Genomic DNA, 240000 nt, shown 5'->3' with positions numbered 1-240000 from the left:
CTTTTTCATGTCTCCCTCATACTTTGAATGCACCAAGGAATGTGCTGATTTATCAACACACCTTAACTCCATAGGCATAATTAAATGTTCAAGGAAGACAAATTCTCACGAGACCTTGCTTGACACATTGCATTACGATGTTTTTGACTTGAGCCATCATTATCTATATAATAGGCATTCCATCTTGCAATTATTATCATTAAACATGCAATCTATCATGACATCATGTAATGCACACCTAATACCGACGTTCAAATTTATGGAATAACGAAAAATGTGTAGCGGGTGATGTCTTTCCCGGAAACATCAATATTCTAACAAGTTCGTGTTTGGAGCAGCTATATCAGCATCATCACTATCCCATGTTAACCCCTCAGATCACTGAATTCTGCAATCAAATCCCTCCCGAGTATCATTCTCCTTTTGCAAACACCCATGATCGCTGTATTTTCAGATTCATGTGTAAAGTACACGCATGAATTCTCTACCTGGCACTGGATAGGACCCTAGGCCTACAAACTGCTGATGTTCAGCGTTATAGGGAAACACGCATGACTATACCAGGGAGGTGAGACACCTCCCTGACTACTGTATACACACTGCAACATGAACTTTGACCGTGCACGTCGCGTTTTAGATAGATGTGTCATGCTCATTGTCTGTAACAGGTGGTACCTTTTGTCTACACTGCGCGTTATTCTCCCATAGACACAATGGTGTATTATGAATAACTCAACACAAACAACACTGATTTCAATCCCCATACTGCGGTATTCCAATATCAGCCTTATTGCATTTTAGTCAGATGAGGCTCACTATTTTTTTTTCTTTTATATTGTATGCACGGATTTGCAGAATAACAGCCACTGGCTGAGCAAGCGTTGAAAAAAAAAACGAAACTAAAATGAAATGATACTGCGGTAATATCGCCATTACAGCGACTCTTAAAATTTCAGTTAAGCTAATATCGACTTTAATCATCTAATATTCGCAAAACACTTACCTCTAGAGCATGGAGTCCTTCTCTTCGTTTTCATCGGAAACTTCCTTGCTAATCTGCAAAGTCTGTGAAATTTACAATCAATGAGATAAAAAATAACATACTGTTATTTCTATACGAACATTAAAGAGCTCGTGCAGAATTATAGTAAATTGTATACCCTCGCCATAATGTTCTATTACAGATATACGTTTTGTATCCCTTAAACCCGACAACTTTATATAAAATGTATACAACATACAAACACAAACACAAACACACGCACACACTCAATGATAACTTAAATTTATCATTTTTAAAGGGAACATTCGATTCAATTCAACTGCGCTTTAATTCCATCCAACAGCGAAAGGTAAAGACTAGCAAGTATTTTGATTTTAATTGTATTGTTAACAGTTTAAAGGAATGGTACAGTATTGGTGGAGATGAGAATTGGGCTTTTAATTTTTGCGAGATACCAAGAAAACACTTATGATATAGTTCAGAGCATATCTTTTTAAGAGGAATTCAAAATTTACTTGATGAAAATCGGGTTTGGAATGACTGAAACATCCAAAAACAAAGCAAAACAAAGCGATCGTAATAAAGTGTGGGTCCCACACTTTATTAGGATTGCTCTTTTTTGGATATCTCAGCCATTTCAAAACCAATTTTCATCAAATAAACGCTGAATTCCTCATAGAATTACATGCTCTTTCATATTTCATAAGAGGTTTCTCATTATCTTACCAAAAAATGTAAGAAACCTGAAATTAGGTCTCAACCAAAACTATATGATCCCTTTAAAGGAAACACAAATGGTAAAGTTTAAGACAAAATTATATAAACGAATGAATAAAAACAATAAATGCATACTTTTCAGCATTTCAACCATACCGCCGTAGCCACAGTATCCCATGGCTAAGCAGAGAAGAAGAGTTTCATACGTGTCTATACCAGAGGTCCATATTATTAAGAAGTTATCATTGTATCAAACATCGTGGCAACTAAGCGAAAAAGTCAGCAAAATAAGAAGTGTTCCATTTCTTAATTGGCGGAATCTCTATCGATCCTTTTCAGTGTAGAAATACGGCATTTGACACGTGACAACTTCTTTGCTTGTTCTGCTTGCTAGAAGGTATCACCATATTTTTGTCAGTAAAAAAATATCATGTTAATACGTTGTCACAATATTTCATATCCTTCAGGTCCTTCATGAAAAGGCAGTGTAATATCGGAAACTGTATTGATACGCGATACACGATTCACGGTTCTCTCTGATCAAGGGCATTTTTTCACGAGATTAAATAATATAAAACAAACAAACAAACACTTCGAAGAAGTAATCATGTAAAAAGCAGGAAATGTTAATATCTTGTTTTTATTTCGTCTCGACTTGTCTACACAAGGGGGGGGGGGGACAATATGGCACTTTCAAAACATACATGTATAGCAAGGCAGGTAAAATCGAATGCCTACCTTCAAAGGTATGAAGTCAGCCGATGGCTGACATCCGCTCCCCTCTCCTTTTTCTATATCTGTTTTCCACGAATTGAAAGATGCAAGAGATAATGAAATAAAATTGAAAAAGCCATCAATATGTGAATTTTTTGCAGTTGTAGCTATGACATTTTAATTTATCAGCTCTTGCGGTGAACTAATAAGGTATTTGCGGTGCATTTAAATGTAAGACAATGCCTTAAATTTGGCTTAATATGACAGGTTGTGAATTTAAAATTTTTGTCTGGGATGAACAGTTTATAGGTTTTTTAAAGATAACACACCCACATGCACACACACACAAACACACACACACACACACATATATTTGCTCGACGATAATCCTTTTTTTATTATTTTTTTTTTGTGGCCCGTTCTGGCTATTAAATCTGAAATTTTGTACATAATCATGCATATATATACATATATATATATATATATATATATATATATATATATAATTACATCACAACCTTCATTATCATTGTTATTATTATCATATGATCTTAAACTATGTAAATAGAATGTCGATCTTGCAAGACCCCTCTCTGTTCATATCATAACAGACTATCGAATAAACAAAATAAAGCTAACAGTAAGTATATTACATGAGATGCAACTCTATATAGAACCACAGCATTCAGATACACTATCTTTGAAACCTCTTTGGAAAAAAAGAACAATCTTTGATAAAATAAAAGGACAGAAATATCATTATCTACTTAATTCTCCTTGATGATCTGATTAAATACCTGTCTTGCTACCCCATTTCCGATACAGCATTCTACCTGACACACCGAATATGCAGATTGCTGCAATGATCCACACTGCAAGTATGATCCAAAACAGTGTCTTGGGTGGTTCATCTGCGCAGTGACGTATTTCTGTACCTAGAAATGAGGGAATAAAGAAATAAAAACGACAACTCATATTAATGGTGAAAGTGGATGGCGAGTGTGGCACTGGATCCTGGTTTTACACAATTTGTCATCCCACGTTTTCTTCAGTTTCGTTTTCTTTTTCTTTTTTTCTCGATTGAAGTTTCACAGTAAGAACTGGTAGGTAACCTTCATCAAGTATATCATTATAGTGATTCGTTCCTGTTAACCTATAGTACAGATATTGTTATCACTTTCATAAAGATTTTTTGTTTTTACGATTTATCCAACTCTTTCACGTCTAAGCATACTCGAAAGAGGATTCAAATCGGACAAGATTATCGATTACAGTTTTGTTAACTGACACACAAATCTTCGATAATTGCTTGGTGTGTTGCAGGATTTAGGGATGAATGTCCTGTTTGTTTCACATTTCCCATTTGAAAACAATCACCGAGACTGTCGCGTTAAAACTTTTAAATACATATATTTGAACAGTTGATCTGCCCTACTGGAAAGAACACAGTGTCATCAGGTGTGTTCATAAAGTGTGTTCACTATGTGTCGCATTGGGCCTTTTTACATGTAGTCGACTGTGAGGAAACCCTCGACTGATTATAACTGTGTGCAATTCACACTGTGGTATGATTTTTCAAAGAGGGTTGAAATTGTACAATGTTATATCTAAGCTGTGAATTCACAATGTGCTCATAATGTTCGAGCGCTAGAATCCAAAGGAAACCTAAACCCAGAGTGTGGATTGAGTGAAAGCAGCAACATTAGTAGATCACATCAGTGAAAATTTGAGGAAAATCAGACAATCAATGGAAACGTTATGAATTTTACATTTTTGTGTTGTAATGACTGGATAGGGAGACTACTTGAGTTTGATGACGTCATTTGTGGACAACATAAAGAAAATAAAAGAACAATTCCAACAAAAAAAAATCACTTTTACGGCAATTACACATTCAATCAATAGTTACTGACATAATAAAGGGTAATACAAAAGTCCCCCTGCTCTCTGAAAGAGGTTACTCAAGTGCTCTTTCATTAAGTGAAAGTATGTTGAATTTTCTTTATTGATTTATTTTCTTTATATACACGGTATATTGCTGTCCACACATACAGTACGATGTCATAAACTGAAGTAGTCTCTTTATCCAGTCATTACAACACCAACATTTTAACATCTCATAACTTTTGCATCAATTGTCCCATTTTCCTCAAACTTTCACTGATGTGTTCTATTAATGTTGCTGCTTTACCCACATAACTCTTTGAGTTTTGGTTTCCTTTAAATAACAGTGTGAAGAGAATGATTGCACTCTGTGTTTACAATGCATTTCATGCTGTTGGACATTGCGTTCTTTCCTGCAGGATATTTTTATATATTCGTAATCTTCAGTTTACAGCCATTCCATTGTGACTCGCGTGACATCTATACAAAATTTTAACTTGTTATGGTTGAATACTTGAAAAATTTATTTTGCAGACCTGTTTATTTTATATATTTCAATCAAGGTATGGACCCTTCACATTGGTTCATAGAAATTTTTGATGTGAACTTCAAATCATTCTAGTAAGAGATATTTCACTTTTTTGCTGTGACTCGCGTGACGCGGCACTATTGAAGATTTCTGACCTTACTGTACGTGAGTGAATTTTCGTAAGAAAGTACTTGTTCTATGTACACAGAACTTTCTGCATCCAATTTTGAGACATTAAGCAATAAATAGTCAAAATTTTATAAGGCCTTGACTTTTCATTTCAACTCAATTGGCATATAAAAAATGTGACTCGCGTGACGAGTATCATTCAGGACCAAAAGTTGAGCCTATACTATAATGGTTTTATTGAGTAAAATGAGCCAAATGTTTAAGCTAACATGTTATTTATGGTCAGTTTCATCACACATATCTTTAAAACAAAGAAATCATCTAACTCCAATCTCTGATGGGATCATGGGAGCTCATATCACATTCAACGTCTAAAACATCCAGCAAAAATTCACCTGAACCTCTTTTTTTTCCCCTTGTCAAATCAAGAGTTCCGGGAAATCATTCTTTTTCAATGAATTTTCTTTTTCTTTCTTATTTACTATAATTGTATCAACAATTCTTCTATTCAAAATGAATCAAATTCAAACTTTCTTTAGGTTAACTTGCATATTTGCTTATTGGTTTATATGAATCCATTTAAGCTCTTTTCGAAACTCTAGAGTTACTTTGATGCACAAAGAATCCTCACTTCTTATACTAGATAATGCTCACACATACTGATGTATTTTTTCTTTATCTAACATTACTGAGTCTGATGTGAAGAATGATCACCATGGTGTGCTTATTTAATTATAGCAAACTACATGATACAGTATTGATACAGTTTTCTTTGCCAAGGTGTCTTCTGTAGTTTGAGAAAGTTCATCACTGCTTCGTGGAGACAGTTTTCACGCCTAGTTTGTTGGGGCCAATTTAGTTTTAATAATTCAAGACTCAATCTTTTCATTCATTTTAAGTCTCCTATTGTTAACAAGATATGGCTGCTGTAATTTGCATTAGATGTCTGATTCAGGCTGCCATGGCTCTTTTATCCAGCCAGTGGAATATATTTCCCCTTTTCTCCGGGTGACTTAAAGGGACCGTACAGTTTTGCTTGAGACCTAATTTCAGGTTTCTAACATTGTTTGGTGAGATAATGAGAAACCTCTTATGAAATATGAAAGAGTATGTAATCCTATGAAGAATTCAACGTTTATTTGATGAAAGTTTGTTTTGAAATGGCTGAGATATCCAAAAAAGAGCTATTTTAATAAAGTGTAGGACCCACACTTTATTACGATCGCTTTGTTTTACTTTGTTTTTTGATGTTTCAGTCATTCCAAACCCGATTTTCATCAAATAAACTTTGAACTCCTCTTAAAATGGTATGCTCTGTACTATATCATAAGTGTTTTCTTAGTATCTCGCAAAAAGTTAAAAGCCCAATTCTCATCTCCACCAATACTGTATCATCCCTTTAAAGTAATTGTCACTTCTGACCACTTAGGAGGCTTAAGTGCCATAGATGCTGCGGGGATGCTTTCTGCTGAAGGCAGCTGCCACCATCAGCCAATTAACTTTTGGGGCCGCACTTGCAGGCCCAATGGTATCCTCATTTCCATCATCATTATGGCCATTATTGGATAGATCACCACTGCTTCTCTTGAGAAGTGAACCTTTTTGCTACAAGATATTCACTTTTTGAAGGTGATATATTGAAGGGAAGATTAAGTTATGTGGTGCAGCTATACTCCAAAGATAACAGGCAGGTACAAACCCTCAGAACAATCTTCAGCTTCCCTTTGTTTATGATGAAAGTTGTAGGAATAGTTTTAAAAATTACAGCAAGACAAAATTCCTCAGCAGTGGAGATAGAGCACAAATTTCACTTTTTTCACATAGCCGCAGCTCTGTCGCTTCAGGCTTGCCCCACTCAACTGGATCTTTCCCATGACTTTGTATAGTGCTGAAATTCCACACTACATTGGAGGTCAATGTTGTATTTCTCCATTCAGCATAGGGCGCTGATAACAAATCTATTTTGAATTGGCTTGCAGGACCATCTAACCATATTTTGACCAATGCACTTCACTGCTGACCACTTAAAGAAGCTCATCCACAAAAACTACAGTGTACAACATAATACTGTTTTGTCATGGTCTAAGTACATAGGCCTCATCATTGATGATGACATGTAATAATTTTTTCCTGGGGTCACATATCAATGTATATGTAGAGAGCTATTTGCACGTGATTCCAAATGGCAGACTGGAATTTATCTTAACTGGAGCATGAATGATTCTCAGCGAAGCCAATTTGGAGGACAGCAAAATCTGAGGGAAGATTTGAAGCCATTTCCTTGTCATCTTCATACAATGTAACTTGCTGATTGTTGCCACTTTATGAAGCAATGTTTTAAGAACTTCACAGAAGTGGAGCTGACATACAGTACAAGTAGATGTAATTTTCATGAAGAGTTCCTGATGCATTTTACTTATTTGTTGATGAGGAGGCCACCCACCTCCTACCAGTTTTTCTACTGACCAACCAAACGGATGTTGACGATCCAATTGGCTATTCATTACTTATTATAACACTACTTATTTACCAATTCACATAAAACATTTACTTTTATTGGAAAAAATTAAACATACAGCGTATTACATGATTTAGTTTCAAGGCAGAATTTATTTTTATAAATCTCAATCATTCTGGTCTTTAATTTTCTCAAACTTGTGAACTGTGACTCGCGTGACAACCCTAAGAAATCCTTGCGTGACTCACGTGACACAATTGTTCTGGTGTTTTTTTTACAATAAAGGGGTTTACAAATGGAAAGCTTATTTTCTGGTATGATTGAGGACTCTGAGATCCTCATTATTTATCAGCTACAATTCATAGTCTTCTACTTTTTAAGCAATCTAAAATTTAGACTTATTTTTGTGACTCGCGTGACACATTTCGAGGGTGTTTCCAATCGAAAATATTGCGAAAACCCATTACATATTAATGAAAAAAAAAACAACTTGATATGGTAAAATGGGTATAAAATGAGACCTTATGTGAAAAAATTATGAATCTACAAATAATAGAACATGCCTCAAATAGTGAAATCAAAAAAACAAAAAAAAAACAACAAAGAGGCATCATTTTTGTAGTAAATGTGATCTTTGTTCTGGGAGGTGTAACTCGGCTGTTAAGAAGTAAAAAGCAGTGAAAAATTAGATGTACACACTTTGATCATATACCTACCCAAATATGGATACTCTTTCTTAATTGCTTGAATTTGAAATTTTAAGGTCCTGGTGTCTAGTTACATGGAATGGCTGTTTAGTTGAATACATCCACTAAGTTCACAAGAATTAGCTAATAACTTCCAATACAATTTCACAGTAATTTATATGTGATGTGGCACAATCATTACCTTCCTTTGATGAGAATAATCTGCACTATTTGTAACTTGCCTCTAGCAGTCTTGGTAGAGACGGGAGTCAAGACGTTTGATGCCTGTGTTACGGCTTCCTGTTTGGAAGTGGTAGTTTCTACAGAAATGAAATCATTGGAGGTACAAATTAGTTTAAAAAATTTTCAATCCGTATGATGCTTTGTCTCGTCATGCATTTCATGCTTATACTTCGTCATCACATCCAGATAACTTGACATCTTCAAAACATTTTGGTTTCGAAGGAGTCACATTATTTTCCTGTAAAGAAACTGGAGCATCACACTGCTGATGGGCGTCGAAATTGTTGAGCATAAACTGTTTTTTTTTCCCGGTAGTCGACTAACAAAATAAATATTTGTATCAATAAGATCTAAATTTAAAAATGACATTAAAGTGAATGACTTCTCAGATGTTTTGAAAACAGAAGATGTTTTGTGAAGAAAAGATATTTATCACGATGATAACAGTTCTGGTCGAGGTGAGGATTTAACGTTTTGTGAGATATTCAGAAACCACTCTATGAGATGTCAAAGAGCATGCAATTCTAAGGGTATCAAAAGTTTATTTGATGAAAATCGGTTCTCAAATGGCCGAGATATCCAAAAACAAGGTGAAACAAAGAGATCCTAATAAAAGGCGTGGCCTGTAGTCTTTTATTATTATCACTTTTTTGGATATTTCAGCCATTTGAAAATCAATATTCATCAGATAAACGTTGAATCCTTCTTAAAATTAGATGCTCTTTCGTATTTCATAAGAGGTTTCTCAGTATCTCATTTAGGAATGTTCAAAACATGAATCCCCACCTAAAACCGCCTGACTGTCTGTACAGTCCCTTTAATGCCCCTAAATCATGGGCGTAAATCCCGGGGGGGATGGGGGGATATATCCCCCCCCCCCCAGAAATGGAGGAGGGGGGGATGGCCTGTACAATCATCCCCCCCTGAAATTTGAGAAAAAAATGGAGGAAGCAGAAATGTGATTGTATCAATTTTGGCATATTGCATGACGTTTGTACGCCAGCCTTCAGACATCACATTTCAGACAGGTAACAGAGCTGAACAGTATTCTATATCTTGTAGGAAAATGTATACATAATTTTCTCGAAGAAAGTAATATCGACATAAGGTAATAGGTAATAGGTAATAGGCTTATATGTAAACATGCTATAAAGCGAGCAACTCTGGACCATCTGCAAATTTTGTATTGTACACAAACAAACAATAACAAAAACTCTACCGCCACAATTGAACTCTCCCCCCCCCCTCCAGTTCCTGAATCATTCCTGAAACGATGATGACTCTGATACATCTATGGGCATACCCAGGGATGATCAGGGTCGTCGAATCTATCTGGGGGGGGGGGGGGGCAAAAGGGCATTTGCCCCGCCCCAACGGAAATGTTGGGGGCAGACAAATCATTTGTCCCCCAGGCAATTCCCGAGATGAGGACAAATCTCGAACTTTCTTTATGGAAAATATATTGTACAAACACAAACATAAGGGGATGCTCTATAGTGCAGATTTTCGACATCCTTCCCCCGCTTGGTCACTTCGACGCCACCTCGCTGGTCATACCTCCCCCAATCATGAACATAAACCGACACCCTTGACTACCAGTGGCAGATCCAGGGGAGGGGGGGGGGGGAGGGTAGCGCACCGGGCTCCCCCTTAATTTTCAAAGCAAAAAAATGTAGCTACAAACGGCAGTTTTAATAATAATAATAATACAGGGTACTTATAATGCGCCAGTTCCACATAGTTAACGTGCTCAAGGCGCAGTAGAAGAAGTAAGTTATGAAATACAAAAATCCTTACACAAACATGCACATGAAAATGAATGACACAATAATGATAATGAAAAAATATACATCATAATATACAATTCTACTGGAAAATGGTCATGAACAAATGAGTCTTGAGGGCAACTTTAAAGGAGTCAACATTTAGGACTGTAAAATTTTCAAGCTAGCTCGCTCTCCTGATGTTGCTGCCAGTAATTGCCAGCAATTGCGCCCGGTGCGCCCCCATCCCTTAATTTCCAAAGCGAAAAAAGTATAGCTACAAACGGCAGTTTTTGGACTGTAAAATGTCAAAATTTTCAAGCTCGCTCGCTCCGCTCCCTCGCATTTAATCGTTATGTCATTCTCCTGATGTTGCTGCCAGTAATTGCCAGCAATTGCGCCCGGTGCGCCACACCCCCTTAATTTCCTAGGCGAATAAATATAGCTACAAACGGCCGTTTTTGGACTGTACGATGTCCAAATTTTCAAGCCTCCTTGCTTCGCTCGCTCGCATTTAATCGTCATGCCATTCTCCTGATGTTGCTGTCGGGTAATAATATTGCCAGCAGTTGCGCCCGGTGCGCCCCCCCCCCCCCCCACCTTAATTTTCAAAGCGAAAAAATATAGCTACAAACGGCAGTTTTTGGACTGTAAAATGTCAAAATTTTCAAGCTCGCTCGCTCCGCTCCCTCGCATTTAATCGTTATGTCATTCTCCTGATGTTGCTGCCAGTAATTGCCAGCAATTGCGCCCGGTGCGCCCCACCCCCTTAATTTCCAAAGCGAAAAAAGTATAGCTACAAACGGCCGTTTTTGGACTGTACGATGTCCAAATTTTCAAGCCTCCTTGCTTCGCTCGCTCGCATTTATTTTAATCGTCATGCCATTCTCCTGATGTTGCTGTCGGGTAATTGCCAGCAGTTGCGCCCGGTGCGCCTCCGCCCCCCTCCCCTTAATTTTCAAAGCGAAAAAAAATATAGCTACAAACCGCAGTTTTTGGACTGTAAAATGTCAAAACTTTCAAGCTCGCTCGCTCCGCTCGCTCGCATTTAATCGTTATGTCATTCTCCTGATGTTGCTGGCGGGTAGTTGCCAGCAGTTGCGCCCGGTGCGCCCCCATCCCTTAATTTCCAAAGCGAAAAAAGTATAGCTACAAACGGCAGTTTTCTGGACGGAAAATTGTCAAAATTGTCAAGCTCGCTCGCTCCGCTCGCTCGCACTTAATCGTTATGTCATTCTCCTGATGTTGCTGCCGGGTAATTGCCAGCAGTTGCGCCAGGTGCGCCCAACCCTGAGCGAAAAAAATATAACTACAAACGGCCGTTTTGGGACTGTACAATGTCCTAATTTTCAAGCTCGCTCGCATTTAATCGTCATGCCATTCTCCTGATGTTGCTGCCAGTAATTGCCAGCAGTTGCGCCCGGTGCGCCCCCCACCCCCCTCAATTTCCAAAGCAAAAAAATGTAGCTATAAACAGCCGTTTTGGGACTGTAAAATGTCCAAATTTTCAAGCTCGCTTGCTTCGCTCGCTCGCATCTAATCGTTATGTCGTTCTCCTGATGTTGCTGCCAGTAATTGCCAGCAGTTGCGCCCGGTGCGCCCCACCCCCCTTAATTTCCTAAGCGAAAAAAATATAGCTACAAACGGCCTTTTTTGGACTGTAAAATGTCAAAATTCATGATCGCGTTCATGATTTTTCGTGTAAGAATTAATACAAGAAGTTCATCTAAATGATACCATTTTATAGGCAAAATTGTTCAATAATAATCTACATGAAATGTACTGCTAGCTTAAACATGTTGGACTGTTTCAAGTCGATAAAACACGTAAAAAATGCATCAAATTGCACCATTTACAACATCAATATGCAAAAAGTTGTGGGAGCTGTGGGAGGGGAAACCACCCTCCCCCCTCGCTCGCACCGCTCCCTCGCATCTAACCGCTCCCCCTAAGATCAAATCCTGGCTACGCCGGTGATAGGCCTTCACAGTGATGTCGCACAGGCGGAGAAAGAGCTGAAATACCACGATGTAGGGCTAGTCATTCAATTATCTACGAACATTTCTTTTTCTTACTTGTTCTTTGACAGGAAAAAATCCCAAATTTCACCCAAAGTGTGCACCAGATCGCTGAATTTCAGGTCTGAAAATGCCAAATTTTCCTCGCGTGGGAGGGGGATACCCCCCTCCCACACCTCCCCCCCCCCCGCTAGGCCGCTCCGCTCCCTCGCACAGATATTCAAACTGCAAGTCCCTCCCCCACCCCCCACCCCATTATCAAAACAGAACGATGCCCCTGGGATGATTGCTTTATTGACTTAAATCAAGAAAACTGGAGAATACAATACAAAGAAATGGATCCCATATTAGCATTTAATTGAATTTATTTGGACATTATTCAGGACTGCGCTACGTTTTTGAAAGGGGGGGGGGGGTCAAAATCGCCTGTCAGTCAAGAAGAAAGAACATCAAAAGACAAGAGAAACAACAACAAAAAAAGTCTTCATACTTTTAAAGTTTGATTTTCCGCCGAAAGTCAGCTGACAACCAAAAAACAAACAAACAAACAAAAACAGGAACAAAAAGTCTTCCTATTTTTGCTGCCACTTCCCTCCCACTTTGTATGGAAAAGAGTGGGACATTTGATCCCTGTAAAGTGTGTGTATGTGTGTGTGTGGGGGGGGGGAGAACCTCCCCCCCCCCCCCCCCCCCCCCCCACCAGGGCTGCGCCGGTCCGGTTATGGGCTTGTAATCGTGGTGATGGTGACTATCGCCGATCATCCCCCCCCACTCCGCAGTACGGATTTACGCCGTTGCCCTAAATCCCCTAGTATTATTCAGGGATGTTCATTCATATACGTACTTGGCTGGGATCTCACCCGAGTGTGTGTGCCCATGATTTTATCATGGCCCTCAGAACACTGAAAAATCAGTATTAATGTTTACGTCGATAAAAGGCTATGTCAATCAATCGCAGTAAAGGTATAGATTTGTTGCTTACCTTGAACCATCACGTTATGATAAGAAGTAACCGAAGAGCCGTCGTAGTAAAGGATATGACATGCATACACTCTGCCATCCTCCCTTGTAGCGTTGTAAATGCGCAGACATCCGTCTCGCACAACATCATATTTTGATGTATCTAAAGATTTAGTATTTGAATGTGTAGTTGGCGACCAGGTTGCCATCACCTCGTTGGTATCGTTTGCAATCCAGGATAGCAGCCAGACATTCCGATCCCATGGATTTTTATTAAGACAACATAGGTCTACTGTTGCCATCTGCTCACCTTTCACAACATGCAAAAGTGATGCTATTGAGAGGGCCATAGCGATCGTGGCCGGAAACAACATCATACCAAAGAGGTATGAGTATACCTCCTTGATCATACCAACATTAATCAACTGTCCAAAGAATACGTCTACTCCATCCACTCTGTGGTGCCTCTACTAAAGCAAGGACATACATATATCGGTATACCAACGCGAGGACGTACTGCACTATCTCCAATGTTTGCAAACAATATATATAATATACAGCCAATTATGAATGATTGGTTCCGGCTTACTGTACTTTGAAGAACAGGTTGCGGGCGGGCTGGTGGGAAACGATTCTCGAACGTTCGCGGACTACTCTTTGAGTGGCAGTGTTGATCACGTGGTCCCTCGCTTTGGACGCGTCGATCGATGGTTGGACGTGACAGTTGACTTAAACCTATGCATATTCATTGCAGTTGTATACAGTACAGATACTGACAGCTCTGGGTGCCCCATTGCCAACTGGATGATCTCCCACCGGCCACCGGCCGATTTTTACGAAATCGCTCAGCGACCGACGGGCGATCGATCGGTTATCTACCGGTGTTCCGCAGGCGTACCGGCGGCCGCCCGCCGGTCTCTGCCGAAAATTACTCACAAGCTACCTGGGTTTATTCATGTACGTACGTGATTTGTGATGTGATAACTATTTTTAATTAATTAAGATAAAACTTGAGAAAAAAGATTTAAGAGTTAAATTACCAACTACCAAACCTCAGTTATGTGAAACCACATACAACTACATATTAGGAAATCAAACAAAAGAGAGGAAAACCCAAAATGGAACAAAGATTAGAATAGATTAACATTTTCCAAAATACCTTTGTTTGCTTCTATATTTTACGGTATTTTTCTTTTCCCATTTAATTTCATATTCTTATTTCCCCATCTCTTGTCATTCATTACTTCTTCATTCGATAAATAATAAGATAAACAAACCGTATTTTACTAAATCTACATATCGACACTAACTTTTAGCTCTCATCTCTTTTGGCCCAATTAAGTGGTTGTCCCTGTCTTCCATGTCCCTAATGTTGGTTGCCGAGATATTGAGATGCTGAGATGTTGGTGGAGTTGCCTTGCCTCTATCCCTCCCCCTGCTTCTTCCAAATTGCCCTGGCTTCTCTTCCCTATCTAGTCACTGGTTTACGTCAGTGATTTTGCCATTTCATCTTTATCATCTTTAGTCCTTAAAACGCTCGACGGCGACCGCTCTATTGGTTTTCTTCTGTGCTTTTGTCATTTTGTCTCTATTATTTTTGTTTCCTAAATCGCCCGGCGGCGACCGCTCGATAAGGTGAGTGCCTGGACGGTTGCCGCTCGGACACCGAGCGAATTTTGGGCAGCGAGCAAAAACTGCAGGTCGGTCGCCTCTGAAATTTTAACTCAGCGGCGACCGACCGATGCCCTAAAAATCAGTGAGGCCTGATCGGTCACCGGTCGGCGTCCGACCGAAATTCGTTAAAAACTCGCCGACCTGTCGCCAAGCAGGCTGATTTTGGGGATGTGACCGTAGCCTTAGAGCTTGACTGAAATTGAAAAATTTAAGGCTAATCGAACTGCTGGGTGGAGTTGGGACCTTCATTCTAGAATGTTTGAAGGATTTCCCTTCGTTATTGTCGGTGGAATGTCCTTTCTAAATAACCTCATACGTAAGAAGTGTCAGTGAGGTGCAGTCGCGCTTCAAGTACATCACTGGCACCCATTATCATCACTGAAATGGTCCATTGCTTCATTATTGTCGGTGGACTGCTCTTTCTAAATAACCTATTCTCCCAAATTGTTCCTTGATTGAACAACTGCAGAAGAGCAACTGGGAAGACAACTGTAGAATCACGAGAATTACCATCCCCATTTCAATCAACAGTTATTGAATTGTATGTAAGAAATAATAAGAATTAAAATGTTTACTCAATCCACCAATCGCTCGTTCTCAATATTACCTCCAAGCTGTGACTCATGTAACAAAAATGCGAGGACTGCACTGTCACAATATGATTATTTATATTACGTTGAGCTGTGCTAAGTGGAAGTACTGGTGAGAAAAATGATTCTTGAATGTTCGGAAATGGGAATTTTTAAGAGGTAGTGTGGTACGTACCAGTGGCGGATCCAGAGGGGGCGTACTAGGCGCGCGCCCCCTCTTTATTTGTTATTAAAACAAAAGAAATAAAAAAGAAAAATGAGATGAAACCCGGAAGTAGCACCAGAAATATTGTTTGTGCCCCCTCCCTTTACGGAATGCCTGGATCCGCCCCAGGGCCTGCGTACAGTCTCGAACTTGGACCGGTCAGTTTACAGGTCCGACAGCAGTCTAGCTTCTGGACTCTGTAGCCGTGATTCAGTGTACGCGACAAACACCGTATGAGAGCATTACACCCGAGGATTGCGATACGCCGAGAACTGCGATACCCGAGAAGATTGTGCGCGCAGTCTCTCGATTATCGCAATCAGAAAATTTGCGCCCTCTCTTGGTTCATTGCACCATGGAAAAGGGGACGGAGCCCAGACGAGTCCATCGTCTAACCAGATGGAAGTACGCCGGAACGTGGCCGGAACGCGGCCGGAAAAGCGATTTGAAGATTGGCAAAATAATAAGGATTACGCAATATCGTCTAAATAACTATTTAAGAAAATCAACAAAAGAAACTAACATTCTCTGGGCAGTCTGTCTTACTTTCACAGATTTATTTTCTTTACATCAAACACACTCCAAGAAAAAAGAATGTAATAAAAAGTTCAAATAAACGTCTCTCTCATTCGGGTCTGACGTAATATCGTAAGGAGAGAGGTAAATTTGCGCACCTCCCACAGTTTTCGCTTCATAGGTGCACCCTATTCACTACATAGATCTTGTAAAGGAAGGTCTCTTCTATCACTTCCATTATATTTCATGAGAATGAAAGTGTCTTTGCTATACGGCCGGAACAACTTTTTTAAAGTCATGTATCCACATAACATAATTGTCTTTCGCATTGGTATATACTGCATTGTGTCTATACATGGTACCATACGGGTGGGGTAACTTTGAGCATCTCTCACAGCTTTGTCTTTATAGGTGCACCCTATTCACCAAATAGATCTTGTAGAGGAAGGTCTCCTCTATCATTTCCATTATATTTCTTGAAAATAAAAGTGTCTTTGCTGTACGGCCGGAACGACTTTTTAAAGGCATGTACCCAGCCTTTCGCCTTGGTATATTATACTGCATTGTGTCATGGTACCATAGGGGTGGGGTAACTTTGGGCACCTCCCACAGCTTTGTCTTCATAGGTGCATCCTATTCACTATATAGATCTTGTAGAGGAAGGTCTCCTCTATTAATTCCATTACATTTCATGAAAATAAAAGTATCTTTGCTATACAGCCGGGACAACTTTTTAACATGTACCCATATTGTCTTATATACTGCATTTTGTCTATTGTGCCTTGGGGTGGGGTAAGTTTGAGCACCTCCCACAGCTTTGTCTTCATAGGTGCAACCTATTCACTATATAGATCTTGTAGAAGAAGGTCTCTTCTATCATTTCCATTATATTTCATGAAAATAAAAGTGTCGTTGCTATAGGGCCGGAACGACTTTTTAAAGGTGTGTACCCATATTGTCTTTAGCATTGGTATATACTGCATTGTGTCCATACCATAAGGGGGCGGTAAGTTTGCGCACCTCCCACACTTTCCTCTTCGAAGGTGCACCATAATCACTATATAGATCTTGTAAAGAAAGGTCTCTTCTATCATTTCCATTACATTTCATGAAAATAAAAGTGTCTTTGCTGCACGGCCGGAACGACTTTTTAAAGGCATGTACCCATATTGTCTTTCGGATTGGCATATACTGCATTGTGTCCATGTATATAATACCTTAAGGGTGGGGTAAGTTTGCGCACCTCCCATTACTTTTTCTTCGAAGGTGCAACCTAATCACCATATAGATATTGCAGACGAAGGTCTCTTCTATCATTTTCATTTGATTTCATGAAAATAAAAGTGTTTTTGCTATACGGCGGGAACGACTTTTCAAAAGGCATGTACCCATATTGTCTTTTGCTTTGGTATATCAATATATACTGCATCGTGTCTCTATATTACCATAGGGGTGGGGTAACTTTGAGCACCTCCCACTGCTTTGTGCTCATAGGTGCACCCTATTCACTACATATAGAAGAAGGTCTCTTCTATTTTTTCCATTGTATTTTATGAAAATAAAAGTGTCTTTGCTATACGACCGGAACTACGACTTTTTAAAAGGCATGTGCTCATCACAAAACATAAAATTGTCTTTTGCATTGATATATACTGCATCGTTTCTATATGTTGCCACAGGGGTGGGGTAACTTTGAGAACCTACCACAGCTTTCTCTTCATAGGTGCACCCTATTCACTACATAGATCTTGTAAAGGAAGGTCTCTTCTATCATTTCCATTATATTTCATGAGAATAAAAGTGTCTTTGCTATACGGTCGCAACGACTTTTTATAGGCATGTACCCATAGAACCTTAATATCGCATTGGTATATTATACTGCGTTCTGTCTATGTCGTTCCGTAGGGGAGGGGTAACTTTGCGCACCTCCAACACCTTTCTCCTCATAGGTGTACCCTAATCGCTATATAAATCTAGTAAAAGCAGGACTCCCCTATCATTGACATTACGTTTCATGAAAATAAAAGTGTGTTTGCTATACGGCCGGAACGGCTTTTTAAAGGCTTGTACTCACAGAACATGTATATCGCATTGGTATATTATACTGCATTGTGTTTATATGTTTCTATAGGGGTGAGGTAACTTTGCGCATCTCCCACCGATTTGTGTTCATAGGTGCACCGTATATTATGTCATATCATATTGTATAATTATGTATATATATATATATATATATATATATATATATATATATATATATATATATATATATATATAGGCCTATTGTAGAGATATGTCTCCTCTATCACTTACTTTATATCATCACCTTATTGTCTACAAAGACTGTAAAAGACTTTGATTTATCAATCAAACAGATTAACTTTATGCATTTTGAACTGTTTCAGTGTTAGCCAAAACAAAGAGATATATTAAGGTACCACAGTTATGTAAACTTTTGTGAAATGACTACTTTATTATTCATGAATTCGACTACTAAGATCCAGTACCACAAAAAAATATAATGTAGTACAATGTAACAATAACAAATTTAATGTAGTTAAGCAGAGTTAGAGAGAGGGGTAATGGAGGGGAGTGGGGAGAGGGAGGGGGGAGAGGGAGGGGGAGAGGGAGGGGGAGAGGAAGGGATTTGACAGAATAGATCAACATAAACCAGCAGAGTTCAGAATGGGATGAATACTTTCCATGAATTGTGTGAACATATTACATGCATACTCTATAGGGCTCACACGGGTAAATATGAAGAGTTTGTTTGCAAAAACCGCTAAGTCCATTTTTGAAGATTTTGAAGTAAGATCTCTGTCATAAAGTACAAAATGATACCTTTTAAATGATATATTGGTCACTACATATAAAGGTACATTTTTGAAGTTATGGTCAAAAGAAGCAAAAAATTTCTTTTTATTCTCTTTATTTTTCTTGACCTTTAATCACAAATATATCCATTTGGCAAATATGGACTTATCGGTTTTTGCAAACAAACTCTTCATATGTCTCTATATATAGAGACCGGACTTTTTAAACCCATGTACACATAAAATCACTCCTCCTTTTTGGTATTGGAGACTGCCACTTTTTGGAAATCAATCTATAAGATTGTAGTGAGGGACAAATTTAGAATTAGACTGAGGAAACAGATTGACTTCTTTATTTATTAGACTGAAATTTTCTATCTAATTTTGGATTTGTACCCATCTCAATCTAAAGAATTTAGAGAGTAGGACCTACATGCCTTTAAAAAGGGCGTATAGGAAAGGCACTTTAATTTTCATAAAAAGGCATGAAAAAGATAGGATAGACACTAACTCTGCAATTTCTATAATAACCGTATCAAAAGCTGACAAATTAAAGGCAATCCCGCGTGGAAGGGGTCCGAATGTTTATCCCCGTAAAGCTCCATAGAAACATGCATTATACCAACGAGGAAAGTAAGTGAACATGCTTTTGAAAAGTCGTTCCGGTGGTATAGATAGCAAAGACTTTTATTTTCATGAATAATATGAAAAAGATAGAATAGCCATTGCTCTACAATGTCTTTACACATAGTCAAACGCTTACACATTCAAAGGTAATCCCATGGATGGATGAAAACGATAGAGGTGACATTACTCTACATGTCTATATGAAAAGAAAAAATATATACCAACACGGACAGTTATTTCATGTGTACACGCCGAATAGCAAAAACGCTTTTGTTTTTATGAAAATAAATGAAAAAAAAAGAAGAAATGACATTACTCTACATTTTATATGAAGTTCGCAGATTCAAATGCAATCCCGCTGGAGGTGCTGAAAGTTTACCCCCTCTCCTACGGCACCGTACAGAAAACAAGCATTCTAATATACCAATGGACAGTCAAAATGCCGTTATTTGGTGTGTATCTCGCCCTTCAAAAGCCGTTCTAGCCCTATAGCAAACACAGTTATTCTCATGAAAATGAGTGAAAAATATAGAGTAGACATTGTTCTATCAAAGGTGTCTATACAATGTCACAATGTCTTACAGTCAAAAGCTGGCACATTCAAAGGAAATTCCGTGGGAGGTGCAGAAACTTTACCCCCCCCCCCCCTCCTCACCCATAGCTTCGTATAGAAAACATGCAGTATAATAACGCGGGCATTTTCTCATTCATATGTAGAATACATGACTTTTAAAAAGTCTTTCCGCGGCCATTTCGCAAAGACACTTTTATTTTCGTGAAAACGCATGAAAAGATATAAAAGACATTGCTCTACAATTTCTTAGTCACAGTGGTCAAAAGCTGGCGTATTCAAAGGCAATTCCTTGGGAGGGGTTCGATCCCCCCCCCCCCCAGCTCTGTAGGAAACATCAATTACCAACGAGGACATTATTTTGTTCTATACGCTATAACATGCCTTTTAAGCGTCTTTCCGGTCGTATAGCAAAGACACTTTTATTTTCATGAGAACGAAAGAAATCAATATAAATGAAATTGAATCATTAAAGATCCCTTCAATACTAACTCAGTGAATCATCAATCACTCAATGTTGATGAAAGTCAGGAAATTATTTCCAATTTTCCTGACGTTGATTGAAAATATGAAGACAAAGAAATAGAACAGAGTACAAAAAGACACCCACGTACCTTGGATCTCAAGATCAATCCTTCGTTCAATTAATAGGAAAAATCGTTTGTATTATAAATACAAATTGGAAAAAAACTGAGCGATTGAAGAATAGATGTACATCATACAAAAATACTTTGACAATGATTTTACGTTCTGAAAAGAAAAGATATTATTTCAAGCAATTATCGAGAATTAATTTTAATATGAAAAATACTTGGAAAGTTTTAAAACAGGCCATGAGTGTTCCTAGTAAGAATTCTGACATTGAATGATGAATTGAAATAATCCTCTTCATATTGCAAATATCTTTAATTCTTATTTTTCAAAAATAGGTGAAAATTATGCTGAAAGTATTCCTGCAACAGAAACTCATTTTACTGAATTTTAGGTCAGCGTAACTCTGATTCCATATTTTTTTTACACCAACTAATAGATTTGAAATTATTGATATAGTTTCCTCTTTTGAAACAAACGAAGTTCTGGTTGTGATGAGATTGATAATCATAATCATACTTAAGGGTGTTATTTCCTCGGTTGCTGATCCACTTGCTCATATATTTGATTTGTCAATTTTTAACGGTGTGCTTCCCGATAAAATGAAATTAGCTAAAGTAATCCCAATATTTGATAAAGGCGATAGACTTGTAGTCAGTAATTATAGCCCAATTTCATTATAATCTTCGTTGTCTAAGGTTTTAGAAAAACTTACTTACAAGAGAAGGATCAATTTTTTGAAGGTACATGAAGTTTTTACGAACTCTCAGTTTGGTTTTCGTGAGAAACATAGTACTTCGCATGCTCTTTTGCATTTAGTTGATAGAGTGGTTCATGGAATTGATAATCATTCTCAATTAGTAAGTATTTTCTTGGACTTCTCCAAGGCCTTCGACACCATCAATCATGACATTTTACTTTATAAGTTATCGAATTAAAGAATACATGGGAAGGCCTTGGAGTGGTTCAAGATTTATTTACTTGATAGAAAACAATTTGTTACAATTAAAAATGATGATTCAGTTATCAGAGAAGTTAAATGTGGCGTCCCACAAGCAAGGTGACAAGGAAGTCTTTTAGGGCCGCTATTGTTCATTTTTTATATTAATTATTTTTGTCGCGTATCTGATGACCTCTCTTTTATTCATTTTGCAGATGACTCCAATATTTGCCAATAGTGATATTGATTTTCTCGTTCACAAAATCGATATTGAATTGAAAAAAGTGACAAACTGGGTCAGAGCTAATAAGCTATCACTCAATGCTAAAAAAAAAAAAAAAAAATGTGCTTTGTAGTAATACTGTTGATAGTTTAAGCAAAATATAGCATTAGATGATTCTCATTTAAAAAGAGTATCACATATCAAATTCTTGGGTGTCATTGCAAATTAGATGACAAACCTTTCTGGAAATCACATGTTGATAATATTTGCAACAGTAATGAATAGATTGAAATTTAATATTCCACAAAAGTCATTACTTATGTTATATTCGTCTTTAACATTGCCTCATCTTAATTATGGAGTTTTAGTTTGGGGTAACACGAATCAGAATTTATTAGAAAGAGTTTCCCTTTTGCAAGAGAAAGCTCTCCGCGTTATCTGTTATTCCCCTGTACGTTCTCGTACAAATATATTGTTTGCCTCTAAGAAGCTCTTAAAAATCAAAGATTAGTGTTTTTGTTTAATTTAGGGCAATTTATGTACAAGTATAGCAATAATTTGGTTCCGTCTATTTTTGATTCTATGTTCCTAAAAAATCAATCATTTCATGAATATCCCACCAGGCGTTCCAATGAATTTCATTTACCTCTTTTACGAACAATTTTTGCTAAACAATCACTTATTTATGTAGGCCCAAATTATTGGAATTCTTTGAATCATGACATAAAAAACGTCCTTTTTTATTGCAATCGTATGACTCTACAGTACTGAACGGGACTGTACAGTACTGGTTGAGGTGGGGATTCAGGTTTATAACATGCCTAAGTGAGATAACGAGAAACCTCTTACGAAATATGAAAGAGCATGTAATTTTAAGAAGGATTCGACGTTTATTTGATGAAAATTAGTTTTCAAATGGCTGAGATATCCAAAAAAGTGATAATAATAAATGGCGACAGGCCACGCCTTTTATTAGGATCTCTTTGTTTCACCTTGTTTTTGGATATCTCAGCCATTTCAAAACAGATTTTCATCAAATAATCATTTGATGCCCCTTAGAATTGCATGCTCTTTGACATCTCATAGAGTGGTTTCTGAATATCTCGCAAAACATTCAAAGCTAAGTCCTCACCTTAACTAGAACTGTACACACCTTTAAACTATGTAGCCATTTGGCTTTCTTTCTTACATACTGACTTACTCACTTTGTCTCTTCTTCGAAGAATTAATTGCATTTTTTTTTTATGTTTGTTGTCATCTTTGCTATTGCCCAAAGCGTCCAGGAGCAAGCAATAAGCAACAACAAAAACAACAAAAAGAAAGAAAAAAGGCCTCTTCATATTTTTTTTTGCTGCCACTTCTCCACTTAAAGGGGATGGCTAGTAACTGATCATCATAGGGAATCAGTGGGAATGCTGGAGGATGATTGTTCCAATCCTTGTGGGATTCATTTTAGAGTACATTATACATCTTTTGTTGTGTGAAAATTATTTGCTTCAGAATGGTCTCATATTCAAGTAATGTGCAGTTTAATGTTTCCAGGTTAGCATGCCTGGTCAGTGACGGGGCATTAATCTGCACATTACTTGAATATGAGACCGTTCTGAAGCAAATAATTTTCACGCAACAGGAGATATATAATGTACTCTTAAATGAATCCCACAAGGATTGGAACAATCATCCCTCAGCATTCCCACTGATTCCCACTGATCGGTTACTAGCCATTCCCTTTAAAAACAAAAGAAAAAATGAATGAAAAAAACAAGGGACAAGCTCATAACCCCCGACCCCATCCCAAAAAAGACAAAACAATAAGGAGCCCAAGGGGTTTAAACCCCCTAACCACACCTCCCCCCCCCCCCGTAGATCTGCCACTCACATTTTTTGCTGCCACGTCTCCACTTTTAAACAAAAGAACAAAACGAATAAAAAAAGGACAAGCACGAAGGGGGGTGTTAAACTCTCGACCCCCCTCCCCCCCAAAAAAAAATAATAAAGACAAAACAATAAGGAGCCGAAGGGGTTTAAACCACCTACCCCCCCCCCTCCTCCCCCCAGTAGATCTGCCACTAAACCCTCCCCCGCACCAGAGCCCTCTCCCATTCTTTTTTTCCCTTTATTATTATCATTCTTTTTTCTTTCTTTTTTTTACTGTGTGTTTTTTCACAATGTCTTATTACTGCACTGGCGTTCCATAAGTAGCCATCGTACTGATCTTAGCTCTTATGATTTACTCGTTTTTACCTGAATTCAGCAGACTATGTTTTGGGGCTTCCATAGACAATGCACGTGCGGAAATCGCTAAAAGCAGTCTGAGCGTACCAGATTGGCAACAACTTTGGGCCGACTTGCGCTGCTTTACGGTGCATCTCTACAACACGCGTTCCGGCGAACTTCAACCCACCCGTCTAAACCTCCATGGTTGCACTTCGCCTCTCTCTCTCTCTCTCTCTCCCTCTCCCTCTATCTGCAATTGTGTCTGCATGCAATGGTGGATCTAGGGGGGAGTGCACCGGGCGCCCCCCTCTTTTTTTGTTAAATCAAAAGAAATGAAAAGGAAGAAATGGGGGGGGGGTGCGCCCCCTTTTATTTTGTAGGCACTCCCTCTTTACTGAATTCCTGGATCCGCCCCTGGTGTGTGTGTGTGCGTATGTGTGTGTGTGTGTGTGTGTGTGTGTGTGTGTGTGTGTGGTCTTTCTGTCTGTCTTTTGTCTGCATCCCACTCTCTATCCCCTACAACCTGTCAGCGAACCAGACTGAAAGTCAGCCCGATCCTCCAGTGGCAAAGGCGGAATGCATAGAAAGACTAACAGACAGACCGACAAACAGATGCAGACACAAATTGTGTACAAAATCACTCGTACACACTGACGCACGCACACAGAAAACACATCTGTATTAGGTATCTATGGACACGAGCAATGCATAAACTGTGTATTCATGAAATATGGCTTGTTAAAATGGCCTGTAAAATTTCATTGATACCACAATTTGATATCACATATACTACCTAGGGGTGTTCCAGAGGGTCCAACCGACCACCCCATGCAGTCAAACCTTTTCTGCGGGGTGGGTTGAACGAAGTCATTTTTTCTGGGTCGCTGCGCCTGGACTATGTATAGCAATGCTTGATCCACTGCCGATTGTGAGCAATTTATTTTGTACTTCGCACATTGACCAACGAGTATCTGTCCAGGAAAGTCCCACAAGGGAGTAAAAATAGCATGTGACGATCATGACCGCACCTATTGTATTTATTGTACAGTGAAGAAGGAGTCTTTCTATTTCTTTCTCTTTGAGTCCTACTCTTTCTCGTTAAATTATATTTTCATTGTCCCTTCCTTTCTGTAATCACCACCTGTGAAAATGTCTATTATTGTCTTGTTTTGTGAAAGTTTGTTTTGTTGTACCTAAGTAGGGCTACATTGATTGTTATAGTTATTGTAAAAAAAAAAAAAAAAAAAAATGTTTTCCTGCATGTGTATTCAATGACATGAATGAAGGCCCATACATTTTAGGCTTTGCTTGTTCGGGACCCTGCTGCATGGCAATTTGATTTTCTTTGAAGGCTTATGTATGTCTAATGCTTTCTGTCTCGATCTTTTCTTAATCTCTCATAGGCCCTTTTTTGCAAAGCTGTATAGCCATAATGATAAATGAATCTGTTTATAATGCAAAGTGATATTGTGTCAATATCTGACAGGCATAAATAATGAAAATATAATACCAGTTATCAAACTGGTTACAGACAGTTCTATTTGGATGCTGTTGGAGGGTCTTATCGTCTTGAATATGCATAGGAAATGTTTCTATGTCATTATTTTCATATTGTTTTATGTGTCGTCTTATGATCAAGTTCTTTTTATGCAAAGTAATCCCGGTGGCACCGGGTTATACATTGTTTGTGTTTGCTATAATGCCATTATTTAGGAAAGTGTGTGGTTGCCTGTCCGCCTGTGGCGAAATCGAGTGGAAATAAGCCAGGGAAAGGGCCTGTTTACCATTGGGAGCAGTGATTTAAAAAAAGTTCGAGCTATTGCATTATCTTATGAATATGTGTAGGTCAGTTGTAGTACAAAACATCCTACCATATAAATTTCTTTAATAAAGCCTAATATAATATGAGGAGATATCATTATTTTTCCCACTGAACCATAACAATAGACAATTTAGTCTGGATACGATTACTGAAACTATTGTTCACATTTTGTATATTTGACAATATACTGATTGACTTTTTTACACTGGTGGTGTCTATCCCTAACTCACATTTTAGAACTATTTTGAAGCACTAAAGCTGGGTTTTTGTTTCAACTGTAATTGACAAACAATGCCTTTCAACAAAATACCTTGACAACACAAATATCATGCATGTGCACTAGGAGTTTACTCTCATACCCTGTGAATAATCATCTGATTACATGGACACATAAATATACTTTCCTTCTATTTGCGTTTACTTAACTGAAAGATCAAAACTGTATGTCGATACACGTTCATACCTATAGCTGTGTTAACGTGACTATACATTCACAACATATAAAACTAGAATTTCTGTGTCATTGTTGTGTACAAGAGGAAAAACAGGTTTTTTGAAAACGAACGTGGTGAAAAAAGAAGAAGCTTAGAACCTGGATGAAAAGGCGATACTATTCTCTAGTAGTTTATTATGATTCGAGACTGGTAACAAGTTATATGCAGTGCACTCCCGTCACAACGAACACGGTTATAACGAAGTAAAACTTCTGGTCCCAAAATTATCGCCATTAAAGTCTAAGGTACAAAATTCGCTTATAACGAACACGGTTATAGCGAAATTTTCGTTATAACGAAGTCTTTTCCGAGCACCACTGACAAAGAAAAACAAAAGAAATGTGCTCCGTTATAACGAAATGCGGATCGCTTTCGAAAGTACGTAGCGGAACAAGGCATTTACAGCGTCTCTACATGGGCGAACGCGTCACATCACTGTGTGTTCGCTTGGTGTGTCACGCAGAGTTTCCGAGGGGAACTTGCGTTATTGTAATACAATAATATGAAATTGAACTATTTGTTTTATTGTTTACATAGCTTTCCAGTGTATGACGAGTATTCAACAAACAGAATATCATATATGCGTGGCTTCCTTGTTTTCGTTATATATTGTATTTGTTCGGTTATAACGGGAGTGCACTGTATCTATATATATATATATATATATATATATATATATATAGAATTATATGACTATATATATATATATATATATACATATATATATATAATTATATGATTATTTATAATATATATATATAATATATATTGTGTTTGTTATTTATGATTTACGTGTATATATATTACAAAAATACGTATATGTAAGCAATATATCTATATCTATTTGTTCATAAGCCTCTGATATATTCTACACGGGCAAACTCATAGGCACGAACACACACACACACGCACACACACACACACACACACACTCGCACATATTATAATACATACGTACGTACAGGGTACTTACGTGAATGCTCTTATCTGTTTTACATGACATTTAGGTACCTAAATTGTGTTTACAATGTCTTTTCCAATTTCCGATACTTCAAGCCAAAATAACAAGACTACATACTCGAGTTATCAAAGTAATTCATATTTTTATTCAAGCTCTGCAACAACTTCCGAGATCTTCAAACATCTTGATGCAGGTTGCGGGCTCCAAGACAGCTTGTAGGAGACACTCTCAGACGCTCCCTGAAGAAAGAATAGGTAAAACATGTAACAATTAATGCCGATTATGCTGGGATATTATACAGTGCCTTCTTGAGAATTATTCCACTCCTAAAGACCAGCCCTTCCCTCACCCCCTCCCCCCAACACACACATTAATAGGATTATGGTACTATATCATTAAATTTTGTTCAATCCTATGTCTTTCCATTACTGTAATACATCGCAAGGATCAACAAGTTCAAAGGTTCACAACATACAAGTACGGTCCCTTTACATTTTTATGTCTCTCTCTTATTTTGAATGCACCGTAGAACGTGTTCATTTATATCAACACCCTTAACTTCCTGAGCATACGTTCAAGGAAAAGAAATTCTCATGAGAGCTTTCATGGGACATTGCAGTATGATATATTAGAGTTGAGCCATCATTATCTAAAGATTATTCCAACTTACAATTATCATAGATCATTAAGCACACAATTTATTACGGTATCATGAAATGAACACCTAATACCGACGTTATACTTTGCGAAATTTATGGAATAACGAGAAAAGCGTAGCGGGTGATGTATTTCCTATGATACTCTCTAAAGGATCGAGTGAAAATATTCACTCTTGAAGGAGTGAATACAAAAAAAAAAAAAGATTTAACTCTAAATTCACTCTTTTTTATTCACTCCTTCAAGAGTTAACATATATTTTCACTCGATTTTTTAGAGAGTATAAAAACATCAATATCCTAACAGGTTTGTGTTTAGAGCAGCTACATCAGCATCATCACTATCCCATTCTAACCCCTCAGATCAATTCGGCAATCAAATCCCCCTGAGTATCATTCTCCTTTTGAAAACATAATGGTCACTATATTTTCAGATTCATGTGTAGAGTTAAGTACACACATCTGCCTGACACGGGAATAGTACCCTAGGCCTACAAAATGCTGATGTACAGCGTTATAGGGAATTACACGCATGATTATGTACACACTGCAACATGATCTTTGACATTGCATGTTGCATTTTAGATAGATGAGTCATGCTCATCAATGTCTGTCGCAGGGTGGTACCTTTTGTCTACACTGCGCGCTATTCTCCCGTAGACACAATGGTGTATTATGTATAACTCAACACAAACAACTTTGATTTCAATCCCCATACTGCGGTAATCCCCCTTTTGTGTCAATGTCAGCCTTATCGCCTTTTAGTCTGATGAGGCTCACTATTTTTTTTCTTTTATATTGTATGTACGTATTTGCAGAATAACAGCCCTAGCTGGCTGAGCAAGGGTTGAAATAAAATGAAACTAAAATGAAATGATTCTACGGTACTATCGCCGTTACAGTGACTCTTTAACTTTTGGTTTAAAGGGAATGTATATATTATCATCGGTTAAGGAGAGGATTCAGTTTTTAACTTTTAGCAAGATACCTGAAACCACTTCGTGAAATGTTAAAATGCATACAATTCTGAGAGAAATTCAAAGTTTATTCATAAAAATTGGTTTTGAAACGGCTGAGATATCAAAACAAAGTAAAATAAAGCGATCCTAATAAAAAGGGTGGGTCCCACTTTTTATAAGGATTGCTTTGTTTTGGATATCTCGGCCATTACAAAATAAATTTTCATAAAAAAAAACGACAACTTTGAATTCGTCTTACAATTATATGCTCTTTCATGATTTCATAAGAGGCTTCTCATTTTCTCAAAAAGTCATACTAATTAAAAAACGTTGGAAACCTGCAGAAGCCCCATCTCAACGGAAACTGTACCACCCCTTTAAGCTAATATCGACTTTAATTATTCTGATATTTGCAACGCACTTACCTCTAGACCATGGAGACCTCCTCTTCAGTTTCACGGGAAACTTCGTTCCTAATCTGCAAAGTTTGGAAATTTTACAAACAATGAGATAAAGAAATAAGATACTGTTATTTTTACGGACATTACAGAGCACTCGCATAATAGTATACTCTATAGCCTCGTCATAATGTTCCATACACAGATGTACGTTTTGTGTCCCTTAAACCTGACAACTTTGTAAAATGTATACAACACTCAAACACGCACACACAGAATGATAGTTTATGTGGGAGGTTTTTTTTTTTTTTTTTTTTTAATGGAACATTCGATTCAATTCAATTGTGCTTTAATTTCATCCACCCATGAAAGGTAAAAGACAAGATATGTATTTCGATATATCGTATTTTTAAAGAAATACAAAAGATAAAGTTTAACACAAAAAAATACATATAATATGAATGAATGAGTAAAGACAATACATATATTTTTCAACATTTCAACCATTTACAGCGGAAGCCACAGTAGCTATCCCATCGCCAAAGAAAGAGGAAAAGTTTACGAATCTATTTCAGAAGTCCATATAAAGTTATCATTTTGTATCAAATTTCGTGCCAACTAATTAATAATGTCAGCAAAATAAAGAGCGTACCGTTTCGTTATTGTGGGAATCTCTACCGACTCTTTTCAATATGGAAATAAACATCTGACAACTATCTGGCTTGTACTGCTTGATAGAATGTCAAATGCATTGTAACTAGATTTTCTACTCGTCAAAAGTAATCATTTATACCCCGCCATTAATCAATTGCGGTCTTTCATAAAAAAAGACAGCGTGATACGGGATATCGTATCTATGCACTTTGCAGGAAGAAGTCATTAAGAAAAAGCAGGGAGAGGTCTCTTTTGAAAAAAAAAAATTGTTTCGGTTTCTTGTCTATGTTTCTAGACGAAAGTGAGATCATAAATTATGGCAATCTAGTGGTTTTTTGTCGGAAGAAAACATACAGCAAAGACAGGTAAAATCGAATGCCTACCTTAAAACATGGGAAGAAAGCCAATGCACAACTTTCGCTCCTCTCTCCGTCTACTGTGTTGTTTTTTCCCCGAGAATTGGACATTTGAGGCAAGAGAGAATGGAGTAAAATGGGAAGAATCATCAGTATGCTAATTCATGCAGTGGAAGATATGACGTAATCAAAAGCTCTAGCCTGCGGTGGACAAACAAAACAAACATGTGCGGTGCATTAAAATGTATAACAATTTAATACCTTATTATGGCTTTACACGTGTTTACGTGCTGGTAATGAATTCAAGCATATTCTTCTTTTTTTTTTTTGGGTGAAAAAACCAACACACACGCAAACACAAACACACAAACACAGACACACATATATATACACCGTGTGTATGTGTGTGTGTGCTTGTGTGTATACTACATATATATTAGGCTTGACTGGACCATTCGGGCCATTAAAATCTTTAAATCTGAGATTTTTGTGCCCGAAAGAGATTTGCAGTGACCTGTTATCATGGTTATAGAAGCAGATTGTGAAGTAACAATACATGAAACTTATAGTTGTACGGTCCGGGCCACCATAAGATAAATTTGGTGGTCTGTCGCAAATTTTTAGAGGCGGCAACCGCTAATGTGGAACTCTGCATAATCTTCATTTAAACATAATTCAGTAATAATAATACAGTACATATGCATGTATGTCACAACGGTCCTCATTTCATCTTGAACTTGGCCAAAAAAAAAAAAAAAATGTCGATCTTGCAAGACCCTTCTGGTAACAGAAAATCAGAACAGACTACATGTATCAAAATTAATGAACAAAACAAAGCTAAGTAAATTACATGAGATGCAAATCTAGAACCTCAGCATTCATCAGATGCACTAGCTTTGAAACGTCTTTGAAAAAGAAAGAACAATTTATGATAAAACAAAAGGACAGAAATATCATTGTCTACATCTCTAGGATGAGCTGATTACAATAATACCTGTCTTGTTATGCCATTTCCAATACATCAGAACTCCACCTGACACACCGAATATGAAGACTGCAGCAATGATCCCTACTGCAAGTATGATCCTAATTAACGGTGTCTTGGGTGGTTCATCTTCGTCGTGAGGTATGTCTTTACCTAAAAATGAGGAAAAATACAGAAATAAATATGACAACTTACATTAATGGTGAAAGTGGATGGCGATTGTGGGACTGGATCCTGGTTTTACACAATTTGTCTTCCCACGTTTTTTTTTTTTTTTTTTCAGTTTCCTTTCCTTTTCTTTTTTTTTTTCGATTGAAGTTGCACAGCAAGAACAAGGTCACCTTCATCAAGTATATCATATAGTGATTAGTTCATGTAATCTATAGTATAGATATTGATATTACTTTCAAAATTATCTTTTTTCACGATTTTTCTCACTCTTTCATGTCTAAGCATACTCCAAAGAGGATTCAAATCGGACAAGATTATCAGATTATAGTTTTGTTAACTGACAGTTTGACACACAAAAATAAACCTTTGATAGTGATATTGCTTGGTGTGTTGCAGGATTTAGGGATGAATGTCCTGTTTGTTTCACATTTCCCACTGGGAAAAAAATCACCGAGACTGTCGCGTTAAAACTTTTAAGTACATGCATGTATATGTGAACAGATTTGCCCTACTGGAAAGAACACAGTGTCATCAGGTGTGCTCATAAAGTGTTAACAGTGTGTTCACTATGTGTCACATTTTACATCGTGGTCGACTTTGGGAAACCCTCGACTGATAACTGTGTGGAGATAAGTTCACACTGGTATGATTTTTCAAAGAGAGTTAAAAATGTACAATGCTATTTATTAAGCTGTGAATGATAATTCACAATGTGCTCATAATGTTCGAGCGCTATAAGAATCCAAAGGAAACCAAAACCCAGAGTAACGTGGATTGAGTGAAAGCAGCAACATAAGTAGATCACATCAGTGAAAGTTTGAGGAAAATCAGACAATCGATGGAAAAGTTATGAATTTTACATTTTTGTGTTGTAATGACTGGATAAGGAGACTACATGAGTTTGATGACGTCATTTGTGGACAACATAAAGAAAATAAAAGAACAATTCCAACAAAAAAAAAAATCACTTTTACGGCAATTACACATTCGTTCAATAGGTACTGACATAATAAAGAGTAATACAAAATTTCCCCTGCTTTCTGAAAGAGGTTAGTCAAGTGCTCTTTCATTAAGTGAAAGTATGTTGAATTTTCTTTATTGATTATTTCCTTTATACACTTGCCACTCAGTGAGTGGCAAGATTTTCTTTATGTATCTCTTCGTTGTGCCCTTTGCACAATTACCCCCCACTCAGTGAGTGGCAAGATTTTCTTTATGTATCTCTTTACCTGGGGCCATCTTCCTCGTCAAGCTTAGCTTATGATGATGGTCCCCTGCATTTCATTTTTATCATTTCCTATTGCTTCCTTTCATATATGATATTCGTTCTTGAAAAAAAAAAATGTATGTAAGATCCAAACGTTACGAATATTAGCTGTGTAAATGACTATGTAAGTATTTTGTTGATTTGTGGATTTGTATTGATTTTGAAATGCAGAAATAAAAACTGAACTGAACTGAACTGAACTATTGTTTTCCACACAATCAGTACGATGTCATAAACTGAAGTAATCTCTTTATCCAGTCATTACAACACCAACATTTTAACATCTCATAACTTTTGCATCAATTGTCCCGATTTTCCTCAAACTTTCACTGATGTGTTCTATTAATGTTGCTGCTTTACCCACATATCTCTTTGAGTTTTGGTTTCCTTTAACAGTGTAAAGAGATTGCACTCTGTGTTTACAATGCATTTCATGCTGTTGGACATTGCGTTCTTTCCTGCAGGATATTTTTATAAATTCGTAATCTTCAGTTTAAATAGTTGAATACATCCACTAAGTTCACAGGAATTAGTTAATAACTTCCAATATAAGTTCAGAGTAATTGATGTAATGTGGTACGATGATAACCTTCCTTTGATGAGAATAATCTGCACTATTTGTAACTTGCCTCTAGCAGTCGTGGTAGAGACGGGAGTCGAGACGTTTGATGCCTGTGTTACGGCTTCCTGTCTGGAAGTGCCTCTAGCAGTCGTGGTAGAGACGACAGTCGAGACGTTTGATGCCTGTGTTACGGCTTCCTGTCTGGAAGTGCCTCTAGCAGTCGTGGTAGAGACGACAGTCGAGACGTTTGATGCCTGTGTTATGGCTTCCTGTTTGGAAGTGGTAGTTTCTACAGAAATGAAATTATTGAAGGCACAAATTAGTTTAAAATAAATTCAATCCGTATGATGCATTGTCTCGTCATGCATTTCATGCGGATAATCGTCACATCTAGATAACTTGATATTATCAAAACATTTTGGTTTCGAAGGAGTCACATTATTTTCCTTTAAAGAAACTGGAACATCACATTGCTGATGGGCGTAGCAATGGTAGAGCATAAACTACATTTTCCCCGGTAGTCGACTAACAAAATGAATATTTGTACAATAAGATCTATTTAAATCTAAAAATGACACTAAAGTGATGTATTGATTTCTAAATGTTTTGCAAAAGAAAGAATATTTATCATGATGATAACATGGTTTTGTTTGCTCAGATTCTACGACGACTCCCTTTCTTTCCAATAAACCACAGCGGTGAAAAAAAATATATACAAACAAACAGAACGACAAATCATGTTGATTATTTCCTCACCGTATAACTGCACCTCGAACGTGGAGGTCTCTGTATGATATGATGTGTAAGTGACTGTACATACATACACTCCCTCATCCTTCTCCGATACATTGAATATTCGGAGACAGCCACCATTCTCCGAGAAGTTATACTTCGAAGATGTACTCCACGGGCCCAGAGATGGTGTCCATGTAGCGAACGTAGGGTCCCCTTGATGCTCAGGCGACCCGTTGTATGTAACATCTTTCTCCCATTTTATAACCAGTGGGTTATACGTTTCCAAACACAATTTCGCCTCCTCACCAATCGTGACCAAGATCATGACGCTCGTGATGTTAGGAGGTCGTGACAAGGCTAATGTATACTCACTAGCTAAAAGAATGACCAATGTCTTGAACAAATTCATAACTCGGTTATAAGGCAATTGAGAGGAGAACACCTAACCGTGATTTATCCTGTTCGGTATGTAGTCCACGCAGCGAATGAACAGACTTGTCAACTGAACAGCCAGCTGTATTCTGATTGCGGACAGGGGTTGAAGGAGTGAAGGTGGTGGTGGTGGTGGTGGTAATGGGGGGGGGGGGGGACCTGTTCTCGAACGTTCTATGATCGGTCATCCAATCGCGTGTAAGAAAGGACTATAAATATTCATGACAAAGTTGTCGTCCAACCTTCCTGGTCATGCTGGTTGCACTTTGATCACGCCCTCTCTCTCTTTTCTACCCCCCCCCCCTCTCTCTCTCTCTCTCTTCTGCTTCCACCGCTTCCACGCGCTGGATTATACATCGATTGAGAATCGCGCTCTCAAAATAAATTGACTACGTCAATTAATTACCAGCCAATCACAAAATGATTTTAGCTACCGGTCCCGGAAGAACAGGTGGAGAAAAAAAAAACACACAACAAACACACAACAAATCTCGAATGTTCAGGGCAAAGAGCGTATAGCCTTTTGTCAAGGCCCTCTCGCTGTATGGTGAAGAGAGCCCAGCAGAGTGGGGTCGCGCTGTCGCGCTCGGCTGGGCTCGCCTCGCGGGCCCATTGCAGCGAGAGGGCCTTGACAAAAGGCTAAGAGCGTACAAACCTATAAGGGCTCACACCCGTAAATACAATGAACTGTCCCAGACCCCTTCACAAATTCAAAGATACCAAAATAAATGAAGAAAAAAATTGATTAAAAATCAATGATGTAGTTTGGCAAAAAACTGAATAGCTGTAGATATTGTGTATGAATTCCTCTACAAATTGCATTTTAGTTGGAAGATGACAGCTTTTCTGGTGGAATTTGAGGGGACTATATTTCATTGGGTACGTGTACGGAAAATGGGTGATTTTTTGAGTGACAAGAACTCGTAGTCTGGCTTTGCGGACCCCTGGACAGAATTTGAACTGAAATATCCACCCTGAGAATTTGATGGATGAAAGGGTATATCTAACTTATCCAGGTTAGTGAAGCTGAAACACCTCATTTCTCCCAGCTATTTTACAGAATTTTTTGAAATTTGATTTTTAACACACATCCCTATGGGGAAATATTTATGGGTGTGAACCCATAAGAGGGTGCACTCCACAGAAGAGTTCTGTGGTGCACTCTTGCGATTTTACACGTAAAAATGACATTGTGTAGCACGCCGTGGAGCCCGGCGGCGGCCATTTCAGGAAGCAAACCGCTGGATGATCGCGAACGTATATTACGTGAGGAGTGAATTCTGGCTCCCCTTCATTTTACCACTGACATTTTCTACTTGTCTGATAATTCTAATCTACATTTTTTGATGCCTACAACTGGAAAGACAGGATTCTAAAACCCAGGATAAGCCTGTAATGATTTTTTGAAAAAAAAATGAAAACGAGCAAGCCAAGGAACGATCCACACAATTTGGCATACGTCACAGGTGCCAACCTCCGACTTTAGCAAAACGAACTAGAAAGGTTCTACACATGTCAATTTACTGATGAAATCTCACACGAAGTACTGCAAAAATTGTTATTTAGTAAAATTGCAATATGGAGCTGAAATAAACATGTTAAACAATATTTATTAATTTTTAAAAGGAATCTCTTCAAAAGCTTTTTATTTAGATCAAATTTGTGGGGAATATTCCGGATATGCAAAATGAAATTGGCATCATTGTCCGAACGTGCTGCCCATAGAAAACTGTGTGTAAGTAACGGCAGGGTTAACGTTGCACTATCAAACTATGCATGATGATGAGCGATAATGGTTCGACATCACAGTTCAAACTATCTAACGAAGATGAAGACTGAGTGATTCTTAAAATCTAAATCAAAAAAATAGTCAACGGCAATCACGGTTTACGCCTGGTTAGAAGAAAACGGCACTCAGTACATATAGACTCTAGACTAGAACTAGGACTAGGTTCTAGGACTAGTGAGCAGTCAAGGACCGAGAAGATTCTACTCGCCGCTCCGTCGACAGCTGTACGTGCACAGCGCTAATAATACTAGTAGGCACATCACAGCGTACATAACGTTTAATATTATATGACCTATATAGATACCAATGTGTGATTGGTCAAAATGCTGTCACGTGACCATGTTTACAAGGATGAGAAGCGTTATATTTCATAACATGACGTAAATTACGTACAATCATGGAATATAACAGCGACTACGTTAAACAAATGGCGTTATATCTGGAGGGGTGACGTAATCAAAAATCAATTGTTATGATGCGCGCAACATACACAGAGACGCTTTGCACACACACACACATACCGGTATGACAATGACAATGACAATGACAATGACAATGACAATGGTTTTTTTATTTTCTCATGTCACCCAACGTCAGGGTATTGAAGAAAATCAAAAATAAACACCGTAACAGATAAAATCAGTTAATTAATACATTAATACATTGTAAATTACATATATATACAGAAAATTGCATATTTACAAAATATACAAAATATACAGAATGGTGCAGGACCCAGAAGAGAGAAAGAGAGTGAGAGAGAGAGAGAAGGAAAGAGAGAAGGAAGACAAACAAAACAGTTAAAAAAAAAAAAAAAGCAGGGCAACAATAACGCAGATAAAAGCAATTTCAATAATATAAAACTAAACATTGTAAAAAGCTATATTTACATGAAAAAAATACAAATAATGATATTAATAATTATTATTTCTTATGGAGCTTCATTATTTCCTTACAAAATTTAGCTAAATTTATCAACTCACTACGATTTTGGGAATTAAATAACTGAGACATCTTTAAAGTGTTTGGTCTTATTTTATAATAGGATTTAATGAATTTATTCCTGGCATTATTCAATGTATGACACTCAAATAAATAGTGAAATTCATCCCCTAGTCTATTAGAATTACATAAATTACACAATCGATCACAATGTTCAATACCAGCATACCTACCCGTTACAATTGGCAATCTGTGGTTGGCGCAGCGAAATTTGGAAAGAAGTTGTCTGAAAATGTAAGGGATTTTTAACAAATATGGATCTAAACATAAATTCGTTTTATAGATTCTGTAATTCGTACAACATGAACTGTTACTTATCTTAGACTGCCAATTCTGTACAAATTCGTCTCTTAATCTAAGTTTTATCGAACACCTAAACCACGAAGAACTTACGTTTTCAAAGTTATTCCTAACAAAAGACATTCCTAACTCATTTCGTGTATCATAAACTTTCAACAACCATGGTGATGAATATATCTTATAATTATGCAAAAGTGATATGATATTACATACAATAGATGAATATTTTCTTTCTTTTCCTGTAATAATCTTTAACCAAAAATTAAGCATTCTTTCTTTAACAGTACAGGCTATTTCAAGCCTTCCTAGTTCTCCCAAAGCCATGCTATTCATAGTATTTTTTGTTAGTCTCAGTAAATGTTTGCAGTATTGATAATGTAGACTCTCTATGAGTGCTAAATTCTCATATCCCCAAACTTCACTACCATAAATAAGAATGGGTACAACAAGCCGGTCAAACAATTCTAATTGGATATCTATTGGAAGCCGCATCTTTCGAGACTTAACCATTAGACTATACATTGCTCGTTTCGCTTTATCAACTTGTTTAGTTTGGGCCTTTTTAAAATCATTTTTATAATTAAACACCACTCCAAGGTAAGTATACTCATCTACAACCTCTAAAACATTCTCATTAAACATAAAGGGCTTGAATTTTCTAACTTTTCCTCTTGAGAAAATCATTACTTTTGTTTTACTGACATTAACTTGTAGTAACCATAATTTGCAGTAATCACTTACAGCATTGAGTGCAGATTGCAATTCGTTCTCACTAGTAGCTAGGATTAAAGTATCATCAGCATACATCAATGAGAAGAGTCTTAAAAATACATCTATTCCTTTATCATGTAATACGGTCAACAAATCATTAGGCAAAAAATCAACACCATTATATGCGGAACTTACATAATCTTGAAAATCATTTATATACAATGCAAATAGCAAAGGAGAGAGATTTTCACCTTGCCTCACTCCAATATTACAATTAAAAAAGTCAGAACGCTCTGAATTGTTGACAACACATGACTTTAGATTTTTATACATATTTCGGATTACATCAAAAACTTTTCCCTGTATGTTACATCTAGCAACTTTGTTCCATAGCAATGTTCTATCGACAGAGTCAAAAGCTTTCTTATAATCTATAAACGCGCAATATAATCTTTTTCTCTGTGATAAATACAAGCGAATATAATCTTTTTCTCTGTGATAATACTTACGAATGTATATGACCGGTCGACCGACCACATTGCACACGCACCGCATACCACTTACGTTTACAGAATGCGCTAGCGGTAAAACAAATGAGCATCACACTGACACACGCTAACACTGCAAGCGCGAATTACGAAATTGCAACTGATTTGTTTTCGTCAAACTGGCATGGCAGCTTTGATGAGCAGCTGCCCTTCGCTTCGCTTGTGAGAGAGATAGCTATAGAGCCTCCTACTCCAATCAATGTTAGACAGTCGTGACAGGAAAGCCAAAGGATTTCCCATTACATTACCAGAGCCTGAACTGAGTAAGTTTTTATGCTACTTGTACTAGCGCAGGACCTGGACCAGGGCCAGGTCCGTAGTCTAAACAGCTCTTGTACCAGTGACCGCAGGCAGAAGAGATTAGGCCCTACATTATAATCAGAAAATTCACATTCTCAAACATCACCACAAACAAATGTTATGTCAACAAGCTTGCTTTACCCAGACCAAAAGCGGCATTTGGTCTAGTCTTCTACAATTTGTACATCTCTCATTACAAAATCTGGCTCTACCGCTACGAAACTAGGCCCTACGTACGATTGATTAACGACTGTTCTAGAAATTACTTAGTATGTGATAAACAGGCAACGGTCGTACTCCACGGAAGAACGAATTCCCGGTAGGCCTACGTGAAAGCCATCGGAGTTAGATCTACGTATCAAAAGGTTAGGTCCTACTTGTGGCTCGATTGAATACCACTGGCACTAGCGCACTGTTGTCATGCGGTACGCGCGTTCATGAATATGACTGCGAAAAGGAGTAGTGTTTCTCTAGACCTAGTCGTTTTGCTTTAGGGCCTATACAGCAGTTTATTTCTTGTACTGTAGGTCATATAATATAACAGATATTGACTTTTTCCTTCGGTAGGAATATAACATTTAATTTCCCTTGGGAAGTTATATTTTTGTCTCGGAATACTATATTTTTCCTCAGCGCTACGCGCTTCGGAAAAATATAATAATCCTCGACAAAAATATAACTTCCCGCGAGGATCTCAAATGTTATATTCCACCTCTGGTAAGTCAATATCTGTATAGTATGCAATACATACCCCAGCTGCCAGAACTTGAAGAAAGTCCAGACGAAAGTCCAGACTCCAAGGTCTAGCGTTGCCGCTAGAGGCCCTTGTGCTGCAGGCCCTGTTGTTTCTGTGCTGAATTTTGCAGGTAAGGTATCTGCTTTATGGATTTTCAATGTTTTTGTGGTCGAGATAAATCTCATGGTGGTCGTATTAACACCAAGGACTAACTTAGATCTAGATCTAGTTTTAGTAGGACCCATACCTCGGAAGAGTGGCCCGACCACGTAGATACAAACAGTGCCACCGCTTCGCGATCCAAGCGCTGGTGTATGCATAGTGCTTGAGTACTTCCGTATCCTTGTAGATATCTCAAAATTCACCCAACCAAATTGCACGAAAATCACAAGAAGTATTTTATGACTCGTGTCCACTTGCTCACGCTAATTGGAAGGAACCAAATCGCAAGTTGAGAAGCGTAAGTGAAGTTGTCGACTTTCCTGTCGTCGCTAAAAACAATCTGCTCTGTACGACTAAGGGCGGACTCACACTGTGCGATTTTTACTGCGATGCGCTGCGCTGCGATAATGTGCGATATCGCAGCCTGTTGCAATCTGTCGCAGGTGCTGCGATGTATACCGCACACTGTGCGATTTGTGGCCTACGATTTACACCGTGCGCATGCGTACATCGTACATTACGGCACCTGTTCATCATAAAGAACGGTCACCGTGAATGAAGTCACTCGTGACTGTTTTTTTTTTGTTTGTTTGTTTTTTTTTTTGTTTTTTTGGCGACGTTGGTTTGAAAAGTACATGTATGTTCAAGCTTTTTTTTTTTTATTCTAAAGTAACTACAGAAATTACTAGATATGAATCGAATAACACTGTATATTCTAAGAAATAAAGTTAATAATGATAGAAAAAAGAAATGCCATATTTTGGTATTAATTTGGATCACTGCCTGGATCAAAGTCCCCCCCTTTTTTTTGGGGGGGGGGGGGGGGGGGGGGGGGAGGGGGGGAGGGGGGGGGGGGTTACGTGGTTGTAGGATTCTTGATCATTGGAAATAAGTCATTTACAGCATATTACGCATATTTATTTATGTAATTATTACAATGGGTAGAAATCACAATAAGGGTGAAAAAGTACTGCTTGATGGAGATCTGTATTCTCCGAGTGCTTTTCTAAGGCTTTGATAGTGGAATTCTAGCATTGTGGTTTCTCAAACACATAAAATATTGTGCTGACATATTTTTTCTGGTTGGTCCTTGAAAAATTCACTCTTGTTTTGTGTACGGTATGTACTTACCATCCAGATGTAAGGGAATCACACTTATTTACAATATATATTGATTCACAAATAAAAACGTGACAAGAATAAAGATAATGATATATTCAAGTCATTAAATTAAATCTAAAATATAGACACATTGATGACAATTAAAGTCAATTCAATAGTTTATTTATTTCCATCATCAAAAAAGAAAAAGATAAGATGGTACAAAGCAGTTCAAGTTGTCGATTTGTCTTTCTATATCATGACGACAGCTGTATGATTCAATTAGTTCAATACAATTGTACTGTCAAAAAAATGAAAAAAAAAATGCAAAACTAGTAGGAAAAGCAATATCATAATTGTGCTGTACAATTCATATATACATACTGCAGTATGGATGTCATAGTTCTTAAAAGTATCACACAAAGTGACAAAAAAACATCAACTTCCATTTCTTTTCCACATAAACAATGAATAAATTCAGTCAACTTGAACATCTACAATAAGTTCAGCTCAACGAGTTACCATTACAATTTGCATGAGACAACTACCTATGCCACTACAATTTCCCAAAATATGTTGCAAAACAAACAAACAAACCTCAGGGAGGAAATTGCTGCAATCTAACATACTCTACAAGCAATGTTTACAGTTAGAGTTTGTGTACAAAGGTACATAAACACTTACTGTAAACATACAGTGTATTTTGAAAAATGCCAAATTGAAATGATCATACCAGCATCCGAAGGGGTGCTTTGAGATGCACTAAATGTGCTACTGGTCCTAATCCAGATTAATCAGACACTGCATACACTGCAAAATACTGTGGCAAAGCATTCATTTGAATTGAAATTCCAACTGTGTGTGAACCTTGTCAATTGTATACCTTAAAAATGTAATATCATTACAGGAGATCTCATCTTCAACATTGTCCATTTTCTGTCCATCCCAGATTATGTTGGTGCCTACCTTAGGCATTCTTTACAAGAAGATGTGCTGGTTAAAATGTGCGGAAGAAAAAAAAAATAAAAGGTTCAAGGCTAGAGTACATGTAATTTTGGTTTATACACATATTACTTTCCAGAATTGACTTATAAGCAAGAAATATACAATTGTGTTACCAATAAATCAGGAAGATACAAATGAATGAACATTGAATTGCTTTGACTGATAAGGGTAAGTGGCAAATTGTAGCCTACAATGTAGCAAATACAACTATAACAATTTGCTGACTCAAACTCTCAGATGTTGAGTCCAGTAATAAATGTTATCCATCGATACAGATAGAGGTATGATAAAAAACAAGCAAACAAACAAACATAATTTTGTGCAGAGGGGGGAGATCAGCAGTTAAAATACAGTGTATGTATGATTAAAATACCATGCAGCACTTATACGGTAGCATATATACGACTGCATAGGAAAAAAAATAACTGTCTCAGAACGCTGACTGCTGCATTCACATTGCTCTAAATTCAGAATTGCACAGTAACATGATTTCTTCTTTGCAGCTATAGTACAACTTATTGCAATGATACATGTGCCATTCTCCATTTTTCTAGCTCAAACATTTCTGGCAATACATGTACCATTGTCAGACTCACATTTCAATACGCTTAGACAAGGGCGATGAAAACACACTGTGCAATTCCATCATTGTGCAATGATTATTAAAAGCCTTGTTGATGTAGACTGGCATAATTAGGGTGATTAATAAGTTTACAAAACTAAGTTGTTCAATGGTCAAGTTAAACTAATATTAGACAACTTGCAATAACCTCTCACTTCCACAAAGGCCTAAGGTGTTTTTACTCTGTGCAGTCCTGTGAGTGACGAAGAAATATGATGTCATGTCACTACCACTTTTCCAACAGTGCAAGTCATATACAACAACTTCAAGTTAAAACATCTCTTGAACTTCTGAAGTTTTCCATCGATTCAAAAGAAGTTTTGCTTACGTGTTCAGCTCACTGCAAAGTGTGTTGCCATGGTAACAGCACTAATTGACCTCAAAGTTATGTAACGGCTTTAAGAACAGCTTTCTTCCCCAGTTTTTGAGCCATTAAAACAATGTTTGGCCCACATGTTGAGTTTAATGTAAAGTTGCACAAAATATACATTTCTAAACAGTAGTGGAAAGAGTGTTGCTATTGTCTCTGAACATTGTAATGGCCCTCACAAATCAAACAAAAGCTTGTGGAATTTTTCCCTCTCCAGTTTTCCAGTGATACAAACAAAACATGGTACATTTGTTGTACATGATTTAAAGTTGCAGGATACATTTTAAAGAGAAAGGGAAAGTGCATTGTCAGAGTAACAGTGTATAATCGCCTTAAAATCATAACAAAACCTTGCACATTGAAATTCTTCAGCTGTTTGTCAGTATTTCAGAAAAAAGAAAGACTCACAGTAATTGCACGTAAATTTGAGTTTTTCGAGAGTAGCTGTGTTTGTAGTTGGTGGGAAAACAGAAATCAAACCATTGTAAGTTAACATAAAATGCATGTAAAGTTCATGGAAACTTGCACTGGTCCAACATAAATGAAAGAAACAAGTCAATAAGTCAGTTTCTTCAAGTTCCACCTTCACGACTGCCTGCTGTAGTAGGTACCACTTTCCTGCTTTGAAAAGTCACATTTTGTTTCCAGTAAGTCCCAGAGAGACAGCAATGTCATCCCACACCGATCTTGCAGTTACAGGTGTAAGTGTTGAGGTGAACTACATGACAAGGGCTAAACAAACACAAAAAAGAGAGCAAAAGGGAGAAAATAGGGGAAATATTAATTGTTACAAAAATGCATAAGGTTCCCTGTGAAGCAAATGTTTGTAGTTTAGGATGCCTCCAACTTTCCGCCCATTTGCTTACAGTGTTTACAGCACTTGAACTACACACATTAGCAACTGACAACCACAGTTGAGTTATTGAGTTGAGTTTTTATGAAGTTCCTCGACCATGAAATTGACTGTGGAATTTTATTTTCTTGAAAAAGTAAAAGAACAATGTGGCATGTTTTTATTTTATACTTAGAGAACTTACGTCTGAATAATCCTTTCGACAGTGATCATAGGTCTGAACGCCCTGACAAAAAGAAGTATCCCTGGATGATAATTCTTTGAATAAAGTCTACTCAACAATGTTCTTTGAAGTACACATGTAAATCAAATTTGGGATTTTCAGGTACACCCCAAATACATAAATATGTTGCACTTGTCTGTAGAGAGAGAGGAAAAATAACAACAACAAGCATGTTTTTGTTTTTATTTCTCTCTCTATTTTAGAGGTAAAGCAAACATTTCCCATTAGTGCATCATCAGGGTACCTACTGCTGATAAAATTTTGGTTTCCTTTGCTTCTTGACTCCTTCTTATCTTCTTAGGTTTTGCTTTGCCAGGTCCTGCTTCTCCTTCTCCTGCTCCTCATGTGTAGCATTTCAGCCTTTGACGCCTTGCTGGTAGAGTCTTTATCATCTTGTAATTCCAAGTAAATAGGAGAAAAAGAAAAAGAAAAAAGCACACAAACATGATTACATATTGTATTGAATTAGAATGATGAAGAGGGATGCACTCCCCCTATGTCTTACAATGGATTCATTCTTTCAAAGAAATGATGTTTTCATTTATTTCTAAAAATTGCTTAAATGACTGTATTTGAAATTCTATGAATAAACTATTCATCACTTTTAGGGTAGCAAGAATTAAATTTTTATTTTCTTCAAAATACTGTAAAAACAATTAAATTACACTTTTTGAAATAATGTCTTTCTTGCTCTCAACTTAATGTGTTTTTTTTTTTTAATTGTCAAGCCACCATAAAAAGAAAAAGAAACTGATGTATTCACACATGCAGTCACACAAACATTTTGGAAAGTATGAAAAAGTGTTTACTTTATCTTCTAACATATATACTGTACCTCAGTCTCCAAAATTGGTTAGGTATCCTCATGGCATGTTTGTCCTCAGAAATTGCAGGTAAGAGAGGGATTCATGTACTTCTGCAGGACAACCAGTTGCCAGCTGCTCCTTTTCTGCTCTTCCTTTTCAACATTGAGACAAGCCTCCAATATGAATTCCTTAGAGATTTCATTTCTATTCAGACCTGTTTAGGGTGACACAAAGGGACAACTATTTTCAGGCATTTATGATAATTACAGTAGACTCTAAATTTACCATTTGGGTAAAAAGGACAACATTTGGGAATGAATCTAGAGTTAACAAACACATTTAGTGATAAACAAATTTATTCAACTATTCACCATTGTTGATCATTGGACAGGCCAGTACATAAGTGCTTCATAAATTCATATATCATAATCATAATTATTTCAGTCATTTACTAAGGTCTAAGGGCTCGAAAGCTTAACTAAATTACACTATGCATTACATATAGTGTACGTTTAGTACAAGTATGTCAATATACATACATGTAAATGTGTAACACATGACGCACACAGCATTGTTTCCTACAGTCTGCAATTTTGGATAATTCATGATTGCCCTTGAATGATGTTTTACATTCTGCAATCAAACTGCAAGTACAGTTTGTACACCCTACAGATTGGGGCAGGGTCTGTGATGATTTCAGACTGAGAGTTCATTTTGATATACAGTTGTACTTTGTTATGAACTTAAAGGGCAATTAAAGTTAACAGAGAGTATGACATGTACACCGGTACTGTACTGTATGCTATATAGCCTTACCAAGTGCTGTGCACAGCACGTTTGTGACTTGCTGAGGCAGCAACGACAAGGCTGTGTTTATTATCGACACAGATTAACAAATGACGCACTGCCGGATAATCAAATACTTTGTAGCACTAGTCTGCAGACCTGAGCATGAACATGTTACAGCCTCATACAGTAAGAACTTTCAGTTTGGAGTGCATGATCGATCATCACATAAAAAGTCGGACAAACATGGATAAAATGTTAATCACCTAGTAACCTACATGTAGAGAGGGTCACTTCAGTGCATTGCATTTGTTTTGTGTGTGTGTGTGTTTCTAGACTACAATTTCTGTACAAATCTCCAAGAAAAACTGATCAATCTAAGTTACCTCAGCTCCACTTAGGCCTTATTGTTAAAAATCTAGAGTGTTATACTCCTGGCTTAGTTGGGTAATTTCCATGAGACTAGACACTACGTCTACTCTAAAAAAAAAGTTTGGGAACAGTTTATTTATTTTTTTCTAGGATCTGGATTCATACTGCTTGTAACTATAGCAATGGATCTCAATTACAGTGTAGGTCTAACTCCAACGGTTAGAGTTCTAATTCCTCTAACGTTTAATACAAAATACATGTAGGCCTAGGTCTAAGCCTACGGTTCTAGCGTTAGACCACAGCCAAGGGCAGGAAAGGCTAGCATGTCCTACTGACAATCTAGATCCAGTAGGTGCCTAGGCCTAAGTTATAATCGACACTGTATTTCTGTAGCCATCACTAGCTTAACCAGAGTAGGCCTACCGTATGATTTTGAAATCCATGAGCACATTTTGGCAAAAAAAAAAAAAAAAAAAATGTAGACCTATCTAACGTTAGTACCCTTACGTAAGATCACCGTAAGGGACTAACATTACTATTGCTTAATGTTGTAGAACGGGTCTATAAAACTAAGAAGAAGCCTGCTGACTGCGAGTAGTGCTAACGTTAGGCCCTAGTGCATGCTACGACTGCTAGTGCTAACGGTTAGACTAATTAACTGTTTAGGGCCTAGATCTAGTGCTTAGGGTCTAGACAGACTAGTTTAGTGAATAATCTATATAACCGCTAAGACTTTAATAAGAAAATGTAGATTTCTAGAGATCTTATCACTAATAATATTAGTTACATCTTGATGGGCTAGACTTTCAATTATCAATATCCTTTCCTATCAACGTGTAAAAAATATCTGGATCTGTTTCTGTTTCTGTTCCGGTTCCGTCGGTATAGAGGTCTACCGGTATTCAGAATTAACTGTACTCCACCAACGTTTTGTAACTGTGTGTTAGTATGGTCGTGTGTGCAGGGCAGGAAGAATGTTTCACATTTGAAGCCTCTAGACTAGACTAGATCTCTACTAACTGTTGGTTACTGTTTTTCAACGTTATGTCGTTAGACAGAAACCACGTCTAACGTTAGGCCCTAACGTTATGTGTTTACTGTTACTGTTAGTGTTCACGTCCACGTCAGTCGATCCAGTAGCAGTGCAATACAAAGCCATTATGGTCTAGACTTAGATCTAGGGCCTGTCCAGACCAGGGGCCTGTCCAGACCAGGGGCCTAGCCCTAGTAGTTTATACAATGTGTTTGTCTATGTCGATTTAATTTATAAAATTCGACTGGAACACGTAACGTTACCGGTATGTACATAGATCGAGACTAGGGCAGACTAGGCCTAGAACCACTTCTACACTAGGCCCACACACGTATTTAGGCCTAGCTACAAGTAGATATGGGTCTAGTTTATAGTGCGCATACTCAGTAGGGCCTAGACTTAGTATAATTTAAACATTAGATCTAACACTTAACAAGTTAGTCCAAGGCTATGCATACAGTACCGGTCCGGCGGTACGCAAACAAAATTTTAACCAACCCACAGACTGTTTAATCTGCCCTCGTTCAAACTCTATACATGGGACTACGTATGGACAAAACGGCTGCAATGGACGCGAGAAGCCCATATTCATGGTAGAATTACTCACGATTGCACTCTAAGTCGTTGTAAAACTCCCTCCCCATCTCATCTTCGTCATCATGTTGAGATAGATCAGTAAGCAATTGTGGAATAAAGGAAGCATATCCAGCCAAATCTTGATTAGTACTTCTTCTACCACCTTGCTTCACTGAAAATTTTCGATCATCGTCGCAAGCGATTGTCGCAGAATTTTGAACATGTTCAAAGTTCTGCGATGGGGCTGCGATCCCTGCGATATCCCCAAATCGCCGGTTGTCGTATCGCAGACATCCTCACACTGTGCGATTTCTCGTCGTGCGACATCGCAAAGGGTAAATCGCAGTAAAAATCGCACAGTGTGAGTCCGCCTTTAGCATGAGTGATCCGATCGCGGCGTACTGTAGCCCTACTTGCCTGCGCACGCACAGACTGAAGTTAGCCATCTAATATCATGAGACAAATATTTCAAGTAATCGGGAGCAAAAAATCAATTTATAAATTATTTGAGCTAAGTTGAATGAAAAATAAAGTTCGTAAATCACACAAATCGCTAAAATCGTGACATTTTTTAATTTAGTTCCCGCGTAAATTCCCCGTTCGCACAGCACTAGTCGCCTAACTTCAGTTCTAGATTGTGCATATCGCGTTTACCAAGATCTCTCGCGAAGAGTGAGTTTTTTTTTTTTTAGTGACAACTTGAAATTCGGCGTCAATATTGATACAAGTTTCTCGATTACCGATTTCGTTCAAATGTAATACGGACTTTTATTACGGTATTTTGAAATATGCTTAGAAGTATATCCTGTAATTTTGGTGCGATTTGGTATACAGCGAAATTTGAGACACCTGCATGGATAGGACAGTACACAAGTGCCGCCTACTAGCTAAATTGGGCCTAAGCGTCGTTTGCTACTCGGCACGATTTAACGCACGCGTATGCGAGGGCTTGTAATCAGTGAAACATTTGGCACCTGTGACATCACGACATCCGGGCTCGTCAGCTCATTAGCATAATTCTCGCCCAAAAATTTCCATTTTCAACATGAAATTACGGACTAAATCGTTATGAAATTTTGATTCTGTTTGCACCGCTGGGTCTTTTAGAATTAAAAGAACAACGTATAAAAAAAATAAAAAACCGGTACAATGCCCTTTTCAGGAGGCAAAATGCGGTGTAGCTGTGCTTAAGATCTGAAATTTCCATTTAGAAGCATCATTTATGCCCAAATATGAAAAAATGAAGAAATCTCCATTATTTTCGAATCTGTAGTCCCTCAAAGTTCGAGCTATATAGCACTACTGAAACGCCTTTCTCTCTCTCCCTCTCCCTCTCTCCCTCTCTCCCTCTCTTTTGCCCCTGCCTTTTTGGCCTTATATCACACCTTTTTTTTTGGGGGGGGGGGGGGAGAACGAGCCCCCTTATATATTTTTTTTTCTGAGGATCATCCCCGTGTATTTTCAAACTTATAATATTCTTATTTTAATTTTTCAGGACTGTTATAGACCTTGTCACGATGATCTGCAATGCGAACATAATATTTTCAAAAGATTACAAATATTTGATTGAAAATTCTCAAATATTCTACTAAAGGTGTGCATCACATGGTTGAATTTTAATTCTGAAAATGCATCAAGGCTCCCTCCCCGACCCCTTCGGTCCACCTCTTACACGCTGAAGACGCGGATCCTGGATAAAGAGGTCGCGAATAATAACGAATTTAACCACATTTTCATTTCATTTATTTCCACATTAAAAACAACAATCATTACATTTCAAGTCATAGTATAAACATATTCATTGTGGGGGACCAATTAAAGCCTTTCAGGCTTGTTGGGAATAGGCCCCAAAGTAAATACAAGACTTTCTCAACTTACAATATATAGGTACAAAATATATGGACACAAATGGTTCACAATCAAAGCAGGATGAAGAAGGAAAAGAAAAGAGTAAAATACTGGCAGAATATACAAAACCATGTTGCTATTACATACAGAAAGTGCGTCTAAAATTGTTTCTGAACTGCTGTAATGATTTGCAGTTTTTCAGTTCCTTTGGTAAAGTATTCCACAAAATGGGACCTTGGTAAAAAATTGTTGACTTGGCTAATTCGGTTCGGTAGAGGGGAGGATGAAAATTTTGTTGGTTTCTTGTATTATAAGAATGAATACTGCTGTTGAGATGAAAACATAGTTGTAAGGGGGCTGGTAATGCACCAAATAAATACTGTTGCATAAAAATTCCTGTTTGGAAGCAGATTATATCTTGAATTGGTAATATATTCGTTTTTTGGAATAATGCAGAAGTTTGTGACAAATAATGTGAGTGAGTTATGATACGAATAGCTTTCTTTTGCAACAAATGAATACGTTTCACATTCTTTTTAGTTGAATGGCCCCAGACGAGAGTACAATAACTCAAATGAGATGAAATGAATGAATGATATAACAATTTCAACACGTGCTTAGGTAAAAATTTCAGTTTTCCCAGTATACCAATATTTCTCGACAATGTGTTGCAGAGCATATTAACATGGCTATTCCAAGACAGTTTATCATCCAACATAACACCCAAAAACTTTATATTTGTTACACGTTTGATCATATCACTATTATAATATAAAACGAAATTATCAGTATATTCACGAGTCCCAAATATCATAAAATTAGTTTTTCCTGCATTCAAAATTAACTTATTTGCCTGCATCCATGCATCTAATTTCTTCAATTCTATATTCATATTGTCAAATAATAATGATAAATCATTGTTACGCATAAAAATATTTGTATCGTCAGCAAACAATATATAATTTAATAATTGGGAACAGTTTGGTAAATCATTCATGTAAATCAAAAAGAGAAGAGGGCCAAGAATGGAACCTTGAGGGACTCCACATTTTACAACCTCATAATCCGATTTGAAACCTTCTATTACAGTATATTGCTGTCGATTATATAAATAACTTTCAAACCACTTTAAAGCCACACCCCGTATACCATAATGACTAAGCTTGTGCAATAAAATATCATGATCAATAGAGTCAAAGGCTTTTGACAGGTCAATGAAGACAGATAAAATAAATTCTTTGTTTTCAATCCCTTGGATGATATTTTGCATAAATTCTAATACTGCGGAAGAAGTGGAGTGCCCGTTTCTGAAACCATACTGATTTGGAATGAGTGTATTGGAATCTTGAAGAAATGCGGTAACTCTATTGTAAATGCATCTTTCAAATATCTTAGCAAATGTATTAAGAATAGATATGGGACGATAATTACTCATAATACTTTTATCACCTTTTTTATATATTGGGATTACACGTGCAATTTTCATATTATTTGGGACTATACCAGTTGATAAACTTATATTGAAAATGTCACCCAATGTTCTCACAATAAATGGTATAACTTGTTTCACAACCCGGATACTTATAAAATCAGATCCTGCACTAGTGTTATTTTTCATCTCAGAAACAATAGACAGAATTTCACCACATGTGATAGGCTTAAAGAATATTGATGAATACACAGGGGTGCTTAAGAAGGATATAAACTCACCATCATCTTTAAAACCTTGATTCATTGACAAATTATGACCAATGGTTGAAAAATAATCGTTGAACACATTTGAGATTTCAGCTTTATCTGTGACCAACTCATTATCTATCTTTATTCCGTGTGAACTTAAATTTCTATTCTCATTATTTTTTATGAGCCCATTTACACATTGCCATATTTTCCGAATATCATTCTTCACAATATCAAATTTATCAGAATAATATTTACATTTTGCTTTTTTCAACTCATTCGTAACATAATTTCTGAATTGCTTATAAACATTTCTACGGTATTGAGTTGGATTTCTCAAATACTTCTTATACAATGCAGATCTTTTCCGACATAACTTCTGCAAGTGAAAAGTCATCCAAACTTTCTTATTCTTCCTTTTACATCTATGTTCCTTCAATGGAAAACACTTATTATATATATCTGTTATCTCTTGCACAAAATTATCATAAAATTCATTCACTTCATTTGTGATTTCTACTGATATACACTGACTTTCAACACAAAATTTATGAAGAGTTTCATTGTTGATGCATCTTGTGCTAAAACAAATTTCAGAGTCATCCTTTGGAGGTAACAATTCAGCCATAAAAACAAAGACCGGCAGGTGGTCACTAACGTCACAAACAAGTATACCAGGTGTATAATAAGTATCTGTATTGAGGAATATATTGTCTAAAGTAGTTCTACTTTTGTTTGTAATACGAGTTGGGGAGCTTATGACTGGTTAGAATGAAAAACATGACATACAATCAAAAAAGGCATCAACACTTGGGTTTTGAGTAATTTGAGATAGGTCAATATTGAAATCTCCCATAATACAGCAATCGAACTTATGAATATCAATTTCATCAAATACTTGCATTATTTCATCAACAAAACCATAAATGGAAGCATGTGGTGGACGATAAATTATTCCAATTAACCTGTTCTTGCCTTTACGTGGTATTTCTATGAATTAATAAACATTCAAAATTATTGTACTCTTTAGTCAAATCTAATCTCACAACATATCGAACAGATTTAAGGATATACACTCCAGTTCCACCTCCTCGTCCATGAATTCTATCATTGTTTTCAAAAACATAGTCTTGCAGTTGATACATTTGTAGAGGAGATGACTTTGTGAACCATGTTTCTGTCAATCCTATTATTTCAAATTTATATTTCAAAGTATTGATATATGACTCAAAACTCTCAAATTTTTTTGCAATACTACTGCAATTAAAATGAACAAAAGAGTGATGCTGATATAACTGATCAAATTTATGATTAAATTCATTCATAGTATAATACTGTTTGTATACATTTTCATCCAAATCTTTATTTTTCAATAATTCTAGCGGATCAGAGTTGTGAGTGTTACACTGTTTGTAATCACTTGTGACATACTCAAAGAATGAAGCACATACATCATAATACTCTTCATTTTCTGCGGTATGATTAAATGGAAAAATATTACCAATACAATTAATGCAAATTAATCTTTCTTTACTTTTATCACACGAAAATTCAGATAAGCTCAGATTCAACAATCCTTCATCAAGAATTGAATCGCAGTTATAACATAAAAAGGTTGTCATGGTGGAGATTCCAAATCCTTACATGGAATAATCTGATCCCACGCAAATACATGTATGATATGTGTACCGTGGCGCGCAAAGAAATGGTAGAAAGTATTATATGTGCCAGAGTATAGAGAAGAAGTAGAGACAGGACAATGAGGTATATCAACCGAGACATCAAGATTCATACCAGAAATTAAAATACCACAAAACAGTAAACACTTGTACAATACAGGAGAGGAGATAGCATTGAAAAACAACATTGCAATCAAAATAGCAATTGGTTTTGGTTGTTGAAGGAACATACATTTACAGGGTAATATAATTATTGCATAAAATGAATGTGTAAGCACAAAGCCTACAACATTCAAACATTATATTTATATCAACACAGTTTCTTCTCTTGAAATCTAAGGTATCATAATTGTGATAACATCTGACAAACATACATGGATTACAATTTACCCAAATCTTCTTCACTGTTGATCACTCTTGTGATGGACTTCCCCCCAGTTGCCGGCAGTAATGCGATGACACGTCCATTTGAGGTCCATGCTGGAGTGACTTTTGGGTGCCCACGCGTCTGTTTGAAGAGTCTTTGGTTTTTCAGAGTAAGGTCCTCCACGATGATGATTCCCGACCCCTTGAGCACTTTTCGTTTTCGGAGGATTTTTGTACACTGCGCTTTCTGTAGGATGCGAGCTTGACGATTATAGGGCGAGGTGCGGTTGGTCGAGGCTGGTTTGGGCGGGTCGTTGTATGTTGAGATGGTGTAGATTGTCTTCCTGTCCTGTGAGACCTGTCGATATCGTTGACATCGAAGGTGATACCCAGTTTGGCTGACATTACATTGCAAATCACAGCCTCTGTGTCTTCATCTCTTTTCTCCTCGATTCCTAGTACTCTAATACAAGATCTGCGAGAGTACTGTTCCATTTTGTTGAGGTCATTTTCAAGAGCAATGATGGCATTGTTTTGTGAAGATGTGATTTGAGACAGTTTGACTATTTCTCGATCCTTTTTCTCCACCTCAGATTGCAGGTCAAGGATTTTACCCTCCATGTTTTCAACTTGCTGCACAAGGGCAAACATCTTGTTTTCAACAGCTTTGCTTACAACAGCTGAGACAAGTTGAGTGAATTCATCATTCTTGAATAGCTCTTTTATCACTTGGGCTGTTACATTAGCTGTCAGCCTTGTTTGTAGTCCTACTGTACCTGCTGATGCATTTGACATTGTCCAAAGATGTGGTACTTAGAATGCAGTGTGAAACAGATGAAATCAGCTTTCACAGGCAGACAAAAGTAGTCAAGGGCAGTGAACCTCAGCCGAGATCAAAGAATGTACAGGCAGCAGGTAACAACAAAGAGGTGTTGGAATGCAGGCTGTCCGAAATGATACATCACCTGGATATGGAGGGCAGAGTGTTCCTCGGTAGTGACGGTGGTTCTCATAGAGAGAGCTCACTCCCGCAAAATTCCATGTGTTGGACTAAGAGGGACAAGATGTGCATCGATGTCATCTCTGTTCAAAAACTGTTCCTGGAAAGTTGCTCCTACAACGACGGCTCCATGGATCCTACATGATTCACATCATCAGGAAGTGCACAGTGCTCACTTCTACAGTGTTAAATGAACCCTGGAGTGTTGTTTTTATGTAGAATAACTGGAGTCTAACAGAGCTCTGACAAATGAGCACCTTCTTCACTCTCTCTCTCTCTTGTCATTTTTTTCCCTACATATCCTCCTTTTTTTAATAAAAATTGCAAATAGTCCACCAAAGTGTGCACCAAAGTATCAATTCTGAGAATACAAAAGTTTCCACGTTTGGGAGGAAGACATCCTCTGCCGCCCGGGCCGCACTAACTGTCGACTTCAATACAGAGTGCATGAACACTGTGAAGACCGACAACGTAGATCAAGAGATGACAAATTATCTCAGCCAAGGATCACTGTCCCAGACTATCTGTGATTAAAAACATTTTAGATATCATTCCACCAAGGTGGGCACGGAGATTGTTAAATTTTTCTTGAAAAATCCAAAAGCTCCGACGGTATGGAGGGGGCAGTGGGTATAGACAATCCTCATAACAGGTATGATTTGCGGCCAAGAGAGACGATCTTAATGTACATGTATTATGGCCAAGAGAGGCGATTAATGTACGTTCAACTCGCCCCCCCCCACACACACACACAGTCACATTACTATACATTGCCACTTTACCCAGGAATATGTTTGTATTTGGGCAAGAATCAACATTTGTTATAATTAACAAGAGACGTTGTTTTCAGGGATCAGTAATGTGAAAGTAAGGTGACGGCGGCAAAGGATCCCGATTATGATAAAATAAGATAATGATACTAAGAAGAAGAGTGCCGTAGTTGATAAGAATAAATTTGTATTTCATTTCATAATTTTATATACTCCAGGACGGCACATGATTCAGCCAAAAGGGTTGTTCCTCATGTCCGTATCGAGTATACGTGCATCATAACAATACATAATAAGAATGATACCACTCATCCGTGTGGTCAATGTTAATTCCAGTTCCAATTCAAATCTAAAATCAATTCTTATTTTTACTTTTAAAATGTAACATTTTAGCTCTATTTTGCAGAAATCCCCATTCGATTTGGTTAAGCGGTCACAGGGAAATGTAGATTGTTGTAAAGCATGTCATGAGTCTGATTCTGCCAAGTTTATAGCGCTTGGATGCTCTTGTGTGTGAATAACAGACAGAACTTGGAGGGAAGAGGTTCCTGACATCCTCTACACAATTCCGTATTTCTCTTTGACCACTGAAGCAAATCGAGTGGGATTTTCTGTCAGATGTGGGTAATGAGTTATAGTTTCATACCTTGAATTTATATTTAGATTGATGCAATATTTTTAAAGATATCATTGCGGAGGACCCCCTTGTAATTTTTGTTAGGACATACGGTACAATTCACAAATTTCAAAAGTGCAACACAGCTAAAAAACTCACATGTATCAAGAGGTCTACATTACCCCCCCCCCCCCCATTAAGACAGAAAGAAAGAAAAAAAAAAGAAAGAAAGAAAGATAACCCCCATAAGAAGAAATAGACTAGTGTTCTGCAGATTTCTTGGTAACGACTTTATAGAAAGGACATTTTATTGACCGCCTACAATGATTTCTATTGGCTGTTCTAGGGAAAATTATGATATATTAGCCTACATCGTTGACCAAGAGAAAAGTTGAGAGGGAGGGAGGGAGAGGGAGAATATAACATAACCCTCATCCACTCTTTGTAAAGTTATCGAAACAAGATTTGTTCGTTCGTTTGTTTGTTTGTTTGTTTGTCTGGCTTTTTTTGGGGGGGGGGGGAACTTACGGTACCTATAATAAGAAAGTAGCCACATGTCACATGTCGCCATCTTTTTATTTTACTGCAGTGTATGCTCATACTACGGTTATTGTCGCTGATAATTTTGATAATAATAATGATCAATGCTATAGATTATAGAAATGTAGATTATAGAAATGCCTTCGTTCTTTTTTTTTGTTTTGTTATCGCAATATTTAAAGTATAGGCCTAGGTATATAGTGTGCGAGCCTACAACAAAGATCCTATAGTGACAAAGGGGGAAACGCATGTGACTAACAGACAGACCGACAAACAGACGCAGACACATGTGTACAAACCCATGCACTCGTATATATACGTGACAGACGAGCACAATCATAATACACGAACACACCTGCAATATTATGGACGCGAGCAATGCATATTAGTGAAATGTGGCTTGTATAGCAATGCTCGATCCACTGCCGATTGTGATTTTTTTTTCTTTTTTTTTTTCTTTTTTTTTTTTTTGTACTTCGCACATTGAGTAACGAGTATAGTGTATCTGTCCGGGAAAGTTCCACAAGTGAGTAAAAATAGCATGTGACGATCATGACTGCACCTGCTGTTTATTGTCCAGTGAACGAGGAGTCTTTCTAATTCTTTCTCTTTTAGTTCTGCTCTTTCTCGTTGACTTTACAATTTTTGCTGTTTGTTTGTTTGTTTGTTTGTTTTATTTCTGCATTCAATCAAATACAATTTGAATACAAACTTCAAAAAGTACAAAGACAAAGAATAACAAGTGCAGTGAAATAAATCGATAACAGTACATAAATAGATACACCTAGGTGATTGCATTGAGCAATGTAGATACGCAGAAACATAAAATAAGATATACAGTATTTTTCAGTAAACAACAGAGATCATTGAATGCAGGAGACCACCATCGTAAGCGATTAAGCTTGAAATGGATGGAGGCCTCATAAAATGACTATCAAAAAAAAAAAAAAATGTTTTCCTGCATGTGTTTGCAATGACTTCAATGAAGGCCCATACATCATGTACATTTTAGGCTTTGCTTGTTCGGGATCATGCTGCATGGTAACGATTTTCTCTGAAGGCTTACGCATATCTAATGCTTTCTGTCTCGATCTTTTCTTATTTTCTCATAGGCCCTATTATGCAAAGCTGTATAATAGTCATAATGATAAATGAATTTGTATATATCATGCAAAGTGATATGTTAATTTCTGACATGTAGAACTAATGAAAATGTACCAGTTATCAAACTGGTGCCCGACAGTTCTATTTAGATGCTGTTGGAGGGTCTTATCGTCTCGGTTAGGCCTATGCAAAGGAAATGTTTCTATGTCATTATTTTCATGTTGTTTTATGGGTCGCCTTATGATCATTTTTTTTTTCTCAGTTGTGCAAAGTAATCCCGGTGGGCACTCGGCGGGTTATACATTGTTTGTGTTTGCTATAATGCCATTATTTCGGAAAGTGTATAGTTGCCTGTCCGCCTGTGGCAAAATCGAGTGAAAATAAGCCAGTGAAAAGTCCTGTTTACCATTGGGAGCAGTGATTTAAACAAGTTCGAGCTATTGCATTATTTTATGCATATTATTGTGTAGGTCAGTTGCATTACAAAGCAGCATCCTACCATATAAATTTCTTTAATAAAGTCAAATATCATAAGGAGATATCATTATTTTACCCACTAAACCCTAACTATAAGAAATTTAGTCTGGAAACAATTTCTACTAGAACAATTGTTCACATTTTGTATAATTGACAATGTACTGATTAACTTTTTTACACTGGTGGTTTCTATCCCTAAGTCACATTTCAGAACCATTATGGAGCACTAAAGCTGGGTTTTTGTTTCAACTGCAATTGGTAAACAATGCCTTTAAAAAAATACACACAATTGCCATGCACACTAAGAGTTTTTTCTCCCCCTCTCTCTCAAATTTACTCTCATACCTTGTGAATAATCATCTTATATTACATAGACACATTAATAAACTTTCCCTCTATTTGCGTTTTCTTAACTGAAAAATCAAAACTGTATGTCGATACATGTTCATATTTATGGCTGTGTTTACATAACTACATTCACAACATATAGAACTATTCTGTGTCATGTTGTTTTCAAAAGGAAAACAGATTTGGGGAAAATGAATGTAGGGAAAAAAAGCTTAGAGTCTGGACGAAAAGCTGATAGTAGTTTATCATAATCCGAGACTGGTTGCTTATACAAACATAAGCTATAGACAATAATTATATACATAATTATACATGTATACAGCTGTATATATATATATATATATATATATATATATATATATATATATATATTATATATATTATATTGCTCCCCGTATAAGCAGTAAGAAATAGCAGTAATAATGTCACAATAGAGGAATGCATTAAATACCAATTGCCTTGATTTTAATTCAAATTCCGAATTTTCGGGGGCCTCCCCCTTGGTCAGGGATGAAAGTGCTAATGAATTTTCTATTTAAGAAATAATATCACTGTGAAAATTCATTAGCACTTTCATCCCTGACGATCGAAGGGAGAGGCCTCGGAAAATTCGGATTTAAAATTAAAATCAAGGCAATTGGCATTCAATGCATTCCTCTGTTGTGACATTATTACTGCTATTTCTATATATATATATATATATATATATATATACATATACATATATATATATATATATGTGTGTGTGTGTGTGCGTTGAACTTTATCATATATATATATATATATATACATATATATATATATGTGTGTGTGTGTGTGTGTGCGTTGAACTTTATCATACACATGTTTGTTCGTAGGTCTCTGATGTAGTCTCTACATTCTACACGGGCACACTCGTAGGCAAGAACACACACGCACACACACATGCACGTGCACACACACAAACACACATAATATAAACAAACTAATGTAAATATAAATAAATATATATATATATATATATATATATATATATATATATATACATACATATATATATACATATATATATATACATGTATATACATTATATTTGTTTTAAATGGCAAGTGCTCATATACATTCTGTTTCCAATGTCTATTTCCAATTTCCAGTACTTCCAGCCAAATTAAGAAGACTGCATACTCGGGTTATCAAAGTAATGCACATGTTTTATTCATGCTTTTCAAATATCTTCCAAAAAAATTCATATATGCATCATGATCCAGGCTTCGGGCTCCAAGACAGCTTGTTGTTGCAGACACCCTCATGGAGACCATGTTCCCTGAAGAAGAATAGGTAAATAAAAATCAATGCTGATTATCTTGGGATAATATTCGGAGCCTTCTTTAGAATTATTCCACTCCTACAGAGACTAGCCCTTCCCTCACCTCCCCCCCCCCCCAAACAAATACACATTAATAGGATTATGTTACAATCATCATTACATTTTGTTCAATCCTACGTCTTTCCATTACAGTAATACATCGCAAGGATCAACAAGTTCAAAGGTCCACAACATACAAGTATGAACCCTTTACATTTTTATGTCTCTCTCTTATTTTGAAGGCACCTTAGAACGTGTTGATATATTTCAACACCCTTAACTTCCTGAGCATACGTTCAAGGAAAAGAAATTCTCATGAGAGCTTTCATGAGACATTGCAGTATGATATTTTAGAGTTGAGCCATCATTATCTAAAGATTATTCCAACTTACAATTATCATAGATCATTAAGCACACAATTTATTACGGTATCATGAAATGCACACCTAATACCGACGTTATACTTTGCGAAATTTATGGAATAACGAGAAAAGCGTAGCGGGTGATGTATTTCCTATGATACTCTCTAAAGAATCGAGTGAAAATATTCACTCTTGAAGGAGTGAATACAAAAAAAAAAAAAAAGATATAACTCTAAATTCACTCTTTTTTTATTCACTCCTTCAAGAGTTAACATATATTTTCACTCGATTTTTTAGAGAGTATAAAAATATCAATATCCTAACAGGTTTGTGTTTAGAGCAGCTACATCAGCATCATCACTATCCCATTCTAACCCCTCAGATCAATTCGGCAATTAAATCCCCCTGAGTATCATTCTCCTTGTGAAAACATAATGGTCACTATATTTTCAGATTCATGTGTAGAGTTAAGTGCTCTGTGGAAGGTTGCTCTTGTTAAACCACTGTTGAAGAAGTCCGGTGTTGAAACAGAATTCAGTAATCTGAGGCCTGTTAGTAATCTTCAATACATTTCAAAGTTAGTAGAAGGCGCTGCTACCCAACAAATCCTTGAACACCTTGAGTCTAACTCACTTCTTCCATTCAATCAATCTGCTTACCGAAATTTTTATAGCACTGAGACAGCACTCGTTCGAATTAAAAATGATCTCCTGATGGCAATGGATGACCAGAAGATCAACTTACTGCTCTTACTTGATCTCAGTGGCGCTTTTGACACTATTGATCATTTCTGCCTAGCAAAAACTCTGAAAACCCATTTTTGGATTGACGGTAAAGTTTTGGAATGGATTAACTCTTATTTGTCTGGCAGAAAACAGACAGTTGAAATGGAAGACATTGTCTCTGATGTGTTCACGGTACCTTTTGGTGTCCCACAGGGGTCACGTTTAGGTCCCCTACTGTTTACACTGTACACAAGTAGACTCCTCACAAATATTGAAAAGGAGTTTCCTGCTATCACTTGTCACTGTTACGCAGATGACACACAAATATATTTGTCATTCCGCCCTAATACTAGTACACCAAATGAAGACTACTGTATAACTGTGTTAGAATCATGTATTGAGTACATTAGAATCTGGACATTACAAAACAAAATGATGTTAAATGATAAGAAAACGGAATTGTTAGTCATTGGCACTCCACGGCAAGTTTCTAAATTTGAATCAAATGGTATATCACTCGCTGATACTGTTATAAAACCATCCAATAATGTGAGAAACTTGGGGGTGTTTTTTGATACCCATTTGAATATGGAATCTCAGGTTACAAGTGTATGTAAATCAGCATATTATATGATATATAATTTGAGACGCATCCGTTATTATTTTGATCAGGACAGCATGAAGACGATTGTCCACGCATGTGTTATAAGCAAATTAGATTATTGCAACAGTCTGTTGTACGGATTACCGGATTCACAGATAGTTAAGTTGCAGCGGGTTCAAAACACGTGTGCAAGATTGATTTGTAATCTCCCAAGATTTGCTCATGTTACACCACTTCTAAAGGAATTGCACTGGCTGCCCATTCGCCAAAGAATTGATTTCAAGATATTGATGCTGGTTTATAAAGCTCTTAATGGTCAGGCACCTGGTTATATCAGTGAATTATTGAACTTTAAATCTCAGACTCATAGCCATAATCTCCGCAGTACAAATGATAGATTGACATTGCAGATACCCCAAATCAAAACAAAAGTTACCTTAGGTGACCGATCATTTTCTTGTGCAGCCCCTAGGTTGTGGAATAGATTACCATTAGACATTCGGAAATGTCAGACTTTAAATAGTTTTAAATCAAAAGTGAAAACTTTTTTGTTTTAGCATGGGCTTATTTCTTTTTGTTCTTCCCATGCAGCATTGTGCAACATAGGAATTTAAGAGCTCTTGAAGCGCAGTAGAATATATAGACATAGTTTCTGCGCTTAATAAATGATTTATTATTATTATTATTAAGTACACACATCTGCCTGGCACGGGAATAGTACCCTAGGCCTACAAAATGCTGATGTACAGCGTTATAGGGAATTACACGCATGATTATGTACACACTGCAACATGATCTTTGACATTGCATGTTGCATTTTAGATAGATGAGTCATGCTCATCAATGTCTGTCGCAGGGTGGTACCTTTTGTCTACACTGCGCGCTATTCTCCCGTAGACACAATGGTGTATTATGTATAACTCAACACAAACAACTTTGATTTCAATCCCCATACTGCGGTAATCCCCCTTTTGTGTCAATGTCAGCCTTATCGCCTTTTAGTCTGATGAGGCTCACTATTTTTTTTTCTTTTATATTGTATGTACGTATTTGTAGAATAACAGCCCTAGCTGGCTGAGCAAGGGTTGAAATAAAATGAAACTAAAATGAAATGATTCTACGGTACTATCGCCGTTACAGTCACTCTTTAACTTTTGGTTTAAAGGGAATGTATATATTATCATCGGTTAAGGAGAGGATTCAGTTTTTAACTTTTAGCAAGATACCTGAAACCACTTCGTGAAATGTTAAAATGCATACAATTCTGAGAGAAATTCAAAGTTTATTCATACAAATTGGTTTTGAAACGGCTGAGATATCAAAACAAAGTAAAATAAAGCGATCCTAATAAAAAGGGTGGGTCCCACTTTTTATAAGCATTGCTTTGCTTTGGATATCTCAGCCATTACAAAATCGATTTTCATAAAAAAAAAAAACACAAGCAACGACTTTGAATTCGTTTTAGAACTGTATGCTCTTTCATGATTTCATAAGAGATTTCTCATTTTCTCAAAAAGTCATAATTAAAAAACGTTGGAAACCTGCAGAAGCCCCATTTCAACGGAAACTGTACCACCCCTTTAAGCTAATATCGACTTTAATCACTCTGATATTTGCAACGCACTTACCTCTAGACCATGGAGACCTCCTCTTCAGTTTCACGGGGAACTTCCCTTCTAATCTGCAAAGTTTGGAAATTTTACAAACAATGAGATAAAGAAATAACAAACTGTTATTTCTACGGACGTTATAGTGCACTATAGCAGAATAGTATACTGTATAGCCTCGTCATAATGTTCTATGTACGTTTTGTGTCCCTTAAACCTGACAACTTTATAGAATGTATACAACACACAAACAGAATGACAGTTTATAGAGAAGTTTTTTTGAATGGAACATTCGATTCAATTCAATTGTGCTTTAATTTCATCCATCCATGAAAGCTAAAAGACAAGATATGGTTTTCGATAAATCTTATTGTTAAAGAAATACAAAAAAAATAAAGTTTAAGAAAAAATGAAGAGTTTGTTTGCAAAAACCGATAAGTCCATATTTGTCAAATGGAGATATTTGCCATTAAAGGTCTAGAAAAATAAAGAGAATAATAAGAAAATGTGTGCTTCTTTTGACCATAACTTCAAAAATATACCTTTATATGTAGTGACCAATATATCATTTGAAAGGTATTATTTTGTACTTTATGACAGAGACCGTACTTCAAAATCTTCAAAAATGGACTTATCGGTTTTTGCAAACAAACTCTTCAAATATATGTATGAATGAATGAGTAAAGACAATACATAATTATATATTTTTCAACATTTCAACAATTTTCAGCGGAAGCCACAGTAGCTATCCCATAGCCAAAGCAAGACGAAAAGTTTACGAATCTATTCCAGAAGTCCATATGAAGTTATCATTTTGTATCAAATTTCGTGCCAACTAATTAAAAATGTCAGCAAAATAAAGAGCGTACCGTTTCGTTATTGTGGCAATCTCTACCGACTCTTTTCAATATGGAAATAAACATCTGGCACCTATCTGGCTTGTTCTGCTTGATAGAATGTCAAATACACTGTAACTAGATTTTCTATCTAGTCAAAAGTAATCATGTTATACCCCGCCATTAATCAATTGCGGTCTTTCATAAAAAGGCAGCGTGATACCGGATATCGTATCTATGCACTTTGCAGGAAAAAGTCAATAAGAAAAAGCAGGGAAAGGTTTGTTTTTGATTTATTTTGTTTCGGTTTCTGGTTTATGTTTCTAGACGAAAGTGAGATCATATCTAGTGTGTGTGTGGTTTTTTTTTTTGTGTGTGTGCGTGGTTTTTTTGTGTGTGTGTTTTGTTTTGTTTTGTTTTGTTTTTTTGCCGGAAGAAAACATACAGCAAAGACAGGTAAAATCGAATACCTACCTTAAAACATGGGAAGAAAGCCAATGCCCGACTTTCGCTCCTCTCTCCGTCTACTGTATATTTTTCCCCCGAGAATTGAACAAGAGTGAATGGAGAAAAATGGGAAGAATCATCAGTATGCTAATTCATGCAGTGGAAGATATGACGTAATCAAAAGCTCTAGCCTGCGGTGGACAAACAAAACAAACATTTGCGATGCATTAAAATGTATAACAATTTAATAACTTATTATGGCTTTACACGTGTTTACGTGGTAATGAATTCAAGTATATTCATTTTGTCTGTGATCAACAGTTTATTCGTGAAAAACCAACACACACACACACACACAAAACACACACACATACACATTTAATATACAATATACATTTATATATACTATAAATATGTATATATATATATATATATATATATATATATATACATGTGTGTGTATGTGTGTGTGCTTGTGTGTGTTTTTTTATTATATAGTTATATTAGGGCTTGACATGGCCATTCGGGCCATTAAAATCTCTAAATCTGAGAATTGTGTGCCCGAAAGAGATTTGTAGTGGCATGTTATAAACAGAAGTAACAATACATGTTGAATCTTATAGTTGTACGGTCCGGGCCACCAAATTGTCACAAATTTTTAGTGGCGGCAACCGCTAATGTGGAACCCTGCATTGTATTTTCATATAAACATAATTCAGTAATAATAATACAGTACATATGCACACATAATTATGTCACAACGGTCCTCATTTGATCTTGAACTTGGCAAAAAAAAAAATGTCGATCTTGCAAGACCCTTCTCTGTTTATGGTAACAGATAATCAAATCTATATAGTAAATTACATGAGATGCAACTCCAGAACTACTGCATTCAGATATCCTTGAAACCTCTTTGAAAAAAGAAATCTTTTGAAAATGGATAAAATATAGGTTTTCCCGCCTAATTTCATAATAGTTGCATTCGAAATAATGAAAAGGTGTTCAAATTCAAGCGATTTTGGCCACTGCTCTACTCTCATGGTTAATTTTGATTCTTTGAGTATTCAATTTCCCTTTATGTCATTCTTTTTAGATTTTATTTCATTCAATTTAGAGAGAAATTCAGATTTTATTTTATTCAATTTAGAAATTCATTTAATTTAACAACTCAAAGTAAGCATTCAATTTCGCGTCAGCTGGGTAGACGTTAAATTTCGTCCCAAATACCAGTTTCAATTTCATTAATTTTATAGGGATACAACTTCGCACTTTGAATCAACATAAGAAGTTTCCATGCGTCTCCACGGATTCTTTCGGGTTTTTTTTTCTCTATGTTATATTGGATTCCGGTCTAGAATTACATTCTAATTTCAAAGTTTCACTTATTCAGTTTAGTTCTATGAATTGTATTGTCTGTATAATCTTGTCTTCCATCTTCAAATTACCCTCTTGTACAATATCGATGTAACAATAAGGGATTGAATCTCAAAATGTTATCTACATTCAAATTTACATTTTGATTCTATCTTATCTTCTCCGTGATGTCCATATCATAAGTTGCCACAATCGGCTCAGATGTAGACCTGTTCAACCAAAGGGTTTCGCCAGTGATATAGTCTTGCTATATACAGTTGTCAAAAGCTTGGCCCATAAATTCTGTCCGTATGCGAGATATTCATTTGGGTGCACGTCACGAGACCGACACCCACGAGTCATACAGCCAACGAGTCATACAGCCCATTAGTTCGACACTAAGCTAACAAGGCCCACGAGACCGACACATTAAACTCCGTGTTGTATCTGTCGAACTCGTGGGCGGTTTTACCTAGTGTCGAACTCATTGGCTTTTATTTGCCTAGTGTCGAACTCATGGGCTGTATGACTCATGAGCTGTACGACTCATGGACCTGTTTTCAATGTCGGACTCGTGGGCTGTATGACTCGTGGGGGTCGGTCTAGTGGGATGACCCCATTCAAATATTCTGCTCTAGCAACATGAAAGTCGTGTATGAATATAATGTTCATGTATGTGTTTGAAAGAGGAGTTACACGAGCTTTCATAGGCCCTATATCAGATATTATGAAGCAGAAGTCCCATGACAAGATACATTAAGTTTGCGTATTCAAATAGATGGGTAACTACAAAAAACACTGCACATTATAATTATTGTAGATGTTTGCCTTATCGTGAATTTGAATTCCTTAACCTTCTTCACGACGATGCTGACGGGAATTTGAATGCGTTGTACGTGAACTATTAATTAGAATGCCCTTTTCACATGTTAATTTGAGAAACTCATGATATCCCAAGCTGATGAAATTTGATTGAATGAACTCGGTGATCATTCAAATTCACTCAAACATGAATGATCGCATTGTTAAATCGAATGCAAATCTGATGAAATTGGGAGGGAAAACCTATAGTATACATCTCTCTATATGGACGAGCTGAAAACAAATACCTGTCTTGGTACGGCATTTCCACATAATTCTAGCTACCACACAGAAAATGCAGAATACAGGCACCAACGTTGCATATAAAATCGTCTTCAGGTTTTTGCGTGGGGCGTCTCTGTCATCATGATTTTCTTTAGCTATATATGAAAGGAGGAAATAAAAAAAACCAACAACTTATATTTAAGTGATTGCGATTGTGGCACTGGATCCTGGTATGATATCCTATATTATCTATTTCTTTAGATATACTTTCTTAATTCTAAATTCTTTGATTGAAAATATTGATCAATCTCAATTTCTTCTCGATACTATGAATGTAAAACTTTCCCTTCTGGGGTTATGTGAAACTTGGATGGCCGAGAATTTGGGGTCATCCCACTAGACCGACACCCACGTGTCATACAGTCCACGAGTTCAACATTGAAAACAGGTCCATAAGTTATACAGCTCACGAGTCAACCTATGAGTTCGACACTAGGCAAATTAAGCCCATGAGTTCGACGCTACGTAAAACAGCCCACGAGTTCGACAGATACAATGTATAACACGGGGCTTAATGTGTCGGTCTCGTGGGCCTTGTTAGCTTATTGTCGAAACTAATGGGCTGTTTGACTAATGAGCTGTATGACTTGTGGGCTGTATGACTCGTGGGTGTCGGTCTCGTGACGTGCACCCGAGAATTTCACTTCATCAGTTTTTAGAAGGTATGTACACGTATGATGTACACGGGTCAATTGAAATGATAACCCATTTATGTCAGATTCAATTGAATGTATTGTAATTGATACAGGTATTAATAGAAACAAAGTAAAACAAAGCCATCGTAATAACGTGTGGGTCCCACACTTTCTTAGAATCGCTCTTTTTTTTTAATATCTCAGCCATTTCAAAACCAATTTTCATCAAATAAACGTTGAATTCCTCTTAGAATTACATGATCTTTCATATTTCATAAGAGGTATCTCATTATTCCAACAACAACACAAAAAAATGTTAGAAACTGAAATTAGGTCTCAACCAAAACTGTACAATCACTTTAACCCCAAGAAGGGTGCAAGTCACGATGGGTTTTCTTCTCATCTCATGAAATGCATTTCGCAATGAAATACTTTCACCATTACTTCACATTTTGAATTTGTCCTTACCAGCATACTGGTATTGTGCTAACTGAAATGAAAATTGCTAAAGTTAAAACAATTTACACGAGAGGAAGAGAGGATGAGTTATTGGAAATTATCTACCAGTATTATTATCTTCCATTTCTGGTGGCTTATGATCGTTTAATTAATATCTGAAATGTGATATTTTAAATGATATTCAATTCCGGTTTTGCAATAACATGCAAGCAATCGTGACATTTTATTACGGGTTGTAACTTGAACGCCATAGACACAGGTCGCATTAAAACTCGGTATGTTTCCACACTATCCCAAGGCCTTTTGCATGATAAATTACGAAATTCTGTTGTAAAAACTAATTTCATTATGGTATTCGTGGAAAGGCTTTGGAGTGGTTCAAAAGCTATCTTACTGGAAGAACTCAATTTGCTATACGGTGAATAATCATGATTTTGAAATAAACTCCATTTGCTGTGGTGTACGATGTGCAGTACTCTATTAGGTTCTCTTTTATCTATTCAAAATATATCAATGACTTCCGGAATTCATCCTCTCTGCTGTCTTTTCTTCTGTTCGTGGACAGGTGGATGACACAAGGTTTTAAAAATTCTAGCTCAAATCCTAATGTATCGCTTTAATAATGAATTGCAGTATAAATAAGATTAATGGTTTTCAGTAACACAAAAAGGCCCCTTCCAGGTTTAGTATTAGTGACTGGAATACAGTCAAACCACATAGATTCGACAAAATTAAGATATCTACATTGATAGTAACTCATCTTAGAAAGTTCGTGATGATTATTAATGTAAATTCTTTGTTGAAATGTTGGAGTTGTTCACAAACTGAAATATATCTTTCCAAAGCCAATATTGCATTATCTTTAATCATCGTCATTATTACAAACACTACTTAAATGACGGAACATCGGCCTTGAGAAATTGCTCAAAATTTGTGCATTCCGTAAATTTTATTACATTCATGACATATTTCTCCCAATTTTGTGTTTCCTACTCGTCATTCACACGTTGTTTTAAATGTTTATGTTATTACATGTGCAGCATACACCCAGCAAGTTTTCAAGTTTTATTGGTATATAGGTTTATCATATTATCCGTTATCATACGTCCTTAAATACATTTTTTCAATGAGCCATCTCAAATTGACTGTCGTGTTTAACTGATACATGTATTTCGAAATCAAATGGGAAGCAAAAAATTTGTATGAAAATGCGGAGTATGGAACAATAAATGATAATAATAACAATAATAATAATAATAAACAATACATATCTATATCTCTCTCTAATGGTATAAAATTATGTTCCGCGACAGTAACCTGCACTATTTGTAACTTGCCTGTAAAGACCAGAGTCGAGACACTTGTTGCTTGTGTGGTGGTCTCCACGTTATTGGTTGTGGTACCAGACTCGGTAGTAGGCCCTATACAGAAACGAGGTTTGGACACTTCAGAGCTTGAATGAAATCAAACCGGAACCATTTCATTGCATTGTCTTTTTGTGTCTATATGATTATAATACGTCTTCTTCATCAAATTACTCTGCTTGTGGTTGGCTGATTTTATTCATAAGTTTTGCTTTCGAACGAGCCACACGGATTATTCTATAAGAAATTAAAGGGATGGTACAGTATTGGTGGAGATGAGAATTGGGCTTTTAACTTTTTGCAAGATACCACGAAAACACTTCTGATATAGTACAGAACATACCATTTTAAGAGGAATTCAAAGTTTATTTGATGAAAATCGGGTTTGGAATGACTGAAACATCCAAAAACAAAGCAAAACAAAGCGATCGTAATAAAGTGTGGGTCCCACACTTTATTAGAATCACTCTTTTTTGGATATCTCAGCCATTTCAAAACCCTTGAATCTTCATCAACTAAACATTGAATTCCTCATAGAATTACATGCTCTTTCATATTTCATAAGAGGTTTCTCATTATCTCACCAAAAAATGTTGGAAACCTGAAATTAGGTCTCAACCAAAACTATACGATCCCTTTAAAACACGGAGCCATTGCACAGCATAAACATCTTCTTTTTTTTTTTTCTTTTGGTTGTCAGCTAACAAAAGGAAGATTGGTATTCAAAGATGTACAATAGAACGATATATCAGTTGTAATGCAAATAAAATAATCATCATGATGGTCGAAATCCTAAAAATGGTTTAGTTTGCTCAAGTTCTATGACTATACTCTCTGTCCAATAAAACTGTCGCAGTGAAAATGATAATAGCAAAGAGACAGGTGTTTTCTTACCGTTTACGTGTATTTTCACCTCAAACAGATACTGGGAGGTCTTATATAAATCAGCATGGCGATAGGTTTTACACTTATAAACACCCTCGTCCTCCCGCGATATGTTGTAAATAAGAAGACAGCCGCCGTTGTCCTCAAGCCCATACTTATTGGGAAACTCAGTGTGTGAGTTATAAGGTGGTGGTGCCCAGGTCGCAAATGTCGTGTCCCTGCTTGAAGACCCATTTTTACCCCATGCCAGGGCATATGCTCCCTGACGATTATCCCAGCAACAAACTTTTGCCTCCTCACCCATCATAACATGGGTGATGTTAGGAGCGCGCGTAAAGGCAAATGTAGGATCAAATATTAAAAGAATGGCAACTGTCTTGAGTAGCAACATATTTGTAATCTCAGCAAAACAAGGATCATACACCGGAGGAGAACACCTATCCGTAATTTATCCTGTATCCTGTCCCGAATGTGGTCCACACAGCGAATGAGCTGCGCACATCACGCAGCCGATTATTATGACATTTAACACATGTATATTGCAAAGCGAAACTGGTAGTGTGGGCGTAGGGCCTATTCTCGAACGTTCCGCAGTACAGTATTACGTAGCTGGGCGCTCAGCCAATCGCGTATAGAAAACGATTATACTAATACATATTCATGAGATAGTACTGCACGTTGATCTTGTGCTCTCTCTTACGCACCGAATGAGGACAGCGCTCTCAAAATGAATTGATCGCGACAATTACCAGACAATCATTGCAATGATTTGAGAGATATAACAGGTAGAAAAATTGTTGAATGACCAAGGCAGAGCGGTACACTCACGATGTAAATGAATTAACTCGAACGTAAATAAATATGCATTAAAGGGGCATTCCAGACGATTTTCATAATTACACATCAAGTACATGTAGTACATAAATCAACGGCTCCATGTATAGATTTGTAGAATTTATTGTTGTCCTTGAGCAGAGAAACAATACTCTGAAAAATCTTAAACGAATTACACTGAACAATGTTGATGACGTAGGAGCCTCACATATTTTAGTAATGTAGCAGTGTAATTCCATTACAATACCACTTGCTTAACAAGTTCACCTGTGTAGAATGTATGCATGCCATCTTCTTTTGTTCTGCTTCCTTGAGCCCCAACTCTTGCATTCTTATGGTGAGGCTGCCATGTCATCGTCCTTGTTCATTGCAATTTGTTGTAAATTTTGAAAACATTCTTATTCCTCAACCCAATCACTACAAATTCTGAAACTCTGTACTCGGTATAACTAATTTATAGTTGTTCAAATGTAAAAGTCTGAAAATCATCCGGAGGTCCCCTTTAAGCGACGTCATCAAATGTGATAACTTAACATTTTTAAATCACTGCTCCCTATGGTAGGCCTAAACAGTTCCTTTAATTGCACGAGTCTCATACTAATTGCACAATAGTTGACAGCCCTGCTTATAATAACGTATAGTACAAGGTGTATAAGCATTTATTGCACTATCTGTCAGCTCTCTCCAAGTGAAACCAGTGACATCTCAAATATGGATCCCGGGGTGATGTTCGTTATTCCTTGAGCTGCATCAATCCGAAAATGAAATAAAGTTCATCATTTCAAAACACATTAAAATTCCCAATTCAACAATACCTAGAAATATGCCTAAATAATAAGAAAGCACGTGTAAGTACCATGGTTAATTCAGCTAGTGTATAAGTGGACCATTAGGCCTACCTGATGTGTTCCAAAAGCATCCTGTAAAAAAAGAAAGAAAATACATTTGGTACCCTCCTCAACGATAACTTTGAAAAACAGTGAAGCACTCCAAATACATTTTCAGGGTATGAAACTAAAGTTATAACTCATGGCCCACATCTTACAGAAAATCCCATTTTATTTCCTTTTGTGGAAATGAGGATTTTTGTAGAGCATGTCAGGAATCTCTTTCCTCCAAGTTCTGTCTATTGTGCTTACACATTAACATGCAGTGCCAAGAGCATCCAAGTGCTAAACTTGGAAGAATTTGACCCATGACATGCTTTACAACAATCCACATTTCTCTGTGACCACTGAACCAAATTGAATGGGGTTTTCTGCAAAATAGAGCTAAGATGTATATATTTTAAGACCTTGAAGTAGCATTTAGACGGTTTAATCATATTGGGTGTTATCAATGCGAAAATTTGATTGCAGTTTCTATTTTTTTTTTTTTTTTGGGAGGGGGGGAGGGGGGACATACTGTATAGAATGTATGAACCCTCTTACTCGATCAAGAAATACAACCAAACCTGTCAATAGCAGCTACCCAAGGGAAATGACAAAAATGGCCGCTGTAAACAGTTGGCCATTATAAACAGGTCGGTGGCAATTTTTAGTATTAACACTTGCATTGTATAATAGCACGAAATGCCGCATGTTATTCTTTAAAAAAAAAAGAAAGAAAAGAAAAAAAATAGCTAATACAAGCTTGCATGGGCATCTATGCACTTCTGGGGTGAAAAAAAGAAAAGGGGGGGGGGGCAAAGTGGTGACACCTTAGTATTCCTTTGTATGGTGCAAAAAAAGTGAGGGGCCCCCAATCCCCCCCCCCCCCCAGTTCTGCCGGCCCTTATGATATGGTATCGTATGTACAATGTATTGGGAATCGAGTTCTTAGAAGGTACGCTGAAGAATGATTTGCGACACAAAGTGAATATGTTTCAAAATGTATTTTATTTGAGAGGTTTCTTGTGGTATGTCCTTTCACACCAAGAGTCAAATCTTCCTGAACCTTATAATTCACAAGATACAGCAAATACACACAATGAGCGACATACAGGACTATGACGAGGTGAATGGGGATGGAGCCTTGAAGGTAATCAACTGGGCAAAACTTAAGTTTTTCGAGAAACAAAGTCAGAACTTGTTTCAGCAAAGGGGGTAGTACCTCCTTGGTTTGAGGGTGGTTCAACTCTACACCATTTCAAAGTACAGTGGATTCCCGGTATAAAGAACATGGTTATGACAAAGTTCTGGTTACAGCACAATAAAAACTTTGGCCACAACAATATCCTCTATTTTTTTTATTGCTTATTTGTTTGGTTATAACGGAATTTCGATATAAATTATAATGAAAGAAAACTGCTGGTCCCGAAGACTTTGTTATAATGGGAGTCCTCTATAATGGCTGTGGTAGGACAGGATGTTTATGGTTGACTCAACCCAGTTGCGTGCATTTTAATTTTGCGATTTGTGAAATTAAAATGCGCATGAAAATTCTTGTTTATACTATATGCATTGAATGGCAGTGTCAATTCGCGAAAATTTCATGGCGCAAAAAAGGCTGTCGGCTCAAATTTGCGAAAATTTCATGCCGCAAATATTATATTTTACAGTACAGAATACTTGGGACTACATAATTGGGAGATGGGGCTGGACGTTGTCTGATTATGTGAGAGAACAAGGGCACCATTCTTCAATATATTCTGGTGGTATACTTCAGGGATGACAGAGGACAGAGACTCAGTGGAGGCAGGGAGTATATTGGTATAGAGGTCGATGACTGGCCGGAGGTGAGGAGATGGTCATCATAGTGGAATGGAAGGGGACTGTTATAACTTTGGGTATCATGACACCACAGCAGATGGTAGTGTGCTGGTACGGTAAGGTATGATACAGTATGGAAAGGTTCGGTTTGGTTCCTTTATGAGGGCTCGAACATGACCTTTGACCGGAGTCAGGACTTAGTTTTCATTTCAGTCATATTTATCAATCTCAGTTATATAGACATCACAGACATGATGCACAAGATTTACACAAATTACGGACGGGTTTACGGCAATTAGCCCCTGGACAATTACCCCAGACCCTTCCCCCGACTCTAACCCAAACCTAGCCCTAATCTTTACTCTAATCTTATCACTGACCAGTATTAAGCAGGGGGGGGGGGGGGGGAAATTACCCTAATACGTTTATGGACATGCTGTATTACCCATGCACATTTGAAAAGGAGACACAATTGTACAGTAGTAAGTACAAAATGACAAAAATAGCACTTCAGTACCACATTCATTCCTACAAACATGGCATAATTGTCCATGCTCATTTCTCGACCAATGTAATACACTCGTAGCATTTCTGCCCCCCCCCCCCCCCCACGGAAGAAAGCAGTAACTGCATAGCTGCAGAGCTGAGATAAATGCGATTTTGTGTTTTTTGCAGATTCTTTAAAAACACAGAAACATTCAAAAATAATTTTGTGGTATGATTATGCACCATACCTAGTTGTCTAACAATACCTAGGAAAAAATTATGTTTCCGTTATTTTTTGAATGTTATTTAGGAAAATGCAGTTACTGCGGTGGCTCACCCTTGATTCTGGGTAGTTTCCCCACGGAAAAAAGCAGTAACTGCAGACGACCAGGAGTCTGCTGTTTTCCCCATGGAAAAAAGCAGTAACTGCACATGTCACATGACCATAGGAGGAGAATTGTTACCACCACCAGGTTATAAAGTTCTTCTACTTTCTGGTTAGTCTAGATCTATAAGATCCAGGACCTAACGCTAGACCTAGACTAGGTCTTGTCGATTGAATGGCATTCTGTGTAAAAGTAAGGTACATGTAACCTAGCCTAATTGAACTTTGGAGTGCCCGGCCTGGCCCTTGACACATGACCCTGGACTAGACAATAAAGTCAAGTCTCTTCGTCTTAGATCCTAGTCGAACTCTGACGTTTACACTTAAGCTAGACTACAGATCTATGCCCAATGTTAGTGCTAGACCTAGATCTATTACGTTAGATTAGGCCTACTGACATTTTGTCTAACACTAAACAGTTAACAATAGATTAGACTCTAGGCCTAGATCTACTCTGTAACGTTAGATCTGGTAGACCTAACTTTAGGGCCTACATCTAACGTTAGACTAACGTTAGTGTATTAATACTAGTGCTCATCTCCCTTCAAGTTCAATATATTTTCAGCTCACCTAGATTTTCTGGTTCTGGTTCTGGCCAAAGCCATGGCTAACATGACTTTTCCTCTGCAATTCATGATAGATTTACAGGCATGCCTGGACCGCAGAAACTGTGTGACACCATGGTTAGCACTGGCATGATCACTCAGACTCTACCAGACCTGCAATACTGTGCAAGTGATGACTGTGATATGATGTGATGCAATGTTTAGCTAGTTACTGCATGCAGAATTTATGCGCATGCAGCTAGCTGCACGCGTATTCTGCACTATGAGCGCGCTGAGTCTGCCAGGTTTGCTAGTCTCCAGAAAGAAGCTTTTTCTACAACTTGTCATATGATTCCCTGCGGGCAGAGTCAAGTTACTGGTGAAACAATCTTTTTATATGTACTCCCCTAAATTATGGAAGAAACTGCTGTTTACATTGTTAAAGAAAAAAAATAGTAGAAAAAATAAATGGTATTAGGGAAAAAATATACAGGAAGGACTATACAGAGTCTGAATGATTAGACTAAATTGTCAGTTACTGCTTTCTTCCGTGGGCTTTGTTAGTTACTGCTTTCTTCCGTGGGGAAACTTGCAAAGTTGAATCAACTGGATGCAGTTACTGCTTTTTGCAAAAGTGAAAAATTGCATTTTTGGTCACTTTCATTTTTTTTTTTTCAAAACTGACCTATTAACATTGGAGAGCATTGGGTAAACTATTCATTTTTGCAAAAAAGTAAACATTCATAAAAATGTCAGTTACTGCTTTTTTCCGTGGGGGGCAGATTGAATCATATGCAACAGTGATTTCTGGCCTTGGTGCCTGGCAAAGAGCTATCAACTGCCTCTTTCATATTCAACATAGTTTCTTTGACGGCATCCTGGTTCAGTTGTAGATCAAAATCACCACAGCAACATACACACAAAACACCCAATGCATTTTGAAGGCATGATAAAAACATAATTCTGCTTAAAAAATATGGAAAATTGCACATACTACTGTACATGTAAACACACTACATCTAAGTTTGAAAAAAAAAAAATCAATAATATAATTTTTCTTTCAAAAATATGTTCTTCTATTGGACAAAAACAGGTACATAAAATATGGTAGAAGCATATACAAGTTTGTAGTAAGTTCTGTAAATCTTTTTGGCCTAAGGTAGAATTTGCTAAGACAGGCAAGCCACTGGTTTGCCACAGACAACACATGCTCAGGAAGTACGTAAAGATTCCGTAGATCGATGTAATTGAAGCAATCCATATATTTCTCTCCATTCCTTCATGTGTCCAGGGCTTGAACCGCTTGCCTGGCCTGCATTATACAGTCATTGACGCTGACTCCTCGGTAGGATGCCCCTACTAGGGTCAGAGGTAACCGATGGTCCTTGATGTATGATTGGATGTCGTCTGAGTTAACAACAACAACAAAACAAAAACAACACAAGTTATATAATCAGGGGAATTGTAGCCATCGATATTACATACACACTGGATAGAGCATATTGTACAATGCCACATGCACAATGTTGAAGCCAAAGGAAGTAGTAGTTAAAAAAGAAAATATAAAGGGAATTCCACAAAAATTCACTTTTCTAGCATGATGAAAGAGCACGTGATCAACCGCTTTCAAAGAACAGGGGAATAATTGCTACCCTTATTATTGTCATTTGGGAGCTTTAGATTTAGACGCGCGGACATTTGAGACGACGAGTGCGCTGGACGTTCTCCTCTCCCCGCGTCGTGTGGAAAAGTAGCTTTAGATTACGCTGGGACGCAACGTATAAAAAATAAAATCGCGCCCCCATATGATCAGTGCATGAAGAAGCTCTCTATGTCTCAAATTGTGCGGACGTAAAAATAGCCCAGTGCACGTAGTGAAAAACTCGGGCGACGCAAGCTAAAAATAGATTGACTTTACGCGCGCTTCTGCACACGCTCAGAACATTTTTTTTCCTTTGAACGTCCGCGCGTCTAAAATCTAAAGCTCCCTAGTATCAAGTTGATGAAATGTGTAATTTTCATGAAAAATGAATTTTTATTGAATTCCCTTTATATTTTCTTAATATTGTTGTCCACACATACGTTATAGCCTCTCGTAGTCTCCTCATCAAGCAGTTCCAACACCAAAACTTTAAAAATTCACAACTTCTGCATCAATGGTTAAATTCTCCTCAAACTTTCACTGATGTGTTCTCCAAATGTTGCTGCTTTCATTCAATCCACATTGCTCTTTTGGGTTTGGATTCCCTTTGAGACGCATTTCCTTCAGCTTAAATTTAGTTTTCTCCCATGCTAAAAAAGAGGGGGTTTCCTTTGAAGAAGGCTAATAAAAGTCTAAAATACTCACCTACAAGCTTTGTGTGTCCCAGTTTGTAGTGCGGGATGCAGTCGTGCAAAATGTTGACCTTTGCGTAGGCTGGTTGCTGGTTGATGCCCATCTGGTTCTTAATAGCCTCCAGGGCAGAGTGCAAAAGGTCATCCAGATCGGAATGGTTGGGGTCACCAAAGAGTTCGTTGAACCAAGCTCCTCCCATCATGCACTGTGTGAAAATATTTTTATTTATTATTTATTATTTTTTTCTTTGTGTTGAGGTATGGGATGAGTTGGGGACAGGTATGTCACTTCTCTTTAAGTGCTTTCCTTGCATAGCACTACTTCACATATCGTCGCTGGGGTGACAAGACCTTCAGGTTGTATCTGAAATTTTGGTGACATTGACTTTTTGGATTAATGGTCAGATAATCAGTTAAGTGATGTCCCGTCCAAATCCTTGCTGTCTTACCTAAAAAAAAAGTGCCACCATGGCATGTCAAAGGAATGTCTATCTCATTGGATACAGTGCTTTGGCTGCCATGTTTTTTTTACTCTCCTGAACATATTTGACATTTTGTAGATACGAGGTCTTGTCATCCAAGCGACAATATGTCTGTAAACCTTGGGCATAGTCCTGGTGAAACAAGCGGTACTCATCTTTAAAACACAGCATTTGGTAAGCGCACATGCACACAGATTTCAATATACCTAGAATTTAATTGTACGGGGCACTCCCATTATGGACATGGTTATAACAAAATTCCGGTTACAACAAAAGAAAAAAGAAAAAAAAAAGAAATGAAATCCGAAAGTGGCACCAGAAATATTAGTTGCCCCCCCTTACAGAATTCCTGGATCCAACCCTGAGCAGGTATTGGCATGCTTTTAGTATATCTAATTGGGGTGGCTCGGAGAAAATATTTGGCAAATTATTGTTGAAATTTAATTCCGCCAAAGAGTAATGCCATTTAGTATGAGTTTTTGTGAACATGTGTGTTACCATTAGGAACTCTTGCTGCATAATCAACCCTCTAGCAACTGGAGATTCCATAAATAATGGCCTAGTGTTCCCTAGAAGGTACATCAATATTACTCTCATTTCGACACCTTTCTAAATCACGTAAAATAACTCACTGCATGTTTATTTTTGTCTATCATAAGTTATGTTTATTTGAAAGCCTATAAAGATTTTACCAAGAGAATGGTACTGTGTCACAGAAGCAATTCTGACATATATTGTACTTTTGTTGACCTTTTACCTCTTTAAAATTATGTTATATAATATCTATATAAAAACAATAAAAATAGTAAAACACAAAACTACAAAAAAGCAGACAGACTGTTTCGGGCATTTCAGTGAGTATTAACCCATTGAGGACGGGCCGATTTTCCTACAATACGTATTTTCCATAGACACCTGCTGGAGTATTCTTGGGACTCGTCTTCAATGGGTCAAGGTGGATGGTTTCGGATGGTTCAGTTATTAATGGGTTAACTCACCGTCAGTCTTGTCGTAGGGTCTTTCCTTCTGTCAAGTTCGGGGAATGCGCAGGAGTCGAAGACGACGCCCAGGATCTTGGAAGGCACTGAGGATGGGACCAGGTAGCCGAAGCCATTGACCGGCAGCCGGAGGTCGTCGAACTCCAGGTTGACCACGGCCACGGCACAGCTGGTGATGGCAGAGAGGAGGTCAGACAGACGGCTGTGTTCAGCCGGCAGCAAGGCCTGGGCAACTAGTGATGGTTACAAGAAGAATCATGAAGCATGTTCAGATGTGATAAATTCATAGGAATTTAAATCATAAATGAAAACAAAAGAGAAACTGGCCAAAAAGATATAAAAAAACATTGAAAAATAAACTGAGCAAAGAAAATGGGATTCCATCTGGATTTGAACACAAGACCTCTGGATTGCTAGACCGATCCTCTTACCCACTGAGCTATGGATGGAAACCCCTGCATTCATAACAAGGAAAAGTAGAAATTACGCGGTGCGTATTATATGTCCCCGCCGGAAGTAGCATTTTGTAGCAAAATGTACAATACAGGTCAAAAATCAAGGTCAAAGGTCAAAGGTCAACATTCTGTGTACATGTTTTGAAGCCCTCACCTAGTGCCATCACATAAAGCAAACGGAATCGAAATCGGGTTAGAAATGGCGAAGGAGTAGCATTTTGTAGCCATTGTACAATATACGTCCAAAATTAAGGTCAAAGGTCAAAGAAGTCAAAGGTCAAAATTCTGTGTACAAGTTTTGAAGCCCTCACCTAGTGCCACCACATAAAGCAAACGGAATCGAAATCAGGTTAGAAATGGCGAAGGAGTAGCATTTTGTAGCAAAATGTACAATACAGGTCAAAAATCAAGGTCAAAGGTCAAAGAAGTCAAAGGTCAAAATTCTGTGTAAAAGTTTTGAAGCCCTCACCTAGTGTTATCACATAAAGCAAACAAAATCGAAATTGGGTTAGAAATGGCGAAGGAGTAGCATTTTGTAGCAAAATGTACAATACAGGTCAAAAAATCAAGGTCAAAGGTCAAAGAAGTCAAAGGTCAAAATTCTGTGTAAAAGTTTTGAAGCCCTCAACTAGTGCCATCACATAAAGCAAACGGAATCGAAATCGGGTTAGAAATGGCGAAGGAGTAGCATTTTGTAGCAAAATGTACAATATAGGTCAAAGGTCAAGGTCAAAGGTCACAACTGAAATTCTGTGTAGAAGTTTCAAAGCTCCCATGTAGTGCTATCATATAAAACAAACAGAATCAAAATTGGCTCATAAATGACAGGGAAGTAGCAAATTGAAGATTTTGATCACACACGGACGCACACACGGACAGACGGACGGACAGACGGACACACGGACACACACACGTACGGAGCCCGTTTCATAGTCCCCTGCTCGAACTCGTTCGGCGGGGACAATAATGCTCAATTTAGCCATGATACATGTACAGTAGTTAATCATAATGCTTAATACACACATTGTAATATGTTTAGTATTATGCTGATATGGTATAAGATTGCTCAACCCATTGCATGCTTTGAGTGCATATTGGCACAGAAAACACCATAATGTTGTACACACTGTCCCTGAAATCCTAGCACTGGTGGGGGACTCTTGAGCATCAAGCCCACACATGCAAAGCACTGAAGGTGCTTTGCCCAGTGTGTTCAGCACCTTTTTTTATTTAGGCAATACAGACAACAAGGTCTACAGTTTGTACATGACTATTACATGCATTATACATGTATTAAAAGTATACATTTAGTACAAGTAGGCATTTGAGGCATGTTCATACTCAAGATGATACAGGTTTTCAAGTCACTGTCAAAGTATACTAGTATAAGATTGTACAGCCACTGTGGATTACAATCAACTCCTGTAATAAAGTCGTCCTCGGGACTGGCACTTTTCTTTCTTTATATTGAAATTTTGTCATAACCAAATGAATAAACAATAAATAACATATAGCAGATAATGTTGGGACCTGAATTTTTACTACGTTGTAACTGGAATTTTGTTATAACCATGCTCTTTGTTATAATGCGAGTGCACTGTACATATTAGTTGATGAGTTGGATTAGCTCATACCACTGTAATTGTAAACCACATTTTGCAAGATCTTGAATTGGTTTTTAACAGGCACCTTTTTTCTGGTACTTATACAGAGAGAGTAATGTTCACAAAGAATCCCCCAAAAAGAAGGTATTGCAAACATAACTCGATACCTTGTGACGACGTCGAACAAATGATGTGCTCAGCCTCCCACACAGCATCCTCTGTTGTAACCTGGGCAACCTGCAAGGGTGGTGAGGGATAGGGGGCAATTTGATAATCTGCCACATTCAACCAACTTAAATTTCTGATGTCAATCTTGAGGAGGGACAGAAACACCTTATCAATAACCTTAGAGTCTTTACATGATACCGAAAGTTTACAAATAGTTATACATTTCTCAATGTACACACATGTACGATGGTCGACGGCTGATATTCTCCCTCATTGTTATCAAAGTACTAGATACAGCACTAACTAAGACAGAGATGCCACACTCTGCAAATGCAAAAAAAAAAAAAACAACACACACACACACACATACACACATTTGGCCCTAAAATGGGAAAATTGTATACAATTCATGCTCTGTATAATTCTCATCATAAAAGATATTCTCCATTTCTAAACTGTATTATGACAGTTAGGCTGGAAAAAAAAAATCACTAAATATTGCAAAGATACACAAATTGGCAACTCTGTTTTGACATCATCCAAACAGAAGACTACAATTTCTCTCACCTGCCGGGACAAATCTCCTTCATCTCTATGACCAAACTCCACCTTGACACATGGAGTAGAACTGTGAACTTCGACCCCTTGCTGGATGAGCCAATCAGAGAGCTTATTTGGCAGCGTTTGGAGCCCATTGGTTAAGGTCCAGCTGGCCCACTTCTCCTCTGCGGCCTGCTGTGCCAATCTGGTCTTCCCAACATCTGGAACTTTTTCTGAGGTCCAAAGAGACAAACTTTGACTTGTGATTCTATTCATATCATTTTTAAAGGACAAATTTCACCCAAATATACAGGTCTAGGGCAAGTACCCTGGACCCTTCTCCTGACTTAACCCTAATCCTAATCCTGAACCTAATCCTAACCCTAACCCTAACCCTAACTCTGTCCTCATCACTAACCAGTATTTAGCCAGGGGGTAATTGCCCTGATACGAAATATACATTATGTATGTGTGGATCGAGTGTATGCATCAATATTGAAAGAACACATCAGTGAAAGTTTAAAGAAAATCAGACACTCCATTCACAAGTGATGAATCTTTTAAATTTTAGTGCTGCTATTGCTGGATGAGAAGACTGCTACAGTTTGTGACATTACTGGAGGACAAGAACGTAAAAAGAATACAAAAGAGAATTCCACAAACTTCTATCTTCTATGAAAAGTACATTTTCTCTCAACTTGTTACTGACTCATGGTAAGGGTGACATTGTTCTCCTTGATTTCTGAAAGAGGTATAACAGTCAAGTGCCCTTTCATTTTGCTAGAAATATATGTTGAATTCTGTCTATATCATGTATTCAATAAGTTTTATAAACAAACGAAAAGGCATGCAAGAATACTGCATTTCATTCCCAAACAGATTACTAAAACAGCACAATAAAGTCTGGATAGGTCTTCTACAATGGAGAAACAACATCGCACACAAAATGATACTACTTACCTGGTTTACTGCGCATGCTGCCAAGAATGATTGAACCGTACTTTCGCTCGGCGTCGAAAAGTGCGGGAAAGCATGCCTTCATGCTGAGCTCCCTGGAGTTGCCTGCAAATATTCCCCGACAGAATGGATCTGCCAAAAATTCGGCCACCTACAGGCAACATGAGAAGTCATCACAAGAACATTATACAGATACAATGTATATAAGAGAGCTCTTGCAATTTCCAACTTATTTCTATATGACAATCATTAAAGCCGCTGAGGACGGACTGATTTTGCTACAACATGCATTTCTCATAGACACTTGCCCAAGTATCCTCTGGACTCGTCCTCGACGGGTTAAAAAAAATGTTCGATCATTCAAAAATTTTGAAGATTATCAACATCAGACATCCACATCAACACCTCTCTCTGTCAGGCTATGGTCACAATCCCCAAAATCAGTCTCCTAGGCAGTCAGGTGGTAAGTTTTTAACCAATTTTGGCTGGGCACCGACTGACAACTATACCAAGCACCACTGACTTTTAGGGCATTGCTCTGTCTTGACCTAGTCAATCTAATGTTCAGATTATGATAGGATTGGACATTTCCTGATGTAACAGCCGACTCCATTACTATACAAAGCTACCATTACATAACAGCAACCTGGAGTATGTGTGCACAGTGTTGAAGAGACACTCTCCCACGGCACCTCGCTCTGTGTATCCTTTTTAGAAAAAGTTGAAGTAATGTCGAACATTCCTTTCTCTGTGTTTAATACAGTGTGTTCCCATTGTAACAAACACCATTTTATCAAGACATTTTTGCACAACAAAGTAAAAAATCAGATCCCAAATTATAATCTTTACAATACATCCATTATTTCTGTGGTTATGACAAAATTATGATATACAGGTGTATGTGATTATATCAATGAAAAAATGCTAGTCCCACAGACTCTGTCGGGAGTCACCTGTGCAAAGTATATAAGCTTTCCAAACATTGATAAAAAGTCTGCTAACTAGAAAGCATTTCAGCAGATTATTTGGTAAACAAGAAATATATCTATGATATCAAGATCTGAATTTCTCCATTATAATATTCATTTTTTGTTTGGTTGTAACAAAATTATGATTTTTGTGTATCAATGAAAAACTGCTAGACATCTAGTCCCAAAGACTGCTACAATGGGAGTCACATGTACATAGTATATGAGCTTTCCAAACATTGATAAAAAGTCTGCCACTAGTAAACATTTCAGCAGATTTTTTGGCATTTCTATGGCATTCAGATCGGATACTTCATCGATAGAGAATTTTTCAACACAACTCTTCCTATCATCACCACTGCGGTCTTACCTCTCTACCCAACCTGCGGGAGAAGAAGTCATGGATCGTCTCGTCCTCCTCGTGGCAACGCGGGGCGAAGGGCTCCCTCGCCAGTCGGGCGGCCAGAGACTGAGAGAACGGTGTCTGCTGCCTCACCAAGCCTCCCAGAGATGAGGGGAGGCGATGCAGACCTCCAGGGGTGTAGATGAAGCGGTTTTGGGTGGCTGGGTGACTCCTCGTAACCGGAACCACCTGGTCTTCTATACCAATCGCTGACACCTGCACATCCGACAGTAACATCAGAGAAAAGACTTATCAAATAGTAGTTGAAAGGAAATGCTCCAAAAGACAACATATAAAGATGGTGCGCATGAAGCGTGTGGACCTGAAGGTAAAATAATGCAGTGATTATGCCTTATTTTTTCCTGTTGTGTTTCGTTGTTTTTTTGTGAATGTCTTTGTAAAAGCAGCATGATACTAAGACTTGAAAGCAGCACATTGCAATCTAGAGCTTGAGCAGGACTCACTGGCATGGGCAGATCCAGGAATTCCATAAAGCGGGGGCGCTTTTATCAAATCAAAGGGGGTGCAGCCCCCTCCATTTTTCTCGTTTTTTTTTCATTTTGTTTTAATAACAAAGAAATAATGGGGGATGCACACGTGTCTGGTACACCCCCTCTGAACATGCCACTCAGTGGAGTGCAGATTTCATGGCTACTGCAAGACCAGAATTTCTTTCTCATGCATGAAACTTACATGAATTTCACAAGGGGGCAAGATTTGAGAGAGTACAAAGCATGCAAAAGTTTTTGTCTACACAAATAACAATGCACTGAATGCCATTATGATGCTGTCCAGTGTACAAGTAAATTGACTTGTACCACATTACCGCTTCTGTACCAGTTAGGCCTAGTGCATCAAATATGACTAGAACTGCATACTTCCAAACTATGCGACTTGAGAGCTAGGTGCACATTCAGTTTTGTTTTGTGTTTAATATTGACTCCGAAGGTTCTCGAAAGTTTCATGCCATGAACACGTTTCTGGTTTTGCAGTGTATTTGTCAAAACTAAAACTTGTGCAATTCATCATTCTCCTCTGTGTGTGAGTCTGTGTTTTCAATGGTATTCGCTACTGATCATGAGCCTGAGAAGCTATCAATCAATTCATTGCAAACTAAGAATGACTCAAAATGGTCATATTTCTTTTCATTTGCCTTTATATCCCAGGGGTGGATCCAGGAATTCCATAAAGGGGAGGCGCCTTTGCAAAATTAAAGGGGGGGGGGGGCACATGCACCCCCTCCATTTTTTTTTGTTTTTATTCCTTTTGTTTTAACTAAAAAAAGGAGGGGGAGTGCGCCCAATGCATCCCCCCCCCCCCCCCCCTCTGGATCAGCCACTGTATCCCATATTAATAATTACAATGTATGTAGGGGGGCAGCCACATGATAAGTATGACAGGACATTCAAGATCATCTTGGATCTTGACTACTAGTATCACCCACTGTATTTAAATTTCCCTTCCAAGGATCAAGTTGATAGAATTGAACGATTTGGCATTCATTACCAGATCAAGGGTGTTCTTCCCCACGATGCCAGCTGGACGGATACTGCGTGTTCCTCTTTCATGAACAGCTCCCTCTGGAGTTAAATTTGAGTGGATCCATCCTCCAATGCGCGGGCTTCCTTCCAAAAGTACAATCTAGGGAATAACACAATGATAGCATCTTTGTCACATGTTCATTCTCTCTTCACTTTGTTTGAAGGCTCTACAAAATTCAACTAGGTATCACAAAATTTTCACAATTTAAGAAGATAAAAATATTACCACCTGAAAAGTTAACAGCACTGCTCATACATACATGTATTCTGAATCAATCTGAAATGATGTCTAATACTCATTGACATGTAACATTTATACTTTGAGACAAAAGCATGTGAACATCAGCTGAAGAAGATGTTGAAAAAGCATAAGACTAGATTTATGAGTGGATCTTCAAAATTGGTGTTAGTTACTTGGTAGGGTACAGGTACTTTGGGATCCTCCTAAATGCTTACCTCCCACTGGAGTTTTAACTGGAGGTGCCGGAGGGTGGATGTTTAAACAATTGTGACCCGCGACAACGGTTTCAGGCAAAAGTCGGACATTTTGAAAATTTATTTTTTTACTGAATCACATTGCCCATTTCCTAAGCTTTCCATTGATATAAAACACTTGTATTCTTCGGGACCATAAGTGGGCATGGAAAGGGAAATAATATGCACTTTTTAAGTTGTTAGCCAGACAAAATTGCGAGAAAACGGGCTTTGAAGTTTCACCTCTTACTCAAAGACAGTGTCCGAGCGGCGACGCGAGATGAGAATCACCCATCCGTACGATGGTGACAATCGATGTTAAGCTCCGCCTCTAGCAACCACATCGCCTTCTGATTGGCTCACTGAGAGAGTCAAATACGATAATTGCACGTATGGTGTACATTGTGTATGGTGCACGCATTACGCAATGGCATCCACATGCCATGACCATGTGCATGTAACAGGAGCGGGTGGCGAATCCACACATTTACAAATCGCGTTTTTATTGTTGTTGATTTGACTTTATCATTGGCGACCCTTTTGAAGGCAGAAAAAATGCAAGTGCTGGCAAGGGTCTCGATTCCTGTATGTTTTGCTTTTAAAAGCCATGCATATGTTGCCTTGTTCGGTGGTGTTGATTATATCAAAACAAACAAACAAACACGTACGCCTCGTTAGTTTGGTGCGATCTTGATGTGTAGTATTTGAATATAACTGGTTACATGTGACCTCTCCTTTCCTCTCATCATCCTTCCCTTGAGTCAGTCTGCTGTCATAATTTTTATTACATGTACAAGTAGACTATTTTTTTCCTTTTCACACGATTATGTCGTGCTACATGATTTTTGTTTCACTTCCGTTGTCGAACAATGCGGTAGAATAGTTTGGATAGAAAGCCAAACGAAGAGCACGCACTGCAGAGCAAGCGTATCCCACTTTAGCAAGAAAAATGGAGCATGTAATCATGCACGCGTGGACAAAGTATTCCCAAAACGCTGCAACTTGTGTCTCCGAAAGCCAAATTATGTAAATGTGTGCGACGCACCAGCCAATCGCATGCGAGACCCTGCGCCGTAGCAACGCTGGGGATATTGCCGCGGCGTTCGAAAGAAGCTCGAAACTGACGAGTGCGATCCAACATAGGGTGCTTAAAATTCAAATTCTGATAGGAAAAACGTAGTCTTATGCTATGAAATTTAGTGTAGATGTAGAAAACATATCAAAGATTCTATTTCTGCAAAAAACCCAAATCGACAAAAATAATGGTCAAAATCTTTGTACCCCGCCTAGGAGGGAATTTGCTCTTGCGACTTTTGCCTGAAACCGTTGTCGCGGGTCACAATTATTCCATTAAGTAACATCTCTTTAAATTTAGCTGAATCAGTTTGTGTGATTTAGAAAAAGGAAGTTCATTCCATCCTTTAATTGTGCGGGGAAAGAATGAGTTCCTGTGGACTTCCAATTCCAGTCTGGAGAATTGTACTTCAAACTGGTGAGAATGTCCACATCTGCTTCTACTTTCTAGTTATCTATTTTTCAGAGCTGTGACTGTGTTTGGATGGTAGATAAACTTTGGTCATCTCGTTATGTACGCCGCGCTGCGCGCTGGTAGCTACATGTAAATCTTATCATCATGTTTAGTCCCAGATTCTGGTACGAATGACTAAATGTCTATTGACAACTGTCTATTGATATCATATGCAGCAACATTCGAACAAAGAGCTCTGGTGCCTGAGGTGACCATCATTGCATTTAAATCGTTATTGCTGCACAGGAGTCAGGACACACGGTCATGGTCACGCAGAGCGGAAATTGCTGCTTCACATCGCCCGAAACTCCGGGGGAAGAATATTGCAAGCCACCGTCTGCTGCCGCAAAGGCACTCGGTACTGACACGACTCTTCTATTGTATTGCCAAGACATTTACGCCATTACCGATTAATCTCACCTTCTTGTGTCCCTTTTGCCTGTCAGACGCTCCTGTATTCTGGGGTGAAGTTAGGTAAAATGCAGACGCAAGACCCGATATTCCGCCTCCCAGAACTACCACGTCTGCTCGCCGAACCGCCATGATTGCACAACACTCGATTCTGCTATGTGTTTAGCCTCGAGTCAAGGCGCTCCGTGTTGATCTAAAGTAACCATTATAGAACTTATAGTCACGGCAGTCAAAGTCCTTTCAAGAGCTACTAGCCTCCAAAGGATGGATTTCTGCAAATAAGCGTGGGAATTTTATTCAATAAGTGGTTATCTTGTGCCCAAATGTCAAAAGTTTTGTAATCTTTTAATTACAAAGACTTAGAAATACAGGGTACTCAAGATATTATTTTCTTTAAAAAAACAATAAACAACTGGCTAGTCTTTGCAATTGATTGTCTTGCTGTGTCTTTGACTTCCATGTGTGTTTATGTGGAGTGTGATTTATTATATAAAAATGTGAAAGCTTCCATTCTTAAGAACCTGTATCTTCTCCCTTTAGATTAAAAAAAAGAAAAAAAAAACAAAAAAAACCTGAATTCATATTCTACATGCACGTGTTACTTGATATTATGGATAATCAATAATCAAACACCCACCGAGTTAGGCTGCCATAGGTCTGAACAAAACATGATTATCATCACTATACTAACATCAGTTTCACCATTATCCTCATCATTTTTATCATCATCATGCATCATCATCACCATCATCACCATTTGGGTACCATTATCCTCATCATCATCATCATCACCACCATCATCACCATCATCATCATTATCATCACAATCATCATCATCATCATCATCACCATCACCATCACCATCATCATCACCATCACCATCATCACCATCATCACCATCATCGTCATCGTCATCATCATCATCACCATCATCATTATCATCACAATCATCATTATCGCCATCATCACCATCACCATCACCATCACCATCATCATCATCACCATCATCACCATCATCGCCATCATCGTCATCATCATCATCATCATCATCATCATCATCCCTCAATGCCATCGTTAGACAAAGATAATGAATATACCCGCAGGACATGCCCTATAATGTTGACACCACGTGTACCAGTACGGTTCTGGTGGCATTGTAGTTGAACCTAGTTTGGCAACCATGTTATAGCCCACTGAGAACAGAGACTGTGGCGCTGATGGAAGCAGTCACATGGTACTCGGTACTCAAACAAATTTACTGCCACCACTGGGGCAAGAGCAAAATATCATTTTCTCATATTTCATTACCTCCGCCAAGCAGGCAAGGAAGGAAGAGATTAAGTGATCATTGGTGTTGGTTTGTCTGTTTGCAAAATAACTCAAAAAGTTGTACACGGATTAAAATGAAACTTGCATAAAAGGTCAATATTGACACAAGGAACACCTCATTCAATTTTGGTAGTGATCCGGGATTTTATATGGATCTTTGCAGGATTTTTTTATATTTTTAGCATATAAGGTCAATGGACTTGTGGTTCACGCTGGAGGTTTACATACACGCTCTACTCGGGCAGGGCACCATGCAATGAACAAAAGGCTCCTATTTTGGAAAATTGCATGCGCGTAAGGGTGGAAATGAGTTGCTGGCTTGGCGGAGGTCAGTGCTCTCCGAGTACTTTTCTAGTTGTGAAGTGTAATGGAGGCAGGTTTGACTCACATACAATGTACATAACAGCAATAAGAAAATCTTTGAGTGTGACAGCTAGACACATTCACTATGAGTAGAAAACGTATAAGTATTTGACTGTACATGCTTATGACGTGTGTATGTGTGTGTGTGTACATGCATGTGTGTGTGCCATGCGTGTGTGCATGCTTGTGTGTGTGTGTGTGTGTGTGTGTGTATGTGTGTGTGTGTGTGTGTGTGTGTCTTACACAACTGTACATGACTAAACTGTATCTTCCATTCACACTGGTATGAATGTTTCATCACACATCCTGCACAACCAAAATGTATAACTGGCACACACAACACACACACACACACACACACACACACACACACGTACACACACACACAAAGATAAAACACCCGAGTCTGTTACCTTTTTTTTTCATATCATATACTTTAGAGATGTTTATTTAAAAAAACAGAACACAGAGATTGCTAGATTCACATCATCAATAATAAATCATAGGCATGAAAACAAAGAGTACAAAATGGGATTTCATCTTAGAAAAAAAATTACACAAAGGGGATCAGGCAAGGACATACACACACACACACCCACGCAAGAGTGAAAAATAACCAACAACAAACAAAAAAAATGCATTAAAAAAAGGACAGGGGGACGAAACATCGATAATGAGTATAACACAAGGACAAGCGAGGTCCCTGAACACTTCCATTACAGAAGACTAAATTGTAAAAAAAATTTCTGGACAAATACAATTCACTTAACATAATGGAATATGTTTCATTGCTGGAGAAAACATAAGTAAAAAAAAAAAAAAAAAAAATGATAATCAGTGGAATTTGAGGAGAAAATATTGAGCAATGGCATGAATAATCCCATGAACATTAGAGGTCTGTAAATGTGGCACTATGTGAAAGTCGTAACACAGGATGTAGAAAAGAAGAAAAAGAGACATACTAGATCAAATTTGACATGATTATATAATTATATACAAATATGCACACAATAATCGGTGACTGAATGTTGACAGTCAAATTTATGTATCACATGCACATGCTGACTTCCAGCACAAACACTTCTACTGGACGTTCACCGGCACGATTCTGACTATTAGCTGGTATAGCATTTCCCCTTCAAGGTATATGAGTGTCGTGATAACTAGACTATATTTCAGTCTATTCTCATTATAAAATTGGGAAATTCTGTGGTTAGCCTAGTCAAAAGAGAAAAGCATCAAAAACTCTCATTGTAAGTAAAGGTTCAAGCAAACATGTTCATATGACAAGAAAAAAAAAAAAGATGGACAGACAGTTACATAAAACTTGATATCTACATTCGACAAATTTACAGAAAAACACTCTGAACATTATTTTTTTTTCTACATCGGTTTGATGTATAGTCGGTGCCGATCTCCAAATTGGCCACACTAAAGCCTTCACAGCCATTGACAGTAGGGTGCATATAACATATATACCTGTTACCTGCAGCGACACATCACAATATTACACAATAGCAGTATGCTCACTTCAACATTAATACACGTGTGTGCGACATGCAGTGAATAGTGTACTTACACCTACAATTGTATAATTCCTTCTGGGCACTACGTAGTATTCGGACACAATCTCCGGCAAACACTCTGTTAAAATCACAATGAAGTCTTGCTCATGAGGAACGACACTTCACCTCGAATAAAAACATGCCCTCAGACTTTTACTCTTTAAAATATCCCCACTCAATACACAAGCAAAAACGGCCAGGTGTCATTTGAAGAGATGCCATCCCAACCAAAAGTGTTCGTAGCTACTTACAAGTATGCACACACGCATCAATCCATGGGATAAATGAACATATCATTCTCTCAATTCACAGGGCTTTCAAGGGCTTTCAATAGCAAAATGGGATATATAGGTAGCCTTTGGGGGAATAGAGACAGGAGAGCTATATATGGCAACATTACCCTTTTTCCACTGTATCCATTTTTGGGGTGAATAAAAAAATACAGAATAGAAAGATTTCTGTTTCCAAAATGTGTTAATATACATGCTAAAACAGTCTACATTCCCTCTGGGAGGCTTATTATTAATGAAATCTAGCATTGTAGAATGACACAGTATTCATTTCACAATTTAAGTACACCTGTTTTTCTAAATTTGCAATTAGATAATAACAGGGCAATAGGAACAAATGTCTGTCATTTTGGATCAGATCAAAACAAACAAAACAAAACCACAGATGAAAAACAATGTTTTTAAGTCAAATTAAGCTGTAGACCAACCTGGATGAACACAGTTTATGGTAATGCCTTATTCTCTTCTTTTTTTTTTTCTTTTAGTATACTTTCATGGACATATATTTTATATCCACTCCTCCTATCTAGTACAGTGTATTTACCATCCTCTTTACATATTTGTAATTTTTCACCACTACATCCTGTGTGCATGTGGGGACAACTACCGAGCAATTGCAACAACGCAAATCTATGACCAGAACACAAATACAATAAGGGAAGAGCTGTGGCAGTTCAAAATCAGCTCACATCCCTGCTTTTTTCATGTCACGATTTTCAAAAAAATAATAATAAAAATGATTTCAGCTTCACAACATGTCATATTTCGAATCATCCTTGTTTTCAGTTTACTTGTTGGTCAGTTCAGTTTGGCAGTGGCTCATGATAATTTCCCAACAGATTTTCTGCTTTCTGAGCTGTGTTTTTAATCATGCCAACACAGTGTCCCAATTTTCTCAATACAGGCTTCAACATTAATGATATCTTACATCTGCAGAATAAACAAACTTGTCACTTCATCATTCTGAATACAATCGTTGTCTATGAAATGATTAAGTCAGAATATCCTCGAAGCAATTTGACTTGCCAATGATTGAAAAGTTGATGTAATAATGACGACTACAATGCAGAGCATGAGTAATTTTTCACACCTACCAGAGTAAGACGACTTTTGCATTTTTCAATTCTGCAGAATCAAGACATCCAACTACTGGAATATATGGCATGCAAAAATATTTGCGTGCTTTTATTTTCGCACTAGCTTCTGGTTGCACGAAAGGCGCGCAAAGTGTCCACACCGAGAACATCTCCACTTTTACAGTACCCTACCTAAAATGAGGTTTGAAACAGGATTTCACTATTACGCAGACGTAGAGTCTCACAAACACAGAATGGGGTTTCATTTCTGTGTCTGCACATCGGGAATAGAATCACTGGGGCAAAGCTTTGGTCTGCTCTACGGACAAGCCAACATAAACAACAATCACAATCTGTAATGTACAGGACTAGCAGCTGAAATGGCTGCACACAAGCCCTAGGAGAACATACAGTACCCACAGGAATTCTCCCACAAACGATTCCATGGGATTGACTGTTTTGTGTTCTTTCTTTTTTTTAATGATTTTTCTCTCCTTTTCGTCTATAACGCCACAAAATGTACACACCCGTTTTCATTTTCGTCCTCCTGATTGGCAATCCCACTCTCTCTCCCTCTCTCTCTTGCGGTCAATAAAAAATATAGCCTATTCACATTATGGTACAAGTTTGTTCGCTCGATTCTTGTTCATGGTTAAAAAGTCGATAGGACTTTGGAGCCATTCTCTCACACACACGAAATTAGAGAGAATATCCTGTCAAAATAACTACACTGCAGTAACATACACAGTAAGAAGAAGAAAATCACTGAAGACTCTTGCACATGATCTTCACATCAACCTTTCAGAAAGGCTTTTTAAGCTATCTTTACAGAATGAAGTCACATGATGAATCACATGACACATAAATGTTGCACAGTTTTATTTTGCACAGACATGTGCAGAAGAGAGAGAGAAAGGGGGAAAAAAATCATTTGCAGTAGTTCTCTTTGCAGTTTAACTCTCAACGTACAGGGTAGGATACTGGATACACCATATATTCAGCGAGCCTAATTTCATGTTAATCAGGACTTTGCGGCAATTTTGCGAGTTGTTAAATTTGCAGTTGTACAGTGCAGTTATGAACAGAGAAATGTTCACATGCACACTGCATTCAAGTTGGAGTCAGAGTTGATATTTTTGCGTGCTGTTGAATTCGTGAATAGCAGACAACTCTCGAAACTCGCGAATCTTGTTTTCTTTGCTCAATTTTCCAATGGATTATATTCATTTCTGGTCAGTGTCCTCTTGTTTGCGTTTATTAGAATAGAAACCTCGCTAAATATGTGGCATATACAATATGTGGGACGACATACCACGTGCTACCAGTGGCATGATTTGGCTTTGGGTGGACACGGTCTGTGGTAGTGATAAAGGTCACAACCGAAGCTTCCTGCCCAAAAAAGTTCATGCAGAGATTATGACATTTTAACGCGATCATCACACGGGGAAACGCTTGAAACGGCGCGAACATTGGTGGGCGGGGCACACACGCCGTCCGTGACAGTGGGTTGGAGCAATATGCACACACAAAACACTGCTAAATGGGTCACATTAACGTCGAGTCCATCACAATCCACCCGCTCCTCAAAGTGGCGGTTAAACCTCAAGAGGTGAAACACACAAGCCTGAGTAGTCCACACTGATACTCCTCAAAGATGAAAGGAAAAAGTTTTTCCACTGCAATTGTAGCCGCATCTCCAACTCTCTGAAAAATCCCAACCATCCATCTACTGCACACGCTATCACCACCTTCTTTATTTCAATCAGTTCAGGTTTTGCCTGTTCGGCACACAAGGGCAGCTCAAAACATTTTCCTCCTTTTTCAAAATGTCGAGTCAGTAATTCCCGCTCCCTTTCAAACGAAGCTTCAGACGGTCCAATAAATCTATCCATGTTCAACATGTGGAGCAGAAAAAGAAAAAATATATATATACTTTTTTTTCATATATTCATCTATTTTGAATATAGACAAAACAAAACAGGTTGAGTCTCTTGAATATTTCATGCAGGCGACAGAGGGGCATACTATCTCCTGTTGTTGATGTTGCAAAGGAGACTGGACTTGAAAGCTTTCGTCTGCCGCTGCTGCCGCGCGTTGGTCTGCATGTCCTGGCCGGGCTTCGATACCGTCTTGAGGGTGATGAGGGCCGAGCCCAGGCAGGCCCTCACGGGGGCCCGCATCTGGCCCGGCAGGGCGATGACCACGGTCCCGATGGTGGCCATGCCATCGTCTGTGGGCTCCGAGGCGATGAGGCCCGGTAAGAAGCGCTCCTGCCGGGTTACATTGTGGCAAATAAGAGAGAAGATATCATAATGCACTACACATACATTAGAACTTTGCCCCTTCCATCACTGCTTAAGCTTGGTAAACCATACGGGAAGTTGGACAATTATTAAAACACTATTCCAACAGTAAGAGGACATATTGCCTTCCAAATATAGGACTCACTGGGCATATTCTCATTCTCAACATTCAGACAAAAATATATTGCATCCAATGCTACACAAAAGAACACAAATTTCTGAGAGTTATGTTTTCATCAAGTAGTGTGGTCTAATAGCTTATACAGTAAGCAGTCAATGCTTCCTATGTGGTCCTGTAAAACAAGTCAAGTCTAAAGTAAATTCTACTCTGACTTTCATTCACGACTCAACAGTTATCACCTACCACATAACAACGAATCTACAATTACCAAACGATCCCAGTTTTCATGTACAGTATGGCTTATTCCAGATATAATAGACTTTCTGTAGTCTTAACCCTAAAAAGACTGGGGGGGGGCCTAAAAGGCCCCCCCCTCAACATTTCGCGCGATTACTCTGCAACACGCAATGCTCTCGCCGCGATGCTCTATGACTTTTTTCTTTCGAGTTTCCCGCACATTTTGACACCAAATTTGTGACGCCCGGGGGTACGGTTCTGAATTTACATAACGTTTTGCACATGCACGTGAGGCCGAAAATGGCTCAAAAATGTGATTTTGTGTACAAAGTCAATGCAAATTGAGTTTTTTCACATGGCTCATATAAATATGCTTATTTTTACTCTCAATGGCTAAAATTAATTTGTTTTAGGAGTATTATGCTTCAAAAAGTGTCTGCCACAAATCTTGTAAAAAAAACAACAAAAACAAAAGGTCGAAAAAACAAAGAAATACATAAGAAATTCATAAAACAATAAAGTAGATAAGAAATTAATTTTGATACCGAATTTTTTTTCAAGTACATTTGCTAAGAATGCCACTAAGAATAAGTAGACCAAAAATGAGCACTTTTGGAGCTTTATTTACTGATTTAGATCAAAGAGTCTGATTTCTCGCATAAATTAGCATAATTAATCAAAATAAAATAAAAGAAGACTATTTTGTAAAAGTTGAATATACGATCTTGTAGATTACATCGCACACTACCATTGTGCAAATTTTCGCGGCGATCGCGCGATCCACGGCCGAGATCTTAAGGGGGGGCCCTTTAGGCCCCCCCCCAGTCTTTCGAGCTACCAAAATAGCCCAGTCTTTTTAGGGTTAACACCAAAGATTCAACAGTACTGTAACTGACAACACAGAAGTATGACAACTACAAGTGAGCTTTTGCCTTTAAGTCAATGTTTTCATGTCCAGTATGGCTAATGCATGTCAAATATCCTTTTTAAGATGCAGTGACTTACGTTTACAATTTCCTGAGCATTCAAGGTCATCTCTTCCCCCTCAGTGTTGGCTGCCCCACTACTGTCCACCTTGCCACGGATCCTGCCGAGCCGGTGGTGCTTCTTCTGCAGCGAGTGCCCCTTGCCGGTGCTGGTCGGTGCTGGCGCCTGGTGGGTCTGTATGCTGGGGTTCTCGTAGTACAGGAGCACCTGGCCGAAGGGGCGGCTGGCCCGGTGCTCCATCTCCTGGAGGTGCATGCGCCGGTGCTGGCGCGCCTCCACCCCGACCTTGACCTTCCAGATGCCGATGAGGAAGGCGAGGAAGAGAAAGAAGCAGGAGAGGAAGACGGAGAAGAAGATGAAGAGGTCGATGTGGGGCTGGTCCTGCCTGAAGTACATGATGCCCTGGGTGGCGTCGTAGTCCACCGCGCCGTGCCCGACGAGGGCGATGTAGAAGCGCCGCGACGTCAGCTGGTGGTACTGGCGCGGGAAGGTGATGACGAGCCGGTTCTCCAGCTGCCGCACCACGGTGATGAAGTGCTCGTCCTCGATGCTGAGGAAGGTGTTCAGCCCCTGGGCGGAGACCTCGGAGAGTTCGCCCTGACCGGGATTCGGGGTCGTCACCACAGAGACGTTGTCGGAGCGACGCATGCGTTTAAGCACTGCCTCCTTCGCCCAGTCGGGGATGCTGTCATCGTGGACGGACCGCCGCCTAACCTGCGAGGCGGAGTTGATGTAGTTCTCGTCAATGCTGATTATCTGCTGCTGAAGCTCTTCGTCGTACTCCACCACAAACACATCAGAGTCATACGTGACATAAACATCGAGGGCGCCATACGTAACGTCCACGGTCAGCCTGATGTCGAGGTCCGAGTATTTGGGCATGATGACAAAGAAAGAGGAGGCTCCATTGGGCAGGGGTTCTGCATTTATTGGGCAGTCTAGAAAAAAGAATGGAATGCACAATCGAAAGAAAAAGGATGTGAACAGACACCATGAACATGAATATTGCATTACTAGGTATCACACACAGACCAACAAGAAAATTTGCAATGTCTGCACTTCATAACAAAGTAGTGGTGTTCAAGTAGAAATTTCAAGCTTACAAAGTACATTGTAAGTGAAGATGTTTAGTACATATCACTATGAAAATGCTTCTATTTTCTCCTCAAAGATGAAGAAAATGTTTTCCCCTCACCTGTCCGGGTGTCAGGATGGAAGCAGATGTCGTTATCGACGTGCATCTGCCGGTAGCACTGGTGGCTGTCGGTGGGTGTGCCCTTGAACAGGTCGTTTATGCACTGGGAACACTGTGGATGAGGGAGGTTAAAGGCAAAACATAATTTACATACGCCTACAGAAAATGTCAATTTTTGCTCTAAAATGGTCAGGTATAATGCATGAGAAATATGTGAAAAAAAGCTGTGAAACACAATATTAACAAAATTGTAAAATATTAGCCAAGAAGGTACGCCAACAGTATTGCAATCTGAACACATATCTGATCGTGGTCGCTACATGTCTTGTAATCGATTATCGATAATCAACAAATCCAGGCCATAGCAGTTACTGGATCCATAGATATTCTATGAGAGAGTGCATTGCATGCAGCTCGTTGGGCAAACTGGCAATTTCTATAAATTTCTTTCTGAATCTGTGATGATTTAATCTAAGCGCTGTACATTTGGCTACCAAAAGAAGGGTGAAAGCAAATTTCTAGTGCTCTGCGAAGAAAATTTTGTTGGAATAATAAAATCAGCAGTGAAGCAGCATTGTAACTTCAGCGCTCAACATACACAATGCCCCAGTGATCTTACACAGACAGCTGCCAGCTGCCAGATGCACAGAACCATGCTTAATCCGCCCCCCCTCGACGTTTCGCGCTATAATTCTGTAACGCGAGAAGGCCTCGTCGCGAGGCTTCTTGACTTTCTTCGTTCAAGTCTCGCGCAACTTTTGAGACCAAATTTGCAACGTCCGCGCATACTTTTGCAAAGCCACGCCCATTTTTGTAACGGCATGTCGCCCCAAAACGGGCACAATTTTGTGATTTTGTGTACATTTCCTACGGAAAACAGTGCTCTGTCATGAAAGTCATAAAAACCTGATTATTTTTACAATTAATCACTTTCATTGATTAATTTTGTGCTAATTATGGTAGAAAAGTGGTCAGTGACAATTTCCGATGAAAAAACAAAGAAAAAACAAAAGTTGAAAAACAAAGAAATACATAAGAAATTCTGAAAACAATAAAATACATAAGAATTGAAATGAGTTTTGGAAGTTTTTGTGATGTACAATTGTTGAATATGCTAAAACAGATTTACAGATCAAAAATTAGACTCTCAATGCTTTTAATTAGGCTAAAATATCATCTTGAGCTTAATTTGCATAATTAATTAATTAAAATTAGAAATTGATTGTTTCAAAAAATCTTATGACACAATCTTGTAGGTTATGACGCGGGTCTCACGCATGCAAAATTTCATCGCGATCGCACCACCGATGGCCGAGATCTCGGGGGGGGGGGGGCCTATTTTTCCTTCATTGTGCTGCTCGGGGGGGTCAATTTGACCCCCCCTCGACATTTTGCGCCGTGATTCCGCAACGCGCAAAGATTTCGCCGCGTCGTTTCACGACTATTTTCTTTGAAGTCTCCCGCATATTTTGAGACCAAATTTGCAATGTCCGGGTACACCGTTCTGAAGTTACGTAATGTTTTGCGTATGCATGTCAACCCGAAAATGGCTCAAATTCATGATATCATGTGAAAATCCAATGCAAATTGTGTTTTTTGGTTAAATTGATATAAATTAGATTATTTCAACTTTTAACCATTGAAATTAATCAATTTTAATGTAGATAAGCTTGAAAAAGTGCCTGCAACAAATTTTGGCCAAAAAACAACAGAAAACAAAAGGTCATAGAACAATGAAATACATAAGAAATTAACAAAACAATACAAAACAAAAGAAACTGATTTTGATTGTGCTATTTTTTTACAAGAAAATTGCTCAATGCGTCTTGAGGAACTCCTACACAAAAATTTAGCAATCATTCAGTCGTTTTAATGGAGTTATAGGTGAAAATATTATTTCATGGGTAAATTTGCATTATTAATTTACTAAAAATAGAAAATCACAATTTTTCTTTTGTATGACCACGTAATCTTGTATGACATCCGGCTCTATGTTTAGGCAAAATTTTGCGGCGACCGCGCGATTGGCGGCCGAGATCTGAAGTGGGGGTCAAATTGACCCCCCCAGTAAAAACTTGGTCTCAAATAGCCCAGTTAGAATAGGGTTAAAGGATGACAAGATCATAATTTTTGGCAGCAAAAAATGCAAGATCAGAATTCTTGGTGGCAAGAGGACACCCCCCCCCCCCTCCCCCTGGACTTCATGGGTTTATCAATTAACTTTCTGAGGCCACAGCCTGGTTTCCTGCACCCACCTGGTGCTCCCAGCAGGGTTCCGAGTACTCCTCAGAGGGGCAGGTGGGGGACATGGTGTTGTTCTGGCATTCATTACACTCTCCAGAGTCCTTCTCACACAGGCTGCCATGGCCGTTACAGTCACACCTGTTAGACAGATACAAGAAGAAGACATGAATGAAACCACAGAGACATATGTAGGCAGATTGATAGTTGGGGGCCCCAGGATTAAGGAATCTTAACAAATCTTATAATTGCAACTGATTGACAAATTGCCCAACATCGACGTTACGTTGATGTTGGGCAATTTGTCCATCAGTTGCAATAAAACCACCTCGACGGAAGAATTTCATGAATTTGCTTCACAAATCTTCGTAACTAACACCACAAGTGATAGAGCTAATTTAATGTTATGAATATGGAGATTGGTGACTGCAAGTCCTAGTTTGTTCATGGCAGATCTGGGGGTGCCCCCTTGGGAGGGGGTGGGAGAAGGAGACCAAATTAGGGTCCAATTTTCATGTTTTCGTCTCTCTTCTTGAACACGCATCATCAAGTTTCACCAAATTAGGCAGGTAACCACCAAGGTGATAGGATCTCAACTTGTTCAAGTGAGTCTTTGGTTGGCTCATGTGCACTACAAACTTACCCTGAAACTCACAAACATTGCAACACAGGTCATGTTATGACCCAAAATCTCTTCTTATTTGAAAAGATGCCTTTCAATTTCTCACAGAAAAGGAAAATAAAAGTACTTAACAAAAAGGGAAAAATGTATATTAAAGGGGAAGGCTATTAACTGATCAGTGGGAATCAGTGGAAATGCTGGGGGATGATTGTTCCAATCCTTATGGGATTCATTCAAGAGTTCATTGTATATCTATTGTTGTGTGAAAATGATTTGCTTCAGAATGGTCTCATATTCAAGTAATGTGCAGTTTAATGCTTCCAGGTTAGCGTCCCTGGTCAGCGACGGAGCATTAATCTGCACATTACTTGAATATGAGACCATTCTGAAGCAAATCATTTTCACACAACAACAGATATACAATGAACTCTTGAATGAATCCCATAAGGATTGGAACAATCATCCCCCAGCATTTCCACTGATTCCCACTGATCAGTTACTAGCCTTCCCCTTTAAGCCAGTCTCTTCCTTTCTCAGGTGACACTTACTCTCGACAGTGGTTGAAATGTCCGTCCAACTTGAAGTATCCGTCGATGCACTGGTCGCAGTGGTCACCCTCGCTGAAGTTGCTGCAGTTGATGCAGATCACGTCGTCATTCACCGGTCCATAGGGGGACAGGTCCGAGATCTGAGAAAGTGTATGACAGATAATTGGATTATTTGACTGCGATGGGACACAACTTTCCAGTACTCATTATGAACACTTGCGACATGCTGCCTTCCACGTTTTTTTTTTCCCCACCTCCACTCAAAGACTCCTCCACCTCCGCTCAGAGACTGACAACTTCCACGAAATGGTGCCCAGGCCTCTCAGACATATGTACATCAGTATCGACCTTAAAGGACAAGTTCACCTTCATTAACATAAGGATTGAGAGAATGTAGCAATATTAGTAGAACACATCATTGAAAGTTTGAGAAAAATCAGACAATCCGTTCAAAAGTTATGAATTTTTGAAGGTTTTGTGCAGTTACCGCTGGATGAGAAGACTACTGCAGTGTATGATGTCACATGCGTACAACAATATGTGACCCGCTACAACAAAATGGTCCTAAAGTCGCGCACGGTCGAAGCCGTGAAAATCGAGTTTGAAGTCAGAGCATCAAAATTGGTCAAAACTTACGATTTTCTGAATTTGACATATCATTAGAGTCTGACATTTCTTCTATCATCTGTCGAAATTTTGAAGCAAAATGATGAAAGGAAAGACCAAAAAATAGCGTTATTCTGGGCCATGTTTTTTGGCGTTTCAACGAAGCAGAAACTGGTTCGAACATTTGGATTGAGCGCCACACAAAGGCTCCGCCCCTAACAACGACCAGCGTGATCTCATTGGTCAGTTTGCCACTTGCCGCTAACCGAAGCGTGAAGCTCGCACACTGTCCAGTCGACTGGTGCGTGCTGGCGGGGTGCGCTATGCCCAGCCGGCCCAGCCGCTTCTCCTGGCATCCTGGTCACTGATTGGTCGGTGAGGAGACCGCCGACGCTGTGTTTGAATGAGCATTTCGGGGGTTGCTAGGGCTTACCTTCTATTGTCCGGAGGTGAATACTGACTGCGTGTCCCGTGATCGTGATTGCGTCGCAAGGAGAACTTTTAGGGCGCTTTTCTCGAAACTGTGATTTCCCAGACGTCTTGACATGCTCTCTTTTAAACATCGATATCTCCGCAGCCGATTATTTTCATAAGATGTGTTATATATCAATTTAAAGCAGAAAGATTAGGGAATTGTGTCATGCAATTTTCAAATAATCGACCTCGCCCGACTTTAGGATCATTTTGTTGTAGCGGGTCAGATATAAGGAAAATATAAAGAGAATTTCACAAAATTTCATCTTTTCAAAAAAGTACACATTCCCTTGACTCGTTACTGACATATGTTATGGGTAATATTATTCCCATTGTCTTTAGAAAGAGGCAAGTCAAGTGCTCTTTTATTATGCGAAAAAAGTGAAAATATGTTGAATTTTCTTTAAATTTTCTTTATACTGTTGTACTCATATGACATCACGAGCCTTAGTAGTCTCGTCATCCAGCGGTTCCAACACAAAAATTTTAAAAATTCATAACTTCTGCATCCATTGTCTAATTTTCCTCAAACTTTCACTGATGTGTTCTACTAATATTGCTGCATTCTCTCAATCCTTATGTTTATGAAGGTGAACTTGTCTTTTAATTCGTCCTTCACTTCATACAAAATATTTTCATTATGTCAGACACTCTGGTAGCATGTGATACCCAAAAGCTCAGAGCTTTCAAACCAGAAACACTCTATAACTATGTGGGTTACTTGCCAGGCAGATCCTAGTAACAGACAAAAAGTGAGAATAAGGGGAGCAAATTGATCAAACTTTAGGGTGACTCACGTTGGCCGGGGAGACGATGGTCGAAGGGTCAATTCTGTTGTAGTCCTTGGGCGACAGACACATGTGACTGTTGTTGTTGCAGAGGGTGTAGCACGGGCGACACGTCCCGCCCTCCTCGGGGTTACCGACGAACAGGGGCAGGCATCGCTGGCACTGGTCTCCCTGGAAACCAGAATGTGATGGATGAGAGAGAGAGAGAGAGAGAGAGAGAAGATGAAAGAAGAGAAAGGGAGAGTACAAAGTGATAACATCCGAAACTTTCAAAAGATGATTGCAAGATTCAGGGTCATGTCTCTTACTCTGCAGCTGCTGCAGGTCTCTAACATTCACTACACTGTACTTCAACCATCTCCTGCTCATAGTGTTGCGCTTCGGTCCTAACGACAGACATTCCCCCCGTGTTCAATGGGTCGAGCCCCAACGGCTTTCTGCCGAGTCCTTTTGCCAACTCCATCCAAAGAGTACACGACAAGCCGTCCTTTTTCAGAGAACTGCACACTGCCCTTCACAAAATATCTATAAGAAAAACGCCTTCCTGCTATGCTGACAAGCATAGCAACTAAAGTTTATAGATCTGTTACTGATTAAATACTAACAACTGCCCTACTGGAGTCACCATGTGTAGTCTTAGGCAAGTTTAACCATTTACTTGGCCACCATTACACTCATATGTACAATGTACCCCCATAAAACTTCGTTTGGATGGGATGTTAGGAAAACATATCATCATGGCATCAGAGTGCATTTTTCATGTACATTTCGACCTCGATTATCCAGCCTCCTTGTATCCGGAAATCTCTATCCGGACGAGTTCACGCAGTGAAGGACTTTTTTTGTCATCCAAAAATTGAGAAAAAACAGTGACTTTCATGGATCTATTTCACTAATTTCATAAGATGTGCATGATAGGTTTCTCAATATCTAATGAGGTAAAACATGTATGATTTTCACATAAAGATATACTTTATTTTTGTGAAGAAGGGACACTACAGTTTTGTGCAGGCCAGCATAGATTACACCACCGTTGCGGGGTACGCTACCTGCCTAGCTGCCAGTGCACTGGGATGGCAGCTTGGACGGCAGCGATATACATTAACATTGTGTCTTCCCATATCCGGCCAATTTGCTTATGCGGATGAGCGCCGGTCCTGTCATGGACGGATAATCGAGGTTGAACTGTATGTCACTTTCTGTCCCTATCATGACACAGACACATCAAATATGCTGCGAGTCTAGGGTTTGTAAATGCTGCCTCTGATTATACTGTATACGGCATATATTTCGCCAGTTTTGTGGTTTCTTTTTGGGGGGAATTTCACGACTCGGATGCTACTTCATTCACGGAATTCTAAAAAACACCCAAAAATATTACCTCCCATCCCAACACGAATGAGACGTGCATACATACATTTTCTGTTCAGAACTGTACTCCATCATCAAGAATTGAACAACTCACGAAATTGTGGGGAATTCCCGATTCGCAAGAAATTAGACTCGTTAAAAATATGGCATACACAGTAATCACAGGGCAGAGAAAGAGAGAGAGCATGAAGTCAGTTATCTCACCGTTGTGTTGTTTTGACAAGACAAGCATTGCTTGGTGGCGTCGACTCCGGCGCAGTCGCTGTGACCGTTGCACTCGCACTCCACGCCGCAGTCCTGGCCGACGTAGCCAAAGTTGCACTGGCACTGGCCCGGTGCCACGCACACCCCGTGCTCGCCACAGTCCTGTGCGCAGATCGGCTCGCAGGGACCATCCACACTGCACAAAGAGGTGCGACATATAAGAACGATGTATTATTTCTAAACTTCCTTCCACTTTCAATGCCTCAAGTTTATTCCAGCCAAACTTAATCCATGCCTGCCCAATGTTGAGGTGAAATCAGGGGATACAATGAATTAGAAACCTTACTTCTGCTTTAATTTCCTACTCACAATTCATTCCAAATTTTCACCATATTTGACAAACTATGCCCGTCATCATGTTTTGAATTATACCGCTCTGCACCTTCATGCCATTAACCCATTGAGGACAAGTCCCGAGTATACTCAGGTACGTGTCTACGGGAAATGCGTGTTGTAGCAAAATCTACCCGTCCTCAACGGGCTACAGTGATGCTAACAGTCTTTTATCATTGGTCAGCACTAGTTTCCAACAAGACATTATCCCTGCTCATGGCTTCTGGCAGTGGGTTTGAATCAGGTACGAGCACTGTAAGCAACTGTTGTGTTCACAGATATTTTCTGACTATGTGATAATGTTGGGAAGCACCAGTTTTCATGTAAATCAATGACTCCATGCCACTACTCTTTCGCACTCTATATAAGTATTTCATGATATTTATTGTCTAGTTACACAAATGCATTGCAATACTGTTCAAAACATGAAACTTTCATGCATTGGAGCAGGCATGATTATTTCACAATGCAGACTGTGCAGAAGAAAACTAACGTTACTTTCTTATGCATTTTTACTTCAAAAAACAAATTTTCACGTACAGATATTTTCGCGAATTGCTTCTTATAGGACATTTTTGCATGTTGTTAATTTCGCGGTTGCGAGGGTCTAACTGAACTCAGTTATTCGCGCGTTGTTATTTTCGCGTGTTGTTATTTTCGCGGTTCAAAGGCGATTCGCGAAAATAAAACCACCGCGAAAATTTCAGCTCGTACAGTATTTTGTCATGGACAAGGAGGATAAGATCAGCTATAGTCTTTCTGGCGCAGACCGACCTGTTACGTTCGTAGCCGTCTTTACATTGGCACTCGTAGGAGGTGGGCTGATCGATGCAGACCTCGTTGTCCCCACAGTTGTGGTGACCGTTCAGACACTCGTTTTCTGGCGGGCAGGTTAGGTAGGTCCAGTCCGGAGTGACGCCGTTGGTCGAAACGTTGAATTCTGAGGGCAAGAATGGAATGGGTTTTGTTTGGAAGGGTGACACATAATACTTACTTTTGTGCAGTTTCATCGCAAAATGGGCTATGCGCCATTTTTAGATATTTTAAAATAAGAGCATCATCAGATAGAGGAGTAATACGTCTTTCCGGTGATAGCTTACTTGTTTCATAACAAGAAATATTCTTGAAGTCATAATCAAAATATTCTATATTTTTTACCTTGTTTTTCAGCAGCTTTAACTGGAAATATCTCAACTTAACACAAATGGAGTTTGCTCGTTTCGCAATAAAACTCTTCATATGCATGAAAATGTGCACGTTGGAAGGTGACGGGACCACAGTCAAATCTAAAAAAGAATACACTGCTTGAAATGAAACCATCCACTGATAAAGGTGACAGATCATAAGGAAGAATTTTAGGGTGCAATAAAACAATAAAATACAACAATTCTTCTAACTGAGGGGGATGGTTTAAAGTTTTCTGGCTTCAGCGAAAAGGTGTACTTTTTGAGATGTACAATGTACAGTTTATACAGAGTTCTATGTCACTCAAGAAAGAAGAAAATAAGAAGGGGAAGTAAAAAGGGGAAGGGTGGTCAGGGTGAGAAAGTGTTTACTCACCTGGAGTATAGACCCAGCTGATTTCCTTGGCAGAGCACTCCCCGTCCGTTGGGCCATGCAGTCCCCCCGAGAGGCAGATCCCTGTGCCGTTGCCGCCGGGAATGGGGCACCAGCCGCACCAAGCCTGACGCAAGCAGTGGGCGCACTGGGAGTTTGCGTAGCAGGGCGTGGGGCAGTTCTCGGATGCCCCCTGCACCACGGGACCGCACTCACCTACGGCACATCGCAGGTGAAGGTAGGTTGGTGACATGCACTGTGGGTAGGATAAAGACAGAGTATTGTGATGACTAACATCAGGGCTCAAATTCACAAAAAGTAGTTCAAATAATATCCATGGTTTGCATTCACAGTAAATGCAAAAATATTCGCAGTACATTGACTTTCGCAGATTTCACACTCCTTTTGGCTAGCACAAATTTTAATCCCTGCAAAAATACATGTATCTTAACCCGTTGAGGATGGATTGATTTTGCTACAACACGCATTTTCCGTAGACACCTGCCCGAGTATACTCGGGACTCGTCCTCAAAGGATGTTTCATCAGCTGATAAATGCTAATTAGTTGTGTGTGTGTGTATACCAGTAGCTATTTGCAATGGATCATTTGTGTGTGTTCTGTAATCAAATGTGTGTACTTGTGCAACTGAAGCATGATGTATGTACATCAGTTGCAGTCAGGTAGTAAATGTACATAAATGTTAACGCGCAGAAATGTACTAGCAATTTCTTTTTTTTTGGGGGGTCGGTAGAAGACATTGTGCTGCGTGTATTTAAGAACCTACAAATATGTTTTTTAACCACTCACCACAAAAATCTCATCGTACGAAATAATGATTACAGTAATGGGCACTCTGGGAGAACATCACTAACACTCAAGAGGCTACTATGATATATAATATCAAGAATGCACTGCCATTGTTATCATGACAAGTTGCTAATGTACTAATCGTGCACTGACCTGACTCAGCCAGGTGCTCCAGACGCATTCCTGCCAGCCGCCATCAGCACCCAGTGAGCTGAGGCAGTCGCCGCAGGTCGTGTGCTGCGAGCACGGCGTGGGGCAGGACTGGGGTGGCACCGTCACCAGCTCGTATTCGGGCGGCGACATGGCCAGCAGCCGCTTGCTAAAGCAGTTCCAGTCGTAGATGGGCTTGTGGTTGAGCAGGCGGCGCGTTTCACCTGCAGGAGGGCAGAACGGGGTGCACAGAATGATGGTTAAAATGAGGACGACATTGGAACTGTTCCATATGGCTCGTCAGATAGTGAAATCATGCAAAGTGTCCACTAAAACACAGGAAATATTTTCAATTCATACTGCAGCTTCCACAAGTTTGTTTGACATAGTAGGGCATGTAAAAAACAAAACAAAACAAAATAAAACAAAACAAAACAAACCAACAGTCTATGACAATTAAAATTTAAATAAAGGAGAACAAGATTTAAACAGCTCTTCAGAAGAATAAAGCTTTCAAAAACTTTTAGACTACAACTTCTTTGACGCAGAGGCTACAAAAGAAAATTGTATTCAAGCATAATACTGCTATTAGGGTTAAAGGTCCTGTTTACCTATATGTATGAGAGCAGTGATTTAAAACATTTTCAAGATATCACATTTCATGCATATGTGTAGGCCTGTCATACCACAAAACATCCTACCATATAAAATTTTTGCAATAAAGCCTAAAATATAAGGAGATATCAGTATTTCTCTCAATAAACCGTAACTGCAGACGGTTTAGTCTGGAAACATTTTTTATTATAACTACAGGTATTTTTCATATTTTTTATATTCAACAATACTTAACATCGATTTTTACTGATTCAAAGTTTTACAGTGGCCGTTTCTATCCCTAACTCACATTTAAGAACTATTTTAAAGCACTAATGCTGGGTTTTTGTTTCATCTGCAAATGGTAAATTATGCCTTTAATGTCCTTACTGGAGCGTTTGAACTGTCTGGTCCAGACACAGTTGTTGTCTGCGATGCACTTGGGGCAGTCGCTGGCCTCACAGGTTATCTCAGAGCACTGGCTGCGGTCCGTGTACTCGTTTTGCACTTCCACCTGGCAGTTGTTCTCCTCCAGGCAGTCCGCCCCCACAGGGATGCAGGCACCGTCTGGGCAGTTGTAGCACCACTTGCAGGGCTGGGGGGAGAGAGGTAGAGGGATGTGTGTAACCGACAGTGACACCGACAGTGACACCGAGCACCGACTGACGGGTACCGGCCTACTACACAGTAGCCTTTTGGCAAGACTCTCTCGCTGTATGATGGTTATAATGGGCGAATGAAGCAAGCCCAGCTGAGTACGACAGCCCAAAGGCCCTTTGAGATCTGCTTCACACACTATTATTCATGACCACAGGAGCTGTACTGAATAATCATATTAACAGGTTCCAGTCGACCAATGGAATGGTGCGCTCCCCACATCCTCCATCTTGGCATTGTCCGGCTTGTTCACATGCATCACAGACCACCACTGGAGGTCTGTGGTATGCATTCACCGTACGCAAAATCTGGCTCGGGCAGACAGACACGCAGATTGGTTGATTTTTGCTCCCAAAATCGGGTAGCAAAGATTGGTAATTAAAAGGGCTAACAAAAGCCTAATGATGTGAATCAGATCTCAAAAGGCACTCGCTCTGTCGCGCTCGACTGGGCTCGCCTCATTCACCCCCATTTGCTCACTACCATACAGCGAGAGGGCCTTGGCAAAAGGCTAACTACACTATGACCCCACTAGTATAGTAGGTTATTATGCAAACAGATTTATGTGTGTCTGGTAATGCTTCTTTGTGTAACAAAAGCTGAAAAAAGAGAGCAGTTTCCATAGGAGTATGTAGTAAAATTACCATGAAAAATATCAGAAATTCCTCTTGAAACAAGAGCTGGGAATGGTCAAAATTCATATTCTTTCCTCCAAATTCAGAATAGGTGGGAGGTCTGCATGTTATCAGGTGCCAGGTTGATATCTTTGCTTGGTATTCCTCCTCACTGGAGACAAACTACATGGGACTTCAATACCAATACTGCCCTACTTTGACAAAAGGAAGAAAGAGACATTTTTTTTTTCCAAAATTGAGCTTTTCACTTTCTGATACGTTTAAGGCATTCTTAACCTGTTTGCACCAAAATAATGTCACTGACTTTTCTATTATGAAGTATTGATAGGTCAAAAGGAAGAAATTGTACATATAATCATGTGAGAGATAAACACATTTGGGCTATTTACTACAAAAACTAACTACTGTCACATGCTTCCTTTTGTCAAATTAGGAGCAGAACACATTTACAAATATCGAAGAATTTGACCCCAAAGTGGGTTAGCTCCATTCTTGCCTATGTCAGATTTTCAATTTAATTCAATACAAGCAATCATGTTTTATTTCCAGCCAACAACAAAAGAAAATACAAACACTACAGTACACACTTGAAAATTACACTGCTAACAATATGTAAGAGATACAAATCATAAATACAACATAACAATATCCCACCCAATAAATTTCTTTATTGTCTGTCTTTCTTTTCTTTTTTTCATCACAGATGCATTGCTGTTGAGAAAATTTTGAATGTGATTCATTTAGTACACTGTACTAGACCTGGCTGCATAGAAGTCACAGCACTACTGTACCATGTAACTCGACATACATCGTAATAATGAAGTGGTGTAGCAACTGTGGAGACTACAGTACTTTCCCCTTACCTGGTCGGCGTCGATGTGGGCAGGGAAGACCGTTACACATTCCCCGCAGATGGTCCGGGCCCTGCAGTCCCGGGCCTCAATGTAAGCAATGTTGCAGACGCTCCCATTTTGCAGGACCCTTGGCGACGGGCAGCTACAAGAATGAAATGAACAGGCAAATTGAACTGTTTGGATACACGGGATAATTTTGTCGCTCCTAATCAGTATGGATAGAATCATTCATAGAGGCAGTTGAAATGTTGTCAGTGGATTACCTACAAGTTTGACTGTGTTAATGTGCATGAAATACATTGTTCCACATACACCAACAGACATCCGATACGAAAACATAAGAAGATAAGCACGAGTGGTAGGTAAGCATACGTGTATTTCACACTTGTTTCAGTCCATATACCACATATAAAACCATGGATTTCATCTTAAATACACAGTCAAACCTGTCTCAGTGGCCACCTGCATATAATGGGTCACTTTTTGTCTCCTGTAGGTGGTCACTAGACAGGTTTGACTGCATTTGTGAATTTAGCCCAATATACAGTATCTGGGGCCCCTGATAACATGGAGTTGCAATCAACTCTACGACTGATGGTAAATCATTACAAAGCAGCTGGCTACGCGTTGTACCAAACTTCTCCTTCCCCTCATATGATAATGCATCTAAATCATCTTTTTAATAAACAGAGAATAAATGCAAAACAAAATTCAAAACAAATATTCGACAAACAAATTGGTTTGAATTCTCCTTGATGTAATGATGAGAACATAGGTAGTCTATTGGAAGTATGAGGGAGTGAATACTGTGTAATGGGCTACGGGCTGGCATGTGTACACTGTACGTCTGTCCCTATATTTTGCTAATATCAGCCTACCACCAATGTACATATTTCATACACTTCATATCTCATATGGCTTATCAATATACTGAATCACACTTCATATTGCATACAGATGTATGAGTATTAACACTTCATGCCTTACCTAAAATTACAAACACAATATCCTTTGCAAAGATGAGGAGGGGGTGGGGTGTAGTTTCCTAAGAGAACAAAGTAATGACAGTGCCATGTTCTGGGAGAGTGCTATATTGATCTCCTTCAAAAAATGAGAATTTTGTTCCCACAGAACGGGATCAAGGCTGATGAAAGGCATGGCTCCTAGTTTCTCTCGAACTTACCTGCTGGATGACAGGTCGTGGTTAGACAAGCACGCCACCAACGTGGCCGCGCCCTCCACGCACGCCGAACAGCCGGGAGTGGACACGCAGTCGTTCACCGTGGACTGCAGGGTGCAGAGGTCGGTGGGCACGACGCCCGCTCTCATCGTTCCATGGGTGGCCCCGTTGAAGCCACCAAACTGGTAGACCACGCCGTTGCTGAGCACAGCCGCCTGGCTGTGAAGCAGCTCGGCTTCGGCCCCGACGGACAAACCTAAAGGACACAGCAATAGGAAGATATAAGCTTGCAATAAGCTAAATACAAACTCAACGTAACATATGAAAATTGTGCTTCATTAGCAATACTTTGCAGCATACAAGACCTAAGCTGCACTGCACTTGAGGCAGATTGTAGTACAGTATGTCCCCCCAAAAAATTACAATCAAATTTTCGCATGATAACACCCAATATGATTAAACTGTCTCAATGCTACTTCAGGGTCTTAAAATATAACATCTTAGCTCTATTTTGCAGAAAACCCCATTCAATTTGGTTAAGCAGTCACAGAGAAATGTGGAATGTTGTAAAGCATGTCATGAGTCTGATTCTTCCAAGTTTAGCACGTCCATGCTTTTGTGTGTGAATACAATAGACAGAACTTGGAGGGAAGAGATTCTTGACATCCTCTACAAAATTCCTCATTTTTCTTTGACCACTGAAGCAAATCGAATGGGGTTTTCTGTAAGATGTAGGCAATGAGTTATAGTTTTCTGTAAGATGTGGGCAATGAGTTATAATTTCCTACCCTGAATTTGTATTTGGATTGAATCACTTCTTTTAAAGTTATCATTGCGGAAGGTTCCATTGTAATTTTTGGGGGGACATATGGTACAGCTCATGTAGGTAGAAGTAACGATCTTCATTCTTCTTTTCATCCTTTTATTCTTTTATTTTTCTGGGGTTCTTTTGCGGGGGGGGGGGGGGGGGGGGGGGGCATATACTTTGTAGAAGATGCCCAGCCCACTGAAGTGCATCTACTGAATACCCTCCTTCAAGAATAGCTGGCCATAAAGAAGGCCTGCATAAGGGTTTATTGCCACATGGTCTAATATCAGGTGGTCTGCTTCCCAGTTTGTCTGACACCACTACAGCTAAACTCATTTGGTCTACTATCAATTTTGCCTAATGTCTGTATGGTCTGATCCTCACTTGATCTAATGCCCACTTTGGCTAAATACTGTTTCATTTAACAACCAGATGGTCTAACTGCAATTTTCCATACTTGGATTTTTCCCCAAACCTTGATTCTAAATTGTATCGTAAAAAGAATGTCCATTTCCATTTTTGCATGATTTTTCTCCTCTAACTCATAGTGTACATCTCAGTAAAGATTTGGAATGTGATTTTAAGAAATAATCAAATAAAAGTAAATTGAACTGAATTGAACTGAACTGAATAATTTGTCATGTCATACAAATGATGCACAGAAGAGAGTGAATCAGTGAGAATTGGATCACAAGTTTAACTTTGCAACTGTTTAACCCACAAGCAGAGCGAGTGGGTTTAACACCTGTTTCCAAAGTTAAACGAGAGCATCCAATTCTCACAGATCCATGAAATGAGCCTGTGCATCATTCACTTTTTGAAATGGGCCCATAAATTTACGAAATTCAACTATTTTCCCCATCATGCATCCGGAACACCAACAATATACAACACCATACAAGACTTGAGCCATGCGTTCGGATTTTACCGGGAGTGGTAATGCTGCTCAGCAGCCCTCCTCAGAGAGACTAGCCAACTGCTTACCTTCTCCGTCCAGGACTTGCCACCTGTTGCAAGCGTAGTGGTAGGCCACCACGCTGTGCTCGATGGCCGAGCCGGCCCCATGGCCCCCAAGGACCAGCAGGTAGTCCGAGAAGGTGACGGCGGAGTGGTACATACGAGCAGCGGGCTGCAGAGGGATGATATTTTTATCACTAGGTGTCAGGAAAACACCACAAATATTTAAAGATATCATTATTACATATCATCGCTGGGGTGACAAGACCTTGTATCTCAAATTTTGGTGAAAATGACTGTTTGGATTAATGGTCAGATAATCAGTTAAATCATGTCCTGTCCAAATCCTACATGTAGCTGTCTTATACCCCTAAAACTAGGTCACCAAGGCATGTCAAAGAAAGAGTATCCCATTTGATATAGTGCTTTGGCTGCCATGTTTTCTTCCTTTCCTGAACATTTGACACTTTGTAGACACAAGGTCTTGTCGCCCCAGCGACGATATCCTAACTTTACTTCAATTGTCTACTATATCCTCGCTTTACTCTACATAAATTTGACAAGGTCGAAAGCTTGAGCCAAATTTTGACACCAGCTATTCTCACACCAAATGCTACTTCCACATGAAAGTTAGTTGGCTGTATATTGGGCTCAAGATCTTTAACCCTAAAAAGACTGGGGGGGGGGCCTAAAAGGCCCCCCCCCCCGACATTTCGCGCGATTACTCTGCAACACGCAATGCTCTCACCGCGTTGCTCTATGACTTTTTTCTTTCGAGTTTCCCGCACATTTTGACACCAAATTTGTGACGCCCGGGGGTACGGTTCTGAAGTTACATAACTTTTTGTACATGCACATGAGGCCGAAAATGGCTCAAAAATGTGATTTTGTGTACAAAGTCAATGCAAATTGAGTTTTTTCACATGGTTCGTATAAATATGCTTATTTTTACTCTCAATGGCTAAAATTAATTTGTGTTAGGAGTATTATGCTTCAAAAAGTGTCTGCCACAAATTTTGTTAAAAAATAACAAAAACAAAAGGTCGAAAAAACAAAGAAATACATAAGAAATTCATAAAACAATAAAATAAATAAGAAATTAAATTTGATACCAAATTTTTTTTCAAGTACATTTGCTAAGAATGCCACAAAGAATAATTAGACCAAAAATGAGCACTTTTGGAGCTTTATTTACTGATTTAGATCAACGAGTCTGATTTCTCGCATAAATTAGCATAATTAATCAAAATAAAATAAAAGAAGATTTTTTTGTAAAATTTGAATATACGATCTTGTAGATTACATCGCACACTACCATTGTGCAAATTTCCGCGGCGATCGCGCGATCCACGGCCGAGATCTTAAGGGGGGGCCCTTTAGGCCCCCCCCCCCCCCAGTCTTTCGAGCTACCAAAATAGCCCAGTCTTTTTAGGGTTAACACTTTCTGCGCCAGGGTACTGTACGTGGACAGTGAGCATAACACTATGGGGTTTTCTGTGCCACTCAGCACCCACAGCATACAAAGAGTTAAATAAGAATGATGCCTGCATCTGTACATTTGAAAACACAAGTTTTACCTGGAAACCCTCAGCAGGCAGAATACTCCAGCTGGCCATGGGGTAGTGGAATGCGTAGAGCTTGTTGGAGACGGCCAGCTCATCCAGGTGGAAGCGGTAGCCTCCAAAGACGTAGAGCGACTCGGTAGCTTGGTGCCACACAGCCGAATGTCCATACAAGCCTGTGGGAGGAGACCCAAGGGAACAGTAGAACAATCAATACAATGTTTCATATAAATGAATGATGGTTTATGGTCGGTCATACAGATTCTACACATATCACTGTGGATTCATACTTTGGGTTACAGTAACCTACCTGTGCCCATTTATTTACGTCGAAGGAATCATTCATCAGTGCATCGAACATCATCTTTGGACAAAACTGGGGGATTACATGGACTTTGCAATTTTACATTCGGCCGTAAAATAATGCATTTTCAAGTGATTGCATTGTTATTGTCCTGATATATAAGTATTGTGTTTTAGTAATACTGAATGACAAGTCTGTGCTTGAAATATTACTGTAAAATAAACCGCCTGAACACTTAATATATTGATTCCTTAGTGCGATCATTCTCAGTGTGATTTTTGGTCATAACACAATTCAGAAAATACATTGTGGCTTTTTTGTCGCTTTTTTTTTTTCCTTACCAGTTGGCGGTGTGCCCCCAGAGTTCTTGTAGCGGCCAATCAGTGTGGACGTGTCAAAGTCGATGATCCTGGCCACGAGGCCGTCGTCGGGCGAGTAGCCCCCAACGACGATGAGAGTGGTCTTGTCGACCTGTGTCATTGTGTGACCGGCGATCTCCAGATCCGTAATGGGGGCCTAAGGGTTAAGGAAAGGATGAACATTAATAAGGTAAGAGGTGTGTGAAAGTATGTGGGCTGTCATCAGAGGATGGTCTGTTGTGTCACATGTCTGCTATCAGCCAATAGAATGCCTTTCTCATGTAGAATGTAAGAGCAGGCGTATCTATTCTGTAATGATCATCTTTTCAAAAGCTCACAGAACAGATGACACAGCTCTCGATATCTTTGCAAATGAAGAAACTAAGATCTGAACAAGGAATTTAACCAGCTCTGATGACAAATTTATTTATTTTTTTTTAAATCTGACTTAAATAGACAGCTCTAAGTTGAATATCTGTTCAAGGGACAATTCCTCTTTTGGTAATCACTGCCATGTTTTCCATAGAACAGCCTAATTGTGATGAGGTATATTTCAGGATTCTAGCAAAATGTTTTCTGTCCTTGACGTATTCACATTACACAATTATCAAAGTGACCAGTACATTTTGGAGGGTTATTAGCAGTGAGATTTCGTGTAAGTTTTTCTCAGCGAGACTGACCACAAGCTGCGTCCAGACGCCAGTGGTCAAGTTGTACTCCCACCAGTCGCCGTAGATGCCCGTGTCCGACAGACCGCCGCTCATGATCAAGGTATTGGTGGACACCATGGCGGCGGCATGGTGGCTGCGGGCCGCCGGGACCGCTCCTCCATTGTGGGGGTGGTGGGTCCAGGTGGATGTTGCTGGTTGGTAGCTGTGGCAGGGCGGGGCGGAGGAAAGTTGTAACAGGTTGTAAAAAAAACATACATATATGTGATGAAAGTGTGGTAAGAGGAAAGTTGGGCCAAGAGTTGCCAACTCTGAGATAACTACCATATATCTTCAATCATATCACCAGCATTATTGTAGTGGTCAGCATCATCATCACACCATCATATTCATCATCAATGCCGTTTTCTGAATAGAAAAATGTATTGCTGAATTGTTTTTTTTTTTTTTAATTTTAAGTACAGTAGTAGACAACTGATGATTTTTGAGAGATGATTTTTTGCTGCAGCTCTCCATAAGAGTGCATATCTGTACAATTGTATCATTGTCATCAGTATCATTATGACATTATAATCACAACCACCTGTTATTATCTGGGTTACAAATTCTATCATTATCAAAATTGTCAATGTTATGTTACCCTTATATTACCCTCATTATTAGGATAGCTGCCAACCGAACGGCCTGGAGAATCTTCCTCATGTCCCAACGATGATCCATAATGGTTGCAGGAATGAGTGAGTGATATTACCCTACCCATCGACGACAACATAACTGTTTCCTTATCATAAAAAGATGACAACCATCTCTTGAAACACTAATTACTATTAGCACCAAAACTATCTGTTCCTGCCCTCTTTGCTGGAATGCGTCCATCAACACTGCATTCTCCTAACTGTGTGATCTCAAGCGACATTGCGGCTCACCTCCAAACATCGTCCAGCCGGTGGTCGTCCTGGGCGTAGCCCCCGAAGACCCAGAGCACCCCTGCCCCGTCGGCCACCATCACGTGCCCCATGCGGCTCACGGGCCCGACCCTGGCCGCCGTGAGGTCGTTACTGGCTAGCCGGGAGGCATCGTACAGCGTGGACCACACAGCCCTGGCGTCCGATTCCCTCTCGGCCATTGTGTGCGGGTGCTCACAGCCATCACCACCATAGCCCGAATTACACTGGCACAAGTTCAAGTCCTGTGGAACAAAGTAAGAAAACAGAGAACTTGGACACAGATGCATCGCAACTATCACTTACACATTAGTGTGTCCATACAAATAAAAAACAAAAACAAAATGCACTTGTTCCTTACCAACAAAATGAAAAAAAAAACCACCACCTTAAAGCAATCTTACTGCCAAATCAAACATTAATGCAAAAGATTTAATAACAGGGATGCAAGAATGATAGGTGCCAAAGAATTCTGAATGCACTCCCATCAAGTCGCAATTTTGAAGCCATTTTCTGATATTTTTCTTGACCTGACAGAAAAAAAGACAAGACCATGAATGTACTACACATGCTCACAGATCTGAAGGTGTGGTCAAACATAATTTTGGTCTGCCAAAAGTTTGTATGACATGTCTGTCCTCTATTCTCATAATTCATGCAATCACGCATGCAATGAAGACCACACACCACAAAGCACTGCAACAAAAATCTGGCATTTCGGGGCTTTCATAACTGCTTTTGATTGACAAAATGAGGAAAAACTTTTTTTCTTGCATGTGTTTCTCCAAGAAAATGTGAACTATTTGGCATCTTGCAGAAAATGTGAAATATTAAGCACATAACAAAGCAACATTGTACCATTCCATCTCCATACTCACGTCATTGCACATTCCGTTTCCGTCGGCCAAGCCACAGTTGTTTGGGCACTCCTCCGTCTGGCAGTTGTCCCCGGCGAATCCCGGGCTGCATTCGCACACCTCCTCCTCGTCCGTTTCGTCCTCTTCCTCGGCGCAGTACCAGTTGCCGTCGCAGTCCTCGCCGCAGGTGCGCACGTCGTAGATGGCCGTGAAGCCCTGGGTCGGCGACGCAGCGCTGACGTTGGCCTGGAAGACGATGGTCATCACACCTGGACGCGGGAAGACGACAGAATGGTCAGACACTATGGCCCGGATGTTCTTGTGAAACCATTATCTGAGCTGATTCAGCTACTTCTTTTTATTACCCATACAAATCCCTATAACTCCTGAGTAAATATCTTTCATACAATTACATATCCTAGACCTCCAAACCTTTCTGACTGAAAAATAGGGATGATATGGCTCAAAAGTAGGAAAGAAAGAGCAGTTCCAATAACAGTGTGTAGTAAAATTATCCAGAAAAAAATAGGAAACTCCTGTTGAAACAAGAGCTGGGAATAGTAAAAATTCAGATTCTTTCCTCCAAAGTCAGTTTGGTTGGGAGGTCTGATATCCCATCCCCTCTCCCTTTCTAAAGTTCCTCCAAGAATGTGTACATCTTATCAAAGTATTCACCTAAAGAAATGAACAAAAGAGAGCTTGGTATCATTATGCAGGTGGTTTCTGTCCTATGCAAACCTGCGGCAACAATACTAACAGCTTTCGGCAAAGGGGAGGGGTTCAGTTCTTTTAGCGGAATGTCGCCTTCCTGAATGGCAAAGTCTGGCAAGAAAACATCTTCACAAACTTTTGATCTATTTCATTTAGGGCAGACACCACATGGCCTGGACTCGACTAAGACTCACGCTGAGGACATTAAAATATTTGGGTGGCTATCACATGCATGGCCACCTGGTGAAAGACCATAGAAGGGGATATGGGGCACACATCCCAACAGAGAAAGGGAAAAATAAACAATGATTGATGATGATTTGGGATAAGATTTCGATGAATGAAGATCAATGAACTCACCGGAATAGGCTGTAGCCTGGAGGGAGCTGTTGTCATCATGGCCGCAGTAGACTCCGATCTCCGAGCTCTCCCCCATGGCGGCAAAGTCCTCGTGGAGGTACTGCGGCACGCCGTCATACACGTAGACGGTATCTCTCTGTGGATTTGAAGAGTGAAGAGCCAAGTATCTTTTAGAGATTTATGTAGAAGACTACAATGTTAGCACAAGCAAGGAATTACTTAAACCCACTGAAGACAAGTGCTGAGTATACTCGGGCAGGTGTCTATGGGAAATACATGTTGTAGCAAAAAAATCGGTCCGTTCTCAACGGGTTAAGTGTAATCCATTCCTTGCAAATTTGAAGCCCTCTGGTATTATAGGAGTCTGGTAATGTACGAACTTGCAAATAATGTGGCAATATGAAATCTAAGAGCAAACTCTTGGATACTTCTTCTATCCCTGCTCAGCGTTGAATTAAAATTACAAGAGATGCAAAAGAGAATGGAGGTATAGAAATTTTCAGGGAAAGGGCAATCATGTAGTTGATAAGTAATTGACCCAAAAACGTTATAGATTCTGCTCACCTTATTTTCAACCAATTTTTGCTTGGTGTGGAAATTATCTCATACAGTGTCATGTAATTAATTTTACGTGAGAGCAGTGCAGTACTGCCTCTTTGAGAAGGCACTAGCGACCCTCTGCCGCCAACAACACAACTCACCCCGCACTCCACTTCAATGGAATCCACCGTGAGCACCACGGCACCGGGCGACCTGGTGGCCCCCGCTGCCTCCTCCAGTGAGCCAAAGGGGGTCAGGATCCAGAGGCAGTAGCCCCGCCCGGGATCGACCATCCCGCCCCCCTCGTACGATCCCAGGCTGGAGGAGTGGGCCGAGGTGATGACGGTCCGCCCATGGCACTCCTGGTAGCACTTGCCTCCGTTGCTATGGTGACAGATGAGATTTTAAAGTTTCTAAAAGCATTAGCATGTATCAATCTAAATCACATGGTAAACATAAATTGTAAATATATGTGTCAGTTTATAACTACATTAACAGTTGTATAGATAATGCACAGTACATCTACCATATACACTTGCTAGTTGATAACTGATGCATTAAAAAAAAAAAAAAAAAAAAAAAAAAAAAAAAAAAAATCTACCATATCGTCGTTAAATCTCCTTTTGTCCATATTTGCTTTACCCACAAAAAGCCATCCCCCTTTATTGACATTTTTTCATGATAATCATGCTGTATCACACACTTGCTAGTTGATAACTGATGCATTAAAAAATAAAAGCCCCTTCTCTCAGACTGTCTATCAATCTATTCTATCTACTGATGCACTAAAAAATAAAAGCCCCTTCTCTCAGACTGTCTATCAATCTATTCTATCTACTGTATAGGCTATATATTTAGCGAGTTCAATTCTTTGCGAATCAGGACTCCCCGACGATTTCACGTGTGGTTAAATTCGAGATAGTGGAGTACAGTTCTGAAAGGAGAAATGTATGCGTGCACATCACATTTTAATGTGTCAGAAGGAGAGTCAATATTTTTGCGTGTTTTCAAATTTGCAAAAAGCATCCCACTCACGAAGTCCGTGAAAATAAAAACCTCACGAAATATTCGGCGTGTACAGTATCTGTCTATTCATCTTTTCCTTAATATTGAAATATGAAGGAAGTCGACTATAAAGACCTTAAAACTGTCTTATACAAATTCTCGGTTCTATGCTGGGAAGGTTTCCTTACTGTGGTTCTCCAAAGAAGCCCTCCACGCAGTTTTCGCAGTGGTCCCCGACCGTATTTCCCGTGCAGTAGCAGACCCCTGTCTGTCCGTGGCAGTTGCCTAGCGACGCGTTGCCATGGCCATGGCAGTCACACTCCTGGCAGCCCGCAGGCGTGGTGGCGTTGCCATAGCTACCAGACAGGCACAGCTCGCAGTAAGTTCCTGTTGACCAATCTGTGAAGCGAGGCAGATCCCATATCAGAAAGAGTTCATCTATTTTTCTCTGAAAACCGCCAGAATAAAATCTGGCGCAATTTTAGTTCTGCTAATCCTTCATACCATCTCGTTCAATGGATGATCTATCAGAACTAGCAGCACTTGTTCCGAAATTCAGTCCTTGCCCAGCAATGAGCAACACACTTCACATGTTTTAAGCACCTGTAAATCAGTCTTTTAAAACGGTGAGAATGCAGAAATAAAGTAGATGGCAGAGCTTGCCTTTATTCTATCATCTCATCACTGAAATTATTGCACATTTATGGTAGCTGAATATGGCGTGGACATGAAGACCGTCCTCACACAACAACAGGATGACAATGAACTCATGAAAGTCTGTTTTACAACTCGTATATAATAGCATCCCGACAGCTTGTCTCATTTATGGTGTGGGGTGAAGCACTAACGGATGAAAGAGTTGCTTTCAAGTTTAAACTCACATGTGATACATCATCATGAAAGCCATACTGTATAATGTGAGGAAAATATCTCAAGGGGGTTTTTGGCAGATAGGAATTCTCCAGATACTAAGCTTAAAATCGATTTATAATTTGCCTACCTCATTGCAAGGGAAATATTGAAAAGAAAAAAAAGAACTCTGTAAATGTTATACTGTCAAAGTTGGTTTTGCGCACATTTTTCTTGTTCCTTTTAATATGATCTCTGACTTTGACTTTATGTGGGGGACATGAAGATGCATCACATATTAGCCCAACATGCTAAATAAAGAATTTAAAAATGTGAACAAAATAGTTTTTGCTCCAACTGTGGTTCCACCAAGAGGTCATTACTGAGCCTTAAGGACATAAAGATAAAACAGAAATACCTCCATAATCAAAGACAGAAAACATGGTGTCTACTGCTTGTTTACCTTGGCACTCGTCACATAGTCCCACACCATTCACACAGGTGCTGTGGTTGTTGCAACCACAGCTGATGTTACAGCTGAGCCCGGTCCACCCCAAGTCGCAGATACACTCATAGTCAGGGGCTCCGCTGCAGTGGCCATACTCACAGGTGTGATAACATCTGCCGAAGCAACGTTACGAAATCGAATGTATCAATGAGAGACATTTTTCATATGTAGCCAGACTAAATCAAGAAAGCAAATGTATCAGTTTGTACTATGTGCATAGAGGGATCTGCTACAGAGTAAGGCTCAATAGTTGTTATGCTTTTTTTTTTTTTTTTTTTTTTTTGGGGGGGGGGGTTGCTCAGTCTTTGCATTTGCATACATATTAATGAAAAAATAAAAAGTGCACACGTGACTCATTCCAACGCTTCTGACTGGCTAAATTCTTAAACCCATTTTATGAACCTCAACATTCAGTATTTATCACAGATGCCAACCTTGTAAACAGCATTGTAGTATTCAGATTGTTGAAAAGTGTATTTTTCTCTTCAATGGAAAAACAATATTTCTACCTTTCCTGCCATAGACATGTGTAGTGAAATAAAATCAGGAAAAAGAAGTATTTTCAGTGAAACCTGTAATAGTTTGGGTAAAAAAAAAAAAACCAACAACAACAACTGTTCTAAATACTGCAAGAAAGTAGCAGTTGGTATCTCTAGATTATGATGCCTGGAATCTACACCCTACAAGCAATGCTTCTATGTAGATTCCTAATATTTCACATGTTAAATTGTCTTAAATGCTGTACTTGACAATTCATCCATGCCTCTGTATTGTAATGTTTATGGTTTATTCATTTGTTGAAATGTGGAATATAGAACAACTAGAAAAGCAGTCTGAGAGAGCAGACCTCCGCCAAGCAGCTACTTTCCACTGAGGAGATTTTTCTCCTCTCCACCCCTTGGGAAAAGCTCTTTGGGCTCTTCCACAGTGATTTCCACCCATAGGTATAAATGCTGAAAAATCGCCCGATTTCCCAATATAGAAGCCTTTGTTACGTCATAAACCCTCAGCTGCGCGGCGCGCCTCGCCCTAGCAGAAAGTGGAGCATGCACTTTAGTGTGCGTTTGAAAACCTCAAAAATGCGCAGCTTGAACTCCCAAGTTCATTGACCCTACCTGTCAAAATATCAAAAATCCTTCATAAATTCCCCAAAACTACTTGGATCACTACCAAAATTTAATTATTTGTTACTTGTGTCATTCTCAACCTTTCCTGTTGTGAAGTTTCATCCAAATCCGTTAACTACTTTTCCAGTTATTTTGCACAGGGACAAACGAAACTAACTAACTAACTAACTAACTAACTAACTAACTAACTAACAAACAAACCAACCGTGACAAAAACATAACCTCCCCCCTTGGCGGAGGTAATAAACATCAAAAAACCGAACATGTGACTCCTGTCCACCAATCATCACTCACGTCCTGTTGCACTCTTCTTTGCCATCGCCCTCGTAGCCATAGTTGCACTCGCACTCGTACGCCTCGTGGGTGTTGATGCAGGTGGCGTTGCCGTGGCAATCGTGCCGCAACAGCCGGCACTCGTCCACGTCCGGGCAGATGGCATAGGACCAGTCGGCGGGGTCAGCCAGGCTGGTGTTGTGGGCCGCGGCGACAAGTTCCGTGCAGTTGGAGTCGGAGAAAGTGCCTCCGAAATCCCCATTGTGACACCTGCACATTTAAAACAGTGCAGCAGAGCAGTAAAACCAGATAAAAGGGGGCTCTAGGAGCTGAGCTCAAATGGAAAGCGACTTCCATGTGTAACTGAGAGCAATGCACTGATATTGTTAAAAACTGATCAAAATTGGCAAGGATTACTGCTACTTACTCATAATTTATTTTCATTTTATTTTCAGTAGTATCATGGCAAACATGTTACATTGGAGATATATACTCTATTTTTGTTCTATTTTCAGAAGTATTATCGCAAAACTGTTACTTTGGGGATCTATGAATTATTTTCATTTTGTTTTCAGAAGTATTAAGGTGAAAATGAAACTCTGGAAGGGGGCTTGATTTTGCAAAGTGCAACTTGCTGAAACACATGTCAGACAAAATCAGCAACTCATAAGAATGAAAATTATGGCAAACACTTGTACACTCTTTGATTTTCCTTCATCACATCATTTGAAAATATCCAAAATGGTACTAAAAAAATAGAAAAGAATACTGATCACCTAAGTTTCAGCAAAATTGCTTTTTCGTTGGGTCCCATCATAAATGAGACCAGTTTGTAAAAGCATGAGTGATGGTGTGAGACATTGAGGCAGCCTGAAAAGGTTTCAGGGGATTCAAGAAGACGGCAAAGGTCGGGTACACGTATAAACTTACACTCCAATGATGGGGTCGTTGACGTTCCCACACCAGCCACACTGGAAAGTGTTGAGACAGTCCCCGCAAGTCTGGTGGGCTGAGCAGGACGGGCATTGATTATCCTCCCTGTTCGCATCAGCAACAACAAAAAAAGATCATTTTTTACCCCAGACCTCCATTCCAATGATTTTCAAACAACTTTCTGCTATCGCATTGAATGGTACAATGGCACAAGGGAAACTTGAAAAAGATGAACTGACTACAAGCTCGCTTGAACACTACAGATCACATGCTCCAGGCTTATATGTAGTAAGGATTTGTGCCCTGACATACAATGGGTGTTCCATTAACAAGAAAAAAGAAAAAATAGAAGCATCAATGACAAAAATTACTGAAATTCAACTGCAAAATGAATGCACAGCGAATACACAGCGAATACAGTAGATATCACACCATTAAAAGAAAAAGGTTCTCCATATCCAACCAGCCCAGGCTCGTAGCACTCTGGGGAAGACACTGCTGGTCTTGCCAGCGATGTCGCAAGACATGGACACAACGTGAGAAGTAGCAGTTATCGGATAGAAGCTTTTCAACGGACTTCATCTGCTGTATGTGCTCCAGGGATTGCCATTCAAGAGTGGGACTATTCAGCCACTCAAGGCAGAGTGTAGACTTCTTGCCTAGTACTACGTCATCGTCTCTTTGAGACGAATGGATGCCAACGAAAAGGCAAATAACAAAAAAAAAATTGTAACATTCAGGCCAAGTGTGTAAGCTGACCATATCAATCTGAAGGGAATGACGGATGTACTCACATGTCGAACCAATGGGAGCACTCGCCATGGACAAAGGATGAGATGTAGGTATTGAAATGGAAACAGGTGCCGGTATCCGCACACCACGCACACTTCTTGATGTCGATGCAACTTTTACAGTCTGTAATTCTGATGGAAGAGATGAATGAGGGGAGAGGAGTAAAACATGAGTAAAACAACTTGTTATAATATGCCTTCTGATCATCGGGTAGGCCCCTCTAACAAGGATTTCGGACACAATGGTACATTGCTTGCAAGAGCGCCAAAGTTTACATGTATATTTGAAATATGAGAGCTTAAGAATTGATCATTCTGTGAATAATCGGTCAATGCATGCATCGTCATCAGCCTTGAACATGAAAATTACCACTAGTAATCATTATTGTAATCTTGGTCTCAAACCAATTGATCAACCATAAGTCTTGTGCTGTAGCCTACTGTAAAAGTGGAAATTTTCACACATTTTGTGCAACCGGAAGCTAGCGCGAAAAATAAAAGCACGCAAATATTTCTGCATGCCATACGTTCCAGTAATTCACATCCTGATTCTGCACAATTAAGAACAGGCGAAAATTCATCTTACCCCGTCAAGCGCAAAAAAATACTAGCGCGAAAATATCCACTTTTGCAGTATAATAGTATGAAATCACAGCAACGATAAATCAATCAAGTCTAACATTGCAAACATGGCATTTTTTACTCCACTTACGAGAATTTTCATCCCTCACATCTTTTTATGACACTGTTTTATTATAAGGCACAAATCCTCTATGTGGGACATTTATGGTTACTGTATCAGTCAATTCCTCACTCTCTTTTTCTTCTTTTTCTTCACTCTCTTCTACACACTCTTGTGTGTTCGAGTTCTCACTGGTTTCATACGTTTGGAGGCACACTTACTCGTGGCAACGTGGGTTGCACTGGCCGACGTCTCTGACTGCGATGTCAAAGCGCCCTCGCCTGGTGCAGGAAGCATTAACAGCAACCCATTCACACAGGGGATCCTATGGAGGAAAAGAAAATGGATACAGTGAAAAACAAAGCAACAAAAAACAAGTACACTTGTAAAAGAGAAACAGACCAGTTCGTAATTCCACTTTGCACACAAGCAAAAAAGTTGTTGTTGTTGTTTTATAGAAAGAAAGAAGAGAGAGAAAAATGGGGCCCTATACAAATAATTTGCCCCAGACAGTACTTAACATAAAACAAACATTATAAATCTTAGAAAAATATAAGAAAATCTTAGAAAAATATAAACAAAAAAATATAAACAAGCAAAAAAGGGTCATTCGTACCACCAGGGAGGTGTAAGAAAAGGAGAGACAACTCCTGCTCTCCTTTGAAGGATGCGCGGCACCGCCGAGAAGTTATGCGCTTAACTACAGGTGGAAATCAGGTGCTTTGACAAAAGAGAGCATCAATAATCGGGACTAGCGCTCTCACATCTAGAAATACTTGCCCCTTCTGCATTTCGCTCTCTCTCTTTCAATGTGATGGCAACAATGAATTTGTGTACCTTGAATTGGAGCAGCAAATCAAAATGCAGTGTAAAACTGACAATTTTAACAGCAAATAGTTTAAAAGCACGCTGGAACATGCTTTAGCGGAGACCTTTATTTGAAAGATCAAAATATCCCAGATTAAAGGACAGAAAACTAACATCCGGAAATGAGCGCATTATAGAAGAATATTAGGTTTTTAAGAGGGCCTAATTTTCATTTCATTTCGATTTGCGCATTACGAAGAAACTAGAAATACATGTTTATAATATTGAATTCTTTCCTAAACTACTCTTAATCAATTCGAGTATACGATTTAAAATTTTACGGGGAAATAAAGCTTGTAATTCAACGAAAGGTGAAATGCGTTTTTCATCTCCGAACTTCACCTTGCAACTAGAGCGGTGCAGAGCATGACTTCAAAGCGTATAATGGAATGCTAGACATCCCATTGTAACACTTTGAACCCAAACATGTGTTTGCATGAATTACGAGGGAGTTGTCTCTCCTTTTCTTACACCTTTCTGGTACCACCAGGCATTTTGGTTTGTTAATTCACCGAGATTAGTTTCTATGATGTGATGGTTATTCATGTCATCCTTATCAACATGGTGCTTGCCAGCATATCCACCTGACAGCATGCCTGGTATTTGGCAATATCAAAAGGAAGGGGTAACTGTTGTTATTGCATTCAATACAATACAATGAAATGGATGCGTGCTGAAATGTCAACTGACGGACTATTCTGCTCACCTGGTCGTAACGCAAGTTTATTCTTTTTTTTTTTTTAATAGATATAGGGGAAATAGTGAAATTTTGAGCATTTGACTTTGACCTTTTGACCTTTGACCTTGAGCATGTGCGCCCAAAAGTTGATAGGCACAACATCGCCCACTCATACATGTACATGCCAAGTTTCATTGGGAAACCTCAAAAAGTTTTTAGATACGCTGTCCACAAAATTGATTACGGATGGAAGGAAGGACGGACGGACAGACGGACGGATGGACAACCCGAAAACATAATGCCTCCGGCGACACTTCGTGGCGGAGGCATACAAATTTCATTATCAAATAATAAAAAAAAAAAAAAGAAAGAAGATCATGTCCACTTCCACTGTCCACAGAGAAATCCTGTTTAAAACAACTACACATTATGGACAGCCCAAACCGAATCACACTTACTGAGGTGCAGTGATCGCAGTTCCAGTACTGGCTGCAGTTGCCGCAGCTCTCCACGTCGATGACGAGGTAGTGTTCGATCGGCCGCGAGGCCGTGCCGCAGTGGTCCATGGCCAGGGTGGCACCGTTGCGCTCCTCGCACGTGCCGCTCAGCGGACACCAGCCGCACGAGGCGTCCGTCAGGCAGCCGTAGCACGTGGAGTAATCCGTGCAGGAGTCCGAAGCATATGGTCGGATGTATTCTGCACTGAAGCCCTGTCCACATTTAATTGCATTCAATCATGTACTGTTAGGTGTACATTCTTACCCAACCTTTCCCTTTAAAGGGGTTGCATATTTGTGGTTACGACCTAACTTCAGGTTTCTAACATTTTTGGGTAAGATACTGGGAAACCTCTTATGAAATTTGAAAGAGCATGTACTTCCAAGAGGGATTCAACGTTTATTTGATGAAAAATGGTTTTGAAATGGCTGACATATCCAAAATAGAGCAATCCTAATAAAATGTGGGGTCCATCTTTTACTAAGATTGATTTGTTTCACTTTGTTTTTGGATGTCTCAGCCATTCCAGAACTGATTTTCATCTAATAAACCTTGATTTCCTCGTGGACTTGTATGCTCTGTATTATTTCATATTAGTGGTTTCTTGGTATCTTGCAAAAAGTTTAAAGTTCAATCCTCATCTCCACCAATACTATACCACTGATAATAAAAAACTTTCAAGTACATGTTTATGTAGTCAACTACTTTGTGTGTTTCCTGTCTGTGAGTCTGTGCAGGTGTTCAGAGATAAAATGAGTAGTGTGGCTCTATTGTCCTGGTGGTAAGGTCTATTTTCTAGTCATCAGGAGCTTTGGGTAGGATATCTGCGCGAAAAATATGGACGTTTACATACCTGCCAACATTTCAAGATGAAATATCTTACTCATAGATTGCAAAAATCTTACTTTATATGCAAACTGAAGTTAAAAATCTTACTTTCAGTCAAATCTTCAGAAAATACACATGAATTGTATATCTAAATATTTTTTAAAAATCTGATTTCTCCGACAGAAAATCTGATTTTGCTATTTTTAACATAAAAAATCTTACTGAATCGGATAAAATCTTACTAGTTGGCAAGTATGCGTTTACAGTAACCATCACTCAGCCATAGAGGGCGCTAATCACCTGGTATGTGAAAGTGCTGTGCTGCATATTGCCATTCCACAGAAGCTCCATCATCGACTGGGTGCGGTACGTGATGGTGTGAATGGGCTTCTCCAGGACCAGCTCGGTGTAGTACCGGTTGCCGGCCGATGTGTCCGGGAAGATGGCCTCGCCGGACACGTCCCGCTCGGCCAGCACGGTTGACTCTCCGCTTCCACTGAAGGAGGCAATCAGCTCCTGAAATTGAAACAGATGAACTTTTGTTCAACTTTCTTTATTCAACAATGTGACCTGAAAGGCCTAGGGTGCCTCCTGGATTAAACAGAAAACACAAGGCAAAGATAAAAGAAAATACAGAGTAACATGTATTACAACTTACATAATAAAAGACACACTCAACATATACAAATTGCAGATTAGAATAAAACTTCAGAAATACTTGAACTATGTCTTCACTGTAAAACCGTAAATATTCGCGGCATGAAACTTTTGCGACTTAAAAATTTAATCATCTGTTCCTTGTGTCATTACTGGCTTTTACTGCAAGTTTCATTCAAATCCATTCACAACTTTTGGAGTTATTTTGCAAACAGACAAACCAATGCCGATGATCGCTTACCCTCCTCCTTCCATGGTGAAGGTAAAAATTTTTACGATGCGAGTGAGAGAAAAGAGAAAGAGAAGGGAGGGGTCGGCCTTGAGATGGCAAAACAATGTCGAAAATTCATGAAAATTGACTTAGTCACATATTTCAGCTTATTTTCGTATAATCTAACCCTTGACCAAATCTTGAAATCAGAACCCATTCCTTTACTGAAATATGACGCTCCCTCCCAGTGGGAATTGTTCAAATTTTGTTGGCAAAACAAATGTAAGCGGGGATACGCTTGCCCCTGCTCAACACATGTCGGGCATGGACTTGGCAAAACAATGTATCTACATGCAATACGTTGTTTTGCCATCTACATGTTTACGCAGTAATAGGCTGCGCGCCATGCGCGGCTGCAGAAGCGCACACATATTGACATTGTAATGAATTATACACGCGCCAGTGATCAAGACTTTCATTCTTTTGCTGTATCAATGGAAATAGTGTGGTCATGTTGAGACGGCAAAACAACGTATGTTTTGATTAAATGCAAATTATTCTAAAAATAAAGGGTCTAGTGAAATCAATCTGCATGCACTCTATTACTGATACTGTTTATCCTTCTAGGGTAAGATATAAAGTGTTGAACAAAAACAGAAAAAGAGCTGTAGGTTTGCAAAACTTCAAGCTCGATTTACTGGAAATGAGGTTGAATGTAGATACGTTGTTTTGCCATCTCAAGGCCAGGGTGATCAAACACACCTTGTTAGCCGAGTCTGCGTCTGTGCTCATGAAGAGGTCAGCATCAGCTTGGCTGGCATGGAGCCAGACCTTTAGGGTCTCTGATTGGGGTGGGGTAGCCTCCATGGGGTAGACGTAGCCCTTGTAGACGGCTGTGTATGTGCCCCCCTGGATGGTCTCCAGCGCAAACTGGTGAATGTACTTCAGCGTCTGCACGGTCTCGGAAATGATGGCGAGCTGACGGAAGGAAGAGGAGGTGGAACAGGAGAAGGAGGAAGAAGAGGAGGAGAAGAAGGAAGGAAAGGAGGATGAGGAGGAGAAAAGGGAAGGAAAGGGGAAGAGGAGGAGGAGGAGGAAGAGAAGGGAGAAGAAGGAAGAGGGAAAAGAAAGAAGTGGAGGAGAAGAACAAGAATGAGAATGAAGAGGAAAAGAGGATGAGGAAGAGGGCAAGAGGAGAAAGAGGAGGAAGAGGTGGGAGAGGAGGAGAAAGAAGAGGAAGAGGAGAAAGAGAAGGGAGGAGAAGGACAAAAGAAAAAGAAAGTGGTGGAGGAGGAGAATGAGGAAAATGAAGAAGAGGTGAAAGAGAATAAAGAGGAAGAGGAGGAGGAGGAAGAGGAAGAGGACGAAGAATATGGTAATAAATAGCAGAAGAGCATAAAGAGCACAAAGAGCAAGAAGTAAAGGAGGAAGAGCAAAGAGAGAAGGAAAAAGAAGGAAAAGGGGAGAGAAGACATGAGAAAGAGAAGAAGAAGAGGATGAGTAAATAGCAGAGGAAGAAGGGAATTAGAGGAGGAGGAGGAACAAGAGGAGAAAAAGAGGAAAGGAGAAAAAGGAGGAGGAATGATAGGAGAAAGGAAGATAAAGAATTCAAAGAGGACGAGGAGAAGATGAAGAAAGAGGATGACAAAAGGAGAAGTTTAACTCTCTCCAAACCGTCGTCTCACAAAGCCATTGACATGATACACTAACAACTTCCCTACAGGATTGAGAGATTAAAGCCTCATAGGATTACACTAACACCTTACATCGTCTAGTTGCCTGTAGTAATGGAAGAGTGACAATAGCACTGAGAAATGAACAATGTAAGAGCAGAAATGCACATTTCATGACCTCTGCTCTGTAGGTCCATTTCTGTCATATTTTTCATCGTCTTGTGGTGGACAATCACTTCACGATTGTACGAGAAAGAGAAAGCCTATACAAACTCAAACCCAACATATACATCATGCAGCTTTTTGAAAACCCGACACAAGCACATACATGCCACCACTGCACCCTGTCACTGGTCCGACGGTCCCTGACCAGTAAAAATCCCTGTCGGACCAGTAACTTTTTCAGGAATGGACCAGTTAAACACGGAAATACTGGGTACCTACTGGTCTGACAAACAGATCGGACTAGTAGAAAAAAAAATGGGTTAGTGTGCAGCCCTGTACATGCACACACATACAAACCTACACAGATACAAATACAGACACACACACACACACACACACACACAAACAAACAATTGTACACACGTAAATTAACGCACGCACGTAATAGCAAAGCAACAAAGCGTTGCTGGACATTTTAACATCAAACTAATGCACATGTACAGTACATCTGTATGCATAATGGGTTCACTCTATAAGGAACTGACATTTGAGATTCCAATTTTTGCAAATGATACATTCTTGAATGTATATAAACGAGTCATACATCTGTATATACAAAAACTCTCGGCATAAAATGTGATTAATGTGTTTCACTGACAACCATCACTCCAAAACTTACCTCGTCCGGCTGGGACAAGTTTTGCGGATGCCTGTACTTGATCCACGTCATGCCCGGTGGGAAGTCGTGGGTCTTGCACTGGGCAAAGTCTGAGATGAAGGTCCCGCTGCTTCCCCACCAACCGGACGTGGTTTCCGAGGAGCCGGGACTCTGGCATCGACCGCTTGGAGCTGAAGGAAGTTGAGAACAACAAAGTGAAATCATTTCATCTACTGGCCATAAGAGAACAATATGCATGATTTTTATTGCAACTGATTGACAAATTGCCCTACATCGACGTAAATACGCACTGAATTGATCAGTGTTTTAGTAGTAGCCATGATTAAAAAAAAATCACGGGCGTAAATACTCGAGCAGGATTGGAACCTACGACCTCCTGATCATCGGACAGGCGTCATCTCCACTAGACCACCGAGCTTTCGCCCGACAGCAAGTGTTGGTTCTAATTCTTTTAGCATAAATATGTATGATTCATCAGAACTGAAAAATATATATACTATAAATACATATGGGCTGCCAAAAAAAAAAGAGTCCTTAGGGCATAAAATACCAAAAATGAGTTTTCACTGCCACATTGTAGAACAAACTCTGACGTATTTAGATAAGCGAACCGTTTTCTGACATTACACCATAACAGTGGTGTAATCTGTGCCAGCCCATCTAAAATCATTGTCCATTTTGTTACGGAAATTGAAACATTTTAATGTAAAAATTCATAACATTTTTCTGTTTGGAATAATCTTAGTAAATCATTTGAGTGTGAAATCATCTTTTTTTTTTTTTTAGTCTTCGCTGCCTGAACATGTACAGATGGTAGAGAAGTTCAGATAAGAGATGGTCCAATAATCAAGGTCGGGCTATACAGTATAGAGTACGGTGAGTATGAAGCTGCTTGTTTGCTGCTCCTTATCATCCCAAAGGAAAAGATGAGTTTGGGAACCAGCTAATAAATAGTACAGACTCAGTAAAAGTTGGCACGATCCTACCCAGTGGGTTTTGACTCCTGCCCCGCTTCTCAAGTCATATAGCAAACAGACAACCCATGGAGACATGACCCCTCCTCACCTGTGAGTGGATAACACTGCCTATCCTGCACGCACCAACCACACTGCCCATTGACCCTGGTCACATTGGGGTCAAAGGTCGAGGTCTGGGGCCCCTGTCCCCACACCATGCAGGCTTCGCACGTCGTCAGGGCGCTGCAGATACCGGGGCACGCTGCGGCTGCGAAATCACCGGAACACGACTGGTGGACATTTCACAAGAGAGACAGAGAGAAGTATAAGTTAAAACTGCACTATGTAGTACAACATGTATTTAGCAAAACTGTCAACAAATATGCCATATTCTAGTCTTATCTAACATTTCTTTATCAGAATGATACATTATATGATATAATAATAAAATAATATAATATATAATAATTATATTATATAATATATAAATCACCGTACTCTATACTATTCAAATATCGTAACCTACAAATTGTTCCCCCCCCCTGTTAATTGCTTCAGTTCTTTTGACACTCAACATCACAGCTCAAAAGAGTCTTAATGTATGCATCTAGCCCTGTGTCACATGCTTTCTTAATTGCTGCAAATTTTGTCTAAAATGACCGGCTTGTACAAAAGCAACGCCCCCCCCCCCCCCCCCACACGAAGACTAAAAACCCAAACTCCCCCTCACCCCTAAAGTCTCACAATCCGGGACTATCGTTTTTGTTTTTGCATTGTTCTCTTATTTATTTCAGCTAACTGGGAGAAACTCTACCCAAATGGGGGGGGGGGGGGGGGGGGCAACTTCTATACATTCTCCAGCAATCAGGATGAGACAAAATATCCCCAAAGTTTTCAGGGGACCCCTCCTGCACATTTAGGGAGATTCCGTAGCTCTGAATCAATGCATACATTACTGCAGCTTCCAACTCACCTGACTCGCTGAAAAGCTGAGGCAACTGGCCGGCTCAGTACACCAGCCACAGCTTGGGTCTACCTCACAGGTTCTATCACTGTGAAAGGGGAGGAAGAAAAAAATTCATCCACAGTTAGTCTTGTGAGGGGGAAAACAGCAATTCCTCTTATTACAAGGTCCCACCTACGGGAACAATTTTCCTGGTATCACATAGCGATTTGACTGCTATACAAAATCTCATTATGCATGTTAATACCTAAAATCGTACACCAGATTCTTGAAAATTGATCTCCATCAACTAAAATTGCTATTCAGTTATGAGAGGGGAAATTACATGTATTCCCTGCACCTTATCAACATCTTTGTTGAACTGTATCACCTCCCCTACAGTCATCCCCTATAGCCATGCATGGTGCCTGTAAACCATGTTTACAGAGATATTGCACTTATCAGTTACTCTATGTAAGACCTTGTAGAGGCACACGGGATGGGGTAATCAATGTTGGATTATGATTGGCTTTGATTTGCATATACATACATATACATACATACATACATACATGGGTGTGTGTGTGTGTGTGTGTCATTTCAGACATAACTTTTCACGGCGTAAAATTACATTAGTTTGCAACCTGGTCCTGCCAAAAATTTGGTTTTGGTTTTACGCTGTTATTTTTGCGCACAGATATTTCCGCGAATGAGGAGGTCCTAGACATTTTCGCGAGATGTTGTTTTCGCGAATTGACGCCAATGCTAACATAAATCCGCTATCATCCTTATACAGTATTTTGCCCTCTCCCTCCTGGATCTCAGCTATCTATCAAGAGATAGGGATCGAACTTGGCATGCCTGTGTCCCATCACATGCATTATGTACTTTACAATGATGAATTCATGGTAAAATTAACAATTTCTACTGTCTTAATTTGTTGAATTTATTGTGCAATATGATTTTTTTTTCATGGAATTCCCCTTTCTTTGGTAAGTTTTCTGCCCATTTATGAAGAAATTAGTGAAATTTCCATTAATAAATTATATTCATTTCTGGTCAGTTTTCTTCTGTTTGCATTCATTTATGAAGAAAATACATGTACAATCGCATTTGGCATGTTTGTACATTGTACGTGTGGCTTGTCATGTAATCTCAATGACAGCTTATTCCAAAGTCTTGAACTTCTAAACGTAACTCTACGTATTTAGCAAATACAAGTATGCCAATTTTTCTCAAAATTCCGCATTCAAGCATTTTGATTACCACATCAGGGCAGGAATCTTCTGTATATATGTATTTTTTTTCTTTTTGCTTTTAAATGATTATGTATTTCTTTGTTTTGATTTTTTTTTCTTCATTGTTCTGTTATCTAGAATTTTTTTTTGTTACAGTCAAAAGGTCATCTCATGAGTCACCCATTTGGAGGTCAATTCGCAAGTCAACATGACCAATGGTCAGTTGGTGAGTCAAAGAGTTCAGCGGTCAGTTTGCATTCATGAGGTCATTTGGTCCTCAAGGCTGTTGCAATGAAAGGACAGAGGATGTGGGGTGTTTGTGTTGTGGTCACTGAGGGTAGATTAGTTGGCCGATTATCAATATTGTCTTTATGACTACATCTGATCAGAGGCTGAACTGCTTAAAGCCATGCGGGTTTCACGTGAATTAAGAATGTTTCACAGGTAAATGTACAAGTGTGGTACGAAACAATAATTACAATTATGATAATGATACTATAGTCCGCCTTGCATGTATGTACATCAAACTCACATAAGTCATACACAAACATAGGGCCAAGTGAGGTTTTTACAACCGGTTTCCATGGCAATAAATGGCTACGACATCACACGTTGATACTCGATTAATCAATTATTTCATCTCCATTGAATTTCTCTCCCTCCCAAGGTCTCCACAATTAAGTGTCTACCTCTTATGCATGGCACAGAGATTCCGACTTTCGTTTCTTGTCGCAGGGTTGGTGGCCACCGAGCCGGGCATCTTGATGGCCAAGACGTCTCCAAGCGTGACGCCGTTGTAACCTCCGACGATGATCAGGGTGGTTTCGTCGCGCACCACCGCTGCATGATGGAATCGTCCCCTTGTGATGCTGTATGAGTTGCGATCTACAGGGTCTTTAAGAAAAAAAAAAGGAACAAATGGACAAAACACTCTTTAATTTGAGATGGACGGCCACAATCTAACAAAATGAAATGCTACAAAAGTAAAGGCAACAGCAAAACTATACCTAGGGACAAACGTCATTTGGCAAAAATGAGCACAGCTCAGTCAATCAAGTCTTTAATGGTTAATTGATTATAATTCTGACTTTTACAAACAAACACACTAAAGCTGTGAGATTTTACTCGAGATCAATTGCAACTCTATATCAGAAATTACAAGTAAGAAAATGTGTCGATAGGTCTGACAAGGTGGTCTCTACTGCTGCTACCACCTCGACGATGACGGCAATGATTACGACAGAAACGGCGACAGCAACGATGACGACGACTACTACATGTACTTCTACTACTACAGTCACACCTGTTTATAGTGGCCACCCAAGGGAGACAAAAAAATAGTGGCCGCTATAGACAGGATCTTTAACATGACTTTTCTATTGGGGGAAATGAGTTTAGTGGTATACGGCAGGTGGCTGCTATAGACAGGTGGTCGATATGGCAGGTTTGACTGTACTTCCACTACTATCAGTAAAATAACTACTACTACTACCACAATCATAACAACAACAACTACCATGATGGTGACAAAGATGGCTACCACTCTGACTACTTCTACTACTATTACTATAATCCCAATAGTTACATGATCAATTCGTCAAAAACCGTGCAAAATCAAACAAACCATGAAGAAAATAAGTCTACTGTTTCCCCTCAGTGTGTGAAGAGGCTGACAATTGCACGAAACTCCTAAATACCGAAAAGAGGAAGTTTGACACTGGTCCTACCTATGAAGTCCTGGGCCAGTTCGTCAAAGGAGATCCACTTGTGACAGCCCAGGTGGTAGAGCTCAACGCCCTCCTCAAAGCACTTCTCGTTGATCCCGTAGTCGGCGGTGTGGTCCAGGTCCTGATAAGATAGGATGTGGTCGTGGACGTTGCCTCCTAAAGTTTCAGACACCAAAAGCAAACAAAGAAATATAATAAACTGAAGAAAAAGTAAACGGTTTACATCACTGTTCTGACATTTTTTATCTTCAAACAAAGTGCAATCACATATCTTTGTGAAGGTCATGCACTTGCAAGACAATTTTTCTTTTTTTCACTGTGACATTTTATACTTATTTGTTTGTTTGGCTTTGTTTGGCTTTCTTTCTTAGCATTAGATACACACACATGGCTTCTATCACACACACAAAAAGAAGAAGAAAAAAATAAAAAGATGCACAATGTTTCAAGTCACATACTGAAAATGATTTTTCATGTTAAAGAATAAAAACAAGAAATAAGACTAATCAATGAACTCAAGATATCTTCCTCAAATAACACGGAGAGACCTTGATGAAGGTTTACCAATGATAAGGCTCATTCCCTCCAGCTAGGATCATGTGTAACTTAAAAATCCTTGACACAGTCTTGATCTATGAAAGACCTCTATTATTTGGGTAATAGTAGCCTTATCTCAAGAAAGTTGTCATATTTTCCAACCCCTTCCCCCCATATAAGCTCAATTAAGCACATTTTCAGTAAAATTCCAGTCATAGAACTTTTTATTTGCATGTTAATGAATGAAACTATTTCAATATTTAGCATTATGAATGAATGATTCCTCTCTGTGGATACAGTCTCGAATACATTTTTTTTGGACTACCAGCTTTTATGGAAGACTAAGCGACAAGATTCAAGGAAACCAGTCCTTTGTGTGTGATAGATATTAAAGGAGGGTATAGCTAAATGGTTGAGATGGAGATTTAGGTGATATATTGATATTTTTTTTTGCAAGATAATTAGAAAAAAAAACAAGAGACCCGCGGGTCTAGCGCTCACCTGAGTATCGCAAGTTCACCTTTCACGCAGTCACTAATCTAAATTATTCACAGCTCTACTAAAATTTGACCAGGCTTCTCAAGTAGAAGATGAAAATGTACAATAAGGGCCGAAATTTTTAAAGATTCCTTAATTTGGGGGGATTGGGGGGCCCCCTGGGGCCCTCTGGGTGGGGCATGGTGCCCATCTTGATAAATTGAGATCCTGACCCCCTAGGGATGCTACCTGCCAAGTTTGACGAAAATCCATCATGAGGTTTTCAGGAAGAAGATGAAAATGTACAATTTAGGCCCCCATTTGGACCTTCCCAATCACCCCCCCCCCCCTGCCCCCAAGAGGGGCACCCCTGGATTTGCTATGAACAAACTTGAAACTACAGTCATTAATGTACTCACTCATAGTATTATCTTAGCTCTATAACTTCTGATTCTAGAGAAGATTTTTAAAGATTCCTTCATTTTGGGGGGTTTGGCCCCCCTGGGGCCCCTGGGTGGGGCATGGTGCCCTTTTTTAACAAATTGAGATCCTAACCCCCTAGGGATGCTACCTGCCAAGTTTGATGAAAATCGGTCTTGGGGTTTTCAAGAAGAAGATAAAAATGTAAAAAGTTTACGCACGACGGACGACGCACGACGCACGACGGACGCCGGACGAAGGGCGATCGCAATAGCTCACTTGAGCCTTTGGCTCAGGTGAGCTAATTATATGAAACATTTAAGAGCATACAATTCTCAGAGGAACTGAATGTTTAACTGATGCAAATTGATTTTGTAATAGTTGAGATATCCAAAGAAAAAAAAGAAATGTACAAAGTAAAACAAAGATTTACTAATAAAAGGTGGGTCCTACCTTTCATTAGGACCACTCAATATATCTCAGTCATTTCAAAACACGCTTTCATCAATTTAACTTTGAATTTATATTAGAATTGTATGCTCTTTAATATTTCATATAAATGGTTTTTACTTATCTCACAAAAAGTTATAACCTGAATCCCCATTTCAACCAAAACTATACCACTCCTTTAATTGTACCATCAAGATAAAGCAGCCAAAGTTTTGATGTCAAGGTTGCAAACCCTTATCTAAACCTTTCCTGCACAAACGCAACGTCAAGTCTGTTAAAGGTGTTAGCTTTCAGAGTTATGCTTGATCTCAATAGTCCCACACCCACAGATCCATGTTGGCACACCTGAATGGAAGAGAGGTACCAGTGACTTACCATAGACGACCATGTAGTTTCCAATGATGTTTGCAGAATGGAAGGACCTCTCTCTGATTGTTTTACTCTGGGATAGCACAGTCCAGTAGCGCTCCTCAAACTGGAAGGCATACAGGGAGTTGTGCCGCTGACTGTATTGGAAAGAAAGAAAAAATTATTCAAATTCATGAAATTCTTCCATCGAGATGTTTTTATTGAAACTGATTGACAAATTTATATCGATGTAAGGCAATCTGTCCATCAGTTGCAACAGAAAAATTATTGTTAACATGGACTATCACTTTCAAACCATTGCTAACATCTGTTGCCTGTAGCATTAAACTTTTTACCTGAGAAAGCTGAGGTTACCGTTTAATTATTTCATGTGTTGTGGAGAGAAGAGGGGGTACAATAAACATCTTATTTCGTCATGCTTGTGGGGCTAAGGACAAAAGAATACAATCAATGTTTGTTGGAATAATGAACAAGTAGTTTTTTAACACATGTGTATGAGTGCAGTGTGGGTGCTTGAGAGTACATCTGTACATGTGTTTGTTTTCCTAGTTCATATCAGTCTTGAATCAAGCCGTTCTGCTATCTAATCTTGCTGACTAATTCCAATCCTTGAATCCTTGTTGTGGGTATGCGATACGAGTGTGAAACTGACTGCCCTTTCCAGAGAGTACAGCCGTAAATATGACAAAATGGTTTACTGTGTAAAATATTGGTTTCATTCATATTTCCCTTTGAGTGTCTATGGGGTTAAAAAATATTGATTTAGCCAACTCACAGAAGTGCTAGATTTTTCGTTTATCTGATAATACAAGCTACCTTGAGTTCTGATCACATTTTGGGGGGTAAATTTGATGGCAAAAGGGTGTACATCTCTTACTGCAGCCATCGGTCATAAAGAGACTAATGCCCCACTTGTCAGGTTTTGTTGCAAGAAGGGTGTATCTAGACAAAAATGACTTTAATTACGGTGATGAACAGACTGAACTAAGAAGTGGTAAAAGAATGAATTATCAAGTGCAAAAGCAGATCTTCAGACAAACTCCATCAAACATTTCATCTCGTGACTTATTGGGCAATTGCAATGCCCAACTTTAAAGGTAGGGGATACCTTTTACAGACCTCCCAAAATGCAGCAAAACATTAAATATGAACCTCAGGGGACTTGTTTAGGCCACTGCTGAGAAATTTGGAAGTCAACAGTTATCTACAATTTGAATAATGCACAAAACTCAACTACTCAGTAGTTCTGTGTGTCAGCCACACTTAAGCCTTTTCGTTGCAGTCTTCTGTGTTTTTTTTATCTATAAACACAAATCTAAAAGTATAAGAGCTGATGTAATAACATATAGAGTGTGTGGCAAGAATGTATATAGAAATGTTTGTAAGTTTTGATGAACTTTCCTCACAAAATATACATGATGGACACACATGCAGTGCATGGGTCTGCAAAGGTAGCCTAGTAATGTACTGGAATTTACGGTGAGCCCCGAAAAAATTCAATTCAAAATCTAACAGTCAATAAAAATGTACTAAATGTTACCTTCCACTTTCAATACTTTATAGGAGTTTCTAAAATGATACTCTCTTCAACATACCACTGTATTTATACAACTCTTCATTTAAGGCATGCAAATGGGATTCCCTACCTTTAAGTAACTTTTCTAAATTTTACATCTCCCAGTGCGTAGGTCAATGTGGGGATACCATGGATTGGAAAGGCCGGCCAAACTCGAAATATTTGAGAATCCGTGTAATGAATTGTGTACAGCTTTATCACTGATCTCTACATGCAGCCGAAGAGTCTCGACTGAAGTGGAAAGTTATCGTCGAGTGTTATGTCCACTTTATAAAATGGGTTCAAGAATGTAGCCAATTGGAAGCGCTGAAATGAGTCACGTGTGCTTAAACATGCACGACCGACGTCACAATGTTTGCACTAGCAGTGCGCATTCAATCAGTTGTTACAAGTGCGTCGCGCGCTACTATACGCGCTGTCAATCCTGTAAACAACTTCTAGTTCGGGCTGCCGGCCGGCCTTTCTTGTGTGCATAACATGTGCGGCGTACGTATACTCTTATACGTACAGTACTTATATGTGTGCGGGATTTCCGAGTGCGAAGTGCGTAAATGTTTGGGAAGAACATCTTCAGACATCTTGATCCACAAAGGTACGTGAAAAATGCTGTTAGTTTTCGACCCATTTTATAAAACAAATGATGCACAGGATTATTTCGTGGCATTAGAGGAGATGCAGCTCACTCTCGGGTATTTACAATGTAGTGCATGCTTCACAATTGTAAATACCCTCGAGTGCGCTACATCTCCACTAACGCACTCTATCCTGTGCATCATTTGTATAACGACGCATATAGTATGTAACCGGGCATCACAAAACCAACAAAAAAGTTGCACGGCCTGATTTTACGTGAGGACTCAAATGGGTGAAACGGGTCAACCTGGTCAATCATGGGGAACCTTACTCTGCGTTGGCGTGGATGCCCCCAAAGACGACGATGGACTTGGTATCGTAGTGATAGACACTGCTGTGGTCCCTCAGCTTGAACTGGCTGACCACACCCCCGACAGGAATGATCTCTTCCCAGCCGCTGGGAACCTGCAGGTCGTACTTGTAGATGGTCCCAAGGAAGAAGTCATCTTCGCTCTCGCCTGCGATTACACGAAATGGAAGATAAGAAAGATCATGTAACAGGACTTTCCACAAAGTGAGAGGAAATTTTCACACTTAAATATTTGTACACTGTGCCCATGAAGATTATGTACATTAGACTTTGAATAAGACTGTCAAGACATGATGTAGCAGAACACACATTACCAGTGTAGCTAACACCTGTGCAAAAAAAAAAAAAATAAATGATGCACATTGAAAGATAGAACACACACACACAGAAAAAAACGAACAAATATACAAATAGTGAATGGTCACGAGTGCAATGGTACGAGATTTCGCACGTGGTGAAAGATAGAGGCGCTCTATTCTACGAGGCGAAGCCAAGTTGAATAGTGCGCCTCATCTTTCACCGAGTGCAAAATCTCGTTCCATTGCACGAGTAAAGACCATACACTATTTGTTTTGTACAACACGTCGAACGTCAACGAATTTGATACTCACAGATTCTTGAATTTAGCACAGAAATGGAAACTATTTTCCGTGAAAGACGAATGAGTAGCCTCACAGTCGCAGTCACCATGTATGTACATGTTAAGGTGTATGTACGTATGCAAAACGAAGTTGTTTACAAAAAATAGTGACAAAAGTACGCGCTTGTAAGCGCGCTTGTAGTTGTTGAGCGCGCGGCACGTGTTTGCTTATTGTGACATCAGAGCGCGTGCAATAGAACATTTTGATTGAACCAAAATTGCACGTTGAGACAGCCAGAGCGTGTAATAGAACCTTTCACTAAATGTCACGTGATGGGCAATCGACCAATCGGATAGCTACATTCTAAATAGGTGTTGTATAGAATATTCTAATGATACAAAAATATACTAATATTTTTTCTTACTTTGAGTTAAGTGGAAAATGGTATTTATAAAAGATGAATCGTCTTTTAAAACAGTTTATCATTCCAAAATCATTTTGCCTTTTCTTTGATGAAATATACTCATATGATTATGGTAAAAATGTATGATACTATAATTGTAGTTTAGCAGCCTTGCCTTACATACTGACTAGTTAACCACAAAGGATTAAAGGGACTGTACAGTACTGGTTGAGGTGGGGATTCATGTTTTGAACATTCCTAAGTGAGATAATGAGAAACCTATTATGAAATATGAAATAGCATGTAATTTAAAGAAGGATTCAACGTTTATTTGATGAAATAGCATGTAATTTAAAGAAGAATTCAACGTTTATTTGATGAAAATTAGTTTTCAAATGGCTGAGATATCCAAAAAGGTGATAATAATAAAAGGCGACAGGCCACGCCTTTTATTAGGATCTCTTTGTTTCATCTTGTTTTTGGATATCTCAGCCATTTCAAAACCAATTTTCATCAAATAAACTTTTGATACCCCTTCGAATTGCATGCTCTTTGTCATCTCAAAGAGTGGTTTCTGAAAATCTCGCAAAACGTCAAAAGCTAAATCCTCACCCCAACCAGAACTGTACACACCCTTTAACATACTGCTTAATACAGTGCTTAAAAATTTCAGCAAGCACAAACGTACATTGCATGTACACAGACACACAATATAATATGCATGATAGCAAGCAATACAAATAACTAAAACAGACAAGTACACATCCACACATATTGTAAAGAATGTATGCATGTACAGCATGTACAATATACTACATGTATGTACATTCAGTGTATGTGCAAGCATGCACAGGCTTTACACAAGTCAATACAGTTTTAAATAATGTGAGTATGGAGGATTTGGGTATTCTTGAACTGTATTAAGCATATTACAATGTACAGACCACAGTGTTTTGCAATGAATATTGAAGTCCCCTTTGATACATCATCTCATCCTTATGGACTGTTACTTTATTGCACTGCCCTGCTCTGTAGGAATTTGAGGCACTAATATTCTGCTCCACACTCCATCAAAGGCACTAAAAGTTGACATGCAATCAGGTTAAGTACAGAACCCTACAAAATATCTTGCCTCAAAATCCAGTGCTGCAGTCTACCAAGCTACACTTCATGTTAATTTATGCGTTTTAAATGTCAGACGTCTCGGCATAGCGAACAGAGAGCGTGCTAACTGCAGCTGTGCTCGCGACGGAAAATTCAGCTTGCCTCTATCAAAGCATGTTTATACTGAATACATGCCGTCATGAAGAGTGAAATTATTTGACTGTTAAAGTACGTATCTTGTGTTGCAGTTTTAATGGGGGCATGCACCAAGAAATTGATGCAGAGTCAATGACAATCACATAACCAACTACTGGGTACCATCCATTGTTATATCTACAACCTGTATGCTCACTTTTACTTTCAGACTGAACATATCAACTGTAATTATACTGCACAGAGCAGGGTAAAATTTAAAAGCAAAATTTTAAAAACTTTCTCCCATTTGTATTGAAAAGACCATTTGAGAAAGTGTCCCATATAAAAGGCAAAGCACCCCTCAGTTTATTTGTCCACATTGAGTTTAACTTGCCCTATGAAGCCTGCATTTTGGCTTTTAGCACCCTGTACACCAATTGAATAGGATGTGTATGCTCACTAATTTCCATTCCAGCCTGATTGATCCATATTGATCAAGCTTTTCATTTTTGTTGAACAGCTTCTTACTGAACATTACACCTCCACTAATTCTACCTAGAGAGCATTGTGGACTCTCAATCAACAAATAATAGTACAGTAAAATCGCATACTGCATGTGCCATCATACTCTGAAGTGGTTTTATTGATTATTTGATATTTGCAAACTAACAACATGGTAAATGTTGTATTCCACTTCACAAAAGCAATGTACAGTGTAAATCATCTCCATGGTACATGTAGGAAGTTGCGAATTTATGATTCTCGAAAAGGGAATAAAACATATTTCTCATTATGTCCAGTTGGAGCACTCAATCATGAATCCAACCATTCTCAAAAGTCCTATGTAATTCACTGCTTTCAGAAGTCTCAGTTTGCGATATACTACAGGTTTAAAGTAAAGAAACTATGGACTATACAGTATAAGAAATCACTACCGATACTGTGACTTATAGGGCACCTAAGTGATGCCAGTGTTTTGTTTGATACTGTAGCTTGGGTTGAAACCAGGTAGAAGCATGGTTTAATAGCGACAATGGTGTTCACAGACCAGGCCAGATGAGGTTGTTTAGAAACAGTTTCCATGGCAATGAATGGCTAAGACCTTACACTTTGATACTCTATACAGTATAGAAAATCATAATTATGGCCTATAAAGTATAAGAAATCACTAATGTGAACTATAGGAAATCACTACTGTGTCCTGTACAGTGTAAGAAATCCCTACAGCGTATTCGGTTTAAGATACTTCTTTTGGTTTATCATGTTATTGAGGGAACAGCTCCTGATTACAATGTTTGTTTGTTTCGTCAATACCAACCTTCACGAACTCTTCGATCCTCAACTTCAGGTCTCTTACATATTCCGTTTTCTAGGAAATCTTGGGGGGAACGTGCTTTTGCTCACGCTGGACCAACACTGTGGAATTCACTTCCTCGTGAGCTGAAAGACTCAAGCTCTATAACATCTTTCAGGAGTAATTTAAAATCCTATCTGTTTAGCAGTGCATTTTGAAGACCAGTGTCTTTTGAAGACCGACTTTCATGTCTTTTTTTTCTGCTTCTTCATCTTCTTCTATTACTGTGATGTACTTGTATTTTCAATGTTTGCTTTGATGTACCTATTGTAAAGCGCCTTGAGCATTTAATCAAAATGGAGAACGGTGCTATAGAAATTGTATGTATTATTATTATTATTATTACAGTGGCCTTATTCAGTATAAGAAATTAGCAGTGGCCTATACAGTACAAGAAATCGCTCTTGTTTGTCCAACTCACCTCCAAGAATGACAAGATAGGAGTATTCCACTATGCAGGAGGAGTGTTGTGAAATGCCCGGCGGGATGGACTCGGTTCCAGGAGGAAGGAGTTCCCAGGTCAGGGTGGAGAGGTCGAAGGACCAGAGCTCGTTGGACCGTGAACCGTTGGCCAAGCGCCCTCCGAAGACCACAAGCTGGTTGTCATAAAGCTCCATGGTGTGGCCGTATCGACCACTCTGGTGGCAAGAAAAAATTTATGGATGTACAGTACATTTCGTTGACTGCACATGATAAGGGCATTAAGTTGCAACAAGAGCCATTCTCAGCCAATGATTTGAACATTTATTATAGAACAAGTAAAAAAAAAATTGTGAAGAAAATTCTGCCATCTCGATAGCCAAGACCTGTGGGTTGATTTTTACTGGTGAGAAGTTTGATATCAAATCATTATGTTATCAATGATGACAGCCGCTGGAACCATGCTATCATGCATTTGTAGCAAGCTTTTGTTCAATTTTCATCACAATGGCCCAAATTCATGAAGGTGGTATAATTGAAACCATGGTTTAAACTGTAGACAATTTGTATGGAGCGCCAAGTGTCGCATGGCATATTTCATTATAAAATCAGTCATTTCGCGGACAAAGTGTCGTCATTTCATTACAAAATGATCATTTCATTGACGAAAAGACTGATTTCGTAATAAAATATGCCACAGGACAATTGGCGCTCCATGTAAATTGTCCATGGTTTAAACCATGGTTTCAATTGCACCACCTTCATGAATTTGGGCCAATGATGAGCCCTAGGTTTATAGTAATTGCTGGATGCATGGCAGTCCACATGGCCTGAAGCTAGTTAGCCCTTTCTGTGCCAATAAGTCAAATGTGCACTGATTTCACACACAAACCTACGGACAGGTAATTAAAGGTCTAGTTTACTTTTGGGAGCAGTGATTTTAAAAATGTTAAGGATACCACTTTTGATGCATATGTGTAGGTCTGTTGTATCACAAAACATCTTACTATTTTCACAATAAAGCCTAAAATATAAGGAGATATCAGCATTTTTCTCAATAAACCATAACTGTAGATAGTTTCATCTAGAAGCATTCTTATCGTAACTATTGTTCACATTTTGTGTATTTAACAATACTTAACATTGATTAAATACGGATTCAAATTTTTACAGTGGTTGTTTCTATTCCTACCTCACATTTTAGAACAATTTTAAAGCACTAATGCTTGGTTTTTGTTTCATCTGCAAAATGGTAAATTATGCCTTTAATGTGGCATACAGAAAGTTAACTGCTTCAACAGCCATGTCTTGTACTAGTTCAAACACTGGTGAAAGACAAGCCAGATAACAAGCCATACTGTCAAATTTCTCATTTTTCATGGTGCGCAGACAGCAAGCTCATTAATTCTACTCTGACTCCCTTTGACTTCTGAAGATATTTTTCTCCCTTTCTTTTGCTTGAAACCAACTTTTATGATCACACTACCACTATACTACCACTATACATTGTACTTTTGGTGTTGTGGTTTATATAGTCTTTTGCATCTGGTCATAGATAGAACTTTACCAATTGATAAACTGCGTATAAACTTTTATGATGCCCAGCATGCATACAAAATACACAAACATGAAATGAATACCCCTGGATTTTGTATGTTCAAGAAAACCTAAGCAGAAATCACAACCATGTGACCGCAACTTCCCCCACTCTCTCTTCCCAGGGTCATCAAGGTGAAAGAAAAACATAACAAGAGTTCATCTTTTATCATGCTGTTTCTATTCCACACAACACAAAGCACAACAATGTCCCACTTCTGCAGGATATATCATATGATCGTTTCCTATTCAGAGTGCTAATTTCACTTTCTTCTGTCTTTCGATTCTGCAGATCAATGAAGACATCCCCCCTTTGCTGATGTTGTCGTTGTTGTTTTTCCCAGGTACCTGTATATCTACGGGGATTGACAGGTGAGGGCAGATGCCCCATTAAAGAAATTAGAAGAAGCACCGCAATCGAAACTCGAGCGGCACGCTTTGCGAAGGCACACGCATGCATGCACGCAGGAAGGAAAGGCACTCTGATGAGCGGGGGTCATTTGAGTTGATTGTGACATCGTGACGTGAAAGTAACTTTCACTTTTGTTCCCACTGGCACGACATCATTCTCTGCCTGTGGTACAGCCTGGTACCAGGTTCGATGACTCTTTTATGGAGCACTTTTATTACAGTGACTGCCTATCAGTCTTGTTGTTTGTTGTTGTTCTTTATTTTCAAGGCATGTGTCATTCAATTGTGAATATTTACACCTGTCCAAATATTTAGTCCTGTCCGGTGTCTACAGCCTTCTTTCCAGTAACACACACACACACACACACACACACACACACACACATACACACACATACAAATCACATCATTCAACTGCACCCCCCCCCCCTCGCAAAAAAAAAGAGAATAAAACAAATCCAACTCTCCTGCTTTTTTAGGACATTTTTGCAAAATCTCCTGCTACATGTCGTAGCCTCTTTTCCAGTCTTACTAAACAAAAATCACATCCTCTGACTGCATTCACCTTCCCCTCTCCCCTTACAAATAATAATAATAATAATAATAATAATGATAGTAATAATAATAATAATAATAATAATGATAATATTAATAATAATAATAATAAAAATAATAATAATAATAATAATAATAATAATAATAATAAAGACTATATAACTCCTCTACTTTGAAGTGATTTTTGCAAAATCTCCGTCTCTCCCACTTGAGATTGGATTTCTCCCACTCTAGCTGTGTGTCTCCCACTTAAAAGATGTATATTCTCTTGCTTCTCCTGCCCAACTTTAGTTTTGTCATCTATGTTCCAAAACAAGGATAAAATAGTATCAGAGCGCATTCTATAACCCAAGAGCTGGACCCCTGCCTCAAGGGACATTGCGTTTTGAGTTCCTGATTTAAGCGCTACACGCACATAGTGTATGCATGTTTGTGCAATCATAGTCTTCGGTTTGCTGGGGATGGGGGGGGGGTGGGGCTGAGGCAAGGAGAATCTCCCATTTATGATGTGTTTGGGGGTTGGCGTCTCTGATAAAATTAAAGTCCAGGGAAGTTCAGCAGCAGGAAATGTAGAATCTAGCTGCCACACGGTACATGGTGTGGATTCCTCGTGCCTCTGCTGGTTCAAACTTCGACCTTGACCAACAACAAGGTTATCGTTGAAGCCTGGACAAGCAGAAGGAATTATTTTCTCTTCTTTCATCTGGCCGCTCCTTTTCCACCCACCCTTCCTCTCTCTCTTTCTTTTTCTTCCTCTCTCTCTTCACGTCTTTCCCTCTCTCCCTAAGCCAGGCACTTGTTTTTATTACCATTTAGTATATATACATATCTTTTCAACAGGCCTGTTATTGTTTCCTTGCGCCTGAAACCGCAAAAACCAGTGAAGGCAGATTTAAGTGCTGGCACTGGTATCGAATGTCTTGTTGACAAGTTTTTTTCCATGATCCACTTATACACGATGCCCTAATACCAGTAAAAATGAAAACGCTGAGGGGAAAAAATGGATGATACAGTACTGTAAAAGTGGAAATTTTCGCGGTGTTGAAATTTTTGCGCATTTCTCGCAACCAGAAACTAGCGCGAAAATAAAATCCCGCGAATATTTTTGTTTGCCATATGTTCCTGTGCGTGATGTCTAGATTCCGCGGAATTAAAAACACGCGAAACTCTTCTGACCCGGCCAAGCGCGAAAAATTAGTCGCGCGAAAATATCCACTTTTACAGTTGATCTTTAATATGCAGCTCTACTGCAGGAGTATTTTGATACTGGGCCAGTAGGCCTAGGGTTGATGGTTGGGTTGTTTAAGCAGGATGGGGTGAGATGGGTTTAAAAGAAACATAAAGTGGGTTTTCCCCATCTCCCTGTTATGAATGTCTGTCTGATCTAAAGAAGACTACCCACATCCCCACGATTGGATGCAAAGTCTATTTGCCGTACTGCATTAAAACATCAACATTTTTGCGCAATTGCATGTAATCTTTCGCGCTGAATGGCTAAAAAAAAAAAATCATATTTGTGGGGTTTTCTTAATTTGCACAGTGCAATCTTAAACCCGGTAAAAATATGCAGACAAAATTGTGAAGATATTTTTGTGGGTTTTAGCATTTGCCAAAAGTAGCGCAAAATAGGCGGAAAGTTAATGTACTGCGAAAATATCAGCGTTTACAGTATAATTAAGTCATACTCACTCTTTGGTTGGTTTGAGGGGTTTTATGAAGAAATATAGGGATAGTTATGAAAGCAGACAGGCTTTAATATGTTAATTCTATTTTTCTTTTCTTTTTTTCTTCCTCTTCTTCTCCTTTCTGTGGAGGGTCTTTGAGTAGGAGGCAGTGTGATCTAGAAACAAGTACTCAAAAGATTAAATGCCTTTGGGTTTGTGTATCGAACAGATAGAGATACAAGCCAAAGCCTATGCCTTATCTAACTGATTATCTCTTCATGAACGCTGTTACAAATCACCACGGTGAACATGGTGACTGGATTTCAGGAACTATGGGAAGTTAGCCTGTACTTTTCAATGTCCAAGTAAACTTGATACCACTAAAAAAGAGACAGCAATCAGTCTGAGCAATCTGATCCCTTTGATGTGGGCTTGGTGAATCAACTGTGAGATACAACCCCTGTTCAGATACAAACCACTTTATACCGAAACTCAATATAGAAACAATGTATGAATAATCATCATATAGATGACAGACTGTTCAAACGCATAATCTCAGCTGTTCTGGAAAACGCGAGTACAGATCATGTGCAGTTTCCAACTGTGCATGTTTTGTTATGGTCATGACATTGCCGCGAGCCCCCATCTGCCCTTCCTCTGGCCACCTTTCCTGCACAGTCACATTAAGCCCCGCCCAGTTTACCGTTCTATGGTCGCAATACGTTCAGACGCCCACGGAATGGTGATATGTTATCCAGTTCTAGTTCAAAACGATGCTCTGAAATTTCAGATGTGACATTTTCCAAAATTGGAAGATGATAATCATGTTACTCCCACATGGTATGCAAAAAAATATGAATGTTCATATATGGTATACTCTGTATAGCAATCATATTAACAGCAAGTTGTTTGTTGATTCTGCCTGCCTATATCATTTCATTAAATAAACTTATAAACATGGCAAAGCCAAAGGAATTTGCTTGATCAACATTTTACCAGAGTACACATTTATTTTACACAATTTCTCTCCATAACACTGTTGTTACTATTGGGGTTATGGAGATTGACATGGGAAGATTGGGAGAAGGGGTGGGGAAACAGGGTAGAGAGGATGGTGGAATGGGGAATGAATTATGGGAGGATGGATGGAGAATGGATACATGAATACCATATCTATTCATTTTGTTTTATTTAAATTTTATACTGAAGGGTTGGCCTATCCTTTCAAGGCGCCCTGCAGTAAATAACAAACATCATGCTACATGAAGATACAATAATACAAAACAGTTACTACAGGTAACATTGTCAACTACAAACAGCGAGATGAAGGGATCAAGAGATGAAGGATAAAGGAAGGATGGAGGGATGGGGAAGTCGGGATGGGGGATGAGGAATGGAGGATGATCGGACAGAGAAGGGAGGATGGTGGCATGAGAAATAAGAGGTTGGGCAGACAGAAAGGAGGAATATACAGTCAAGCCTGTCTATAGCAGCCACCCCAAGGAAGACCAAAAAAAAAAAAAAAGAAAAGAAAAAGATAAGAGGCAGTTGTTAACAGGTGTCCACTATAGACAGGGTCTTTAACATGGCCTTTCTCTTGGGGAGAATTGTGTTAAGTGGTTGCATAGGGCAGGTGGCCACTACGACAGTGGTTGCTACAGACAGGTTTGACAGTAGAGGGTACAATGAATAGGGGGCATGGATGGAATAGAGATTAGAGCAGCAGGAATGGGAATGGGGATGACTGGATACAGGATAGAGCAGTGAAGATTGGGGAAGAACGGATAAAGGAAGGAGCAAGAAAGATGGACGGGCAAGGATAGAGAACAGGGGGGATGGATTGATAGAAGATGAAGCAGTGGAAATTGAAATGGAGGAAGAGAGGGATGTGAGCATGGTAGGAGGGGGGGTGAAGGATGGGGGTAGGGGATGAGAGATGGGAAATGGAGGGTGATATTATGAGTAATGAAAGATGATGGGTGGAGAATTGAAGATGGAGAATTGAAGATGGAGACTGGAAGAGTAGTGGAAAGAGGAACAGGGGAAGATGATGAAATAAGGAAGAATGGAGGATGGTAGGGTAAAGACGGGGGTAGACGTATGGGGGGGGGGTGGAAGATAGTGGGATGAAAGAAGAAGAATGGCAGACATGGAATGCAGGATGGTGGAACCAGGAATGAAGCATGGGCTGATGGAGAAGGGGAAAATAGGGATGATCTGAAGATAGAGGATGGGGTGAGGATGATTGATTGGAGAATGGGAGAATGGTGGATAGATAGAAAATATATCAATAGGAAGGATGGGAAGGGGGAAGAAAGGAATGGAAAATGATTGGACAGAAAACGGAGGATGCAAAAGGAGAATGAGGGGATGGGCAGATGGAAAAGAGGTGAATGCAGGACTCAAAGTAATAACAAATAGGAGATGAATGGTTGCAGAAGAGCACTGGGGATTGGAATGGGGGAAAGCTGGTCGAAGAATGGGGCATAGGAAATGGGGTTGTGGATGGATTATTAAAAGATGAAAAAGTGGGGTTGGGAATTCAGGGGATGGGAGACGAGGAGCAAGAGTTGAATATTTGTGGCTTGGTAGAATGTGTGCCTGGGGAGTATTATGAAGATACTAACCGGTCTGTCACCCCCATTTGGCGTGACTTGGGCCCATTCGTCTGTCTCAAAGCTGTACTGTAGCAGGTCCTCCAGGGGAGTGTTGAGGTCAAATCCTGCATAGACAAGAGAGAAGAGTTCAACATATTGTAATTGGTGAGTTGCGAACCTACCACCATCTCTTGCTACACTGTATATGCACACATCATAAAATTGTAATGCGTAATGTTCATTATCTATCCACTCTGAATCTTGCACACTGAAAGTGAAATAATTTCTGAATGCTCGCCATCGCAAACTGTAAAATCTTGAACGACAGCAGTGCTATTTTATTTCAATAACAATTGGCACGCCGTCCATGGAGTCGAGTATGCAAACATGGTCCATAATGAGTTAAACTGTAAGCATTTTTTGCACCAGCTCATAATATAGACTACTAATAGAGAAGATGAAATCTTGACATGTAAAGATATACATAATCATGATTGATGATACTGAGGGAGGAAAAAGTACTTCTGACCACTTTCTCTCTCAATGGCCATTAGCCAAACATTTAAGCACTTACTGTAAGAGCGTTATTGCGAAACAGGTGTATCAAATGGTTCATTGCCAGGTTTCTAGAATAATGACAGCTATCTGACCAGCACTGCAGGCTAACCTGGCCAAATAAGACCGCTTCTGTAATCGGTATTCAAATTCTAATTTCTATGCATGCTTTGCTCACAAAAAGATTGCCCTTATACAACCACAAAGCTTGCCAGAGGCTTGCCCTACCTCGCAACAACTGATGAATTCATGCTAAGTGAATTCCTGCCTAAGGAACATAAGGAGGGATCAGGTGAATGAAAATAGTTCCTTACAAGGCTGAACATAGGAAAAGAAACATCCATGAAATTTCAAGTCGTTAAAAAGAAGAAAAGGTCAGGGGTGAGCACCAACTGGAAATTCTCCTTTAAACAGGGGTTAGCTCGGCGGTCATGTGACGCACTGGAACAAAAATTCACCACTGAAGCGGAAGGAGGAGGAAACCTTGTTCTCTCCCCTCGTACTCACTCACTTCCTACCATCGTCAAGTACCAACCTTGGACAAAGGTATTATAAGTAGGTTAATAGTATTCAGGGTGAGCAGGAGAGAGAGGAAGAGAGGGAGAGAGAGAGAGAAAGAGAAGTGGGAGTAGAGAGGAGAAAAAAAGGAGAGTCTTTGGAGGAGTTGTGTGTAGAAACAGGTTTCATTCTTATCTTTGTGAAACAGTTGTATTTGTAGTAAACCGACAAGGAAACCTGAATCACGTCCACAAACCCCCTTCCCACTTGAAAAAAAAAAAAAGTTCCTCTAGTATAAATGTTTATTCACACTTTGTATCACTTTCCACCATGATGCATTATATTAAACAAAATTTCATGTTTCATATTTATATCATCTTCCATACAAATGTATATACACTTTGTATCACGATCAAATCTTGTACGTGTAGTTGACAGGCATGCTATTATGTAAGGGTCCCATGTTTTGTAGAAAGGTGCTTACAGTTTAATTGCAGAAAGTAGGGAGACACAACTCAGTTTAAGAAACTGAACTTAAAGGGCTGAAATCACAAAGGTGGTATAATCTTCATCCTTGGTTCAAACAATAAAAAAAGACCGTAGGTGTGTATGGGGCGCCAAGTGTCGCATGGCCTATTTCGTTACAAAATTAGTCATTTCGTCGACGAAATGACTATTTCATCAACAAAATGTTAACATTTCCTCGACAATATGATCATTTTGTTAAGGAAATGGTCCTTTTGTGACACTTGGCGCCACATACAAATCTACAGTCTTTGTCCATGGTTTAAACCATGGACTAAGAGATTGTACCACTTTTATGAATTCGGGCCAAAAAGTTCTTATGTCAAGTGTGAAATTGCACACGGAGAGAGGGGAAAGAGAGAGTGGGAGAGGGAGCAAGGAGACTCATTTCAGTGTATGACACTCTGTAACTTAAGCCATTTTCAGATGGGCCAAGAAACATAATTGTAAAGCTGGTTCATACCATCAAGATTGCAATTATGACCATTTAAATTATTGTTCGTTCACAAGTACGACCGAGGAAGGCTTTGTGAAATTGTGGATTCTGCTGTTTTGAATTTCAGAGCAAGGAGGAGAGGTGTGGTGTCTCTCCGAGTTCCAATCAATCACTCCTTTAGTGGTAAGAAGCGCACGCTTGGACTGCAGTGCATTTGAAGAGCGCGGTACCTCTGCGAAAGTGGTTGAAAGGTCACCGTAAGCTTCGCTCTGTGCCCTCCCCCCCCCCCCCCCCCCCAAAGAAAAAAAAAAGATTTGGAGTTCAATCCACTCACACATCTGTTTCGTTCTTTTGCAAACCATTTCCACTGGCTTCCATGCACACATGCTGAAAATCTCGCAATTTCCCGATATTGACATGTACAACCCATACATCACACAGATTCCGGCATGCTACACGGCAAATACGCGCAGCTTGAACTCCCAAGTTTACTGACCCTATTTGCCTAGAGATCAAAAATCCTTCAAAAATCCATTTCCAAATAACCCGATGACTACCAAAATTCAATCATCTGTTCCTTGAGTCTTTATCAACTTTTTCCTGCAAGTTTCAGTCATTTCTGTTTGCAACTTTTTGAGTTATTTTGCAAACAGACGGAAAAAACAAACGCCATGAAAACACAACCGCCTTCCTTGGCAGAGATAATAGGAAGCTTTAGATTTGCGGCATGGACTTTTGAGACGACGATTGTGTTGGAAGTTCTCCTCTTTCCCTGCGTTGTGTTGAAATGTAGCTTTCAATGACGCCCCCATATGATGGGTGCATCAAGTAGCTCGCTACATCATGCATTGAGCGGACGTAAAAATGGCCCAGAAGGCGCAGTGAAAACAACTTGGACGACACAAGCTATAAATAGACTGAAATGATGCACGTTTCTGCGCATGCACAGAACATATTTTTCCTCTGAACGTCCCCGTTTGCGAAAATCTTGAGCTCCCTGATAAACTGGTGTGAAACTCCACACGGAGAGAGATGGGGGAGGAGGGAGGCAGAATGCCAGAGAGAGCAAGAGAGAGACAGAACGAGCGCAGAAAAAGAGAGGGAGGAGAGAGTGAAGAATGGAAAGGGATCATGTGACCTTAGCAATCATCACTCCACCGAGTTCTGCCCTGGCAACAGGGCAGTGCAATCAATAGGTTTAGGGTACGGGCAAACCTTGAATTATCAATTTTCACTGGATGATGCTCCTAAGGTCATCAATAAATATCACCTGCCTGTTGGCCATGACATACACTCTAGGGTAAATAATACAAAATGTTGAAAATATGTCGATGCTTTGATAGCTGCATGTCCCACTAATGCTTGTGGATTGAAATCTCAGTATGTTTTTAAAAAAGCTTCATCTCCTTCCTTTTGTCTGTGATCAGATGCACAGCAAGCTTTTGTGTGTTTCAAGATCATAGACTGGCAGCACACTAATGTAATTACATGTCTTCAAACTGATGAATGAATTACAGTGAATACGATACATGCGCTGGGAGCAGGGCACCAACAACTTTAAACGCTGCAATGTTTTTCACTCTTCGGTATTAGTTTGAAGGTACTAGTGAATCAGGTATCACACCGTATCATAAAATGATTAAAGTTTTTCCATGCTCCAAACATTAATTTGTAATCATACACCTGTCAAGGACAAGTCCCGAGAATACTCGGGCAGGTGTCTATGGGAAATGTGTGTTATAGCAAAATCAGTCTGTCTTAAACGGATTCATGTATCATGATGTTTCTCTCCAGCTAAAAGAACGCAAACCCAAAGAGCAGTGTGGATTGAGTGAAAGCAGTAACATTAGTAGAACACATCAGTGAAAGTTTGAAGAAAATCGGACAATCAATGCAAAAGTTATGAATTTTTAAAGTTTTGATGTTGGAACCGCTGGATGAAGAGACTACTAGAGGTTATGACGTATGAGTGGACAGCAATATAAAGAAAAAATAAAGAAAATTCCACAAAAATTCATTTTTCATGAAAATTACAAATTCCATCAACTTGATACTGACATGTATATATGTTAAGGGTAGCAATTATTCCCTCTGCTTTCTGAAAGCGGTTAGTCAAGTGCTCTTTCATAATGCTAGAAAAGTGAATTTTTGTTGAATTTTCATTATATTTTCTTTGTATTGTTGTCCACTCATATGTCATAACCTCTAGTAGTCTCCTCTTCCAATGGTTCCAACACCAAAACTTTAAAAATTCATAACTTTTGCATCGATTGTCCGATTTTCCTCAAACTTTCAATGATGTGTTCCATCATTGTTGTTGCTTTCACTTAATCCACATTGCTCTTTGGGTTTGCGTTCCCTTTAAAGCCCCAATTTTTCAGATTTAAAAAATTCAACTATACTACAATGCACAGGCAAAAAAAGATCAGGAAATACGAACAAGACTTTCTTTCACACCTGTGAGACAGAAGTATGTACCCCGATTGTAAAACAACCCATAATGTGCTGTTTCTTTCTTAATACTTGTGTACTTTACATGTATTTCTCCATCTGCGATCATATGTAAAGCAAGTTTTTGTGTGTTTCCACATCATAGACTATTACATGTACAACACGCTCCAAGCACTCACAAAATATACTCAGCACATATAGTTAAAGGGATAGTACAGTATTGGTGGAGATGAGAATTGGGCTTTTAACTTTTTGCGAGATATCAAGAAAACACTTATGATATAGTTCAGAACATACCATTTTAAGAGGAATTCAAAGTTTATATGTTGAAAATCGGGTTTGGAATGACTGAAACATCCAAAAACAAAGTAGAACAAAGCGATCGTAATAAAGTGTGGGTCCCACACTTTATTAGAATTGCTCTTTTTTTTATATCTCAGCCATTTCAAAACCAATTTTCACCAAATAAACGTTGAATTCCTCATAGAATTACATGCTCTTTCACATTTCATAAGAGGTTTCTCATTATCTCACCAAAAAGTGTTAGAAACCTGAAATTAGGTCTCAACCAAAACTGTACAATCCCTTTAAGATGCATGAACAATTGGTACACTGTTGTACAATGTACATACATGGGCTGGAAGTAATAATTTCCATTATTACAGTATTGGCTTTCAGTTGTTTTGTTGTTGTTTTTTACAGTGAATCACGTTTCACATCTGTGTAAGTAGTTATGGAAGTCATAAAATATGATGGAAGTTTCCCTGTGCCATACATTATAACCTGCCCTCACATTTACCTATTCACTTTTTTATTTTCATTCTAAAGCCCAAGGAGCAATTTTATATGATGCCTGCTTTGTTCAAACCCTAGACTGCAATTCACAAATATTTACAGTCCAAGAAAAGCTATGCTACTAAGGAAGCACTTAAAGGGTGTGTACATAGTTCTGGTTGAGGTGAGGACTTAGCTTTTAACATTTTGCGAGATATTCAGAAACCACTCTATGAGATGTCAAAGAGCGTGCAATTCTAAGGGGTATCAAAAGTTTATTTGATGAAAATCGGTTTTGAAATGGCTGAGATACATGTATCCAAAAACAAGGTGAAACAAAGAGATCCTAATAAAAGCGTGACCTTGGGTCTTTTATTATTATCACTTTTTTGAATATCTCAGCCATTTGAAAACCAATTTTCATCAAATAAACATTGAATCTTTATTAAGATTACATGCTCTTTCATATTTCAAAAGAGGTTTCTCATTATTTCACCTAGGAATGTATTAAAGAAACATGAATCCCCACCTAAACCAGTACTGTACAGCCCCTTTAAAGTAAAATTCTGTAGAGTTCATTTGGAATAGCTGACTGAAAATTCGTGGATATACAGTGTAACAGGCTGTGCACAAAATTCTACAAAGCTATCAAATCCTGTACCTCACTATGTAATGTATGGCAACTGCAAACTTCAAACTGAAGTGTGTAAAATCTGTGATGTATAACATGTGGCCATCAATTTTGCAACTTGCCATTTTAAATATGAAAGGAATAAAAGGCTTTCAATAATATATGTGTATGACTATAATGATTGAATACTGGTTGATAACCCCATTTTAGCCGGGTGATAAATCCATTTGCTTGATTGCCCCAGGCAATTAAGATTCACAGTGGAATATCAATGTGTTGTGCATTGGGATTAGAATTTATTGTGGGAAATTGTGTCTAATGCCACAGTCATTTGTGGGTGCCATTTTTATTTCTCACTGATCATAGTAATTCACTTACATGTACTGTAGTATGGTTTTCATTCACGATATACCGGTAATGTATACGCCAAATATTTCGTAAGGTTTTTATTTTTGCGAATTTCGTGAGTCAGGTGCTATTCGCGAAATTAAAGACACATGAAAATACTGGTTGTCACAAATGTACACACAAGTAGTTATGTACATGTAACAAGGCTGTATGCATGGTTGTTTTAATGTGTATGTACACGGGGTGACCAGATTAATGGAGAACATTCTATATGATATAGATATAGTACATAGAGGCTGACCAGATCAGTGGAGAATTTTCTAGGTGGTATACAATGTAACTACAGTACATGCATGTGACAGGAAATACATTTGTACATTATAGCTCACTCAATCTAGAATGATTTCACCCATTCCAGAATATTCTAGGAAGTGCTTGTAAACATATTTGGCTGAGTGAGGCACTGTCCCTGTAGCCCAATGTGATTGGTAGTTAATTTTGGCAATGATGTTATGCACATAGTTAGGCAGTGAGTCATCCAGGATTCCTGGAACTTGGACTTGCTAGAATATTCAAGCGCGTAGCCCCAGGTTGGAGAAATTACAGAATGTACTAGAAAGGGGTGAATGGATAGTATATAAGCCGGAGAAATTCTGAGGTAGGCAGAGTACCCAACACCTCTGCTCTGAGAGTTACGTCACTTCTGGCTCTGAAGCGACTTGTTATAGTCAGTCCTGTGTTACCTGCTGACCTGCTATACAAACTGTGTTTGTGGAGATAAGGCCTGGGAGACATTTTGCCTGCAGAGAATTAATTTGCCTACATTGGAGATAGACTCCATATTTTAGTGTCAACGGACATTGTTACGGCAAAGCTGTGACGGGCTGGATTCCTTGCTGGACATTATAACGTGAATCATCATTCAACGCATCAACTGGACGTGGTCGTCATAACGTTTGGATTCTGCACGTTTCGCAGTGGACATATATCATGGATTTTACCCCGGATCTATAACGTGGATTATTGCAACCAGTGCCTCTGTGATGTGAGATGTGTTTATATTATCATATATGATTATTGTACAAAAAAAAATGTCAATGGAAACTAAATTTCTACGTCCCATCATAGACCACAGGAAAAAAGATGAATGAAAATATGGGGGCCTTGCACAAATGTTCACTTTGGCACGCAGGGGAAATACATTATACAACTTGTATTTCTTACAATGCCCCAACACTACAATTTGTAGACACATGCTGTAAAGACCACTGGTTGTACCAGATACAAACAGTATCTGGTACATAATGTAACATACAAATTTGCACATAACCATTTGGTTTGGGTGCTGTTTCATAGAATGTTTACTATTAGCCATGTTAGCCTGATGAGGACAAACTTATTTTGCTGTAACACATATTTTCCATAGACACCTAGTCGAGTATTCCCGGGATAAGCTTTCAACAGGTTTTGGAAGCTTTAGTAGGCCTAACAATAGCTGATTTATGCATTGACATACAATATAGCAATGCACCTGACTCAACCCAATGAATCATCTTTTCTTCTTATTTTGGCAGCAGGCCGATGTACAAGTGTTAAAAGTTACAGTGTTAAATAAGACCAAATAGGTCTACAACACAGAAATCTACACCATTTACCTACAGTTTTGCATGCTCTCGACAATATTCAAGGGCATATATTCTGAAAGGGTATGGGCTTTGGTGCCACACACAGAAATTTGCAAGAATGATAAGGATTTTCAAATGATTATGACTTTGCTAGTAAAGCTTCTTCTACACACCTGCAAGTGCAGCATTTTGTCACTGTTACTCAATCTGAGAAAAGGGGGCTAAATTTAGAGCACGGCGATAAGACTGACATACAGCATAGTCTGCTGTAATGTGCCCCTTCCTCTTAGTAAAGACATCAGTAGTCTACACAATCAGACTAGATTCACATAGGAGATTTTGAAGACAATGCAGAGAGGTTACTACTAGTAGACAGACATCACAAATACAGCAAAACTTTGCTCTCACTGATGCGAGAAAGGAGGAAAAAATGCAAATGTGACGAATAGATACATGTATGCTCCATTATGCTCGCTATATAATTAAATATCCATGACCTCCTCATTTGCGAAAATATCTGTAGTACGTATGCAAATCTCTCACCAAGTCAAACGAACGCTATGAAACACACGCAAGCAAGTGGTACATTGTATGCTTTATACGGAAGACTGATAATAAATGAACAGTATCTCCAGTAAGAAGTACATGTATGGTAAAATTTTCACTCCACAGTAACAAGCCAAAAGAAGTGTATGCAGAACAACGTCTACTTGTACCTGTTACTCAAAGACGAGATTGACATAGACATTTTGTCTGAGCTTTGTGCCCCACACATACAAATTCGACATACAGTAGTCTGAACAGTTTATTGTTCTCTGTACGGCCTGAAATGATAAGACTAAATGATTAAATCTGTACTAAACTTGGTAATAGGTGACCCTACTATGCACAAGGGCAGTCTGTCTGAACCCAGACGTGCTACACGCAGGGTGTCACATCGATCTGCACTGGGCTTCTTACGTTGTATAGTGTGCAAGACAATGCATCAATGCCGAGCGTATCGAAGGGTTCCCTTTTTGAGATCGCGCTTGAACTTAACAGACAGCCTTTCAGCATCTGTGTGTACAGTGTAGGTTATTTAATCGAGGTCTTTGTCATTTCTTGGGAAGACGATCAAACATTTAATAGCCAAACAATGGGAACCTTAAATTTATTTCAGGATCAGTCAAGTCCATCATGTCCTCTCAAATGGAACTGAGCAGTCTCCTGATAGAATGAGGTCCACCTGAACCAGAAAATCAGCCTAATTTCAGCTAATAATTTCAACCCCGAAATGACGCTATAGTCTACTAGCTTGGAAGTGAATGTAAAGTAAATACAAAAAACTGAATATGCCTACTTTTGTAACTCACAACTATGAAAAACCACACATGCACTTAAACCTCAACTCTGTTGGCCTACTTTTCTGACTTCAAAACTGTGAAAAGCTCAAATCCCAAAAGACTCGACATCTGCATTCAAAATCATCCATGCATACATTCTCAGCCCTGGAAACTAAACTGCACGCTGCGGAAAGCAAAAGCAAACGCTTCTTCAGCTCTTTTTTTTTTTTTTTTTAAATCAGATTATTATTTGTTGAGCAAATAGTTCTTGCCTCCATCACAAAATCCTGCATTTTAAATCAAACAATACTGTACACATGTATCACTAAAGTGATCTACTGTGTGATGCAAAATACTTCAAACTACTGGTAATTCTGAACACACAGATAAAATATTTCTTGTTAGTGGTTCACTGAATATGAAAATATCCCTCTGTTCCCATGTTTGTGTGTGTGTGTGTGTGTGTGTGTGTGTGTGTGTGCATGTGTTCTCCCCTTCCCCTTTTATCCCATACATGCATAGGATTGCATACACACTGTACTTTTTACATACAGTATCCAATAAATCACATTTCTTGCAAGAGAAGTCTGATAATAATATTTACTCAGTTTGTCTGTTAGCAGAGTGATATTGGTATACAATCAAGCCACTTCAAACATTATTACTATTATTACTTTTTTTTTTTTATATTTCCACAATGCCATCACAAACATGTTGGGTCCTCAGACTCAAATTTCTGCTAAAACAGAAAGAGCCCAACCACAGGATTTGGATTGGGGGGGGGGGGGGAGGCCTAATAAAGCATAACAAATTACAAAACAAAACAAAACAGAGACCAAAACAACTCAATAATCCAAATCTGGGTCACTTCATTATGATTGTTTTCACAACTATACAGGCATGCTATCGGCGCCATCATGAGCATGAATACTTCATATTATACGCCTACGCTACATTCACAGTGATTACAAGAGGTTTCAGACTGGCAAAAGAACTTGTTTCTAATCATGCCTTTGAAACATGTTTCTGTTGCTACACTCAACAAGTGTTCAGACACTGCAGTGCATTTTAAGTCTTCTCAATGAATGTTATTAAGAGGGAATGAGATGCGCTGCAAGAGATTTGTCACAAAATCGAGATGTGAATCAAGCAGCTCACTCAAAATTGGAACACACTATGCCACACCAGGACTGGCCAAATATGGTTTGAAAAGCATATTTGGGACAAATATCATTGAAGCATGCATTCAGACTTGCATGAAAAGAATTAGGCACTTGGAATGAGATGTGTTCTGAAACACAACACAGGGAATAATTTTCTGACTCAAATTTGATTAGCAATTTCAGCTGATGAACAATATTTCAAATGGTAGGTGTACACTTCTATGGAAGAAAACTGTTACACAATAATTAGTTTGTGCTGCAGTGGTGTAAAAATGAATAGCTAATTGCGATGTGATACCTGGAATATTATTCCCCGAAAACATGTTTTCAGACTAGTTCTTTGTAAGTAAGAAAGCCCTCTCAGGCTTTTTGGAAGCACCCTCATTTACAGTTGAGGAGAGCTCTCTCAAAATGGGAGACATTTTTCGCAAAGATATGCAATGATGATGTGAATCATAACCCACTCGAGTGGGTAGCATTCGTCTGGAATGCATGACTGCATGAAGTACTGTCAACATCATCAAGCACTGCTCAACATTAATTAAACCCCAAGACAGTCACAGGCACATCAATCATGAACAACTGCAATGGTACTTTGAAATGGTGGCCTCAGGGAGGTTAAGGTGCAACTCTGTGGAGCATTGCTAGTCCTCACGCTTCATATTCAACAAACATACATTGTAATCTACATTGAACCTGTACAGTCACGCATGTCTTCACTATTATAAATCCTGTTCAATTTCTGATGTCATAAAATATTACTAATCATGTGCACATAAATATGAAAACTATAAAATAGAGATATAAAATGTCTTGTATAAAGATTGATAAGATTTCAATGTCATCACATAATCCCTTAACATTTTCTTTTTAAAGACTGCACAATGTATGCGTCATACTTAAAAAGCAAAATAGTTTATTCCACCCGGAAGTTGAAGAACCTCCAAAGTGTACTAGGGAATTCGTTCAGGATTTCATTAATGTGTTCTTCACCAACTGTCACCATATCAAATTGTAAAGGTCTGGGATACATCCCGAAATAGAAGCACAAATTGTATTGAGCACATTTTCATGCTTGATCTATTCAGAATGTCACATTCTGATCGACTGAATAGGTAATTGTGAAATTAGCATGATTCACCTACACATGGTGTACATGTAAACAATGTCTGCTCTCATCTATCAAATTTTGAATACCAAAGAAATTCCCCAAACACCCACACTAGCTCTCGTGAAGCATGTCCGCAGCACGTGTAGACATTTATATCAATACGAAAGGCTCAAGGGCTTTGCTGATGTTGCTGTATTTGTTCTTGTGATTTGTTGTTCTTTATCCTAATGTTTCATCTTTTCTTTTACTGAATGTGGTGGTGCAGTAACAGTACATGCAAGACTCCTTATCTGTTTTTTTTTCTATTTCTCCTGTCTTTTTTTTTTTTCATTTCTATTGTCTTCTGTATTTTTCTCGCTACAGCTACAATGAGACTAAGCCCAAACTTGCAGAAGTAAAGTTATTCAATCAATTCCTAAAACTTGGTCTTAATTGCGTATATAACCAACCCAACAAAAGTGCACACAATCTGAGAGTCCCATGTAAAAGTTCATGTGAATTACTTCTGTGATAAAGCTGATATCAATAGGATTTTGCAATAAACCAGTTTAATACTGACATACAATTTTAGAACTGATAGTAATTTAAAAGGGTCATATTGTTTTGGTTGAGACCTAACTTCAGGTTTCTAACATTTTTTGGTTAGATACATGTACAGTATAGGTATAATGAGAAACCTCTTATGGAATATAAAAGAGCATGTAATTCTAAAGGGATTCAATGTTTATTTGATGAAATTTAGTTTTGAAATAGCTGAGATATCCAAAACAGACCAATCCTTATTAAAGGTGGGACCCACCTTTTAATATAATCGCTTTGTTTTACTTTGTTCTTAGATGTCTCAGCCATTCCAAAAATGATTTTCATCTCACAAACTTTGAATTCCTCATACTTGTAGAATGGTATGCTCTGTATTATTTCATGAGTGGTTTCTTGGTATCTCGCAAAGAGTTAAAAGCCCAATGCTCATCACCACCATACCATTCCTTCGAGAGAAGACACATTCTTCCATTCTTAGGATCAAGCCAAGAAGAGCTTCAAGTGGACTAACATATGTTTCTACATTCATCTCTCAAAACCTCTTATAGCATTTGGCTGTTTCACAAGCGACATTAGATTCTCAACCACCAATGTGTAATGCTGGGCCTTTAAGATGTTGTCAACTACATGGACGTGACTAATGCATTCCCTGGGGCAGCAGCATCATCCAGAGTGTGCCCCAATAATGGATGCAACATGCTTTATTTATGCACGAGGTTGAAATCAATCGCATCAGACGGCGTAATTAATTGCGGCACTATCAAACGCGTCCACACTGCTCTCAGCTGGAGGGCTGGGGTAGGAAAGTGACAATTTTAAACTGCACTATCTGGCAATTTGATGTCCACTCTGATGACCCATCATTAGTATGCTGAAATCTTGCTTTGCTGCAACCACATTTGTACAAGACACTAAAAACAGAACAGTTGGGTTCCACCCCTGCGGATCCATGCTCCCAATTCCCCCCCCCCCCAAAAAAAAAAAAAAAACTTTCATGCTACCTCCATCTTTCTCACACTTTCCAAACATATAGTACTGTATTTGACATCACATATTTGTATATTACAGAAATTTAGTATTTTGCCAATTGGAGCTGGGTATATCTTTTCAGCAGTTCAATTCCTCTCAATTTGAATGTGGATTTAGCCAGCCCACTGAGGCATATCAATTTGTCTTGTTCCATAAAGGCCATGGCGACAAAACAGGGTTTAGGACGATTAGGTAATCTCTGTTCACATGTAATTAGTTTTTAGAAATCTGCAAAGAATCGGCGAAGCAAGCACAGTAAAAGCTAAGTCCACACCAAACACAAACACGAACACGTACAAATGCATTTATGTACAGGCACACACATGTAATATATCATACAAGGGTTTTACATCATTCATGTAAACATTCTTTATGCACTTACAGTGTAAAGTTCACAAGGATGGGTACCAAAAGCATCAACAGAGGTTGCGTATCGTTAACTTGTATGCTGCATTGCACAAACATACTGTGTAGCAACCCTGTATTATTTAATTCACACTTTGATTTACCAGTTTATTGAATCTTTGAATACTCACTGTGTAGCGTTATCGCTTTATGATCTGTTGTGCGTCTGAGGCAAAATGTTACGCCATTCATCACACACAAGAGCAAACTTACATGTTTGTTATCGCTGTTTTTTTCCCCCTTTTGCTAAGAATAATCTTCCATGCATTAAACCCCACAGGGTCGATTAAGTTCACCCAAGCATGACAAGGTACATGTCATCAGTAAAGATTGTGTAATTGTAATCCCTTTTGCAAACCTAACAAAATATTGCAAGGTGGAAGAACAATGTATCCCAACATTGTGTATGAAATCTTACGGTAATAAGCCTCCGAGTTTTTAAACAGAATGCAAAAAACTATTCCGAAGTCCATGTCACCCGAGAATATGTGAGCCTTTCGTGACAAGAGTAATGGTCGATTTTTTTTTTTTTTTTTTTTTTTGGGGGGGGGGGGGGGTTCGGAATAAAATCACTGGAAATATTTTGTGTTGTTTCCCCCTTCATCCTATAGAAGTTTCCAGTTTTATTCTGAAGAAAGGTCTATCCACATATACTTCTATTTTAACATACCAGCTTATGAAAGAAATAAAATTTTCAGAGGTTTCCAAAAGGGACACATAATCTTTGATACTCTATACTGCACATGTTTTGCATTTCAAAACACAAACAATTCTGATTCTGAGGTGTATATTGTGGAGGAGCTCAGGTGGGGGAGTTTACTTTATTGCCTCGCAGCAGTACAATGTAGTTTGAAAGCCTGCCTGCTAAACAGGAATCAAGAATCAGGGCATATATAATTCACTGTGACAGGGAATGGTCACCCTTCAACACACCCTCCTTGAAAAACACTTTCACTGTATTTTTCCCCAAACCTCATTTTATCCATCCTATGCTGATGGTACTGTACTTTAATAAGGTGTTACTTTCGAGAGGGTTTTATTTCCGCAAATTTCGTGAATCACTGATGGACCGTGAATCAACAAAACAAGAAAATATCTTGTTTTGTTTTGCTTTCAATCAAAATTTGTTTCTCATTGTTTATACATTAAACATTTGCAGCTGCATGTTGGGATATCATACTGTATTTAAAGGACAAGTTCATCTTCATTTTAACATAAGGATTGGAGGAATGTAGCAATATTAATAGAACACATCATTGAAAGTTTGAGGAAAATCAGACAATCCGTTCAAAAGTTATGAATTTTTGAAGTTTTTGTGCAGTCACCACTGGATGAGAAGACTACTGCAGTGTATGATGTCACATGCGTACAACAATATAAGGAAAATATAAAGAGAATTTCACAAAATTTCATCTTTTGAAAAAAAGTACACATTCCCTTGACTCTTTACTGATTATGTTATGGGTAATATTATTCCCATTGCCTTTAGAAAGAGGCAAGTCAAGTGCTCTTTTATTATGCGAAAAAAGTGAAAATATGTTGAATTTTCTTTACATTTTCTTTATACTGTTGTACTCATATGACATCACGAGCCTTAGTAGTCTCCTCATCCAGCGGTTCCAACACAAAAGTTTTACAAATTCATAACTTTTGCATCGATTGTCCAATTTTCCTCAAACTTTCACTGATGTGTTACTACTAATATTGCTACATTCCCTCAATCCTTATGTTAATGAAGGTGAACTTGTCCTTGCAGGGCCTGATAGAGCAACATTCAACATTGCAACTTGCAGGGCCTGATAGAGCAACATTCTTTTACACTGTGTATCTGTAGCTGCCATGATATTACACCTTGACTTTCGACAAGGAATTCTTTTTTATCATGTGATGATCTAGAGTTTCAAATACTGTAAAACAAGATATTTTCATGGCATGAAATTTCCGCAAATTGGAGCTGACGGCCTTTTTCGCAGCATGAAATTTTCCTGAGTTGCCTCTCACATTCAATGCAGTAGTGTGGACAAGAACTTTCATGTGCATTCTAATTTCGTGAAACTTGCCTCTTTTGCGAAATTCGCAAATTAAAATGCATGCGAATATTCCTCATTTTACTGTAGACTATTCAACCATCTGACGCCACGACAGGTTTTCTGTATAACGAAAAAAAAAATTGCTTTTAACTCGATATCAAAATGGCACACAGCATGTTGCTCTGTAACACTAACATGCCACAAAGTATTTTGTGTTTCCTTGTTCGCAAAGTACTGTCATACTGATATTCTGTGCCGTGATATGAGTTTGAATGGGTGTGCAAACTCACAGCTGACGCAGCCAGTGGAAACATCCATGCGACTGCAAAGACACTTGAAACTCAAACACTGAGAACTTTAATAAACATCTCAAGATTCTGGCCCCACTCACTGTAAAAACATGAGCAATTTCATGTTTCATCATCTCTGTATTAAAGATGAAAGCAAAAATAACACTTGGAACACATTCATAAGCATTAAAGGGATGGTATAGTTTTGGTTGAGATGGCCCACTCAAGGTTTCCAACTGTTGGGTTGTTTTTTTTTTTTTTTGGTTTTTTTGTGTGTGTGAGATAATAAGAAACTTCTCATGTAATATGAAAGAGCATATCATTCTTAGACGAGTTCAATGTTTATTTGATAAAAAATTGGTTTTGAAATGGATGAGATATCCAGATCAAGGCAATCCTACATAATAAAAGTTGGGACCTGCCTTTCATTACGATCGCTTTGTTCCACAATGTACTTTGTTTTTTGATACTTCAGCCACTTCAAAACCTATTTTCATCAAATGAAGTGTCCACTTTGAATTCCTCTCAAAATTGTATGCTCTTTAGTATTTCATAAGTGGTTTTGTAATCATCTTGCAAAGAGTTCAAAGCTGATTCCCCATCTCAACCAAGACTATATCATCCCTTCAAGTCAAAATGTGGGATCTACACTGTATACAGTTGAACCTCTCTTATCCGGCCTCCCTTTATCCGGATCTCTCTATTATACGGACGCAATCTCGCCGTGATTTTTTTTTTTTTTTTGAATAATTATGGGAGGAAAGGGGAATTCCCAACTCCTTGAGAACTCCTACATAAACACACATGAATTACATATTACTTCCAACATTAACATACACCTCTATTTTGGGGTCTGTTACTGAGTGTAACAATGAAAAGGTTGCAGTATACACATTACTACATGTGGTGCTACAATGGGCTACATCAGTACATGTGTATGTATATGTACATGTATAAAGCATTGAGTCTCCCGTATCCGGCCAAATCCCTTATCCGGATGAGCCCCGGTCCCGACTTGTCCGGATACGAGAGGTTCAACTGTACCACGAGATGCATGTTTTATCAAATACACCATAGTATAATTATGCATCGTGCAATAACCACTAGGGCCAAAGTATGATCCTCAGCCAATTCACTGTGGAAAAAAGGAGGATGATTTTTATTCACACCCACATAGTTTCTCTGCAAGGGATAATCATACATCATAAAGTCTTATCCCTCTGTCCCAAGCCTGTAGAACTGTGCACACATTGTGACGACGTGATGAATGGAGTCTTACGGAGGGAAGCAGTTGTTGTTGCTGTAGCTGTGTCATCACGAATTAGCAGGATCGTCGCACGGAGTTAATTTCTCGTACCAAATGGGCACGGCGGGGGAAGGTAGCAAACGGAAGCTCACAACTGCATGTGTCATATCATTAGCGGTGTTTGCGCCTCTCCGCAACAAGTCTGCTGTTATTCTCCATTTTGTTTGCTGTTTTGGGGTTTTGTGTGTGTGTTTGTGTGTGTGTGTGTGTGTGTTGTATCAAAGATCAGCCCACTGGGACACAAAATGTCTTTGTTGTCCCAGTAGGCCTGATTAAACATCACCACACATTAGCAACGCACTGCCACACTCTCTCGGGCTCTCTGCCTACTGCAATGCATGTTGAGACTGGTGTACAATCAAGGATTTGATCTGCTGCTAAAGCCAGCATGTTACTCCATACATACCATATGTTAGCGACATTTCTCAAGAACATGAACACATTAGTAGTCTCTAACCTAGCATTGGGTGTGTAATGTGAGACCTGGATGCCATGGGAGAATGTTCAACAAGTGAAATACGATGCATTTTATAGATGATAAGGCAAGAGGAGTGAATATTCCAAGCTATTGATACATTGTAATCTTCAGTCACATGCTACAAAGACAAATACACTTTGTACATTGTACACACACACACACTCTCTCTCTCTCTCTATCACACACACTTTCAATATTGCAAAAATCAAACAGATATAAAACAGTTCACTGACAAATCTTTCAATATTGCAAACATTAAACAGAATACATCCATTATTTCTCATTAAAATCATCTCAAGAAACCCATGGACATACAATTTGTAACACTCATCAAGACTAGTACAACTTTGCCCACAAACTTACATGTATGTAATGCTTTGTGTGTGTGTGTGTGTGTGTGTGTCTTTATCCTTTTTCTTTTTCTACAAAATTCTTTCTTTTTCATTCGTAATATTGACAATGTGGAATTTATGTTGTCATAATGAAATTTGTATCATTTTGCAATTAAATACTTTGTCATTGCTCATATGAAAAAGAAAGAAAAATAAAAGATTGACAAAAACAAAATGTATGTGTGTGTGTGTGTGTGTGTGTGTGTGTATTTCATGTTTCCCATGTAAATTTATACATTTGTAGTTTCACATCCTTTCTTATCAAGAAAAATATTTTCACTACGACTGTACTCAGGAAGTAACTTGCAAATTACATGCTTACTCATCATGTAATGAATATTAGTCAGGAAGTCATTCATAATTCATTCTCTCTGTGCAGGCTTGAGGAATATCGTATCTTCAAACCATTTTTGTAGAAATCAGATATATGGGAAAAAATGTGCACAAGCAATCATACAAACTGATCAGTAAAGACAGTATATTTTGATCAAAACATATCACAAGTATTTTGGGCTGTATTACCTTTTTTTATTATTATTTGCCAATCTCATTGTTTGAGCCCCTTCTAAAGTAATTCCCCTTTTCATCGACCACTGTTAATATGTTGAAATTCTTTACTTTCATGCACACTGTGCACTAAATGTTACTGATTATGTTGTGATGGAGAAAAAAAAAAGATACATTATTCTTAAACGCATGTGTAACATCTCATTACAGCTCTGTTTTTCATTTGAAACAAGTTGCTTTTGACACTAAATCCCATCCGATTGTGATTTCATAATTCATAATTCAGTGTGCGTCATATGCTGCAACCAGCCAAGAAAGGTCAATTGCTTGCTTTCTCTATCTCTATCGCTCTGGCGTCGATACAGCAATTACGGCCCTACAAGCATGATTACTGATCATTCATCAACCACAGCTTTAATGCAGCACTGCCCTTTTACAAATATCGGCCGGGATTTGGAACTATTTCAGGTAGAACTCATCACCATAAAACACTGATGATCACTGAGGAATACATCAACTTTTCTTATGAAGGAAAGAGGAAGAAACTATAAAAGAAGATGAAACAACAAAGCAAAAACATGATCACTCTCAACCTCACAGTGCTTCTTATTCCCTAATGGCATCATCAGTGAAAAGGGTATAAATTAATTGACAATTTGTGTGCAATATCATGTTATCTCAAAGAATGTGCATCAGCGACATAAAGTCATATTAGTCATCAGAGAGTCATTTTCATAATGTCATTTCTTATCCTGATAAAGCCATTATAAACTGTAAGACCAAAAACATTCACAGCATGAAACTGTCGCTAATTGGAGCCAACGGCCTTTTTCGCAGCATAAAGCCTTCACTGATTGCAAGTGGCATTCAATGCTAAACATTGAAAGACTGTTGCTAATTGGAGCCAACTGCCTTTATTGCCGCATAAAGTTTTTGAGAATTGCAAGTGGCATTCAATGCCATGCATTGTGTACAGACAAAACATTTCACATGCACTTTACTTCTGCGAATCCTATGGCTCCCCGCAAAAGTTTCATGCAAGCAAAAATTTCTGGGGCCCGTTGCATAAAAGATACTATTATGGTAACTTTGCCATCCAATGGTAACTACCATGGCAAAAATACTCAACAGCCAATCAAAATCAAGAATTCCATGGAAGTTACCATTGGATGGCAAATTTACCATAATAGTAACTTCTATGCAACGGGCCCCTGGTCTCCGAATACATACAAAAAGAAAAGAAAGAATGCCTGTAAAGATCTCCTACTTCAGAGAGTCATCACATCATCAGAGAAAATGCACCCCTAAATGTCTAACTCAAACTTACATGGTAGTGTCAATCACTTTTACAACCCAATCAAACAGCTCACGATATAGCAAAATGAAAGGGTTTAAATCACGCCTACACTCTCTGTGGAAAATGTATGTTCAGGGCCCCATTTAATGAACGATGCTAGGATGGCAACTCTTGCTGGAATGGCAACTTCCCATTGCAACAGCCAATCAGGAAGCTGGATTTTTGTCATTACCATGACAATTGCCATTCCAGCAAAGAGTAGCTATCATAGCAAGTTTTATGAAATGGGGCTCAGGTCTTCAGAGTGATGCATACTCTTTGCCGCTTTCCTTGGGCTACTATACAACTCACAGTCAGTCTCGGAGCCTCCAACTCTTCCACTTGCAGGCCATCTGTGCAATATCTCCCCTTCAATGCATGTATGTGCTGACTAATGCCATAAAATCTTTGAAGGCTTCAAATAACATGCTTGCCGACACTTTGCGAGTGGGTAGGCCCTCAGGGCCACATACATACCCAAGAAAGAATGCATGGTGCACCATTAAGCCTTCTGCTACCACCTGACTACTACTATTAGTGATTTTTTTTTATGTACCCCAGTGGGTAGCAACTGAATTGGGACCATCCATGAATCTCCCAAGCTGCCAGGTCTTTAACCCATTGAGGATGGGCTGATTTTGTGAAAACGCACATTTCCCACAGACACCAGTTCAAGTATACTCGGGACTGGTCTTCAATGGATTCAAGGCATCCAGAAAGCATGATATTCTTTGATACATACCTCCAAAGATCCAGAGGCTGTCGGTCTCCTGGTGGTACACCGCGGCGTGGCCGGTCCTCCTGCTCAGCCCCCCTGCATCCCCACTGGACACCAGGAAAGACTGACCCCACCCCGAGTCGTTGGCCGTTGACAGACTGCACCCCTCCCCGACGTAGCCCTCTTCACATACACACTGCTGGGTGGGCGATGGGAAACAGAATAAAAATATAATACAATGTAAGATATCAGTCAGGAAGAACAGAATAGAACTCATTCATTTGTTTTTAATTCTTCTTTTTTTTTGACTAGAACATGATCTTTAATCTCTTTTATGTGTATAGCGCAGAAGAATATATGTCTGTAGGTTTTGCACTTTATAAATTGATATAACACAACAATAATGAGAAACCATATTAAATAGTGTACACATGTGAAAGTTTACAATATGTAGTAGAGTACACTTGTACTATCGATGTGTACATCCAACACAAACAAATTCTACTTGATTACTATTAAAGATCAGAAAAAAATAAAGAAAGCAATGAAACTGTATCATAAAAAAGGGATATGTTTTCATACAATTGTGACATTGATCACAACTGTAACAATGTACAGTACATGTACAGTACAATGTACATTGTGCAAAATGGATGGTCTTATATTGAGATGTAGGCCTATGTAACCTGTTTTTTTTTTCTCCTTTGATACCATTGCAGTCCTCAAATAATGTTGTGCACGGAGCATTGTGGCACCAATCAGCAGGAGTGTACTTTTCTCATTCAATGGGATATTTGTCCTGTTTTATATTATTGAATGGCACATACATCATCACCACAGGGTCTTTACAGTGCATAGTAGCCTGGACGCAAAGTGTGTACACACAAGACACAATAGTTTCCAGGGCATTGTGTTCAGTGTATCAGTCACTGTTGACTACCCTAACATGCACAGTAATGTCAGCACCTTCTGGTAATAAGATTCATCCTGCAGGGTACCACTTTTTACACACACAAAAAAAAAAAATAATACACTGTTCATTTCTGTGTGTGTGTGTGTGTGTGTGTTCTTTGTGTTTCATAAAAACGCACACATACACACATTGTACACCTGTTACAAATTATATGTGTACACTGTATACGTGTGTACACATTTCAATGTAAACTTATTGACAACTTGTCACATCTGTGCATGTTAGAACAGTAGGGTCTTCAATGTCGAACATCTGATGCAATCATTTTAAAGTCCAACTACTCAATACAAATCAAATTCAACTGCACATTTGAGAACATGTCCACACTAAAATTCAACAGCTACTGGAAAATAGCCACTATTATGTAGTGTAAAACGTACACATGTACAGGTGTACAAATGTACTGTATGGTACATTTTGTATATTAAATGATGACACATTGAATCATGTCTGTTTTATACCAGGTGCTGCATTGCTACATGGTAAATTGTTTTTGATATTACAAAATATAATATTAGATGGGTTAGTCAAATACCGGTTAGTGATTGGCTAAACACAGTCATGTGATGGAGGAACATTGGTTATGTTCGCCCATGGGAGAACATTTTGTAATGTTCTCCCATGGGAAAACATTTTCACGTAACAAATGACAGAAGGACCCGCGCACACACAGTGAATTTGGCTCTGCGCAAGCGCGCGATCGAATGCATTGTGCTGGCGGTTGACGTTGACGTACAAGTTGTACTACAAGACATATTTGACTAACCCATATACAGTAATATAACAGATGATGACTTTTGTTGTCGGGAATATGTACCAAACGTTCCATCCTCAGGGTTTGAAATGCTATTTCGGGAGGCTATAAGTCCCTCGACTTCATCCCGGGACTTACAACCTCCCTCAATAGCATTTCAAACCCTTCGGGTGGAACATTCGGTATGTTCCCTCCCCCGCCAGTCATCATCTACACATAATATTCAAATATCATATCCTCACACAAATTAAATGAGTACTTATGACAGACAGAAAAGCTAACACAATCTACAATATTTTTAGTGTTTTGCTACTTTTCACTGATACTATAACTTTTCTCACACCAGAGGTAACACACTGTCATTCTTTCATGTTATATTCCATTGCACATTTTAAACACTCAATAAATTGTCAACATGTAGAGCTCCCTTTCCGCAAAATATGTTTATAAATGCCCGTCAAATGTTAGTGCACAGTTTACTCAACAAGTGAGACCATGATACACAGTACATATAACCATGTACATGTATTACCTACACAGAATTCTAAAATGCATAATGTTTTATCATATACTGCATGCTATCATGAAAAGATAGATAGATCTATAAATTTGATTACTCTGCAACGCTAACTTTACAAGGATACAAATTGTATCTTATCAAAACATATGTCGGCCATGACATAACCTTGCTCCAGAATTTCATAATATGTGTGTATATCTAATTGCCAGTGGAGCCACATTACTCTGCCAGCGGCAAACAATCGGCCTGCGCCTAGCAACCACTGACAGGATGTGTGCACTGGAAGAGCACTTCATGGGTAGTCTACACTTCTGCAGGTTTCCAGACACTTTGCCAAGATTTCCCGGATTTGGGTGGAGTGCACTAGCTGTCATGCACCATTTTTGTACACTTGTCGGTTGTATCAAATCCAAGAAAAAACTTTGCAATACTCTGCCAATGCAGAAATGTCTTTGGAAGATACAACATACATGTATTCAGCAATGCACTCTTGAGTTGAAATGATTCATATGATACATTGTAGTGTATAAAAATGCATGCACTCATCAATCTGCCAATTTTCCACTGATATTCCATTGAAAACCATACATGAACCGATAGTAGTAGAAAGTATAAGTATCACTCGGTCAGCCTTATCCAGCAACAGACACTCACACATTGTACAACTGTCATTCTTCCGTAGATTACCGTAGAATAGTCTTTGCTGAGGCTGAGATGTTACAGGGTATTTTATTGTCCATTTGTAAATTTACATGTACATGTATGCACACAACTCACTCAGAGAGCAAAGTCTTCCTGGCATACATACTGTAAAAGTGGTTATTTTCTAGAATACAAAGAATTTTTTGCCCTCTGCCCAGTACAATGAATTTTGCAAGGTTTTAATCACATTACACATCATACATGTACTGGTACATATAACAACCAAACACATTCCCGTGCTTTTACTTTTGTGCTAGTTTCTCATCGCGTGAAAATTTCCTCGCCGCCAAAAATTCCATTTTTACAGTACTTGTTTGTTCAAAGGAAATTCTGGTAACCAACAAAATTGCCAGTCCACAAAATTCAGTTTTTATACTGTTTGAAACATTTTTTTTTATACTATACATGTATACTAGTTAATGAATTTCACAAAGTGACAAAAAAGGTATAAATTACAATGTATGGCAACCAACAAATACCTTAATCTCTCAAACAATTAAACAATTGAGAAATTTTGTACTGAATGTTGTATTTTACTGGAAATTGCTGTACAATATCTCTTTAGAAGGCTAGGATCAGAAACTGCACAGTTGTATGCATAGCGTATCAGTACCATCACTACCAACATAAAGACATCCCCTGGCACCTTCAATACTATCAGTGGCCTCGATTTGAAGTGCGTCACGGTTTCATGAATGCTCTTATTTTGATATTGTACACCTGGGTTTGCCTCTTGTTTGCAATCCTTGGAGCATTTAGCTGATGAATAAAGATAGCGCTGGGTGCTTTTTGACGATTGCAGGTGGCTGCTTCCATGTGGTAATGATTGCAGGTTGCCCGGCATCAAAATTTGTTGTTTTGTAGCCACATGAGCACCCTACAATTTGTAAGTAGTAGTACACATCTTGCCATCCATGGGCATTATACTCGTATGTTTGTTTAGAACTTCACTATACACTGTATTTCACGCTTATTTTAGACCACAGTCTAAATTTGTACCATGGTCTATAAGTTTAAACCACCTTCGTGAATTCAGGCCATTCAGTTTTGAAACATTATGTAAATGTAGAAAAGGGGCTGAATATTACAGACTAGAAAGCACTGATGTGCATGAAATATGAAGTATGCCTACATGTACAACTGTACATAATGTAAAGTTGGTATCAATTAACATACTTCTGAAGGGGAATGTAACCAGAGCTGACAGCATTAATCAACCTGTGAGTTTTCATGCACTTTGACAGCTATTCTCTCTAATCACTTCCTTTCATAAACAATCTTAAAATTTTACCTAGGGAAATTTTCCCCGGTTGATCATCATGGACTCTGCAAATGTACATGGTTCTGTATTGTTACAATCTATGGAGAAATTTGAGGAAAAAATAGTTCTAGCTTCAAAACCAATGAACTTCACAGTTATGGTAGAATCCATGCACCATATACTTTTGCAAGATTTTAAAGGGGATGGCTAGTAACTGATCAGTGGGAATCAGTGGGAATGCTGGGGGATGATTGTTCCTACAGGCTGTATCCTTGTGGGATTCATTTAAGAGTACATTAGAGTTGAGTGAAAATTGTTTACTTAAGAATGGTCTCATATTCAAGTATCGGTAATGTGCAGTTTAATGTTTCCAGGTTAGCATGCCTGTACAGTGACGGGGCATTAAACTGCACATTACTTGGATATGACACCGTTCTCAAGCAAATAATTTTCACACAATAGATATATGTACTCTTAAATGAATCCCACAAGAATTGGAACAATCATCCCCCAGCACTCCCACTGATTCCCACTGATCAGTTACTAGCCATCCCCTTTAAAGGAAACCAAAACCCAAAGAGCAATGTGGATTGAGTGAAAGCAGCAACATTCCAGTAGAACACATCAGTGTAAGTTTAAGGAAAATCAGACTATTGATGCAAAAGTTATTAATTTCTAAAGTTTTAGTGTTGTAATGACTGGATAAGGAGACTACTCGAGTTCATAACGTCATCTGTGGACTACAATATAAAGAAAATATAAAGATAATTCCACAAAAATTAATTTTTCATGAAAATTACATATTCCACCAACTTGTTACTGACATAATGTTAAGGGTAGTAATCATTCCCCTTGCTTTCTAAAAACGGTTAGTCAAGTGCTCTTTCATTATGCTACAAAAGTGAAAGCATGTTGAATTTTCTTTTACTATACATTAATATTTTCTTTATATTGCTGTCCATACATGATGTCATAAACTCAAGTAGTCTCCTTATCCAGTGGTTCCAACACCAAAACTTTAAAAATTCGTAACTTTTGCATCAGTTGTCTGATTTTCCTCAAACTTTCCCTGATATGTTCTACTAATGTGGCTGCTTTCACTCAATCCCTTATTTCTCTTTGGGTTTTGGTTCCCTTTAATAATACAACCATTTGTGATCACATATTACAAAGGGGATTTCTCCCATTGTTCTCTGGTCTCTATTGTATTCAAATCACTCTGTATCCAATGTATACACGGTCTACTGTACAATGTAATAGGGCCCATGAGATAATAAATAGTACAAATATTTTGCAGCAATTGGTCATTAATTAGTTTTTGAGAAGGGGCTCACAATGAGCGTACCGGATGATTTTCAGACTTTTCCAATTGAACATCTACACTGTACTTTTGGTTTGATACGGGGTTCACAGTTTCAGAATTTATAATGTTTGCGGTAAGAAAAAAGAATGTTTTCAGGGTTGATAACAAATTACAATGAATGACGATAACGACATGTAGCAGCTTCACACTTTATATGCATGATTGGGTGCTCAAGGTGGCAGAACAGAAGAAGAAAGAGTGCATAAATTCTGCACAGGTGAACTTGTTGAGCTAGTGGTATTGTGATGAAATTATGTTGCTACATGACTGGATTATGTGAGCCTCTTATGTCATCCTTGTTCAGTGTTTGTTTTAAGCCTTTAGAGCAGGATTTGTTTATCTGCTCAAGGACCACAATGAATTTCAAAAATCTATGGCACTATAATTATATTTACATACTGTACATTTGTATACAATGTGAAATTAAGTCATCTGGAATGCCCCTTTTATATAGAATGACAACAACTTCCCCTTTGATCATCAATCAAAATGGAGATCACCCACAGAGGGGGGAAAAGTACAAACCTGTAGCTACAACAAAAGAATGTACATTGTCATTGTACATTTTCATTATTTTACATGTATCCCACATAGAAAAAAAAAAAATGAAAGGCTATTTACACGTACCAGCAAGTACTAGGTATACCTTTGACCTGAACAGGAGGAGGGGTAAGGTATTATGTATGTGAGGGAATGGGATGACCATTGCCTTTATTATTACAATGAGATGTGCCAGGTCGTGCTTTTCTTCAGGTGAGCTTCATGGGAATGAATGGCTTGTCTATGGATTCTTAGAAACCATTGTCAGTGGTGGTCAATTGTCCGAAGCCTATTCACGCCTGGCTTTGATGACCATCCTTTGATGACCGTCCATGAAGCACCCACTCACAAGGTCTATGCACAAACAAAGCAGACCCTCTATAGATGTGAACCAGTAGCCTTTTTTTTTTCTCAGCTGTAGTGAAATGTCAATTCATCTCAGTGTAATGTGAGGCTCAGACACTATAGACACATTTTAAAGAGGGCACAGTTCACACTCTCAATGCCACTACGTTGTATGCCATCTATAGACATTACACAAAAATATGTTGCCAACAGTTGTAGGATAGTTAAAAGGATGGTACAGTATTGGTGGAGATGAGAATTGGGCTTTTAATTTTTTGCGAGATAACAAGGAAAAACCTATGAAATAGTACAGAACATACCATTTTAAGAGAAATTCAAAGTTAATTTGATGAAAATCGGGTTTGGAATGACTGAAACATCCAAAAACAAAGTAAAACAAAGCGATGGTAATAAAATGTGGGTCCCACACTTTATTAGAATCACTCTGTTTTGGATATCTCAGCCCTTTAAAAAACAATTTTCATCAAATAAGTGTTGAATTCCTCATGGAATTACATGCACTCTTTCATATTTCATAAGTGGTTTCTCATTATCTCACCAAAAAATGTAAGAAACCTGAAATTAGGTCTCAACCAAAACTATACAATCCCTTTAAAGTGTTTATGGAAACAATGTGTGATGCTTGAGTACTGTACTATGTGATTACAGACACTTTCTCATCAATTATGTTACAGTGAGACATCCAAACTGCCCAGCTTTTCAAGACAAGTTATTCACAAATTTAGAAGGGAAAGAGGAAATGTTGCAACTGATTGACAAATTGCCCTACAATGTACATTGCTGTTAAAAAAAAAAAAAAAGTGTTTAAACCACTAATTAATTTGGTGCTTTACGTCAATGTAGGGCAATTTGTCAATCAGTTGCAATAAAAAAAACTCGACACAAGGATTTCAGTAATTTGGAGAGGGACTGTGGACTGTACTAGCAGCTTCTCATAAAACCACTCAAAACTAAATTTCTGTATCATTTCACCATGTACTGAAGTATATGTTGATACAGGATTTGGTGTGGGGTTAGCACATAATGCAAATTTTGCATTGAAAAGGGTGATATCGAATAAAAACCATATGTTCCCAGGAGAGAGAGGTGATCATTACAAAGGAAAATGAGCTAATTGCTACACAAAGAAGAGAAAACACATTCCCATGACATTTTTCTTTCAGGAATACACTGTAAGTATAAACAATCCTCTGCATGCTTTAACAATTTTGCTATCTGAGTGTGAACTGTACTTTACTTTGGCTAGTCTACCACATCAAACACAAAAGGCAACAGACCTGTATTGTTTTGTGCATGATCAAACTACTATTTAAAGCACAAATCTTTGGCAGGTTTTGTTGTTATCTCAACAACTTATAGGAGCTTAGTTATGTGAACAAAGAAAGCTAATCTTATTATCTCTGCTATCTACAATAATAGGAGGGTAAGTGCCCCCAGACTGGTCTTTTGAATGTAAACAAAGATATAAAGACTGAGATACCGAGTACACCGACAGCAACAAATCACTGCAAATCTCAAAAAAAATAAATAAATGAATAAATAAATTAAAAAAAAATAGTCAACACGTCAAGAAGCCAACACTAAAACTGCAAGTCTTCTCTTCCAACATGAGCTCTGTTCTGGCACAGTGGTTAGGTCCATGGATCGTTAGTCTTCAGATCCCTGGTTCAAGTCCCCCAGGCTGCAGTGGTTAAATGCTCCTCACTAAAGCAAGATGCACATTTTATATCCTTACTGCCTACTGTACAGTCCTTTCGAAAGGACTCAATATTCTTTTTTCTGTGCTTGCTTTCTTGTATTACAAGCACCCACATGATGTGTTCACATCGAGCAATAGTAAATTCACATTCATCAATTCATCTCTGTCACCTGACAATCAAAGTACAAGTGTTGTATCTTACCGAAATTTGGCATGTGCCCTGGTTCCACTCGTTGCCACACTCATACGGGCAGCTCCGGCAATCGCAGCCCTCGCCCGTGTAACCGGTGTCGCACACGCACGTGTGGTCCACGCAACTGCCGTGACCGGAGCAGGCCATGGAGCAGTTGTGTATCGTGTACGTTGCGTCGAAGCCACGCAGGTTGTAGTTGCGATCGCTGTACAAATATATTAGCATCTGGGAGAGAATCGGGAGAGATATGCTGTCATTATTCTTTGTAAATCTTTGTCACCTGGAATTTGATCACATGAGCAATATGGAGGGGGGGATATCAAGCTAGCATCAACTGTGAATGGGCTACTTGTACAACCTGTAGATCTCCATTATGTTAATAAAGTCAAAGTTCTTGCTTGATAGTTGTATGAATACACAATACTTTTCAGAATGTTATCTTTTCATTCTTTTTCTCCTTCCTCTGCCTGTATTGTACAATGACAACCGAGAGCATATTACAACACATTTTTCAACTTTTCTCAAATTGAATGTTTCCCTTTTTCCGATGTGCCAGCATGCAGGGTAATTTTAACTGCCCAGTACTTTAACATTGTGTCTCTAGAAATATATGTAAAGAAATGCTCAGGCTAGTATGCCCTCTCTCTCCCTCTCTCTCTCTCTCTCTTAATACTCTTCTGCATTATTTTTCTTCTTCGTTGTCCTTCTTTATCCTCTTCTCACTTCTTCCTTCTTTCTGCCATCATTTCCATTTTACTGCTTTTCTTCACAGGTCGCACATTTAATGCAACCCCATCCTCCCCACCCCCATTCCGTCAATCCCCGCCCCACCCCCCTCTCCAATGGCAATGGTTGAAAGTGACTCTGTGGGAGCATTAACACCGTACCTGGCCTGACTCAGCCATGATGGTGGACGGAATGAAGTCGCCGCTGTATGAGGCTATCATCTTGCTGCGATGCGAGTCGCCATCGTAGATGCTGACGAAGTCGTAGCTGCACTCCGTGCCAAAGGAGGTGAAGGTGAGCATGATCTTCATGTCAGAGCTTGGTGCTAAAAAACAGACAAACAAACAAACAAACAGATAAACACAGTCTTACCATTCACTCTGGAATTGGATGCATTATATCTTTTGAACTGGTAGAGATTTCCTGTTCACAAACTATAACTTTGATGACTTTCACAAATGTGGTTATGAATCATGTGTGCACAACATGACTAAAAAAAAGGAAGTTCACAGGAGCATTGTCATGCCGGCTGTGGCATCACGCTATTATAATCAGTAAAAACAAATAGACTGCAGATTCTAGTAGTTACACCTACACATACATTATGTACTATATTGTACATACAGTGTACTACGCAGGCCTTAAATGCTGAATAATTCATACTCTTGCATGAAGAGTTGATGTATAATGTATTGCACCATTAATACACACTTTTTACCACAAATACAATATTATACATGTATTGATACGTACATCATACACTGTACATGTAGGTACAGAGGTTGAAACCCTTCGCTCATGATCATTCATACTACCATCTTAAATTATTCACTACCACTCAAAGGGGTACTACTTTTTCCTTAAATTTCAGACTTTGCTAAAACTGTTAACACGGCCATACATGTGTATGTAATGTACATTTGTGTTGTTTTCTTGTCCCAAGTGAACTTCTCTATGGGGTACAGTTGTACTGCACCTTTGCCAAGAAAAAACAAACAGCTTTAAACAATAAGTAAAAAATATCATCTGATAAGAATCAATGTCACACACCTGAGGTTTTCCATGTAAATTACAAATTACTGTAAACGTTGATACAATTTGTACAATGTAATTTTCGCGTGATTAATTTTTCGCGCTGAGCAGCTCAAAAACATACAAGCTGTATTCGCAGGTTATCGAATTTGCACTGTGCAATTGCGCAATTGCGCAATTGCCAACCCATTCGCTATGTGCAGAGAAAATTGTGAAGATATTTACATGGGTTTTGGAATTCGCGCTGGCCAGAAGTAGCGCGAAATACACAAAAATTAATGTACCACGAAAATTCACGCGTTTACAGTTTACTAGGAAAATGCACTTTAAATATCGTACACCATCAACATAGTAGGTCTACTCAGCACATTCTAGAGTTCAAGTGTAAACGGCAATCTCAAACAGGCTATTTATAGTGTGTAACCTTGAAGTTGGCTCTAGTAAGTACTCACACAATGCCTGCAGGTAGTCTGCAGTATCAGCAAGTCGTACACGTAGGAATGAAGAGCACAGAACCACTTGTGAGTTTGTACCCTAACTTGGCCTACACAATGGTTGTCAATCATGGTGGAACACAGGTGTGTGTATGTCTGACTCAATATGACTTTCTTTTTCCCCAACTCTCCTCTGTCAACCCCCCCCCCCCCTTTCCCCACAAACATTTCTGTTCCTTGTGCTACATGTATTATCATGTAGAGATCTTGCAATATCTTCCTTCTTTAAACAATACCCGCAAGGGTACAATGTATCTGCTCAGGACTGCATACAATTGTACAATTACATGTACAACGTAAATCAAAAGCCTGAGCTGTTTCATAATTTTGGGGCAATAAATACAGAACTTGTATTAGTCAGGATTTCTGTTTTTTCAAGTATAGGCCCTATGTACGTTAACCACCGATCAGTACAACTGTAAGTGGGATGGTGATAATGACAAATCTAGAGAAGATTTACATAAATCTGGAACCTGGCCAACTGCTGCTACTTTATACACAGCAATCTTCCAGTATCTACAGTATACAAATGTAGACAGGATTTAATAATTTAACATTTCATTACTGTAATGCCAAAACAGTGCACCCTGATAGATTAATGAGTAAAATAAGATATTACAGAACAAAACTTTTAATACAGTACATGTAGATTAAAACACTGTAATACGTACACTGTAGTACAATTGTATACACACCATTTATCACTTTACAATGTGTCAGATGTACACCTTGTACACACTGTACATTGTCGTTTATGTACAATTGTTGGTGTACTGTACAAGAGGAATAATGGTAAATTGTCATTAAGGTGTACAAAAACGAAAGTACAGACTGCAATTAGAGTGTAACACAGGTCTATATTAAAAAATGTAAATTATATACAGTACGGTCTGTCTGTATGAGAGATATGGTACAGGTTACAGAGCACAGCGTATCAATTCTGAGTGTTTCATTTGAGATGAAAACCTCCAGAGTGCAGTATAATGTACAGTATACACGTAGTTCCAATAGTACGAATTACAAACAAACTTCTTTTCAATGAACAATTCACAGGGAGTGTGATCCATTTAAGGAACAGCATACTGCTGTGCACATTGTGTACACTAAATTTGCATGCACTATCCAAGGTCCAATGGGGTGTGTGTACTTTGTATGATCTTGCAACAGACATCACATTGTACACACAAATGTAGTGTACACTGTACAATACACTTGTAATATTTATGTACAATGTATGTTCCTTGTGTCACTTGCCTTTTGCAACGGAAGCCACCAGTAAATTGGCCTTCACACAAAACATAATGTGCTCTTGAAAATGTAGGCCTTCACATACACGTACAAGCATGTACAATACTCATACTTATGCAATACAACACTGCTGTCCCTGTACATTTTAACACAGAAGGTCAATAAACAAGGACAAGGAAATTACAGCTCCAGTGACATTGCACACATTAAAGGACAAGTTCACCTTGATAGACATGTGGGTCGAGTAAATGTAGCAATATTAGTAGAACACATCAGTGAGAGTTTGAGTAAATATCGGACAATCCGTTCAAAAGTTATGAATTTTTGAAGTTTCTGCTCAGTCACTGCTGGATGAGAAGACTACTACATGTATAGCTTGTGATGTCACATGTGTACAACGATATAAAGGAAGAATAAAGAAAATTCAACATATTTCCATTTTTCTCACATAACAAAACACTCGACTTCTCTCTTTCAGAAGGCAGGGGGAATAATATTACCCTTAACATACAGTCTGTACATGAGTAACAAGTCAAAGAAATGTGCACTTTATTCAAAAAGAAAAATTTTTGTGAAATTCTCTTTTTATTTTCCTTATATCATTGAATGCATGTGACATCATACACTGTAGTAGTCTTCTCATCCAGCATTGACTGCGCAGATCTATATACGTTAAAAATTCATAACTTTTGAACAGATTGTCCGATTTCCCCCAAACTTTCACTGATGTGTTCTACTATATTGTTGCCTTCACTCAATCCACATGTATGAAGGTGAACTTGCCCTTTAAACAGCAGACAAACTGTGTAGGTACAACTGTACAGTACCTACTGTACAAAAGGTGTATATTTGTGTTATGAAAAATATGAAGGAAGATCATTCAAGAAACTAAATTCAGAGTTTGTTATCTAAAGCTGATGATGATGTTCCAATGCTTACACGTAAAAAAAAAGTTGAAGAATCTAAAAAACAAACAAAAAAAACACCCTATCATGCAAAAAGTCATGAGAATTAAAGGGCCAAAAGTAATGTGGTATTACAACATCTCCAAGGTTTTTTTTCCAAAGCCAACACCACCAATTTTCGGCAAGACTTCTTTTTTTGACTGTATGTCCCCCCCCCCCCCCTACCCCACCACTTGCCAATGTGTATGGGGCTGTGAATGCTTGCATAAGATCTATGCGTTATGTATAAAAGCTATGTGCCGTTTAGTGGTCATGCAGAAGCCATTGCAGACCATGCACCTCTTTCACTAGTCAGGCATACATGCTTGGAATACACATACGATGAGAAGCGAGAAAGTCCCAAACCTCAAACTGGTATTGCTATTTTATGCATGCATTTTGCAATGTTTACTGCAATGATTCCTTATTTACAGTGTATGGCCACAGTTGAATCAAAGTGAGATGGTAGAAAACCTGAAACATATGAAAATATAATCATGACCAAAAATATCAATTAGAGTCACTTTATTAAAGGTCAAAACTGTGTGTGGCCCCTAAACCCCTAGATTGCCAACATTAAACAAGAGTAGAGACTCAAGTACATGTACTGATTGTAGTAGTAGTACAGGTGTATTTAAAGGTTTATAAAATTGCCATATTTTTTCAAGCACAGTAATTGTCAAAAAGCATCATGTGACCAGGGAGGTGGAAAACCCCTCCCTGATGTGACATTCAACTTTTTTCACGCAGGGAGTACAGACATTGCGCAATACCACGCAAGTCAAGTGGCTCGAGTTGCACCGAGACCAGTAGCCCGACCAGACACTGTGCGATACAGCGACTGGGCTGTGTACAATTGTACAAGTTAGTATGAGACCAGCTGCGCGACCGAGACCACTTACTTACAACTCTTTAGTCTTACGAGGTCAAGAAAATGTGGCTTTAATACAACAGTATTCCTGGTCCATCTATAACAGCCTCAATGAAGTATGAGAAGTGAAAGTTTGTCAATCATTTATTGTGTACATGTATTTGATCCAACGTTTAAGACTACCATTTCTGTTTACTCCCTATTACGTGTTGTATTCGTTATTCATCAAAACCCGATGTGTCACTGTATTATAAAAAGAAATAGGGCACTTGTCCCATTGTGCAACAACGCGAGTGCAGTGTACGCTTGACATAGATGGTGCACACTGGGTACTCGCCGAGCAGCTCGTTTGCGCAGGCCGCACCAATCTAAAGAAACCTTGTATGTACTGTACATTTAGTTACTGCACCACACACTGTGGCGTGCGCTTTTTCTATAGACCTCACTGTAATGAAAAAATTGGTGGGGGCATAAGGACGTCTTTGACTCTTTCTCAATTTTCATTAAATCTCACCTCTTATCAACCACTCGCACTTTTGATGTTCAGGATAGGACTGGTTGGGATGATCTGATATTGAACCTTCCAGTGCGGTGAATATGGCACGGCCCGTGGTTCCAAGTCCATAGCAATTTGCTGTACACATTGGGATCTTTGTCAAAAATATGCACAGAACCACTGCGCACAACAGCACTCTCCAATTATCTAGCAATACATCAACACGTCCTACAAATCCTAAATGAGATGGAAATGTTCTTGATCTAGTATGTGATTCAGTTGTGCATGTCTTTTTTCGCCAAGTACCGACATCATCTTCCAGATCGTCTGTTCGTAATCTTCCACTCGTCCACGTTTCTGTCGATATCTGTCCATCCTTCCTTCCCCCGGGCCTGAGCCTGGGGACGTGGGGTGATACACCGACACTGTGCCCGCCTTCTCTCCTCGGTCTCCTTTGCATGCATCTGACATTTTCTGCTAGAGTCGACATCAGATCCGCGTTTTTCCAGCTCTGCTTGGCATAGCAATAAGACGAAGATTGTTCAGCGGCAGGGTCGACTCCATTTACTGGCGCCATGTTGTCTTGGAGTTGTTTGTCGCAAACAGCTGACTGCCAGTCACGACCCGTTCAGCTGCACCATACCATTCACTGCACTGCACAGGCCAGGCGTCCTACATAACCCCTGCCTTCCGCAAGTGATACCTCTTCACTTTCGACACACGATTACTTCGCAATATGAAGAGTCGTCCGACCTCTAACCAGTGTCCTGTTCGGTTCCATGAACATTCCGATTACACTGCACAAATCCTATGTTATTAATTACGTCAACGGTGTGAATATTCCTGGCAATTACTCCGTTTGTGTGTCTATCTTCGTCGGCACGGTGTCTCATTTCGTTGATCGGGGTCACGACGCTCTTCGTCTGTACATCACACGGTACTATACATGCCCGTACAGTACATGCCATACTGTAAACGTTGCCTACGTACGTACGTGCATGCGTGCGTTACGTTCCCGGATCCCATACGATCCTGTATAAAGATCAAGGGATGGCACAATGCGAAACCGTCAGCCGTGCACGGAAGTACGGAGCACCACCGCCGCGCGCGGCACAGGGGTGCAGTGATGTACCTCTAGACACCGTATCAGCTCCGAACTTCTACGTAGTATAGTCCACAACAATTCACATCACATAAACGTCGACAATTTTCTCTTCACTCTGATATTCTAACAATTTAATGTTTCTGCTTGTTTCTTGATGTACTGTATCTCACAGGTTCGCGGTATACACATGAATATGCAAAGTAGATAATCATGATGAGCCAAATTACTCCCTTCCGTCTAGATAACTTTAGTAAACTTCATATTTTTTAGATCTTTTTAATTAATTTCTTTGACCTATGTGGAATGGACCACGGGACCAACAGTTTATACCAACATAATTAATACTTTGTCAAAGGTACATCACTCAATGCATCTGTTAACATTCAAAATGAATTTTAAAAAGTTTTCATATATCTTTAATTGACCTTGTCATTGGGACGAATTCACTGTATAGATGCGCATTGATCAGTTTGATTAGAAATACTCTATATAGGCCCTATATAGGCCTGTATCTTAAAAAAAACAAACAAACATTATTTTATCATTATGTACAGCATACTATCATTATCATTGTAATTGTTATTGTACTTCTATCATATCATATGTATTATCATTATTATTACCATCATTATCAAATAGGCTAACAGTTAACCAAGCCCAATCTGGCAATGCTAAGGCCTACTCGGTGTCTCTCGTTTATATTCAGCAATTTATACCATATTATAGTGCACGAAGAAAAAGAAAAAGAAGAGGAAGAAGAAGAAGAAAAGGTCTTCACATTTTTGCTGCGACTCTGGCAACTTTAGGCCGAGCTAGACAGAGTGCTAAGTGGGTCTGGACACTGATGGCGTTTTTCTATGCAATTTCACGGGCATGGGCCATGGAACTATAACATGGGCAACTTTATACTAAAGAAAACTGGAGCGAAAATCACGAGCGCGAAGCGCTACATGAGAAGGAGGGTGGGATACATAGAGGGCCACTTTAAAGGACAAGTTCACCTTTATATACATGTGGATTGAGTGAATGCAACATTATTAGTAGAACACATCAGTGAAAGTTTGGGGAAAATCGGACAATCCGTTCAAAAGTTATGAATTTTTAAAGTTTCTGCGCAGTCACTACTGGATTAGAAGACTATTACAGTGTATGATGTCATATGCGTACGATATAAAGAAAATAAGAAGAAAATTTGACAAAACTTCACTTTTTGAATAAAGTGCACATTTTTTTTGACTTGTTACTGACATAAGGCAGGGTAATATTACCTGCCTGCTGATAGAGAGAAGTCAAGTGTTCTTTTACGAGAAAAGCGAGCATAAGTTGAATTTTCTTTATTCTTTCTTTATATCGTTGTACACATGTGACATCACAAGTTATACTAGTCTTCTCATCCAGCCTTGACTGAGCAAAAACTTTAAAAATTCATAACTTTTGAACGGATTGTCCGATTTTCCTCAAACTCTCACTGGTGTGTTCTCCGAATATTGCTGCATTCACTCAATACACATGTATATGAAGGTGGACTTGCCCTTTAAGAGTACTGCTGGTTATAGTGGTCTCTCTGGTCCTATTTTTGCACTATTTTCAATATATACCACAGAAGCAAAGTAGAGAGAAGGAATACATCTTGCACACAAGCTCCCCCCCCCCCCCCCCCCCAATATCCGCGGCCTCTGTGAATATTTCAAAACTCGGTTCATCGATCTTGGTAAGATAGACTGTATAAAAAGTATACCATGAAATTCGGGTAGCTATATAATATCACTCACTGTTTTTTGTTGTTTTTTTTCCCACTGAGAATTTACATTGTATTAATTACTCATCAACTTAATCCCTATGAATCGTTTTTTTTTTAGGGGAATTTGTCCCCCCCCCCCCTTTATACAATGACAAAACGTGGATTCAGTAAACGAAAATTAGAATTAAAATCAAAATTAAAATTTGGCAGGATAAATGTACCGCCATTGCTGGCTATAATACAACGGTTCATGATATCCTCTAATAACTTGTGGAAAGAGATTCAGTTTACTAGTAATGTATGATATCATATTTGATAGCGTATTCATAACACGATTTGTGATTGGTCAATCATTAATTTTGTACCATGTGAAATTCATTGAATGTGTTATAGCTCACTGTTATTATCTATACATTCCTACACGGAGAATCCCGCGTTAAACAATGTTATAGGCGTGGCCACTGACCGTGACTACAGTATCCCAACGGGTAGAGTATGTTGCTATGTTGCATGGGCAAGCTTCCGGTCCGTTCAACGATGGATCTCTATCAGGCGTCGTTGCTCCTGGGCTTGGATGTTCGTAGGGGGTGCTGTTCGTTATTCCGAAGGTTCGCTATTCCGAAGGTTCGTTATTCCGAAGGGATGTTAATCCGAAACACACAAATTCCCTATACCTAGATGTTCGTTAATCTGAAAATGAAAAAGGGTTCGTTAATCCGAACATTTGTGGCGTTATTCCGATTCCTTCCGAAGGCTTGGTATTCCGAATTCGTTAATCTGAAAATGAAATTCGGAACAATGAACCTTTGGAATAACGAATCTTCGGACTAAAGAGCCTTCGGAATAACGAACCTTCGGAATAACGAGCTGTAACCGTTCGTAGGTGCACATATTTTCAGTGCGTTTGTGACTGAATACATAAAAAATTTGGTAAGCAATTAGACTATAACCTTTAATTGTTTGAACTGCATACTTAAATTTTGCACTTCAAAATGATAATTAACCTATGGAGATGCACCAAAAAATACAAACAGAAATATCAAAATTCAAATTTTGATGGTGCTGCAACTTTGTTCAGTGTAAAACCCAAGTCTTTGTGTGACGTGTGTTATTTCAAGAAAAGAAAATGAACACATTTGACTAGGTCCAACATAAAAAATCAAGAAATAAACATTTTCGCCTTTCAAAGAAATAAACTCCTCAAAAAAAAAATCTGCAAGTCCAATTTGACGTATCATATTTCTCTCAAAACTATACCATTTCATTCAAATGTGACATCATAAGGAAGCCTGATAACTTATCTTTAAAATGACACCTCACTTGCTATGATTGGGTGTTCTTGGAATGTGCAAAACAGCTGAGTATGGGGACAGATCAAAAGTGAAAAGTCGCAACAATTCTGCTATTGATAGTGTACAGTTTTGATGAAAAAGGCCACTGGAATAAGCAATGCTGAAAATAATGACAGCACTTTCAAAAACTCCCATTTCCTAGACATAGATGACTGTTTGTTCAACCTTTATGTTTAATCTTAATCTGCAGATACTACTGCATCTTTTTAATTCATGGATGAAGCCTGGAATATTAATGATAATCTCACAATGCATTCTTTTCAAGCATATTCTTTCCCTGAAACGACAAAGCAAATTACACTGTTTGACATAACATGTTTGCTCTATTTTGCAACATTTCACATTGGCCTTTCCTCATACTCAGTCATACTGCGCTTTCCAGGAATACCCAAACATAGCAAGTGAGGTGTCATATTTAAAGATAAGTAATCAGGCTTTTTATGATGTCTCGTGTATTTTGAATGAAATGATGTAGTTTTGAGAGAAATATGATATGTCAAATTGGACTTGCAGAACTTTTTTTTTTTTGTTTGAGGAGTTATATTTCTAAACCATAGTAGTGGTTGTTACTGTGGGCACCAAGGACAACTTACATTAAAAAAGTGTCATTGGGATGCATGCTAAATGACAATTCACGGTTGAGTCACTAACCAGAAAGCTCCCCAAAAGACCTAAAGAAATATATTGTATTTTGTTTTCATACGAAATTAATATTTCGAAACTTTGATACACATTTTCATCGCTGTTAGTGTATTGAATGTTTTCATAACAAATTGATATTTCAAAACTAAAGTATCATCAATATGTCAGATTTGTTCCCGGATAATATATGCTCAGTGCGGCAAGTCGTATTTTCACCTCCGAGTCAATCTTTACGCGATTTCTATATCTCTAACGCATCTCCGTGTCTTTTATAAAACTATCATGTAGAGTTCATAGTCGGTATGGCAAAAAGTAATTGGCATCATAAAGATGCGTAATCTTGAGGCTCCATTTCTCACTGGAGGAGATCTCATTCGCCACGACTGTCGCGACTTGTGCGACTCTTCAAAGACCAAGAAATGGATCACGCTCTCATCAAGGAGGCGACTCCATGCAGGGCGACAACCAAGGCGTCTCCAAACAAGATGGCAACTTATTCGCCCGGGAGTCGCGGAAAGGACAAAACTAGTCCCCGCGACTTAGCCGCGACTGAGGAGACGTCGCGGAGACGTCTCCTATATCATGCAGCTAGAGACTGAAGAAAAAAAAATCTTGAAAAAGAAAAAGAAAAAGAAAAATAATATAATATAAATAAAATAAGATATTGAACACGCTTCTCTCGCAACTCCCGGAGACTAGGCTAGTTGCGGAGCAACGGCGTAAATCCGTACTGAGGAGTGGGGGGGGGGGGGGGGGGGGATGGTCACCATCACCACGATTACAAGCCCACAACCGGACCGGCGCAGCCTTGGGGGGGGGGGGGGGGAAGCTTGGTGCCCCCCCCCCCCACACACACACACACACGCACACACTTTACAGGGATCGGATGTCCCACTCTTTTGCATGAAATATAAAGTGGGAGGAAAGCGGCAGCAAAAATACGAAGACTTTTTATTCTTTATTCAGATGACTTTTGGCGGAAAATCAGACCTTAAAAGTATGATTTTTTTTTTTTTTGAAATACCAGTGAGAGGGAGCGGAACGACCGAACGGGGGGAGGGTATGGGGGGGGGGGGGGGTATCCCTCTCCCACACGTGGAAGATTTTGCATTTTTAGACCTGAAATTCAGCGATCTGGTGCACACTTTTGGTGAAAATTTTGTTTTCTTTTCTTTAAAAAAAAAAATAAGAAAATGAAATATTCACAATATTATTATTGAATGACTAAATCGAGGTATTTCAGCTCTTGCTCCACCTGTGCGACAACACTGTGAAGGCCTACTAAATAATGGGGCCTATCACCGGCGTAGACAGGATTTGATCTTAGGAGGAGCGGTTATTATTGTGAGGGAGCGAAGCAAGCGAGGGGGGGGGGGGGAGGGTAATAAGGATAGGGGAATTTCCCCCTCCCACGGTGAAATCTTTTTGCATTGAAAATTTTGACATTTTACAGTTCCAAAACTGTCGTTTGCATGTAACTATATTCTTCGCTTTGGAAATTAAGGGGGCGGGGGCGCACCGGGCGAAAACTGCTGGCAATTACTGGCAGCACCATCAGGAGAATGGCATAGCGATTAAATGCGAGCGAGCGAAGCGAGCGAGCTTGAAAATTTTAATATTTTACAGTCCCCAAACTGCCGTTTGTAGCTATAGTTTTCGCTTTGGAAATTAAGGGGGGGGGGGCGCACCGGGCGAAAACTGATGGCAATTACTGGCAGCAACATCAGGAGAATGGAATAATGATTAAATGCGAGCGAGCGAAGCGAGCGAGCTTAAAAATGTTGACATTTTACAGTCCCAAAACTGCCGATTGAAGCTATATTTTTCGCTTTGGAAACTAAGGGGGCGCACCGGGCGAAGACTGCTGGCAATTACTGACAGCAACATCCGGGAGAATGGAATAATGATTAAATGCGAGCGAGCGAAAGAGAGCGAGCTAGAAAATTTTGACATTCATTTTTACAGTCCCCAAACTGCCGTTTGTAGCTATATTTTTCGCTTTGGAAATTAAGGGGGCGCACCGGGCTAAAACTGCTGGCAATTACTGGCAGCAACATCAGGAGAATGGAATAATGATTAAATGCGAGCGAGCGAAAGAGAGCGAGCTAGATAATTTTGACATTTTACAGTCCCAAAGCTGCCGTTTGTAGCTATATTTTTCGCTTTGGAAATTACGGGGGGCGCACCGGGCGAAAACTGCTGGCAATTACTGGCAGCAACATCAGGAGAATGGAATAATAATTAAATGCGGGCGAGCGAAGAGAGCGAGCTAGAAAATTTTGACATTTTACAGTCCCAAAACTGCCGATATAGCTATATTTTTCGCTTTGGAAATTACGGGGGGCGCACCGGGCGAAAACTGCTGGCAATTACTGGCAGCAACATCAGGAGAATGGAATAATAATTAAATGCGGGCGAGCGAAGAGAGCGAGCTAGAAAATTTTGACATTTTACAGTCCCAAAACTGCCGATATAGCTATATTTTTCGCTTTGGAAATTACGGGGGGCGCACCGGGCGAAAACTGCTGGCAATTACTGGCAGCAACATCAGGAGAATGGAATAATGATTAAATGCGGGCGAGCGAAGAGAGCGAGCTAGAAAATTTTGACATTTTACAGTCCCAAAACTGCCGTTTGTAGCTATAGTTTTCGCTTTGGAAATTAAGGGGGCGCATCGGGCGAAAACTGCTGGCAATTACTGGCAGCAACATCAGGAGAATGGAATAATGATTAAATGCAAGCGAGCGAAGCGAGCGAGTTTGAAAATTTTGACATTTTACAGTCCAAAAACTGCCGTTTGTAGCTATATTTTTCGCTTTGGAAATTAAGGGGGGCGCACCGGGCGAAAACTGCTGGCAATTACTGGCAGCAACATCAGAAGAATGGAATGATTAAATGCGAGCGAGCGAAGAGAGCGAGCTTGAAAATTTTGACATCATTTTTACAATCCCCAAACTGCCGTTTGTAGCTATATTTTTCGCTATGGAAATTAAGGGGGCGCATCGGGCGAAAACTGCTGGCAATTACTGGCAGCAACCTCAGGAAAATGGAATAATGATTAAATGCGAGCGAGCGAAGCGAGCGAGCTAGAAAATTTTGACATTTTACAGTCCCAAAACTGCCGTTTGTAGATAAATTTTTCGCTTTGGAAATTAAGGGGGGCGCACTGGGCGCAACTGCTGTCAGTCACTATCAGCAACATCAGGAGAATGGCATAGCGGTTAAATGCGAGCGAGCGGAGCGAGCGAGCTTGAAAATTTTGACATTTTACACTCCAAAAACTGCCGTTTGTAGCTATATTTTTCGCTTTTGTTCGTCCCACTTTATCGGGGAACCATCCCCCCCCCCCTCATCGACGCCTCTGCATATAAGGGTGCTTTTGTTAAGTGAAAGATCTGCTGCACACTCTTTGATAAATTAGGGAAATATACGTCAATGTCAAAATTGTACAAAGTTTATCGAAAGGGATCCTGTATAGCGGAGATTTTGCATGTTTACGATTGCAATACAACGATTTGGTGCAGAGTTCTGGCGATTTTTCGACAATTTTCCATTAAGAAAGTTCGAGAGTTGTCCTCATCTCGGGAATTGCTTGGGGGATAAATTATTTGTCTGCCTAAAACAAATGCCCCTTTGCCCCCCCCCCCCCCCCCCCATAGATTCGACGCCCCTGATCTTCCCTGGGTATGCCCATAGATGATAATGTATCCGGACTGAGTCATTAGTCACTGTCGTTTCTCAGGAATGATTCAGGAAATGGAGGGGGTTCAATTATGGCGATATAGTTTTTGTTATTGTTTGTTTGTTTGTTTTCGTACATATTTTGCAGATGGTCCCCAGTTACTCGCGTCATAGCATGTTTATGCCTACATTTTATGTAGGCCTATATATTGACGTTGTCAACGTCTGAGCCATACTAGTACCTTACAGTGTATGTCAATGTTACTTTCTTCGCGAGCGAGCGAAGCGAGCGAGCGCTTAAGAAAATTATGTATACATTTTCCTACAAGATAGAATACTGTTCAGCTCTGTTACATGTTTGAAGGCCGGCGTACAAACGTCATGCAATATGCCAAAATTGATACAATCACATTTCTGCTTCCTCCATTTTTTCCCCTCAAAATTCAGGGGGGGGGGGGGATGATTGTACAGGCCATCCCCCCTCCTCCATTTCAGGGGGGGGGGGATATATCCCCCCCCCCATCCCCCCCGGGATTTACGCCCATGTTGCGGAGACGTAAACGGTGTAGCCGCGACCAGCGAGACTCGCGTCGCTACCAGGTTGCCTGCCGCCTGTAGTACAGTGGACTCCCGTTAAAACGAAGTCCTCGAGACCAGCAGTTTTCTTTCGTCGTATCAAAATTTCCTTATAACTTTAAACAAATAAACAGTAAAATACATAGAGCCGATAATGTTGCGGCCTGAATTTTTATTTCGTTGTAACCGTGTTCGTTATATCGGGAGTGCACTGTATGAGAGATATCCACTTCGAGAGTGTCTAGTCGTTGTGCAAGGTGTCATGGTTTTCCTATCTGTGAGGGAGATCCAGTTTGGCACATTATACATGTACATGTACTTGAAATATTTTTAAGTGGCAGCATCGAACATGGGTTCAATAACACATCTCCTAAAGGTCCTGTTTACCTTTGAAAACAGTGATTTAAAAAAAAAATCAAGATATCGCATTTGATGCATATGTGTATAGGTCTGCTGGTATCACAAAACATCTACCATATAACATTTTTGCAATAAAGCCTAAAATATAATGAGATATCGCTATTTTTCTCATTAAACCATAACTGTCGACGGTTTAGTCTTGCAACATTTTTATTATAACTATTGTTCACATTTTGTGTATTTAACAATACTCGACATTGATTATATACGGGCTCAAATATTTACAGTGGTTGTTTCTATCCCAAACTCACATGAATTTTTATAACTATTTTAAAGCACTAATGCTGGCTTTTTGTTTCATCTGCAAATGGTAAATTATGCCTTTTTAACAATGAACATTGGATCTCTATTTAACAATACTCAACATTGATTATATACAGGTTCAAATATTTACAGTGTTTGTTTCTATCCCAAACTCACATTTTAGAACTACATGTATTTTAAAGCACTAATGCTGGCTTTTTGTTTCATCTGCAAATGGTAAATTATGCCTTTTTAACAATGAACATCTCTACAATACATGGATGTCATTGCAAGAATGTGGTATTGTTAAATGATCATTATCTGTGCTGATTTGTTTGTTTGTTTGTTTGTTTGTTTGTTTGTTCAGGTTTGCCAAATTACCTCTACCTCGAGCAGAGCGCTATAAATCCAATCGTGAAATTGACACAGGCACCTGAAGACTCACACTGTTAAAGACGATTCAGTTGGTATTGAACTAGTTTTTGACTGTTGAATCTGCTGGATGCTTGGCAACAAGCCAAACTGGATAAGTGGTTTTTTGTTTGTTTGTTTGTTTGTTTGCTGTTGTTGTTGTTGTTTTCCTTCTTGATAATATCCTGGAACATGTGGGGTACTGGTTAACACCCTGCTGTGCACAAGGCCATGTATGTACAGTGTAGGAAAGGGTAGGTCCACATTATGAACTCATTGTTTGCTTTGATGAATAGAGCATATTGTATCAGATGAATACAGACACAGAAATTTCATCACATCAAAATCAAACAATGAAATACAGTTTGATGTGTATTCACAAACTGGCTGTCACAGCCATACCTATATGTATACCCAGTATCAGTGAGGTGATGTTGTTATTACATATTACCTAGTAAGTTTCCCATTCAGCTAGCTGTGCACAATTTAAATCTTCGTATCTTCTTCCAACATGAAATCATGCAAAATGATGCCAATCACGCCAAATTATTGTAATATTGTACAGTGCACTCCAATTATAACAAATATGGTTATAACAAAATTCTTGTAATAACAAAATCAAAATTCAGGTCCCAAAATTGTCATTTCTATATCTCTACACACTATACTGTTCAGTTATAACAAAATTTCGTTGTGACAAGAGAAAACCGCTGGTCCCGAGGACTTCAATATAACGAGAGTACACTGTACAATAATAGCCTCTGTAGTCAATTGGACCTTCATGTAGGACGCTTGTTAAAGGACAAGTTCACCTTCATTAACTAAGAGAATGCAGCAATATTAGTTGAACACATCAGTGAAAGTTTGAGGAAAATTGGACAATCGATGCAAATTATGTATTTTTTAAACTTTTGTGTTGGAACCGCTGGATGAGGAGACTACTAAAGCTCGTGATGTCATATGAGTACAACAGTATAAAAAAAAGGTAAAGAAAATTCAACATATTTTCACTTTTTTTTGCATAATAAAAGAGCACTCAACTTGCCTCTTTCTAAAGGCAATGGGAATAATATTACCCATAACATATATCAGTAACGAGTCAAGGGAGTGTGTACCTTTTTTCAAAAGATGAAATTTTGTGAAATTCTCTTTATATTTTCCTTATATTGTTGTACGCATGTGAAATCATACACTGCAGTAATCTTCTCATCCAGCGGTGACTGCACAAAAACTTCAAAAATTCATAACTTTTGAACGGATTGTCCGATTTTCCTCAAACTTTCAATGATGTGTTCTACTAATATTGCTACATTCACTCAATCCTTATGTTAATGAAGGTGAACTTGTCCTTTAAATCCATCTACCAAAAACATGATTTTGTGATATTCTTACATACAAACCAATGTCTTGATAACATCATTTCATCTTCCACTTTGTGGATCTAAGGTAAAAACATCTGAAAGGGTAAATTCTGTCACTTTTTTTGTCCACAACTAATTTTTTCTATGCAACATTGCTGTCGTTTTGTTTGTCTCATGAATTACTCTACAAAAGTCAGCTTGGACCATGGTGCCAAACTGCACTTCCATTCCAACAGATCTGGCTTTCCATTTTGGAAATGATTTACCACTTTCATCTGTCTAGCTTTCCATTTTGGAAAAAGACTTTAAAAAAGACTTTCAGCTGTGCTTCGTTGTACATGTACACGTGTATTGCTGAATGAAAGTACAATTATACGTGTAAATACAGTGTACATGAACAAACTGATATCCATACACACAAACACACACACACACACACAACCCACAACAAACAATATGATGTCCAACATAGCAAGAACACACTTGCCCCCACTTCTACTGCTGGAAAATAATTTCATTGTACGTATTTGATATTTGAATAGCTCTTCATCAGTTGATTAACGACTGTCAACGGGGTCAACTTCACTCTATAATTCAATAACATCTATATTTGGCACTGGTAGTACCACAGAAGTGGAGGAACAGTGTAGTGTGTGTAGAGGAGACTTAAAAATATCCAACCATGTGATAGTAGATTGTTAAGATAGATAAGGTGGTAGGAAGTGCTTAATTTTCTCCACCATCTCAAATATGTGCTGTCATTCCAAAAATGTGCATACAAGGTTCTCATACACAAAAACAAAATGAAAGAGCAACACACACGTGGGTTCACTTTTTCTTGCTTATACCATTTAATCCATGATATCCAAAACTGAACGAGGGGAGGCGGGGTAACACAACCTCTACATGAGAATGTACAATTTTCCTGTTAATTTGGGATAAATATGAACTCCACAAATTATCTACACGCAAGTATCCTGTAAAGTACTTTTCATATTCTGAGGACAGGTCCAACTCCAAGCAATTGACCCAGAAAGTCTCTGTGTCCGCGGATGGTAACGCTCGTGAACTCGGAGAAGGCAACTGATTACATAAGAGTGTGCACAAAGATTCAACAGGTACGACAGGATGCCATGGCTGAAATGGTAGTAAGCTGTTGTTGCTGCTGCTGGTTGTTGCTGTTGGTTGTTGCTGCTGCCGTCGCTAGTTCGGAGGAGCGGCTTACTTCAGCTTCTTCTTGGGGCGCAGGTCGTTAGAGTGGCCGCACTTCTTCTTGCGGCAGTTGGTGGCACGGGGATGGAGGCGAGCATAGCACCTAGGGAGGGGCAGGGAAGAGGGTGGCAGGAAGAGAGAGAATAGTTTACCGATAGGTAATTCAGACAGGCAAGTGACACAAGAAAAGGCTACTGTAAAAGTGGTTTCTTTCGCGGTGGTTTTATTTTCGTGCTTTCGCGCTTTGAGGTTGAACCGCGAATCTTAATATCACGCGAAAATGTTTTGAAAAGTCGCGCGAAATCAACCATACAAGGAAATGTTTTGAACTCGCCGCTTGTTACAACGCTATTGCGCACATGCACACACGAAGATTCCGCGCATTGAGTGTATTGATGGTCAACACACACACAGTGATACCGCGCAATGTATGTACAAGCATGTTATAAAGTACATGTACTCGAGAGACGGGATTTCAGGAAAGCCTGCATTTAATTTTAATTTCTATTTAATAAATAAAAGAATAATTGGATTATAGTTTGGGTTTTCATGTGCAAAATAAAACAGTTTTTGCTGACTGTGAATTCACAGATTTTTCCGACCGCGAATTTAAACACACGTGAAAAAGTCAGCACCGATGGAAACCGCGCAAGTATATGTACGCGAAAGAAACCATTTTTCCAGTAAGCTTTGAAACTAACATCAAAAATTTCTTTCACTACAAAATGATCAGGATGCAGCTGACATGCCATGGTGAAGTGATCTTCATGGGCAAACTTTCTATATGACCAAGTCCTAAATATTCAAATCTTTTCTGAAGTATGCATTCATTTGCAAATATCTTCCCCTGTGCACTGATTTCTTAATTCACACTAAATACTTTATTTCCCCCTATCAATATCAGTGGAATCTCTGGATGGAGGTACTGCAAATGATGTGATGTTTACTGTAAAAGTACAAATTATTGCGGTGTGGAAAATTTTTGTGCATTTTGCACGACCAGAAGCTGGCGTGAAAATAAAAGCACGCGAATATTCTTCCACGTCATATGCTCCATTACGTAATGACCCAATTCTGCGGAATAAAAAAACGCCATAATGATCTTGCCCAGCCTTGCGCGAAATCTTACTAACATGAAAATGTCCACTTTTACAGTACTCCCTCTGCATGCAATATCTTTAATGTCCATATCTAACTTTATGAGAAGAGAGACCAGATAGTAAAAGTTCATCAACCATTCATACCACTCTCATCCATATTTCTAAGCACGTGTCTAGAGCCAGAGGGGAAGTGGGTGTGTCATGGGGAGACAGCTCACACTTCACTACTGCAGTGATTAACCCTTTGTGTGCAGCATGTGAAAATTATGCCCCCATGCCACACAGATGATTTTCTCGTCGGTCACTCATTGGAGGCAAAGTTTGTTGCTTCCGGCCACCCACCTAAGTGTATTGGATGGCAGTCTGATGAATCCGACTTTTGTTGGTCGACCATCAGGTCAGTGTCAGAAATGCCGGGCGTGATCAGGGGGGTGTTTCATCAAGTTAGTCAGCGCTGACAAGTTGTCGGTCTCTGACAATAACCATAGTAACAGTCAGTGACCAGAGCATCTCAGCCAATCAAAACCGAGGATTTTGCTGAAATTGTCAGAGACCGACAACTTGTCAGCGCTGACTAAATTGATGAAACACCCCCCAGATGAGGCAAGATCGTCTGGTGAGAATCACGTGCAACATGTCTGACGCTGACCCGATAGTCGACCAACACGGGTCAGATTCATCAGACTGCCATCCAATATACTTCGATGGGTGGACGGACGCATCAAAGTTTGCTTCTGATGAGTGAATTTTAGAAGCAATCTCTGTGGAATGGAGGTATTAGCAAAGAAAACCCCCATCGCCTTGTGTGCACTGTCCAAAGTCCCAGGCACAGAAAGGGGCAGCAGAATGAAGAAGAAAGAAAGAAACTCACTTCCGGCAGATCTGCTTGTCACAGTTGTACTTCTGGGCCAGAATACGCAGGGAGGGCTCGATCACACCACCGCGGAGACGAAGCACCAGGTGGAGTGTGGACTCTGCAATGCGAAGTGACCGATAACACTCACCAACAATGCTCAATATGATCAGGCAGACAATGAATGATTATTGCAAAAATAAATGTTTCATGAAAATTATTTCAACAATTACGGAGAGACGGTAAAACCTGATATTCGCAAAAAGACTAAATTGTAAACTTTACATTGTTCAACCTGATATGATGTATACATTCGGCAACTACGACAAAGATAACAACAAAGATAATGAGGACAAATGATATTGGCCAAAAATATTCAAATTCACGCGTGTCTTTAGAATGTGATACGGACAGAAGTATGAACTCATAAAATTTACATTATTTAAAACAGAACTATATGACATCCTACTATCGGAATACAAGGGAGAAGATAAAGTTTGGAAAGCAAAGTCATTCTTAATACTGAAAGTACAACTGTATCAGTCATCCAACACAAGGTGGGTGTACCATGAACACTATGTATTGACTTCAAGGCAAACTGAGCATGAGAATTTGCAAGTCCCTATATCAAATATTCTTGACTTCTACTGAAATTTGGGAATCACTGCAGAAATCTAATTTTGGTATCATATTGATTTTCTTGGCTAACAGTCTGGACGCCCAGGAAAGTATTCTGTGAAAGTGGAAATTTTCGCGGTGTTGAAATTTTCACGCATTTCGCGTAACGAGAAGCTAGCGCGAAAATAAAAGCTCACGAATATTTTTGCGTGCCATATGTTCCAGTACTTGATGTCTTGATTCCGCAGATTTACAAACACGCAAAAGTCTTCTCACATGGCCAAGCGCGAAAAATTAATCGCGCGAAAATATCCACTTTTACAGTAGTCCAAGCACATCAGGACATTTTCACTTTGAACTGACTACCTATGACTCTCCAAAGTCAATCCGCTACAAATTCTAGGGAGAGGTACTCAAGATCTGTGTAAATTCCAAGCACTGGACAAAGATCATAGGTTGCAATGACCACCTTTGAGTGAACATATCTCTTGATGTCAACGTGCATTCATAATCCAAATAGTTTGTCCTCCAGAAGTAAAATGACTGCTGTACAATAGTACCAAATGGTGCTATACAGGGGTTCCAGATTGTATACAATGCCCTACAGTACAACAATTTATGTCCCCTCTGTATCAGTATAAGTTGCTTAGGCTGAATTTTGCCTGACTTCAACTAAACAATTCTCTAACCAAACTGTGCTCTGTCAAAAAAACAGTGCGTTATACAGACTTCATATTAAAAAACTTATTCCAAGCCAGAATCTCAGCATATGCATGTAGTGCACTCCAGCTATAACAAACACCGTTCACTCCAGGCCTTTTATTGTGTATTTGTTCAGTTTGTGTAAGTAAATCTTAATATAATGAAAGAAAACTGCCGGTCTCAAAGACTTTGTTATAACGGGAGTCTACTGTATTTCCTACTCGAGATAGATTCAACTCTGTAGCTGTCAGAGCAGAGTTTGTCTCCCTCACCTTTCTGGATGTTGTAGTCGGACAATGTGCGGCCATCTTCAAGCTGCTTTCCGGCAAAGATCAAACGTTGCTGATCAGGAGGAATACCTGGAGGACAAAGAAAGAAGGAGAAAAACAAACCATGACCCTGTACAACAGACCATTTGTCTAATTTATTACATTTGTGTAATTTATTAAAATTTTTAGAGGTTTGTCTTCCTACAGCCTTGTAACCAAGTATTTCATTCAACTGCTCCCTCACATTAAGTTCCTTAAACAAGAATTCAGTTTGTTGTTGCTACACATGTACTGTAGGTAGGACAAGCTCCCCCCCCCCCCCCAAGCTTTGTGATTGTTAGGGCAAGTTTTGTGAACAAAACATGCATAGAATTTGAGTACACTACCAAAATGGTCTACTCATACACTATATTCTTCAGTGTGTGTGTGAGTGAGTGTACATGTGAGGGAGACACAATTCAAGCATAAAAAGGTGTTTGATTTGATCGGGAGTGACAAATGTCAAATGGTAAACAAGCTCAAAATGTTTCTAATTATGATCATGACTCGACTCATTTCACAACAAAAACAAAAAATTGCCTCAACTGTAAATACACTAAAAATTGTTCAGGTGTCGTGGCCAAGTGGATACGAACACTTGTTTCTGAATGACATTAGTGTGGTATGGTTTGTGGGTTTGAGCCCACGCAAGCCCGACATATTTGCCCTTCATCAATGTACTTTGTCCACATTGCTGCTCTCCACCCACAAGTATGGGTATGGTGGTTGATCAGCACCCATTTCATAAAACTTGTCATCAGTGACAAGTTGTCACAGATGTGACAAGCTACTGAAATCCTTGCATCTGATTGGCTGAGAGCAAATTTGTCATAGAAATGTGGCAGTTGTCACTGATGACAAGTTTTATGAAACGGGCCCCTGGTTGACCATTCACCTTGCATTGTAAATGCACTCATAATAACAGGACTTCCCACATAGGTAGTATGTCTTCAATTACTTAACAAGCAAGGTTTCTTGAGGTTAGAGGTTACCTTCCTTATCCTGAATCTTGGCTTTCACGTTCTCGATGGTGTCGGAGGGCTCCACCTCGAGGGTGATGGTCTTCCCCGTTAATGTCTTCACAAAGATCTGCATGACTGGCTTGGTAGCTGGGTGGGAGGTCAAAGGTTACAGAGAAAACTTGTTGTGAAGATGCTACAGTGCACTCCCATTTTAACGAATACAGTTATACCGAAATTCCGGTTACAACAAAGTAAAATTCAGGCTGAAACATTACTTGCTCTATGTGTTTTTTTTTTTATTGTTAATTGTCAGGTTGTAACAAAATTTTGATATAATGACAGAAAACTGCCGGTCCCGACCGAGGACTTCGTTACAACCAGAGTCCACTGTGCAACATTGTGAACTGCCTTTCGTCGAGGTAGAGGTCTTCGTCACTGAAGGGCAATTTATCAATCAGTTGCAATAAACACAACAATGCAAGAATTCTTTAATTTGGACAATATGACAGATTCCTCTCTTAGATATTTTCTTTCTACCCCACATTTAGTCACATCACTGGGGTGAGGAAGTTTTTGAACTTCATTTTTCACAAAGTGAGATGAAAAATCAGGATATGAAATTAAACAGCACAGCACGAGTACCTGTATAGAAGAGACTTTTCATCCTATTTCATGGTGTATCTTCAACCACTACCTCCCCTTTGAATATAATATAGAAAATAGATGCTTGTACAATGCAGGCTTGCTCAGTACATCTCCATTACCCACTTTCTTTCTCTACCCCCCCCCCAACCAACTGACACTTCGCAAGCTTGATGAGCATAACACTGAATATGTGACCCGCTACAACAAAAAGGTCCTAAAGTCGCGCACGGTCGAAGCCGTGAAAATCGAGTTTGAAGTCAGAGCATTAAAATTGGTCAAAACTTACGATTTTCTGATTTTGATATATTGTTGGAGTCTAACGTGTCTTCTATCATCTGTCGAAATTTTGAAGCAAAATGATCAAAGGAAAGACCAAATAATAGCGTTTTTCTGAGCCATGTTTTTTGGCGTTTCAACGAAGCAGAAACTGGTTCGAAAATTTGGATTGAGCGCCACAGATAGGTTCCGCCCCTAACAACGACCAGAGTGATCTCATTGGTCAGTTTGCTGCTTGCTGCTAACCGAAGCGTGAAGCTCGCACACTGCCCAGTCGACTGGTGCGTGCGGGCGGGGTGCGCTATGCTCAGCCGCTTCTCACATCCTGGTCACTGATTGGTTGGTGAGGAGACCGCCGACGCTGATGTGCTTGAATGAACTCTTCGGGGTTGCTAGGGCTTACCTTCTATTGTCTAGAGGTGAAAACTAACTTGCGTGTCCGTTGATCGCGATTGCGTCGAAAGGAAGACTTTTATGGCGCTTTTCTCGAAACAGTGATTTTCCAGACGTCTCGACGTGCTCTCTTTTAAACATCGATATCTCCGCAGCCGATTATTTTTATAAAATGTGTTATATATCAATCTAAGGCAGAAAGATTAGGGGATTATATCGTGCAATTTTCAAATAATCGACCTCGCCCGACTTTAGGATCATTTTGTTGTAGCGGGTCACATATCATCATGTAAATGTAGGATTACTACCTTACAATACTATTTGTTACCCCCCTTTGTTCACAGAATACAGGAAATATCCAGAGTCCGGTCCCATATTCCACAAGGCTAACAGATGAATGGAATATCGCACCAGACCGTAGATATTTTCTGTATTTCGCGAGAACCTTTTTTCAGGCATGTTTGTCTCCATATCTGGTATGGCTTGACCAAAACCATTTTCCCTGCAGGAACCCCAATTGGACCTCAAAATCCATTCATTGAAATTTGAATATTTGTTGTTTTCTTTGCTATCATTAATGCTTGACATATTTTACTCTTTATTTACAAAAGTTTTTAACTAGTCTGGAATTTTTCTTTTAAATTACAAGCTGATATCACACACATGCACACACACACACACACACACACACACACACACACACACACACTTAAATACGTCTGTTGGGAGGAACAGGGATGGTTATTCAAATATTTTTTGAAGCATTTAATGATGCTTTTCGGGGCCGACTGCCGCGCTTTGTTTTTGTACCATTATAACCATACATTAGACACAAAATATTTGGGAGCTTGCAACTCAATTTCTTTTTGAAGAGAAATCATTGAAAAACCATGTCTTCAAAATGACTGTATTGAATTAATATCTCTGTCCTTTCTCAATGAGTTTATTGCCAAAAAGGAAAACTACAAATTGAATCAAACATCTGGTAAAAAAAAAAAAAAATAATTAAAAAAGGTACACATGATTCTGCATCCATAAGCAATCAACCTACTCCAGCCTAAGACCCCATTTACAGTGCGGGGCTGGGCCGAGCCGCGGCCGAGCCCAGCCTCAATTGCGAGGCCGGGCCCCGCAATTTTGTCCGTTTACACTGCCGGGCTCGGCCGCGCTTTTGATTCAAACCTTTCAATATTTTGTCGTAGTGGCGCTCTGCTTGTAAACAAATGCAATTTGGTATTGTCTGGTTTTCAGACCCTTTGCCAAATGAATTCCGTGAATTGCCGAAGGAAAGAATCCTTTGCAGGACAAAACCACCTTAAACTATACTAGTTTTGGACGTTGAGGGGGTAAATATTCTGAATAGCAAAATATACATGCAGAGGGTTTGGAAGCCAGACTAAAATTGGCCGCGCAATTGGCCGCGCATTTGGCCCAGTTTGCGTTTACACCAAGGAAAGGCCGGGCTCGGCCGCGGCCGAGACCACCTCCAGAGCGAGGCCAAATGCGAGGCCAATTTTGGCCTCGCATTTGGCCTTTTGCGCGTTTACACTGAAGCGGGGCTGGGCACGGCCGCGGCCGAGCCGCGGCCGAGCCTCGCACTGTAAACGGGGTCAGAAAGGCAAGTGCAAGTAATGTAACAGATTACTTGTAAATACCTGCAATTGTTTTCCCTCGTACATAGACTAGTTAGCCATACCTGCGCATGCGCTAGTTCAGGGGTTTGAACAAGATTGACGGTCGTTTTACCCAATAAAGGACACAAAATGGTGTGTAGGAGGAATAAATCATGAAACTGGTAAGCCTGACTCATTTCTTGACCATATATAGAATATAAAACCAATTTTTGTGATCTCTAATAATGGAAAAAGGGAAATCATCTTGTTGCCGTACCATGGTACATCAAGAAAGACCATACTCAGCAGAGCGAATGGAAGCTATCTGTTATGAGCACGAGGGCCGGAAGTGACCATATTAAACAAACCATACAGTATAACACACAACAGGCATGACCATGGCGACAGGAGGGCACCGAACAAAAGGCAGATTTAAATCATTTAATATTTATCGGTCAAATTTGACCCCTCTAACGTTATAATACTTATAAAGTAACTGTGGCAATATATGCGTCCGTGCGCCCGTTTGCGGCAGATACAACACACTCGGTAATATACCACTACACACAGCATTGCACTGTACATGCACACTACACATATACTAGCACACACTACCAATCAACAAAAATCAACCGATAAAATGGGCACAATCTCCGACAAAAGTGAGATTTTCTCACCTAAATGACAACATATCGCATCCAAGATTTCATTTTCGGTACTTCTTAACATATCAGTTAAGAAACAAGGGTCTAAGAAACTGGATTTTTTGTTGTTTTCCAGATGTTCATGGATTTTGAAAACATATCCTCATGTAAAATAGAACTTTCGCGAGCCGATGTTGGCCGCCATTTATTTTGGAAAGTGGATGTTACCATCGCAAAAAATGAAAAAACACAAGAAAGACATCAACAACACCGCCAGAATTGCGATCCCTGTTTGTAGCCAGTGCATATGCGCCCGCTATTTTCACGTGCTTTCGCAATGTTCACGAGACATGTGAAGGCGTTCAGCTGAAGATCGCGGAGCACGCGCATATTGCATAGGGATTACTACGGCGCATATTGGCGAAAATTGTGCCAGGTTTTGCCCTGGTAAATCAGGAAAAATGCGTTTGTCATTGGTCAAATCTTTTATGATAACAATAGCGTTTATAAATAATCTTGTCTACGATATATGAAATTGTTGAAAATAATTTGCCTGATTTGTTTACAATGCGGAAAAACCCTTAAACTGCCGCAAACGGGATATCTTACTCTAGTCTGACATGGTTAAAAGCGGAACGCGTAACACAACCTCCTACTTCAGTCTGCTGTAAGAAGGGATTCCGTGAAGCCAGACGTAGTATCTGTGAGCATATCCCCATCCACAAGTTACAGACTATGCAGACTGACCTTTTGGTCAAGTCCATAAGACTTCATTGCATTGTTCATGGCTACATAGGGACTTACCCCCCCCCCCCCCCCTTTACACACACACACACACACACACACAGGGCGGCAGTGGGCATGATGCACAGAGCGTTTAATGATCAGGATCATCACGATCACGAGGATGATCACGATGATGAGGCTTCTTTCTTCTGTCTCTCAGGGAACCATCAATGTCAAAAAAGAACTAGAGATTGTAATTTGTCATCACTGACAAATTAAGGTGATCCGATTTCTTTTAATCAATGATTCGAGTCCTGATAGTGCAAAGTCTCAGTTACAACATATGAAAATCTGAGAGAAATTCATCGAAGCATAAGTAAGATAGTGCTCGATAAAGAGAGTCATGTCAATTTTCACATCCAAAAAATTCCCTGCCATAGAGATAATACGTCATAGCGAAGATAGAAAAAGAAGTACATATGACCTTTGACCCCACTTTGAACAGACAAGATGGCATCTGAGCAAAAAGTGGTTATTTTATGAAATGATCCCTGTAACATGGTCTTTACGTGTGCAAAATATGGGAAAGATAAGACATGTATTCACCAAGATACAGGATGAAACATCTATGACCTTTGACCCTAATTTACATACCCAAGATGGCGTCTGATCAAGTAGTTGTTATTTTATGAAATAATGTTTGTGACATGAACTAAACATGTGCAAAATATGGTGGTGATAGGGTATGTTTTTCTTGAGTTATTGCACATAAAGTTGTAAAAAGAAAGAAATATTACAATACATCGAAGATAAGCTTTAATTTCAACCAAGTTTTTTCACGTGATCCCGACAACGTATGAAAAAACGAAGGGAACACATACGATAGGCCTACGTCTCAGCTACAACATATTAAAATCTTAGAGAAATTTACCGAAGCATAAGTGAGCTAGTGCTCGATAAAGATAGTCATGTCAATTTTCATTTCCATAAAAATTGCACTCCCATAGAGATTACACGTAAACTGGTCAAATTTGACAAGGTTACCTTCAATCCATTTTTTCGAGGTGATGTCGTCATCTAATCAAAATTGTGTAATTACATTCATGAAAGAACATTTCATAAGCTACAACATATTGAAATTTAGGTGAAAATTGGCAAAGGATAAGTGAGATACGCTCGAGTAAACTTGAAATTTGATGACGTCATTTTGAAAATTTACTTTTTTAACTTTATCAAGAAATTTGATATCTTTTAATCACTTTGTCAGCATAGCCAGCCCATGAAATGACATGTACAACTCATCAGCTTTCAGAATATGTCAAGAAAATGGGGGGTCACCGTCCATCCTGACGAGTAAAATCCGATTTAAAATTGGCGGTTTTTTGGCATAGTTGCACTGTGTATCCCCATTGACGCACGCGCGGAATTTTGAATTTGACGGGCTCGTATGACGTCATATTGAATCGGATCGACTTGAAACTTGGTAGAAATATTCCTTGACATTTCGGACATCCGATCCGTGTGAAAAATTGAAAATTTCGATTTCATATTAGCTGTGCGTGCGAATATGTGCGCGCGCGTACGCGTCCGTCCAATTTTTTCAATTTTTCAAAAAATGCTCCAAATGGTCTGAAACGTGTGCAAAAAAAATTTGAGCTCGATTTGAGCATACAAATATTTCAACGCGCGCGTACGCGCGCGTTTTGAAATAAAAATGAATTTTAAGAATGTGTAGAAATCGCTTGACTTGAAATATATGTGACATAAATTTCATTGAAATATTCCATTCCATTAATGAGATATGCATGAAAATGTGTTTTCATATAATGACGTCATAGTGACGTCACGGTCGACTGATCACTGTCGTCTTTGCGACATGATACATATATGGTATAAGTTTGACATTGAGAGGCAATGCACTTTCTGAGCTAACTTCTGCACAACTTTTGAGGAGAAATAAAGAAAGAAACAAAGAAAGAAGAAAGATTCAGTACAGATACAGAAGGTGATCCGAGAGGATACTCGGATCACCTAATTAAAGAATCAGTACAGATACAGAAGGTGATCCGAGAGGATACTCGGATCACCTAAATATGACCTTTGACCCCACTTTGCACAGACAAGATGGCATCTGAGCAAAAAGTAGTTATTTTATGAAATGATCCATGTAACATGGTCTTTGCGTGTGCAAAATATGGGAAAGATAGGACAGGTATTCACCAAGATACAAGATGAAACATTTATGACCTTTGACCCTAATTTACATACCCAAAATGTTGTCCGATCTAGTAGTTGTTATTTTATGAAATAATTTACGTGACATGAACTAAACATGTGCAAAACATGGGGGTGAACGGGCGTGTTTTTCTTGAGTTATTGCAAAGAAAGTTGCAGAAAAAAAGAAATATCTCAATACATAGAAGATAAGCTTTAATTTCAACCAAGTTTTTTATCGTGTTCCCGACATTGTATGAAAAAATCATGGGCAACTTAACGATAGCGCAAAGTCTCAGCTACAACATATTAAAATCTGGGAGAAATTCACTTAGGGGTAAGTGAGCTAGTGCTCGATAAAGACAATCATGTCAATTTTCACATTTAAAAAAATTCCCTCCCATAGAGATAACACGTCATGACGAAGGTACAAAAAGAAGTACATATGACCTTTGACCTCAATTTGCACAGACAAGATGGCATCTGAGTAAAAAGTAGTTATTTTATGAAATGATCCGTGTAACATGGTCTTTGCGTGTGCAAAATATGGGAAAGATAGGACATGTATTCACTAAGATACAGGATGAAACACTTATGACCTTTGACCCTAATTTACATACCCAAGATGGTGTCCGGTCAAGAAGTTGTTATTTTATGAAATATTTTACGTGACATGAACTACACATGTGCAAAACATGGAAGTGATAGAGGCCGTTTTTCTTGAGTTATTGCAAAGAAAGTTGCAGAAAGAAAGAAATATCTCAATACATTGAAGATAAGCCTGAATTTCAACCAAAATTTTTGACGTGATCCCGACATCGTATGAAAAAACTAAGGGCACAGTTACGGTAGCGCAAAGCCTCAGCTACAACATATTAAAATCTGGGCGAAATTTACCGAAGGGTAAGTGAGCTAGTGCTCGATAAAGACCGTCAGGTCAGTTTTCATTTCCAGAAAAACTGCACTCCCATAGAGATAACACGTAAACTGGTCAAATTTGACAAGATTAATTTCAATCCATTTTTACGAGGTAATACCGTTATCCAATCAAAATGTTGTTATTTTATGTTTGAAAGAAAATTAAATAAGCTACAACATACTTAAATCTGAGTGAAAATTGACAAAGGACTAGTGAGATACGCTTGAATGAACTTGAAATTTGATGACGTCATTTTGAAAATTTACTTTTTTTACTTTATTAAGGAATTTGATATCTTTTAATCATTTTGTCAGCATTGCCACCCCATGAAATGACATGTACAACTCATCAGCTTTCACAATATGTAAAGAAAATGGGGGGTCACCGTCCATCCTGACGAGTAAAATCGGATTTAAAATTGACGGTTTTTTGGCATAGTTGCACTGTATATCGCCATTGACGCGCGCGCGGAATTTCAACTTTGACGGGCCCGTATGACGTCATATTGAGTCGGATTGACTTGAAACTTGGTAGAAATTTTCCTTGACATTTCAGACATCCGATTCATGTGAAAAAACGGGAAATTTCTATTGCATATGAGCTGTGCGTGCGTATATGCGCGCGCGCGTACGTGTCCGTCCGATTTTTTCAATTTTTCAAAAAATGCTCCAAATGGTCTGAAACGTGTGCAAAAAAAATTTGAGCTCGATTTGAGCATACACATATTTCAACGCGCGCGTACGCGCGCGTTTTGAGATAAAAATGAATTTTGAGAATATGAGTAGAATTCGCATGACTTGAAATATATGTGACGTAAATTTCATTGAAATATTCCATTCCATTAATGAGATATGCATGAAAATGTGTTTTCATATAATGACGTCATAGTGACGTCACGGTCGACTGATCACTATGATTTTACTTGCGCTGTCTTCTTTGCGACATGATACATATATGGTATAAGTTTGACATTGAGAGGCAATGCACTTTCTGAGCTAACCTCTGCACAACTTTTGTCCAGAAATAAACAATCAGTACAGATACAGAAGGTGATCCGAAGGATATTCGGATCACCTAAAAAGAAGTAGAACTAGTCTACACCACTCTGGTTGTACCAGTGTAGCTAGCTACTGACTAGTCACTTCAGAATCTAGTAGTAGGCCCATAACTATGCCCTTAAAACCTAAAAGGTGCGATGTGGATGATACGAGAGTGGAGTGTGTATGGGCATGAACATGCTCTGTTCACTACATGCATGCATTGTGCTATAGGCATGATAGGTATGGCATGCATGCCAAGTTTCTGTGCACGACACGAGACATTTCACGCGTACTAATCTAACCACTAGAAAATGAGTATTTGCGCAAATTCTGCAAATGATTTCTCATGAAAAACCCATGATCTGAAAGAGGTACAACATACAGAATTACCATGTGCATATTTAAAATCACAAACATTATGTCTGTACAAATGCGAAAGGTTTATTCGTGGCAAATTCTCAACTCGTGTCTCTTACTTTTGCACCACACCAAGGGAAAAGACTGATCGGGGAATATCTACAAATCAACGCAGATGGCAGTAGACACATCGCAAATGATCGCAAACTGCGCAACCACACAGACTGGTCGCAATCATATTTCGTATAGAAAGTGTGAGGTTGCTTGTATAAAAGCAGACAGGTGCCACACGACATAGCGTACTAGTGTAGTAGGTAGTAGTTCATTATATATATGTATACATATATATATATATTTTTTTTTTTTTTTGCTCAATATACCTACTGAGTACACTTTATTTTATAAAAACTTCTTCGCTATCAACGGACTTAAGTTCACAGGGAAAAAATAATATTTCACACATATTATTCATATTGTACACTGTATTACATATCGGAGCAAAGTTATGAGCACGAGTTGCAAATGTGGGAATAATACAAGATTCAGGTAGCAGGTGATTACTAGTATTTTGTTAAGTCTCATGAATATTCATTATGCATTATTGGTGCTGCATCTTTTTATCATAAATGGTTTTACTACTCTTTGTTGGTGTGTCATACGATAAAGTAAAAGTTTCTTTATCTAATATAAACCGTTTGTTGTTATACATCAGGGGTACCGAATTTTCATAGGTATCTAATTATTTGAAGAGTTTGTTTGCAAAAACCGATAAGTCCATATTTGAAGATTTTGAAGTACGGTCTCTGTCATAAAGTACAAAATAATACCTTTTAAATGATATATTGGTCACTACATATAAAAGTACATTTATGAAGTTATGGTCAAAAGAAGCAAAAATTTTCTTATCATTCTCTTTATTTTTCTTGACCTTTAATCGCAAATATCTCCGTTTGGCAAATATGGACTTATCGGTTTTTACAAACAAACTCTTCATTTCCTCCGTGAATAGGTGAGTTTTGATTTTGACAACGCATTTTTATAAGTTTTTCTTTCTCATAAATGGTCATTTTAAATAGTTTTCACCTAATTTAGTACAGATCTAATTAATCTAAACAGTTCATGTCTTCTTTTCCCCATAAATGAAAGATGTAAAGATGACAATATGGTAATTTATTCTGCAACGAAATTCCTCCAAGAGTTCATCACAGGAAACAATGAGACTATACGCGTATTACTGGTAAAACGCAGAGCGGCTACGGTAAAACGGAAATAGTGCATGATTATCTTGATGAGAGTACATTTTGTACGATATGTACTACCACTTTTTACAATATTTCTTTGCACCTTGAAAAGTTGAGGATCAGATACTATACAACTACATCAATACATTATCTCTTTAATACTTTTTTTTTGTCTGTCTAGATCTCTCTCTCCCTCCCTCTCTCTCTCTCCCTCTCTCTCTCTCTCTCTCTCTCTCACCCCATGTCGCACATTATATAGATGATGATTGGCGGGGGAGGGAACATACCGAATGTTCCAACCGAAGGGTTTGAAATGCTCTTGAGGGAGGTTAATAAAGTCCCGAGACGAAGTCGAGGGACTTATAGCCTCCCGAAATAGCATTTCAAACCCTGAGGGTGGAACGTTTGGTACATGTTCCCGACAACAAAAGTCATCATCTGTTATATTATATGGGTTAGTCAAATCTGCTTTTTCACATTGTTTGGAATAGGCAAATTTATCCTATCGATCGTCTGCGTGAAAAATATGATCGTTCAATCGTTTGGTATCGTTTGTCATTTGCCACGTTAATTTGTTAATTTGCTTTGACTGATCTGTTAACTGTTGTGTTGTTTTTTGTTGTTTCTGTAACACTTTACTCACGGCCTCTCTGAAAAACAGCCTCACCTGGCTGATCGAGGGCATTTTATCCCGTGATTAAATAAAATAAAACAAACAAACAAACAAACGTGAAAATGTTTTCCCATGGGAGAATATTACAAAAATGTTCTACCCATGCCCGTGGGCGAACATAACCAATGTGCCTCCATCACGTGACGGTGTGTTTAGCCAATCTGTAACCGGTATTAAATTTGACTAACCCATCTAATATTGCATATTGTTTACCTCACTTTGATAACTTCACTATACATTACAATGGATTGTTACAAGTACTACTAGTACATAGTGAGTATAAGATTTCACTATTGTTGTATACTCTGCTCAATTCAAATTGTTTATTTGTCTTGTTTATACCATTCTCTGTAACAAAGAAAGTGAAATATGTGTTATGTTTTTGTGAAAGCGGAAATAAATTTCAATTAAACTGAATATATCATACGATGTAAGCCCTATATTCTAATCATAATATGCCCCTTGAGATTCTACTTATACCTCTGACCTTCGTTTTGTATTTACTATTTTGCAGAAAAAACAAAAACCCCGCTTTAGTGCTTCAAAATAATATGAAGAGTTTGTTTGCAAAAACCGATAAGTCCATTTTTGAAGATTTTTAAGTACGGTCTCTGTCATAAAGTGCAAAATAATACCTTTTAAATGATATATTGGTCACTACACATAAAGGTACATTTTTGAAGTTATGGTCAAAAGAAGCTAAATTTTTCTTATTATTCTCTTTGTTTTTCTTGACCTTTAATCGCAAATATCTCCATTTGACAAATATGGACTTATCGGTTATTGCAAACAAACTCTTCATATAGTCCTAAAATGTGAGTCAGGGATAGGAACAACCAGTGTTAAAAAAGTTAATCAATAATAATCATCGTTAAGTATTGTTAAATATACAAAATGTGAACAATAGTTATAATGTTTCTAGACTAAGCCGTCTACAGTTATGGACTAGTGAGAGAAATAGTGATAATATCTCCTTATATTTTCGGCTTTATTGCAAAATGTTTATAAAGTATGGTAATAGGATGTTTTGTGATACAACTGATCTACACTATTATGCATCAAATTTGATAACTCGAACATTTTTTTTTTTCTAAATCACTGCTCCCAATCGGTAAACAGTACCTTTAATGTCATTGTGTTCTTTCTTTGTACTACAATATTGTGTCTTTTGATCATGTGTGATTTTTTTTTCCTGATCAACTGTGCGTGTTTGTATGTATTGCTATTTTTTGTCACTATATAATTCCCGGATATAATCCTGGTACACAACGGCTCAATAGTGTCCTGTGCTTAACATTCATCTCGTAGTCGAGATTGAACTAGTGTCCTCTGTATACATGTACTTTAAAACAAGTACCATCTATATAATTTTGATGCTGCCTACAACTTGAACATGATATCAGCTATAAAAGGCTTCAGTTATTATAATGCAAGAAAATTTGCCTATAAATGATTTTACGTGATATTTTTCGATGATCCATCTAATTACAAGCTCTGCTTTTCAGGAGATTATTCTTTTCCGTCGCTGTATTTTTTTGGTCACCATTGTAAAGTATGCATTTTCTCTATTCATATTTTTCTATATTTGGTATTAAACTTTATCATTTGTATTTCTGACAAATTGCAATATGATTTATCCATGTATACTTTGCATTTGTATTACTTTTTGCTGTTGGATGGAAATAAAGCACAACAGATATGCATGTTCATGTTAATGTATACGCTCGTATGTGTTTGACTAATGTGTGTATGTGTGTTTGTTTGGTTGGTTGGTTTTATTTCTGCATTTTTTCATCATTTCAATACAAAATAACATCGTTAATAATATTTTCCAACTTTTCCAAGCAAATAACATCATTGATAATATTTTCAACATAACGGACAACATGATATACAATTCTTTGTTTTTGTTTGTTTGTTTATTTATTAGTTAATTTATAATATTCAGCTATACTAAGCTGGTCTTCCATTAGGTCCAGTTGGATGTTAGTGCCGGCCAGTAGATAAGTTCCGCCGGAACGAATCGGCGGAATTTGGCCGGTATATCAGATCCCCCGGATCCAATCGGCGGGATTTTTGCCTCACCGCCGATACTATCCCCCACCGCCGATTCGATCCGGGTCTCTACCGTACAATGTAGGCCTATACAAAGTGGTAATGGGGAAACACCCCTTCAGTAAAATGTACTCTTCCAGTCTCCCTCCATTGTATAACCAATGAACTTCTCCAAATCTCTCTAACCAGCCAATCGAACAAAGTTGCCAATTTGAGACCCGGACTGTACAAAGCGATTCTTTTCTCTCTCTCTCTCTCTCTCTCTCTCTCTCTCTCTCTCTCCCTAATCTCATGGTGGCCATGATACAGTATAGTAAGGGTACTAGATCTCGCGCAGGGACTTAATGGTCGCGCATAGCGAAACTGCGTACTAGTACATTGTATATCAAGCGATATTACGCGTAGGACTAAGCGCAAAATTTGCCGATACGCCCATGGAACCGGTAAACATGAGAAGGAAACAGGTAAGAAATTTTGATTTCGAACAAATTTTTCACTAAATTTCCAATTTTTTCGAACAAATTTTTCACTAATTTCCAATTTTTTACCTTGTAATTTACCTACCTTATAGCTTAAAATCTGTTTTAAGGATGTTGTAACCTAGAGACGTGTCGTCTCGCTTGTCTCGTCGTTCGTAGCCGATAGAATTCGTAATTTGTTCGATCGATCGTTTATAAAATTCTACGAAAGCCGAAGCACGTTACAGCCGCAGAGGGGCAGACACTTTCACGCATGCCTTAGGGCAGTTGCGCGACCTTTACATACCCCGAGAAATTGAACGCATAAAATTAAGTCCGACATACAAACGGCGACAGCGCACTACTCCGTCATCGTATCATCAGGAGATTCTGGGAGGTGATTTTCTGCATTTTCGTTATATTTATTGAGAAATTCAGGTACGATTGTGGAATAATTTCTATTAAAAGAGCATCACAAATTTTCGTGCGCGATATCTAGACCCCTCAACCATACATGCACGCACCGGGTACCGATATGACATTGGTCATGCCAACCTCACTGATTTGAATCGTCTTGAACAGATCGAATGAGTTACTGTAGTCAGGATGTTCGGCATGCTTCATGTTAACTACTATACCACAAGGAGCTTCATATTAAATACACGTATGAGCTCAAGTAGTCCACCTTCATTTTAACGTCTGTTTACAGTGCTCAGAATCTAATCATTTAGTACGATATAACGACCAATATAATCGCCATCACTATACATGCATTTTTTTTTAAATCAGTTGTAACAACTTCAAATGACGGGGTGAATTTTGTTTTTGTGTGTTCAGTTGTCTTTGTTCTATATTGTGTCCTTGTGTATGTGCATATGTGTGTGTGTGTGTCTGTGTGTTGGGGCGGTCTATCTCTTCTGGGGTATTAATGTCTTACACAGAGATAACTTCAAACAGGCAAAGTATTCTAAAGGGATAATATTTTAAGTTGAGATGGGCGATTGAAAATTTAACGTTTTGCAAAATAATTAGAAAGCACATATTAGGACAAGAGTATTAGTTTTAACCTGGACATTTCCGGTAACAAGCTGATCAGTGGAAGAGGGCAACCCTTTATACCACCGCACCCTTCCATGAATATATCTTTTTGTTCCCTTCTGATGGAAACAAAAAATCTAATATTTCACCAATAGGGTGCATCAGATGTCTGAATACCAAGTCTTAAAATGCAAGATATCCTTCATGTGGGGGAGGGCGATCCCCCTTCCAAACCCTCCTGTTGCCCATTTCTCTGAATACTACTTTATATTTTTCTTACTCTTTGATGGAAACAATTCAATATTTTACCAAACGTGTGCACTACCATGTTTCATCTTCAAGTCTATAAAAAAAAGAAGAAAAATCCCTCGTGTGGGAGAGGAGTATTCCTCCTCCATGTACCAATAACTACGAATGTCATATCCTCTTATTTCTATCTATTATTTATCTAATCTACATGAAATGAATGAAATAATTTAATCACTATGTTTTTAGGTGGAGCAATTATAGACTGCAACACAGAAATTTACTGTCATGTGATAAATTGCACATTATTTTGTGACACAGTTAATAGACATTTATTTTGAATATGTATGTGGTACAGATGCCAAAAAGATTTGTTTTTACTTCCTAAGTAATAATTGACAATTTCAAATGTAACTCATCTCATGGTAGACATCAGATGCGTAGGCAAAAAAAGAAAGAGGGTAGCACTAAATTTTCATCTCATGTGCTTAGACCATATGGTAAAAAATATCGCCTTCTAGTAGGCTGTCTGTTTAACAACAAAACAAATGGTGAAATGTTTCTCTCGTAACAAGGTCACACCTTCATTTCAACATTCAGATCTCATGATTTGTATACTTTACACATAAGAACTACTTTTAATAAAAAAAAGTTTTTGAATATTTTTCGGATGAAAAATCACATGTTAATCATATACTGATATGTATTTACATAATCGCGAGATAAAATTGTTATTGCCGGCAATTTTACTCACCATTTTGCATGCTAGGAAAAGTTCGAGCGGTTGTATCGGTACTTGCGTAATATGTATTTTATTATGTTCTGCATGCTTCAAAACATATATTTAGACAATCAAATTTGGTATCTGGGTTATCTGGTTGAAAGCTTATAAGAATTTCAGAAAATGGCGGTCATTTTGGACGCCATCTTGGATTACGGTACTTGTGTGAGTCAACATCTCTTAATATGTATTTCATTGAGTCCTGCATGCTTCAAAACATGATATATTTAGACACTTAAATTTTGTATTGGGTTTCCTAGTTGAAAGGTAATAAAGATATACAAGAAATGGTTGCCCTTTTTGAGCCGTCTTGGATTACGGAACATGTGTGAGTCAACATCTCTAATTGTGTATTTTATTGATTTCTTTATGTTTCAAAACATGATATATTTAGACACTTAAATTTTGTGTTGGGTTGCCTGGTTGAAAGATAATGAAGATATTCAGGAAATGGCGGCCATTTTGGACGCCATCTTGGATTACGGTACATGTGTGCGTAAACATCTCTTAATCATTTTGTATTTTATTGAGTTCTTCGTGCTTCAAAACATATATTTAGACATTTAAATTTTGTATTTGGGTTCCCTGGTTGAAAATTTAGAAGAATTTCAGGAAATGGCAGTCATTTTGGACGCCATATTGAATGGCGGAAAACGTTCAAGGAGGATTTATGAGGACTTTAAGTATGTTATTCTACACATATTTCTTGACCTATCCTGAAGAAAATCAGGCTGTAACCAGAAATGTCCTAATGACCTAATGCCCTTGGACTATAACATGAAATATTAGAGAGCATATTACGATTCTAAGAGAAATTCAAAGTGCATTATACAAAATCGTTTTGGACTGAAAAAAAAAAACAAACATGTGGAGTGGGCAGATAAGATGGGTCCATCCTTTAGTTAGAGCCTCTTTGTTTGTGCATTTTTATATCAGCAATTTGAAGCAAATTTGTATTAAATGAACTCTGAATTCCTAGAGAATTAGATGCTCTTTTAAATTGTAGGTTGCTTATTATTTGTTTGTTGATTTTTTTTTTTTAGTTGGAAACCTGAACCCCCATCTCAGTCAATAATGTACGGATCCATTAATTTCAATCTTGAATGCCTTCCCTTTTAATGATAGTGACTGCGGCGCCAAAACAGATCTTCTGTTTAAAGAAAGTAGAGTGCATGCAAAATATATATCAAAAACTCACTTAAATTTTTGATTTCTAATAATAACCTAACTTGAATATCCAAACAGTGCACCTGTGTCCAAAATCTGGTGTTCCACAAAAAAAAAAAAGTTACATTTTCTATTCGTACACATTGAGTTTCATACATACATGTATATGCATTTTTTAATGGAAAATACATATTACATGCACATGTAAAAGATGTGAAGCCAATAGTGGCAAGGGGATAGACAGAAATTAAAAGAGATAAGAAAATGAAAAAAAAAACAGCTAGTAAACTACCTGTAACATGAATTGACAGGAAACAGACAGAAATATGGCTTAATATACCCAAAATGGAAACTATATAAATAAAAAGTAAAAAGGGTAAAAGCTGTGGGCTAACAGGGGAAAAAAACCCCCATAGAATTATGAATAAAAAATAAAGAGATTGAGAGTGCGAAGGAGAAAAATATGGAGAAAAGGATACAAATGAAAATGTTATTTACCTCGAGTTATAACAGCTTTAAATCTACATGTAAAGCTCCACCCCTGTATACACAATAACAATTTGTTTGCAGACTAAGCAACTTTTTTTTTAAAGTACAGCTGTACAATCATTTTCTTATCAGAACAAAGCTCATTGAAAAAGCCTGTTTATCCACGCTGTATCCTACAAACAAAACCTGCCTCTCTCTTCCTTCCCACTTCAAGCAGTCTCTTATAAAATGTATATAACGACAGTATTATCATGCTCTTTCGTTGAACTATTCTCTGAAGTTTTATCTACATAAAAACTAATCCCATCATACTGTCTGTGCAACAGCTCCAGATGATCGACTCGTACGTATGTGTGCATGCGATTTAGTAAATACATTGTATACAGTAATTCATTTCTTCAAGCCACTGTCTTGTTCGAGCGCAATTTAAGTACGAGGCTATAATTCAGCTAAAGGGACATTATCAGAACGTAAACATATTTTTGTCATTACTATTATTTAAGAAATGAAGAAGTAGCTTGCTTACATTTTTTTTTTTTTGGGGGGGGGGGGGGGGGCTGGTATAGGCATCCACAATAAGCAGATATCATTTTGTTCTTAATAAGGCTTACTCGCACAACCCGGATAGAATCGGCGGTTGCGGAACGTTTCTGCGTACTGCCTATCGTGCGGTATATTCGTTCCGGCGGAACCAATCGACTGAATTCGGCCGGTATATCGGTTCCCCCGGATCCCGGAACGGATCGCCTGTGACACCGGGACCACTTTACCGGGTTAAACACCCTGCTCTTTGCGATGAATGAATGAAGCGGGATCTTTTACGTACATGAGTTGTGACTCTCTCACACACGGGACCCCCTTTTTATGTCCTCTCCTAATTATGTAAACATAACTTCCAAATCTATTATCAACGATGATTATCGACGTCAAATAAAAGGAAATTATTGTTCATGAAGAGTAAAATGCATCTCAGACCACATGCATTACACACATCAGAAAAAACGCACACACACACACACACACACATACATAATATTATGTGCGTATGTGTAGGGGGGTGGTCAGAGAGAGGGAGAGAGAGAGAGAGAGAGAGGAAGAGGGAGAGAGGGAGAGCGGGTCCGATTTGTCACAGAGATACCCCGTGTGTAAAATGGAAAATTAACATTAATGATGTGAATATTTAGCTTAATTTCACTTTTATTCAATTGTATTCTAAATGTATATAACTGTAGTATTTTAATGTTCCGATTTTGATGTTTATATATTTTGTTTAAATTTGTCTGAATACATACAATACAATACAATACAATACAATACAATACAATACAATACAATACAATGCCATACAATACTGCAGAGTAAAATGACTTAACTGGAAAGCAAAAAGTTGTATTATGATGAAGAAAATGATCTGCTATCTGAATTCCAAATTCTATGGAAATGTTGTTCGGAACTGGAAATTTTTCGGATTTTATGAAGCGTGCTGAACAGTCCATTGCATTTAAATGCGGGTTGATGCGAAACCAAATCCTATTTTCTCATAATATTGTGTGCCCTATATGGTGATCGGGTTTCATAACGGTTTCTGTGCCATTCTATTAGCATTAAGACTAGTGAGACAAACCACATATATCATTGGAAATTACGACAGTATTCATATCTCACCAAAAACAGAAATTCTTCTCCAGCCCTTCCAATGTCTGATTAAGGTCTATAGCTTCCACAAACAGTATAATCCCAACATTACTCGTGTAGAGTAAAGCAAAAGTCAATACAATCAGTAAATGTTACTAGGCGTTAATTGGTAAAGAGAGAACTATATTGCAGACTAAACAAAATTGCACTTAGTTTCACTTTAGCTTAAAGGGGATGGCTAGTAACTGATCAGTGGGAATCAGTGGGAATGCTGGGGATGATTGTTCAAATCCTTGTGGGATTATTTTAAGAGTACAGTATGTATCTATTGTTGTGTGAAAATTATTTGCTTCAGAATGGTCTCATATTCAAATAATGTACAGTTTAATGTTTCCAGGTTAGCATGCCTGTGCAGTGACGGGGCGATTAAACTGCACATTACTTGAATATGAGACCATTTTGAAGCAAATATTTTCACACAACAATAGATATATAATGTACTCTTAAATGAATCCCACAAGGATTGGAACAATCATCCCCAAAGGATTGGAACAATAATCCCCAAGCATTTCCACTGATTCCCACTGATCAGTTACTAGCCATCCCCTTTAATGAAAGAACACTAACTAACCTCCATTATAACGTAAGTCAGGGGAGTGATATTACTTTATTTTGTGAAATTCTATTTTCTTTTATTTAAAATCGTTTTTCTTTATATCGTTGTCCCTGCAAGACGAAACGGACAATAATTTGTAGTCTTGTCCATCAATGGCGGCACCAAATCTTTAATATTCACCATGTCACCTATGTCAGACTGCAATATAGTGTTGTATGATATGAAAAAAGGGTTAGAATATTAAAAATGTACGTGATACTTATTTAATCAAATCGTTCAATTTAATTCCTCGGCTATTCAAAACCGGCAAAATATAGAATCATAGGCTATCTATCCACGATAAAGTGGTTTTACTCTCTGGGATGTGGCGGTGACCACATAAATCGTTGACCTAATTGAAATGAAGTGAAGAGGAAAGGTGAGACAAGCTACTTCAATGAATTCGTTGCATTTCTAACAGTAAGCAGATGATTTTCACGTGTTGACCTTGCAATGGTATACCTACTCCACGTCATTTTTTTTTTCATTCGAAAATTGCAAGTTCGATGGGGTATTGGTAAGAGCTGTTTTGTTCCCGCAAAATATGAGGGTAGTGAATCCAAGATGTTGATGTTGATCAAGAAGAGAACTTGAGAATGAGATACCAACCCACCCCAGAAAAAAAAAAAACCAACAACAGAAACAACGAGAACTCGAGGTTGAGTATCAACTATCTGACTATCGCAGTACACATCAAGATTTGATTTGATTTGATTTGATTTGATTTGATTTGATTTGATTTGATTTAATTTTTTGATTTATTGGTGCCTGCATTATCATTGTACATGCACATAGAACCCACACGTATATGTACATTACATTGTTTGTGCCATATATACATAAACATAAGCTGTTTTTAACAAAGTAGTTTTTCTTCATTATACCTTTATAATGTACAGCAAAATGTATCAGCGATACAATGAATAATACAGAAAGGCTACAGCTAATAGGTGTAGCTTGATTGGCATGCAGCCCTCGTACATACAAATACACACTGGAAAAAAAGATAGTCCTGAGGGAGGAATGACTTGCGTATAGAGATAGGATAGTACGTATAAAGGAGCAAGGAAAAGAGAATGCATTGTATGTTTTATGTTTAACAACATTACTGCACACGAATGTGTGTATGCGTGTGTGTGATAACCTACATAATATTTGATTTGATTTGATTGTTCCACATCTCAAACACAAATAACATGATACAATCAATTGAACATAAGACTGGACATAGCGTCGTTATCATAAAGAATACAGGAGAAGAAAATTTTACAAACATGACATGACCAATTATTGTGGGGGGCCTAAAAAGCAGAGTTTGTAATTATATAGGTCCCTACAATAATAATCTAATTATAGCTAACGTTCGGGGAGGGTATGATGTGGTGATGTAACTTTATCTCTGCAATTGATAAACTTGAAAGCATATTCGGATGTACACTATTCTCGTCCGAAATGGATTGACAATATCAAAATTGGAAACGGAATAGTTCTGGGACCCATTTCATAAAAAGTTGATTTGATAACAGCTCTGGCTGGAATGTCAATTGTCACGGTAACAACAAGAATCCAGCTTCCTGATTGGCTGCTGCTATTGGAAGTTGCCATTCCAGCAAGAGTTGCTATCCTAACATCTTTTATGAAATGGGGCCCTGGAGAGTGTTTCATCAGTTTAGTCAGCGCTGACAAGTTGTCAGTCTCAGACAATTTCAGCCTAAATCCTTGGTTTTGATTGGCTGAGATGCTCTGGTCACTGACTGTTACTATGGTGATTGTCAGAGACTGACAACTTGTCGGCGCTGACAACTTTCATGAAACGGTACCCAGGTCAGGTCTATCCACCCACGACTCTGTTCACCTTGCGCATGCGCAAGGTATTCAGGACACGACGGACAGGTATCCACAGTTGGTCATTTTGGGTACCATTAATTTAGCCGCAGTGTACCGTATTCTTCACTTTCAACGGTGCTACACGAACTTGAGGTTGATAGGTCCAGTTCCAGCCAGGTTCGAAGAAAGCGTTGGCCAGCAGGTAAGACAAAAGTGTTGTTTGTTTCATTTCCACCAGAGAAGATGGCTGGGTAGCCCATATTCAGCTGCATAGCTGGTCTTAATCCATGGGGTCCAGTTGGATGAAAAGGTGAGATTAATATCTTGAAATTCTTCTCCCATGAAAGAGCAAAAGTTTGCTAACGTTTACACTCGACCGGTGTGTTCACGAATGGCCAGTAGGCCTACACTGCAAAAAGTCCGGTGTTAAATAGTGAACACCGAGCTGGTGTTAAATTTTCGGTGCTCATTTATGGTGTTAAATTAACACCCCCGGGTGTCATTTCCAAATTTTAAACTGTTTTTTGAAGAGTTTCTTAGTAACTGCACTTCTTGTTGATTTTTGATTTAAACAAGACGATCAAGAATTTTACATTAAAATACTAGATTTTTGAAAAAATGTGAAAATAATTTTACACCAAAGTAACACCAGCTGGTGTGGTCCCTTATTGAAGCTGGACGGGTGTTAAACCATTGATATTAACACCAACAAGTATCAAATCAACACCATGTGGTGTCATTTTTTAATTAACACCAGTACAGTGTCAAAATAACACCAGGTACAGTGTCAAATTAACACCACGAAGTGTCAGGTGAACACTTTTCAACACCATCACAGTGCATTTTTAACACCTGTGGGTGTGGTCCTTTATTGAAGTTTGATCGGTGTTAGATTTAACACCCGTGGTGTTAAATCTAACACCCATGTTTTTACAGTGTACTGTGTTACACCATAGTGAAGTGCTGATTGCAACGGGTTTGTGCCAATTTCATTTTAATGAGGTGTAAACTGACGGGTCTCTTTACCAGAGCTGCAAAAGTGAACGAAAATAAAATTATTTCCTTTGTATTCACCTGTTGTACATTTTATGCAACAACAACAAAAAAGGGGGTAGAAGAAAGTTGAAATTAATTTAGTGAGACATCTTGTTTGAAGCTTTGGTTAATGATTCCAACAAACAACTTAAAAACATAACATATCCGAGTATTGTTTCCATGGCAACAACTCTTTTAAAAGTCAGATTAAACATGATAATGACTGTTTGTAGGTCACGGTTTATTGGTAACCAACTCGAAAAGTAATATAGTAAACACAAATCTACCACATTAATTTTGTGGTTAAAGTCAGTTTTGTAACAAAGAGTTTTGTTCACTGTCAATGGTTTTTGGAATATCCATATTGATGACGACAACTGGGTGTGTTCCAAAAGAGGGTTTGTGGGCAAATCTTACTTATGAGTTAAGGATATGTTTTCAAAAAGTATTGAAATTTATTGTTATACAATAGCTATACTATACTGAACCGGAATTCCATTATCATCTAAAAGGAATGATAAAGTTTTTGTTTTGATGGGGATTCAGGTTTCAACTTTTTGTGTGATAATTAGAAACTATCTGTTTATGAAATATCAAAGAGGATACATTCTAAGAGGAAACAAAAAAATCTATTTTTAAAGCGAAGTAAAACAAAGTGGTCCTAAGAAAAGGTGGGACCCACCTCTTACTGGCACCTCTTTGTTTTTGGACTTCTCTGGCATTTCAAAACTGATTTCATCAAATAAACTCTGAATTGCTCTTAGAACTGTTATGCTCTTAAACATTTCATATAAGTGGTTTCTAATTATCTCACAAAAAATTAAAACCTGAATCCCAGTCTCGACCAGAACCTATATTATACCTTTAAGTCTATCAACATTGCCCTGTACATGTCATGTTGAAACGGGGTCATCCCACAAGACCGACACCCATGAGTCATACGGCCCACGAGTCCTACAGCCCACGAGTTCGACACTATAATAGGCAAATAAAGCCCATGAGACCGACACTAGGTAAAAACAGCCTACGAGTTCGACAGATTCAACACGGAGTTTAATGTGTCGGTCTCGTGAGCCTTGTTTGCTTAGTATCGAACTCATGAGCTGTATGACTAATGGGCTGTATAGCTCGTAGGCTGTATGACTCGTGGGTGTCGGTCTCGTGACGTGCGCCCGTTGAAACTCTCTCGTATATAGGCCTAATCTTCGCATTTTTTTTTTTTTATCACGATGTGTTATGAGTTTGAATACCCATGTTATCAAAACTAAGTCTGCCGTGCGTTGTCCAATACTTACAAGACAATTACGCCTTCCTTTACGATTTTTTTTTGTATTCTTTGATTTTTATTTATCATTATTATTAGTTTTGTTGTTGCTGTTGCTTTTTTCGTTTTCCATACAATACGCCCCTATAGTGTGAAGAGTACTACATGTATTTTGAGTTGCGGTACTGCTGGGTTTTTTTTTTCTTGGTTTTATTTCACTTTTTGGTCTCTTTTTATATTGATGACTCCTTGATGAAAAATGATGGTAGTCATTAGCGAAGGTCAATGGATATCGTTTCAGCAGCTCAGTTTCATTTCGAGGACCATCAACACACGCTCTGATTAAGGATGAATCATCTCCTTGTGACCCTTGGGCTCCTTGTCGCGCTCTCCGCGGGCGCGGCCCGGGGGACTGGTTGTCACCCAGTTTCCTGCCCGTCTGGATGGAGCCTCTTCGAGGGCAGCTGCTACCGGTACTATGAGGAGAGGGTGGACCAGCCAGAAGCGCTGAGGAGGTGCCTCGAGTATACCGACGAGCAGGGCTCGCTGGTGTCGATCGCGACCGACGCTGAGAACGCCTTCGCCTACGACCTCTTCCGATCCATTGCCGGAGACACGCCTGAATGGAAGGTAAGGATGTTGTCACGTGTTCGTGGGTGTGGCCATTTAAATCTTCTGTGATCATTACGGTGATGTTCGTTATTCCGAAGTTTTGACAATCATTTGCAATAAAAACATCTCGACGGAAGAATTTCATGAATTTGATAACAAGGTTCGTTATTCCAAATATAGGATAATCTTTTCGGATTAACGAACCTTCGGAACAACGTCCTCCTCCCCCCCCCCCCCCACCCCTTTTCCGGATCAAGAACCTTCGGAATAACAAACCTTCGGAATGACGAATTGTAATCGATCATTAACGTATCGTCTAAACCGTACAGACTTCTCAGGATCAAACTGCGAGAGTGCGCTCCTCACTTGAAGATCAGAATTGTCACAAGTAGAATTGAAAGCTAGGCATGTTGACGATGAGGGGGGAAAAGAATATCGCCCAACGGCAAGGCCATAATTTGTTCTACATGGCAATGGTACTTCTGGCATTTGTCTAATGAAAGTGTCGTTCGAGGCAGCCATATCTCTGTGAGTTGAATTCGCTTGGAATGGAATCATTTTCTCGCACAGGTTGACCCACGTCTCTACGGCTACTGGATGGGGCTCCACAGGAACAACCCCGATGGCGAGTGGGAATGGACCGACGGGACTCCGGCCGGGTACTTCAACTGGCAGCCCAACGAACCCAACGATGTCGCCGGCATCGAGGACTGCGTCCAGGTTCTGCGGAGACACGCCACGGACGACGATCTCAGGGGCTGGAACGACCTGCGGTGCACGGGAAGCTACTTGGTAGAAATTCCTTTCATGTGCGAAATGCCCGCCAGCAGCTCTTAAGAGGAAAACAAAAAACAAAAACGAGAATACAATGACGAAATGGAAAAGAAGACAGTAAATCAAACGCTGTCTACTGAGTAATGGGTGTGGCCAATGGTCAGTCAAGTAATGGGCATTAGAGCTCTCATAAACCTATTGTTAATGATAGCTTGCAGTAAGGAGTATAATAACAACGCAGGAAAATGATGAATACATCAAACAAAAGTTCATAGACTATATCCGTGATGTGTAATCTTTGAATGTTTCGACATGTTGATGTGGTTCAGTGGTTGTAATAAAGCGCTCACTTTCGTCTTGGAAATTACAAGAGTTCTATCTTTCTTTGTTTTGCGTCTTACATTTTTTATACTTTTGCCTCATCCTTTTCCTTTTCAGCCGTTTCTGGCACGGGCCGGGTATGGGGAGGAGGTGGATGGGCTCAAACATCGCTAAAAAGTTCTTTTCTCAAAAGTATTTTGTGTGTGTGTGTGTGTGTGTGTGTATGTGTGTGTGTGTGTGTGTGTGTAAAACGAGGTCGTTTTATATCTCAATTTTAACAATAGCCAGCATGAATCAACTGGTGCTGTTCGTTATTCCGAAGGTTCGATGTTCCGAAGGTTCGTTATTCCGAAGGTTCGTCAATCCGAAACACACAAATTCCCTATACCTAGAGGTTCGTTGATCCGAAAATGAAAAAGGGTTCGTTAATCCGAACATTTGTGGCGTTATTCCGAAGGTTCGTTATTCCGAAGCTGAAAATGAAATTCGGAAAAACGAACCTTCGGAATAACGAATCTTCGGACTGAAGAGCCTTCGGAATAACGAACCTTCGGAATAACGAGTTGTAACCGAATCAACGACAGACTATGACAGATAATCATGAGTGCATGGATTTAAATCTTCATAAACTCTTTAATTAGGAGCTCATATAAAACACTGACCCAAAGTGAAAAAAAAGGACACAGGTTTATAAACCAACGCTGCAAACAAACGGCTAACATTGACGATGTAATCATTGAGCTCTACGAACTAGCAATTCCTTTCATTTCGATAAAGGTGTTACGTTTGGACACCTATCAAAGCATATGTTGTTTGAGGGTCATGCATGCATGGTTTTAACGGAAAAAATGACAATAATTTCCTGTATCAAAACATGAAATATACGAATCAAGACTCATGGTAGATGTTTAATGTGAAAGACAAAAAGAGAAGAAGAAGAAGAACATGTGATGAAGAAGAAAAGAAAAAGGAGAAGAAGAAAGATACAGAAGAGATGAAGAAAAATAAAGAAAAGAAGAGCATGGGCCTGAAAAGGAAACAGTAGAGAAGAACGAAAGAAGACTATAAGACAGATAACCATTTACTGTATCAATTTTTATTGCCGGTTACTTTGACTTGCACTCCTAATTGCTAAATTCACGCATCGTATATAATAAGTGAAATCAAACACAGAAACGCGCAGGCACACATAAATACATTACACAAACATGCTTTTAACCTGCGTAGACACAAACACACACACACACACACACACACACACACACACACACACACACACACACAAGCAAACAACAACTTTTCTTCATTTACAATATTTCCAATTTGCCCTAAATGAAATGGACTTTGTATATCTCTATTATTTTATGATTATGTCATGAAAAGCATATCCTGCTTGACTCTTAAAACAATCTTAAACTTTATCCAATATGTTGTTATTATCACTTTCATCATTGTTGTTATATATAAACAAGAAATAGTATTTGAAAGCCGGTTCGCTCGAACCTTTAAGCATCCCTCCCCTCCGGGGGCTGGGGCCTTGGACAAAATCATGTTTGATTTTGTCCAACGCGACGAAACGCGATGCTACCCACCAAATCTGACAAGCCAACTGTGCGTGATTGAATAATTCTGAATGATTGATAAGCTAATTTTCAATTTTGAATATTCATTATGGTTCATATATATATTTTTAAGATATTCATCAAGAGTGATATGTGAATGAACGAAAGAAGTGTTCTGAACTTGATGTGCAATTTACTTTAATTTACGATAATTTAATATTCGTTTCCTATGATCGTTTCTTTGATATGGGAATCTGTTGTAATTATTTCCCCTCGGCAAATCCAAATCATTCAGGTGATTCTATGTATAGGATTCTAAATAAGCCACTTCAAAACACACACACACACACACACACACACGCACACACACACACACACATACACACACATAATACGTTCCTTTTATTGGTGATACTTTATATACAGGCATATACTAGTAAGTGTTCAATAAGGGTATTATTGTTATACATATACACATGTATGATATAGATATCTGTGCAAATGTACATCCATGCGTTTTTTTCTTTTGTTTTCATACAAACATAATGAAGGCCTAATACACATTCAGTGTGGGAAGTCAATGCGTAAATAGAAACAGTTATGAAAATCTACACATACACGCATGAATGTTGATTGTGTTACGCATGTATATATATATATATATATATATATATGAAGAGTTTGTTTGCAAAAACCGATAAGTCCATATTTGCCAAATGGAGATATTTGCGATTAAAGGTCAAGAAAAATAAAGAGAATAATAAGAGAAATTTTGCTTCTTTTGACCATAACTTCAAAAATATACCTTTATATGTAGTGACCAATATATCATCTAAAAGGTATTATTTTGTACTTTATGACAGAGATCGTACTTCAAAATCTTCAAAAATGGACTCATCGGTTTTTGCAAACAAACCCTTCATATATATATTTGTATATACATATATATATATATATATATATATATATATATATATACATATACGTACATGTACACGTGTGTGTGTGTGTGTGTGGGTGTGTGTGTGTGTGTGTGTGTGTGTGTGTGTGATAGTATAACAGTAATATGGCAAGCAGTCGTTCATTGTCGGGTTTACATGTCTTTTGAGGTCAGTGGTATATGGCTGTTTAATTTGCTTTTAAAATCATGATATCCACCGAATGACAAAATCCATGATAGATGGTTGAAAAATAAACTCCAGATGAAAGACTGTCATGGTCATAATATTTCTTGTCATCGAATCAAATCATCATTTTTTTTTCCATACTGTCGACAACAATGATCTTTTTCGCTTATCACTGCCATTAACATCATCACAAATAGAGTCAGTGCGGAAAAAGAAAACTATAAAAGAATGAATCTGAAAGGGGAGGGGAGGGGAGGGGATATTCTATATGGGCGGTATTCATGTCAATGAAGCTTTCCAGGTGTTCTTTTTGTTAAATGCCCATCACTAGCCCAAGAAGAAAGAGACATTACCTGAATGCACTCGATTCATCTCGACTTATCTCTGAATTGTAAAAACAGCACAATATCATTCTTACCGCATCGGAACCTGGGGAAGATAACAACAACAACAACAACAACAACAACAAAAAGATAAGTATGGAGGAGAAGAAGTAGATAACAAGTGAATAGAAGAAGAAGGCACTCTACAATAGCGCTGCTGGATGATCACTGTGACTGATGCATTGTGGAATAGAATTTAAAAAGAAAATAGAATCAAACAAGTTAAGACCTTGACTTAGAGGTGAAAAGGTATTCAAAAATTCGCTAACATCGATAAAGCAGTACGTAATTGCTCTGACCTTTAAAAGTATAATGAGAGTAGAAGTAAACACCGTAGAAGATATTTCAACTCTTGAAGAAGTAATATTCTTTCTGCAGTCTACCTTCAAAGATATGAACAAAAAATTGAGCATGATCAGTGAATCGAATGCCTTTGCAATAATAAGGATTTAAAAAGCTGCATAAATGCCATATAGAGAACGTATAATGTCTTCCCACTATTTGCGTGGTATTAGAATATAAGAATTAAAGTTCTCTCCTCTTCCTCCTCTTCTTCTTCTTATCTAACTTCTTTACAATCTTTAAACCTTCTCATTCTGAAATCAACACGTATCTTTACGTGAAATTATAAAGGAAGTTACATGATTCAGTAATAATTTGACCTTTCACGTTGCCTCTACTGAGTTTGCGTCATGGTTGTCTCGAGTTGCGTGGGCGTGTCCATGATGCCTCTTCATCTCATTCTCTCTCTCCTCTGCCCCTTCGAATGCTTCAACCCCTTTCTGTGCCAATGAGGCAAATATGCACAAATTTCACACACATATACCTGTGGACAGGAAATTAGGGAGCTTTAGATTTTAGACGCGCGGACGTTCAAAGAGAAAAAAAACATGATCTGAGCGTGCGCAGTAGCGCGGATCAAGTTACTGCGCACGCTCAGATCATGTTTTTTTCTCTTTGAACGTCCGCGCGTCTAAAATCTAAAGCTCCCTATTATTGTGCAATACGGAGGATTAGGAATTTACTCATATGAAAAAAGTAATGATTACACCCCCAAAACAACAACAACTAAAGGATGTGACAGCTTCAAAGAAAATATAAACCAAAGGGTAAGTTGTTAAACACATATCAAATTGATTAGTCTTTCTATGTCAGGGACTTTGGACAGTCTGTACAGTGCTATGGGGTTTTCTATGCCAAACGGTACTCAAAACATACAGAGGATTAATGAATCAAATAAACTTAAATGGAACTGAGTTAACTAAAGTCAGCGATCTTTAACCAATACACCCAGTGTGCGCGCTCGCAACACGTTTACGTGACGTATATAATGTTCCGTGGGCCTTCGAAAGAATCATGGAATATGATTACGCGTTCACTACGACACTTTTTCGTGTGTGTGAGTATGTGTGCGTGTGTGCGCGCGCACTCACGAAGTGTCTATGCGGAAATTTTCGCAATAATAGCTACCGCGATATCTAGCTGTAACGTCATCGCAGTCATACTAATTGCGCAGACATTTAGCACCTCCTGTAAGCACAATAACATACCGCTACTTCATTTCGAAGCCAAAGCAAGTCACAAACAAGAAATAAACCATTATTGTGCACCACAAAGTGTAGGCCTGTACAGTAATTCAGGCACTAACACAATGTGAAAAAGAGCAATAATACTAGTATCTACACACTCATTTACAATGATGATTTCTACGTTGTCATTAGTGATGAAGCACGGACTTTGAAGAATGGAAACCGAGAGAGATTTTTCGTTCTTTCAAACCAAACAAATACTCACAATCTGCTTACGAGATTTATGACACCCTAGAGTCACATGTAGGCCCTACATAAACTTTCCGTTGAAACTAATAAAAAGCTGTACCATAATGAACCCCCGGAGTTTCAAGAAGGCAGTATTTCCACAGGTGAGGTGCAAAGCATCGTAATTTTCAGGAATTACTTCTACCTTAAATCCAAATTTGGTGTAGTATTGTTTGGAGGCAATAATTCAAATTCGTCCTGAAACCGTAATTAAAGGTGCTCATAATTATGGCTACAACCAAGACCAAAGTTCTTCCTTGTTTCTTCAACAGTTGGATTGATGAATCATACATATTTTACTACACATAAAAACACTGTTATGTCTCAGATAAGCAAACTCACAATATGAACATCGTCAAAATTAACACAGAAATCACTGTCATTCGGAATAATACTCCAAGTTCTTTGGAAGTCATTTATTCATTTTTTTTTTACTTTACATTGAGGGCGAGGGTTAAACAATTACAGTTCATTTTTTTTTTACTTTACATTGAGGGCGAGGGTTAAACAATTACAGGTTTTATTCCAGTCGCTACAGGAAAGAAATGTGTCTGCAGAACCTGACCTGAAGACATGGAAGAAATAAGCACTATCTAAAGAACACTAATTGTAGGTAATTATACATGTAAATTTCATTCTTTATTTCACTCGATCTATTCTGATATTTCTCGATAAAATGATGGATGCACTAAAAGAATAGATCTACGCACAAAATCAATGGTCAAACAATCAATGATTATCTAATGTTGGAGTACGAAAGGATACAAAAAAGGAGAAAGATTATGATGCGAGGTACAAAAAAAAACAAACAAACAAACAAGCTTGCATTTTGATTGCTGTTCGCATTAAAAGCATCCAGGGATTGGAGGGAACGTTGCGTTTCGCGTTAAACGAATTCAACTGTAGTAGCGTATCATGCATGGATAGTAAAAAAGAAAAAGAAAAAGAAAAAAAAACATAAGAGAAAATGGTATTAGCATATTAGCTAAGTTGACGTGTCAATGCAGATTCTGTCTAAGGAGACCAAATATGGAGTTCGTTACACGGACGGAATTTTAAATGATCAACCCTGGGCAAGTGGTCACGTGACAGGTCCTGAGGATGACTAAATCATAATATTTTGCAGAGGTTATAAAAGCCGCAAAACGACACTTGTAGCGTCTACTTTCACTTCGACTGCAAATAAGCACTCGTCAGAATTCTGGACATTGGTTATCGTCATTTTCTGGAAGCCACAAGCGTAAGGTAACACTTTTGTACGCTTTAGTCATTAATTTATTTGGTTTCTCATTAACATAATTATTATTTTGATTTTTTTTCGGCTTTGCTACATTTTGTTTCTTACAGCCTGGTCTCTAAAGAGATGTTTGTAGGGGCCCGTCTGATATGGTTTAAGGCCTGCTTTACGAAGTCAGTCCAAAGTTATGGATATTTCTTTTCTCAGCGGATCTTTTCCATCTCCCTGTACGTGTATTCAAACCTCAGGCCATTGACGGTGCACTTTAGTGATTAAGGACAATTATGATGAAATATATCATATAGACTTGTTTTGTCCTTATTGTGCGTGTTCAATCTCAATCCATAATACTCTTCTATAAAAGCATTCTAGTAAATTCCCAGTTGTTATTGGGAAGATACTGGTGTCTCCTAGTACATAATCTATAAACTCTCCTGGTAAACATCTCTCCATGACAAAGTTCGAAGGTTTTTTTTTTTTTTTTAAATAATAATTATCATCGGCAGACATCGGTGAAAGTGAGCTGAACAGAGAGCGTTTTTGATACCAGCAAGTTTTTAAACCTTTTCACCTAAACATGTCCTATTAACTGTAAAGTATATTGCAATGAATCCTGATAAAACTTCCTCATTTTATTTCCTAAATTCACATACTTTCATTTTTCTGTTTCGAGTTATGACCGTTCCTTGGACGTATCATTTGTTTTTAGTCGTTTTTTTATCGCTTGTTTTTGTTTCTGCTGTTTTTTATGTCCATTAACTTTGTTTATAGTTATTGATAATGAAGCATGGGAAGTTGCCATTGCTGTGTATTTTCCAATTAGTTCCCCTGACCAAAATGTAATAACGTTATTCTTTAAAAAAAAAAAATGAAACAGAGCATATTCTTTCCGGTCATCATCTACGCACTGCAGATTATGAAACAAAACTGTTAAAATGAATTTCATATCTGGAAATAAGAAATATCAAAGTGCATTAGAGAGAATTCTAAGAAATAGAAATAGCATCCCAATATCATTGACTTTTAGCTTAATGGGAATGTTATATATACAATATGAAAGGTGAAACACACTTAAAAGATGAGCTATATATTTTCATAACTTTGAAAGGCGTCTCCAGAGCGGATGGCCAAATTCGGACTTTGGCAATTCTCATATTCAGCTTTGCAATTATCAACAGGAATGCAGGCAAAGGTATTTAGATTTGAAAGTGTAATGGCATCATTCACCTAAAACTATTCTGAACACTCACTTAGAATTTTATTTATTCTGTCTAGGATTCTTTCTGCTATCATCGAGGACAATCTGCGGTGTTAACGCAATAAATATCATGGACACCACCGAGGCAACGATCACCAAGTCTACGAAACCAGTCGTGAATTACAGCTTTCTCGTGACTCTTGCCCTCTCTGCTGTAACCATCTTGAACAATGCCTTGATATTGCTGGCTTTTGCTCGCCAAAGGCGGCTATGGACTTATACCAACTACTACATCTTAAATATGACCTTAGCGGATATCCTGGTTGGCACCCTAATCATGCCTCTCCGCTCAACCATCATCCTCTATGATGGCTGGGTGTTTGGCCGGGAAGCGGGCGTGGCCCTCTTGATGATGCAGAACAGCAGTCTAGGAGTTTCAGTATTGGGCGTGGTTGTCATCACCGTCGACCGTTACCTAGCAACCTTTTATCCGATGAAGCACTATACAAAGAGGAGCAAGGCGCTGGCGACAGTGATTAATATTCTCACGTGGCTTATTCCGTTCGTCTTTTGGATGTTCTTAAACGTGGTGTGGGATGTCCTCGCCCCAAGTGGGCTCACCACAGCAGTGGGTTTGCCAAGGCCGAATTTCACCAGGACATTGAGTTTAGCAGTGATGACCTTCACCATCCGATTCGTATGCCCGCTTGTGCTCATCATGTTCTTTTATCTACGCATCTACCATCAGATCCGGTCCACGGCAAGTGGACGATTATCGAAATCACTCGCACAGAAACGGTCAACACTCGACAAAATGTCGGACCTAAAATCTTGTCCAACTCCAGCAAATATCAAATTGCAGGACGCCATGGCGTTAAATTCCTCTCAAGGAAGTGGTGTTGAAAGATCGGGTGTCCTCAATGATTCTCGTGAAGTATCAACCATTTCGCAAAAGGTTTCAAAAGAGCATCGCAGAGATATGGACATGGTTAGTTCCCAGAGTCAAGCACAGACGAGCAAAATTGGGGGAAAAGGAGGGAGTGTTCATCTTGATGATCTTGAAGCGACAGTATCGACGCGGACGACGAACGCGGCCAAACGCGAATCTTCGGCCGAAGGGCGAAAGGCTATGAGAACCCTTTCCTTCATTGTCGTTGCCTTTGCATTGACCTGGCTGCCAAACTCGATGAGTTTCACAATTTACAGCATATCACCAGCAACGTACAAGATAATCAACGACGCGATGGACTACACAGAAGTGGCACGGTGGATCACCTACAGCAACAGTCTGTTCAACCCAATGGCTTACGCCATGGCCCAGCCTCTGATCCGGGAGACGATCGCCGCTTTCTTCTGTAGGAGATGCCGCTGACCAAACCAAAATTCAGCCAAAGTGATTGTTGTCTGCAGCCCTATTTCTTTCTTTCACCTAGTATTTTCTACTTTCACAAACCTTTATTTCAGTCTCCTCGCAAAAATTCACCATTGTCTTGTTTTATCTGTGACACCAGTAGGTAGTCTTCATACCAAAGGCCGGATACAATGTTGACATTCGTCTGAAAAGTACTATGTGTGCACTTTTAGCAAAGAGGCATGGAGATTGTGGACTTTCTCTTGCAATGTCTATAGAGCGACAGCCAGAATTCATGTCAGACCGTTGACAGTATAATGGTAAGATGTTAGACTGCTCAGTATCTGTGAGAGGAGCATTACAAGAAAGTGCACGTCATGCGTCAGAAACATTACCGGTACCAAAGTTTTGAGTGGCTACGGGTGGAATGATTTATTGAAGCTAAAACAGAGGCCCCGTTGACTACATAATGAAAGGTTTGATGAGCAGAAACCACTTTGGTGCTCTCCCATTAATAATATATTGCCAGAGCTCATCGAAGACTATTTGTGTTCAGAAGGGGAAATACACTTTGGATGCATTTAGCTCTTTATCATGTTTCACTCTACGATCTCCTTTTTCCTCTCAATTACTGCCTTTGTTTACTGTCAAACCGAGATGATACTCCTTATTTTCTTTTTTGTCTACAACATCACTTGTTTCTCTCTACCATTCTTCTCTTGCTTATCAATTTAGCTGTGGTATTTCAACAGAGATAGCGAGGATTTTGAAAATATGTTTCCTGAGCGTGCACTCCACCATCATGACGTTCTTTTGTATCTAGCATTTTGGTAATTGAAGATGCTTTACATGTGTGGCTTTCTAAGCTGCTGTGTGCTTTGTATGTAGCAAAATTAATGGTATTTCACAAATGCACGGTAAAAACACAGACACGAATAAATATACAACCATTCAAAGAATGATATGGGAAATGGGTTCAAAAATGCGTTATTCGGGTTCAGTAGGTTTAATATGCATTCCCATTTGCTATTTTCTTTATTCATCTTTATATTTTTTCATTATTTCAACGTGTTTCTCTTTTGAATGTTGCTTTTCATCAATTTTCATTATTGATGAATTGCTGTGGATATTCACTATTCCAGTGCTGTAATAACAAGCCCCCACCCCAAAAAAATTATAAATATATATTGTGAAAAAAATTAGAAAATGTCACGTGAACAAGGTCAACAGGTAAGCCGTTTGACTACTAGTACATTGAGTGTTCGAGAAATCCCAAGTAAAACCTTACTCTAATGTCTCTAAGATCTCTTTCACAAACGTACTTATATAAAAAGAGAAGGAAACAAATCGCAGCGTAGAACGGAAAGAAAACAATGAAAACATATACTTATGAAATTGTTAAATTTCTAAAGTAAACTCATGAAATTGTTAAATTTCACATGTTAACACATAGTAGAGATATCTCCATCTCAAATTCGACTAGGTGATAATGCCAATGGATTTCTTTTTTTCTTTCTTTTTTTTTTTAGACGGAGCGATGGTCATATCATGAAATAAGAAAATATCTGTATCCCCTGAATCAACCATGTATTGTTCCATATAGTCAAGACATATGGAACAGATAAATTTGTGAGGGAGGAAGTTATAGACGCTGAAATACACTACTCAAGCAGTGGTTCACCGTCATAGGGGTGCGTAAAATTAGTCTTCATGGTATTTAAGAAAACGATAATTCATGAAATTGCAATAATACGATTGATGTCGATAAATGATGTTACGTGATTGACTCGTATTGTTGTATAAAAATTAATTCGTATTGTGTAAAAATAACCTCGAATCCATACCTCAATAAAACAAATATTAGATCTTTATTACATTCCACTGTGAAACAATGGATAAGGCCGCATTAAAGATGCTGGAGCACTCAAAACGAAGGCATCATTGTAGATCATTGTATAAAGCTCTATGGTTTTGTTGAACATAAGATCACCTTGTAAATTTTATCGTTTTCTCTCTTTGTCTTTGCTTTGGCTTTCAGTCGTCTTGTGTGTGTGTGGGGGGGGGGGGTTTGCACCAAATATGATCCTCTTTCCCTATTAAAGGACAAGTTCACCTTCATTAACATAAGGATTGAGAGAATGTAGCAATATTAGTAGAACACATCATTGAGAGTTTGAGGAAAATCGGACAATCCGTTCAAAAGTTATGAATTTTTGAAGTTTTTGTGCAGTCACCGCTGGATGAGAAGACTACTACAGTGTATGATGTCACATGCGTACAACAATATAAGGAAAATGTAAAGAGAATTTCACAAAATTTCATCTTTTGAAAAAAGTACATATTCCCTTGACTCGTTACTGACATATGTTATG

General features: G+C 38.8%; 6 protein-coding genes and 2 long non-coding RNA genes across 13 annotated transcripts in view; 2 read left to right on the top strand and 6 right to left on the bottom strand.

The window, feature by feature from the left end:
* The window catches only part of LOC140229464 (uncharacterized), a 2958-nt gene extending 385 nt beyond the window's left edge, over positions 1-2573 (bottom strand). The window contains exons 1-2 of the long non-coding RNA XR_011901305.1: positions 2459-2573; positions 1004-1065 (exon numbers count right to left, since the gene is read on the bottom strand). This is a non-coding gene — a long non-coding RNA (uncharacterized lncRNA). The remainder of the gene's footprint in view (positions 1-1003; positions 1066-2458) is intronic.
* Positions 2574-27470: 24897 nt separating this feature from the next.
* On the bottom strand, positions 27471-40411 carry LOC140230043 (uncharacterized). Of its 4 annotated transcripts, XM_072310249.1 has the most exons (7): positions 39925-40146; positions 37488-37540; positions 33424-33645; positions 31366-31509; positions 30399-30451; positions 29389-29441; positions 27471-27587 (listed from the first exon to the last, which is right to left on the bottom strand). In XM_072310249.1, the coding sequence occupies exons 1-6, from the start codon at positions 40092-40094 to the stop codon at positions 29391-29393; spliced, it is 693 nt and encodes a 230-aa protein (XP_072166350.1). In that variant the 5' UTR covers positions 40095-40146; the 3' UTR covers positions 27471-27587; positions 29389-29390. The 4 variants fall into 4 exon arrangements, with proteins under 4 accessions (XP_072166350.1, XP_072166351.1, XP_072166349.1 ...); XM_072310250.1 differs by lacking the exons at positions 37488-37540; positions 39925-40146 and adding an exon at positions 40157-40411; XM_072310248.1 differs by lacking the exons at positions 37488-37540; positions 39925-40146 and adding an exon at positions 34113-34611 and having other exon boundaries at positions 30399-30448.
* Positions 40412-59415: 19004 nt separating this feature from the next.
* Positions 59416-70113, bottom strand: LOC140230273 (uncharacterized). Of its 2 annotated transcripts, XR_011901376.1 has the most exons (6): positions 70024-70113; positions 69103-69186; positions 66635-66766; positions 64200-64252; positions 62911-62963; positions 59416-59549 (listed from the first exon to the last, which is right to left on the bottom strand). It is a non-coding gene; the product is annotated as an uncharacterized lncRNA (long non-coding RNA). The 2 variants fall into 2 exon arrangements; XR_011901375.1 differs by lacking the exon at positions 70024-70113 and having other exon boundaries at positions 69103-69313.
* Positions 70114-76090: 5977 nt separating this feature from the next.
* Positions 76091-87949, bottom strand: LOC140230042 (protoporphyrinogen oxidase-like). The gene is made up of 9 exons (XM_072310246.1): positions 87827-87949; positions 85370-85504; positions 83831-84079; positions 82496-82643; positions 81563-81768; positions 80995-81064; positions 78769-79001; positions 77302-77494; positions 76091-76361 (listed from the first exon to the last, which is right to left on the bottom strand). Exons 1-9 carry the CDS (start codon positions 87947-87949, stop codon positions 76234-76236), a joined length of 1485 nt encoding a protein of 494 aa, XP_072166347.1. The 3' UTR covers positions 76091-76233.
* Positions 87950-89938: 1989 nt separating this feature from the next.
* LOC140229477 (multiple epidermal growth factor-like domains protein 8) lies at positions 89939-187438 on the bottom strand. Its single transcript, XM_072309730.1, has 43 exons — positions 186587-187438; positions 181645-181808; positions 180767-180982; positions 172411-172585; positions 151947-152041; positions 145095-145311; positions 141058-141244; positions 138584-138714; positions 136325-136480; positions 135287-135491; positions 133390-133468; positions 132526-132706; positions 131461-131630; positions 129706-129921; positions 128376-128591; positions 127208-127459; positions 125425-125528; positions 124525-124653; positions 123728-123835; positions 122819-123067; positions 121353-121510; positions 120229-120439; positions 119197-119419; positions 118496-118631; positions 117446-117693; positions 116550-116812; positions 115636-115828; positions 114938-115112; positions 114308-114468; positions 112758-112902; positions 110969-111221; positions 109795-109927; positions 108030-108234; positions 107049-107269; positions 106091-106343; positions 105305-105470; positions 104138-104333; positions 102572-102733; positions 100695-100834; positions 99539-99665; positions 97284-97395; positions 96107-97026; positions 89939-94710 (listed from the first exon to the last, which is right to left on the bottom strand). Exons 1-43 carry the CDS (start codon positions 187143-187145, stop codon positions 94465-94467), a joined length of 8856 nt encoding a protein of 2951 aa, XP_072165831.1. The 5' UTR covers positions 187146-187438; the 3' UTR covers positions 89939-94464.
* An 11489-nt stretch (positions 187439-198927) lies between these two features.
* LOC140229476 (ubiquitin-ribosomal protein eL40 fusion protein) overlaps positions 198928-240000 on the bottom strand; it is a 336799-nt gene continuing 295726 nt past the window's right edge. Inside the window, exons 1-5 of one of the 2 annotated variants that reach the window (XM_072309728.1) lie at positions 212802-212820; positions 203886-204002; positions 202858-202944; positions 201284-201386; positions 198928-199415 (exon numbers count right to left, since the gene is read on the bottom strand). In XM_072309728.1, coding sequence (XP_072165829.1) covers positions 199322-199415; positions 201284-201386; positions 202858-202944; positions 203886-203988 — 387 coding nt within the window. In that variant the 5' untranslated portion in view covers positions 203989-204002; positions 212802-212820 and the 3' untranslated portion in view covers positions 198928-199321. Of the gene's footprint in view, positions 199416-201283; positions 201387-202857; positions 202945-203885; positions 204003-212801; positions 212821-240000 lie in introns of those variants that run through there. The other variant, XM_072309729.1, reaches the window with a different exon arrangement.
* On the top strand, positions 225089-228908 carry LOC140230040 (C-type lectin domain family 19 member A-like). The gene is made up of 3 exons (XM_072310244.1): positions 225089-225149; positions 227551-227876; positions 228429-228908. The coding sequence occupies exons 2-3, from the start codon at positions 227595-227597 to the stop codon at positions 228693-228695; spliced, it is 549 nt and encodes a 182-aa protein (XP_072166345.1). The 5' UTR covers positions 225089-225149; positions 227551-227594; the 3' UTR covers positions 228696-228908.
* On the top strand, positions 236408-237649 carry LOC140229662 (muscarinic acetylcholine receptor M1-like). Its single transcript, XM_072309906.1, has one exon. The coding sequence runs from the start codon at positions 236408-236410 to the stop codon at positions 237647-237649; it is 1242 nt and encodes a 413-aa protein (XP_072166007.1).

The sequence above is a fragment of the Diadema setosum genome, chromosome 6, assembly GCF_964275005.1.
Source record: "Diadema setosum chromosome 6, eeDiaSeto1, whole genome shotgun sequence".
NCBI classification, from domain to species: Eukaryota; Metazoa; Echinodermata; class Echinoidea; order Diadematoida; family Diadematidae; genus Diadema; species Diadema setosum.
This window is presented reverse-complemented; position numbering and strand designations above follow the sequence as displayed.

What these genes read in the sequence shown, in the direction of transcription:
- LOC140230043 (XM_072310247.1), bottom strand. Translation starts at nt 34,500, where the DNA reads ATGAATTTGTTCAAGACATTGGTCATTCTTTTAGCTAGTGAGTATACA. An exon ending in GTTCGAGGTGCAGTTATACG is followed by an intron (nt 33,646 to 34,112) that starts GTGAGGAAATAA and finishes TCATTTCTGTAG; the next exon opens with AAACTACCACTTCCAAACAG. An exon ending in CTCTACCACGACTGCTAGAG is followed by an intron (nt 31,510 to 33,423) that starts GCAAGTTACAAA and finishes CCTCATTTTTAG; the next exon opens with GTAAAGACATACCTCACGAC.
- LOC140230042 (XM_072310246.1), bottom strand. Translation starts at nt 87,949, where the DNA reads ATGGCGGTTCGGCGAGCAGACGTGGTAGTTCTGGGAGGCGGAATATCG. An exon ending in GGAAGAACACCCTTGATCTG is followed by an intron (nt 84,080 to 85,369) that starts GTAATGAATGCC and finishes TCGGATGTGCAG; the next exon opens with GTGTCAGCGATTGGTATAGA. An exon ending in CCCGCAGGTTGGGTAGAGAG is followed by an intron (nt 82,644 to 83,830) that starts GTAAGACCGCAG and finishes TGTTGCCTGTAG; the next exon opens with GTGGCCGAATTTTTGGCAGA.
- LOC140229662 (XM_072309906.1), top strand. Translation starts at nt 236,408, where the DNA reads ATGGACACCACCGAGGCAACGATCACCAAGTCTACGAAACCAGTCGTG.
- LOC140229477 (XM_072309730.1), bottom strand. Translation starts at nt 187,145, where the DNA reads ATGGCGCCAGTAAATGGAGTCGACCCTGCCGCTGAACAATCTTCGTCT. An exon ending in CCAGGCTACAGCCTATTCCG is followed by an intron (nt 117,694 to 118,495) that starts GTGAGTTCATTG and finishes TCCCGCGTCCAG; the next exon opens with GTGTGATGACCATCGTCTTC. An exon ending in CCATCCTGACACCCGGACAG is followed by an intron (nt 97,027 to 97,283) that starts GTGAGGGGAAAA and finishes TCTTTTTTCTAG; the next exon opens with ACTGCCCAATAAATGCAGAA.
- LOC140230040 (XM_072310244.1), top strand. Translation starts at nt 227,595, where the DNA reads ATGAATCATCTCCTTGTGACCCTTGGGCTCCTTGTCGCGCTCTCCGCG. An exon ending in GAGACACGCCTGAATGGAAG is followed by an intron (nt 227,877 to 228,428) that starts GTAAGGATGTTG and finishes TTTCTCGCACAG; the next exon opens with GTTGACCCACGTCTCTACGG.